At 40.5% G+C, this 288,358-nt stretch overlaps 1 protein-coding gene across 1 annotated transcript; it reads left to right on the top strand.

Annotated features, from left to right (window-relative positions):
- Positions 1-72,694: 72,694 nt before the first annotated feature.
- Positions 72,695-287,964, top strand: frem1b (Fras1 related extracellular matrix 1b). The gene is made up of 34 exons (XM_063064975.1): positions 72,695-72,981; positions 75,906-76,000; positions 81,767-82,072; positions 82,283-82,490; positions 84,174-84,497; positions 85,264-85,372; positions 92,087-92,218; positions 93,631-93,975; positions 100,278-100,420; positions 117,830-118,026; positions 119,831-119,921; positions 148,083-148,250; positions 148,955-149,163; positions 153,032-153,125; positions 156,144-156,396; positions 163,471-163,665; positions 175,927-176,112; positions 180,600-180,796; positions 201,444-201,669; positions 209,815-209,959; positions 211,031-211,172; positions 215,645-215,840; positions 225,021-225,285; positions 226,705-227,119; positions 239,945-240,146; positions 240,848-240,992; positions 248,019-248,148; positions 258,054-258,126; positions 267,217-267,366; positions 270,859-271,130; positions 271,780-271,932; positions 284,613-284,728; positions 286,080-286,165; positions 287,563-287,964. Exons 1-34 carry the CDS (start codon positions 72,724-72,726, stop codon positions 287,769-287,771), a joined length of 6,435 nt encoding a protein of 2,144 aa, XP_062921045.1. The 5' UTR covers positions 72,695-72,723; the 3' UTR covers positions 287,772-287,964.
- The last annotated feature ends 394 nt before the right edge of the window (positions 287,965-288,358 follow it).

Raw genomic sequence — 288,358 nt, 5'->3', positions numbered from 1 at the left:
TGTGGGCTTTGTGTGGTTGACAAGGCTAGTGTGGGAACTATAGATGTTCCTATGACTGGAACTTGGGATGGTGGGTAGTCTGTAAATTGGTCTGCTCCTTCAATTGTTTTAGCAGAGATTCTGTGGAATCCTTATGTTTAGAATTAAAGATTTCACTGTCAATCCTTAATTTCTGAGGTAAGGACATGTTCGGCACAGCTTTGTGGGCCAAAGGGCCTATATTGTGCTGTAGGTTTTCTAAGTTTCTATGTTTAGTCCTGATGTTCTTTTTGCACTTTGCTGATGGGCCAGATATTCTCAGACAGTGGCAATGTTGCATTCCTTGGAGCATATTCTTGATTCCTTTCCTCTTTCTCTCTGATAAACTCTTACCTTGTTTGGCTTGGAATTGATTATGTGTTTCAGGAATCTAGTGTTGGCATGTGATCTTTGCGAACTGAAAGTTAGGTAAACTAGGGCCTCAATGCTGGGGATGCAGGCGTATCAACATCAGTTTGTTGAGCCTTCAAGTGTATTTAGAGTACTTTGCAGAGATACTGTCACAGGTATTTTCCTTTGCTTTGAGCTACCTGCAGCTGGTGGTCCAGGTACTAAAACATATAAGAGGGCAGGGATCATGCTGTTGGGTAGACCACAAGTTTTGTGCCATATCTGAGCTCTTGATCTTCAATACTATTACCTTCCATCAACTAAATTTAGCTGGTGGCTCCTGATGAGATATGAGATGAAGTATTTTCACAAGGTCTCTTCGGGAAACTTCACCTTTTGAAAGTAGAGTGATACAGCAGGGTAAGATGGCAGAAATCTCCCACCATGCAGGTGTTGTTTCGTACAAGGACAATTCTCTCATATATTGAACAAAAAAAGCAGTGTCTGCATCTCAGTCTCCAAATGCACATAAGATCACGCCTATATTGTATAGCTTGCACAAGTTATCAAGACTATACACCATGTCATCCACATCACCTAAATGAATACTGTTGCACTCTTACTTCAACTACTCACAGGGTAATAGGCACAAAATTGAAGACAACAGGAACAACAGTTACTTGGATTGGGGAGCATGCCTTGTGAGAATATGTTGAGTGAACTCGGCCTTTTCTCCTTGGAGCGACGAAGGGTGAGAGGTTACCTGATGAGAGGCATTGATCGTGTGGATAGTCAGAGTCTTTTTCCCAGGGCTGAGATGGCTAGCATGAGAGGGCACAGTTTTAAGGTGTTTGGAAGTAGGTTCAGAGGAGATGCCGGCGACGGTGGTGGAGGCGGATACGATAGGGTCTTTTAAGGGACTCATGGAGCTTAGAAAAATAGCAAGCTATGGGTAACCCTAGGTAATTTCTAAGGTAAGGACATGTTCAGCACAGCTTTGTGGGCCGAAAAGCCTGTATTCTGCTGCAGGTTTTCTATGTTTCTATGTTTGAACTCATTTCAGTATCTCGTGGCAGAAGTAGTGGCAATTACTTCAGAAGTTGTAGACAGTCAAGTCAAAAACTAGCGAAGATGACAACATCTCTTATTTAATACACTGCTCAGATCCCACTGCAGCTTGGCTTATCTTCTTTTTCTGATGTACGAGCTGCAATTAGAGTAATTCTGGACTTATATTCTATCTTAGTCATTATCTTTCCTCCCTTGATTTATTTCTTCATCCGAATACCCTTGAGTCAAGACAGTGGAGGAACAATAAGGAGTCAGTAACGATGAAGAGACTTGGTACTACATCTCAGTTTCAGACCAGTTCAGGTGTTGACTACATGTCACAAGGCACATTTTATACATATTGCAGCAATGGATATGAGTGGTCAACAGACAGAACAGGGGTAAAGGATAGATTTGATGCCAGCTCACCAGAGGATGAAGTAGAACTTGAGTTCCACAATAGAGAATTCAATATAGGCTGATGTTGGTGCATGCCAAAATTTTGCTGTGTTCAAAGTTGAACTATCTTGCTACAACCTTAAATAGGGCTTAGTGCAGACTATATCTCATATCTCATCAGAAGCCACCAGCAGAGTTTATTTGTCTGTTGTAACGAACAAGGTGAACCCAAGTGCAGGACACAGGCACGGAGATTTAGTTAGGATGCAGATGCAGGCATGAGCATTGAACGAAAAACAAGAGGGAGAGCAGGAAGGCAGGAGACAGGCAGAATTTATCTTGACATGGAGAGACTGGCTTTCAGAGGTAAACGTCGGAACTGGAGTAGAACTTAGAAGACTGATCTTGACAAGGAGGGACTGAGTTTCACAGATAAATCTTGGTACTGAAGCAAAACTTAGGACGCACAATCCTAAGCAGCTGGGAAATGTTAATTACCACACTGGCAAAGCCAATAGTCTGGCAACTAGTGGGTACAAAGCTGGGGTTCTTATGCTGCAGGTCTTGATGCAAACCAGGTGTGCCGTCATCATAGGGAATTAGGAGAAAATGGGGAATTAACAGTCGGGACTATGACAATACCCTCCCCCCCAACGGGAGCCTCCAGGCCAATGACCAGGCTTGTCCGAATTGACTCAGTGGAAATCACGGATGAGGGAAGGGTCCAGGATGAAGGAGCGGGGAATCCAGGTGCACTCCTCAGTGCCGTATCCCTCTCAATCGACCAGGTACTAGAGACCCCTGCCTCAGCGGCACACATCCAGTATTCACCAGACAGTGTAGGCTGGGCAGTTGTCAATGATCCGGGTGGGTGGAGGAGGTTCAGCAGGAGGGCACAAAGGGCTGACAGACACAGGTTTTAATTGGGAGACGTGGAATGTGGGATGAATGTGCATAAATCTAGGCAGCTTGAGTCTGACCACCGAGGGGTTGATAATGCTGTCAATTTTGAATGGTCCGAGGTAGCGAGGGGCGAGCTTCTTGGATTCATTCTTGAGGGGGATGTCTTTAGAAGAGAGCCAAACCTTCTGCCCAGGTCGATAACTGGGTGCAGGAATTTGATGGCGATTGGCAATCCTCCGGTTGCAGTCAGCTGAGCAGAGCAGGGCTGCGCGTGCATCCTTCCAGACCTTGCGGCACCGGCGGAGATGGGCCTGAACTGAAGGCACAACAATGTCATCTTCATGGGCAGGAAACAGAGGGGGTTGATAACTCGAAGGGAGACATTCCAGTGGCAGTGCTGACCAGGGAGTTGTGGGTGTACTCCGCCCAAGTGAGATAGGTGCTCCAGGATGACTGGTTGTTGGTGGTTATGCAGCGCAGTGCTTCTTCCAAATCCTGGTTTGCTCATTCCGTTTGACCGTTAGTGTGCGGATGGAAGCCAGAAAATAGGGTTACTGAGGCTCCAAGGGCTTGACAAAAGGATCTCCAGACTTGAGAGATGAATTGGGGGCCCCGGTCAGAAATGATGTCAGGGGGAATTCCATGAAGGCGGAAGACATGATAGTCAAGGAGGTTGGCTGTTTCACGGGCTGTAGGGAGTTTGAGAAGGGCTACGAAGTGCACCGCTTTGGAGAAGTGGTCCACCACAGTGAGTACAGCAGTGTTCCTATGTGAAGGGGGTAGTCCAGTAACAAAATCCAGAGCAATGTGAGACCAAGGGTGGCTAGGGACAGGTAGGGGACAAGGCAACCCAGCAGGTGGTCGATGGGAGGGTTTTCCATGGGCATATACCGAACAGGTAGAGATAAAAGAGTGAGTGTCAGCATCCATGGAGGGCCATCAGAAATGTCTCTTCAGAAGGGACAGAGTTTGATCAATTCTGGGATGGCAGACGAAACGAGAAGTATGCCCCCACTGGAGAACCTGACACCAAACAGAGTCAGGTATGAAGAGGCGATTGGACGTTCCATTGCCTGGGTCAGGTTGAGTCCGTTGGGCCTCTTTGATTATGGATTCGATCTCCCAGATGGGGGCAGCCACCACACAGGATGGTGGAAGGATGGTCTTGGAGACGTATTGACGAGGCAGTGCATCGGGCTTCCCGTTCTTGGAGCTAGGACGATAGGTGAGTGTGAATCTGAAACGGCCAAAAAATAATGCCCAACGGGCTTGGCGGGAATTTAGGCGTTTGGCGGTTTGGATGTATGTGAGATTCTTGTGGTCCGTCCAGATGATAAATGGATATTCAGCTCCCTCCAGCCAGTGCCTCCACTCCTCCAAAGTGAGTTTGATGGCCAGTAACTCCCGGTTCCCAACATCGTAGTTCCATTTGGTGGGGGATAGATGACGAGAGAAGAAGGCGCAGGGATGGAGCTTTTGGTCTGGGACAGAGCATTAAGAGAGGACTGCTCCCACCCCAGAGTTGGAGGCGTCAACCTCCACAATGAATTGGCGAGAAGGGTCAGGTTGAGCCAGGATGGGAGCGGAGGTGAAACACTTCTTCAGCTCTGAGAAGGCTGAGTCCGCTTCGGGGGTCCAGTGAAAAGGGGTCGCAGGAGAGGTGAGTTGAGTAGGGGGCATTGCCTCCCAGCTGTAATCCCCGATGAAGTGACGGTAGAATTTGCGAACCCCAAAAATCGCTGGAGTTGTTTGAGCTTCGTGGGATTTGGCCACTCCGCCGCTGCCTGGATCTTTTCGGAATCCGCACTAACTTGCCTGCTCTCAAAGATGTACCCCAGGAAACTGACAGAACGGGCATGGAACTCGCACTTCTCTGCCTTAACGAATATCTTGTTCTCCAAAAACCTCTGAAGGACCTGACAGACGTATTGGGTGTGCTCCTGAAAATGATGGGAGAAGATTAGAATGTCGTCCAAATAAACGAAAATGAAACGGTTAATAAAGTCCCTAAGGACATCATTTACCAGGGCTTGGAAGATGGCGGGGGCATTGGTGAGACCGAATGGCATGACCAGGTATTCGAAATGATCGGGCAGGTGGTGTTAAAAGCTGTTTTCCATTCATCTCCCTCCCTTATCCTGACCAGGTGGTAGGCACTCCTCAGGTCCAACTTAGAGGAAATTGTGGCTCCGTGAAGGGGCTTGAAAGCAGAGTTGATAAGGGACAATGGATACTTATTCTTTATGGTGATGCTGTTCAGGCCACGATAGTCAATGCAGGGGTGCAGTGAGCCATTTTTTTTCCCCACAAAGAAGAAACCTGCGCCTACAGGGGAAGATGAGGGTCGGATAATGCCAGCCACGAGATAGTCATTTAGGTAAGCCTCCATTGCTTCTCTTTCTGGTCAGGACAGGTTATACAGCCGGCTGGTGGGTAGAGGGGCTCTGAGGAGAAGGTCAATTGCGCAATTGTAAGGGCGATGTGGAGGCAAGGAAAGAGCCCGTTGCTTGCTAAACACTTCTCCCAGATCGTGATACTCTACTGGAACCTTAGATAAGTCGGGGGGGGGGGGTTTGGAGGCAGACAAGGTTATGGTGACTTCCACTGGGGAAAGGGCTGACGGTAGACAAGTGGATTGACAGAACGAACTCCAGCTGACTATCCTCCCAATGGACCAGTCAATGTGGGGGTTATGATGGCTTAACCAGGGGTACCCAAGAATTATAGGAGCTTGAGGAGAGGAAATTAAATTGAATCATACCTGTTCCTGATGGTTCCTGGAGAGAAGGAGAGACAAGGGTGGTGTGTAGTGTGTGACTCGGGCCAGTAGTCTACCGTTCAGTGCCCGGGCTCCCAGGGGGGCACTCAATGGCTCACGAGGAACTCCGGCCTGGAAAGCTAAGTCTTCATCCAAAAGGTTTCCCTGAGCGCCGGAGTCTACTAGTGCTAACAGAGGCAGGGATTGTTGATTGTAATGTAAAGTAGCTGGAAGCTGCATCCGGGCTCGGGGAACGGAAGGGAATGTTGTCTGACTCACCAGGGTTCCCCTTTCTACTGGTGAGTCTTCCGATTTTTGGCCGAAGGGGACAGGTAGCACGGAAGTGGCCGGACTGGTTGCAGTATAGACACTCACCCGCTCTCAATCTCCGGAGTCATTCTGTGGGGGAAAGGCAGTTCTATCCCAGCTGCATGGGTTCCTCTCCCAGGGCGGTGGAAATGGCCAGGCTGGGAGCTACTCTAGAAGCAGCAGGAGGAGAGAGGCTTGTTCTGGCGGGAGGTGGTAATGAGTGCCGTGGAGTGGCCAAAGGTGGTGGACAACCAGTTCTCTATGGCGTTCTTGGAGACGATTGTCCAGCCTGGTGGCTAGGGAGATCAAGGAATCCAGGCTGTCGGTGTCATCTCTTGCCGCCAACTCGTCTTTCACCATGTCGCCGAGACCATTCTGAAATACCTCTTGGAGCGCCTCATCGTTCCACCCCGAGTCGGCTGCTAACATCCGGAACTCCACAGAATATTCGACAGCACTGCGTGAGCCCTGACCAAGAGTGAGTAGACACTTGGTGGTGTCTTTACCACGGACAGGGTGATCAAAGATTTTTCTCATTTCTGCGATAAAGGTGGCGAAAGAAGAGCTGATATCCGGTTGGTTATCCCAAACAGCTGTGGCCCACGCTAATGCACTTCCCCGCAACAACCCCATGATATGAGCAATCTTTGACTTATCCGTGGAGTACGTGGACGACTGCTGTTTGAACTCTAGGGAGCACTGAAGGAGGAAGGTCCGGCACTTCCCCAAAACTCCAGTGTAGTGAGTGCTCCGGTTCAGGTACGTGAGGCTCTCTTGGCGGGGGTGTTGCTGACATGTAGGGGGTTGCCACTACGGGCTATCTGGGCTGGTTAGACAGAGTTCCAGGAATGGATTGAGTAAACTGAGTGGATACGTGGTCCACCTGGTCACCGATCTGCGTGATGTGAGCAGACAGGGAATGAAGGCTCTCCATGACCTCCCGGAGGAGTTGGTCGTGTTGTCCCAGTAGGGAACTCTGGCTGGCGAGGGCTTGCTGAAGGGTATTCATGACCGCTGGGTCCATGGTGGCCAGGTCGATTCTGTTACAACGAATGAGGTGAACCCAAGTGCAGGACACAGGCACAGAGATTTAGTTAGGATGTAGACGCGAGTGTGAGCATTGAACGGCAAACAGGAGGGAGAGCAGGAAGGCAGGAAGGCAGGAGACAGGCAGAATTTGTCTTGACACGGAGAGACTGGGTTTCAGAGGTAAACCTCGGAAACTTAGAAAACTGATCTTGACCAGGAGAGACTGAGTTTCACAGATAAGTCTTGGTACTGAAGCAAAACTTAGGACACACAATCCCAAGCGGCTGGGAAGCGTTAATTACCACACTGGCAAAACCAACAATCTGGCAACTAGTGGGTGCAAAGCCGGGGTTCTTATGCTGCAGGTCTTGATGAAAACCAGGTGTGTCATCATCAAAGGGAATTAGGAGAAACTGGGGAATTAACAGTTGGCACTGTGACATTGTCAGCCATTACATGTGGAAGGGTTGGCCATCTTAATTGACCATCTGCATAGATATGAACTCAACCACAATGCATTTTCACATTCATTTGGTTTTCCCTTGCACTGAGTTTGTAGCTGTAACTGTAGGAAAACAATAATAAAAATAATATTAAAAACACAGATTGTGAGAGTCAGGTAGCAAGAAATATTTAAAAAACACACACACACATAGTAAGAGCTCTATATGTATACAAAGTCATAAAGACATATGAGTAACTAATGTAAATTCTGGTCCTCTAAAGGGTGAATCTGTTTTATATCACAGTTTGTAAAATGGAGGAATGTCTGGAAGGTCAGAATGACAATTTAGCTCTTTCTGTTCTTGTAGCATGTGTGTCTGTTAGTGGGTAATGTTTGTGTTGTGTCTGTGCGAGATAAACACTGTAGGTCTATTAACGTCTGTAGAATGTTTGCTGATAGTAGCTGGATTCTTTCTTAGTCTCAGCCATCATTAAAATGCAAATATCTGTCAAGCAGTTTGATAGTTCCCTTGATGGATTATTTTGGGATTTGGGCTTATCGCTTATATGTAAACATTAATGCCCTTCTGTAAGCCACAGAATGTATTTGAAAAAAATAGGCTGTGTTGACACAAAAGATCGAAGAGTTTGTCTGTCTCCGTGTGCCTTTGTGCTTTTAAAACTTGTATTAATGGGGGTTCCTTTCCCAGCTTCATTAGACTCCAACCAAGGACTGGAAATAGCTAGTGTTTAGGACCTGAGGCGGTTTCACGAGCTAGTCTGAATTCGGAGTTCCCCCAACAACAACAATCAAGTGGTTACTAACAATCGTGAGCCCTGAAATCTTTAGGCCTTGCAGAAAACTTTATTGCCTGCTCTGTAGTATTTTGTATGGTTTATTCATGCTTTCTATTTTATGATACTAAATTAAGCTTAAGTTACTTTATTGTGCTTATAACCACATCTTTTGAACAGTCAATAGATTAATCCAGCACCTTGGCGCTGCAAACAGGGTCCAGGAATAGGTGGTGGTGGACAAGCAATTGAATGATTCACCTCCCTGAAAGCATGGATAACTCTGAGGGTTTTGAATCACTGGCTAATGTTCTGAGTAAATGGGGTCCTCCCAGATGTTGGGAGAAGGTACTTACTGAATTGTCTGATGTTAAATTTCCATGTGTAGTATCACAATGCCTTAAGCATATAGTTTTTCCCTCCAGGAGGGATTTTCTGCCTCAAGTAAGGTAGATTTTTATGACTTATTGTAGCAGTTGAGTACTGAAACAGCTGAACTCTCAGTGGAAGACAACCAAATGCAGTGCAAGTTGGCCTTTTCGAGTTTTGTTGACACTACTTTAAGTGAAACAACAATGTGCAGTGCAAGAACGTGCTGAACGTTCTGAAACGAAACAGGTTTCTGTGGCATGTAGAGTGGCTATGATGGTGTAAAAGTGCTGCATGCAGCACAGGCACATGGTGGTGGATCCTGTAAAGGTACGATCTATGGTCCTGCAGAACTGGGACTCAGGTACTTGGGTTGGAGACACCTGATATGATGATGATTCAGTTGAGGATGGAAGTGCACCCCCTCAGACATGTAAAAGTTAAAGAGGACCTCCAGAATGCTGATGAACAAAATCAAGCTCCAGTGACTGACCCTACCACAACTGAGACCACTATCCACAACTACACCATCGCTGAGTTACAGGATTTAGCCCAAAGGCTCCATCAGCGGCCAGGGGAATCCTTGCCCAGCTGGCACACCTGCCTATAGGTTTCTGTAGCTTCCCGTCAGTTTTTTAATGTGCATGAATTGATTCAGTTAGGGTCTGGATAACAGAGCTGAACGGTTCCTGTGGACAATGGTCATACAAGCTGTCTGTGCTCTCTACCCTGCCCCTTTGGATTCAGATGCATCTCCTCATCCTTGGAAAACCCCGCTGGAGGTTATTTCATGCCTCCATGATATGGCAATGCAATCTGACATTTATAATAATAAGAATGCCTTTAATAGCCCTGATGCTGACCCCTTTCCCTTGGTATGTGCGCCTGATTGATAGAATGGGGACCTTCATGGTGAAGAATCATCTTGCTGGCTCTGTGAGGGCCAGCTGAGTGTCAGACTGTGGCAGAAACTAGCAATCTATTGGCCCAACTTGAAGGGTCAGATGTAGATTGGGAACAGGTGCAGGCTAAGGCTCTTCTAAATTCTGGCAGCAATAGGGAATTCTTAGTGCCTAATTAATGGAACTAGGAATGCTTCAAAGCAGCCATGACTGTGCCTTAGCAGTCGATATCAAGGAGCTCCTCTTCCCGCTTAGTAGAAAGGAAATGGTTCTATCCCTGCTGAAGAAAATGATGGTGTGTCTCTTGATGTTCTTTGTGTGTTATATCATGAACATTGTGACCCAGGTGGATTGCATTTAATAGCCCAGATAGAGGGACTGGTCTACCCTGGAATGTAAAGTTAATTTCAAAAGAAGGACATTCCCTGGTTATATCCAGATGTGGGTGAATTGGACCCTGCATGGCAGGTTAACTCAGCCTGTCACCTAGGTATGGCCAGGGTTCTGGGACCGCTGCTGTTGCTATGGCAACCCTTATTACTGGCATCCCAGAAACCTGATGGTTCTTGGTGTATAACCATTGATTAGTGTGCATGCGTCGGTCGTGCATGCAGCCTGGTACAGCCGTTCCGATCTATTCTTACTTTCTTCTTCTTACTTTTTAATTTATGTTATTTTTTGTATTTTTTTCTCACGGTAAAATGTCGAAGCTGCACCCTCTCTGACATGCTGGTAGAGAGAGTTTTATTTGGGTCTTCTTTAGCGCTGGAAATGGTTACATCCCAACACGCGGGACAGAAGCAAGGTCGCATTGTGAATTCTGCGGACCAGCAAATACCGGCCGGCTTAGCGAACAGAGCGGCGGACACCCCTGCTGAAATCCAGAGGAAAACACACAGAGGGGGATCACAAAGCTGAGGAAAGAGGACCGGGTTGAGACAACAGAGACTTTTGGAGAAGAGGAGTTTGGTGGGTAATACCGTTCCGGCTGAACGGAAGTGCACTGAGAGCGGTAAGCGTAAAGGAGTTGGGTGCTTACTGTTCTGGCTAACAAAGGATGGTGCAATCCGGGGTATATTATGATCGAGGAACGTGTTTGCAGACTGGATATTGAACTTTTTACTGTTGGACTTCGGCCACATTCCACCGTGATACAACACTTGGCAGCACGGGACGTCGTTCCTGCCTGTGGCCATCGAACGTGCAGCTCCTCCCGTGGAGGGTCAGACACCCTGAGCCAATAGACTGGTCCTGGACTTATTTTCCATTTGGCATAGTTTGCATTTTGGTGTTTGATTGCTGGGTTTTTTTGTATTGCTATATTTACGCTCTATTCTTCGTTGGTGCGGTTGTAACGAAACCAAATTTCCCTCGGGATTAATAAAGTATATCTATCTATCTATCTATCTATCTATCCGATTATCGTCAGTTAAGTTGGTTTTCCTCTGTGCAGGCCACAGCTGTTCAAATGTTGTGACCCTGATTGAGGGTTTAGTAGAACTGAGAACATAAGACCATAAGACATAGGAGAAGAATTAAGCCATTCAGCCCATCGAGTCTGCTCCGCCATTTCATCATGCCTGATCCATTTCCTTCTCAACCCCATTCTTCTACCTTCTTCCCATAACCTTTCACGCCCGGATAAATCAAGAACCTATCAACCTCCGCCTTAAATGCACCCAATAACATGGCCTCCACAGCTGCCTGTGGAAATGATTTCCACAGATTCAACACCCTCTGGCTAAAGAAATTCCTCCTCATCTTTGTTCTTAAAGGACATCACTCTATTCTGAGGCTGTGCTCTCAGGTTCTCGACTCCTCTACCATAGGAAACATCCTCTCCACATCCACTTTATCGAAGGCTTTCAACATTCAATAATTTTCAATGAGACCCCCCTCATTCTTCTCCTCGATGCATAAAGGCCCAATCACTCCTCATACAATAAGCTTTTTATTCCTGGCATCATTCTTGTGAACCTCCTCTGAACCCTCTTCAATGTTAGCACATCCTTTCTTAAAAACAGAGCTCAAAACTGCTCACAATACTCCAAGTGAGGCCTCACCAGTGCCTTATAAAGCCTCAGCATTGCATCCTTGTTTTCATATTCTAGTCCTCTCGAAATTAATGCTAACACTGCATTTGCCTTCCTCACTACTGACTCAACCTGTAAATTAACCTTTAGGGAATCCTGTATGAGGACTCCCAAGTCCCTTTGCACCTTGGATTTTTGAATTTTCTCCCCCTTTAGAAAACAGCCTATGTGATTGATTGGCTAATACCTTCATCTTCATCCCTTTTCCTGATCCCTAGATCAGTTTGCTTTTACATAGAATGTCCTTCAGTACACCTTTACACAATTTCCACAAGAATATGTCCATAGTCATACTATTCACTATAGTGTTGTGGCACAGAGTTTGCATGATTATGTCCTGTGCTCTACCATTAACATAGCTCACTACAGAGATGAAGTGCTATTGTAGGGGTCCTCTGAAGAGGCGGCTTCTGAAGACCTTAATACTTTGATCACATGTGATCGAGGAGATGGGGAATTAACCCCAATAAAGTACAGGGCCCAGCTACAACTGTTCATTTTCTGGGAATACAATGGACTAACGGTGATAGGATGATTCCTGATAAATTCAGAAATAAGATCCTAGACATCGCTCCCCCTACGACAAAACAAAAAGCCCAATGCTTTGTTTGCCTTTTGGGATACTGGCGGTGCCACATAACCCATTTGACTATGCTCATCAGACCCTTGTGCAGGTACACTGTGACTAAAAGGAATTTAGCCCTAAGCAACAATTAGCTTTTGAGGCTGTAAAGGAGACCGTTCCCATGGCCTTACCCCTCTCTCCTCGTCAAGAGGGAACCCCTTTGAACTGCAAGCTTGTGTTAGAGATGATGAGACAGCCTGGAGCCTGAGAAAGAAGCATGGAGTATAGAACTTGCCACTGGGTTTCTGGTCCCGAAAGCTTCCTAATGCTGCCACCAGATACACTGAGTTTGAGAAACAACTCATTGCCTGCTACTGGGCTTTGGTGGAAACTGAAACACAGACGGGTGATGTTCTCATCTCTCTCTGCCCTGACCTTCTCATTTTGGGATGGGCACTCTCTGACACACCCACTCATAAGATAGGGCATGAACAATAGTGTTCATTTGTCAAATGGAACTGGTATATTTCTGAACCAGCATCAAAGGGAATTAATTAAATACATGAACTGGTTGCTGAGACCCCAACCCCGAAGCTACTCCAGTCGAAGCCTCACCTTCTGTGTGGGGCAGTCCCTTTGATCTTCTGACTCCTGCTCAGCCCCAGGCCTGGTTCACTGGTGGCTCTGGGATATGGAAGAATGGCTGTCATTGTTCGAAGGCTGCTGCATTTAATCCTCTCACCCAACAAGTTCTAAAGAAGGAAGGCTCTGATGGGTTGAGTCAATATACGGAGCTTATAGCAGTTCATACTGTCATTATGCATGAAGCCAAAGAAACCCATATAGTACATACAGCAATTCTTGGGCTGTTTTCTGGTTGTCCCAGTGGAACGAGCAGTCTTTTACTGTTAAGGGCCGTCCCTTATGGGGAGTGAAGCTATGGAAGGATGTTTGCAACTAATCATCACAGTACAGTTTACCATGTCGACGCTCATTTGAAAGTTGATCCGCAGATGACAACATTAACAACATTGAGGACAAACTCGCTTGTGTTGACTCAGTGACATCTAGCCCTGAGCTTCAGATACCATTATTACCACTTGCTCGGAGTGTCCATGAGTTCTTCTGGTCATTTGGGGATACAGGATACCGTGGAGTGGTCTAAGCAATGGGGATTATTTCTTCCCACCAATATAGCTTGTAAAGCAGTAGGGAATTGTGGCCTATGTTTAGAAATTAAGGACCTCCAGCTCGTGAAGCAAAACTTGGCTGCCATATGCTGTGGACGTGCCCCTGCTCACATTTGACAAATAGATTCTGACAGTCCCCTTCCTTTGCAGAAACCATTCCAGTACCTCCTCACTATGGTGAGCACTTATTCTGGACTTCTGATGGCAATCCCTACTGTTAAAGCTAATCAGGATGGTACCCTTCGGGATTAGAATATCTTGCTTCTGCGTACAGCGATCCCCTTCAAATTCAATCTGATAATGGTTCGCACTTGTCAGGATCCATGCTACAAGGGTGGAGTGTCTAATGGTGTATAGTTGGTCTTTCATGTCCCCAGTGGCCTGATTGAATGAATGAATGGCATATTAAAATATCGAAATCATTGACTTACTCTTGCAAATACCTTATCTGGTCGGTTACCTGTCCTTCCCTGTGCTTTGTATAGTTTGAATAACCGTCCCTTGAAAGGAGGCACTCGCTTTTTGTTGATGAAAGTATAATCTATTCCTTTTGTTCCCAATGGCATAACTGAATGTGCTGATAAAGAGCCAAGCCAGTTTTACAAGGCGGGTAAGTATTTGTGACATAGCCATCTTCCCCTCCAGTGGAGGGCAAGATTATTGCCGAGGGACAAGGAAATACTGTACATACTGGGTGATGATACGAGGATAGATCCATCCTGTGTGTATGGATGAGGGTAAACTGATTAAGGGGAAATGAAAACATTTTTTAACTATCTCTCCACTTTTGTTTTTAAAGGTTCCTGCCAGAATGTTGCTTTGTTCTGTTTTAATGTTTGTCTTCTGTTTTGTTGGATGTCAGACTTCTGTTGAGACCTACAAGCTACTGATAACCTTGTGATTTGTGAAAATTACATTATTGTTTTGGGAAAAAAAACGTACATTATGTGATATCTGCTATTGGGGACCTATAAATGTGAGGGAATGTTGTAAACTGAAAGTGACTGGTGTCATATGACTTTTTTTCCTGTGAAATAAGTGCCAAATTGATTGTAATTTGACTTTTACATCCCTGATCACAATGTAGTGTTTGTAAATCTTATTCTGTTTGAATTATCAACAAGATATTGTTAATGACATCCCCCCCACTTAAGGATGAGTACATATACTAACTACATACATTACATAACTAATATGAATGTTAATTCTTAGATCTGTTTAATTTCTCGGGTTTCAATGATCATGATAATATTAGTTTTAATCCTCCAAGGGATATTATTATGTATTCTTTATTTTAAGCAGGAGGAAGAGTTCTTTGACTCTTTAACCTGCCAGACATTCAAGGGGTGTAATGTGTTATATTATATTTTGTAAAATGTTGGATGAATGTCTGGAAGATCAAAATAACAACAGAGCTGTTTCTAATCATGTAGCATGTAGGGTCTGTTAGTCAGCAATGTCTGTGAAGTATCTGTACAAAATAAAACCTGTAGCTCTGTTAATATCTGTAGAATGTTTGTTGATAGTTGCTGGATCTTTCCTGGTCCTTTTTAATTTTTTTCCTCTCTCACCTTATATCTATGCTTCCCAATTTTGGTCTTCCCTACTCTGGGGAAATAGACTATCATCCATCTTATCTATCCCTTTCATAATTTTAAACATTTCTATAAAGTTGCTTTTCATTCTCCTGAATTCCAAGGATTAAAGACCTCACCTGGCCACCCTTCCCTATAACTCAGATCCTGTAGTCATAATGATGTCCTAGTAAATCTTCCCTGCATTCTTTCAATTTTAATCATATCTTCCCTCAAAAAGGGTGACCAAAACTGTATCAATACTCCATGCTTCCTCAGCAATGACATACAACTGCAACATAATGTCTCATCTCCAATGCTCAATGCCCTGATTGATAAAGTGCAGCATGCTAAATACCTTTTTCACCACCTGTGATGCACCTTTTAATGAACTCCCTTTGTTCCCTTGTACTCCCTAGTGCCTTATCAACCATAATATAAGCCCTACACTGTTTTGCCTTTCCAAAATGCATCAGCTGTATTGAAACATATTTGCTACACCTTGGCCCACTTTCCTAACCGATCAAGGTCTCCCCGTAATCTACAATTACATAGAACATAGAACATAGAATAGTACAGCATTGTACAGGCCCTTCGGCCCACAATGTTGTGCCAACCTTCAAACCCTGCCTCCCATATAAGCTCCCACCTTACCTTCTTCACTATCGTCACCACCTCCTAATTTTATGTCGTACACAAACTTACCGATCAAGCCTTGTGAATTCACACTCAGATTATTTGAATAAATAACAAATAACAAGAGTCCCAACATTGAACTTGTGGCACATCACTACTCATCAGCCTCCATTCTAAAAAAAAAACCTTCAATCATAACTCTCTGCTTCCTATCTCCAAGCCAATTTTGAATCCACCAATCTATTCTACTTGGATTCTATGGGACCCAACCTTCCAGACCAGTTTACCATGTGGGACCTTGTCAAGGGCCTTGCTAAAGTCCAAATCAACAACTTCCACTGACCTCACTCGTCTACCTTTTTGGTTATCTCTTCAAAAAACACTCTAGCAGGTTTCTCAAACATGATTTTGAATTAACAAAACCATGCTGTTTCCTACCAATCAGATGCTGTCTATCCAAATGATGGTAGATCATGTCCCTCAGAAGAACTTCTAGTTACTTTCCCACAAGTGACATCAGTTGACCAGACTATAGTTCCCCAGCTTGTCCTTGCTACTTTTCTTAAACAATGCAACAACATTAGCCACCTTCCAGTTTTAGGAATTTCACCAGTGACCAACGATATCCCTACAGAGGCCTCCTCAATTTCCCCTCTAGCCTACCATAAAGCCTGAGAATACATTCAGTCAGGCCCTGGGGATTTATCTATCTTAATGAGCTGTAACCCTGCAAGTATCTCCAACCTAAAAATATGAATGTCCTCCAAAATATCTCCACTTGTTTCCCTTATCTACTGAGCAATCATGACTTTCTCTTCAGTAAACACTGAGGAGAAATATTCTTTAAAAATCCCACTTGAGACATCTGGCCCTGCTGATCTCTAAGATAATTTCCTGAGAATAGGTATGCAGTAGCAGGATTATCATAATATAACTAAACAGAGTCGACATGGCTGTATGAAATGGAAAATTAGTGTTTGATGAAAGTACTGATATTTTTGAGGATCCAATAAACAGCGGATAAAGAGGAAATAGTAGATGTAATGCCACATTATATATCACTACTGCAAGTAAGACTCATGGCAACCTGGGGGCAATGTATTAGCATGGGCGGAGAGCTAGCTAATTAACAGAAAGAAAACTAGACATCAAGGGGTCATTGTAGATGGCAACCTGGAATGAGTGAGAATCCAAACTACAATCCAGATAATGAATAGGTTCAAATTTTGCAGATGTCTGTAAGGCGATTTTGTTCATTATTGGAAAGTACACAAAAAATGCTCAATATGGTAGTCATGCATCAATGATATTGCAATGAATAGCATCGTGTAACAACATAAGGCTACAATTACTAAAAATGAGGAAAAAGAGGGAAATAGTTCTCCCACTTGTAGGAGCAAACATTTATGTGTACTCCGGATTTCAAATTTAATGATATAAAAGCTTGCTGGTACGTAGTTGTGTCCCAGGGTGGCCTGTATTTACGATAAGTTTAATAACTTAACTGAAGACATGTAATGTATCCAAATTTTCTGATGATAGGTGTGAATGCAAATTGTGAAGAGGCTCACAAGGAGCCCGCAAAAGGATATAGATAATTCAAGTCAGTGGGGAAAAAAAAGGCAAATGGAGTATAAGCTGTTGAAGTTGTCTTGCATTTGAAACAGATCAGGGAAATTTCCTTGGGACTATTCCTTGCATTGTTGAATGTAGGGATTATCCAAAGAAGAAACGCTGAGTAGGTTGGGTCTGTACCCATTGGAGAAAATGAGGAGATTTTATTGAAACATTTAAGGTTCTGAGGAGAGTTTAAGAGAATAGGTTTTAATAGCCTTTATGGGGAATCTAGAACCAAGGGCATATTTAAAAAATGTTGCCTTTTAAAATGTAAATGAGGATTGATTTCTTTTCTCAAAGGGCTGTGAATCTTTCTACTTCTTTGCGTATGAAAGATTTAGAGTTTGAGTCATTGAATATATTCAAGGCTGAGATGAACAGGTTTTTGGACTGTATGGGGAATCAAAAGTTATGAGGAACAGGCAGAAAAATAATGTTAAGACCGATATCAGATCAGCCATAATGAAAAAATTAGAACCTGGGGTGTTGTTAGTTCTCTTCTGATACAAAAAAAAACATTATTCACAATAATGAAAGGTTATCAGTAACAGCCACAGTTTAGGTAACATATAAGGACAATTTTCTGAAGTTGATCGTTTCCTGATCAGTCAGGGCATCAAAGGATATGGTGAGAAGGCTGGTGTATGGGGTTGAGCAGGATCCGGGATCAGCCATGATGGAATGGTGGAGAGGACTCGATGGGCTGAATGGCCTAATTTTGCTCCTTTGTTTTATGGTCTTATGGTCTGATGGACAGAATGAAATTGTTAATAGTTTAATGACACTATGCATGACTATCATAATAAATTTATGGAGCAGCAGGTACCAGATTTTGTGCAAATTAATAAAGCAGTGGAATAACAAAAGACAACTGAACAATGAATTTGAGGGTAATGTAAATAGTATATTTTTCATAAAATGACAAATATACTAACAAATTAATAAATTAATGAAGCAATCATGAATCAATTAGTTAATAACCATCAACCAAAGCTATATCCATGACTTCTAATTACAGCAATTAAAGAACTCTTTAAAACACTTACTGTAGTTAAGTGTAGATCTAACAGTGAACCAACTAGCAGTGAATCAATAAATTGACAGAGCAGTAGACAGCATTAGCTAGTAAACTAATAAACCATAGACACAAGTCAATAAATTAGTACATTTCTGGAGAGGAAATCTCCACTTAGAAATGATCACTTGGCTGTCTTCCTTCTACCTGCATACAGGCAAAGGTTAAAGAGCAAGGCTCCAGAGGTAAGGCTGACAAAGAGGTGGTTGTGAGAGGCAGAGGGGTGAAGTTTGGGATTGCTTCGAATCTGTGGACTGGGCCATGGTCAAGAACTCATTAGAAGAACTGAACAAATACACCACGGTGGTCACAGATTTTAGAAAAACAGTCATAGACCAATGTGTCCTCACAAAGTTATTCAGAGTCTTCCCCTGCCAGAAGCCCTTGATGAATCATGAGATCTGCAATCTACTGAGGACAAAAGCAGTGGCATTCAGGTCTGGTGACCAAGTAAGATATAAGAGGTCCAGGAACTATCCCCAGAAAGCCATCTCACATGCAAAATGGCAATTCTGGACCAAACTTGAATCACTGAGGGATAATCGACAGCTGTAGCAGGGTTCGAATGCAATTACCCCTTACAAAGGGAAACCAAGCAACATAGGTGATAACAAGGCTTCACTCCCAGATGAGGTCAATGCCTTTTATGTTCGCTTTGACATGGAGGAACCTTCACAAATTCCACAGCTCTGATGACCATGTGATTTCAGTCTCAGGCAGATGTGAGAGCATCCTTCAGGCAGGTGAACCCATGGAAAGTATGGGGTACCTGGCCAAGTACTGAAGACCTCTGGCTGGAGGGTTCACTGATATCTTTAACATCTCACTTCGGTCATCTGAGGTACCCACCTGATTCAAGTAGGCTTCATTTACAAATGTATACCAGTGCCCAAGAAGAACATGGTGACCAGCCTCAATGACAACCGTCCAGTAGCACTTACATCCACTGTGATGAAGTGCTTTGAGAGTTTGGTGATGAAACATATCAACTCCTATCTGAGAAGCAGTAGATTCTGGTTTAAGATGGTGCTGGTGAAACACAGCAATGACTATCTCATAGCAAACAAAATTATAGATTACTGTATTTATTGCACTTTTTCTTGGATATGTTTACTGCAATCAATAGTCTGTAACTACCCTTCAGAGTTGAGTTTTTGAACCGCCTGTATAACCTGGCATTTTTGTGGTGAGAACTAAAGTCTTGAAGATGGCTGTGGTGTGGTGGATACAGGCCAAATTGAGGCCGCAGGGCCCAGGTCTGAGAGCAGGGAGTGAGACAATGTTTGGCCATTGCTGTTGCAGACTTAGAGACAATTCAATGCGGCAGAACCAAGGCGTGGCAAGCAGAGACGAGACAGCGGGGAGCAGCCCGGGTCCATGAGCGAGGAACAACCTGAAGCTTGGCCACTTTAAGCTCCAGGTCAGATTGAAAAGGTCAGTATGTTCGGTTCGGAGGTGAGGGACAGGCCAGTGTTCAACTCACTGTTCCGTGAGGTTTACTTGTCTCTGTGTTGCTCAGAAGCTATGGCCTGCAATGAGCAGTGTATTGGATCAGCTGCAGTGACGATTGGCTTCGTGGCTGTGAACTCACCTTCATGAACTTCAGTTCTGAACGCCTTTTGTTTATTTTTATTAGTTACATGATATGTTTTTTTTCTGCACATTAGGTGTTTGACAGTTATCCTTTTTTAAATTGGTTCTATTGGGTTTCATTGCTTTGTGGCTGCCTGTCAGGAGACAGATCTTGAGGTTGTATTTTGTTTCTTACCTTCTGCATGCCACCTTAGCTGAACAGAGGAGCACTTAAGTAATAGACTAAGACAACTACGCTGCTCCAAAGAGTGCTGTATGAGGTTATTCTTACCCTCGGCCATTAGGCTCCATAATGACTCAACCTATAGCCGGGGAAGTGATGACCACACCCTGTTAGACTGCTTGAGGTAATTTACTTTTTATTCTTCCTTACTTCTCTTCTAATATTTGTGAATTAGTATATCTGTGCACTTATCATGCTACTGTGTCACTGTAATTTCCTGTGGGATCAATAAAGTATCTCGCTATCTAGCGTACATACACAGCCTATAAAAAGTATTCACCCAATTGGAAGTTTTTATGTCATATTATTTTACAACACTGAATCACAGTTGATTTAATTTGGCTTTTTTGACACTGATCAACAGGAAAAGACACTTTTGTGTCAAAGTGAAAACAGATCTCAACAAAATCATCCAAATTAATGACAAATATACAACAGAAAATAATTGATTGCATAAATTTTCACCCCCCCCTTTAATATGACACCAAATCATTACTGTTGCAACTAAATGGTTTTAGAAGTCACATAATTAGTTAAATGGAGGTTTGTTTTTGTATGCAGTCAAGGTGTTTCAATGGATTATAGTAAAAACACACATATATATGGAAGCTCCTACTGCTGGTGAGTCAGTATCCTGGCAAAACCTACATCATGAAGACAAAAGAACACTCCAAGCAACACCACAAAAAGGTTATTGAAAAGCTCAAGGTGGGAGATGGATGCAAAAAAGTTTCCAAGTCATTGAATATCCCTTGGAGTACATTTAAGTTGATCATCAAGAAATGGCAAGAACATGGCAGAGCTGTAAATCTTAGGCCGCAGGCCATAGGCCGTCCTCAAAAACTGAGTAACCGTGCAAGAAGAGGACTAGTGAGGGAGGCCACCAAGACACCAATGACAACTTTAGAGGAGCTGCAAGCTTCAGAAGCTGAGATGGGAGAGACTACACATACAACAACTCTTGTTTGGGTGTTTCACCAGTTGCAGCTTTATGGGAGAGTGGCAAAGAGAAAGCCACTGTTGAAAAAACTCACATGAAATTTCAGCTAGAATTTTCCAGAAGGCATGTGGGATTCTCTGAAGTTGGCTGGAAGAAGGTTCTATGGTCTGATGAAACCAAAATTGAGCTTTTTTACCATCAGACTAAACACTATAACACGAGGAACGTCGACTGTACCTCTTCCTAGAGATGCTGCCTGGCCTGCTGAGTTCACCAGCAACTTTGATGTGTGTTGGTAGACTAAACACTATGTTTGGCATAAGCCAAACACCACACATCATCAAAAACACACCGTCCCTACGATGAAGCATGGTGGTGGCTACATCATTCTGTGAGGATGCTTCACTACAGCAGGCCCTGGAAGGCTTGAGAAGGTAGAGGATAAAATGAATGCAGCAAAATCCTGAAGGAAAACTTGATGCAGTCTGTAAGATAACTGTGACCTAGGAGAAGGTCGAGATTCGTCGTCTGCTGTGGCTGATGTGGAAGGCTTGCTTGACTGCTCAATGCGTACTTAAGAATGTATAAATAATTGTAGTTTTATACATATAAAAAAAATGGAAAAGGTTATATGTGTGAGAAAAGTACATGATAATTGTGAACTCCTTATCCAAATAAAAATAAAATTAAGAAAAAAAATTATACAGTTCTTTGTAAGCACTCAAACCATCCTGCAAATATGCCCTAAACCGAGCTACCCTTTCAAAATTAAAGTCGTACTTTATTATTGCAGCGAAAATCTCATGTAGTTGCCTCACGTTGAGTTCCTGGATGACTTCAGTTTCGCTACTGCATTTGGTTTTGATTGTTATCATTTCCTCTTCCAATTGCATCAGCTCTTCATCTATCAGTTCTTGGTCATGGGATGCCAAAACCTCTTCAACATCATCTTCGTCAACTTCCACAAGCCAAACTCACTTTGTCCTTACTTCGTTCACTACGATCGAAACACTTAATTATGTCTAGTTTTACGCTAAGTGTAACACCCTTACGAGCTCTTTCAGGCTTTTCCGATACCTTAGAACTCATCTTGCAAACGGCTGTTCACAGGCACGTGTTTAAGCAATGCCGGCGAGAATGCCGTTCCAAATTCGGGGGGAGAGCGGCTGCTCGGGGCGTGCGCTGCCTTTTTTTATCGCTTGTTGCTTTTTTCGTAACAGTGAAAACACCTTCTGTTAGCGAAAACAGGGAACTAATGTAGGTCTTTCTTAACAGTGAGGTTTCTTAAAGCGAACATTCGAAAAGCGGGGGACACCTGTATTAGCACAATGTAATGTACAAATTACAAATCAATTGCCACATCGTAAAATTCTACAAACTGCAAACAGATAAGTAACCAGGTAATCAATGTAAGTGATGTTGTTAGGATGATGGTGATAAGAACATAAGACCATAAGACATCGGAGCAGGATTAGGCCATTCAGCCCATTGAGTCTGCTCTGCTATTCCATCATGGCTGATCCCAGATCCCACTCAACCCTATACACCTCACCATATTCCTTGATGCCCTGACCGATCAGGAAATGATCAACTTCTGCCTTAAATATACACACTGACTTGGCCCCCATTGCACTCTGTGGCAGACCATTCCACAGATTTACTACTCTCTACTCACTGGCAAAAAAAAAATTCCTCCTTACCTCTGTTCTAAAGGGTCACCCCTCAGTTTTGAGGCTGTGCTCTCTAGTTCTGGATATCCCCACCATAGGAAACATCCTCTCCACATCCACCCTATCTAGTCCTTTCAACATTCGGTAAGTTTCAATGAGATCCACCCTCCCCCTCCAAGCCTTCTTCTAAATTCCAGTGAGCACAGGCCCAAAGCTGCCAAATGCTCCTCATATATTAACTCCTTCATTCCCAAAATCATCCTCGTGAACCTCCTCTGGACTCTCTAATGAAAACTCATCCTTTATGAGATATGGGACCCAAAACTGTTCACAATACTGCAATTGCAGCCTGACTAGTATCTTATAAAGGCTCCACATTATCTCCTTGCTTTTATATTCTATTCCCCTTGAAATAAATGCCAACATTGCGCTTGTTCTCTTTACCACAGACTTAACCTATAAATTAACCTTCTGGGAGTCTTGCACAAAGACTCCTAAGTCCCTCTGCACCTCTGATGTTTGAACTTTCTCCCCATTTAGATAATAGTCTGCACTATTGTTCCTTTTACCAAAATGTATTATCATACATTTCCTAACACTGTATTCCATCCGCCACCTTTTGCCCATTCTTCCAATTTGTCTAAGCCCTGCTGCAATTGCATTGCTTCCTCAGCACTACCTATCCCTCCATCTATCTTTGTATCATCCACAAACTTTGCCACAAAGTCATCAATTCCATTATCCAAATCATTGACAAACAATGTGAAAAGTAGCTGTCCCAATACTGACCCTTGAGGAACATTAGTCAATGGCAGCCAACCAGAAAGGTCACCCTTTATTCCCCACTCACTGCCTCCTGGCTGTCAGCCATTCCTCTATCCATGCCAATATCTTTCCTGTAACGCCATAGGATTTTATCTTGTTAAGCAGCCTCATGTGCTGCACCTTATCAAATGCCTTCTGAAAATCCAAGTAAATGACATCCATTGCCTCTCCTTTGTTCACCCTGCTTGTTATTTCCTCAAATAACTCTAACAGATTTCTCAGGTTGGATTTCCCTTTACAGAAACCATGCTGACTTTGACTTATTTTATCATTAGTCTCCAAGTACCCTGAAACCTCATCCTTAATAATAGACTTCAACACTTTCTTGGTCACTGAGGTTAGGGTGATTGGGCTATAATTTCCTTTCTTTTGCCTTCCTCCTTTCTTAAAGAGTGTAGTGACATTTGTGATTTTCTAGTCCTCTGGGACCGTGCCAGAATCAAGTGTTTCTTGAAAGATCATGACCAATGTATCCGTTATCTCTTCAACAACCTCTTTCAAGACTCTCCGATGTAGTCCATCTGGTCCAGGTGACTTAGCCACCTTAAGACCTTTGAGTTTGCCTAGTACTTTTTCCTTTGTAATAGCAATGGCACTCACTCCTGCTCCCTGACACTCACAGACCTCTGGCACACTGCTAGTGTCTTCCACAGTGAAGGCTGATGCAAAGTACACATTAAGTTCATCTGCTATTTCTTTGTCCCCCATTACTACTTCACCAGCATCATTTTCCAGTGTCCAATATTAACCTTCACCTCCCTTTTACTCTCTATATAACTGAAAAAATCTTTTAGTATCCTGCTTTATATTAATGGCTAGTCTTACCTCATATTTCATCTTTTCCCTTCTTATAGCTTTTTTATTTGCCTTTTGTTGGCTCTTGTGGGCACGTGGCCAAGTGGTTAAGGCATTCGACTAGTGACCTGAAGGTCGTGAGCTCAAGCCCCAGTCTAGGTAGCATGTTGTGTCCTTGAGCAAGGCAGCTAACCACACAGTGCTCTGCGATGACACTGGTGCCAAGCTGTATCGGCCCTTGCCCATCCCTTGGACAACATCGGTGATGTGGAGAGGGGAGGCTTGCAACGTGGGCAACTGCTGGTCTTCCATACAACCTTGCCCAGGCCTGCGCCCTGGAGAGTGAAGACTTTCCAGGTGCAGATCCATGGTCTCGCGAGACTAACGGATGCCTTTATTATTATGTCGGATTTTTAAAACTTTTCAATCATCCAACTTCCCTCTCACTTTTGTTACCCTTTCCTTAGTTTTTATTTAGCCAGGGAAGCAATAAAACACTTCTGCTCCTTTCAAAATACTATCTTCGGATCTTTTTTATCCCCAGGGCATAGAATTTTTTTCTAATATTGCTTTGATAAATGCTAAGTCTGCAGGACACCAGAGTGTCAGTCTGGAATGGAACTGAATGAATTCCTTCCAAACAAAAAGTGAGGCCTGCATTGCAGGATATTCTCCTAGTTCATTAACCATGGGCAGGGATTTGATATTATAAACTTTTAAAATAGAATGGTTATGTGGTTATCTGTGGTTATATAACTGGCATTTTTGATCAGGAGCTTCAAACCGCATAGATTGGACTTGTTTTATTATACAGGATAAATATGCTAATTGCCATCAGCCACATTTGATGACTTTTGCATTAATCTACATTGACATCAGTTAAAAAAACATTTTCAACATGGCTTCAGAGGAGTGAATAATTAATACTTAAGCCTGTGCTATCTGACAGACTCTAGTCAAATATTCTGTGCTTTGTTGCCTTCTTAATATTAATCAGTGACATCTTAATTAAAACGGACAATTTGTTTGGGTAGTTTATTTTAACAGAAGCAGAAGCTGTCTAATTAATATGAAAATGTCTTCAGCATCTGAAGCTACCAGAGTAGACAAATTTTCAAATAAGATGTAGTCCCCTCATATAAAAGCAGTCAAACTTTGTAAAAGTGACCCATTAACGAATTAACTGTTTGAGCATGTGGTAAGCACTTCTGAGAGAGAAAAAGCAAGAAGTAGTTCAGCTTAATCTTGTCAGATATTTTGTCTTGACAATGGGCTTGGGGCAGGACACATGGAAGGTAGATGTGATTCTGACGGATGGTGGCAGCTGGAGGTGGTAAGTGACTGGGTTGATGTGATGGATAATCTGAAAGGAACCAATGAACTGGGGCGATAAACTTGCAGGTGTTGATGCACGAGGGCACATCTCAAATGGACTGCCAGACACTGTCCCCAGGCTGGGCACCAACCGTGGTTAGTCTGGTGGCAGTAGGCACGGTTGGTAGCTAGGATGGCCCACTGTGACCTCTTTCAAGTATTCTGGCATGGGTGAACTAGGCCCTGGCAGATGGGACCTCCACCATTATCTCCTCTGTGGGGAAAACAGGGGTTGGTAGCCATGAAGCAACTCAAAGGTGACATACCCGTGGCAGAGGAAGTGTGTAGATTGTGAGACCGTTTGCCCCAAAGCAGATACCTCTTCCATCTGGAAGGGCAACAGGTGGTGAGGTATCGCAGAAACTTCTTCATTTGCTGATTGGCTCTTTCTGACTGTCCAGTGATCTGCAGATGATAGCCAGAGGACAAACTCACTAAAGTGCAGAGGAGCGAACAGAATGCTTGCCAGAAGCAGGAGACGAATTGTGGACCCCAGTCTGACACGATGTCCTGACGGAAACAATGGAGGTGAACATCATGTTGGAGAACCAGGTCCGCCATCACAGCGGCTCACGAGAGAGCAATGAAGTGGGTGGCCTTCGAGAACCAGACTACTGCTATTCTGATCACTGTGGCCCCATTGAAAGGTGGCAAAGCCATAATGAAATCCATGGCGATGTTGGTCCATGACCGTCGAGGGACCGGCAGGCCTACGGGAGCCCAGAGTGCTTTTCGTTGGAGGAATTGGACTGCAGGCAGTGCCGAACTGATGGACGCTTGTGATCAAGGTGGGCCACCAGAACTGGTGTTTCAGAAAATTCAGGGTCTGTCGTGTGTCTGAATGGCCAGAGAGGAGCAAGGAGTGGGGCCACTGGAGTGCTTCAGAGCACATGACTAGTGGGATGTCCATGTAGTTGTCTGGTGTGTCGGCTGGGGCAATCTCATGCTGTAAGATCTGGCGGATCTGGTTCTCAAGGTTGCAGATGATCAGGGTGAGGATCTGAGAGGATAGACTGATGGGCTGAGGGTCCATCTCAGTTTCAGCTGGGGTGAACTATTGTGACAAAGTGTCCACCTTAATGTTCTTGGAGCCAGGTCGGTAGGCGAGGGTGAAGTTGAATTGCTCGAAAAGGGCCCACCAAGCCTGACATTGGTTGAGCTGTCAGGTCTGTTGTATGAATATGAGGTTCTGTTGGTTGGTCCAGATCCGGAAGGGTATGGTGCTTCCTATCAGCCAATGTCTCCATTCTTTCAATGCCCATTTAATGGGAAGTACAGTAGCTCCCTGTCTCCTATACCATAACAGCATTGCATTAGACTTATATAGCTTAGATTAGATTATGAGGACATTCAGTTCTCGTTTATCGTCATTTAGAAATGCATGCATTAAAAACTGATACAACGTTCCTCCAGAATGATATCACAAGAAAACACAGGACAGACCAAGACTAAAACTGACAAAACCACATAATTATGACATATAGTTACAACAGTGCAAAGCAATACCATAATTTGATAAAGAGCAGACCATGGGCACGGTAAAAAATGTCTCAAAGTCCTGATAGACTCATCATCTCACGCAGGCGGCAGAAGGGAGGAACTCTCCCTGCCATGCACCTCCAAGCGTCACAAACTTGCTGATGCAGCACTATTAGAAGCACCCGACTGCAGCGGACTCTGAGTCCGTCCGAAAACTTCGAGCCTCCGACCAGCCCCTCTGACACAGCCTCTCCGAGCACCATCCTCTGCCGAGCGCTTCGACCCCACCCCGGCCGCCAAGCAACAAGCAAAGCCGAGGACTCGGGGCCTTCCCCTCCGGAGATTCTGAACCACACAGTAGCAGCAGCAGCGAAGCGGGCATTTCAGAAGTTTCACCAGATGTTCCTCAATGCTCTCACATCCGTCTCCATCAAATCAGGATTGTGCACGGCACCCTACTTGACAAATAACAGACATCACCACCGGAGTGGCCGCTGCGAGCTGCGTCGCGCCGCCATCTTCTCCTCCTGATATATTTATACTGCACCAACCAACGCCGCTGGGCTTTAAACATGCAGGAGCAATGAGTATTAAGTGCCTTGATCAAGGACACAACATGCTGCCTCAGCTGAGGTTCTAACTCGTGACCTTCAAATCACTAGTCCAACGCCTTAACCACTTGGCCACGCGACTTAAACTTGCATGAGAAGGTGGCACAAGGGTGTGTATTCCCATCTGGTCTTTGCTGGGCGAGGATGGCCCCACAACCACATCAGCTGTGTCCACTTCTACCACAAAAGATCTAGAGGGGCTTGGATGGCAGAATATGGGAGCAGTGGTGAGACATCTCTTGAGCTCCTTGAAAGCGTAGTCTGTGGGAGCAGACCAGGTTATCCATAAGGCTGGTGACTTGGTGGGGGAGATGAGAGGAGCAGAGATTTGGTTGCAGGGTCTGAATAAACGGCAGTAGAAATTGAAGAAGCCAAAGAAGTGCTGTGGCTGTTTGAGGGAGGGTGTTGAGGCCATTCAATAACAATGCACACTTTCTCTGGGTCCATGGTTATGCCTTGAGAAAACAGGACATAACCCAGAAAGGAAATGACTGTGGGTGTGGAACTGGCATTTTTTAATTTGCAGTCAAGTTGGGTTTTGAGGAGACTGAATGGACATGACAAGACATTCTAGGGAGTCCTTGGAAAAGATGAAGATAGCATTTTCCTGTTTTGATAAGTGTTGGGTGAGTCGATCAGGAGGAATTGGATGGACCTGCGGTTCTCTCGGATGCTCATGTGTGTGTTTGTTCCATCCCGGACCTCAAGGTAATTTATCAATGGCCATGAAGCAGGAGGGCTGAGAGACAGGCTTGGTAGGGAGTCCAGGCTGCACACAGAGAGTCCGGTCTAGAAAGCTGCCTGCTGCACCAGAGCCTCCTACATGTGTAGAGTTGTTGGGTATGGAGGAGGTCAAAGAGATTGACTTGGGCTACGGTGTTGGAATGAGGGGCCATGGAGAAACTTACCACTTAGAAGGCCAATTGTCTCTACCTAGTGGTACTATTTTCACTGACGTAGGGGGCTTTTAATACATGGGTGATCAGTGCTCCTCAGTAAGGTCACTAGTTGTTTCTCCACCAGCGTTCAAGCTCTCGGGGTGGGTGGGGGTGGACGTTAAGGGAGTTCTCCCTAACTGCATAGTTTCTGGAGGCATTGACAATGAGGATCCTGCTGCCTGAAATGTTCTAGGAACTGGGGTCTGGCTGATCATTCAGTAAGACGCTTATCAATTCAGAGAGCCAGAATGTTGAAGTTTTCGAGGTCGGCGGGCGTGTCCTAGGTAGACAACTCACCTTTCTAGTGCTCCAAGAGGCCACGATGGTAATAGGCCAGCATTGTTTCTGCATTCCAGCCTCACTGCTCCATGAGGGTCCTGAATTCCATGGTGTAATCCAGCACAGAGCATGAGCCTTGACGCAGGTGAAGTATCTGATCTACTTCCGCTCTTCCACTTCACCGATGGTCGAAAACCTGGCATATCTCAGCAGTAAAATCTTCATACTGGCTGTAAATGGGGGTTTTATTGTCCAATTTTGCGGTGGTCACCCAATCAAGAGAGAAATGTTGAAGGCAATCTTGGCTCTATTCATAACATACAGAGATGGCCGGAGCTCGACACCTATTTCCATACCTATCCATAATTGATTCACTTTGAATACACATCCAATTGATTTCATTAAATAGTTTCTACTCTAGCCCTGTCCATAATTAAGCTAAAATCTTCTCACCGTCTCCTGTAAAAACATGATTCACTTTTCTCAGTTCCTTCACCCTATCTGTTTCCAGGATGAGGCTTTCTTTTCTATGACATCAGATCTGTCCTCCTTCTTCAAACAATGGGGTTTCCCTTCCTCCACCATTGATGTTGCCCTCACCAACGTCCCCTCCATTTCCCAGACATCCATGCTCGACTCACCTTCCCGCTGCCTTAACAGGAACAAAGTTCCTTATGTTCTCATCTAAATATCCCATTATCCTCTGCATCCAATATGTCATTTCTACAACTTCCACCATCTTCAATGGGACTCTACTACCAGACATATCTTTACCTCCCCCACCTTACTCTCTGCTTTCCACAGGATTCACTCCCTCTGTGATTTTCTTGTCCATTCATCTCTCCTCACTAATCTTCCTCCTGGCATTTACTCCTGCAATTAGCAGAAATGCTACACCTGCTGGTTTAAGATGGTGCTGGTGAAGCAACTAAGTACTTTATAATCGCACTTTTTCTTGTCAAGTTTATAGTAAATGGTCACTGCCATCGTTGGAGAGGCGAGAGAAGGCAAGGCTGAGTCGAGGGTCAAAGTGTATGGGTGCAAGGCGAAGTCAGGGTGAAATTGAGGCATATTCGAGGCAAAGTCTGGGTGGAGGAGAGGCAGGTTCGAGGCCCAACCACCTCGACCAATTTGTAAAGGTCGGGTGCAGGTCAAAATGTGGCAGGGGACCAGGCCCAGAGCATATCCATGTGACAGGGTCTAGATCCTGGTGCGAGGAACAAGCCGATGTTTGAGCAGTTTAAATCCCAGGCTAGTGGGATTGAAAAGGCAGGGTGTCGGGACAAGAGAGAAGGGTTGGGTCAGTCCTGCTTGCTGCTGAATAACATTTTCTTGGCTCTGTGCTGAACTAAGTCTGAGGCTCCGGGCCTGCTCCGGCTGCTCCAGGCTTTCTGTCTAGGGACTCACTTTCGTTCTAAATGCACATCGGGTGTTTGACGGTATTTTTTTAATGGGTTCTTTTTGGTTTCTTTGTTTTGTGGCTCTATAAGAAGACGAATCTCTAGGTTGTAAAATGTATACATGCTTTGATAATAAATGTACTTTGATTTTTGAACTTCACCTCCTCCCTCATCTCCATTCAGTGCCCTAAACAGTCCTTCCCAGGTGATGTAACACTTCACCTGCGAATCTGTTGGGGTTGTCTGCTATATCCCAATGGAACCTCCTCTACAAAGGTGAGACCTGATGTCGAATGGCAAACAGTTTTATTGACTTTCTCCACTCCATCCACAAAAAACTGGATTTCCTGGTGGCCGACACTTTAATTTCTATCCTCATTCTCGTTCTGACATGTTGGTCCATGTCTTCTTTTCTGCCACAATACAATCACTCTCAGGTTGGGGGGAGCAACACTTCATATTCCAGATACGTAGCCTCCAAAATCTCCCACTTCCCTCTTCTTCATTTCCCCCCTCTGGGCTCTTACCTCTTCTCCTCACCTGACTACCATGGTGCCCTTCATCTTCCCTTTTCCCAATGGTCCACCCACCTCTCCTATCAGATTCCTTCTTTCCAGCCCTTTACTTTTTCCAGCAATCACCTCCCAGCTTCTTACTTCACCCCACCCCTCCCCCCTCCCCCCACCTGGCTTCACCTATCACCTTCTGGCTTGTTCTCCTTCCCCTCCTCCACCTAATTTTGGCAGTCCTGATGAAGGATCTCGGTCCAAAATGTTGGCTGTTTATATATTTCCAAATATGCTACCTGACCTGCTGAGTTCCTCCAGCATTTTGTGTGTTGTAACGGAACACACACTACACACATTTATTACTGAATACTAAATACATTTTAATGTTCTTTGTTCAGCAAACAAAGCATTTCATTTTTAAATGATAAATTATATCTTGAGCAAACAAATCATATTTGTGTTATTTAAAGGAGGTACTGTAAATAATTTGCAAAATAAAGAGGGAGCTGAGAAGTTGGAAGATTGTGAGTGATCATACAGTCTGCCTTAGAAGCTTATCATGTAATTCCTGGATAGTAGCTTCTTATTTCTCACGACGTTTATGGGGACTTTTGCATCAAGTCAGATTTCCTAAAGTTCAGGTCATCCATAACCTGGGGAGCCCATTTTCTTACACTTCAATTATATTGCTCCTATGTATAGGATAAAGATTAGTTTTATTTGTGACACGCACATTGAAACATACAGTGAAATAAACTGTTTACGTCAAAGACCAACACAGTGCAAGCAGCTCAGCCCATGCTTCTAACGCCATCACAGCATGTCCACAACCTACATGCTAACCCTAACCCACAAGTCTTTGGAATGTGGGAGGAAAGCAGAGCACCCAGAGGACACTCACGTGTCATGGGAAGAAGATACAAATTGCTTATAGACAGTAATGTGATTCAGACCCCAATAGCTGCCGCAGTAAACTGTTACGCTAACTGCTGGGCCATCATGCCACTCACTGTAATCAAGTGTTTAGAATATGAACTGTAATATTCACTGCGGTTTTGCTGAATAACAGCAAATTTTACTACTGCAATTTATTTTGTAGTGAATGAGTGTCACCTACCACCCAGATTGCTACAGTATAAGGGAAACATATTTGCAGAAGCTTCTCCAGAATTTGCAGTCAGTGGTGAAGCAATTGTGTTTGCTGTTGACCTTGAAGAAAGCTCCCACACAGATCTAATGATCATTGTGGTAAGAACTTCGCCTGAGTAAACTAACCAACCAAGTCATATTCAAGAATTCTCACAGACCGCGTGCTTGGAAGGGAAAAGCATACATTATTATGTAGTGCACTAAGTAACACAAGTACCTCTGGTCAAGAATGATGAGTTCGGAGAAGGATATAAAGATACGGAAGGCGCTGGCGTGGAGGGCTATGAACGACATGAAGGAAATCGAGAAGTTGAACCTGACCAGAGGGCTTAAAAAGAGGATTTTCATAGCAGACATAGAGTCCATTCTCACGTACGGATGCGAGACGTGGACACTCACCAAGACGATGTGAAAGTCTCTAGATGGTTGTTATACAGGAATGTTCCGGATGGCTCTTGACGTGTGTTGGCAACAGCACATGACGAACATTGAGCTCTATAACAACATACCGACGCTCTCCACTAAAATCGAGGCGCGAAGACTGCAACTAGCGGGGCACTGTCTACGCCACCCCGAGCTACCTGCCAGCCTAGTCATCATATGGGAGCCCAAGCATGGGAGGATGAACTCTGGGCACCCTCCCAAGACTGTAGTCAACATGCTCCTAGAAGACAGCGGCGTGGCTAATGTAGATGAACTGAACACACTGATGAGGGAGAGGGAGAATTGGAGAGTCCATCATCGTGCCCGGCGCCGGCCCCCTAGGCCTGAGTCGACGTAGTAGTAGTAGTAGTAGCACTATGTAACAATTAAAATAGCACATTTTGCATACGCTTTGGCAGGAGCCAAAATATTGTCTATTGGGTTGGGGGCTCAAAGCTGAAAAATGGTATTATGTAAGTAACACAAACACGAGGAAATCTGCAGTTGCTGGAATTTCAAGCAACAGAAAGCAGGATCTCCCAGTGGCCACACATTTTAATTCCACGTCCCATTCCCGTACTGATATGTCTATCCACGGCCTCCTCTACTGTAAAGATGAAGCCACATTCAGGTTGGAGGAACAGCACCTTATATTCCGTCTGGGTAACCTCCAACCTGATGGCATGAACATTGACTTCTCTAACTTCCGCTAATGCCCCATCTCCCCCTCGTACCCCATCCGTTATTTATTTATTTATGTACACACATAAAATGTTCCTGCCAATTTCAAAAATAATAACAGTGATAACTAATCATTTAATTGACCATACCATCACAAATCCAAGACATCATGGTCCGGTACATGTTTTACTGAGTTCCTTATAATTCTGGTTTATTTTGTATCTGGAATCACCACAACCAACTTCACACTGTGGATTGGTGTAAGAATATAAATCTTCCGATGTTGTCTCCTCAATAAAACCATGCCTGAGTTTTGAAATTAACTTTATATTTGTCTCAACACTAAATAAAATGTGTTGTTTGATAGGTAATATGATGCTGGTTAATTTAAACAATTTGCTCTGTCACTTTCCTTTAAAGCAAAGAGAGACTATTTTCTTTAAAATTAAATCACTGTAGTAATTTCTGTACTAAAACTACAACTTAAAAGAGAGTGATGCGGATCACATGGAGAAGAGAACATTAAATATGTAAACTAACAATTATCCAATTAGATATTTACAATGGAACAGAGCGCCTCTTACAGCAGACAACTTTCACAGCAATGTAAATTAAACTGCATTAATATGGCACCTATAGTGAAGTTGCCAGATTTGTTTCCCTTCACATGTATGCATGCGTGGAAGTGTCTGAACCAACTGTGGTAGTTTCTTAATGAACCTGTTTCCAATAAGTTTGAAGATAATCATCAGGCCTCCTAAATAATAATAACAAATCACAATACATGACAATAAGCAGTATCAGCACTTACTTGGCTGAGTAGCATAGTCTCATAGATACTCTGTATTTTTTGAAATGTAACAAATCTAATATGATTATTTTTAAAAATGTAAATAAGTTCCATAGATTTTTCATATTTTATTAATGACTCCTAAGAAGAGAATTTTTGATTTTGTTTCAGATTTACTTCTATTCTATATTTTTGTCCTTCTGGTCATCTTTTAATCTCACCGTCTGGTTACACTCACTCACATCAATTCATTTGTTTGCCTCACCCAGTTAAAAGAAAATATGGCTTCCCTTTTGCTGACAGCTTAATGACAAAAGCAGATGCCTCGACCAGCTGACAGCAAAGCCCTTTTCTCGCATACAGTCGCTCTGAAAGGAAGTCGGTGTTAACTGCTATAAATTACATTGACAAGGCAACTCTGCCAGAAACTTCTTGTTAGCACGATCTGCTTCGGATCTTCATTTACATACAGTGAGGTTATCTTGCAATGATGAAACTATTCATATTAATCTCAACAGTACAAGTTGATTTTGTTAATAATGAACCAGCAACAATATCGGCTGCAGTGATTTAATTTCTGCTCATATATGTACTGATTCCATTAAAACATGATAGTGGTTGATGTAAGCAGAAACAATTCTATCATGAAATGGGTAAAAATGGTCAGCAAGTGCCCAGTTAAAATTTATACTGGAAACCAGATGATTAAACTGCCTTCTGGGGCATCCATCACTTCATTAATATGAATACAACTGCAAGCTATCTTTGGAAACTTGGCCTCATGGATTTGGAATTGACTTGCCCACAGAGGGTGATAGTTAAGGGAGCGTATTCTGCCTGGATGACAGTGAACGTTGGTGTTCCACAGGAATCTGATCTACGACCTCTGCTCTTTATGACGAAGTGGAAAGGAGTTAGTAAGTTTACAGATGGCTTAAAGGTTGTAGATGTTGTGGATAGTGTAGAAGGTCGTTGTAGGTTACACCAGGATGCACACAGAATGCGGAGCTGAACTGAGAATTGCCAGATGGAGTTCAATCCAGTAAAGTCTGAAGTGACACACTTTCGAAGGTTGAACTTCAAGGCGGAGTACAAGTTAATTCAGATTCACATTCATTTATTTATCATATGTACATTGAAAAATACAGGAAAATGTGTTGTTAAGAACCAACAAAATCTAAGGATATGCTGGGGGCAGCATGCAAGTACCTTCCCACATTTTGGCACCAACATAGCATGCCCTCATTACTCAGCAGAACAACACTGAACACAATAAGCAACAAAACAACAGCACACCTAGCCCCGTTCCACTCTCCAACACACACACACACACTCACACTCACACTCACTCACACTCACTCACTTATTCCTCCAAATCCAGGACAGGATGCCTCCAGCCTCCAACATCCAGCATCCAATGGTCTTGCAAATTCACATTGGGACATCAGGACTCCAGCCATTGGGCCTTGATGTTCGGGCTTCGGTCTTCGGTATCAACCCCAGAACTCATCGATGGAAATGAATATGGACCCCAAACTTCAGACCTCAAACTCTGGTCTCACTGACTCATGTACCAAAGAGATCACTGGCCCCCTTGCCCACTGACCGTATGGGCCTCTGATCCCAGATGACTTGCTGACCTTGGTAGAGGGTGGAGGGTTGGGCAGTGGCTCCAGCAATCATCCCCATTTGTCTGCTGGCCCAACATCTGACTGTGGATGTTCTTTGTCGCACCTTGACAATACTGGCCTTCAAATGCAGAGCATGGAATGCAGCCTGTCATCTAACTTCCCACATCCTCGTGCCTAAACCATAACCTGGTCCTCTAACTTCCATCTCTATCCCCAAATCCATCCCTACAAACCTTAAAAACAGTTAAGTCTAAGCCACAACCTTGAATGAGACCACAGATCTGTGCCGTCTTGATATAATGGCAGGATTCGTAGCAGTGTGGAGGAACAGAGGGATCTTGGGGACCAAGTTCATAGACCCCTCATCACTGCTGCACAAGTTGATAGGGTATGTTGTACTGGCCTCCAGTAGCTGGGTGACTGAGTTTAAGAGCCACTAGGCAATGTTGCAGCTCTACAAAATTATTGGAGTATTGTGTTCCATTCTGGTTGTTTCATTGTAGGAAGCTTTAGAAAGGGTGCAGAGGAGATTTACCAGGATGCTGCCTGGATTAGAGAATATGTCTTTTGAGGAAATGTTGAGCAAACTAGGGTGCTTTTTCTTCTTTGGAGTGAAGGAGAATGAGAGGTGACTGTATAGAGCAGTATAAACTTAAGAGAAGCATTGATAGGTTAAACAGCCAGCACTTATTTCGCAGGGTGGCAATGGTAGCCACTTAGGAGAACCTTTTTTTGTGAAGAACAAAGTAGCTGGTTAAAAAGTCAGAGGTTATAAAGTCATCAAGAGATCTTTGATGACTTCAGTCCACCAAGCCCATTGATGATATATTTCCACCCATTCCTCATTAATTCAATATTTTCTTAATTCTCTCTATAATCTCATCATTACTTCTAGATTCTACCATTCTCCTATGTAAGACGGACAAATTTCAGTGGCCATTTAACTGCATGTGTTTGTGATGTGGGAGGAAATTGGATAACCTGGGGGAAACCCACTTATACAGCAACTGAAGTCAAGTTTCTGGCTCTGTGAGGAAGCCAGCTGCACTGTAAAGTTGAAATCCATATTTTTTTAATTTATAGATCATACCAGTTTGAAAAGTTTGAAATTCTTCTTGTGTTTGGTGACATTCTTTAAAAAAAACAGTGTCACTACTTAGTCTGACCAGGCAGTAAAAGACATCTGTCCTAACTAGAAAGAGCAATTGAAACAAGTAACTCAAATCACTAAGAAAACAATTAGACAGGATTTGGCAAAAATCAGTGTCTAAACTGAAGTATTTGCAAGCTCATTATCCAGTCTTATAGCCGTGCCAGTTGGATACACATGGAGATAATTTTGCCATGGAAACTGACCTTACTCATTGGAGATGTAATGAGCCAGAAGCAGATGCACTAGAGGACAGAAGTGGAGGCACGCAGAGAGATGAAGGAAGGGATTGTGTAAACTGGAGAAGAAGGCACAGAAAGATTTTGCTCAAGGATGGGAGTAATCATGGCTGACAATGCAGGCAGACCATTTTGTGTAGGGAAATGAATGAATGGCATGGGGCAAGTTATGATTATAAGGACAGATGTTTGACTGAAGTCCCATCTCTGGAATATGGAGGAAGGGAGGTATTGCAGTATTGAGGTCTAGATAGCCATATTGATACCTGAATCATGGTTTTTGCTACAGGTGACCTAAGGCCAGTGAAACCCCTTTTTACTGGGCGTCTCTAGAGATGCGGCTCATTAACTTTCTCAGACTCCGTACGTCTGGGGTCAGTATGATTTGGGTCCAATCAAAACTGAGAAGTTGGAGTGTCTTGACTACCTGGACCCTGATCTCTGCAAATACTGTGTAAATACTGCGCAAATACTGTGTAAGTACTGCCCCATGCAATTAGCCATTGGCAAAAAATAACAGATCGTACTCTACATATAATTATAAAGGAAGTATAGTTACAAATTTCAGCTTTATCGAACCATTGGTAGGAGAAAAGAAAAAATAAATAAAAGGGCCCATTACAGTTAACCCAGTACAAATGTGCACATAAGTTGGAGTTCATACTGAAGTTGTCTTTAACTCACACACTGGACCTACAGTCTGCGTGAAAGCATATACTACCGTTCGAATGTCGCTTAAAAGTCCATCTCGAACAAATGGGCTCCCCCATGGGTGTATTGGTCATTCCTCCTTGAAGCCATTCATCTGCACAAAGCACCCTGTACAACAGGGATGGCATCCTCAGCAATCCTGTCGTCTCCCAGCTCCCACCAAAAAAGACCTCGACCCACACAGTGTCTGTCACAAAAAACTCTCCACCTAGCTTTCTCTAGAACCTTCTAACAATTCCACAATCTTGATTGGCTGACACAACATTCCTAAGTTGAACAACATACCCCCTTATCTTTAGCTCAAAGCCAAACATGCTAAATGCAGAACAGACTGCTCTTACAGAACTGCTAAAATGAAACACCTACAGCACAGCAGTAAAAATCTTAACCAGGATGTTACACAAAGGAGCAAGGAGGCAACGTTATGGTGGTAGAATTGCTGGATTTTGAGATGGAGTCATTATTGAGTCAGGAACTGTCTGTCAAGCAAGTCCTGGTGATTGAAAATAGTCTTGCTCAACCAACAACTCTGAATGTGGGAGCAATAGTATTTTAGATAGGAGAATGGAGCTTGTTGCAGAGACTGAGAACAATGATGGTCAAAGCAGGTGATAGCTTAGGTAGTGAAGTATTTATGAGATTTATCAACCAGCTTGGATCTAAATGCCTTGTCTTTAAATAATGTTCATATGGCATTTTGAATTGTTGTTACTTGCTACTGAGGTCCAGAAGTAGAACATAAAGGTTCTGCATAACGATTCCAATGAAATGAAAATATTAGAAGTTTATTTTTATTGCTCACTAAGGAATCAACCATAAATACAACTAAAGAATTTTACTGTTGGTTGAAATGCAATACTGATCTTAATTGAAGACATCTGGACCTTGCATGTTAGCTGATTTAATGAGAAAGTGTATTGTGATTTTGTAAAGGTCAGATCACAGCTGCTAATCCATAAGTAAAGCATGCCCTGGATCTGACAGTGCCATTGGATCAGACTCATGTTTATTGTGAAAACTCTTTGAAGAGCCAAGCTGACATGTAGATCTTCAGAATTGAAAAAAAAAGAAGAAAAATAATGAGATGCATGCTCAGCTTAAAAAAGTGACATAACGTTTACAGGATAAAACAAAAGCTGAGTGAGGTTAATAGACAATGAGATAAAATAGGGAATAGCGGCATCAAATTTCAGAACCTTTGTTCTGAAAGTAGCTCGGATAGTAGCTTGACAAAAGTGATAGTATGTCACTGACTGGTTCCCTTCCGCTTGACTTCTGCCACTTTTTTTGGAGCTTGATACAACTGTCCCAAGTATCTGCCTGTTTTCAATGGAGAACCTCATACACTGGTTAAATGTTGAAGCATTTAATGGAATGTGTAGCATTCATGTTCATGCACTGGTATTGGATTTACACTGTAGTCCTCTTGCATTTTGCACAAAATCCCTCTAAAGTCTAACAGATTGAAATGCACTGGGAAAATAAATTTTAATAATGCCTGGTCCTTTGAATCACAGAGCTACACATTGAAGGCATCAGCTAGATGATTAATTCATGCTGTCCTCTGCTCAATTCTAGTGTCTGAGGTTCGATATCAGTGCAGTATCGATGAAGGGCTTGCTCAGTCTAATGTGTGAGAGACTAAACGAAGAACTAAAGAAAACAAGGTACAGAGCTAAGGAACATTATAAGCAAAACAGAGTTGGATGAGAAAAGTTGTCACGGTAAAGAGAACTTTCTTCTTTGATGCACAAAAGTTCATAAGTTGGAAATGTGTCAGAAAAAGGAGCAGAAGAAATTCCCTGGAGAGAGAAATATTTCCTTTTTTATATACTTTATACTTTATTGTCGCCAAACAATTGGTACTAGAATGTACAATCATCACAGCGATATTTGATTCTGCGCTTCACACTCCCTGGATTACAAATATTAAATATTAAAAATATTAAAACTAGTTAAAATTAGTAAATATTAAAAATTTAAATTATAAATCATAAATAGAAAATAGAAAAATGGAAAGTAAGGTAGTGCAAAAAAACCGAGAAGCAGGTCCAGATATTTGGAGGGTATGGCCCAGATCCGGGTCAGGATCCGTTCAGCAGTCTTATCACAGTTGGAAAGAAGCTGTTCCCAAATCTGGCCGTATGAGTCTTCAAGCTCCTGAGCCTTCTCCCGGAGGGAAGAGGGATGAAAAGTGTGTTGGCTGGGTGGGTCGTGTCCTTGATTATCCTGGCAGCACTGCTCTGACAGCGTGCGGTGTAAAGTGAGTCCAAGGACAGAAGATTGGTTTGTGTGATGTGCTGTGCCGTGTTCACAATCTTCTGCAGCTTCTTTCGGTCTTGGACAGGACAACTTCCATACCAGGTTGTGATGCACCCTAGAAGAATGCTTTCTACGGTGCATCTATAAAAATTAGTGAGAGATTTAGGGGACAGGCCAAGTTTCTTTAGTTTTCTTAGGAAGTAAAGGCGCTGGTGGGCCTTCTTGGCAGTGAATTCTGCTTGGTTGGACCAAGTCAGGTCATTTGTGATATTAACCCCGAGGAACTTAAAGCTTTTCACCTGTTCCACTTGCACATCACCGATGTAAATTGGGTCGTGCGGTCCGCTACTCCTTCTGAAGTCAACAACCAATTCCTTTGTCTTGCTGATGTTGAGGGATAGGTTATTGTCTTTGCACCATGCCACCAGGTTCTTAATTTCCTCTCTGTACTCAAACTCATTATTACCTGAGATATGGCTTACGATTGTTGTGTCATCAGCAAACTTACATATTCAGTTTGATGGAAACTTGGCTACACAATCATGGGTGTACAGTGAGTACAGCAGGGGGCTGAGTTCACAACCTTGTGGGGCACCGGTGCTCAGAGTGATTGTAGAGGAGAGCTTGTCCCCTATTTTTACAGCCTGGGTCCTGTCTGTGAGGAAGTTGAAGATCCAGCTGCAGATCTGAGTGCTAAGGCCTAGGTTCCGGAGCTTAGGAATCAGTTTATTTGGAATGATGGTATTAAGGGCAGAGTTGTCAATGAAATGGAGCCTTTCGTATGCGTCTTTATTCTCTAGATGTTCTAAGGAGGAATGTAGGGCCAGAGAGACGGCATCTGCCGTTGACCTGTTGCTCCGGTAGGCGAATTGCAAAGCGTCGAGGTTGACTGGTAGGCTGTGGTTGATGTGTGCCATAACCAATCTCTCGAAGCACTTCATAGCAATTGATGTCAGAGCAACAGGTCGATAGTCATTCAGGCATGCCACCTTGCTCTCCTTCGGCACTGGGATTATCGTTGCCTTCTTAAAACACGAGGGGATCTTAGACTGAAGCAAGGAGCGGTTGAAGATGTCAACAAACACTCCAGCTAGCTCACTTGCACAGGCCTGGAGAACCCGTCCTGGGACGCCATCTGGGCCCGTCACCTTCCTTGGATTTATCTTCAGGAAGGCCCGTCTAACATCCTCCTCGGTGACGATGAATCTCGATGCCACCAGGTCCAGTTCATCCGGAGGGAGTGGGACGCTCCTTTTCTGTTCGAATCTTGCAAATTTGTTCGAACCTTTTTAAGGTAGTGCCTCATTTGTTGCAAGAGAATTACTCCAAAAGACCTCGAACTTTTTCAGGCATTAGTCTGGATGGCTATATTAATGCTTGAAAAAGTTCAAGGTCTTTACAGGCTACTGAACGTTAAGTCTTTAAACTTAGTGAGGAAGAAGCATGCCAAGTGTATGCAGAGATATGGCTGGAAACTTCTGACAATGAGTGTGCCAAAGTTTATGAGACTCCTTGTGATACCTGTCAATGGTGAGTTAATGGTGCTTGCCCTATTGTAACTTGCAGTTTTGAGAGTCTATGTGCCAGGTTGATCCACATTCTCCAGCAAGAAAGGAATGTTTTAAATTGATTTATATATAGTGATTTGGTTTGAATATTTTGCTCCCTCACTTGGTATATTGATTACCATCAAATATCCTACTGAGTTGATAGAAGCACTGCTTTAGAGTGATAAGAGCGAAGCAAAAGAGAACTCAAAGAGTGACTAACAGACCTGTGTAGATTCAGTTTTACTCATATAGGGAACTATTTTCATGTGGCCCTCATTTGAAAATAAGCATCGAATATATATCCAGTGAATTGAATATAAGGCCAATGTTATTGCTGAACTGTTCAAACAGCTATTAAAGTCTGAAACACACACATGCATTGTCAAACACAAAAGGTCCAGATGTGCCAGCAGAATGCACGTGAACTCTAATGACAAGGTTTCTAGCATTACACAGGTAAATTGTATCTAGGGTTGTGCATAAGAATCACTTTAGTGATTTCAATGGGGTTTCTCGAGCTTCAATTAGTTGGTAAATGGAAAGATGTTAGACTATTTAAATTAATTTACTTTAATCTTTTAAAATTATTAATCTGTATAAAATGGCTTTTATTTTTAAGGCAAGATTTTAACATTTTCAGTTTTGCTTTACATTAGGTCACGCACAGTGAGGCTGGATAGCAGCTCTGGATTATGGGATGAGGACACCAGGAAGATCTGGCCATAAGAGGAAGATTGAGGAATGGTGCCATCTTTCAAACATGTATTGAGTCGGCTGTTTCAGGTGGCCACAGGGAATCTCACAGAGGTACTCCGCAGTAGAGGAAGTTTCTCTTTCTTTGGCAACATATCTCAAATAATGCCATTAAATAAAACTGTTTATTTATTGTGTTTCTGTTTGTACAAATTAGTTGTCACATTTGTCTATATTACAACAGTTGTTGATTTTCTAACTTCACACTCTTCCCTTAGAGAATAGTGCAAAGTAATGGAGCATTTTGCAGATTGATTAACACTCCGAAAAGCTACAAAGTGAACACTACTTCCATGTTATAACTACCTCCATGCAAGACAGTAAAATTGTCAGTCCTACACAGTTACTATAACCTATAGGATGAACAGTGGAAGGGAATGGGTTTTAGTGTAAGGTATCTGACCAGCATAAGAAATGGGAGAAGGAGTTGTCTCCCTCCAGCTCTGCTCCAGCATCAATTGCAATTATGGCTAAATCCATGGCTCCTGTCTACTTTGCAGCTTAATTTCCAAATCCTCAGAGTCCCATTAAATCTAATCATTGATATCAGCCTTGAATAGAATCAACAACTCAACATCCCCATCTTTCTGAAGCAGAGGATATTGGGGGTTTTCTTAAAATCCACTAACCCATATGTGAAGAAATCACCTAAGTTTGGAGTAGCTGGCTTCTAAGGCTATGATTACTCCCCTGGTACTAACATCTCATTCTCAGTCTCAGCAGAACTTCCTTAATTTTATCTCAATTCATTTTCTTTCCTTATTGCCATTTATACTTGCATGCCTATTTTCTGTGGTTGTACACAGACTAAGACTCGATGGGGTAAATAGCTTCAGTCTGTATATCTAGATTTTCCTTTTTTTTCACTAATTGAAATATCCTGCTTTTCTGTCTTTCCTGCTAAAATGAAAATTCTCACTTTTTTTCATATTATGGCCTACTTGTCACATCAGCCTAGAATTTAAAGACCAGTTCTCCTGGTTTTCAGCCCTATTCAATCCCTACATGTTTTGGCTTGAAGATAGAATTACACCCACATAACCGAGCACAATCTCATTAATAACTTCTTAGCTCAGATGTTCTTGAAATGTTGAGAGAACATAAAAAAACTAAATAAGTACAAGTTAAATATATTTAAGTTCCACATTCTTAATTGAGCATCAAAAACAAAATGTAGCTTATTCACTGTGAGAATATTAAAATGCATTTGTTCAATATTATAAATTCACTGCATTATACTATATAGAACAATCTAAACCCAACCATAGCATGTGTTGTGTGACTGATTCAGAAATGATCCACATCACCTCAACAGAGTAGAGTAGGAATGAATTCTTATTGTTATCCACTCGTTCTTGATAGTTGGCAAGAACTCTGTTGACCAAAGTACCTACATCCATGTTCTATGACTCTATGACACTTACTTCTTTAGAAAAGTATTAGGACCCAGTGACTAGAGCATTCACTCCAGTTTTAATACCCTTCATATGAATAGCCTGGTTACATTTGTTCCTATGGTTACTTATAAGGAGTGAACACAGCTGCAAGGTGATAAAAATTTAAAATAAACCTGCAGATGTTGGAAATTTAAAATAGAAATATAAAAGGTTGGAAGTAGATTAGGCTAAGGGAAGTGAATTAGAATTAACACTACAAGGTGAAGGTGCACTATTGTTATGTCAATGTTCACTCTGTTTCTCTTGTCACAGATGCAGAATGACCTGAGGAATATTTCCAGTGTTTTCTGTTCATATGATCATTTTTCCAAGATGGCTGACATCTGTGATAACTCATGGCACTCATTTCAAAATGGATTGGTTTCTCAGGGGGTACAATATGGAGAAGGATGCTGATATTATCATACAACGTTTTTTAAAAAATGTACAGTTCATGTATGCAATTATAATAAATCATAAAGACAGAGAGAAAAAGAGGCAGCAAGTAACAGACCTTTTGGCCCACTGATTCTGTACCATCAATCACTCATTTACATTAACCTCAATTTAATTCCATTTTTTTCATTCACCCTCCAATCTCATCTACTTCCTCACCTTTTCAGCAACTCACATACACTCTAAAGGCAATTTACATAAGCAAATTAATCTACTTACCCACCCTTTTTTGATATAGGAGGGAACCAGAGCACCTAGATGAAATCCATGTGGCCACGGTTTGTAATCTTCAAGCTATTCACTCTTTAAACCTATTACCTTGATTTGGCTCTGAGCAAATATTACTGTTAAATGTCTTGAATGATTTAATGCTACTGAGTTCTTCTGATGGATGAAATAACTTTGTAGATTTTTTGTAATCTTCGGAACCACAGGCTAGGATTACTGATGATAGTTCTATGTGGCTAGTAATTTCTTCTGAACATTTGTGAAAAGAGCAGAACAAATTAGATCATAAATATATATTTTATCTTTAAAAAGCTCATCAGAGATTGACCCAGTGCAATCTGAAGAACCCTTTACAATTTGCATTTTTTAAAATTCCCCTTCCTACTAATCCCCTTCCTGGCACTTACCCTACAAGCAGAAGTGCTACACCTGCCCATTCACCTTCTCCCTCACCTCCATTCAGGGCCCTAAACAGTCCTTCCAGGTGAGGCAACAATTCACCTGCAATTCTGTTGGGGTCATCTACTGCATATGGTGCTCTTATTGCAGCCTCCTCTACAATGATGAGATCTGACATAGACTGGGAGATCACTTTGTCAAGGAACTTCTCTACATTTGCAACAAGCAATATTTCCCAGCAACCATTTTAATGCTGATCTCCATTCCCATTTCGATATGTTGGTCCAGGGCCTCCTTTATTGCCCTGAAGAGGTCACTCCAAGTTTGGAAGAGGAACACCTCGTATTAGATAAGGCATAGGAGCAGAATTAGGCCAGCTGGTCCATCAAGTCTGCTCCGCCATTCAATCATGACTGATCCTTTTTTTTTCCCTCCTCAACTCCAGTTCCCAGCTTTCTCCCTGTAACCTTTGATGTCATGTCCAATCAAGAACCTATCAATCTCTGCCTTAAATACACCCAATGGCCTGGCTTCCACAGTACACAGCTGCATGTGGCAACAAATTCAACAAATTCACCATCCTTTGGCTAAGGAAACTTCTCTACATTTCCATTTTGAAAGGGTGCCCCGCTATCCTAAGGCTGTGCCCTCTTGTCCTAGACTCTCCCTCCATGGGAAACATCCTTTCCACACCTACTCTGTCCAGGCCTTTCAACATTCGAAAGGTTTCAATGAGATCCCCACTCATCTTTCTGAATTCCAGTGAGTACAGACCCAGAACCATCAAATGTTCCTCATATGATAACCCTTTCATTCCTGGAATCATCCTTGTGAATCTCCTCTGAACCCTCTCCAAAGCCAGCACATCTTTTCTAAGATGAGGGGCCCAAAACTGTTCACTATACTTGAGGTGAGGCCTCACCAGTGCCTTATAAAGCCTCAGCATCACATCCTTGCTCTTGTATTCTAGATCTCTTAAAATGAATGCCAACATGGCATTTGCCTTCCTCACCACTGGCTCAACCTACAAGTTAACCTTTAGGGTGTTCTGCACAAGGATTCCCAAGTCCCTTTGCATCTCAGATTTTTGGATTTTGTGCCCATTTAGAAAATAGTCTATACATTACTTCCACCACCAAAGTGCATGACCATGTATCTTCCAACATTGTATTTTATTTGCCACTTTCTTGCCCATTCTCCTAAGCTGTCCAAGTCCTTCTGCATCCTATCCATTTCTGCAACACAACCTGCCTCTCCACCAATCTTCGTATCATCTGCAAATTTGGCAACAAAGATTCTATCATCTAAATATTTTATACACAGCATAAAAAGAAGTGGTCCCAACCCCAACCCCTGCAGAACACCATTAGTCACTGGCAGCCAACCAGAAAAGGATCCTTTAATTCCACTTGCTGCCTCCTACCAATCAGTCAATGCTCTAACCATGTTAGTAGCTTTCCTGTAACACCATGGGCTCTTAACTTAGAAAACAGCCTCATTGTGGCAACTTGTCAAAGGCCTTCTGAAAGTCCAAATATACAACATCAACTGTATCCCCTTTATCTATCCTACTTGTAATCTCCTCAAAGAATTCCAACAGGTTTGTCAGGCAGGATTTTCCCTGAAGGAAACCATGCTGACTATGTACGATCTTGTCCTGTGTCACCAAGTATTCCATCACCTCATCCTTAACAATTGACTCTAAATCTTCCCAACCACTAAGGTCAGGCTAACTGGTCTATAATATCCCTTCTGCTGCCTTCCTCCTTTCTTAAAGAGTGGAGTGACATTTGCAATTTTCCAGTCCTCTGGCACTATGCCAAGAGTCCAATGATATTTGAAAGATCATTTCTAATGCCACCACAATCTCTAACACTATCTCTTTCAGAACCCTAGGGTGCAGTTCATCTGGTCCGGGTGACTTATGTATCTTTAGGACTTTTAGCTTTTTGAGCACCTTCTCTCTTGTAATGGTAACTGCACCCACTTCTCTTCCTTCGCACACTACAACATCAGGCATACTGCTAGTATCTTCCACAGTGAAGAATGATGCTAAATACTCATTTAGTTCATCAGTCACCTCCTTGTCCCCAGTTATTATTTCTCCTGCCTCATTTTCTAGCAGTCCTATATCCATTCTCATTTCTCTTTTATTTTTGACATACTTGAAAAATCTTTTACTATCCACTTTGATATTAACTGCTAGCTTGCTTTCATATTTCATCTTTTCCCTTCTAATAATTTTCTTGTTGCTCTCTGTAGGTTTTTAAAATCTTCCCAATCCTCTGACTTCCCACTAATTTTTGCTTTGTTGTATGCCCTTTCTTTTGCTTTTACAATAGCTTTGACTTCCCTTGTCAGCCATGGTTGTATGATTTTACCATTTGAGTATTTCTTCATTTTTGGAATACACATGTCTTGCACCTTCCTCATTTTTCCCAGAAACGCACGCCATTGCTGCTCTGTTGACATCCCTGCCAGCAGATCCTTCCAATTTACTTTGACCAAATCCTCTCTCGTACCACTGTAATTTCCCTTACTCCACTGAAATACTGCTACATCAGATTTTACTTTCTCTCTATCAAATTTAAAGTTGAACTCAATCATATTGTGATCACTGGTTCCTAAGGGTTCTTTTATCCTTAGCTCCCTAATTGCCTCCGGTTCATTGCATAACACCCAATCCAGTATAGCTGATCCCCTAGTAGGCTCAACGACAAACTACTCTAAATCACTTGGGCATTCAACAAACTCATTCTCTTGAGATCCATTACCAACCTGATTTTTCCAATCAACCTGCATGTTAAAACCTCCCATTACTACCGTAACATTGTCATAACATTTGGGTAGCCTCCTAACTGATGACATGAACATCTATTTCTCTAACTGCTGGTAAATTTCCCTCTCCCTCTTCCCCTTCCCTCTTCTTCCATTACCCATTCTGGCTCTTCTCCTTAATTGCCTATCACCTCCTCCTGATGCACTCCTTTTTCCCTCTCTCCCACAGTCCCCTCTCCTATCAACTTTTACACCTATCATCTCCCAGCTTCTCACTTCATCACACTTCCACCATCCTCTTGGCTTCACATATCATCTTCTAGCTTGTGCTCCTTCCCCTTCCCCATTTTTTATTCTGGTTTCTTCTCCTTTCCTTTCTAGTCCTGATGAAGGGTCTCAGCCCAAAACTTGAACTCTTTATTCCTTACCATAGATGCAAGTCTGACCTGCTGAGTTCTTCCAGCATTTTGTATGTGTTACTTTGGATTTCCAGCATCTGCAGAATCCCTTGTGTTTAAGTTTTTTTAAAAACATTATGATTATGTGATTTTTGTCACAATAATTTTTCCAATATTTTTAAAAGAGTTATTGAAAAATTTTGTAAATTATATTTTAATTAAACTTGTAAGGCATTTTGTGAACTTATTTTTGTGCAGGTTGACTCTGTGGTTAAGAAAGCATACGGTGCATTGGCCTTCACCAATCATGGAATTGAGCTTAGGAGCCAAGAGATAAAGTTGCAGCTATATAGGACCCTGGTCAGAGCCCACTTGGAGTACTGTGGAGTTCTGGTCACCTCACTATAGGAAGGATGTGGAAACCATTGAGAGGGTGCAAAGGAGATAAACAAGGAAATTGCCTGGATTGGGGAGCATGCCTTATGAGAATAGTTTGAGTGAACTCGGCCTTTTCTCCTTGGAGCAATGGAGGATGAGAGGTGACCTGTTAGAGGTGTACAAGATAAGGAGAGGCATTGATTGTGTGGATTGTCAGAGGCTTTTTCCCAGGGCTGAAGTGGCTAGCATGAGAGGGTGCAGTTTTAAGGTGCTTGGAAGTAGGTACAGAGGAGATGTCAGGGTGAAGTTTTTTACGCAGAGAGTGGTGAGTGTGTGGAATGGGCTGCCAGCGACGGTGGTGGAGGTGGATATGATAGGGTCTTTTAAGAGACTCCTGGACGAGTATATGGAGCTCAGAAAAATAGAGGGCTATGGTAACCCTAGGTAATTTCTCAGGTAAGGACATGTTCGGCACAGCTTTGTGGGCCGAAGGGCCTGTATTGTGCTGTAGGTTTTCTATGTTTCAATGTTTAATCCTCATCATTAGCCCTAACCTATACTTTTCCCCCATTTGAGCCATTATGTGGCAATACCAAACGTTTGTTAAGACATTTATAATATCGTATACATACTGCAGAGTTCAGTAATGATTTGTTTCTATGTAACCATGCTGTTATATCATTGCACACATAATTACAATTTTAATGGAACAGAACAGCTGGATACGTGAAAAAAACTGTAATTCATTGCCTTATTTACCAGTGGGGTAGGGGGAGGGGAGGAGCGGGGGTGATGTGGAGAGGGGATGGCTGTTAGTCTTCCTGGCTTCAGTTTAATTACCTAATTACCTTTATGGCTAATGGTCCAGGAGGAATGGGCTTGTCACTATTTAATGACCATGGAACTTCAAATCCAGGCCACAGATTCATTACTGCACTAACTTCTTGTAGTCTAGAATGCGTATCTAATAGCAACCAATGCCTTTTGCTATCTTCTCACATGGAATCCCTTTGGGGAGTTGAGAATTTCAATCCCATAGAACCAGTAACATTTCTGTGTGGAAATTCTGTGAGGAAAGTTGCACAGAAAATATCCTCATTGTTAGCACTGCTTTCCACCCCCACAAACTTAGTCATTGTTGTTCATCTTTTTTAAATGGCAATTGGTTGTGTCAGATGCGAAAAAGATAAAGGATATTCTTAAGAAGGCCCACCAGGGTGGTTAAAGCTATTTCTTCTACTTCAGTTTAGAACAAGATTGTGCAACCACAAGGAGGAATACCACAGGTATGTCTTCAATATTCCTCTTGGCAATAATTTCTTATTCCAGAAAATATATCTCATCATTAAAAGCTTCTGTGAAGTTCAGTGAATGTATAAAACACATGTGGCAAATAGACGTCTGAAATTATTCAACAATTCGTATTTGGTGGAATGAAAGACCACAAGATAATTTAGCACAAGTTTTGTAATAATGAAACTGTGGAATTTGATATCATTATATATGTTTTTTCAGATAATTTCACTCTTTAATGTGGTAATGTTGCCATTGTGATTGAAAATTGTTGAATGTTCTACTTTGTGTAAATAGTAGAAATTTTTACTAGAATGTATCTACAGACTTTATTGTGTATAGCATTGGTTCTTAATTAATCTTTTGGACATTTACTTGTGTTCAGCATATGGATTTATTTGTTTTTTTTTGCCTGGTCAACTTGCACTACACATTTATAAAGAATTTAATTTGCTTTCAAGGTCTTTTCAGGAAAATGTGTTATGGTCAAAACAAATATCTGTTTAGTTGTACAAGTATTTGCTCAGATGCATTGCAGTTCCTAATGAGTGTTTTATTTTAAACTGAGGAATGTAATGAAATGACTGAGCACCTTTTCTTCATAGATCTTGTCTAGGTAGCTTCACTCAGGTGAGCTGGGGGGCATCATCCAGTGAACAGACCTAAGTGATCGATAAAAGAGACACAAGAGACTGCAAGTGCTGTAATCTGAAGCAAAAAAAAAAATAGATGGTGTAATCCAGCAGGTTGAGCAGTATCTGCGGAGGGAAAGAAATTATTTGTTTTGGAATTCAGAATGCAGGGTCTTGACTTGAAATGTTGATTGTGCTTGATCCACAGGGTTCCTCTAGCAGTTAGTTTTTTTAAGGGTAAAGGAGATTGAAGTCACTTTCTTTCATTGAAATAAAATCTGTAATTTCTGCACATTCCAGCAACTCTCCGAAAACAATACACGCTTTAGAGGCATAGTGTTCTTGTAATTCATTACTCAGTATATTTTATTTCCCATTTAAAATTAATCAAAATAGTTTAACCATTACAATTATTTTACACTTACCTGCTTGGCTCTTGTTGGCTGGTTGTTATTTAAAAATACTTTTTAAACTGACTAACATTGGGAGCCTGGATATTCATCTCTGCTGCTAAAAGCCTGCTACATAGTCAGTGTGCAGTTTGCAATGACAACATTGGTCATGGGTCTGCCATTGTATATTAAATATTAATCCAAGGCCTCAGCATGCTGTGGTGCACACTAAAGAAAATAGGGAGAGAGCAGAGAATGGAGATTGAAAGATTTTGAGCATATTCAGAGGAAAGAGCCTGGGTGAGGTGATGGTGGAATATCTCGCCCATAGCACTAAAAACGTAGGATCTTGCATCCAGATTTCTAAGCCACATTACCTCAATAACCTTTTCAATTTATATTTATAGTTGAAACATTTAGCCATGAATCAACAATAATGGGCCTTGATGCCTTCCCTTCTCCTGGTAAACATTATTTAATATTACTTTGTTAACTTGTTGAAGTGAATACATAATATTCCTTCCATCTCATTCTACAAATCAGAATGTTTAAACTATTACATGCATGCATTACTTAATAGTATCATTTGCACCTTTCACATGGCCAGTATATCATAAGCTAACCATATTTTCACTTTTCAAGTTTGTTTAGTGTTACAGTGGAGGTGAACATGACAACTGAATAGTCTTCACAATATAAATGATAGAAGGATAAACTTGATGAATAAAAAAGTGAGATATAAATTGCATTTTGAAAGTACTGATTAAGGAAAGAAAATTAACCAGGAAAAATGGGAAAACTTCCTGCTCTTCTGAATATAACTATTGGATGTTTTGCATCCATCTGAGCAGGAAATGGGAGGCTGAGTTGTACATTTCAACCAATAACTCAAGGCCCCTTCAATAAAACACTGGCATCGGCATCCAAAGTACATTTGCAGAATTTCCAGCAGGGATCCGTTTTTCCCCTGAGGTGAAGTGGATTGAGCACATCTGGTGAGAATGTGAGTTTCTTTGTTTTTACTGAGAGGCTTTAGAACAAATTCTTAGTTGCAGAGAAAATTTCATTTAAAATTTTTAAGGAATTAACATATACTCTTGTATAAGCTGTTAAAGTTCTTATTACTTTGGAAAGCCAGTTCCTATGAATAAGTGGCTGATTGTGGTTCCATGAGTGTATTAAACAACACTAAGGATGTGACTCAAGTGTTTTCTTCTCAGTGGAAAAGCAAAATTGATCATTCATGAATTTATACACTGTATAACTGATTTCTCCATTTACTCAAAACAAGTGGAGAGTGAATCTGTAAACTTTCTAGCTTCTTCTATCTCAAAACTGGAAAAAATAGTAACGTTGCATGTTTTAGGCAAGCATAGGGGAAGGAAAAAAAGGAAGAGGAGTAAAGATTAAATGGGAAGTTCTGTGCAGAAAAGCATAAATAATGAAAAGGTAATAATTTCACATGAAAGAGAGTAGTAAATGTAGTAAAGAAGTAAAAGGAGTAAAACATGCCTGGACAGGTTTCTTCTTTAACCCCACTGTCCTCCCAGGAAAAAGAAACAATGATATGAGTCCCTTTGTCCTTACCTTTCAGCTATCAATCTTCACACTCAGCAGATCATCCTTGATAATATCTGCCTCCTTCAATGGACCTATCTTCTCCTGTCCTACCCCTTTGGAATTTTGAGGGATCTTTTCCTACATGCCTCCCCAGTTGACTTTCATCTCCACCAACATCTATCCCCCTTCTCACAGCAGGGAAGGTGGAACTGTCATTTAACCACTTTCTTTCCCACCACCCAGTTACCCAAACATTCCTTCCAGATGAATTTACTAGTTCTTCTTCAAATTGGCCAGTCACTGTATTTGATGCCCACAGTGAGCTCTCGTTTCATTGGAAAAACTAGAGACAGATTAGTAACTACTTCGTAAAACTTCTCCATTAGACTGCAAGGATAACTCTTAAGTCCCCGTTTTCTGAAACGTTCATTCTCCATCTCACCCCCCACTCTGACATCTGGCTTTGGCCTCCTGTATTTTTCCAATGACACATATTGTAAATCAAGGACCAATATTTATCTTATCTTGTCTCTAGGCACTGTACAGCCTTTGTGGCTCAACTGTGTTCTCAGCAATTTCAGGGAATAAGCCTTTCCAGTTTACATCAGAGCTCCAATGCTGGATGTCTAAGGTGGCTAGAGAAGTATCTGAAAGGATAGAGCAGGTTGGAATTTCATGGTGGAGACCACTGACCTAGTCACCAGCTCCATTTTCATTTCCATGGATGCTGCCTAGATTTCTGATGTTTCAAGCATTTTCTGTGTTTGTATTCATATTTTCAACATCCTCAAATTTTTGGTTTTCAAAGTTTAGGCTGTTGTGATACAATACTGTTTTTCTCTCTCCACAGATGCTGCCTGACCTGCTGACTATTCTCAGCATTTTCTTCTTTTGTTTCAGATTTGCAGGTCTTTTTTCTTATTTTGGGCCTGAAGGATTGGCGAATTGTAATTGAAGTAGCAATAGCAACAGCTGTTAAAGAACAAGGGCTTAGCACTTGGAATGAGCAATTGTTGAATCCAATCAACACACATCAAAGTTGCTGGTGAACGCAGCAGGCCAGGCAGCACCTCTAGGAAGAGGTACAGTTGATGTTTCAGGCCGAGACCCTCCGTCAGGACCTGTTGTTTGTGTTGTTTGTTGAATCCAATGTTGAGTTTAGAAAGCTGCAAAATGCCTGAAAATGAAGTGCTGTTTGAGATTGTTAGGGCAGCACAGAAGGTCGTAAACTGTGAGAACAAGGTAGGAATGGAGAAAAATGCTGACAATGGGATGTCCTGGTCAAGCTTGTGAGTTGAATGGAAGGGTTTTATGATCTTCCATTACAGAAAGCAAATGCAGGGGAGGACATTGAATAATACTAAGGAAATGGTAAAATAAAAGACCAGCTTCGGTAGCTCATGGAAGGGGCCATTGGAAAGAGGGGATTGCTGGGAGCTTATGAAGAGTGGACCAGAACTACCCGGAGAGAATTATCTTTTGGAAATGTTGAAAAAAAATGTGGAAGATTTTTTGGTGGTACCATCATACTGAAATGAAACTGAAAGGTCTGAAAGTAGGTAAGTCATCTGGAGCGGATGGTCTACACTCCAGGGTTCTGATAAAAGATGGTTGAAGGGATTGGGGAGGCATTAGTAATGATCTTTCAAGAATCAATGGATTCTGGCATGGTTCTAGAAGACTGTAAAATTGAAAATGTCACTCTACAAGCAGGGAAAGAGTCAGAAAAAAGGAAGTTATAGGTCAGTTATCCAACCTCATTCCACCTCATAAGGTGGAATGATATAACCTTGTTGGAATCGATGTTGAATGTTGATTGTTAAGGATGTGGTTTCAGAGTACTTGGAAGCGCAGGATAAATTAAGCCAAAATCAGCTTAAAGGAAAGCCATGCATGACAAATCTGTTGTAATTCTTTGAAAAAATAATAAGCAGGATAGACAAAGGACAATCAGTGGATGTTGTGTACTTGGATTTTCAGAAGACCTTTGACAAGGTGCCATGCATGAGGCTGTTTAGTGAGACCCCATGGCATTACAGGAAAGATACTAGCATGGGTAGAGGATTGGCTGATCGGCAGTAGGCAAAGAATGGAAAAAAAGGGAGGCTTTTCTCGTTGGCTGCCAGTGACTAGAAGTGTTCCATAGGGGTCTGAGTTGGCTTCACTTATTTTTAATGTTGTATGTTAATGATTTGGATGATGGAACTGATGTCTTTGTGGCCAAATTTTCAGATGATACAAAGATAGGTGGAGGGGCAGGTAGTGTTGAGGAAGCAGATGGACTTAGACAGATTGGGAGAATGGGCAAAGAGGTGGCAGGTGGAATATACTGTTGGGATGCGTATGGTCATGGACTTTGATAGAGAAATACAAGTATAGACTATTTTCTAAATGATGAGAAAATTCAAAAGTCAGAGGTGCAAAGTAACTTGGCAGTCCTCGTGCAGGCTTCCCTAAAGGTTAATTTGCAGGCTGGGTTGGTGGTGAGGAAGCAAATGTATTGTTAGCATTCATTTCAAGAGGACTAGAATATAAAAGCAAGGATGTAATGTTGAGGCTTTATAAAGCACTGGTGAGGCCTCACTTGGAGTATTTTGAGCAGTTTTGGGTACCTCATTAAGGAAATGTTCAATATGCCGGCATTGGAGAGGGTTCAAGTGAGGTTCATGAGAATGATTATAGGATTGAATGGCTCATCATATGATGAGTGTTTGGCTCTGGGCCTGTACTCACTGGCATTCAGAATAAGGGAGACCTCACTGAAACATATTGAATGTTGAAAGGCTTCAATAGACTGGATGTGGAGAGGACGTTTCCAATGGTGGGTGAGTCTAACACTGGAGGACAAAGCCTCAGAATAGAGGAATACTCACTTAGAATGGAGATGAGGAGGAATTTCTTTAGCACAGAGTGGTGAATCTGTGCAATTCAGTGCTATAGGTGGCTGGGGAGGCAGGACATTTGGTGTATTTACGGCTGAGGTTGATAGATTCTTGATTAGTCAGGGCATTAGTCAGGGCATGAGGGCAGGAGTTTAGGGCTGAGAGGGAAATGGATCAGCCGTGATGAAATGGTGGAGCAGACTCGATGGGCCAAATGGCCTAATTCTGATCCTATATCTTATGGTCTTAGAGTCTAAAGATGGTAGAATGATAAAAGATGGTCCAGAAGTTGTGTGTTATAAGAATGCTTTGTAGGTCACTGAATAATTTCAATTATGTACATGATCCTTTGTTCCCAGGCACCAAGCCCATAGTACTTATGGTTTTTTTTCCCCCCAGTTTTGTTAGACTCCAAAATTTCCTTCAAAATACTTCTGGTTCATGAAACTTCATCCCAATTGTGTCTTGGAGTTCCCCTTCTCAATCTCTCATCCAAATATTTGTTCACTACCCACCCACTCCTCTGGACCTGATCACCTTCTTTATGTTAACCTATCCACTTTAACCACATTTTTAACTCATGAGTTGTCCTTCCACATTCCCCAGTCCTGTCTAAATGACTAGAGTGGGTTTGAAAAGGCAAAATATTTTCTCATCCTTGCTACCCTTTCTGATATATTTCTCTTGGAAACTTAATCTGGCTTTCATAATTTAAATTTCTCTTCTTTAAAAAATGTACTTTGCATAATTGGCATTTTATTTTTCCTTCTCCTTATACTATTTGGTAAAATTGCCTCTAGGATTTACTTTTACCATTTGGAAAAGTGTGTGAAGAAAAGAGGTTTACACAAAAATGTGATTGGTATTTATTTTCAAATCTCAAGAGACTTGAATTAAAATGCACACTATTAGAACTCAGTTTTCTCAAAAGTTCAAATGTTCATATGTTATCAAAGCATGTATCCATATACAAATCTGAAACTTGTATTCTTCAGATAGCCACGAAACAAAGAAAGAACATGAAAGTTATTCAGAGAAAAATATCAACCCACCCCAGTACAAAAAAGAACAGCATCCCGATCATCATTGTCTCTGAATAAGTCTGCCTTTTCTTTTCTCTAGTTCAATCCTGTTACTTAAATGTGTACTTTAAATGTAGAATATGAAACAAAAGATAATTGTGTGGATTCAGCATAAATGCACATAACAAAATTATTGGAACAGATGTTGTCCAATATCTCCTGGATACAGCAAGGATAATCAACACATATTTGTACATCTGTACATATATTTTATAATATATAGATGGATACTTGGACAAAATTTTAATTACCGGCAAATTGCAGACTTGTGGAAAGTGATGCACTTCGTTTTCTTTGTATGCTAAAGTACGACTTTAAATATCAGCTGTGTGTGTAAGACATTTCAACACTTCAAAGAAAATACTTTTCAGAGTGCCATCTACTGGAGTAGCATGTACTGCAGGTGTCTATGAAGGCAGGTATTTTGGAGGGAAGTGCCTGCCGCTTTGTGTGTAACACCTGTCATGTGCCTGCACGAATGCCAGCAAGTCTGGGATTGTAGCACATATGGCATGTAGGTGTAAGTCCCAAGCTTCCTGACAGCTGCTCATCAGCATTTGCCCCACTGTAGTCATGCTGGACCAGGAACACTAAGTTGCAGAGATTCTCCAGCACTTAAGGTTGGTGCTGATGCAGGAAGACATCCATTGGCATCGGTAGACAAGAATGTCTGTTAAGGGCGAGGGAGTTAGTTGATTCAGTTTATTTAAATGTTTTTGTCTTATGGTATTTATTTTTAAAATCTGATTAATATTTTAATGGTTTGAATAATTCTGCAATAGCTTTTCAACATTACCACATATTAAAAACATTCATGGTTTTGGATCTCTTTGAAGCCAGCCTGATCAGTGATCTGACGTGTCGGTTAGTTTGTCCATTGGTCTTGCGGGTTGAGCTTGTTCTGCTTCGCCCATAACCTCCACGGTCCCTTTGGTAGCCCTATCATCAGATTGCATTAATGTCACAGAAGGACTTTTGCTATCCAACATCTTGCCACGGAGAAATGGACTGAGATGATAAACTATTGCCCTCCTCTCTACACCCTAGATTTCTATGACTCCTTCAGCGAGATCTTGTCATTTTGGGTTAATAAGTTTTCGATTAAATTATGTTCTTGCATACTGAAGTTAATATGTAGTAATTATGTACCTACAAGTCAGTACAGTTACAGAAAGAACCATTTATCAGTTAGACCAGTGTGTTCTCACAGGGAAATGTGAGATTTTAACCTCAGATTCATGATTGTAAGATGATGTGAGGGATTTACATGCTATATATAGAGAAATTTTGGCTCATAATGATCACTCGCCAAATATGACCTTCAGTGTTATCTCACTTCCCATTTCACGGACCATTCTTTCACGTTGAGTTCCTGGCCTTCAGAACTGGTGGAACAAGATTGTCTTCTCTCATCTTCTATCTTAACCTTCCAGCAAGTAACATAAGCCTACATGCCTTATTTATTGAGCTTTCTGTTAAGAGACTTTTCTTTCTGATTGTCTGGTTCAAGCCTCTCACAACTTAATACAGTTCAATTAAGTCTTCACATAGTCTCTTGCTTCAATGAAAATAACCTAGCCTAGGTAGTCCCTTCGCGTCACTATTATTGTGCAGTTATGGAAACATTCATGCAAGTCTTCAATGTTTTGGTGTGTTTCTGTAAAATATTGCTCAGGATTATATATAATAACCAAACTGTGGACTAAATAATGTTTCATATTATTCTGACATGACCTGCTTCTTGTAAGAATTCATTAAGTTAGGTACTCCACATAACTTCTTCAAATATCTTAACCACCTGCATTGCTTCCTTCTGGAAGACAGAACTCCCTCTGATCCTATGCTCCTTCTAATATCCTACCCCGTATTTTTTGCTTAACAAGTTACATCAGACTTCTCTAGTCAGAACTTTACTTTATGCCCTTTACCTTTCTGCAGCCTAGAAATATCTTCCCCGTTATCGAAAAGAATACCAATTTTGGTATCATTGAGAAATAGTTAATTATGTGTCAAGTATTTAACTTCAAATCCCACATATATATTATGAAAAGCAAAGACCTTGGTATTGTGCATTGTGAATCATCACTGCATATAACCTTCCCACAAATTTCCATTGTTTAGTACTTTTTACTTTCAGGCATAAACCAATTTAAAATCTTAAGATTTCATTTCTCTTGGATCTCATGGGACTCTAATTTCTTGATGAATCTTCCATGTTAAGTTTTCTCAGACACTTTGCTAACAACTGTATACTACCTTAATACAGAATCAAAAATTCTAACTTAGACATGATCTTTCCTTCACATTGCCCACATTCATGATTAATAACTGTGTATTTCTGAATGCTAAGTAATAGCATCCTTCATTTTTCTAAACTGTTGTTACACTTTCATGTACTAGTTTTTCAACCCATTAGGGATGGACAATAAATGCTGATTCTGAGAGATATCCATGTATGCAACTTAATTCCTTTTTCAATAGATTCAGTAAAATGAAGAATGAAACCACTCAGAAATGTGAATTAAATCATTCCATTTACCAAACTCCACCCAACATGGAAAAGAGGCTATAAATTTTAATTTTCTCACAAGTTGTGGTTTAAAGTAGTGGTGTCATGTTACATTTAGTGAACCAATAATCCATTGACCCAGGCTCACAATTCAGAGATCTGTGTTTCAATCCCCTATGGTAGCTTTGGAATTTAAATGCCATCAATAAGAAACTTATAGTTACTAATGATAACCACAAAACTATTGGATTGTTGTAAAAGTCTTTCTTATTTATTGCATTCATTGAGAGGAAGCAAATTGCCATCCTTATTTGGTGTGACTCTCATATGACTCTGGCCTCAACAACATAGTTATCTTTTAAATACTGGTCCAACAATTTACTTCAGTGGCATTTCAGAGTGGGTAATAGATGCTCCACTTGCCGTGATGTTCTGATCCTGAAAAGTGAACAAAAAACAACTTCATTAATAGACATACAGTATATACTTTGGTTGCACCCAAAGTCATTCAGAACTTTGGCTTGATCTGGTTCATACCTTTTTTCACTTTTGCATTTTTTGATCAAAGGCGGCTCTTGTGATGTCCTCTACAATTTAACATCCAGCAAACTTTAATAAGTCCGTAAACTGCTTCCGTAACCAGTGTCATAAATGGGAAAAGGGCAAAAATTTTTCTGGAAAGTTAGTAAAAGGCTGGAGCATAAGCTCAACTATTCAATGTTATTTGCAGAGATGAGGAGCTGGGTGCTCTAGCTGACAAATGATAAAGCAGAAACAAATGTCACACTATTAATGAACACCAGAGTTTTTTTTTATGCAATGGGAAGCATCCAGCAATTTTATTTATTCCAGTAAATATATTTTCAAAATGCTACATTGCCACATCCTGCAACCTTACTAACATATGCTGCTTCAAGTGGGAGGAATCTGAGCGCCTAGATTACCTCTCCTTCCCATGTGGAACAAGCTGATGGGGGTGGGTTGCTTTTCAATTTATGTTACATGAGATTAGAATCTAAACAGAATGTAATTTTCATAATCACCCTTCAGAGCTGTGAGAGAAGGCTAGCTCCAGCTCAGTGGAGAGGAAAAGGGATAAATGAGCTGTCATTTTCAGTAGTTGCAAAGGCTTGATTTCTACTTGGAAGTTCTACCTTAAGGAAATAGCATTTGAAGCCCTGGCTTTGCTCTTCAGATGGCACTGGTATTGGCAGAGTCTTGTTCTCTGATCACTCACCTATCCACAAAAGATGTCTGAATGACGGTGTACCACTAGGTAGGAGGCAGAGCAAATAGCCTTTGAAAAACAGCTAAATAAAATACACATTGTTAGCCTGCAGTGGAAATCACATCACTAATCTTTCATGAATTGAACTTCTTCAAAGATGGACCTTGATCAAGCTGCTTGTTTTCTTTATTCTTCAGTCAGGAGTTTTCCTTTTACCACCTGTCAGGCATGTGAACACCCAATCTCACTCAGCTTTCATTTGAACAGAACTGACAGCTAGACATCTGCCAGCAGCTCGCGTAAGCCAGACTTTAAAGATGACCTTCAGAGGGAGGTTAACCTGACCTGCCACGAGTAACCAGCTAGTAAGGATGGTCAACTGTTAAACATATCAATTTAAGAAAAAAACAAATTGTAGCAATAATTTATTCACTTTGCAGCTGGAGCAAGTTGTAACTGTTACAATATTCTGTTACCATTAGCTTTCCAGATGTTTATGCACTGGGAACATAGCAGTAATTGAAATATTATTGTGAAGGAGACAAAAGAGTCTAACAGCCCACCTAACAGTCATTGTCAGACAGCAGAGGTAATTAGTTAAATGGTCTTGTTAAGACCAGCTCTTTAATTGACGCTGATGATTTCTTGGTGTCTGATTAAGGCCATTACATGTCTGGAAACTAATTATTCTTAATCCATTTAAGTACCAAAATGATAGCAGCAGTGTGCAATTTAACGGCAGTGCTAAAAAGGCTTGAAAATGAATAGTTAATGGAGTATGTTTGTGAGAGTGAGATTTTTAATCAATTTATTGCTGTGTGATGACATTGTGCAATGATTAGTTTCATCTTCCCACCTTTGATTACACATGTATCATGCTCTTCAGCAATATGTGCCAACAGTGCAAAAAAAAGACAAACTACTTAACCCAAGTTGCAGCAGAAATTAATCTGGCTGATGACTGGCATGCCATGTTCTTACATGCATGTGTAACTGCCACTCAAAGATGAATTTCTCCCTCATTGTGCCTTATTGTAAAGCTTGCTGTACTCCACAAGATTTATCAGAATGAATGCTGAGATCAGCAGCTTCTGCAGAGAGAGATGAAAGCACAGTGCTGTGTGTAAGCAAATAATGTTTCCAATATCCATGGCACATATCAGAGCCCTAACTGCAAGGACTTGGCCAAAATGGGCACACAAAGGATTTTTTAAAAACTGTAGATGCAGGAAACCTGAAATTCATCAGAAAATTTTGGAAATGCTCAGCAGGTCAAAATGCATCCGTGGAGGAAGAAATAAATCTAATGTCTTAGGTCAATGCCCTTTCACTAGAATTTTCCTGGGCATGCTGATCCTGAATTCTGGAGGCTGTTATGACAGGTGCAGCGGTAACAGCAACTGCAGGTGGCTGTAATTTGAGGCTTGAAGGATCTTAGGGTCAGGTAGCTTCTTGAGTTTTCAGGTAAGGTTGCATCTTCAAACCTCATCCCATCTCCCCACCGCTAAACTTTCCACTGGCGATCAAACCAGCCAATTTTAGAAGTGCATCTAGGATGTCCATTCACTATGATTAGAGTCTTTTGAGATCCAGGCTGTTATTAAAGTTAACCCATGCACTAGGAAGACAAATTAATGCACATCTCCATTACATTTTGTCCTGGAGCTCAAACTTCCCACACAGGAAAAGGAGTAAAATTAGGGAGAATCATCCAATCCTTAGGAATTGGCAAAGCTGGAAATTTGTGAAAACCCCCAGAGCTGTCAGTGTGGAATAGATTTGAGGCTGGAAATTATTTTATTTGACATTTTAAACCTTTTCTTTTTATGAATTCCAGAAAACTGTGTTGACATCACCAAATCAGAGATTGGGACTGTTTTCCCTGAAGGGAAGAAAGCTGATGGGGTGATCTTACAGATTTTATAAAATCATAAGGGAAATGGACAACATGGATGGTGGCAGTCTTTTTCTCAGGGCAGGGAAGTTGAAAACCTGAGAGCACAGATTTAAGGTAAAAGGGGGAAGATTTAAAACAGATCTGAAGGGCAAGTATTTCCACACAGGGCTGGTGAGTATGTGGAACTGAGAGGAAGTGGTAGGGACAGATATAGTTACAATGTTTAAAACATACATGGTACAAATATAGTGTTTAAAAGGTATAGGCACAAGGATATGAAAGGTTTGCATGAATAAACTAGGTTGAAAGGCCTGTTTTTGTGCTGTACCACTCTAATGCTAGGATCAGCACTCTCTTATATCAGCACTCAAAAGATAGTTGCCTTTCTATTTTTCTATCAGAATAATGACCTCATACTTGTCTACATTATATTCCATCTGTCGTGATCTTGACCCTGAGTTCTGAAAGGCATCATATAGACAGATGTAGCAGCTCCCCCTCACAATTCTCAACTTTGCTCACTAACCTTTTATTTGGCACCATACCAAAAGGCTTCATAAGGACCACATTCATGGCGAAGATTTGTTCCTCCTTGTGGGTACCACTAAACGTAACCACAAAGAACACAAGCAGAATTATCAAAAATCTTAAATCTGTGTTAAGTCTGCCCAGTCCTGTTACTTTAACCAAGCATCTCGCTATCGATACCGAAATAATATGTTCTAGCATTTTCCCCGTTATGACAGGATATATCAACTTTCGTTCCCTATTTTCTTTCTCTTTCTTTTCTTAAATAATGGAGTGATATTTGCTAAATTGTGTGCAGTTCTTAAATTATTTAGAATTTTAAAAGATGTCAATCTGTGTATCCACGATCTCCGCAGCTACCATTTTAAAAATCTTGGGATACAAGGCAACAGGGTAGGCGTTACCTGTTAGTTTAATACCTCCAATACTTTCTTAGCTGATGCTAATTTGTTTCAGATCCACATTCTCCTTCAATCTCTCTTCTTCTATTTCTGGGAAATGTCTTTATTTTGTGAAGATGGACATGATGATTGCTTGATTTCTTTATTAATTTATTTATAATGATCTTAATTATCAATTTACTTTAATTGTTAATTCAATTACTTTCTGCTATGAATTTGCGTGCTTCAGGCTGTAAGGGAACACTCATGAACTTTTTATAATCTTATCCCTTTTAGATTTCTCAGAGTTGTTATAGGCTGATTTTATGTTTCACAGTATTTTATTCTCATTATAATTTTTGTTTCTATTGTGGGTTTATTGGTCCTCCTTTGCTGAATTTTGAATATTTTCCAGCCTTGCAGCTCCTTTTGACAATGAGACAAATCTTTTTCATTGATCTCATTATTTTTCTGGTTTGCTATGGATGGCAAGACCATTTTTTGAGCTGAGATTTTGTGCTTTTGCTTTAAACCATGGATTATTTATTTAACTGAGAGCTTTTCCTCATTGACTCTTAGACTTTGAAAGTAGTTCCAATTTACTCATGACTAACTTCCATTTCATACCATCCTAATTTGATTTAAGTGTTAGATTAAAATTGAACTAAATTACTTTTAAGCTTTATATAAAATTCCATTATATCGTGATCACTCTTCTCTAAAGTCCCCTTAATGACTAGATTATTATTTAATCTATACATGATCTGCTTCATTGGTTCCACAATCTGCAGAACTATAAGAATACCATATCTTAATATCTCCAATATATTATATGCCTATATGCTTTTATACCTCCAATATATGATCTATTTTTATTATCTATTATATGCTAATCAAAAAATAATCTGATGAAAGGTTATTAACCTGAAATTCTCCACATATGCAAAATTATCCACTGAGCATGTCCACTGTAATCTGTTTCAATAGCTGATAATTTGCCACATATATGTTGATTGATTTTCCCATGATAATTGTGTTATCTTTGTGACATGTGCCTCTAATTTTCGGACCATATTATTCTGTAGATTACCGTTCGTAGCTGGGACTATTACAACACTGAACAATCTTTTCTGCTCCTTGCTGTTTCTCAGCTCACCCCAGATGTTTTTTCTACATTATGTTATTCTGAGCTAAGACACTTCTTTTCTACTGCTTTATCTCATCCTTTGATATCATGTCTGTCTTTTTTTCCTTTTTTGACTTTACCAGTCTCCTCGAAAAGTTGAGGGTCCTGGAGTGCTGAATTCAAAATCTTGGTTATTGGTAACCATGTTTTTGCAATGGCTACGAAATCATCCCCATTTATTTCAATTTGTGCTATTAATTTATTCATCTTCTTATGAATGCTTTCTGATTTCAGAATGCTACATTTGACTTTTGTTGCCATTTTCCCTGCTCTGATTTGAATTAGACAGACACAGGGATCAATGCTACTTTCACTACTCTACACCATCCCAAGTCCTTTCTCTTTCACTGCCTAAATCTCACAGTAGTAGAACCATCATCTCAAATATTTAGTTTAAAGCCTTGTCTGCAGCCCCGGTAATTTGATTTCACTCGGGTGCTGGATCCAACTTGATTCATATGAAACCCATTCCAATGGAGCAGCTCTCTCATATTCCTCCAGCAGAACCTTTTTCTTTCTTCGAGTGATATTGTTGGTCTCCACATAGACCACAATAACTCAATCCCTTTCCCTTTCATTCCAAGTTCCACTCCAGCCCAGTGATCTTGTTACAGAGTAGACAAAATACCCTCCAGGACTGATACTCACACATACTGATAATAGTCATAAAACAGACTGCACAGGAACAGGCCCTTCATCCCACTGCGTCTGTACTGACCGTGATGCAAACCTGAACTAATCCCTTTGTTCCCTGCGTGTTCACTTGTCTGTCTAACTGGCTCTGAAATGACTGTTAAAGCTTCACAGGCACCAAACCATACTGCTAACTATTCTATTAATTACACTTCTCTGGACTATGATCACTGCAATCTAACACCTGTAATTTCCCGTTGGGAGATGTGCTTTTGGGCTATCTGTAACAATCTGGCATTTTTGGGGTACCCTAAAGGCTTCGACGAACTGGACTCTCATGAATACAGGTACAGACATGGCAGCCATTGCTGGAACAGACTTTGGGCTGGATCAAAGTGTTGGGGCCCAGGCCTGAGAGTGAAAATTGAATTGATCCTCGGCCGATGTAAGCACTGAGGCAGATTAAAAAGATCAAGGCCTCGAAGCTGAGGGTGAAGGGTGAACTGGTGTCCATCTCACTACTCCATGAGGTTTGCGCACTTCAGTATTGAACTGCCTCTGCAGCTGTGGCCTGGAATCATTGGTGCTCACCTCAGCACTGAACTGTCTCCATGGCTGTGGCCTGCAGCCACGAGGCTCTTGGAATAGCTGCAGTGCTGAACTAGCTCCGTGGCTGTAGACTCACTTTTGAGTTCTCTGCGGTTCATGTTTTGCATGTTATTTGTTTACTTTTCTATTGTTGCATGGTTTGTTCAGTTTTTTTGTGCATTGAGTGTTTGACAGTTTGTGTGTGGGGTTTTTAATGGGTTCTATTGTGCTTGTTTGGTGGCTGCCTACAATGAGACAAATCCCAAGGCTATAAAAAGTATACATACTTTGATAATAACTGTACTTTGAAATGTTACTCTCTGCTTCTACCTCCTCCCCAGCAGTGCATCCCATCTGTGTAAAAAGTATTGCCTCACAAATCTTCTTTAAACTTTCCCCCTTTTAACTTCAACCTATGCCCTTTCGTGTTTGATATATTCACCCTGAGAAACGACTGACTTCCTAGCATTTCCTTTCCCCCCTCACAGAATTTTATATACTTCTAAAAGTCACCCCTAAACCTCTGATGCTCTAGATAAAATCCTGGTGAACTTCTTCTCCATCCACTCTGAAGCATCCATATCATTCCCATAGTGTGGTGACCTGAACTGCTTATGACGCTATAAATGTGGCCTAAACTAAATTTTTCAGCTGGGAATGTAACTTCCCAACTTTTACAGTCAATGCCCAACTGATGAAAGCAAACATGCTTTACATCTTCTTTATGAGCCTATCTACTTGTGTTACCACTTTCAGGGGAGCAGCGAGCTTTCACCTAAAGATCATACTGTACATGAATTCTCATGAATTCTCACAAGGCTTCTGCCATTTACTGCATACTTTCCTCTTGCATTTGATCTCCTAAAATGCAATGCCTCACACTTGTCTGGCTTAAACTTTACTAATGGAATGAAATTCCATAAAACGAAAATAGGATCACCACGGTTTACAATGCTTTTCCATCAGATCACACGTTACCTATCCTGTCAAGCCTGCTATAGTTTATGTAATTGACCAGATCCAGTCTAAGGTACCAAATATAAGTATTTGGGCAGACAGGGACCGATTAGGGATAGCTAACATGGCTTTCTGCGTGGTAGGTTTTGTCTAACTAATCTTAGAGAGTTTTTTGAAGAATTTATCTAGAAAGTTGATGAAGGCAAGGCAGTGGATGTTGTCCACATGCACTTTAGCAAGGCCTTTGACAAGGTCCTACACTGGAGGTTGGTCAAGAACATTCAGTCGTTTGGCATTCAAGATGAGGTAGTAAATTGGATTTCACATTGGTTTTGAGGGAGAATCTAGAGTAGATGGTTGTCTCTCTGAGTGGAGGCCTATGAATATTGGTGTGCCACAGGGACTGGTATTGACTCATTGTTGTTTGTCATCTATATCAACAAACTGGACAATAACGTGGTGAACTGGATCAGTAAATTTGCAGATGACATCAAGATTGGGGGTGTCGCGGACAGCAAAGAAGATCAAAGCTTGCAGCAGGATCTCCACCAGATGGAAATATAGGTTGAAAAATGGGAAATCAAATTTAGTATAGACAAGAGTGAGGTGTTGCATTTTAGTAGGACCAATGAGGGTCGGTCTTACATGGTGAGTGGTAGGTCACTGAGGAGTGCGGTGGAACAGAGGGATCTGGGAATATAGATCCGTATTTCCTTGAAAGTGATATAACAGGTGGATAAGAGTCATAAAGAAAGCTTTTGGCACACTGGCTTTCATAAATCGAAATATTGAGTACAGATGTTGGGACGTTACGTTGAATTTGTATAAGACGTTGTTGAGAGCCTAATGTGGAGTATCGTGTGCAGTTCTGGTCACTTACTGTACCTACAGGAAAGATGTAAATAAGATTGAAAGAATGCAGGGAGAAAATTTACAAGGATGTTACTGGACTTGAGGACCTGAGTTGTAGGGAAAGGTTGAATAGGATACGACTTCATTCCCCAGAGTGTAGAGAATAAGGAGAGAGGTATACAAAATTATGAGGGGTATAGACAGGGTAAATACAAGCAGGCTTTTTCCACTGATGTTGTGTGAGACTACAAGTAGAGGTCATGGGTTAAAGGTGAAATGTTTCAGGGGAACATGAGAGGAAACCTCTTTACTCAGAGGGTGGAGAGAATGTGACAGATTAAGTTTTCATTTCAACATTTCAGAAAAATTTGGATAGGTATGTCAATGGGAGGGATATAGAAGCCTATAGTCCGGGTGCAGATCAATGGGATTACGCAGATTAATAGTTTGGCATGGACTAGATGGGCCATAGGGCCTGTTTCTATGCTGTAGTGTTCTATGACTCTATGAATGCAACATAATTATTTAAATATAACATTGCATAATAATCTTGTATCCCTTACTCGCCAAATTCTGGACTTCAGAGAAACTGCTTGTTGAGCATTGTGCACTGAACCAAAATTAACCAAAATAGAACCCATAGATTTATATTACCAGGTCTTGTGTGTTCTGAGCGAGTTGGCTTGAGTTAACCAATTCTATCAGGTTACCTAATTACCTGACTGTCTACATGTCTATCACTCTATTCTACAACAAATAAAAACTGGGAGATTAAGAAAAATCCAATAGTTCAACTAAATTAAACAAATATTGCAAAACAAACTGTCTTATTTGCCAAAGTCCACACTTGTTCAGCATAGCACTGGAACCAGATGTACTATCCCTTGACACAGCTGTTGATCTGACAGTTCATGAGAGACTATATTCCACCAGGGATGCAAAAGATATTGTCCTTTGCTGCAAATCTCAGTGCTCCCTTATTCTGGTTGAAAGATTTGCTAGTGTCCTTCCATTCCCTGCCTGATCACATATTTTACTTAAAGTTTACTTTAAGCTTGGAAGAACTCCAGCTTGTAATTGCAATCATCAAGTGAAAGACTTGCCATATGAAGTTTCTTCCAAAGATGTACAAGTTGGTAGGTTATTTGGCAATTGTAATTTGGCCCCACTGTGTCTGTAAGTGATGGAATCTGGAATGAATTGACAAAAATGTCAGGAGAAGAAAATGAAATTTGTCTAATATAATTGTTTAATTTGTACAGGACAGAAGCAGGTTCTTTAGTCTATGCTGGCCATGAAGTCCAATTAAACTAATCCTATATGCCTGCTCATGTTCTGTGTCCTTCCATTCCCTGCCTGATCACATATCTGTAAAAGCCCCCTAAACATTGCTATTGTATCTGCTTCTAGCACCTCCCCTGGCAACATGATCCAGGAACCTACCACTCCGTGTAGGAAAAACAACTTCTCTTGCACTTCTCCTTTGAACTTTCCTCCTCTCACTTCAAATCACTTCATCGGAACTATGATAATTTTCCTAAAATGTTAATCTATTCACTCACCACAGTTACTTCCTGACCAGTTGAGTACTTCTAACAACTGTAGAATGTTGCTTTTGCATAACCGTTTTCCATGTCTGATCTCAATTCTGATCTCAGTGCTTTTATGAGGTAGCAATCAAGCTTGTAAATAATAAAAACCCATCCTTGTCTCTGGTTTAAGGAGAGTTTACAATGCATGAAATACTGCCAGACTGATACCAATACTTGTAGACTAAGTAGAAACTATGTTTGAGTTATCAAACATGTGAAGAGTTCTCTTTCAAGAAACTAAATTTGATTTTTACATTAAATATCCAAACACATTCCTGTTTTTCAAGTTATCAATACTATTCATTTATAAGACAAAATACATCAACTGGTGAAGATCAAAACAATAACTTCCCTGTAGTAATTCAACATGGCGCTCCAAATTTGTGAGAGGTCATCCTGATCTCAAAATTGTCCCAAATTTTAAAGCTTCAACAAACCAATTCAATATTTTCTTTTTCGGAGAAAAGCACAAGTAGTTGCAGTATTTCCTAACGTCACTCATCACATGCCAATTTATGAACAAAATGGAGAAAGGAAATTATTTTGCTTTGTGGAAGAAAAGAACTGAAGCTGACGTTTTTCTGAGGTATAATTACCTTTCTAAACATTAGTTTCTTTTTGAAATCAACATTTGCCAATTTAAGGGAGATTTGCTCCAGCATAATTGACTGGTCTAATCAGTTTTGTTGTCTGTTAAATTAAAAACAGCTATTTGCTGTCCTTTAAACTTGTTATTATGACTCCATATCTATAAACAGCTGTTTTACATTAGATTCTGCAAAATGGATCCCCTGGTAAGATGTTTACCTTTAGAATTGCACTAGATACCTCTTGTAAACAGATGAGGAGGTCACTAAGTGGTGTGTGATTAACCTGTGCCTGTTCTTGGAAATGCGGGCAGCACATTAAATTTGATAAAGCCATAAGCTTAATTATCTTCAGCTTGTTCAATAACCATCATGTCAGAGGTGGTGTTTTATTGATTAAAAAATGTTCAGTTCCATTCACAACTCCCCAGAAAGTGAAGCAGTCTGATAATACATATAGGAAAATCCAGACAACATTGAGGTATGGGTTGATAGGTGGCAAGTCTCACGTGTCTCACAAAAGTTCCCAGCAATGAACAACACGGAAGTCTTACTCCTGATGTTCAGTAGAATTATATTTAATAAGATCACACCACAAACATCCTTTTGTCAGCATTAACTAGAAATTCAGCTGGATCAGCCACATAAATACTGCAGCTACAAGAGCCGGTCAGGGCCTGTGAATGCTTTGGTAATTCATTTGTCTCCTAATACCTCAAAGCCTTTCTATGGTCTCCAAGTCACAATTTAGGAGGTTAGTGGAATGCTTTCTACTTCTTAGATTAGCAGAACTTTCACAATACTTCAGCACCATCCAGGACAAAGTCACTCATTTGATTTATATTCATGGCAAAGCATGGTTCAACCTTAAATCCTGACTAATCCTATCCTCCCATGGTTGCTGCTTGACATGGTGAGTTCTTCCAATAGATTGTTTATTGCCCTAAATATTTATTCCCTGTACTCTGGGCATATGGGAGCTGCAGAGTGGACCACCTACAAAATCTATAGTGAGTACTCACCTCAGCAATTCTCATAGGAGTTTCATAGCTTCTGAGCTCAACTGTCTAGAAGGCTAAATGGATCAGGGACATGAGGACACCACTACCTTCAGCTTTCCCTACAAGTCACACACTGCATTTATTTTATAGCTATTATGTAAAATAAATTTCCAAAAATAGCACAGATAAGGAGGTAATTCAAATTGATACATATATGGTGAGATTATACACTAATTAAATGGATGTGTTGCAATGTAGCACAGTGTAATACTTTGTCATCAACTGAGTTTCTTCTATGTCGAACAATCAAAATGATTTGAGAAATATGTTAAAGATTCCTGCAGTTCTCAGAGTTCAGTTAAACTGAGAATCTGTGAAGAAATATTGGTGAAGCAAACAGTAGTGTCAGTGGGAACAAAATTGTGCTGTTCCATTCTCTCTTTGGATGCCTACTTTTTAATATTGGAAAAGGCCTTAAAGCCAAATCTGGCACACAAAAGAAATCAACCATCTTGGCATCCTTTATAATTAATTTGGGATTTAGAAAGCTAACTATACAGGGTGAAGTACAAATGTAATGAAAGAACAACTCCAAAATACTCTGCCTAAGGAAATTCAGCCATCTGGTATGTGTGTGTATTTAACATTTAAATAATGTAGCAGGATAAAACAGTCTGAACTGTGTGCCAATAAATGGGGCAAATTGCATTTATCATTTGTATCTAAAATAGTATAGAATGTAATCACTTTAAGTGCCCCAAATGTTCCCTATCCTATCAAAGCAATAATGTAAAATTCAAAAGCGATGCTGTTCTCCTGATTGCAAGCGTTTTATAACAGTATATTTGCTCTCAAATACAGATAAATTCTTACAATTTAGAAGTCAATAATTGTTAAAGTAACATTAAAACATCAATGTGCCGTTCTATTATCATTAATAACATAATTATGTCCTTAGAAAACTAACAATGTTTTTGGTATGTGAAAAATAAATTTTCTGTGAAATGGAGGTATAAACTTGTTTCTGATAATTGTGGACCTGCAGCTCAGAAATGCTCTAATTTGTTACTAATTGGTACTAAATTTATAATTTTGCACAGTTGGGTTCATTTTCATTTTGCAGTTGTGTAAATTGTGTGACAGGAGACAGCAGCCTTTTTCATATCTCTCCCAACTTTTATTCTCATTGACTCCCACAGTTTGCCACTGCTAACTCACCATCACATAAGATTGAGACCAAATTCAGAATAGCCTCAAGCTCACTGGCACAGAAACTAGAAGTGCAGTTGGACATTGTAGATGGTATCCTCAAGCCCAAGGACTTGAGACAAACTGGGAGAAAAGGTGAGAATTTGAATGCTAAGGACAACAGAGTTGAGATATGAGTACCATTAGGTTCATTGCTTTTCAAACTGATCTATGAGAATGAGATGGTATATGCCTCCTCAGTTGTTCTGTTTTCCTTGAGGCATGGTGGATCTTCCAATCCAAAAATACCTTGTGTAATTTAGAACTAGATGTCAGAGATTTAGGGTGAAAGGATAAATGTTTAAGGAGAACTTGAGGGGGAGCTTCTTCACTGAGGGTGATCCGAGAGTGGAATGAACTGCCAGCGGAAGTGGTAGACACTGAAGAGAAGTTTGGATAGGTATGTGGCTGAGAGGGGTACAGTGGGCTATGGTTCAGGTGCAGGTAGATAGGATTAGGCAGAAGACCAGGTCGGCATGGACTAGATTGGTCACAAGGCCTGCTTCTGAGCTCTTGTACTCCATTAGTAAATCTGGTAATTCTTATCAGATCAGTCCTGATTCTTATACATTAAAAGGACTGCAAATGTTGGAAATCCTAAATTCAAAAAAACAAACAAACAGAAAACATAACACAGATCAGGAAGCATGTGTGGAAGTGGAAACAGTGTTTGGATTTCAGTCAAGGTTCTTGGTTGAGAAGCCAAGATTCTCATCACAGGCGCTAATGATGGCAGACTTCAGGGCTGTTCAGATGCTGTGGACACTCCACCATCGGGTTATCTCTGAGATACTGCTTTGTGAGGTGCCTGAAAGCTTCAACTATGATCTTATGACAACATTTCTATTGTAAGTGTTTTAACACAAACAACGCATTTCACTGCATGTTTCGAAGTACACGTGATATATTCATTTGAATCTTGAGTCTTTGAGGCAAGGTTAATGAAGATAACAGAGTGGATTAAAGGTGGCCAGTCATACTGTTGTCAGATTCTGACATGGCGTGGTGATGTGGACAACTTTGTGGTCTCTTGTTCAGAGGAGGATGTAATCCATCAAGAGCCTGAGTGTTGCCATGGAGTCTTTTTACTTTGGGAATATTATTTCTTTACAGATCTCACATGGCTTACCTTTATACTGCTGAAAGCAAACAGATTCAATGATGAATTGTCTTCCACAACGTTTTTTCAAAGATGTGCAGAAATTCACTTTACATTTCAGATATCTACAAATCTTTCATGAGAACAGTGTTCAGAATTTGAAATTTGAAAAAAAAAACAACTGTCTAAATATTCATTTCTCTTACAGCTGCAAATTGAAGTGAAAATTGAGATGAAAAGGAAAATATTCATGTGAGACACAGGACTTGGGAACCGAATGACAAACATTCAAAAACATCCCAGTTTACTAACCCTACTGGACTGCCTTCAGGCATGTGGATTCTCCTGCAAGTAATCTTATTTCAACCAGATCTTCTGCACAAAATGGGAAAATATTACAACTCTTGTATTTAATATTTTTCTAGCCTACAATTCTTATAAACACTGATCTCATCTGATATTTATTTGAAAGATGACTGGTCTAAAGAAGTTATCTTTTCAAATGAAGATGTTTCTAATTTTGTTGGCACTGCTAAAATTATGCATTGAACAACTAAAAGCAGATAGACTTGTTCAACTGAATGGAGGGATTATAGTTGGCAGGGGACAACATTCATTTGTGACAGATAATGACCTGCAGTTCAACATACCTAAGGCTAAAGATTCCTGCAAGGTAGAAGTTGTTCTGAATGAGCCAGTAACTCAACGTGTTGGCAAGTTAACTCCTCAGGTAGGTGGGCTAAATTTCATTAAAACCACTCTTCTTAAAACTAAGATCAAAAGAACATGTGTGTTTTTCCTCTGAGTACATTTTTGGGTAAAAAAGCAAGTTGTATTTGTTTTCTCAAGTTGCATTATTTTCAAATTTTGGAGCTTAATTGCAGCCCACTTGATTGGAAGCCCATCCAGAACCATTCATAAATTTTGCTACTGAAGCAGCAGTACGTTATACTATTTGCAGTAACTCACCAAGGTTCTTTAGAGAACAGCTTCTAAAACTAGCCAGGAGGACAAGGACAGCAAAAACATGGAAACATTAAGACCCAGAAGAGACCCTCCAAGTCGCTTACTATCCTGACTTTGAAATACATTGCTGTTCCTTCACTATTGCTGGATCAAGATTCTTCAAAGTCTACTGAGATTTAAGAAAGCAAATCACTATCACTTTCTCAAGGACAATTAAGGATAGGCAATAAAATGCTGAAAGCCACATCGGTTAAATGAATAAAAATATTAATTTCATCCAAGTATCTAGAGAAGAAGATAATTTTTTCTGGTAATCAGATTCCCTATGATTGCCATTTAGATAAACAATTTTTACACTTATGAAATAAAACAAATGATATCACAAATATCAGACTTACTTTGTTCTTTTAGGATCTGTGATAATCATCCCCATTGGATCTAAACAGAAAAAAATTAATTTTGGATGGTTAGGTTTAGATCATCAAGAAACCATTATGCCACTTTGGATAGATGTGACAGTTGAATTCAATTTTAACTTAATTGTTAGCACTTATCTGGAGTTGAGCACAACACAGAAAGTGCAATTTGGTGTATGTTTGTATTGCGTGACAAGGATTTCATCAGGTACAGCGTAGAAGATTTGAATATAACATTAGTGTACTTTGTGTCATCCTTCACAAAGTAAATGCAATTGAAAAATAATGTAAAATAAATATAGATAATGAGGAGTGTGCTATAAGAGCGTGCTACAACTGCTTAGTTGATGTGGCAGTGTAGATCGGTGACCCAATTGTTACTGAAGCCATGAAGTTGAGAGATATGGTGGTCTTCTAGTCCAGGGATGAGTAGTACAGAGTAAACTGAGGTGGGGGATTTGGGTGCTTGCAGCCATTCTTTTTACATGAGAAGGTGGAAGTAGAGTCTATGATGTTCCAACATTGGTCTGGTGGGATTGTAAAATGTTGCAGATGCTCCTGCATTTAAGTTGTTGGAAGGTGAGTGGGAAACAGTGGAGAGAAAGAAGGCACCTCGATGGGTGGAAAAAGATTAGGGGCCATGTGTTTTAAAAACATGAAATTTAAAGAGTTTAATGGAATATGATTTTGCAGGCCTAGGCCCTCCTGAGAACAGGGATATTGAGCGGGTACATTTAATGTGGTGAGTGCTTCTGTTTCCTACCACATCCCAAAGTTATGATGGTGTTGTGGAGGGATTATTCAGGTCTACCAAATTGGTGCTATGGGAATAAGGCCATGGGATCCAGGAGTGCCCAACAATGGCACTTAAATAGGCAAGGCATAGAAGGATATAGTCTTAAAATAGGCAAATAATGGAGATGGGCAAAAAGGCTGGTGTGGATATATGGGTCAAAGGGTCCATTTCTATCTTGTTCAATTCTTTAATGAGCACTGCAAGACAAAATGCTCCACCATACACAGCAATGCTTCAAAGAGACTGTTACATGGTGACATGCATCCCCATGCAAAAGAAAATGTCAGAGAGCAAGGTGACTCAGATAGAACTTGCCTGACTGAAATTTCCAAATAACGTGATCTGATCTTGTCATGATCATGCTTCATTATCAACGACGACTTGATATTGAAATACATAACCCTGTAAACAAAAATAAAAATCTGATTACTAGGCAGATTGTGCAACATCGGTGAAGGTATTAGCAGAATCTACTTGTGATGTTGTGCTGTGGCTGTCTTAACATCAGCTTGAATAGAGCATTCATCATGGTGCACGGGCGAGCAGTTAATCTCTGCGGCAGTCTGTGTGGAGGTTGTCCTTTCTCCCTGCAGCTGCATGAGCTTCTGCCCTGTGCCCTACATCGCAAAGGTATGCTGATAGATCAACTACTACTACTACTACATCAACTAAGGCCTAAGTAAGGCATTGATCAACTGGCTGTTGTAAATTCCCCTTGGTGAAGGTGAGTAGCAATAAAAAGAATCAAAAAGGGTGATGATAAGCACATGAGAGAGAATAAATTACAAGATAGTAGGGAATAATAAAAAAAAGTTGTTAGATTGATGAGGCTGCATAGAATAATAAGAGGTGTAATTGGATTGATGGAATCCAACAGGGGCCAAATGGCCTTCTGCTGCATTATGATAAATAATACTCATTACAGAAGTTTCCCATTTTATCTAAATTGCAACTGATGATCTACTTGACCTGGGAATGCTTAATACTAAAGAGTCAAATCTGAGATCATGTCACTGTTCCCTGTTCTGCCTTCACTAAGCTTTCTTTTAAAGAAAATGAAAATGCATCTACAATACATATATGTGAATCCTAGCGCCCACCATCCTTTGAGATAAATTGGTTCTACTGATTCTGACCATTCCATCTCAGACTGAATTAAGGCAAATACTCAATTTCGGGATCATGAGAAATCCTTTTCTGCAGAAACTTACAGTTGTCCCTTAAATGGAACAGATTATGGACATGAAGAAATTTGGGTTATTAAAGAATATAAGAGTGAAGTGAGAAAGTGAGGTTGAAATACAAAATATTGAGTCATATCTTTGCTATTTTTACTGTTAAACAGAATACTCAGTGATAAAAATGTTTGAACCAAATATCTAAAGTTCTAAGCTCGTTAAAATTGAAATTAAATTAATAGTGATGTTGATGAAAAATAAAAACAAAAAATGCTCACTAATGGCTATTTTTGAACAGGTTTTTGACTGTCATTTCCTCCCCTATGAGGTGAAGTACACTCATAATGGCTGCCCATTACTCAAGGAGGATAATGTGATGTTAAGAGTTTACAGGTAATCTAAATAATTGTGTTTTATCTTTAGAATGAACTTTTCACTCAATCATTTATGACTAACTCAGATATGCTTAAATTTCCAAGATTGAAGTGTGAAGATGGGACAGCACTGGATAGGTTGAAATTGGATAAGGAATATGTGTACTCAGTACATTAACCATACTGTGTATTTGTAGTTAAAGGCGACAAACCAGAACAGTGGTCACTCTCAAACATTATCCCAGTCCCCAAGTCTGGATCCCTCACAAAGGCAGATAACTACCGCAGTATCAGCTTGACCTGCATCTTATCAAAGTTATACAATCGGATGATCTTGAACAGGATTCGCACCGCATTGACCCTAAGCTAAGATTCAATCAGAATGGTTTTTGGCAGAAGCACACAACTGTAATGCAAATACTTGCTCTCTGTAGGATCATCGAGGAAGTCAAGAAGAACAACCTACCAGCCGTGCTTACTTACATCGGTTTTCGCAAAGCTTTTGACTCCATTCACTGAGATAAAATGCTGAAGATCCTGAAAGCTTATGGAGTGCCAGACCATCTACTGAGAGCAATAGGGTCCAGCTATACCAAAACCATGGCGAAAGTTGTATCGCCGGACGGAGAAACAGCAGTGTTCGAGCTCCTAGCTGGTGTGCTGCAAGGAGACACTCTGGCACCCTACATCTTTATAATCATCCTTGATTACGCTCTGCGTCAAGCTACCAAAGATCATAACAAGCTTGGTTTTACCATAAAACCAGGGCGAACCAAAAGGGTCACAGATCTCGATTTTGCAGATGACATAGTTCTGCTCTTTGACCAGATGGAGGAGGCACAGCAGCTGCTGACAAAAGTGGAAATTGAGTGCTATAAAGTTGGACTTCACCTAAATGCTAAAAAGACAGAGTACATGGTGTTTAACTGCGTCGAAGGTACTCTGAAGATCGTAGAGAATGATACCATTAAGAAAGTCTTTGACTACAAGTACCTCGGGTCAAGAATGATGAGTTCGGAGAAGGACATAAAGATATGGAAGGTGCTGGTGTGGAGGGCTATGAACGACATGAAGGAAATCTGGAAGTCGAACCTGACCAGAGAGCTTAAAAAGAGGATTTTCATAGCCGTCATAGAGTCCATTCTCACGTACGGATGCGAGACGTGGACACTCACCAAGATGATGTGGAAGTCTCTAGATGGTTGCTATACACGAATGCTCCGGATGGCTCTTGATGTGAGTTGGCAACAGCACGTGATGAACGTTGAGCTCTATGACAACCTACCGATGCTCTCCACTAAAATTGAGGCGAGAAGACTGCAACTAGCGGGGCACTGTCTACGCCACCCCGAGCTACCTGCCAGCCTAGTCATCATATGGGAGCCCAAGCACGGGAGGATGAACCCTGGGCACCCTCCCAAGACAATGGTCAACACACTCCTAGAAGACAGCGGCGTGGCAAATGTAGATGAACTGAACACACTGATGAGGGAGTGGGAGAAGTGGAGAGTCTATCATCGTGCCCAACGCTGGCCCCCTAGGCCTGAGTCAACGTAGTAGTATTTGTAGCTCCAAGTTCAGAGAACAGAACCATCCGTTATCTTTTTTTATACCTTGAAATTAGTTGCATGCTTAGTTGACCCGAAACCTTATCCACACCCACTCCTCAGCTCCTCAAAAGATGCTAGTGTCAATAAAGAAATTAACAAGTACCATTTTATGCTTTCACTAGCAGCACCAAGGTGAACTTTAGTATTCCCAGTGTCTACCCATTTCAACTTGACTTCCTATTCCCACACTGACATGTCTGTCCACAGCTGCTCCACTGCCACAATGAAGCCAAATGCAGGTTGGATTGGAGGAACAACACGTCATACCGTATGGGTTGTCTCCAATCTGATGACATTAACAATAATTTTTCTAGCTTCTGGTAACCACTTACCACTGTTTCCTCCTTCTCCCATTTGCTTTTCCTCCATTTTGGTGGCCTTTCCTTCTCCTTCCTTGCCCTAATGACCTGTCAATTACCTCCCGCAGTTCCCCACCTCCTTTGCTTTATTCCACAATTCTCTCCTATCAGATTCCTTCTTCAGCCCTTTACCTCTTCTCCCTCAACTGGTCTTACCCATCACCTGCTGGCTTGTACTCCTTCCCCTCCCTACCTTATTATTTTGGCTTCTGCACCCTTCCTTTTCAGTCCTGATGAAGAATCTTGGCTTAAAACATCAACTGTTTATCTCCCTCATCGATGCTGCCTGACCACTGATTTTCTCCAACATTTTGTGTGTGCTGCAGAACTTTAGCAGTAAAACTCCCATTTCTTACCTCCAACAATGTAGCTCTGTTTCAGCCTGATTCTTATACCTGCTGATACACCACGGGGCATTTCATTTCTCACCGGGTAGTCACGGGTGAGATTCCCAATTATTTAGAAAATGAACAATTCTGTGCTGTTATTACAAATGTATAAGCCATCTAGAAACTTTGATAGTTTTAAATCTCAACTAATATAGAACTATTCCTACTAAAGTTTCAATGCAGGTATAATTTCCAATTGCTTTCTGGCCATTCAGATTTTTATATCTTACCTCAAAGTTGTTTCAATTATAAACGGCAACATAGCAATTAGTGTCATTGAACCAAGTGTACTTGAAGTATGACCACAGTGTCACTTAAGTTCTAATTTCATTCACAAGTTCTGTCTTTGGTGCATTTCAAACGCGATTGGCTCTCGCTTTTAAGGCAACATCTCATTCTTTTTAAGCAAGTCTGTCTAACAGTGTTCACATAATGTTTGATCATTTTGGTACTTTGAAAAGGAAGAGTGGATTTTGTGTAAAAAGGGAGGGTGTGATGTTTAGGCATGCTGTATACATCATCCTACTCTTGAAGTTGCATATTGACAGTTAACAAACACTGTATTTGTCTGAAATTATCTACTTCAATTCTTTGTCATTGAGAAAGATTTTCACTGTTTCTAACTTGAAGTACTCTAACTCCCTCCACATAATTTTTGTTAACACTGGATCCCCTAAGCCACTGTTGTTATGTTAGTCAGTCTTGTGAACCATTGCATTATCTGAACTGCTTACAAGGGAGACATAACTTCAGAGGAGGCACAGTAGTATAGCGGCTAGGAAAAAGCTTTACAGCACCAGCAATCAGGGTCAAATCCAGCCACTGTCTGTAAGGAGTTTATATGTTCTTCCTGTGATCGTGTGGGTTTTCCCCGGGTGTTCAGCCTTCCTCCTACATTCCAAAGACATACAGATCAGGAAGGGTTAGCAAATTGTGGCCACGTTATATTGGCACTGGAAGCATGGTGACACATCCGGGTTGCTCCCAGCACTTATTCGAACTAAGTTGGTTGTTGACGCAAAATGACCTATTTCACTGAATCAATGATTTGATGTACATGTAACAAACAAAGCTAACCTAATCATAACTTTTCAGATAAAAATGCTTATTGGATCAAAGGATTGTGTTTTGTGTCAAGTATAAACTTCCCTTCATTTCAGGCAGCCACTGATAGCTTATATGTTGCTAGCAATGACCCTTCGGTGTATGGCATTAAAGTTATAATATTAGTAAACTGAAAGGACCACCTATAATGTGGAGTTGTGGGTTCAAATTCCATTATAACAACTGGGAATTTATTCATTAAATAACTTTGAAATTAAAACTTGACAATATTACTCACTTTGGCTTCCTCAGGAAAGAAAATCTATTGCCTGAACTTTCTATGACTTCCAGTTACACAGTAATGTTACTAGTTCTATGAAATGACTCAAGGTTCAAGGTTCAAAATAGATGCATTATCAAAGTACATATATGTCAGCATATACAACCCTGGGCTTCATTTTCTTGTGGGCATGCACAGTAAATCTAAGAAACACAATAGACTCAATAAAAGACTGCACCCAACAGGATGGAAAAAACAACCGCTGTGTAAAAGACAAACTGTGCAAATACAAAATAAATAATAAAAATAATACAAAAAAAAAATAAACAATAAATATTGAGAACATGAGATGAAGAATCTTTAAAAGTGAGTCCATAAATTGTGGGAACAGTTCAGTGATGGGGTGAGAGAAGCTGAGTGAAGTCATCCCTACTGGTTCAAAAGGTAATAAATGTTTCTAACCTGCTGGTGTGGCTCCTGAGGTCCCTGTATCTTCCTGATGAGAACAATGAGAAGAGGGAGTGGCCTGGGTGGTGGGGGTCCTGGATGATAGAAGCTGCCTTCCTGTAACAGCAGTCCATGTAGATGTTCTCACTGGTGGAGAGGGCTTTATCCATGATGGACTGGACCGTATCCACTAGGTTTTGTAGGATTTTCTGTTCAAGGGTATTGGTGTTTCCATACCAGAATGTGATGCAACCAGTCTATATACTCTTCACCACACATCTATAAAAGTTTGTCGAAATTTTAGATGTCATGCCAAATCTTCACAAACTTTGAAAGAAATAGAAGCACTGCTGTGCTTTCTTCGTAATTGCACTTATGTGCTGGACCTAGGACAGGCCCTTTGAAAAGATAACCCAAGGAATTTAAAGTTGCTGACCCTCTCCACCTCTGATCCCCCGATGAGCGCTGGCTCATCGACATCTGGTTTCCTCCTCCTGAAGTTAATAATCAGTTCCTTTTGTATTGCTGCTATTAAGTGAGGGGTTGCTGTGGTACCACTCAGCTGGATTTTCTATCTCCTTCCTGCATGGTGATTTGTTACTACCTTGGACTCGGCCAAAAACAGTGGCATCATAAGTAAACTTAAATGTAGCATTGGAGCTCTGGTTAGCCATACTCTTATTAATACAAGGGGTGATTGATAAGTTTATGGCCTAAGGTAGAAGGAGTCGATTTTAGAAAACCTAGCACATTCATTTTTCAACATAGTCCCCTCCTACATCTACACACTTAGTCCAGCGGTCGTGGAGCATGTAGAACTCTTCTTTGTAGAAGTCAGCATCTTGGACCTCCAGAAAGTGGTCGACAGCAGGGGTGATTGATAAGTTCGTAGCCTAAGGTAGAAGGAGATGAGTTATACAGCTCTCGTTACATGCACATGCAGTTCAACTCTTTGAGTGATTATGCAGAAAACTTGAAGTTAATAACTCATCTCCTTCTACCTTAGGCCACAAACTTATCAATCACCCCTGCTGTGAACCACTTTCTAGAGGTCCAAGACGCCAACTTCTACAAAGAAGGGATCCGTATGCTCCACGACCGCTGGACTAAGTGTGTAAATGTAAGAGGGGACTATGTTGAAAAATAAATGTGCTAGGTTTTCTAAAACTGGCTCCTTCTACCTTAGGCCACGAATTTATCAATCACCCCTCGTAGATCGCAGGTAGAGGAGGGCACTAGGCTCACAGCCTTGTGGTGCACCTGTGCTGATGGAGATTTTGGAGGACTTTTTTTCCCCAATCCGAAATGACTGAGTTTTGTAAGTGAGGAAATCAAAGATCCAATTAAACAAGGAGGTATTGAGATCAACTTCTTGAAGCTTATTGATTAGATTTGAGGGGATGCTATTACTGAGTACTCAGCACGCCACTCAGAAACAGTTTGGGATGGATTACAAATACTGACTTTGCACTTCGGTGTGTTTGAAGCCACATATTAGTGTAGTTACAGATTAAGATTGCACTTAGATGCTGAAACTCTAAAATTGCTGATTTCACTTGGTCAATAACGATGTCTTTAGGGACATGGTACTTCACTAATTAGAAGGCAGAAGGTGTACAGATGACTAACATTTAACTTATTTCTTTTAACTTTCAGATTCACTGAATCCCAGACTTCTATGGAAACATTTTTTTTGAACGTGAAAATTACAGAACCTATATCCAGTCTCATCAGGTTTGGATTAGTTGGGCTTCAGGTGCAACAATTTTATGGAATATCAAATCCCATTGACAAAAGTGTTGTATCTTTTAAGTACAATGTAAACAAAGTAGGTGAAATTTGTACAGTAACAATCCTATCAACTGAAGTTCTCCTTCCAGCCCATGGCCAGCTGGTTATTCATGATGCTGGCCACCTTGGAACTGCACAGAAGCAACATACTACAAAAGGTATTTGCCATTTAAATTATATTTTCTGAAGAACAGGAAATATTTACCGGGATCATATGATACTCAGTAGATGGCAATTAAATAAAGAGATTTGGGGAAAATCTGGAAGAAAATTTGCATAATTATAGTAAATAATATGCAGATACATTAACCACATGCATCTATTCAATCATGAAAATTGTTATTTATGTTACTGTGCATTAAGTGCTATTGACAATTTTAATTCTTCAGTAAGACAGGCTGGAGGTTCATGTCCCAACAGCAAGGTGTGCCCCTCTGGTATTAAAGAAATGCGATTCTTAAAGACTAACTGTGAAGATTTCTTATCAATGGGACTGAAGTATCAGCATCTCAGTCCACCCTCTCCTGAGACTGACTACATTCCAATTAGAGTAGAGGTCAGAGATCAAAGGAGCAGATTTCCACTTCAGGTACTTATTTCAAGTTAATCAAAGGAGTGTGTAAATTTAAATGTGATAGCTTATTATTAAGAAAGTATTGACTGAGATTTTTAGTCTGTAATTCAGAGCATTTTTTCTACCAACTATACACAAAGTACAGTCAAATGGACTATTTCCAACTATTTAACCTTCTGTGGTAATTCCCTGATTTCCAACAGAAATCTGTAAAACTCTACTCTCAATTGATTTATTTAACGATCCACATTTCCTTACTACCCAGCCCTCATTTGATGCGGTCCATTAAACAGTTATTTTCTCCTTACTTCCTTGCCAGCAGCAAAACTTAAATAGGTACAGGAAGTTCACTGTGGTGGCAGAAGATAACTGCTTGCAGTGACATTAAGAGGTAAAGGGCAGTTAAAGAATTTGATGAGACAAGAATTGTGAATGTTTTTGGAATGTTTTACAAAGTGTCTCAACTTATTAACCTCTGCTGTGATTGAAGTAGAATAATTAAAGAGAAAAGAAACCTAAGGTATGGAATAAAATCTATAGGCAAGTGTTTTGAAGAATCCAAAGGATCGTCTTTTATTGAATGACTTCTGAAAAGGTATTTGTGAAAATGATTGCCTGTTGGGTCAATGTATGACACACATTGCAGCACCCTTTTTAAAAAAAAAAGTGTGTGTCAACATTTTTTCTTAGGGTTAATTGGTATTCTCATTGAATGAGGCAGCTTTACCTTGCATGGTAATTGAATGTCAAGGCTGGAAATGATACAGGTTTGTAATTAATTTTCTGTTGCCCTGTCTCATGTAAAGATATTTCCCTAGCCATTGTGAGAAACATCAATGTACATCGTTAGTTTGTTACACAGGGAATGCGAGCTGTTAGTCAGTAGCGAGCTGTTAGTCAGTATTGCTCTAATTGAAAGATGTTCTGCATTTGTTGTTTTCCTGCTGCAGTATCCAAGCGGTTATTAAGAGGTTTTAACATGATTTTATGCAGCCATTGAATTTACCTTCTTTGTAATACATCTTCTGCATACTTTAACCCTTCCTAAAATGAGGATTGATTAGCAATGAGATTACAAATGATATAAGCACAGAATGGTTAATTTGTATCCCTCCATACCTGAAAATCTGAAGTAAATCATAAGATACTGGAAATATTCGGTAGGTTAGACATTGTCTGCCAAAAGAAAAAATGAGTTAACATTTCAGGTTGATGGAACGTTTTCTCTCTCTATCAGTCTTTTAAATGACTTAAATGAATGATGGAATCCTCTTGTTAAAACTCTAATATGTGTAATTGTGTTGAGGAGATTACACATTCTGGCAAAAAATTATTTCTACTCTTGATGATAAGAACCTAAGTGACAGCAGAAAACAAAATTATCACAATAGTAAAAAATAACTGAAGTTTTGTAGCTTTCAATTTACTTACTCATACCCATTCATGAAGTTAATCTTCATAACTAGGACCAAAGTAATGTTTGATACCCATTATTCCTTTGGAAAATGTGAATGTGTTTTGCACTTAAAATATTGGGATATTGAATAACTGATTGAAACATTCTCAGTTCAGTTTTAAAGTGAAGGTTTCCTTCTTGAAGTGAAGCGTTTGGTACTCTGCTTTTATGAATTTTAGCAGAATCTTGAAAATGATATTTTTTAAAAGTAAGCAGTGAAAAATCAGAATATTCTTTGACAGGTAGAGAATGCTTGGCTTCAAGTTGTCATAAAAGGTGCAATACAAAATCAGAAACCAAAAGCAGCCTTCATGTCAATGTACATCCTGGAGGTTGATCAATTCATCTTGACACCAATGAACATTGCCACAATTGATGCAGAGGATGATGAGAGCCCAAAGGACAGGTTGATTTTCAACATCACCAAGCCTCCTGATGAAGGGTACCTAACTCACTTGGACGACCATACTAAACCCATTATTTCATTCAGCTGGCAGGATTTATATGAAATTAAGATAGCGTACCAACCACCTAACACTAGCCATCCTGAAAGAAGGAATTATGAGGTATGTTGAATCATTTTAATTCTTGAGTTTCAAAAATGTATGTCTAGGAACAGAATTCTCTTCTGTCTTTGTTTTTATCTGTGAATATCCTGTTCGATGTTTCCTTCCATTTTCCTGGATTCTCACTATGGCTGGCATTTCCTCAGAGTAATTCCCATTTCAGTCCCATACCTTAACAAATTGGAAATTTAGTTTACACATGACAAAACTATTCCCTACTCCAGCTCATACTTTGATAAGATCTGAAGGTAGTAAAATATCTAATCTCCCTCAATTTTCTTCCTTCCAAAATCTTCAGGTTTTAAAATAAGTTACTGTTTGGGAGATTGTGATCAATACCCCTTGTAATTTTCCTATATTACCTATATTATGCTACTATTATAGAACTTTTAAAAAGTTATATACTTGTGTTATTCAGGTAGATTCCTCACTTTATAAAAAAAATCATGTTTTGTTTCCACTGATATAACAAAGAATGAATATTTTATACATGTCAGATCAGTATTTAGAGTTGTTATATTGTGCTAGTTTCCCGGAATCCTGGAATGGAAGTATAATTGCAGGATATAGTTTTCATTTTCAATTTTTTGTCTGTGTGTTTGCTAATTTCATCCTTCTAGTTGCCAACACAAAGTACAAAATGTTAAAAAATTTCCACTCTTTCCCATTTTGGTAAGAAGAAAAATGTATTGTAAGCAAATGCATCTAAAGATCTTTTGATGTTCAGTGTAGGTGTTCATGCTTGTTTTTTTTTTGTATATCTTAGGTTGAGTTTAAGGCTATCGATACATTTTTTATGGCCAGTGCTTCCATCGTTGTTCACTTTTCTATCAGAACAGCAGATACTAATGCACCAAGGGTTTCTTGGAATATGGGTATGTGTTATGAGATTGGTGTTTATTTTTATGTTTAAATTTTAATTTGAATGTCAAAATAGCTTTACTAGGCTGTTTCTATTCCAATTTATTTGCAATGTGCAATGGATTCTGGTTAATTGGGACATATCAGATCCAGTACATTTTGCCAAATTAAGTGGCTGCCTCAATTAGATGAAGTTCCATGGAAATAGTTAAAAAGGTATAAAAAGACAAAATGAATAATGATTAATGTATTTAAATGAAATACAGAAAAAATTAGAACACTACCAATATCACTATAGTACTATAAAACTGTGTGTTGGTTCCCAATAATTATTGATGTAAGAATTCATTCAGTGTACCCTGCCATGTTCATTTGATTGACTGTAAGTCAACAAATTCAGTGAAAGCATCTCGTACAGGTAATAGACTGTCTTCATACAATGCTTTCAATGATTATGTTCTCTAAATCCTCATTTTCATTGTAACATTCAAGATGATTGTCAATACCTTCAAATTCTTCATAGGTCCTAAGTACTGGAAATCATTTATTTTCACTCCTGGCTGTATCTGGTACATGAAACCGCAGTGAGCAAAACAGTTGCAAATTGTCTTACTGCTTATTTCTCACCATTTATCAGTGACAAGTATCGCTGCCATTTGAACACCGACACGTGAAACTGACTCTATTTAGAAACTGTTTGCTGTAAGTATGGTGTAATGTCTAACAGTCGCACAAGTGCACCTGACTGATGCTAGTTAGAAACTAGTTGGCAACAGTTTCATGTTGCAATTAAGCGACATTGTGGCCCAAATAAGTGAAGGGAATCCCAGCTAGCTTCTCAATTAGTTTTTGTTCTTTGAGTTGCCCCACATAAATAACTGCCCGATTAATAGTGGTCCAATTAACCGGAATCCATTGAGTTATGAATCCTGTGACTACATTACAATTGTATCACTGAATTAATATAGTTGCATGAACTACTCAATTTCTCCTCTGCTCCCAACTGGCCAATAATTGGTTTCCGTATTCCTGGACCACAGATTACAGACCTTTAACATTCCCCACTGTGCTGTTGAACATGAATCAAGAATTGAAATTATACTCGTGCACACATGAAACATGCACAAATGGGAAAAGCTCCACAGGTTGGGGCTAAGGGTGGACGCCAGGTGCAGAATCAAGTTCTGTTAGGCAATATGAAAATTCAAGCTTCAAATGAAAATAGAGAAATCTAGCCTAACCTTGTTCAAACAATGTGAAATTTCTCTTTGATATCTTTAAGCTAATGAAGAAATTAGTTTTGAGAGTTATCAACTTAATTGCCAGTTAAAGGCAACCTTCATTCCTAATCATTCATCTTCTACTTAAATTTGTTCCATTAGATATAAATGCTTTAAAAACCCAGTTACCTGTGTGCTCTGCACCAAAATAAAAGCCTAAAGCCCCTGTGTATCAGTGGAATCATGTACTGAACTTTCTCATCCTGCACTAATGAACATTGATTTGTCTTGTTGAAGCTCTCGGCTGCCACAAGTCAAATTGACAGACATCACTAGGTTTTTACCTTAGGACTCATTCATATTCTTTCCTCTTTTGTTTTTTGTTTGAAACAATAATGTGAACTTGTGTAACATGTTTAATGTATAAAATGTTGCAAAGCATTATACAGGAGTATTACCAAGTTATGTCTCAGGACAGTGTAATTGACTTTGTATATGAATCATTGATAGTCAATAGGCAGGTTCCACAAGTGGAGTCATCTTGTCAGAATGATATAGAGGCCTGGCAAGAGTACATTGAGAATATCATGCATTGGTATGAAGTTTCCTCCTATAGAGGGTACAGTACAGGGAATTATCAGACATTTACCAGATTGGTTCCTGTTGATGCGATGATAGGGAGTGAACAGGTGTCATTTAATGAGAGATACAACAGAATGTGCCGATACTCTCTTGAATGAAATTTGATCTTATTGCAACATTCTGAATTCTAGCATGTGACACATGTTCAGAAACATGGATCACAGTCTGAAAATACAAGGTCAACCATTCAAGGTACACAATAAAGAAACTGGGGAGTGAATCTTCAAAATTCTCAACCCACATGGGCTGTGGAGGCCCAGAACCAAGAATATTCCACACAGAAATTGATGGATTTTTAGATATAAAGGAATCGAAAGATTAAGGGTTAGTTGAAGAGAGTTGTATTGACATAAAAGATCGGCCATAAGATGAGTGAATTGATATACTCCCACTCATTTCATGTTCTTATGAAAGTTACAAGTTTATGGTACAAGTAGCTTTAGTGTTCTAATATTTAGTTGGAGGAAATCTCTGCCTGTTCATTATGGGATAATGGACAAGGAGTATACTGTAAGAAAGTAAAGATAGGGAGTAGGGTAGAGAGCTGGGTTTAATTTATCTGCTTCTGTAAATTGATACCTTAAAGATATTAGTGAAAAGTAAATGAAGATGGGAATTAAGGGAAGGCATGTGATAGATTAGTGGGTGTCGCCAGAAGTAAACCAAGGGCAGAAAAATAAGGCATTGGATGTACTTCCTGAGTTGTGGTTGGATGGATATTTGTGAGTCCAGGCAAGTATGATTTCCGCTAATCGGATGAGCATTGAATGGCATTAAGGAGGACTATGTGGGTCAGTGGAATGTGAATAACAAATAATACAATAAGTAGCCAATCACAAACACGAGATTCTGAAGATGCTGGAAATCCAGAGCAGCACACACAAAATATTGGAAGAACTCAGAAGGTCAGGCAGCATCTGTGGAGGGGAATAAGCAGTCAATGTTTCAAGCTGAGACTCTTCATTAAGATCCTGGCCCAGAACATTGACTGCTTATTCCTCTTGATAAATTTCCGTGCTGTATCTCAATAAATTAAACAAACAAATACATAAATAAACAAACAAACCCCATCTGTAATAGTAGCAGTGGGAGATGTCAGGCTCTATAAGTTGGTAAGGACAAGAAACTGTCCATGAATGTTGACTGGAACTTGTGTAAAGAGAGAGAGATTACAGGAGGAGAGGATTTCAATAAAATTAGAGGACAGAGATGGAGGTTAAAATCTCTGAGAATAAGAAGTTGCTTAGCCCAGAAGCTGAAGGAGGAAAATGGTGAGGATATTTCAGTGTTTATAAATCCTATGTGATTAGCAGATGGTTAGTACAAGATAGGGAATTTAAACGAGAAGTGATGGGGGGAGCAAATATATTAAATATTGCTCTTATGGCTCTTATGAGGAGTAGAAGATGGTGGCACGTCAGCAGCACGCGCGGCCTCTCCGGTGATTGATATCTGTAATCTGTCAAGTAGGGGACCTTGCACAATTCTGATTTGATGGAGACAGACATGCTAGAGTACGGAGAAACATCTGGAAAATTTCTGAAGTGCCCACTTTGCTGCCGCTACTACTGTGTGGTAACCGGAATCTCTGGAGCAGAAGGCCCCGAATCCTCGGCTTTGCTTGTTTCGGCATCCAGGGCTAGGTCGAAGGCGCTCGGCAGAGGATGGCGCTCAGGAGGCTGTATCGGAGGGGTTGATCGGAGGCTCGAAGTTTTCGGACGGACGGACGGACTCAGTGTCGGCTGTGGTCGGTTGCTTCCAGAGCATTGGCATGTTGACGGTGCCTGGAGGTTTATGGCAGGGAGTTTCTCCCTTTTGCTGCCGCTATCAGGGACTCGGGAGTCGATTGACTCGGGGACTTTGAGACTATTTTTACCGTGCCCATGGTTTGTTCTTCATCAAATTATGGTATTGCCTTGCACTGCTGTAACTATATGTTATAATTATGTGGTTCTGTCAGTGTTAGTCTTTGGTTTGTTCTGTTTTCTGTGATATCACTCCGGAGAAACATTGTATCATTTCTTAATGCATGTATGCAATTCTAAATGACAATAAAAGAGGACTGAGTGTTCTCATAATCTAATCTAATCTAATCTTCTGCTTTTATTGTAATCTGCAGCCAGTAATTTCCCTTTAAGCAAAGTACTTTTGAACCGTCTTAATCAACTAGAGATTGTAAGATCTTCTGAACTCAGTGGGTTTAACTCTCAAGCATGCAGGCATGACACCTTTAAGCAGACATTGCCATGGCCAGAAGAGAGATGGGAGGGGAGGACTCCAAACCAGGCTGAGATGCAGAGAAATGAAACTCCCTCTACCCAGCATCTTGTTAGCAAACTTACGGCTAGTGGAGAACAAGATTGAGGACCTAAGGGCTCTGTTGTAGGGAAATGAGAAATTGCTGTGCTTTGTTTCATGAGACATAGCTCACTCCAGACACACTGTATGCAAAAGCTTCTTTTACACAGGATGGACTGAATTGCTGATTCTGAGAAGGCAAGAGGTGGGGGTCTGTGTTTCATGATATATTCTTTGTGGTGCTTGGACATGGCGGTTTTGTAGTACTCTTGTTCCCCTAATTTGGAACATCCAACAATTAAGTGTGGATGGTTCTGTTCACCAAGAGAGTTCACTTCCTTGATCCTGACCACAGTTTACATACCACCAAATCTGATGTTAATCAGGCACTCGAGTTATTGAATGCCGACAACACCAAACAAAAAGCAACCACCCTGACACATTTCAAATCACAGTCAGGGACTTCAATCAAGTTTGTTTGAAGAAATTTCTGTCCAATTATCATCAGCAAATAATCTGCAGCACCAGGAGTCCCAATGTGCTCAGCCACTGCAATACTACAATAAGGACTGCATACTGTTCCATGCCTAGACTATATTTTCGGAAATTTGATCACCTGTGTGGCCTTCTCCTACCTGCATACAGACAGAGGCTAAAGAGAAGGATGCAGAGATAAGGCCAACAAAGAAGTGAGCATGGGAGGAAAAAGACCGGCTAAGGGATTGCTTGGATTCAGTGGACTAGGTCATGTTCAAGGACTCATCTGTGGTTCTGATTGAACACTCCATGGTTGTCATGGACTTAATAAAAACAGTCGTAGTTGAGTGTGTCCCCACAAAATCATTCAGTCTTCCCCTAACCTGAAGTCCTGGATGAACCATAAGATCCCCAATCTGCTGAGGACCCAATCAGTAGTGTTCAGGTCTGGTGACTTAAGTAAAATAGAAGAAGCCCAGGTACAACCTCCAGAAAACCATCTCGCATTGAGTGGCAATTCTGGACCGAGCTTGATTTAATGAAGGATGCGCAACTGCTGTGACAGGGCTTGAATGCTGTTACCTCTTACAAAGTGAATCCAAGTGACAAGATTTCACTCCCAGATAAGCACAATGCCTTATATGCTCGCTTTGACAGTCAAAGCATGGAAGAACTTTCTGAACTGCCACAGCCTCTGATGACCCTCTGATTTCAGTCCCTGAGGCCAACGTAATAACATCCTTCAGGAGGGTGGGCCCATGAAAGGCATCCAGCCCTAATGGGATAACTGACCAAGTAATAAAGACCAGTACTCAATACCTTGATCAACTGGTGTTCAACGATACCTTTAACCTCTTTCTTGGCTGTCTGAGGTACCCACCTGCTCTACTCACCTTATATTTATTGAGCATGAAGCTAAGCACTACTCCAATGCCATATTCAAGTTTGCCAATGACACTGCTTTTGTAGGTCAAATCAAAGGTGGTGATAACACCCAAGACTTTGACAAACTTCTATAGATGCATAGTGAAGAGCATATAGACTGGTTGCATCACATTCTGGTATGGAAACACCAATGCCCTTGAAAGGAAAATGCAACAAAACATAGTGGATACAATCCAGTTCATCATGGGTAAAGCCCTCTCCATCCCTGAGCACAACTACAGAGAGTGCTATCGCAGAAAAGGAGCATCTATCATCAAGGACCCCACTACCCAGGCCATGCTCTCCTCCTGCTGCTGCCATTAGGAAGAAGGCGCAGGAGCCTTAGGACCCATGACCCCATGTTCAGGAACTGTCTTTATCCTTCAATCAGCAGGCTCTTGAACTAGCAGGTATCATTTCACTCAACTGCACTTGCCCCATCACAGAACCGTTCCCACAACCTATGGACTCAGTTTCAAGGACTCTTCATCTTTTCTTCTCAATATCTTATTGCTTATTCTATTATTATTATCATCATCATTATTATTTCTTTTGTACATGCTCGGTTAGTTTCTTTGCTGATTGGTTGTCCATCCTGTTGGGTACGGTCTTTCATCAATTCCATTATGTTTCTTGGATTTACTCTGACTGCCCACAAGAAAACGAATCTCAGGGTAGTATATGGTGACATATAGGTACTTTGATAATAAATTTACATTGAACTTTGAACTTTGAATCATTCTGTGCTTGTTCTATCATTCCTTAAAATGGTTATCAAGAATCTTGTTTGCTTATTTTTCACTCTCAGTGCATGGCTTTGTTGGTGGGGCCAATATTTATTGTTTATTCCCTGTTATCCTGAAAAGCTGATGACATAACTTGATGCCTTTCTGGCCCATTGAGTCAAATACACTGATATGCACATATTGACCAGAAAACAGGATTACAACAGGTTGCTTTGCCTGAAGAACATCAGTGAACCAATTGGATTCAATGGCTTCATGTTTAATTTTAATATTATAACCAATGTAATTCCAGACTTATTTTGAGTTGAGTTAAAGTTATAAAGCTGCTCCATCTGGATTTCTATTACAGTGACATGGGATATCTGTAGTTAATAGTTGGAAACCTCCTTTTAATGGCTTGCATTATTTCTAATCTGCGCAGGTCTGGACTTACTGGAAGGCCAGTCTCGAGCAATTACTTGGGATAATTTCCAGATAGTGGACAATGATAATTTGAATGCTGTACGTATAATAGCAGTGGATGGTTTGCATCATGGACGGCTCACAGTTCGAGGTAAAAAGCACAGATATTAGCAATGATCTTTCTCCATGTTAAAAGCAATTAACATAAATACACTTCTAGAAAGTATTTGCACCAGAGGTGTCAATTAATCTGAGATAATATAATAATGCACGTTTAATGCAATAATATTTCAAAAATCTTCATTAATATTAAACAAAACAGCCTAAATATCAAAAATAAAACAGAAGCTTTACTGGTTTCAAGGAGTTGACTGCCGATACTGTATATAGTGAACCCTGATCTGCTACAGGGTGAAGTGTGGCAATAGAACTGGAGCTCATAACATGGGAATCAACTTATTGTTTTAAATAATCAGCCTGCTGAAAATCATGATATCAACATGAAATTCAAGTAAAGGCTGCTGAGCTGCTGAGCAGCAGACTCATTCAGCTCTGGCTCTTGATCCCATGTGCTCTGCTGGGGAGATGGAGCAAGATCTAATTGCTATGCTATTCTTATTTGTCAATGTGATTAAAACTACTAGATTTTTTAATCCCATGTTACACAATTGAGCCAGCCAGGTAAATATTGTGGCTACAAGAGAAGGTTTCGGGGTGGATAACTTGCACGGAGTGATTCACCTTCTGATAAACCAAATTCTTTCCCACCACCTACACGGTACAGTCCAGCAGTGTGATGAAATATTCCTCACTTGCCCCGACAAGGGCAGTTCTGGCGATGCTTGACACCTTCCAAAACAAAGCAAACTACTAGATTAGAACCCTGTCTCCCAAACCAAACATTAATTCCTACAAAACTGGCAAACATTAGCTGCTGTATGTGCCATCTTCAAGATGGATTGAAGTTAATTAGCTAGGTTATACCAATAACCCCTCCCAAATCTATGATCTCTGCCATCTAGGACAAAGGCAGCAGATGCCTGGGAACCCTCCAAGTCACATATCATCCTATCTTGGGAATATATCACTATTTCTTCATTATTGCTGAACTTAAGTCTTAGAATTCCACGCCCAACAGATTACGGGAGTACCTTCACTGAAATTACTTCTGTGGATCTAAAAGATGTCTCATTGCCAACTATTCCTGGACAATTAGGAATGGGTAATGAATGCTGAATGTTGCCAGCAAACTACAAATCTCAAAAAAATTAAGAAATTAAAAAAAGCACTTCAGTTTGCCAATATTTGAACATTTCCAGGCTGAAATAATATCACAGTTCTGATCTGACATTAAAGAAGGCCTTTTGCTATTATTTACAGACTGCTGTTTAAGTCCAAGTTGACATTTTCCAAATATGTTATTGTAGAGGTTGGGTGCACTGTTAAATATACTATATTGACATAAAATGGATGACAAATGGCATAAATCTTTAAAGCAACATTCATTGTAGTAGTCTCATATTTAATGGAAGTTCTCTGTTTTTCAACTTGTACAATCATCAGGCACCAAAGGATTCATGTGTAACATAAGAGACATTACAGATGGAGTTGTGCACTATCACCATGACGACAGTGATACAACCAAAGATTATATTATATTCCGAATCTTTGATGGTAAACATGCAACAAGACACAAGTTTCCAATTAATATCTTGCCCAAAGATGACAGTCCTCCTTTCTTAATTAACAACCTTGCTATTGAACTAGCAGAAGGAGAGTCTAAATTAATAGAGGACCATATGCTGCTCTCTTCTGATTTGGATTCTAGCGACGATTACATTTTGTACAAGATTATCATTCTACCAAGAGCTGGAGAGATTGTGAAAAAAATGGCACCCGATCTACCAGGTAAGTACAAATGGAACAAAAGACATTAAAGTGAAAAAGAATATTGTAATTCAGAAATATCAATGAGAATCTCAGAAAACAGTAGATATTTCTTCTATTCATGTTTTATTTTGTTCATCCTGTTTTATAAGAACCATGTTATGTCAGAATAATCTTCCAGCAACCTTCTCAGAATTGTTTGTTTCCTAATGAGCCAAACTGTCACCTTCTGTTACTATATTCCTGAATTCATTTTGTAGATCCTTCAATTATCATTCCTGATAGGTTTCCTGCATTATCATTTTTTGTCTTATTATGTTTATAACTTGAATAATTAATAATTCCAATTTTAAGCTATGTATGGCAAATCTGAAAAAAATTACCAGCAGTCACTATTATCATTTAACCTAAGACACTATTATGTTACAATTACAGTGACATTATTATCATATACTACATACTATATATTAACTATTTTTACTTCACTATATAATCTCTTTCTGGTGAAGAATGCTATTTAAGCTCATTGAGTGTTTGCTACTCTCAAAGTAATCCCATTCTCCCACTGACTTTGAACCTAATGGTGTGTACTTTCAGGCTTTTGTATCTTCTGTCCGATGGGAGGGGGCGAAGAGGGAATGTCCAGGGTAATGAGGTTTTTAATTACTCTGGCTGCTTTACTGAGACAGCCAGCATAATTAACCTACCACGATTTTGACGATTAATTATCAGTCCTATTGTTAACAGTAAAGATCATAGTTTGGACCAAAAACACTTCAGTTAGAATTTGAATTCTGTAGGCTGAAACCCAGAGGAATGAGATCAATTCTACTGAGCATCTTGTTCGCAGTCACTGGCAGAAAAATTTGAGGAAATGAGGTCAAGATTGCTGTATCAGAGAGAAACAGGAAGTTGTTGTGTTCCATCAAGACATGGCTTATTCCCAGCATGCCAGATATGGCAATCAGACCCAAAGGTTTCTCGATTTACAGAATGGACCAAACTTCTGATTTGGAAAAGGCAAATGGTAGAGGTATATGTTTCATGATAAACTCTTGGCGGTGCTCCAATGTGGCGGTTTTGTCCAATTTGTGTTCCATTGACCTTGAACACCTACCAATCAAATGCCGGCTGTTCTACCAGTGGCTGACTATAATCAAGCACTTGAGATGCTGCGTGATGTCATCTCCAAACAAGAAACAATCCATCTCGACACATTTTGAATCATAGTCAGGGACTTCAACCAGGCTTGATTGAAGAAATTCCTGCTCAATTACCATCAGCATTTAGCCTGTAATACTAGAGGTCCCAGCACACTAGACCACTGCTATATTAAGATAAAGAATGTCTACTGTTTCTTGCCCAGATCGTATTTCGGGAATCTATTCACTTAGCTGTCCTTCACCTACCTGCTTACAGGCAGAGGCTAAAGAGCAAAAGCTCCGGAGATTAGAACAACAAAGAGGTGTTGGCAGAAGGCAGATGTGTGTCTATGGAACTGGTTTGAGTCAGTGGATTGAGCCATGTACAAAGACTCATTTGGGGTTCTGAATGGATACACCATGTTTGTCATGGACTTCTTAAAAAACAGTTGCAGCCAAGTGCATTTTCACAAAATTATTCAGAATCTTTCGCAAACAGAAGACCTGGATGAACCATGAGATCCCGAATCTGCCGAGATCCAGATCAGAGGCATTCGTATCTGGTGACCAAGAAAGTTACAAGAGGTCAAGGTACAATCTCTGGAAAGCCATCTCATGGGCAAAATGGCAATTCTAGACTAAACTTGAATCAATGAAGGATGCTTGATGGTTTTAGTAAGGTGTGAATGCTATCACCTCTTATAAAGTAAAATCAAGTGACATAGGCGACAACAAGGCTTTGCTGCCAGATGAGCTCAATGCCTTTTATGCTCACTTTGACAATCAAAACATGGAGGAACCATCACAAGCTCCCACAGTGCCTGATGATCTTGTGATTCCTGAGGCAGGCGTGCGAGCAGCCTTCAGGAGGGTGAACCCATGAAAAGAACATGGAGCGGATGGGGTACCCGGCCAAGTACTAAAGACCCGTGCTAATCAGCTGGCTGGAGTGCTCACTGACATCTTTAACCTCTCTCTTCGGCAATCTGAGATACCTACCTGCTTCAAGCAGACTTCACTTGTACTGGTGCCTAAGAAGAACATGGTAACCAGCCTCATTAACTATTGTCCAATAGGACTTAAGTCCACAGTGATGAAGTTTTTTGAGACTTTGGTGATGAAACATATCAACTCCTGCTTGAGAAGCAACTTGAATGCACTCTGATTTACTTACTAGCACAAATGGTCCACAGTAGATGCCATCTCATTGGCTCTTCAGTCAACCCTGGGACATCGGGATAGCAAAAATATATACCTGGATGCTCTTTATCGACTACAGCTTGGCATTCAATATAATTGACCCCACAGAACTAATCAATAAGCTTCAAGACATTGGGCCCAATACCTCATTGTGCAATTGGATCCTTGATTTCCTCACTTGCAGACCCAGTCAGTTTGCATTGGCAACAGCAACTCCTCTACAATCTTCATCAGCACAGGTGCAGCATAAGGCTGTGTGCTTAGCTCCCCATTCTACTCACTTTCCACTAAGCGCAGCTCCAATTCCATTTACAAATTTGCTGATGACATCATTGTCATAGGTCAAATTAAAGGTGATGATGAATCTGCATATAGGAGTGAGACTGAAAATCTGGCTGAGTGATGCCACAACAACAACCTCTCACTCAATGTCAGCAAGACCAAGGAGCTGATTATTGACCAGGAGGAGGAAACCTGAAGTCTATGAGCCAGTCCTTATTGGTGGATCACTGGTGAGAGGGTCAGCGGCTTTGAATTTGTCTGTGTTATCATTTTGGAGGACCTGTCCTGGGTCCAGCACATAAGTGCAATTATGAAGAGAGTATAGCAGTGCCTCTATTTACAGAGGAGTCTGTGAAGATTCAGCTAGACATCTAAAAGTTTGCCAAACATCCATAAATGTGTGGTGGGAGAGTATATTGATATGCTGCATCAAGGCTTGGTATGGAAACACCATTGTTCTTGAATAGAAAGTCCTACAAAAATAGAGGATATGACCTAGTCCATCATGAATACAGCCCTCCACATCATTGAGCATTATTGCAGGAAAGCAGTATCCATTATCAGGTACCCCCACTACCCAGATCATGCTGCTGCCATTGAGAAGAAGGTAGAGGAGCTTCAGGGTTTACACCACCAGGTTCAGGAGCAGTTATTACCCCTCAACCATCAGGCTCTTGAAATAAAGGGGATAACTTCACTCAACTTCACTTGCCCCATCACTGAAATGTTCCAGCAACCTATGGACTCACTTTCAAGGACTCTTCATCTCATGTTCTCGATATTTATTGTTATTATGTCTTTCTTTTTGTATTTGCACAGTTTTGTATTTGTATTTTACACACAGGTTAAATGCCCAAGTTGGTGTGGTCTTTCACTGATTCTATTATGGTTATTATTCTTTTATGGATTTACTGAGTATGCCTACATGAAAATAAATCTCAGGGCTGTATATAGAGACACATATGTACTTTGCTAATAAATTTACTTTGAACTTTAATGTCACCTGTTAGCTGCATACCATTGTAATACACTTATGTGCACATGCAGCTTTTATCTAAAATTATCAATTGTCTAGAATACCTTCTTTCTCAGAAAATATCTATTTGATATTGGAAATGTGTATTTTTGATTGGAATTGTCAAGTGAAGATGAGTGGGATTTTTTGAAATATAATCCTCTGCATTTTGTGTAATAATGTGTTTAATGAAGGATGTATTTAATATTTAGTACTTCCTTCAGATAATGGTATATGGTAATAACAATATTGTAAAAAAATTACTAAATCTCTGCATGATCAATTTCTTTTCAAATTCAAGTTTTAATTACTGATGATTTAAATTATAAATATAATAACAGGAAGATAGGTGTTTAATTGGTACTGATTTCTTCATTCTTCATTATGAATATAATTATTTGATAATGTCTATTTTCTTTTTAAGCAACAATTTCACTTATTATTTACTTAGATGTTATAAATTCAAGTTTGCACAGTGCATATCAAAAGGTTACAGCAGAAAATCAACAGTCCTTGCAGAATCACCTTTGATTTAGATGTTTTGCAATATTCTTGCATGAATTCTCAGTTATGAAACTTGCAAAATCTACCATTATATGCTTGATTTTAGCGTAATGGGTCCTATGACATTAGAATTGGTGAGAACGAAATATAAGAGCAATGTAATTTTAGGAAATTCCACAGATCCTTAGGATAAATTAACAAAATAAATGCAGTGGATTCCAGTTTATTGGACCATCAGTTAATTGGGGCAGCCACTTATTGAAGACCACTCATAGAGAACAGAAACTAATCAAGAAAATGGCCAGGATTCCCTTTGTTTATTTAGAACACAATGCTGTTTAATTGGGACAGGAGACTGTTGCCCAACGGCTTCAAAGTAATGTCACTCATGTGCAAATGCATGGCCATTAAACACTACACTATGGTTTGAACAGTTTTTAAATTATATCACTTGTGTGTATTTGTATTCAAAAAGCAGAAGAACAGTTTTGTTCACTGTGATTTCAACCATTCAGGCTTGGAAATGCTAGAAATGACTGGGCGTGAAAATGAAATGATTTCACTACTTCCACAAGTTAGGAACTATAAAGAATTTGAAGGTATCAACAATCATCTTGAATGTTAAAACAAAAACGAAGATTTGGAGGACATAATTATTGAAAACATTGTATGGAGGCAGTCCAATATCTATGCAGATTTTGTTCATTTACAGTCAATCAAAAGAACACGTCAGCATACACTGGGTGAATTCCTCCATTGTTAACTATCAGGAACTAACACAGTTTTAAAAACACGGTTGTAGTACTGGCAGTGTTCTAATTTGTTCTATATTTCATTCAAATGCATAATTTGTTACTTAGTTAAATGGTAATTTATCTTTATTATATCTTGTAACCATTTCCATGAAACTTCAGCTAAATTGGGGCAACTGCTTAATTTGGCCAAAATGTACTGGTCCTGATGTATGCTAATTAACCTGAATCCACTGTATTGGGAAGAATAAGTACATTTTGCTTGCAATAGAGGGGTACTATTTTTGCTCACAAATAATTCTAGTAAGTAACTCCATCTGGATATGTCATCTGTGTGTCAGACATGGCTATAAGCAGCACTAAGGCCCCACAGGGGACTGTATTGGCTCCCTTCCTGTTTACCCTGTATACCTCAGACTTTAGGTACAATACTGAGTCATGTCATCTGCAGACTGTCTCAGATGACGCAGCAATAGTTATGCATGATTGGAGGATGAATACAGGGCCCTGGTTTTTGGACCTTGTCAAATGGTGCAAGCTGAATCATCTGCAGCTCAACATCAGTAAGACAAATGAGATGGTGATGGATTTTAGGTAAACTAAGCCTGAATTAATCCCTGTTATTATTGATGGCGAGGATGTAGATATGGGGAGGACCTGCAAGTACCTGGGGGTGCACCTGGATGACAACTTGAGTGGAGCACTAACACAGAGGCTGTGTATAAGCACCAGAGTCACCTCGACTTCCTGAGGAGACCGAGTTCCTTTGGCGTATATAGCCCTCTCCCTCACATGTTCCACCAGTCTATTGTCACCAGTACAATCTTCCATGCAGTGGTGTGCTGGGGTAATGGCATCACCACTGGTGATGCCAACTGGCTCAATAAACTGATTAGAAAGGCTGATACTTTTATAGGAGTCAAACTAGACACACTGGAGGCTGTAGTAGAACAAAGGACCCTATGGAAAATCCAGGCAATTCTGGATAATATTTTTCATCCTTTGCAAGCCACCTTAGCTGAACAGAGGAGCACTTCCAGTAATAGACTAAGACAACTGCGCTGCTGCAAAAAGCGCTGCAAGAGGTCATTCTTACATTAGGCTCGAAAATGAGTTCACCTGTAGTCGGGGAAGTGATGTCCCTCTCCTGTTAGATTGTTTGTGGTAACTTATTTTTTATTCTTTCTACTTCCCTTCTAATATTTATATCTGTGCATTTGTAATGTTACTGTGACACATATAATTTCCTTTGGGATCAATAAAGTATCTATCCATCTCACTAGAAAAAAATCTTAAACTGTATAAAATGAAAGGTACATGCATATCAAAGATACTTTTTATGTTGTTCCCAAGTTTTTCTTTGTACCTATTGCTTGCAAAGAGGAATGAATTTGCCTCTTACTGTTTCATTTTCCTTTATCTCCAAAGGTCATCCTGTAAATAGTTTTCTGCAGCGAGACCTGTTCCGTGGCCTGATTTATTATCAGCATTTTGGAAGTGAGATCTTTGAGGATTCACTTGAGTTCATTCTATCTGACAGCCATGAACCTCCCAATCTTTCTGAGACACAGGTAAGAATGATTGCCGATTTAATGAGGCAACTCGTTCTTATATTCGTTTGTATGTTTCTTTGCCATGTCGTATGATGTAGGCAGTCATGGTCTTTCCATAACCAGGATTATTCTTAGCGAATCGTTCTGCAGAAGTGGTTTGCTATTCCCTTCTTCTGGGCCGCGTCTTTACAAGATGATTGATTATCAATACTCTTTAGAGATTGTCTGCCTGGCATCAGTGGTCACATAACCAGGACTTGTGATCATAAGACCATAAGACATAAGAGCAGAATTAGGCCATCTGGCCCATCAGGTCTGCTCCACCATTCAAACATGGCTGATCCTTTTTTTTTCCACCTCCTCTTCAACCCTAGTTCCCAGCCTTCTCCTTGTAACCTTTGATGCCATATCCAATCAAAAACCTATCAATCTCTGCCTTAAATACATTTAACAGCCTGGCCTCTACAGCTGCACGTGGCAACACATTCCACAAATTCAGCACCCTTTGGCTAAAGAAATTTCTCTGCATCTCTATTTCAAAAGGGAGCCCCTCTATCCTGAGGCTGTGCCCTCTTGTCCTAGACTCTCCCACCATGGGAAACATCCTTTCCACATCTACTCTGTCTAGGCCTTTCAACATTCAAAAGGTTTCAATGAAATCCGCCCCCCCCCATTCTTCTGAATTCCCGCGAGTTACAGACCCAGAGCCATCAAACGTTCCTCGTATGATAACCCTTTCATTCCTGGATTTATCCTCTGGACCCTCTCCAGTGCCAGCACATATTTTCTAAGATGAGGGGCCCAAAACTGTTCACAATACTCAAGGTAAGATCTCACTAGTGCCTTATAGCCTGAGCATCACATCCTTGCTCTTGTATTCTAGATCTCTTGAAATAAATGCTAACATGACATTTACCTTTCTCACCACCGACTCGACTTGCAAGTTAACTTTTAAGGTGTTCTGCACAAGGGCTCCCAAGTCCCTATGCATCTCAGATTTTTGGATTTTTTTCCCCCGTTTAGAAAATAGTCCGCACATTTATTTCTACTACAGAAGTGTATGACCATATATTTTCCAACACTATTTTATTTGCCACCTTCTTGCTTATTCTCCTAATCTGTCTACGTCCTTCTACATCCTACCTGATATGCACCAGCTGCTCTTCCGACTATCCATCACCTGTTCCCATGGCTTCATGTGACCTAATCAGGGCGTTAAGCAGGTGCTACACCTTGCCCAAAGGTGACCTACAGGCTAGTGGTTAGAGTGCCTTACACCTCTTTTTGGTAGATGTTTGTCCAACCCCCCCCCCCCCACCCTTTGCTTATATTATAGAAGGTAAAAAAGCAAAATTTATTAATAAATATTATAAGTGTCTGTTGGAAATAAATATTAGAAAATCCACAAAAATGGCAATTCTAAACAACAAAATAAGTTTTATTATGTGCAGTGAATTTAGTGCAAAGCATCAATATCCTTTATGTTACCAAGTTTAAAATAAATGGAGTATTTTAATTTTATGTTGATACATAGGAGGAAACATCCTTTTTATAATTTTTCAGTTGAGGGATTTCTGATCCAGAAAATATGATGAAACATATACCTTAGTCTTAAAAGGTGGAACCAAAGTAAACAATATCTTTAAAAACACAAACACAAGGAAATCTGCATTTTGTGGGTTGCCTAAACAATGTCTTTGTTCAGTTACAGTTTGTAGGCATAGGATATAAGAGAAGGTCACAGGAAAAGGTTTTCACTGGTCAAAAGATGACCAGTCCTGTGGTCTCAGTATAGGCTAGTAGTCCTCAGAAAGTCATTTAAGAATATAGAGCTTGTTCTGTGCTTTGGATGCTGTTGAAGTGAATGCAGAGTGTTACAGAAGTGCTTTATGTGATTCAGCAATATAGCTGAAAGAATTGTTTTGCTATTTCTAAACTCACTTTTAATAAACTTGCTATTTTTGTGTCTTTAAATATTTCCTGTGTCAATGACCTAGATCAGTGCCATATTGAATTATACTTTCTCATGAGTTTTGTTAATTTCAGAAGGCAGCACAGCAGTTTAGACTTCAACACAAAGAACTTGTTTATTACATGGTAAATGATTAGATGAACAAAACTAGTCACTGGTAAATTTATAACAGATGCAATCTTAACTATTCCTTGTATTTCTTGTAAGATCGAAGAGGCCAGAACCAGCAAGAGCTATCATTCTTCTTGATAGCCCTAGGCAATGGTATCTATCCACGTCTCTTTTGATAATCCAGTTGGTATATTAGGCTTTGTGAAATAAAGATTCCCTACTGAAGTTAGAAGGAAATAAAGTGCTTCCTAGAGTTCAAGACCAGTGCTCTTGGCAGGATAAGAAACAATCCATGACTGAAATTCTGATGCCCTGTCTGTGTATGGCTGGATATTATTAGATCTATTTATCCAAATACTTTCACCAGAACTGCACCTTGCTCACTTCCTTTGGATCCCATGTTGGATTCTTATTGCACAATGCTAAAATGTGGACAATGCAAAACTTAAATTAACTCCTTATACTTCACTGTATTGTGTATCATTGTGATGCTTTGAAGTCCAATACAAGTATAATAAAAACAAAACACTGTGGAAACACTCTGCAAGTCAGGCAGCTTCCATGGAAACAGAAAAAGTATAAACATTTCACATCTAAGATATTTTGTAAGAACTGGAAGAGGTATTTTACTAATGTACTGACTTAGTGCATTTTGAATTAATTGAATTGGAAAAAAAAGTCACATTTATGCTGAAATACAAGTTTGCAATTTAATTCACCATTGAAGTAGCTAAAAATGTCACAAGAACAGAAGACCCTGAACACTGATTTAGTGAAGATGTTCCTTCACTTCCTATTACTTTCTTAGACACCTGTTGTTCCTGCTTTCTTGAGACTTGCCTTCTGTCTCTCCTCATGTTATCAGTTTGGCAGCAGGAATGTCATGATCACTTTTATGAACTGTTTATCTGACGTTCAGCTTTATCATGTTGCCATTAGAAAGAATGCAGAAGATGCTTGAGAAGCTCCTTGAGATTACCAAAGAGAAAGTGCTTGGAGAGCAGAAAGTTCTGAAGGTAGAGAAGTGACCTGGAATCATAGAACACTACAGCACAGAAAACAAGCCATTTGGCCCTTCTAGTCTGTGCTGAAACTTTATTCCGCTAGTCCCATTGACCTGCGCCCAGTCCATAACCCTCCAGACCTCTCCCATCCATGTACCTATCCAATTTATTCTTAAAACTTGAGAGTAAGCCTGCATTTACCCCGTCAGATGGCAGCTCATTCCACACTCCCACCACTCTGAGTGAAGAAGTTCCCCCTAATGTTCCCCCTAAATCTTTCCCCTTTCACCCGAAAGCCATGTCCTCTCATACTTGTCTCTCCTAATCTAAGTGGAAAGAGCCTACTCACATTTACTCTGTTTATACCCCTCAATTTTGTAAACCTCTATCAAATCTCCCCTCATTCTTCTATGCTCCAAGGCATAAAGTCCTAACCTATAACCACATAACAATTACAGCACAGAAACAGGCCAGCTTGGCCATTCTAGTCTGGGCCAAACTCTTACTCTCATCTAGTTGCACCGACCTGCACTCAGCCCATAACCCTCCGTTCCTTTCCTGTCCATATATCTATCCAATTTAACTTTAAACAACAACCTCGAACCTGCCTCAACCACTTCTGCTGGAAGCTCGTTCCACACAGCTACCACTCTGAGTAAAGAAGTTCACCCTCATGTTACCCCTAAACTTTTGCCCTTTAACTCTTAACTCATGTCCTCCTGTTTGAATCTCCCCCACTCTCAATGGAAAAAGCCTATCCACGTTAACTCTATCTATCCACCTCATAATTTTAAATACCTCTATCAAGTCCCCCCTCAACCTTCTACTTTCCAAAGAATAAAGACCCAACTTGTTCAACCTTTCTCTGTAACTTAGATGATGAAACCCAGGTAACATTCTAGTAAATCTTCTCTGTACTCTCTCTATTTTGTTGACATCTTTCCTATAATTCAGAGACCAAAACTGTACACAATACTCCAAATTTGACCTCACCAATGCCTACAATTTTAACATTACATCCCTACTCCTAAGCTCAATGCTCTGATTTATAAAGGCCAGCATACCAAAAGCTTTCTTCACCACCCTATCCACATGAGATTCTACCTTCAGGGAACTATGCACCATTATTCTTAGATCCCTCTGTTGTACTGCATTCTTCAATGCCCTACCATTTACTATGTATGTCCTATTTTGATTAGTCCTACCAAAATGCAGCACCTCACATTTATCAGCATTAAACTCCATCTGCCATCTTTCAGCCCACTCTTCTAACTGGCCTAAATCTCTCTGCAAGCTTTGAAAACCTACCAGAAGTGTTTGAACCTGATTGGACAGCTTCCTGCAATTCCTGAAGGGAGAAGAACAAATTTATGGAGCTATTATCATCCAAACTCCTGTCCAATTTCCAATTTTCCTTTAACATAATTTCCTTTCTCAAATCACCTAACTCTCCAGAGCTGTGTAACGCTTGGAACACCTCTGCAAACATATCAGCCTATTCCTTATTGGTTGCAGCTTCAATATCTCTTTCCAGCAAAACTGGGGTAGATGGTTTCCTATATATCCCTGACATTCTGTGAATAATAATCTGTAGCTGCTTTATAGGTGTCTCAGGGCCCAGGGTTCCACAAAATCTTCTCCAAATATCCCTCTTTGCATTTTTAATTACTCTCCTTGCTACTGTTCTTTCCTTTCTATACTCCATAAAATTATCTAACACTGGGTACTTTCTTAATTTCCTGTAAGCTCTATTTCTGTTTCTTACTGCTATATCACACTTTTTATTCCACCACGGAACTAATACTCGAGCCTTAAGTACATTCCGTAGCGGAATAGTCAACTGAGCAATTTTATGAATTATGGAACAGAGGGATTCATTCCAATCGTCTATGGAGCCCCTGCTTTTAATCTCTTCTATTCTATCCACAGCTTTCTCCTGGTACTCATCCCAATGGGCCAAAGAAAAATTATACCTAGCAGACCTCTCCTCAACTTCTACTATCAAATTTCTACCAAATCTACATAATATAAGATAGTGATCACTTCCTAGTGTGTATCTGTCCATAACATCCCATTCCCCAACCCTAGCTAAGTTTGAGGAAATGATAGACAAGTCTAAGTGACTACAAGTATTCTTTACAATATTAAATCTTGTAGGCCTTCCGTCATTTAGCAGTACCATGTTGTATTTATCTAGAAACTCCTCTATTACCACTCCATTATTATCTTTACTTTCACTACCCCATATAGGATTATGGGCATTGAAATCTCTAACCCAGATAACTGGGGATCTTACCTTATTCATAATTTCATCCAAATCTGATAACATCATATTACCTGGATTATAAAAGTTAATCAAAGTTATTTGACCAGGAGAGCTCCAAACCTCCACAGCCACAATTTCAAGGTTAGATTTAAAATCAAGTCTTCTCCTGTTTTAATGAAAGTTGCACACTCTCCACCAGATTTACCTGTTCTGTCAGCTCTCAAACTATCATATCCAGGGATCACAAAATCTAAATGAGGCTTTAACCATGTCTCCTGTATACAGATCAAATCAGGCTTGTCTCTAAAAGTTCCAACAAATCTTTTTAATTCTTGACCATTTGCAGATAAACTTCTTGCATTCCATTGTAATATTAAATACATCCAAATACTAATTATTGGCCTCTTTATCCACATAAAGCTCCTCTGTACTCTCTGATCCCAATAACTGGGAAGTATTCAGTGATTGTTTGTCTGTCATATACTCATGTAATTTTTCCAGTGAAATCTGTTTTATATCAAGGAATCTCTCTGCAGCTCCAACAACTACTTTTATCATATCCGACCTCTTGGCTGTAGTTATAGCCCCAACCAGTACGTCAACAACAAACGCCAAAAAAGACTCTTTAGTCATCAACAACATGCCTGAAGGAGCCATAGTTGCAGAACTCAGAATGAACTGACTCCCCATCATTCCAATCTTTTCTTTACTTATCCTTTGCTCTCTATCAACTTTCTTTACTGCTTCAACATATGATATTTTTTGTTGTATACTAACATCCTAAATCTGCTTTGCCTTACTAAAATACTCACATCCTCTGAACACTGCTATATGGTCCCCTCCACAGTTACTGCACTTAGGCACCACTGCCTTATATGCTTTAATATCATGATCCTCTCCCCATGTCATACATCTTCTTTTACCTCAACAAAAACCAGCAACATGTCCAAATCAGTCCAGTCCCCCCCTCCTTTTATTTGTCCCTGCCAATTATCTTAAGTACTCACTCCCTCTAATCAACGCTCTGTTTAGCTCTTCAGTTGCCCTCCACTCTCCTTTTAAAGCACACTCACCTCATCTCCTCAGCTGCTTCCCAGCACTCAGCGCTCTCCCGAGCCCCTCGCTCCTCGCTGCTTCTCCTGCTGCAATGGTCCCACGATCACACTGTTTATAGACTAGATGGACTGGACCTCAGGTTCTCAGAAAGGTAGCTGAAGAGATTATGGAAGCAATAGTAATAGTCTTTTAAGAATTACTAAATTCTGGAGGACTGGTAGATTGCAAGTTTTGCTCCACTGTTTAAGAGAGCAGGAAGGCAGAGAAAGGAAATTATAAGCCAGTTAGCCTGACATCAGTAACTGGGATGATAAAGTCTATTATTAAGGATGTGGCTTTAGGGTACTTGGACATAAGGGGAAAATTTGGAATTAAGAGGTGCAAGAGACATAGGATTCACTGGAGGTTAACTTCCAGGCTGAGTCACTAGTAAGGAAGACAAATACAATTAATTTTGAGAGGACTAGAATATAAAAACAAGGATGTACTACTTAAGCATTATAAGACCTTGGTCAGAATGCACTTAGACTATTGAGAGAATTGAGATAAATTTTGGGCCCCTTATCTAAGAAAGGATGTGCTGGCATTGGAGAGGGTCCAGACAGGGTTCATAAGAATGATTCTGGAAATGAAAGAATCTGAATATGAGCAATGTTTGGTGACTCTGGGCCTGTGCTCACTGGAGTTTAGAAGAAAGAGGGGGGATATCATTGAACCCTATCAAATATTGAAAGGCCTAAACAGAGTGGATGTCAAGAGTAAGTTTCCTATAGTGGATGAGTCTAGAAACAGAGGGCACAGACTCAGAATAAAAAACGTTCCTTTAGAACAGATGAGCAGAAATGTCTTTAGTCAGAAGGTGGTGAACCTGTGGAATTAATTTCCTCCAGACCACTGTGGAGGCCAAATCATTGGGTATATTTAAAGCGGAGGTTGATAGGTTCATGACTAGTAAGGGCCTCAAATGGAGTTGAGAGTGATAATAAATCAGCCATCATTGAATGGCGACAGAGACTTGATAGCCCAAAAGGGTTAATTCTGCTCCTATATCTTATGGTATTAAGGTCTTCAGATTCTTCAGTTAAATATTGCATTGAAAGCATTCTCCCTTCAGCCTCAACCAGTTATTGTTCTGGAGGCATAATTCCTTTTACCAACACACGAAATTCATATTGTTTCATTGGTGTTATGATTTCGAGAAGCACACCATTTGAAGTGAATTTACAGGTTTTCTTAGGCCCAGTATCAGTTCATGCTGAGTAGTGCTGATTAAAGGCTGATCATAAAACTAATCAATAAGCTTCAAGACCTAGTACTCAGTAGCTCCTTGTGCACCTAGATCCTCAATTTCCTCACTTGCAGATCCCAGTCAATTTGAATTAGCAACATCTCCTCCACAATCTCCATCAGCACAGGTGCACCACAAGGTGTGTGCTTAGCCCCCTGCTCTATTTACAGTATACTTATGACTAGGAGTCTAAGCAAAGCTCCAATGCAAGACCAAGGAGCTGACTTTTGAATTCAGGAGGAGGAAGTTAGAGGTCCCTGAGCCAATCTGCACTGGGGGATCAGAGGTGGAGAGGATTAGCGAGTTTAAATTCCTTGCTACTATCATTTCAGTGTACCTGTCCTGTGTCTAGCAGCTACATACCATTACAAAGAAGGCATGGCAGCACCTCCACTTCCTTAGAAGTTTGCAAAGATTTGACATGTCATCTAAAACTTTGCCAAACTCCTATACATATGTGGTATAGAGTGTATTTATTGGTTGGAGCCTGGTATGGAAACTCCAATGCCCTTGAACGGAAAATCCTCCAAAAATGTAATGGATACAGCCCAGCCTATGATGGGTAAAGCCCTCCACCATCGAACATACCTACATGAAGCCAAGTTGCAGGAAAGCAGCATTCATTATTAAGGACCCCCACCAACTAGATCATGCTGTCTTCTCACTGCTGCTATCAGAAAGAAGGTACAGGAGCCTCAGCACCCGCACCAGCAGGTTCAGGAACTGTCATTAACCCACAACCATCAGGCACTTGAACCACTCTGGAGAACTTCACTCAACTTCACTTGACCCATCATGGAACTAGTCTTGATACTTATTGTTTATTTATTCATTATTAGTAGTATTTTGTTTTTTCTTCTGATTTTGTGTTATCACAATTTATTGTCTTTTGCACATTAATTGTTTTTTCATCCTGCTGGGGTGATCTTTCATTGATTCTGTTGTGTTTCTTGTATTTCCTGTGAATGCCCACAGGAAAATGAATCTCAGGGTTGTATATGGTGGCATATATGTACTTTGATAATAAATTTACTTTAAACTTTGGAAGTGCTATGTGGCTGGGACAAGTGATGGAAGAAATTTCCAAAGTTGCAGCACTTTGAGGCTAAATATTCGCAGAATCAAGTCCTTTGGTTTCTCATGGTGTCCTTGGTCTTTCCTGGTGTCATGGATTCTTGATTACCTGACTGGCAGACCACAGTACGTGTGCTTGCAACACTGTGTGTCCGACAGAGTAATCAGCAGCACTGGGGCTCCACAGGGGACTGTCTTGTCTCCCTTTCTCTTCACCATTTACACCTCGGACTTCAACTACTGTACAGAGTCTTGTCATCTTCAGCAGTTTTCTGATGACTCTGCCATAGTTGGATGCATCAGCAAGGGAGATGAGGCTGAGTACAGGGCTACGTAGGAAACTTTGTCACATGGTGTGAGCAGAATTATCTGCAGCTTAATGTGAGAAAGACTAAGGAGCTGGTGATAGACCTGAGGAGAGCTAAGGTACCGGTGACCCCTGTTTCCATCCAGGGGTCAGTGTGGACATGGTGGAAGATTACAAATACCTGGGGATACGAATTGACAATAAACTGGACTGGTCAAAGAACACTGAGGCTGTCTACAAGAAGGGTCAGAGCCGTCTCTATTTCCTGAGGAGACTGAGGCCCTTTAACATCTGTCAGATGATGCTGAGGATGTTCTACGAGTCTGTGGTGGCCAGTGCGATCATGTATGCTGTTGTGTGCTGGGGCAGCAGGCTGAGGGTAGCAGACACCAACAGAATCAACAAACTTATTCGTAAGGCCAGTGATGTTGTGGGGATGGAACTGGACTCTCTGACGGTGGTGTCTGAAAAGAGGATGCTGTCTAAGTTGCATTCCATCTTGGACAATGTCTCCCATCCACTACATAATGTACTGGTTGGGCACAGGAGTACATTCAGCCAGAGACTCGTTCCACTGAGGTGCAACACAGAGTGCCATAGGAAGTCAGTTCTGCCTGTGTCCATCAAACTTTACAACTCCTCCCTTGGAAGGTCAGACACCCTGAGCCAATAGGCTGGTCCTGGACTTAATTCATAATTTACATATTACTATTTAACTATTTATGGTTTTATTACTATTAAATTATTTATGGTGCAACTGTAACAAAAATCAATTTCCCCCGGGATCAATAAAGTATGACTATGACTATGACTATGCAACTTTGAAGGCTTTGGTAAACAAGTGTAGAGGAGGAGAGAATTCTTGTACCTGTAGGGTACAGAGAAACCTTCCAGGTACAGAGCGAATCAGTGGTGGGGGAAACGGTGCAGTCGAAGTCAAGAGAATGAGTACAGGATGTCAATAGAATTTTCATTGCACTGCACGCTTGGTCAAGGTCAATGAAAACATTGCATCTTTTATGTGAACCACTAGCTTTGCATATTATTACTATTACTCATTGCTCAACATTAAAGGTCATCAGTATTCAGGGCTAAGTGTCACCTGTTCCATTGCACCTTTGAATGTTTAAGCTTGATATGCAAAACTCATAGCTTATATAGAAAATCACTTGTTCCAATTGTCATGTGCACTTCACTAACTTGCCTTGCTCTTTTTTTTGTGGACAGAATGGTGTATAACTTGCAGTGGTAAACAAACATGCAGTTGTTTCATCTACACACCTAGTGAGAAGGATGCTGATTAACACTAGACAGCTGTATCATTTTCTGTTATCAATGGCAATAACAAGACTATTGAAGTATCTGCACTCTTAATCTCGACTTCATCATCGACCCAAACTGATTTGCAATGCGCAGGTGTAGGCAAAAACTTCTCACTGGGCTATCCCCTTATTCTTTTCAATTTCTTACACTTTGGAACTCCCCAGCTGAACAGGTTTCTTCTGCTATGCAGCATGATTCAAAAGAAAGACCTGCATTCCTGAATCTCACACTTGCAGTCACCAGCTCTGTTACTGGCACCCTGACTACTGGAAGCATAGTTCACTTGCGGGATCAGCAAATACTCAAGCTGCGGAGCATGTTGACCTGTAACCAGGGCAACAGGAAACATAGCCCTGTTGCCAGTTCTCCATAGGTTGAAAGCATGCCCTAATACTCCGGCACAACGTCCCACTCTGTGCTTTCCTGTGTTGTGTCCATGCACCAGACATTTCATTCCTTTTCAAGTTAGCTGCCCCATTGAAGAAGAGTCAAAAACAACTCAAGACTTGCATTGCAAAAATAAATAGTGTTTAGATTTATTGTGAGAAGATTTAAGAATAAGATTAAAGAGTTCATACTGGTGCTAAGCAGGGCTTTGCACCCAGGGTATTGCATTCCTTACCTGAAAGAGGGTTACTTGCATTAGTGGAAGCGCAATAGTATTTCACTCACCTGGTGCCTGGGGTAACAGGTTTGTCACAGTTGGTAGATTAGATTAGTAGAGTAGAGTAGACTAGGCCTCCATCATCCAGGGTCTGGAAGAATGATAGGTAATCTCATTGAAACTTAAAAAAACTCTTAGAGAACCCAGCAGGGTGAATGCAAGGAGTTTGTTTCCCTGGCTGATGAGTCCAGATGTAGCGGGGTGGTAGTCATGGTCTCAGAACTGGGTGGGCCACTTCGGGCTGAGAATTGAAGAAACCTCGTTACTCAGAATCAATGAATCTCTGGAGTTCCTTACCTTGGAGAGGTGTAGAGGTTTGTCGCAGAGATTGATAACTCAGAATTTTAAAGTAATTGACTGATATGAGGATATTGCAGGAAAATGGTGCTGGGATAGAAGGTTAGCGATGATCTTGATGAACGGCAGAGCAATTTCAAATGGTTGGATGGCCTACTTCTGCTTCATGCTTTATGTTCTTTTGTTACCAAGTGTACTGTTTGAGCTAATTCCTCAATAATTGTATGGTTTGTATCATAAATGTGGTTGGAATGATGATTTAATTTTGTCTTTAATTCCAATGAACTAGACAAACAAAATGGGTATAATGACATTCTGAGAAGTTGTTATACTCACCTTTTAATTCGATAATCACAGACAGCAGGACTATGAAAAGGCTCCTATTGTACAGCAACAGACAGGAAAGTGGAGCAACGTACACAAAATGCTGGTTAGGTAGCATCTATGGAGGGAGATGACCAGTCAACATTTCGGGCCAAGAACCTTCATCAGGACTGGTCCTATGATTCCCACCATAGATGCTGCCTGACATGCAAGGTTCCTCCAGCATTTTGTATGTTGTTTCAGATTTCCAGCATCTGCAGTCTCTTTTGTAACTCCATAAAAGATGAGATTTGTTATTGTCTTTACTGCAATGTGCCTCCAGAGTAGCCAAGAAATGGCACTCCTGTTAAACTATATCAATGATTTGCTCAAAGAGGTTACAGATAGCAGGGTAGGTCTCGACGAAGGTAGATTGTGCTCGTGCACGGATTAGACATTGGAGTCAGGATTCAGTGCTTGGAGCGTCTTCTTTTGTCCAGAACTCTTTGGGCAGGCATGGTGATTCAAAGACAGAGGCAAAGCATACTAACGCAATATAAAATTAGGGCATTCAACAGTGATCACTTGGATCATAGATCAGCTCTACATTTAGGGAGTGCAGGTCAGTAGAACAATCATAACGTCCAAGTGTGAAGTCCTTAGTGAGAAGCAGGTGAATTCAAATGACATCCTGCAGTGTTAGAAAACCTGGAATCCTAACAAATGCATTTGCTCTCTGCACCGTTTCTTTAATTATTTTTATTGAAACTTATTGTCATTTTAAAAATATTTTTCACTGCACTGCTGTAACAAAACAACAAATGTCATGACACATCAGTAATAATAACCTGTTTCTGATCTCCTCATTCTGGCACAGGTTATTATCATTGATATGTCATGACATTTGTTGTTTTGTTACAGAAGTGCAGTGAAAATCATTACAAAAATGATGATAAGTTTCAGTAAAAATAATTAAAGAAATAGTGTAAAAGAGGAATTTCTATTCCTTCTCTGCTACTACAGTTGTATCAATGAAAATTGGCAAATCTCTATTAGCATTTTTCCTGTGAAATACAGACTACATAGACATATTGCTTGCTGAGTGCACAAAATAGACTTCTTAAATATGAGGGGTGATTGATAAGTTCGTGGCCTGAGGTAGAAGAAGTCAATTTTAGAAAACCTACCACATTTATTTTTCAACATAGTCCTCTTCTACATTTACACACTTAGTCCAGCAGTCGTGGAGCATATGGATGGGTGATTTGAGTGATTATGCAGAAAGTTTGAAGTTAATAACTCATCTCCTTCTACCTTAGGCCATGAACTTATCAATCATCCCTAATGAGTTACAGTACTAACTTCAAACTTTCTGCATAATCACTCAAAGAGTTGACCTGCATGTGCATGTAACGAGAGCTGTATAACTCATCTCCTTCTTTCTTAGGCCACAAACTTACTAATCACTCCTGGTAGACTCATTAGAATTCTGCCTTCTTACCCTCCTCCTCCCTCTTCTGCCAGGTTGCTAAATTTTGTATGCTCACCTTCATTCTCTCTATCTTCCTGAACTAAATGGAAATGCACTCAAGCACCTTTGTCACGAGGAACACTTTAAAGCCTGAAATCAATATACTCAAGGTCTTTCAGCAAAAGCACTCACTGCCCGAGTTGCCTCAGGTTCTGTAAAACGATCAACATAAGACTTACACCATAAGACATGGGAGCAGAATTAGGCCATTCAGCCCATTCAGGCTGCTCTAGCATTTCATCATGGCTGATTTATTATCCGGGTAAACCCAATTCTCTTGCCTTGTCCCTATAAACTTTAATGAACCAATCAATCTCTGCTTTAAATATACCCCATTGTCTTGGCCTGCATAGCTGTCCGTGGCAATGAATTCTATAGGTTCACCACACTCCGACTGAAGAAATTTTCCTCATCTCTATTCTAAATCAGTGTCCCTCAATTCTAAGCTTGTGCCCTCTGGCCCTAGACTCCTTAACCTTAGGGAACAATCATTCCGCATCCACTCTATCTAGACCTTTCAATATTCGATAGGTTTCAATATGATCCTTCCACTTTCTTCTAATCTCCAGCAAATACAGGCCCACATCTATCAAATGCTCCTCATACGTTAACCCTTTCATTTCTGTGATCATTCTTGTGAATCTCCTCTGGACTCTCTCCAATACCAGCACATCTTTTCTTAGATAAGGGGCCCAAAATTGCTCACAATATTCTAATTGTGATCCAACCAGTCCTTATAATGTCACTCCACTCTTCAAGAAGGGAGAGAGGCAGAAAAAGAAAACTATAGGCCAGTTAGTCTGACCTCAGTGGTTGGGAGGATACTGGAGTCGATTATTAAGGATAAGGTCTCAGGGCACCTGATAAAATAGGCATGATTTCATCAAGAGAAGATCTTGCTTGATAAATCGGTTAGAATTCTTTCAAGAAATAACAAACAGGATAGACAAAGGAGAATCGGTTGATGTTGTGTACTTGGATTTTCAGTAGGCCTTTGACAAGGTGCCGTGCATGAGGCTGCTTAGCAAGCTGTGAGGTCACGGTATTACAGGAAAGATTCTAGCATAGCTAAAGCAGTAACTGGTTGGCACAGCAAAGACTGGAGCTTTTTCTTCAGGCTGCAGTGACTATTGATGCTCCACAGGGTCTGTGTTGGGACTGATTCTTTTTGCATTATATGTCAATGATTTGGATGATGGAATTGATGGCTTTGTTGAAATGTTTGCAGATGATATGAAGATAGGTGGAGGGGCAGGTAGTTTTGAGGAAATAGTGGAGCTACAGAAGGATTTAGACAGGTTAGGAGAATGGGCAAAGAAATAGTAGATGGAATACTGTGTCGGAAGGTGTATGGTCGTGCACTTTGGTAAAAGAAATGAAAGGGTTGACTATTTTCTAAATGGAGAGAAAATACAAAAAAGCTGAGGTACAAAGGGACTTGGGAGTCCTTGTGCAGGATTCCCTAAAGGTTAATTTGCAAGTTGAGTCTGTGGTGAGGAAGGCAAATACAATGTTAGCATTCATTTCAAGAGGACTAGAATATAAAAGCAGGCATGTTATGTTGAAACTTCATAAAGCACTGACCTCACTTGGAGTATTGTAAGTAGTTTTGGGCCCCTTATCTTAGAAAGGATGTGCTGAAACTGGAGACGGTTCAAAGGAGGTTCACAAAAATAATTCCAGGATTGAATGACTTGTCGTATGTAGAGCATTTGGCTCTGGGACTGTATTCACTAGAATTCAGAAGAATGAGGAGTGACCCCATTGAACCCTATCAAATGGTGAAAGGGCTTGATAGAGTGAATGTCAGGAGGATGTTTCCTATGGTGCAAGAGTCAAGAGGACACAGCTTCAAAATAGAGGAGTGTCCATTTAGAACGGAGATGAGCAGGAATTTCTTTAGCCAGAATGTGGTGAACCTGTGTAATTCTTTGCCGCAGGCAGCTGTAGAGATGGAGTCTTTATGTATATTTAAGACAGAGGTTGATTGATTCTTTATTGGTCAGGGTAGGAAGGAATATGTGGAGAAGTTAAGAGATTAGGGCAGAGAGGAAAATAGGATCAGCCATGGTGAAAGGGCAAAGCAGATCTGATGGGTAAAATGGCCTAATTCTGCTCCTATGTCTTATGGTCTTATAAAGCCATCCTTGCTTTAGTATTGTAATCTTCCCAAAATGAATGCTGACGTTGCATTTGCCTTCCTTACCACTAACTCAACCTGCAATTTACCCTTTAGGGAATCCTGTATAAGGACTCCCATATCCCTTTGCACTTCTGATTTTTGAATTTTCTGCCCACTTAGAAAGTAGTATTCGCCTTTATTTCTTCCACCAAAGTGCATGACCAAGCACTTCCCTGCACTATATTCCATCTGCCACTTCTTTGCCCATTCTCCAATTCTGTCCAAGTCCTTTTGCAGACACCCTGCTTCCTCAATGTCACCTGTCCCCTCCACCTATCTTGGTATTGTCTGAAAATTTGGCCACAAAGCCATTAATTCCATCACCCAAATCATTGACAAATAGCATGTTAAGAAGCAGTTCCAATACAGACCCCTGATGTAATGAGAAAAAATTGGAGTATAATCTGCCTACTTTAGTATGCAGTAACCCATATGTCTTTCTAATCACATTATCTTATTCTGTTCCCATTTTTACAGGTCTTTGAACTTGTACTCCAAGGTCCATTGATTTCACAATACTCCCTAAGACTTCATCATTCATGGTGTATGTCCTAGGCACACTGGTGCTCCCATAACGCATCACCTTAGATTTCTCTGGATTAATCTACACCTGCCATTTTCAATTCATGTCATCACATATCAATATCTCTCCGCAGCCTGACAAGCTTCTGCTCTTTTAATGACTCCACCAATCTTCGTGTCTACCATTACTCTCCTATTGTCAATACAATTTTTGGTCCAGTTTGCCAACTTCCCCTGGATTCCATGGTCCCAAAGCTTTTGAACCAGTTTCCCTGTGAGTCCTTGTGAAAGGCCTTACCCGCGATCATGTAGATTATATCTATGCCTTTGCCCTCATCAATACACTTTGTTACCTCTTCAAAGGCAATATCTGTCCCTAACAATATAATGTTGACTCTGATTAGTCCATACCTTTCCAAATGGTCATTAATCCTCTTCCTCAAAATATTTTCCTGCATCTTTGCTACCACAGGCGGTAGACTCACAGGTTTATAGTTATGAGGCCTTTTCCTGCTGCCGTTCTTGAAAGGGGGAGACAAAATTCATTGTCTTTAAGTCATTTGTTACCTCGCTTGTGTCCAATGAAGATATAAAAATCTCAGCCAGAGCCTCAGCAATCTCTTCCCCTCTCTATCCTTCCATCTCTAAGACATGGGAGTATCTCCTTTTATTGAGAAAGACCTACATTAGACTTTCACCTACTCCATCACCAAATTCTCCAATTACAAAGTCTGTTTCCTTTGTGAATACTGATGATAACCTTACCTATACCTTTTGGCTTCTTGCACAGATTGTCTACATTGTTCCTAATGGGTCCAACTTCTCCCCCCGCCCCCACCAACATTATTCCTTTACCCTTAATATATTCATGGAACATCAGTGATCTTATTTCTGCTTCCAACTACCAGCTCTTGCTTGTAATCTTAATGCAAAGCTGGCTACTAAACTGAGATTTATTTTGGTACCAAGGGATCAAATCACAGTCTGTCTACTCGACATGGTCATACTGTACTTTACAGCAGAAGAGATTGTGTAAGTTATGCTATAAATGTGCAACCCATGTGGGCACGTGGCCAAGTGGTTAAGGCATTGGACTAGCGACCTGAAGGTCATGGGATCGAGCCCCATCCAAGGCAATGTGTTGTGTCTTTGAGCAAGGCACTTAATCACACATTGCTCTGCAATGACACTAGTGCCAAGCTGTATGGGTCCTAATGCCCTTCCCTTGGACAACATTGGTGTTGTGGAGAGGGGAGACTTGCAGCATGGGCAACTGCTGGTCTTCCATACAACCTTGCCCAGGCCTGCACCCTGGAGAGTGAAGACTTTCCAGGCGCAGATCCATGGACTAACAGCAAGACTAACGGATGCCTTTAAATGTGTAACCCATGCAATTCAGTTACAGTACAATGCCAACAATGGGTGCTACAGAGCCAAATACCACTTGTTTTTTTTGGAGGACATATTTTATTATCAGTTGCCCACAAAGCAATATCAAGCTTCTTATGTCATTTTCTAATTTTCCAGATGGCATTTATTCATGTGACTGCAGTTAAGGACCAGTTGCCAAAAGAAGTTGATGGTGCAACACGTTACTTGGTAGTGAAAGAAACTGATATCAAACACATTACCAAAGCTCATCTACACTTCATAGACACAGAGTCCCCGGAGAATGAACTGATGTTTATAATAACCAAACCCTGTTTTTCTTCAAATCAGCAGAGGTACGCTATCCCATTCTTTATACTTAGTCTATTCCATTCAACATGTTCCTTTCTTTGAATGCGATGGATGATTTTCACAGTGTTGCAGAGAAGCTTTGTTGTTCATTTTAATCTCCTAGTTTAATGGGGCTGGGTTTCTGCTTTGGATGAAATTGAAAGTCATGGTTCAAGTTTTTTTCCCCCCTAAATTGCATCTATTGTGAAATATACAGTACTTCGCTCTTCCCAGCATTCAAAATTCTTCACAATAATTTTTTAAAAAATATACATCATTTGAGTTCAATGAGATACTGTGGTCAAAATGATAAATCTTATTAAAAGAGGTTATCTTAAAACAATTTTCCCTCTTTACACTCATGCACTGAAGAATGAGAACAAACAATCTTGAATCTTTTAAGTTAACTATTAATTGCTGCCTATGAATAACTTGATTTTAAATAATTGCAAATAACTTTTCAGGTTAGTTTAGGAAGCTAGAAGAAGTTACTTAATGAATTAAACATGTTTATATATCAACTTAGAATCTCTCAAAATATATGAGTTGGTGATTTGTGAACAATGGTCCCAGCTTATTTTCTGGGGATGACTCGAAGAACTGCCTGTATGTGCAGATAGTGGAACGCTGGTTAATTTATTGCAAGGCATAATAAATCCAGAATGGGTGCTGACTACTTCCAGCAGATTTTTTTTTTCCAAACTATGGAGGAAATATGAATGGCACTGATTGTAATTTATGAATAAAATTCCAGGATTTATTGCTTGATGTTGAGATAAAGGAATTGGGGTAGAAAAAATACAGCACAGTACAGGAGAAATGGGCTGTATGAATCAGCAGAATGGAGGTATATAGAAGATAAATACAACCTTTTCCTCTGGTTGTTACTGTATTGAATTGTCAGATGGTTTTGGTGATAATAATAAATATTGATATTTAATGCAACAAATTCATGAAATAAATATTTATCAATTAATGTGATTTCTTCTATCCCATTTCTTTCCTGGTTTCATCTTTTGGATTTAACAGTAATTTAGTATGGTTTATCCAACAGTTAGTCAATGGATTATATCTTGTCTACAATAAGTTTTAGATTTGCATCACATTGATTGAGAATTGACAGAATTTTTTGCAAAACTTCAAGATAATTTTCCTTATGTGCCAACATAGTTATCAATCACATCTGTCCTCATCCATACTGAGATCCTCATTAAGTATCCCTTGGAATAGTGTGAATAGAAGATGGAAAATCCACATGTTGTATTTTATGTCAGAAACACTTTATAAGCAGCAGTAAACATTCTGCAGTAGGAACTTAGTAGGTTGAGTAGCACCTATGGAAGGGAAGGCATTTTTGACATTTAGATCAAATCCCTGAGTTTTGAAATCTTGGGTTTTAACCCGAAGCTCCCACTGATACTGCTTAACCCACAGAGATCCTCCAGCCGATTGTTTGTTATGTAGTTGTGCTACCTTTTGTGAAGTTCGTAAGTGATATCAGGATGGGAGAGAAATAGGGCCCGGTGAAACTGTGATGAATTCTCAATTTGCAAAGCTGAGTCAATGATAACAATTACTTGAAATACTTTGTCATAGAAGGCATTTATAAAAAAAATCCTTCACAAATTGACTCAAATGTCTAATTCATTCTAGAATTTCAGGACAGTAAATCCAAAAATCAGGTTGTATGATTGAAAATTAGATATATGCCTCCTTATGTATATAAGATCTAGAACTAAGAAAATGTACAATTATAATGTGGAGAAAGTTTACTTGATTCAGAAATTTTGTCCTAATTTTGCATTACAGAATACCTGATGCAGGCAAAATTGTTTTCACAGACACCACAAAGAATATGATGAAGGATCCTTCTGTTCCCATGCTGAAATCCTTTACGCAGGTACCTTGAGTAAAATGCTAGATTGTACTGTGTGAGAATTCTACATTTTAAATTAATGTGATATGTGCAATGCAGCATTTAAAACATGATTACATTTTCAAAAGGATTGAGCAATTCCTAACTATAGCATTCTTTCAAACATTTTACTTTAATGCACTCCGTTGTTGCCATCAGGAACCACATAAAAGATAAATTTACAGTATCCTTTACTGTGTCTTGTACTGTTAGAATTGTGCTGATAATTGATATTAAAAGTAATTGAAATTCAGAGGGGTTAAGTCATTATAAACTGCTTCTGTTTTTGTTTAATTATATTATGCTGCTGCTGCCAGAATTTGGTCACAGTTTGCTCTGTTTTATGATAAAAAATAAAAATACTCTGATTTCTTCCATGAGCTGTGGTAATATCATTATGTGTAGAATAGTTGGAGAATTCTTATGGAGTTCAATCAATTAAAAGAACACAGTGGTCAGCTACTCATGAAATGAATATGAAGATGTTCCATATGGTCATGTAAGTGACATTTCTTGCCAGAAATGTTCAATATATTTTTAATTTCAAACAGGGTAAAAAAAACTGCAGGTCTAAAAGGGAATAGGCTAACTGGACATCTCACTCAAAGAAAATGTTCAACAGGTCAGGAAGCACCTACGAAGGAGAATCAGGGATAACTTTTCAGGTCAATGACTTTTGAAGTCTTTCAAAGAACTGAAGGAGTTGTGATGCTCTGAGTAGGTTCTATCTGTATTGTAAGGTTCTGTGATTATTTCAGAGGAACTGTGATATCTGCAATTTCCCAGTGCTGTCGGTAATTCCCATTCCTAAGATACTTCTTCAATTTTGTTTTTTTTAATCAGGTGATAAACCTGCTGTAGACCATGAAAATGTTCATGTTGTTGTACTTGGGAACCTGCTGTTTCTGCTGGCAGTTATTTTTAAATCATAAAATTTCTGAAGTAATTAAGAACTTTCACTTGAACAATCCCCTTTATCATTACTAGTTACTAGTGATCTCTTCTATAGTACTCCAGTCATTAACCCAAGCTTACTTTGAGCTGGATTTTCAAAGAAAAGTGTCTGACAAACAGTTTAGATTGCTTTGAATTGGGCAATCCAGAGAAATTAGATTGTTCAAAGTATATTTATTATCAAAGTACATATATGTCACCATATACAACCCTGAGATTTGCTTGCTTGTGGGCATACACAGTAAGTACAAGGAACATAATAGAATCAAAGGAAGATTGAACCCAACAACATGGACAAATAACCGAAGTGCACAAGACAACAAACTGTGCAAATAAAAAAGGAAAACAGAAATAATAATATTAAATAAATATCAAGAACGTGAGGTGAAGAGTCCTTAATGTGAGTCCACAGGTTGGGGGAACAGTTCAGTAATAGGGCGAACGACGTTACCTCAATGGTTCAAGAGACTAATGGTTGAAGGGTAATAACTGTCCCTGAACATGGTCCTGAGGCTGCTGTACCTCCTTCCTGATGGTAGCAGTGAGAACAGTGCATGTCCTGGGTGATGGCGGTCCTTAGTGATGGACGCCGCCTTTTTGAGGTATCTCTCCTTGAAGATATCCTGGATGATACGGAGGCTAGTGACCGTGATGGAGCTGACTAAGTTTCAGTCAATATACTCTTTACCACACATATATAGAAGTTTGTCAAAGTTTTCAGAATCAGAGTCAGTCTCAGGTTTAATATCAACATATGTCATGAAATTTGTTAACTTTACGGCAGCAGTACAATGAGATACCTGATAACAAAAATATAGAGAAAAAAAACTAAATTACAGTAAGTATGTATGTCTATTAAATGGTTAAATTAAAATAGGTAGTGCAGAAAAAACTGAAATAAAAATGTAGTGAGGTAGTGTTCATGGGTTCAATGACCATTTAGACATTATGTGACAGAATGGAAGAAGCTGCTCCTGAATCACTGACTGTGTGCCTTCAACCTTCTGTACCTCCTTCCTGATGATAACAATGAGAAGAGGGTATGTCCTGGGCAGTGGGGGTTCTTAATGATAGACGATGCCTTCCTAAAGCGCTGCTCCTTGAAGAAGGCTTGGATACTACGTAGGTGAGTACTAATGAATAGAATTGAATTGACTTTATTACTTACATCCTTCATATACATGAGGAGTAAAAATCTTTACATCACGTCTCCATCTAAATGAGCAATGTGCAATTTATAGTAATTCATAATAAATAGTATGTACAACAGGACAGTCAATATAACATAGAAATACAATTGTGTCAGCATGAATTAATCAGTCTGATGGCCTGGTGGAAGAAGTTGTCCCAGAGCCTGTTGGTCCTGGCTTTTATGCTGTGGTACTGTTTCCCAGATGGTAGCAGCTAGAACAGTTTGTGGTTGGGGTGACTCAGGTCCCCAGTGATCCTTTGGGCCCTTTTTACACACCTGCCTTTGTAAACGTCCTGGAAGTTCACGTCTCCAGATGCGCTGGACTGTCCACACCACTCTCTGCAAGAGCCTGTGATTGAGGGAAGTTCAGTTCCCATATCAGGCAGTGATGCAGCCAGTCAGGATGCTCTGAATTGTGCCCCTCTAGAAAGTTTTTAGCATTTGGGGGCCCATACCAAACACCTTCAACCGTCTGAGGTGAAAGAGGCGTTGTTGTGCCATTTTCACCGCACAGCCGGTATGTACAGACCACGTGAGATCCTCGGTGACGTGTATGCCGAGGAACTTAAAGCTGTTCGCCCTCTCAACCCCAGATCCGTTGATGTCAATATGGGTTAGTCTGTCTCCATTCCTCCTGTAGTCCACAACCAGCTCCTTTGTTTTTGCAACATGGAGGGAGAGGTTGTTTTCTTGACACCACTGTGTCAGGGTGATGACTTTTTCTCTGTAGGCTGCCTCATTATTATTTACGATTAGGCCAATCAGTGTAGTATCATCAGCAAATTTAATTCGCAGATTGGAGCTGTGGGTGGTGACACAGTCATGGGTATACAGAGAGTAAAGGAGATGATGGAGCTGAATAATTTTACAATTTTCTGCAATTTGCTTTGATCTTGTACAGTAGCCCAGCCCTCATACCAGATGCTGATGCAGGCAGTCAGAACGCTCTCCATGGTACATTTGTAGAAGTTTTCGAGTGTTTTAGTTGGCAAACCAAATCTCGTCAAACTCTTAATGAAATATAGCTGCTGTCTTGCCTCCTTCATAGCTGCATCGATATGTTGCGTCCAGGTTAGGCCCTCAGAGATATAGACAACCAGTAACTTGAAATTACTCACTCTCTCCACTTCTGATTGGTTTGTGAAGTCCACAATCAGCTCTTTGGTCTTGCTGACATTGAGTGAAATGTTGTTGCTGTGACTCCACTCAACTAACTGGTATATCACGCTTCTGTATGCCCTTTCATCACCATCTGAAATTCTGCCAACAATGGTTGTATCATCAGCAAATTTATAGATGGCATTTGAGCTATGCCTAGCCACACAGTCATGGGTGTAGAGAGATGTCATGCTGAATCTTCGCAAACTTCTAAGCAAGTAGAGGTGCTGGCATGCTTTCTTCATAATTGCACTTACTTGCTGGGTCAATTGATACTGTAATACCAAGGAATTTAAAGTTGCAGACCCCTTCTTGATGAGGACTCATAGACCTCTGGTTTCCTCCTCCAAAAATTTGTTGAATTTCTCAGGAACGATACTGTCCAGCTAAATCAAAGTGATCATTAAGTTAATGAATTTGACATTCAGCGATCACTCTTCAGTTTGTGGGTAATGCAATAAACATCGACATTATGTTTTTTTTTGTTTCAAGGTTATTCCATGCTCAGTTGACAGAAGTTTACAATTCATTGATATGAACACTGGTATACTAATTATCTCATTAGCACTTAATTTAGGCAAGCACAAAATATTTGTACCTTAGCACTGAATAACAGTGCAAAACATTCAGTATCATTTTCATTTTCTCAAATATTCATGGCATTTTAACCGTACATTCTTATTTGAGATCCATTAGGTTAAAATTCACTGGAGAACTGGAAAGGAAGCGATTCAGTCAATACATAAATATAATGCAGTCATCCATCCTTACAAGGTTTCCATGCACTGTGGTGAATCTACGAGTGCCTATTTGCAAGAAAACTCTACTGTTGAATTATTCATATTGGTTCAGCACCTGGCTCAGCAGATGATTTTTGTGGTGTTTCCTCTGAACACGGGGGTGTCGGGGTTGGGAGGGGAGGTGATTTGCTCCAATTTTCACATTCCCTATAGTATAGGGCCTATACCATTACTGAGGCTATATTTCCCACCCTCCTTTCGAACCCACCAAGGACTCAATTCCTGGCCTTCCTCTGATTCACTGTAAGGTGGTTCTCCTTTTCTTTTCAATCTGATCAAGATCCTGTCAACTGCACTGGGTTCATTGGAAAACTTAGTTTCATTCTGTGTCAATTATTTAAAGTTTAGTTTTGTATGTCACATGTGCATAAAAAATACAGTGAAATGTATCACTTGCTTCAAATCAAGTCTACGAGGATTATCCTGGGCAAGTGCCACCATGCTTCGGGCACCTAACCCTAACCCATACATCTTTGGAATGTGGGAGGAAACCAGAGCACTCCAAGAAAACCCATGCAGTCAGAGGGAGAATATCCAAACTCCTTACACACAGTGGTGGAATGGAACCTCATTCGTACAGCCAGTCCTGAAAAGCTCTAAAAACATGAATTAAAAATGTGTTGGGGTGTTAATAGGAATACCAATCGACAGTGCTAAAGATGCTTTCTATGTAGATTAGACGCATGGCTAACAGTGGAGTCAGAATCCGATTGAGGCTCTCTCTTCTCCGGTACAAAAGACAGTCAGCTGGCACTTAGCTGTGTCATTGACAAGTTTATACATGGTGTTTGAGCTGTGCCTGGCCACACAGATGTGGGTGTAGAGAGAGTAAGCCAGTGAGCTAAGCACGCATCCTTGTGGTGCGTCAGTTTTGATTGTCAGCGAAGAGGAAATGCTATTTCCAAAATGCACTGACTGTGGTCTCCTGATGAGGAAGTCAAGGATCCAGGTGCAGAGGGAGGTACAGAGGTCCAGATTTTGGAGCCTGTTGATTAGTACTGAAGGTATAATGGTGTGATAACAGAGTTGTAATCAACAAACAGTAGCCTGATGTAGGTATTGCTGTTGTGCAGGAGCTCCAAGGCTGAATGGAGAGCCAGTGAGATTGCATCTGCTGTAGACCTATTATAGCTATAGGCAAATTGCAGTAGGTTCAGGTCCTTGCTTAGGCAGGAGTTGATTCTAGCCTTGACCAAACTCACAAAGCACTTCATCACTGTAGATGTGAGTGCAACTGGGCAGTGGTTGCTGAGGAAACCCATCCTGCTCTTGTTGGTCGCTGGTATGATTGTCACCCTTTTGCAGCATTGGGAACCTCCAACTGCAACAGTGAGAGATTAAAGATGTCCTTGAACACTCCCAATAGTTGGTTGGCACAGGTTTTCAGTACTGTACCAGGTACACCATCAGGGCCTGATGCCTTGCGAGGATTCACCCTCAAGAAAGATGTTCTGACATCAGTAGGTCACCAGATCCTGCAGGGATTCATACGGATGTAGTTCTGTTCTCCCTTTCAAAGCATGTACAAAAATGCATTGAGCTTACTTGGAAGTGAGCTTACTTGGAACACTCATGATGTTAGGTTTCGGTTTGTGAGAAATAATGGCCTACAAAACCTGTCAAAATTGAAGTGCTTCTGATTCTGTCCCTAGCTTCAATTGGAATTATTTTTTCATTTTTAAAATAGCCTTCCATAGGTCATGCCTGGACTTCTTGTATAATTCTGGATCACCAGTTTGATTCAAAGATTCAAAGTGCATTTATTATCAGATATGTATACAGAATATAACTCTGAGATTCATCCTCCCACAGGCAGTCACGAAACAAAGAAACGCCATGAAACCCATTCAAGAAAATATCAAACACCCAACACGTAAAAAAAGAATAAATTGCGCAAATGGCAAAAAAAAAATCCACAGGTGAATGCGACAGATCTAGCCCTCAGCAGACTATGAATCTGCTGTTTGATCCATGGCTTTTGATTTGGGTATTTCTGGTATGTCCTCAAAGGCACTCACTCATCCGCGCAGGTTTTGATTAAGTTGGTGACAACTGTGGCATATTAATAAGGACTCAAAAATGAATCCCTAAATATTGCCTAGTCCACCAACTCAAAACAGTCTTGTAAGTGTCTCTCCACATCTCTTGACCATACCTTCTTGTTCCTCACCGCTGGTGTTGCATGCTTTAGTCTCTGCTTATATGCCAGCTGATCCAAAGTGCAGGCTTGGAATGGCACTGTAAGTGTTCTTGAACCTGGTATTACAGTGGTCAAGTGCGTTGGCTCCCCTGGTTCTGTAGGTATATGTTCTAACAATTGATTTCAGTGTTGTTGAGTAATGTAAAAGAATAACATAGTTTTATCAGAGGATTAGCATGATGAAATCGGTTTTAATTCTCTTGCACTACATTAGACATGAAAAGGTGTGCTTAATTACAGACTGATGTTTCAGTTCATTATATTACAATGTTGGAAAGAGAATCTAAGGGACACAAGTCATAATATAGAATTTATTTATGAGTCATCACAAGTCTTGAATTTTTAAATGCATTTTAGACAATTTTCAGTGAACAAAAAAATCATAACCTGTATGTGGAGATGGATCTCTTGGATAACATAGCATATTAGTTTTGCTTAACAATGCTATATTGTAAACAATTTTTATCATATTTTGCTATATAAGAAACCAAGGAAGTTTAACATTATGCATGTCCACTGTTCTTATTTCTTATTTACTGTAAGTGCTTCAAGATACGTGTTTGATGTTACATCCTAAACCAACATCTTGGCTTTGCCTTTCAGTTGCCTTCTGGAGGTGAGAAAAATCCCATAAAAGCAGATAATAAAACAGTGACCTGAGCCAATCTTTAGAATATTTCCTTATCTTGAATGCACTGGAATTTTATCTCCATATTGAAATAGTTAAGAACTAGAACTGTCAGGTTGGCTAACAGCTTCTTCGTCCAGGATGTTAGATTTCTTAACACTCTGCTGCCACCCAGTACACATGTACAACCCTGCTGAATGCTCTGAGCCCCACCAATGCCACCCCCATCTATCCCCAACTCACAGACACAGTCACATCCTTCACCAGTTTCTTTTTCATCTTTTATTGCTGCTGCTTCACATACTCATACTACTGCCTGTTTTATTATAATGGTGCCGGTAATATTACATGGTAGTGTTTTACATAAACACACACCTTGCACTTTATGTCAACCTGCCAGTCTTCAGGCTATGCCTCTCAGGGACTTGTGACTGTACTGTATGTGCTGTGTATGACTATATTTACTATTTTTGTTCACCTTGGCCCCAGAGGAATGATATTTCATTTAGCTGTATATATGAGTATGGTTGAATGACAATCAACCTGAATTTGAACTTGAAAAATAAAATCATTCAGTGAAATAGGGGGTTAATGCTAACCTCTAAATGTAGCCTCAAACTTGGAAACTTAAACTAGAGTAAAAAAAACAACAATGCAAATCATGAGCAGCACACACAAAATGCTGGAGGAATCCAGCAGGCCAGAGAGCATCTATGGAAAAAAGTAAACACTTGATGTTTCAGGTCAAGACCCTTCATCAGGACTCTTTGCTTACTCATTTCCATAGATGCTGCCTGGCCTGCTGAGTTCCTCCAGCATTTTGTGCTGTTGCTGGGATTTCCAGCATCTGCAGATTTTCTCTTGCTTCTCAATGTAACCATATAACCATATAACAATTACAGCATGGAAACAGGCCATCTCGGCCCTTCTAGTCCATGCCGAACTCTTACTCTCACTTAGTCCCACCGACCTGCACTCAGCCCATAACCCTCCATTCCTTTCCTGTCCATAAAGCTGTCCAATTTAACTTTAAATGACAACATCGAACCTGCCTCAACCACTTCTGCTGGAAGCTCGTTCCACACAGCTACCACTCTGAGTAAAGGAGTTCCCCCTCATGTTACCCCTGAACTTTTGCCCTTTAATTCTCAACTCATGTCCTCTTGTTTGAATCTCCCACATTCTCAATGAAAAATGTCTATCCACGTCAACTCTCTCAATCGCCCTCATAATTTTAAACACCTCTATCAAGTCCCCCCTCAACTTTCTACACTCCAAAGAATAAAGACCTAACTTGTTCAACCTTTCTCTGTAACTTAGGAGATGAAACCCAGGCAACATTTTAGTAAATCTCCTCTGTACTCTCTCAATTCTATTGACATCTTTCCTATAATTCGGTGACCAGAACTGTAAACAATACTCCAAATTTGGCCTTACCAAAGCCTTATACAATTTCAACATTACATCCCAACTCCTATACTCAATGCTATGATTAATAAAGGCCAGCATACCAGAAGCTTTCTTCACCACTCTATCCACATGAGATTCCACCTTCAGGGAACTATGCACCATTATTCCTAGATCCCTCTGTTCTACTGCATTCTTCAATGCCCTGCCATTTACCATGTATGTCCTATTTTGATTAGTCCTACCAAACTGTAGCACCTCACATTTTTCAGCATTAAACTCCATCTGTCATCTTTCAGCCCACCCTTCTAACTGTCCTAAATCTCTCTGCAAGCTTTGAAAACCTACTTCGTTATCAACAATGCCACCTATCTTAGTATCATCTGCATACTTACTCATTCAATTTACCACCCCATCATCCAGTTAATTAATATATATGACAAACAACATTGGACCCAGTACAGATCCCTGAGGCACTCCGCTACACACAGTCCTCCAACGTAATGAGCATCAATCGAATGAAGCCCATTGCAATTTTCTGGAGCTGAGAAGCAACTATTAGGCTGCTTGGAGTCATATTATAGTTATTCCAGAATATATGTACGGATGCTGTTAGTGTGATGTGTGGTGCGTAATAGTGTGGTTCAGAAAAATAGAAACAAGTTAAATAGCAGTGTACATTAAGTTGAAATTCAATTTCAAGTTTATTGTCATCTGACTCTACAAACTGTAAAACCAAATGAAACAATGTTCTCCTGGGCCACAACACATATATCACATGCAGCACATAAAACAAAATTTCACCAGGAATATGTTCATAAAACATGATTTAAAATGAACGTAGTGCGCAGCACAGCTAAACGGTGAACAGCTGGCTGTCCCAGTGATGAAATCTCAGTGGTGGCAGGGTATTTATTAGTCACAGCCTGAAGGAAGGAGCTATTACCCAGTCCGGCAGTCCTAGTCCTGATGCTTCTGTACCTCCTTCCTACAGGTGCAAGGGAAGGTGGGAGATGAAGGAGGATTGAATAGTTTGAACAGAAACTAGATGATGTGGTCAGTTGAGCAAGAATCTATTCGCAAGAGCATTTAAAAATGAGGTGCAGATTTTTTCCTTGCAGAGGCGCTGCTTCTCTGGGTTGTGGAAGCTAGATTGCTGGAGGCTTCTGAAAAGTGGGCAGATATATTTTTGAAAGAGTTAAGTGTTGTGAGGAACTCGGGGGGAGAGAGAAAGAGTTTGACGCCTGTGGCAACCAAAATCATTTGAATGGCAAGGTAGGTATGAAGGACCAGATGGTCTACTCCTGCTCTTATTTTCTGTGTGTGTCTTTTTTTCTTGTAATTAATGAAAAAGAGCTGCTACTACCAGGCAGTCAGGAAATAATTTCCACACCCTTCAGTTAAGTTCCAAAACTGTCACTGTTTAAACCGGTCAGGAAAGGATGGTGCACATAATGTCTGCTTGTCCTTGGCAGTGCTAAATAACTCTAAAGCTTGGACAACAAGCTTTAGCAGAACTGATGACTGACAGCTGTTTGTCGTCAATATAATCTGCTAGTTAGAAAGTACAACATTATAGCTACTATTGCCCTTAGAGGGGCAAACTGTCCTGCTCATTATGTGCTAATCCAGTTCCCCTAGAATCTAATGCACATTATATTTTCATAATAATAAAAGATTGAGGGAATGTGTAGGAGGTACATCTAGACTTTGAGTATAAATGAGACCTTATCATGCATTCACTTACCTTGAGTGCACTCCTTCGAAACAGCATTCCAGTCTCCACTTGGAAGGACACTGTGATGAAAATATCGCCTACGGGCTGGAAATGAATGACTCCAAGGTGAGTAATTCAGTTCCAAATAAACAGTGATACTGTAATCAAATTGTGCAGTATAGCAGGCAACTAGTTATACAGGGCTCTGTGAATCCAAATATTCTCACTGGAAGGTCAGATATGATACCCTTTGTGTGCGTGTGTGTTTGTGTCCACAACCAACCAAAGCACAGGCTTTTCGGTTGTGTTTGTACCCACATTAGTGATGGCAAAAGTGTGGACAACATTCTGTACATTGTCTTCAGGAATTGGACAATATAAACGGCAATGCCTTGGCCTTTTTAACAGTGTATGGAACCGAAGGAAATAGTGAAGGTACTTAATGAATACTTTGCTTCAGTATTCAATATGGAAAAGGATCTTGGTGATTGTAGGAATGACTTACAGTGGACTGAAAAGCTTGAGAATGTAGATATTAAGAAAGAGGATGTGCTGGAGCTTTTGGAAAGCATCAAGTTGGATAAGTCACCGGAACTGGACGGGATGTACCCCAGGCTACGTTGGGAAGCAAGGGAGGAGATTGCTGAGCCTCTGGTGATGATCTTTGCATCATCAATGAGAACGGGAGAGGTTCTGGAGGATTGGAGGGTTGCTGATGTTTTTCCCTTATTCAAGAAAGGGAGTAGGAGTAGGGATAGCCCAGGAAATTATAGGCCAGTGAGTCTTACTTCAGTGGTTGGTACGTTGATGGAGAAGATCCTGATAGGCAGGATTTATGAGCATTTGGAGAAGCATAATATGATTAGGAATAGTCAACATGGTGTTGTCAAAGGCAGATCATGCCTTAGGAGCCTGATAGAATTTTTTGAGGATGTGACTAAGCACATTGATGAAGGTAGAGCCATAGATGTAGTGCATATGGATTTTAGCAAGGAATTTGATAAGGTACCCTGTGCAAGGCTTATTGAGAAAGTAAGGAGGCATGGGATCCAAGGGGGCATTGCTTTGTGGATCCAGAACCAGCTTGCCCACAGAAGGCAAAGAGTGGTTGTACACGGGTCATATTCTGGATGGAGGCCGGTGACCAGTGGTGTGCCTCAGGGATCACCTGGAAGCAGGTACAGCGGAGATGTCAGGGGTAAGTTTTTTACGCAGAAAGTGATGAGTGTGTGGAATGGGCTGCCGGTGGCGGTGGTGGAGGCGAAAGCAATATGGTCTTTTAAGAGACTCCTGGATAGGTACATGGAACTTAGAAAAATAGAAGGCTATTGGTAAAGCCCAGGTAGTTCTAAGGTAGGGACATGTTCGGCACAGCTTGGTGGGCCGAAGGGCCTGTATTGTACTATATGTTTTCCATGTTTCTATGTAATTAATTATACAGACTCCCTGCTGAGCACAGTGTAAATAATGGTTACTCTCTTTATTTTGCCATCTCCCAGGTACTAAACATGCACTCAACCCCATTTTCCTACCTTCTCCCTGCTACCTTTGATGCATTTACTAATCAAGAACCTATCAAGCTCTGCCTTGAGTATACCCAATGACTTGGCCTGCACAGCCATCAGGACCAGATGGGAAATACTGAAGGTTACTACTGGAAGTGAGGGAAGGGGTTGCTGACATTGGCATGATCTTTGTGTCCTCTCTGGCCAAAGGAGCAGTACCAGAAGATTGGAGGATGGAAAATGTCATTCCTTTGTTCAAAGAAGGTAATTGGAATAACCCTGGGCTAATGAGTCTAACATCAGTGGCGAGCTAATTACTGAGGAGGATTCTTGGAGACAGGATTTATGAGTATTTGGAGAAGCATAGTCAGTGATCACAGATAGTCAGCATGGCTTTGTAAGGTACAGGTCATGCCTCACAAGCCATATTGACCTCTCAGAGGAAGTGACAAAACAAATTGGTGAAGGTAGATCAGTGGATGTGGTGCACGTGGATTTTAGTAAAGAATTTGACAAGGTTCCCCATGGTTGGCTCATCAGAAAGTCAGGAGGCAGGGGATCTAGGGAAACTTGGTTGTGTGGATTTGGAATTGGCTTGCCCGCGTAAGCTAGAGAGTGGTGGTTGATGGAACACATTCTGCCTGGAGTTCAGTGACCAGAGGTGCACCACAGGGATCTGTTCTGGGACCCCTGCACTTTGGGATGTTACAGATGACTTGGACAAGGAAGTATAAGGTTGGGTGATACACTTTGGAGGATCAAACTTTAAGGCAGAGTACATTTTTAACATCAGGATTTTTGATCGTGTTGAGGAACAGACAGAATTTTGTGATCTATGTCCATAGGTCACTCAAAATTGCCACACAAGTTGGTAGAATGGTTAAGAAGGAGTATGGTGGGTTGGCCTTCATTTGTTGGGGGTTGAGTTCAAGAGCCACAAGGTAATGTACAGTTCTATAAAACTCTGGTTGGGCTGCACTTGGAGTACTGTTCTAAGTTTCTGAAGGATGTGGAAGCCTTAGAGAAGGTGCAGAAGAGAATTACCAGAACGTTTCCTGGATTGGAGAGCATGTCTTCTGAGGATAGGGTGATAGAGCTAGGGCTTTTCTCTTTACAGCAAAGGAGGACGAGTGGTGATTTGATAGAGGTGTACAAGATGATCAGAGGCATAGATTGAGTGTACAGGGCCGAAATGTCGAATGCAAGGGGTATACTTTTCAGGTGATTGGAGGGAAGTATAGGGGATGGATGTCAAAGATAGTTTTTTTACACAGAGAATACTATACACAAAGAACGCACTGGTGGTGGTAGAAGCTGATACATTAGGAACATTTAAGGGACTCTTAGAAAGGCACATGGATGAAAGAAAAATGGAGGGTTATGGGGAAGGGTTAGATTGATAAGGGAATAGATTAAAGGGTTAGCACAACATCATTAGTCAAAGGGCCCGCACTGTGCTGTACTGTTCTATATTCTTATCAGTTAAAATGTCCAATAATACCCTCATTTCAGTGTATTTTTTTATTTGTTTACAGCAGATGAGTACTGTATCACCAGCTAAGCCAATGTTTATTGCCCATCCCTAGTTGCCCTTGAGAAGGTGATGTTGAGCTGCCTTCTTGAACCGCTGCAGTCCCTGAGGTGTAGGTACACCCACAGTGCTGCCATGATTTTGAGCCAATGACTATGAAGGAATGGTGATATGTTTCCAAGTCAGGATTGTGAGTGATTTGGAGGGGGATTTCCAAGTGGTGTTGTTCCCAGGTATCTGTTGTTCTTGTCCTTCTAGATGATAGTAGTCATGGGTCTGGAAGGTGCTGCCTTAGGAGCTTTGGTGTGGTTTTGCAGTGCATCTTGTAGAGAGTACACACTGCTGCAACTGTTCGTCGATGCTGGAGGGATTGGATGCTTGTGGAAGGGCTACCAATCAAGTTGGCTGCCTTGTACTGGATGGTGTCGAGCTTCTTGAGTGTTGATGGAGCTGCACTCATCCAGGCGAGTGGAGAGTATTCCATTACACTCCTGACCTGAGTCTTGTAGATGGTGGACAGGCTTTGGGGAGTCAGGAGGTGAGTTTCACACTGTAGGATTCCTAGCTTATGACTCGCTCTGGTAGCCACAGTGTTTATATGGCTAGACCAGTTCAGTTTCCTATCAATGGTAAACCCCAGGATGTTGATAGTAGGCGATTCAGTGATGGTGATGCCATTGAATGTTAAGGGACATTCTGTATTAGTTTATATTTCAAAGACTAGCTTACATAACAACTCTAATCTCTTTTCTGGAGGGGTTTAACTGTCAATAATCTCTATTTTGAGTTGTGGTCCTCCTTCCCAAACAAAGAGGATATATTTCTGGCTAATGCATATGATTAGACATGATATTTTATTTTAAATAGAGTACATCTTATTTGAGGACTAAATTCTAACAGAGATTATTATTCTAGAAAGTGTTTCAAAAACACATGCATAGTTTACAAACTAGAAAACCATAGTAATGTAGTACAGAGGGCAAGTCATCCACTGCAGCAAGAATTTCTCAGAAGAAATCCATCTCAGGTCGAGGCTGAGGAGTGGATAGTACGTCTCTATCTGTAATACCTACTGCCTTCTAATATCATTTTTAACCAATCCTCCAGTAATGACCTAATTTGCATGAAACATTTCATAACTGCATTGATCAGTTCATTTGGTTAGAGCATTTTGATTAAGTTAGCATCAACAATGTCGTTGCTCCTGATTACATTACCGTCTTAGTGAGTTCAACACGGACAGTGTTGTTTCTGCTGATGAAGTCGAGAGAATGAGAAAAGTTTACTGATTAGAAATGTGAACTATAGATAGTTTCTTCTGCTGTCCTAAAAAGCCAAGGTAGCAGTAAGTGTCCAGGACCTGGACTGTTAATATCCATCACATGTAATGCAAGTTGCAAATACTAGTTTCCATCCATCTCTGGGTGCACTCATGATTATAATACACTATAGATACTGTATGTACTCAGGGTCATAATTATTGTTGATATCTACATTGGCTTCATCATGTCCTACATGTAACAAAAACAGAAAATGCTGGAGATAGGCAGCACGTCAGACTGCAGCAATGGGGAAAGGAACTTAATGCTTCAGGTCAAAAATTTTTGTCAGAACTGGAACTTGCTACATGTCTTTCAGGTGTGCTGCGTTTTCTGTTTTGCAAAATGGTTGATCATTTTTTCTGCTGTTGTCTGCTGAAGTGAAATGTTTTATCCTTTTGCATCGAATGACATTGCTTTTGCTAACTCAAGCAGCTTACACAGTTTAATCAACTGTTGAAACGATTTCTGCCAAACTAGTGTTGATGTGCAGTTTTCAATGATCATTTGCTCAAGCTCAGGAATTTTACATTTTAGGTCAAGCTCAGAAGCTTTACACTTTAAGGCAAGCTGTCTCAGCTATGCAATATTGACAAATTCTTTCCATTGAATCTACCCATGTGTGAAGGAACATAACTGCCTTATTATCAAATTCTGTTACAGCTAATGCAGTTTTAGCCATTATTGCTATTAGTTTATTGTTGTCACATGCTTTGTGATGCAGTGAAAATTTTAATTTTGAAAACCATCCATACAGATCATTTCAAAACAGAGCACTTTGAGGTAGTGTCATGGAAAAGTAATAACAGAATGCAGAATATGCTATTATAGTTACAGTGAAAATGCAGTGCAGGTAGACAATGAGGTGCAAATGATAATGCTTTATAATATAGCATCATTTTTCATCACTTTAACAGGACCCTTAACAGCATTGAAGTACAAAGGGATCTTAGAGCCCTAGTCCATATCTCCCAGAAAATGGCTGCACAAGTCATTACGGTGATTTTTAAAAAAAAAGTCATTTAGTATGTTTTCCTTTATCAGTTGAGGCATTAAGTTTAAGTCAGGAGGTTATGTTGTTCTTTTATAAAACTCTGGTTAGACCTCATCTGAAGTATTGTATTCACTTCTAGTTGCCCCTTTGTAGGAAGGATGTGGAGGCTATGAAGAGAGTCCAGAAAAGGTTTATTAGGATTCTGACTGGACTAGAGGACATGTGCTATAAGGAGAAGCTGGACAAATTAGGATTGTTTTCTCTAGTGCGGCTGAGACAGGACCTGATACAAATTTATAAAATTGTGAGAGGCATAGATAGCCCGATATCTTAATCTCAGGTTTGAAATAATCTAATACCTGATGGCATGCATTAAGATGAGAGGAGTAAAGTTCAAATGAGAATTGAGCGGCAGATTCATTTTCACTCAGAGAGCAGTGGGTGCCTGGAAAGCACTACCAGGTGTAGCGGTGGAAGCAGATACAGCAAAGGCATTTAAGAGCCTCTTAGATATGCGGAGGATTGGACCGCAAAAGCAGAATGGATTAGCTGTCATTAGTTTAATTAGTTCAATGCAACATTGTGGGCCCAAAGGCTGTACCTGTGTTGTACTATTCAATCTTGGAGTTACTCCAAATCCTGCCTCTGCATCTGCAAACTGGAAAAGCCACTATTTCCCACCACAGGACAGAACTGAGGATAACTCAGGATGGATGTTGAATGTCATGAAGTTAGGCAAGTATAATAGTGCCCTTAAAGTCAGAGTTGAGTTCGGAAGATGAGTCAGAGTAAGAGTAGGAGTAAAAAGTAAACACAGATAATATACGGAGTCTTGGGCTGAGTATTAAAATTGTACAGTTAAGATAAAATGAGATAACAAGGAAACAAGATGAAGATAGATTGGTTGCTTCTATTTAAAAGAAGAATCCAGAGGTCCTGTTATGCGAGCAGCATCACTGATTAAATGTCACAAATGGAGAAGCACAATATCAGGGTGTCTATGAAGGCTGTTTAGTGTTTGTCAAGGAAGATGATTTGCCAAAAAAATGTGCCAAATGATTGCAAATGTTAAACCTTTGTTCAGAAAAGGGAAAGGGATAAACCTTGTAATCAATGAAGCTGATCCTTAATGTCAAATAAAAACAGAAAATGCTGCATATACTCTGCAGATCAGAGTTTTTTTGTAGAAACAGAAATAGCAAATTTTCCAGGTCAGTAACCATCATTAGAACTCAGATCAGATTTTCAGTTTCTCCAGATTTTTTTAGTTTTCTGCTGTCTTGAAGGTCAGTGGTTAGGAAATATTTAAAAAGAATGATGATGGAAAAAATAGCAACCATCTGGACAAGTTTATAAGTATTGGCCAATAAAGGAGAACAAAAGTATTCTGTTGAAGTGGAAATTATGTATGATCATACTATCTGGAGAGTTTTGATGATGTAACAGAGAATGGATGTGACAGGCAGAGTTGAGGATTTATTTTTTCCTAAGATTCTCAATAACCCCTCATACTTTAAGATGTGAACTGTGGTATGTGTTTGCTATCTGTAGTGATCCAGAGTTAAAAACTTTAGCACAAGTGTGATCTTCACTTTCACGGGCAGCAGGGGACAAGTATCAATGAATGCTTTTATTGAAAATCTAAGCGAGCAGATGAATTTTTGGCCAAATCTTTCTTTCCCTCCTGATGTTTCTAGAAACCCATTCAGCCTACTACCAAAACACCCATTTAAGTAAAAAGCAACAAAGTTTCATTGCTGTTGTGAGCATAATTACAATACAATCATGCTGGTATAAATAAACCCTCATAGAAATTATTAATGAAACCTTCAAATTATGCAAGTTTTTCTGAGTGCTCATACCAGAGTCCCTTTGCGTGACCCTTATTATGTGGTTTAGACAATATTCAATGCAGCATTATAGGAGAGACATTAAGAAATGATTAACATCATTGTTGAGTACTGATTAAAGTTCAGTCGATGCCAGTAACTGTGACCCAGTATCACAAGTAATATGAGATGCTATAAAATATTGCAGGGTATTGGAAAAGGTGAAGAACAAAAAACCTAGCTGCCTTCGTGATGACCAGACAGCTGAACCAGGAAGGAAGTCCAATAGCCCATTGCCATCATAAAATATTCAGATCATTTAAAAATTTTCTGATATCCGTTGAATTTGGGATCTGGTATATTTAGCTTCTTGACTCTCTTCTTTGAACTTTACTTGCTTGTTCTCAGTCATGGGGATAACTTGTTGATGAACTATCTGAGTTGATGGACTAATGAAAGCAAAGTTCAAAGTAAATTTGTTATTAAAGAACATGCATGTCACCATATACTACCCTGAGATTTTTTGGTGGGCATTCACGGTACATACAAAGAAACACAATAGAATCAATGAAACACTACACACAAAAAGATGGTCAAACACCCAGCAACAAAGAGAGAAAATGAACAAAGGAAAAACAGTTCTCTTTCTCTTTCCACAGATGCTACATGACTTGCTGAATATTTCCAGTATTTCCTGTTTTTATTTCTGATTTCCAGCATTTACGGATTTTTGATTTTCAGAATAGTTCATACTCTAGGTTGCAGAGAAAGGACTGGAAGAGGATTGGGTGGATCAGACCCAAAGTCAGAATTAGTGTTAGGGACAGAGTGGTTCTGGATGTAGGAGCCAAGGCATTGAGGAAATACATTTGTGATGTCAAACAAGGGCCAGTTGGGATATACATTTTTAGCCTAGTTCCGTTGGTATCCAGCTGGGCACGCTGTCAACAGGGACCCAAACAATTTCAGCGGCAAATTGTGGGGAATTAGAGATGGAAGATGGAGGTAAATAGCAAGTAAAAATTTTAGAGGATCTATTTGACAAGATCAATGCCTTGGACTCTCTGGCTAAAGAAACAGTCACCTTTAACTCATGCACAAGCACACCTGACATCTCCAATTAGTGAGTGACGTATGAGTGACTTGCACTGTTTTAACCCAGTGATGTAATAACTTGCATTGTATATTATTCGGAGTTGCTCTGCATGCCTAATGGCCTTTGTGCCCGTAAGCAGCCTTCTGTCTCAGAGGGTAGTGTCTTGCAGTTTGCGGGTCAATTACTTATTGAACATGTTCTCTGTGGTCAGAACATGGCAGATCTAATGCATTTGCTGCAGATGAAGCCAGGGCTTGAGAATGTGCAAATTTTACTGGTCACGAACAAGAGAAAATCTGCAGCTGCTTGTCTCTATTTTCTCTGAGTCTTCATTCGGCCAGATAAACTTTGTTACACCTTCCTCTTCTGAGACACATTTGAATAGTCAGCCCTCCATCGGTCCTTTCCAAAGGCTCTTATGTCAGAGTTGTCTCAGTCATTGACTTAACAACAAAAGCATGCTGACAGAATTAGCATGCTCTAATATATAAGATACATAATTTGTATCTGAGGCAGTGAAGGTGGAGAATATTAAGCTCTTTATAAACACAAGAAAATCTGCAGAGGCTGTAAATCCAAAGCAACACACACACACAAAGCTGGAGGAACTCAGCAGGTTAGGCAGCATCTACGGAAAAGAGTAAACAGTGGATGTTTGGGGCCGAGACCCTGCTTCAGGACTTGTGTGCCTTTTGTTTATTCATCATCTTTAACTGCTGTAAAGGAGTGTATTAAGGACGAAGGAGGGCACTCGCAGTCTGGTGTTTTCCACCAGTTTGCAGTTGGTCTACACTCTTGCTGAGTTTGGGGAGGCAAGTTGCAGCTTTTGTAATGTGTGTGTTGATCTCAGCATCGAGTGACAGATTCCTGGGGATTGTGGAGCCTTGATCTGTGAAGCTGTCAACAACTTCCAGTAACACATTATCAATACTAATTCTTGGTAGCATAGCAGCAACCTAAACTGCTATTTGCCTTCAAGGGTAGCATTTGCTTTCCTGATGCTGTTGGTCAATGCGAACAGTGGAGAGTATGCCTTTGGCGGGTGATGCTGGTCTGGCATCTTTGATATGGGGCAACTCCATTGTGGTGACCTGGCACTCGGTTATGAAAGAATGAACAGCTTTTCAAGAGTTCTGATGCACATCATGACAGCTGTGAGAAGAACACAGCTAATATCAGAATGCAGATGTTTGACCTGCTGTGCACTTTGGACAACCTGGAATTTATCAGTTGTACCTAACGATTACTCATTTCTCATGAAAAGAGCAGGAGGATTTAAACTAATATGGCAGGGGGATGGGAACAAGTGCAGAGAGACAGAGGAGTGTAAAATGAGGGTAGAAGCAAAAAGTAGTAAGGTGAAAAGTAAAAGTGGCAGGCAGGCGAATCCAGGGCAAAAATCAAAAAGGGCCACTTTTCAACATAATTGTATAAGGACCAAGAGTGTTGTAAAAACAAGACTGAAGGCTTTGTGTGTCAATGCAAGGAACATTCGTAACAAGGTGGATGAATTGAATATGCAGATAGTTATTAATGAATATGATATAGTTGGATCACAGAGACATGGCTCCAGGGTGACCAAGGATGGGAGCTCAACATTCAGGGATATTCAATATTCAGGAGGGATAGACATGAAAGAAAAGGAGGTGGGGTAGCATTGCTGGTTAGAGAAGAAATTAACGCAATAGAAAGGGAAGGACGTTAATCTGGAGGATGTGGAATCGATATGGGTAGAGTGCATAACACTAAGGGGCAGAAGACGCTGGTGGGAGTTGTGTACAGGCCACCTGACAGTAGTAGTGAGGTTGGGGATGACATTAAACAGGAAATTAGAAATGCGTGCAATAAAGGAACAGCAGTTATAATGGGTGACTTCAATCTACATATAGATTGGGTGAATCAAATTGGTAAGGGTGCTGAGGAAGAGGATTTCTTGGAATGTATGTGGGATGGTTTTCTGAACCAACATTTCAAGGAACCATCTGGAGAGTAGGCCATTCTAGACTGGGTATTGAGCAATGAGGAAGGGTTAGTTAGCAATCTTGTTGTGCGAGGCCCCTTGGGTAAGAGTGACCATAATATGGTGAAATTCTTCATTAAAATGGAGAGTGACATAGTTAATTCAGAAACAAATGTTCTGAACTTAAAGGATGGTAATTTTGAAGGTATGACACGTGAATTAGCTAAGATAGACTGGCAAATGATACTTAAAGGGTTGACGGTGGATATGCAATGGCAAGCATTTAAAGATCGCATGGATGAACTACAACAATTGTTCATCCCAGTTTGGCAAAAGAATAAACCAGGGAAGGTAGTGCACCCATGGCTGACAAGGGAAATTAGGGATAGTATCAATTCCAAAGGAGAAACATACAAATTAGCCAGAAAAGGCGGCACACCTGAGCACTGGGAGAAATTCAGAGTTCAGCAGAGGAGGACAAAGGGCTTAATTAGGAAAGGGGAAAAAGATTATGAGAGAAAGCTGGCAGGGAACATAAAAACTGACTGTAAAAGCTTTTGTAGATATGTGAAACGAATAAGATTGGTTAAGACAAATGTAGGTCCCTTACAGTCAGAAACAGGTGAATTGATCATGGGGAACAAGGACATGGCAGACCAATTGAATAACTTCTTTGGTTCTGTCTTCACTAAGGAGGACATAAATAATCTTCCGGAAATAGTAGGGGACCGAGGGTCTAGTGAGATGGAGGAACTGAGGGAAATACATGTTAGTAGGAAAGTGGTTTTAGGTAAATTGAAGGGATTAAAGGCAGATAAATCCCCAGGGCCAGATGGTTTGCATCCCTGAGTGCTTAAGGAAGTAGCCCACGAAATAGTGGATGCATTAGTGATAATTTTTCAAAACTCTTTAGATTCTGGATTAGTGCCTGAGCATTGGAGGGTGACTAATGTAACCCTGCTTTTTAAAAAAGGAGGGAGAGAGAAACCAGGGAATTATAGCCTGACATCGGTGGTGGGGAAAATGCTAGAGTCAGTTATGAAAGATGCGATAACAGCACATTTGGAAAGCGGTGAAATCATCAGACAAAGTCAGCATGGATTTGTGAAAGGAAAATCATGTCTGACGAATCTCATAGAATTTTTTGAGGATGTAACTAGTAGAGTGGATAGGCGAGAACCAGTGGATGTGGTATATTTGGATTTTCAGAAGGCTTTTGACAAGGTCCCACACAGGAGATTAGTGTGCATACTTAAAGCCCACGGTATTGGGGGTATGGTATTGATATGGATAGAGAATTGGTTGGCAGACAAGAAACAAAGAGTGGGAATAAACGGGACCTTTTCAGAATGGCAGGCAGTGACTAGAAGGGTACCGCAAGGCTCACTGTTGGGACCCCAGTTGTTTACAATACATATTAATGACTTAGACAAGGGAATTAAATGCAGCATCTCCAAGTTTGCGGATGACACGAAGCTGGGTGGCAGTGTTAGCTGTGAGGAGGATGCTAAGAGGATGCAGGGTGACTTGGATAGGTTAGGTGAGTGGATGCAAATTCATGGCAGATGCAATTTAATGTGGATAAATGTGAGGTTATTCATTTTGGCGGCAAGAACAGGAAAACAGATTATTATCTGAATGGTGGCCGATTAGGAAAAGGGGAGGTGCAACGAGACCTGGGTGTCATTATATACCAGTCATTGAAAGTAGGCATGCAGGTACAGCAGGCGGTGAAAAAGGCGAATGGTATGCTGGCATTCATAGCAAGAGGATTTGAATACAGGAGCAGGGAGGTTCTACTGCAGTTGTACAAGGCCTTGGTGAGACCACACCTGGAATATTGTGTGCAGTTTTGGTCCCCTAATCTGAGGAAAGACATTCTTGCCATAGAGGGAGTACAAAGAAGGTTCACCAGATTGATTCCTGGGATGGCAGGACTTTCATATGATGAAAGACTGGATCGACTAGATTTATACTTGCTGGAATTTAGAAGATTGAGGGGGGATCTTATTGAAACATATAAAATTCTAAAGGGATTGGACAGGCTAGATGCAGGAAGATTCTTCCCGATGTTGGGGAAGTCCAGAATGAGGGGTCACAGTTTAAGGATAAAGGGGAAGCCTTTTAGGACCGAGATGAGGAAAAACTTCTTCACACAGAGAGTGGTGAATCTGTGAAATTCTCTGCCACAGGAAACAGTTGGGGCCAGTTCATTGGCTATATTTAAGAGGGAGTTAGATATGGCCCTTGTGGCTAAAGGGATCAGTTGGTATGGAGAGAAGGCATGTACAGGGTTCTGAGTTGGATGATCAGCCATGACCATACTGAATGGCGGTGCTGGCTGGAAGGGCTGAATGGCCTACTCCTGCACCTATTTTCTATGTTTCTATCTCAATTGCCAGCCTCATCAGGTAGACACTTTCCTTCAGCACTCGGAAGGATATGCCCCCATCTCACCCAACACAATGCTTCGGTGAGGTCAATGAAGGGAAACATATCCGATTTCCATTGTTCATGACTTTTCACCTGCGATTGACAACTGAGAAGATCATATAGATCTCCTACGAACTTCAGAGGGGAAGAGGGGGGAAGAAGATTCGAGCTATAGTGATAGGGGATTCAATAGTTGGGGAAACAGGCAAGAGGTTCTGTGGACAAGAATAAGATTCCCTGATGGTATGTCGCCTTACTGGTGCCAGGGTCAGTTACATCTCGGATCAAATCCACAGATTTCTTAAGGGAAACATCTTCACTCAGAGCGTGGTAAGAGTGTGGAATGAGCTGTCAGTGGAAGTAGTAGATGTGGGTTCAATTTCAATACTTTGGAGAAATTTAGATAGGTATATGGATGGGAGGGTTATGGAGGACTATGATCCAGGTGCAGGTTGACGGGACTAGGCAGATTAATAGTTTGGCATGGACTGGATGGTAAATACTGCACATGAACAGACACTTTGGCCCAAGTACCTCCTGCTTGTTGATGACTGCTGCTTCTTAAACCACTCTCAGATTTGGGCATATTGCATTCAGTCAAGACCCATATTCTAATCAGGGCAATTTCCCAATAATACATTGCCCAAAACCCTGCACGGAAGTGCTTTCATGCTGATACATTCTTCCTCCTACAGAGGTATCCATGGGCATGATCTGAGCCCCACCCCTCCTACAGAAATACCCTGGGACACAATTTCCTCCTCTACAGAGATACAATATGTTAAGACTCAGTACCATCCCTCCTCCAAAGATATCCCGGTATGCTGTCCTCTTCATCATCATGCAGAGACATCCCAGGACACAATCCCCCTCCTTCCTGCAGATATATCCCCGGACAGTCACCTCTCTCCTACAGAGATATAGAGGTATCCAGGGAGGGAGGGAGGGAGGGAGAGAGAGAGAGAGAGAGAGAGAGAGAGAGAGAGAGAGAGACTCAGACTCAGACTCATACCCTCCTGCAGGGATATAGAAGTTCAAGCAGATGCTACAGAAATGTAGCTTCCTATACCTGATGAATGAGACCATCACCTTGAATCTACTAAACTGCATCCTTGCGCACTCTGTAACTGGCTTTTCAACAACAAGTAAACTGTCAATGATGCCTAGAGGTGCCTTACTGGTGGTCATTGTCCTGGAATACATTTGAGATGATTCACCCACTTCTCCATCTGTTTAAAATGGATGGTGACTTGCTCTGACCTTGTTTGCGATTGGCCACTTTCTCTGCTTATTGTCAAGTTGTCTTTTTGATCTTATCTTGCTCCTAATCCCATGTTGAAGGGCAACTGGTTGCTTTGACAGAGCTATGGTCAATAGTCAGTGGTGCTTCACGCTAGCAGCCTGCTAGATCTTGCTGTGAACAATTCCTAATTAATTCATTGTCCTCTCATTTCAGACGCTGTTGTAGTGAATGAGGGCAAACCACTTGACAGATTCCATAACAAATCATTTACCAAGTAACAGATTCCACTGCTTTGATGTTGGCCTCAAACTAGTCAATGTTCTTTTCTTCCAGTTTCCTATATTTTCAGAGTCATAGAGTAACACAGTATGGATACAGAATTTTCCACTCAACAAGTATGCTTACCAGCCTCTGCATGAAAAAGTTGCTCTTCAGTCCCTTTTAAATATTTCTCCTCTCATCCAAATCTATGCCCACTAGTTCTAGGCTCCCCAGCCCTGGGGAAATGACTGTTACTGTCCACCTTATCTATACATAGAACATAGAATAGTACAGCACAATACCGGCCCTTAGGCCCACAATGTTGAGCCGACCCTCAAACTCTGCCTCCCATATAACCCCTCCCCACCTTAAGTTCTCCATTTACCTGTCTAGTAGTCTCTTAAGTTTCACTAGTGCACCTGCCTCTCACAATTTTAAACACTTCTATAAGGTCATCCCTCATTCTCCTATGTTCTAAGGAATCTAAGGCTAATCCCTCGTTATAACTCAAACTTTCTAGACCTGGCATCATCCTCATAAATCGTTCCTGCACTCTTTCGAGTTTAACCACATCTTTCCTATGAGGGTGACCAACGCTGTACACAGTACTCCATGAACAACTTCACCCATGATTTATCAACTGCAACAATGCAATATATTAAATGCTGCCTATTCTCTACTTTGCAAAGGAATGTTGGAGAAGATATCCTCAATGGAATTAAGGAGTTGATGTTTCTTATCTGGGTAGATGGTATGGCAGATGTTGGTGTGGAATTGGCCTTTTTGGTTCAAATGTAAACCTTTCAAAGGTTACATCTTGCCACTGGTACACCCTTAGAAAGAGATCTGGGTCATATTGCGTGTGATAGGCACTGATGCTGGTCATCTCATGAACTACCTTTCAATATGTTTCTTCATATACCCCCTAAACATTGCTCTATTACCTTTATACAGCCTCAATTTTAATTCTTATCCATATGAGTATGTGTTTCCTTAATTTCTTCAAACTGCTGCTGACGCCATCCTACAATTATTTTAACTATTTTCTTCCTAAATTGCTAGAGTCTATTTGAGCTATTAAAAATAACTAGTGTTAATAATGTAACCCATTGTTATATATAAAAAAAACTATCTGCTTCACCATTGTCTGCAACCAGCACTTTATATATGGCTTATGTTTGGCTCCAGCCCAACTGATGGGGGTAGTCCATGTGGTTGACTCTTAAATGGACTCAGTTGTAAGCAACTTGCTACCACTTTCTCAAGAACAATTAAGTATGATTAACAATAGCTCACATTTCTAGTGAGGCCCAGCTCCTGGATAGTTTTAAAAATGGAATTTGATAAATTGATCTTGAACATGTCCGAAACAGCAGACTTGTAGGGTGTTATCAACTACCTGCAGATCATCATGGTCCTAACTTTCCAGCTTGAAATGACAGCGCTGGCATCTTCCTTGTTTTCAATTGCTTGCCTGATGCAAAGGATTTTCTCCACTTTTAGAGCAAAGATTCTAAACTCCAAGTACCCATTGAAGCAAGTGGACTGAGCCTGCATCTTCCTAGCCAGGAGCCGATCAGTTTAAGATTAAACCCAGTGTTCCCTCACATCATCAGCGTCTGCCTGTATTTTCTGTTCTTGGCATAACTCATTGGGCTTTTCAATTGGAACTCTTATTTCTGGTGTTATTTTAATACTAGACAACACATCTGCATGTGTAGTACTGCAACAAAGTGATATGGCAAATGAAATATAGATATGCTGTACTGTTCATGCATTAGCCATTTTTTAGTGAATGAGTACAGTATGTACTGCACAACCCCCCACCTTCACAGCATTCTGGCAGGCATGAGCAATCAATCGCGTGCTGAAGATTGAATATGAGCCCTTACAAGTCACTGGCAGATTCAGTGCTTGATACCATAAAAGAATGTCTTGCACACAGAGTCTCACAATTTTCAACTAAACAGATTTTCACATTTTGCAAGAATATCCTTTTCCTTCAATCAACATGAAATGATATTCACATTAAATAAATTATTTTAACTTTTTAAAAAATTATTTGAGCAGTTATTTATAATTAAATTGAGCAGATTTCAATCTTGTCACACATGGCAACTGCAGAAAGCAGGCCGAGGCAAAATTATGGAGCCCCTGGGTTTCTCAATATCATGGCTTCCGCCTCTTGACCTTACATTTGGTCTGAAGGCAAACAGCTGTGCATCAGCTCGGTTGTGGGAGAATACAGAAAGATGAGGCATCAGTTCACCTTTTGGATTTTGCACTTAAGACTTTTTTTTGTAAAAGAATAGCTTTTTATCACATTTACATTGAAACATAAACTGGCCATTGGTGTAGTGGCACCTGCACTTGACTTCAAGGCGAGTGGTCCTAACTTCGAATCTGGCTGGCTCCTTGCAAGCTTTCCATCCCTGCTGGCTGGAGTGATGAGCTAGCAACTTGTCCTCGCAAGAAACAGACAAGTGATAAAGAAATGGTAAGGTTGCCACTCACTGCACTATGAAGTGTGGAGAGGAACAACAACATCGAAACATACAGTGAAGTGTGTTTAAAAACGCAAACATGATTTTGCATCAACAACCAACCTAGTCTAAACGTGCCGGGGCAGCCTGCAAGTGTCACCAAGTTTCTGACACCAACATAGCATGCACACAATTTACTAACCTTAAGTTGTACGTCTTTGGAATGTGGAAGGAAACTAAAGCCACTGGAGAAAACCCATGTGGTCATGGGGAGAACGTACAAACTCCATACAGACAGAGGCCAGGAATTAGATTAGATTAGATTATTAGATTATGAGGACACGCAGTCCTCTTTTATTGTCATTTAGTAATGCATGCATTAAGAATTGATAAAATGTTCCTCCAGAATGATATCACAGAAACACAAGACAAACCAAGACTGAAAAACTGACAAAAACCACATAATTATAACATATAGTTACAACAGTGCAAAGCAATACTGTAATTTGATAAAGAACAGACCGTGGGCACGGTAAAAAAAAGTCTCAAAGTCTCTCTAAAGTCCCATCATCTCACGTAGACGGTAGAAGGAAGAAAAACTCTCCCTGCCATGAGCTTCCAGCGCTGCAAACTTGCCAATGCAGCACTCTGGAAGCACCCGACCACAGCTGACTCTTGAGTCCATCCAAAAACTTTGAGCCTCCGACACCAAGCACCGAGCACCGTCTCTGCTGAGCACTTCGACCCCGGCCCCGGCAATAGGCAAAGCCAAGGATCTGCGGCCTTCCCATCCGGAGATTCATGATCGCACAGTAGCAGCGGCAGCAAAGTGGGCATTTCAGAAGTTGCTCCAGATGTTCCTCCGTGCTTCTCACGTCTGTCTCCATCAAATCAGGATTGTGTGCGGTACCTACTTACAAATAAGATATCGTTTTGGAGCAGCCGCGTGCACTGTGTCGCACCGCCATCTTCTCCTACCCTACCTGAATTGAATCCTGATCCTATAGCTGGCACTGAAACCATTACACTAACCATGATGCTACTGTGTCAGGGTTTACTTGACCATCCATGGTCTCTTCTGAGATGCACTCAAACTTTACTTGTGAGATATGCTTTGGAAACTGTGCAGTGTTTACTTAGATCAATTTCCTTTGTGTAGTGCATTAAAACCTTGTGCGAAGCGAATAGATGTTTGGTCTATCTTACTTTAGTGTTCCCATACCCATGCAGATTTGCAAAATGACCACTGCTATGGTGATTTACAAAAATATAAAGGAACTAAAGAATGGATAAATTATCTAAACCGTTCACGTATGTTATCCTCTTTGACCTACAAATATGGTATGCAGTGAATGAAGAATTCTTGTATGGTAATAATTTCCCTTCTTGTGAGGCTTTTTCTGTGTTTGTTTCAACTTGTTCACTTTGTATTGCAGCATGCTGTAAACCACATGAAAGTAGCATACATGCCACCTCAAGTGGATATTGGACCTCATCCTCTATTAGTACAGTTTGTATTTTCTGTCAACGATCAGCAGGGAGGTTCATTGACTGGACTCGTATTCAACATAACCATTATACCTGTGGACAACCAATCACCTGAGGTATGTAGGGCTCCAAATTATGTCTCTCATGTTTCCTATTTTGTTCTTCCACTATTTTAATTGAGACCTTTGCACATTACATTCAGATTCATTTCATCGTGGAAACTGCATCCTGGTGCAATATCCTTTTTGAATACACCCTGTGAGGATCTTAAAGCACAATATCCAATTCATCATGCACTGTTTTCCTTAAATGTAGCAATTAATTTCCCAACTTTTGCTATACAACAAGTCAATTTGATTTAAGTTTTTCTTCAAAGTTCACCAGATTTTTACTTAATCAAATTCTCAGAATCCTAGTCATCTTATCTTATTCTTTAACAAGTCAGTATTGTACTCTCATCCTCATTCAATTGGACCCCACTCAGAATAAAAGCCTAACTTTTCCTGTTCTGAATTTCCTCTCTAATCAAATCCTCCAAATTACCTTTGGACATATGGTATACGAAATGTAACATATATGTCATTATATCTGTTTAGCATCCAGTTGTGACCATACTAGAATACAAGTATCTTTCAGATGTTTTATATATGTATGTATCTATGTGACAAGGTGAAATATATATATGTCACATACCTTGTTTCTTTTTCTGTCTTCCCTCTTTTGCATTTGTTCAATAATCTGCTCTCATGTTTTCTGAATTTGGACCTGGGCTCTTACATTTTAAAAAAACACAAAGGCACCTTTGTTGGTTATTTGATAGATTTTCACCAATGAAATAAAAGCAGAGGAAGGTTCAGTCTGCTTGATCACTGGAGACAATTTGATGGTGACGGACAATGATACAATTGATGAGGATCTCCGAATCCAATTACAGCAAAAACCACAGCATGGAGAGATCAGGTTGCATGGAAACATCATGCTAGACGGTGACATGTTTACATTAGATGACCTCAAATCCTTTCAAGTCAGGTGAGCAACGTACCTATTTGTTGTCCTTGTAACATTAGATGTTGTTCTTTAACTGCTTCCAGAATGTTAAATACATTTCAAAATTAGGGCCAAGCCAAAATCTTTCAATACAAATGTAAAGTACTGTGGATGCTGGAACCCTGAAATTTGCACAGGAAAAATCTGGAAATCCTCAGAAATCCAAACAGAATCCCTGGAGAGTGAAACACAATCCATTTGCCTGTCTCCCTTGTGCTGACTGATGAATTAAGCAGCTCTTCAAATTTAAAACTCTCTCCTTTGTTTTTAAATCCTGTGTGGCCTCCTTCTTACTTTAAGATCTAACTTATAACCCAGCCTTGTGACCTAGCTTTTGATTAAATGCTCTAATATCTTCTTACCTGGCTCAGGATCAAATTCTGTCTGCATGCTCTCCTGTAAAGCATTTTGGCACATTCATTACTTTAATAAAGTATAGGAACAAGTATGAGAAAGGCTAAATTAAACAAGGAAAATAATGCAGTCTCTTGTGTCTCCATTGTACTATGCCACTGCAAAGTCTGTTCCAGGTTTATCAACTTTTAAAAAGTTTTCCTCCTCTCCCCAATGCGAGGCCTCCTCTTGCTGCTGCTCGCCCTTTGTGGTTTCCTCTGCTTACTGGCTATATGAACACATTCTTCAGCTCAGTCTTCCGTTTTCCTTCGTATTCTGTCCATCTCTCCTCTCCACTCTCATTTCTGAAGCACAGCTTCAACCTGAAACATTGACAGTTCCTTTCCTCCCCTGAAGCTGCTTGACCTGTTGAGTTCCTCCAGCAGTTGGTTTGTTGCTCCAGCTTCCAGTATCTCAAGTCCAGATGTGCTGCTTTCTGGGCTGTGGAAGCTGATAGGGAAAGGAAAGCAGAAGGGCTTTCCATTGCCTTCCATAATAGAGAGCTGGCAGAGGAATGGAAACGTTTGTTCAAATGGATACAAGGACATATTGGGTTCCTTTAGGCTAGTCAGTTTAATCTCTGTTGTGTAAATGCTTTTAGACACAATAATCAAAGAATAAGCACTTGGAGAAATCGGTAAAGGGGAGGAGGCACTTGTTTCTTAGAGGCAAACTGTGTTTGAGTAACCTGATTAAATCCTTTAAATAGACTGAGAAGGCTAATGATGCTAATGCAACAGGAGTGATGTATAAAGGGATTTCAAAAGATGCGAAGCCTTACTCAAAAAGCTGGTGTGCAAAATAAAGGCCAAAGAAGTGGTATGAATAAGAAACTGGCTTAAAGAATGGAAATGAAGAGTTGTGGTAGTGTCCTCCATTTAGGGTCTCAAACAGTCCTGCCTGGTGAGGCAATGCTTCACCTGTGAATCTATTGAGTGTTATTTCCTGTATTCGGTGCCTCCATTCATGGCCGCAAACAGTCCTTCCAAGTGAAGCAAAACTTCATCTGCCCATATTTTGGGCTCATCTACTGTATCTGGGGCTCCCGGTGCAGCCTACTTTATTTTGGTGAGACCAGCTGTAGATTAGGGGACCGCTTTGTCAAGCACCTCCACTCCACTTCAAAAAGCAGAATTTCCTGGTGGCCATTCATTTTAATTCCATTTCCCACTCCCATTCTGACATGTCGATCCATAGCCTCCTCTGCTGCTCCGATGAGGTCACTCTTTGGCTGGAGGAGAAACACCTCATATTTCATCTAGGTTGTCCCTAATCTGATGGCATGAGTATCTCCAATTTCTGCTAATTTTTTTCCCTCCCCCTTCCCTCTTTTTCAATTTACCATTCTGGCCTCTTACCTCTTCTCCTCGCCCGCCTATCACCTCAACCTGATGCCACTCCTCCTCCCCCTTCTCCCATGGTCAATTCTCTTGCCTTATCAGATTCCTTCTTCTCCAGCCCTTTGCTTTTTCACCTCCTGGCTTCTTGTTTCTTTCCCCCTCCCCACCCACCTGGCTTCAGCTATCACCTTTTAGCTATTTTTCTTTCCCTCCAACCACCTTATTCTGGCATCATGCCCCCTCCTTTCCAGTCCTGATGAAGGGTCTCAGTTTGAAAAATTGTCTACTTATTCATTTCCATTGATGCTGCCTGACCTGCTGAATTCCACCAATAAATTTGTGTGTGCTACTCTGGATTTCCAGCATCGGCTTTACCTCTATCTATTTATGAGTAGTGGTAAATGTTTTTCATAATGAAGATACACTATTCCCCCTAGGCTATGCAGGTGCGTGGCCACATAGTAACGGAAATGCTTCCATGCACATAGCCGTTGTTGCTGCGCAGCTGGAATTTGCTTTTATACAATGTTAATACAATTTTGAAATTATCCCAATATAATTTTAAGTCTATGTTAATATATTTGTGAAATAGCCTATAATTAATTGTGTTAATGAATATAATCCACAACTTTTCTAAATAATAACCTTTACTTTTAAGTATTTTAGAGCTTCAATGTACTTACATTGTCAGTCTTTCAAGTTGCAACACTGTTTAAAAAAAATGTAACAATAAACAGAATGGACGTCGGTTGGTCATCTGTATACTACCAAAACTCTCATGCTCTGTCTGTCTGTTTGTTTGTTTGTGACCTCCAACTAGCGCAAACAGTGCATTACAGCGGCACTTTTTTTGGTTAAGTCGAATTAAAATGCGCTAACTTACAGAATGCAGTCAAAGTTCAGGGTTATATATTCGTATAAAATTACTCATTCACCAAAATAAACAGGCTCCCTTTTAACCCAAGACCTGATCGGCCATCATGGAAATCAGGACGCGACACCCGACACATGCGCACGGCCAGTCTCAGCAGCGACACCTACCGGAGCAATAGGGCAGGGCATTAGGAAACACAAACACGAGGAATTCTGCAGATGCTGGAAGTTCAAGCAGCACACATCAAAGTTGCTGGTGAACGCAGCAGGCCAGGCAGCATCTCTAGGAAGAGGTACAATCGATGTTTCAGGCCGAGACCCTTCGTCAGGACTAACTGAAAGAAGAGCTAGTAGGAGATTTGAAAGTGGGAGGAGGAGGAGGAGATCCAAAATGATAGGAGAAGACAGGAGGGGGAGGGATGGAGCCAAGAGCTGGACAGGTGATTGGCAAAAGGGATATGAGAGGATCATGGGACAGGAAGCCCAGGGAGAAAGAAAAGGGGGAGGGGGGAAAAACCCAGAGGATGGGCAAGGGGTATAGTGATAGGGACAGAGGGAGAAAAAAAGAGAGAGAGAGAAAGAATGTGTGTATATAAATAAATAAATAATGGATGGGGTACGAGGGGGAGGTGGGGCATTAGCGGAAGTTTGAGAAGTCAATGTTCATGCCATCAGGTTGGAGGCTACCCAGACGGAATATAAGGTGTTGTTCCTCCAACCTGAGTGTGGCTTCATCTTTACAGTAGAGGAGGCCGTGGATAGACATGCTTTCATGCATTTGAATTGCAGCCATATGATTGGCAGATAGACAGTGGCACTATTGAGCAGGTGTACCTGGTAAAGTGGCCACTAAGTGGGGATATGTGAACTGAGTGAGTAGTCAAGGCAGATGATATTTAATACAGGGAAGTATGAAATGATACATACCATGAATCATAGTCATTATTACCAACAGCAGGTTTTTTTTAACCTTCACAATTGTTATGGTTGAATTTGGAGCCTGGTTTATTATTGCAGGCCTCTAGATTATTTGTACTAATCTAATGCCATATCAATCCAACATAATCACTCAGCGCAAACTTTCAGATGAATTTCTTCAGTGTTTGGCCTGTTAAAGTGGTACACATTGTTTTCTAATTATTTCCTTCTGATTATGGTTGTGTTACAGCCTAGTCTAATGAACAAAGCATTTGAACTGTTGGATTGTGGTTTGATTTGTGGCATGACTTCTTCTCCATTCACAGATACGAACATGATGATTCAGAGACACTGAATGATTTAGTCATATTTACAGCCACAGATGGATTTAACACTGCAGATGGGGTGCTGAAAGTAAAGGTAAGGACAAAGAAAAGTGCTGTTATAAATTGTGACATGACAGAAATCCATGAAATCAGATGCATAACACTGAACTGGCATTTGATTCCCTTAAACCGATTGTCAGATACATAGTTTAATATTTTTTTTTCCAACCAGACATTACAGTGTACAAAATATTTTAGTGAAAGATGCAGCAGCATGTGTTTTAATTACAAAGTATTTACAACACAGAAATAAACTACTTTAGCCTACAAGTTAGTGCAGTATTTTTGATATTAATCTTTTTTCAGACTCTTTCGTCAAAATTATCAACTTTCCATTCCATTTCCTTCTCTCTCTTCTGCTCCACCTTAGATGCATTTATATTATTTACTGACTGTGCCTTGTTCTGCTGAACATGGTGGGCACAATATGTTGGTGCCAAAATGTGTGGCAACACTTGTGGGCTGCCCCTAGCACATCCTCACTTTGTGTTGGTTGATAATGCAAATGACACATTTGTCTGTATGTTTCAATGTAACTCTTATTAATAAGTTTAAATCTAGTCTAATCTAATCTAATCAGCTTCTTCCTGTAGAAGTGAGTTCCAACTTCTAACCAAACAAGGTAAAATAATCCCCCAGCAGAGAGTAATGATTGGCCTTTGTTTGTAGCCCCCATTAATGGTTTCATCCACAAAATCCCACTAAGTGCTTCTCCTCAACATCAATAAAGCCTTGGATATTGTGGAAGACTCTCCAGTCTTTTTTTTTCTGGATCATGAAGCCTAACCTGTTCAGTCTTTCTTGATAGATATTATCTCTCACCTCTTTTAGCAGCCCAGCAAAGTTTTTTGGTAATACAAAGCCCAAAACCATTTATAGAACCAAATGCAGATGACAGACCATTAATTTGTAGTTACATGATGAAAGAATACTAACCTTTTTTGTGAAAAAGTCAGAATTAAATTGACCATGTCCTTCGTGGCCATCCAGACTGAAAGGTTAGAGCACATGCTATTCGGGGGAAATAACTAACGGGATTCATAATTGGCTCAGTGCGAGGAAGCAGTGGGTGATAGTCAAGAGTTGTTTTTTGGATTGGATCCCATGTTAGTGCTGTGTTACAGGAGTCGGTGATAGGACCTTTGTTCCTTGTAATTTATATAAATGGCGAGTATTTAAATGTACATGGCATAGTTAGTAAGTTTGCAGATGATACCAGAACCATTAGTGTTATAGAAAGTGTAGAAAGTTATGAAAAATAACAGAGGGTATGTGGGCTGAGATTGGCAAATTGCTTTTAATCTGGACAAATGTAAGATATTGCATTTTGGGAGATCAAACTAGTGTAGCAGTTGTAGTGAGTGATAGAGTCCTAGGGAGAGTTATGTAACAGGCAGACCCACTCTAATGAATTGTTCCAAGAGGTTGGTTACGGCTAGAGTTAACTCCTGCCTGAGTTAGTACCTGGAACTGCAGCAGTTTGCCTACCATAGCAATAGGTGTACAGCAGATGCAGTCTCACTGCTCTCTTCCCATTACTTCCATCTGAGAGGAGGTACAGGAGCTTGAAGACTCACAATCAAAGGTTTAGGAACAACCACATCTCCTCCGCCAACAAATTTCTGAACACTGAACGTATGAACGCAACCTCCCTATTCCTGTTTTTGCTCTATTATTTATTTTTGTAAGTTATAGGCTAGTATCTTTGCACTGTACTGCTGCCACAACACAACAAATCTCATGTTATATGAAACAGTGATAAAAAATCTGATTCTGATCTTTACCAAGATTTGATCTTTGGTATCATCTGCATTTGATTAGCTGATTTGCTCTTTGACTCCATTTTTCTGCTGTTCCTCGTAATTCTTGAAGCCCCTGCAGATAATAAATCAGATTCATATTCTGATCTATAGGTACAAGGGCATAGTTTGCTGAGAGTGGCACCTCAGTTAAATGGAATGGTGAGGAAGGCATTCTGCATGCTTGCCTCATCAGTGAGAGCATGAGTATGGGAGTTAGAAAGTTATGTTGTACTTGTATAAGAGATTGGTGAGGCCCTACTTGGAGTTTCAGTCACACTGCTATAGAAAATGTATTATTACACTAGATAAGATTTACTAAGATGTTGTTTGGATTTGGGGACCTGAGTTACAAGGAGAGGTTGTGTAAACTAGAACTTTATTATTTGGGATGTCGGAGATTGAGAAGTGACCTAATCGAAGTATATAGATCATGAGGGGCAAAGACAGGGTAAAAGCTCATAAACAAGAGAAAATCTGCAGAAGCTGGAAATTTGAGCAATACACACAAAATGCTAGAGGGACTCAGCAGGCCAGGCAGCATCTATGGAAAAGAGTACAGTCGACGTTTTGGGCCGAAACCCTGGAACAAGACTGCCGAAGGGTTTGGGCTGAAACATCAACTGTATTCTTTTCCATAGATACTGCCTGATCTGCTGAGTTCCTCCAGCAATTTGTGTGTAAAAGTTCACAGTCTTTTTCGCAGGGAGAAGGTGCAAAAAAAGATGACATAGATTTAAGATCAGAAGCAAGAGATTTAAAGAAGAATATTATGGACAGCTTCTTCACACAAAGGGTGGTGCTTGTTTGGAATGGCCTGCCAAAAATAGAGGCTGATGGGAGCACACGAGCAACATTTAAAAGCCATTGAGATAAGTACATTAAAAAGAAGGGCTATAGATGTCTGTAGGCCAAACACAGACAGATGGGACTAGCTCACTGACAGAATAGTCAGCGTAGATGTATTGGGTCATCTTCTTTCTGAAATAAAGATTATATTGGGCTAAAGACCTGTTTCCGCACTGTAAAGCTCTCTGACTGTCTGACTTTGTTCATTTGAAGAAGGTCCAAGAGTAGATCCTTAGTGTTAAAATTTCCCTTTCATGAGCATTGGAGGAAGTTTGCTTTTGTTGTAACTGTAAGTGTGGAATAGAGGGAGAAGTGAGCGTGCTGGGGCTGTACGGATAGTAAAAAAAAAATCTGTCCTTACGTTTAATTAACTTGAACTCCTTGATCTTTTTTTTTCCCCCAAGATTTTACCGATTAACGATGAGCCTCCAGAGCTACAACCACACTTAAAATCTGGACTACAATGTTATGAGCGAGAAAGGGTTTTGATTACCTCCGAGTATCTTTCTGCTACAGATGTTGATAGTGATGATATGAAGCTAATGTATATAATTGCTCGCTCACCATCCTATGGAATAGTACAAAGGAACGATGTCATGGTTGACAAATTCTCACAACTGGATATCATCGAAGGGTCAATTTCTTATTGGCATACTGGTAGGAAAGTTGTCTTTGATCAATCCTGACAATACTCCATTAAAATGCAAGTGGAAAAAGGATGAAATATTCAATGGAGAAAGGAACTGTTTACATTTAAGTTATTGATTTGCAGTACCGAGGAAGTTTTTAATGTAAAGAATATATGTTATGGAGCAAACAAAGACAGCAAAATAAAAAGGGAATATTTTTGATAACTTGGGAGCCCCCATGCGGGATTCCGTAAAGTTTAACTTGTAAGTTGAGTTGGAGGTAAGGAAATGCAGTGTTAGCATTCATTTCAAGAATACCTGAATATAAAAGCAAGGATGTGATGCTGAGGCTTTATAATGCATTGATCAGACTGCACTTGAAGTATGTGACCAGCTTTCGGACACCTTATTTAAGAAAAGATATGCTGGCATTGGAGAGGGTCCAGAGGAGGTTTTCAAAAATGAGCCCAGGAATGAAAAGATTAATGTATGAGAAGTGTTTGGTCATTCTAGAGCTGAAGTTGCAGGTTTAGAAGAAAAAGGGGGAGATATCATTGAAACCTATTGAATATTGAAAGATTCAGATCGAGTGGACATGAACAGGATGATTCCTATTGTGGGGGAGTCTCGGACAATGGGGCACAGCCACAGCATAGAGGTACGTCCCTTTAGAACAGAGGTGCAGCTGCATTGCTTAAGGCAGAGAGTGGTGAATATACGGAATTCATTGTCATAGACTGCTGAGGAAGCTAAGTCATTGTGTATATTCAAAGTGGAGGCTGATTGGTTCTTCATTAATAAGGATATCAAAGGTTACAGAAAGCAGGTAAGAGAATGGGGCTGAGAGGGATAATAAATCAGACGTGACAGAATGGCTGAGCAAACTCGATGGACTGAATGGCCTAATTCTGCTCCTATGTCTTATGGATTATGGTCTAATAAGGCAAGTGATGGAATAAATGGATAAGCATAAATTATATCAGCAAAACCAGAAATCAAATCAGAAAATGCGAGGCATATTGAGTAGGTCTGGCAGTATCTGTGGAGAGAGAAGCAGAGTCAATGTTTCAGGTTGAAGATCTTTGATTAGAACTTGCAAGGTACTGCCTTCTGATGAGAAGCCATTGGCCTGAAACATTAAAAACCAACTGAAGGCAACAAAAACAAAAAACATAAGCAGCAAAAAGAAGAAATATGAAGGTAAGCTAGTCAAAAATATCAAAGAGGATACCAAAGGTTTGTTTCAGATACTGAATATAAAGAGTAAGAGAGAGGCAAGAGTGGATATTGAACTGCTGGTAAAATGATGTTGGAGAGAGTAATGAAGACAAAGAGATGACGGATGAACTAATAATATTTTACATTTGTTTTCACTGTGGAAGACATGAGCAGTGTGTCAGAAACTCAAGAGTGCCAGGGGGCAGAAGTGAACATGGTTGCTATTAATAAGCAGAAGGTGCATAGGAAGCTGAACGGTCAGAAGGTAGCTAAGTCACCTGGACCAGATGGACAACACCCCAGGGTTTCGAAAGAGGTAGCTGAAGAGATTGTGGAGGCATTAGTAATGATCTTTTAAGGGTCACTAGATTCTGGAATGGTTCCAGAGGACTGGAAAATTTCAAATGTCACTTCACCTTTTAAGAAGGAAGGGAAGAAGAAGAAAGGAAATTATAGGCCAGTTAACTTGACTTTGGTGGTTGGGAATTGGAGTCCATTATTAAGGATGAGATGCATGATGAAGTACAGCAAAGTCAGCCTGGTTTTCTTAAGTGGGCATCTTGCCTGACAAACCTCTTGGAATTTTTTGAGGGAATAACAGGCAGGATAGATAAAGAATAGTTAGTGGATATTGTTCCCTTGGATTTTCAGAAGGTCTTTCCCAAGGTGCCACATATGAGGCTGCTTAACGAGATACGAGCCCATGGTATTACAGCAAAAATACAAGCATGGCTAGAAGATTGGCTGATTGGCAGGAAGCAAAGAGTCAGAATAAATGGGGTCCATTCTGTTTGGCTGTCGTGGACAAGTGTTGTTCCACAGGGATTGGTATTGGGACCAATTCTTTTCAACTTATATGTCCACAGCTTTGATGACAGAATTGATGGCTTTGTGACCAAGTTTGCAGATGATACCAAGATAAGTTGGGGGGTGGGGGGGGGGGAAGGTAGTGATGAGGAAGCAGGGCATTTGCAGAATGACTTGGACAGATTGGGCAAAGAAGTTGCAGATGGAATATAGTGTAGGGAGGTGTACGGTCATGCAAATTAGTAGAAGGGACAAAGACAGACTATTTTCTAAACAGGTGAAAATTCAAACATCAGAGGTACAAAGGGACTTGGGAATTCTTCTGTAGGATTCCCGAAAGGAGGATGAGCTGGTGGTGAGGAAGACAAATCCAATGTTAGCATTCATTTTGAGGGGACCAGAATTTAAGAGCAAAGATATGATGCTAAGACTTTGTAAGGCTTTGGTCAGACTGTACTTGGAGTATTGTGAGCAGTTCTGGTCCCCTTATCCAAGGAAAGATGTGCTGACATTGGAGAAGGTCCAGAGGAGGTTCACAAGAATGATACTGGGAATGAAAATATTAACATATGAGGAGTGTTTGATGACTCTGGGCCTGTACTGACAGGATTTTAGAATAATGAGGGTGGATCTCATTGAACCTATCAAATTTTGAAAGGCCTACATATTGTGGATGTGGAGAGGGCGTTTCCTGTAGTGGGCGAGTGTAGGACCAAAGGGTACAACCTCAGAATAGAAGGACATCCTTTTAGAACAGAGTTGAGAATGAATTTCTTTAACTGGGGGGTGGTGAATCTGTGGAATTCATTATCACAGATGGCTGTGAAAGCTAAGTCATTGAGTATATTTAAAGCAGAGGTTGATAGTATCTTGGTTAGTCATGGCATCAAAATTTATGTGGGAGAAGGCAGGAGAATGGGGTTGAGAGTGATAATTTATCAGCCATGATGAAATGGCAGAATGGACTCGATGGGCCGAATGGTCCAATTCTGCTCCTATGTCTTATTACCTCTCTTTCTGTCTCCACAAGTACATTGGATCTGGTGAGTACTTGAAATGTTTTCTGTTTTATTGTCTGCTTTGAGATGAGCAGAATCAGAATCATCAGATAAAATTGTCCAACTCATATGTGAGTTCCAAGTAGTGTTTCAATTCAATTCTAGAGTTTAAATTACCTATTGGTGAGCGATGGGCCAATAACCATTCCAGTAAAAACCTTGTTGTCAATGGAGGAGCTCAAGATATCATTCTCTGCTGAATAGTCATTACATCAGGAAAGATCTTTCTTTTGCATGCTCTGCCTTCCAAAACTACTGAGAAAATGTGTACACTTGAGATGGCGGTATGGTTGCAGACACAGTAGTGGCAGAGTCCTGCAGGGGAAGCCAGGAGTTTTCTGGAGGCATCCAGTCAGAAATCAGAAAGATTGTCAGGTTGGCAGGCTTATTGAAGATTTGGATCAGGAGTTTAGTGGTGCAGTTGGTTGAGGGTTGGTGGCTGGGGATTGGAAGGAAGGTTAGACCAGGAGATTGGTAGAGAAGTTGAACCAAGAGGTTGGTTGATGGATCAGGTTGGGAGGTTAGCAAGAGAGAGGGATGCTTGATGAAGATTTAGGTCAGGACTTTCATGGAGATAAAAAGGACAAATGCAAGCAGTGTGAGATTTTGATAGGTAGGGTAAGGGGTGGATGTTTGGTGGTTAGGGAACTTGGTTGATATGTGTTTAGTTAGGAAAGCCAGGTCAGCACTAAGGTAATTGGAAGGGGTGATGTTTTTCTGATGAAAGGGTGGCATCTGAATGGGGTGAAATGAAGAAATCTTAAGAACAAAATCTAAACCATAAAATGGTTTCCATATTCGTATATGAACACACAGTTATCACATTAAAATTTAGGGTTTACCATAGCACTGGTGAAGCACAAATACTACTTGCCAATAGCCAACAAAACAAACAAAACTACAACTACTTCATGAATCACATTTTTTCTGGTAGATGATCACTGAAATCAAAAGGCTGTAACTTCCCTGTCAGAGTTGTGTTTTTGAACTGCCTGTATGACCTGGCATTTTTGTGGTGTGAACTGAAGTCTGGAAAGTGCAGGACCGTTGCAGTGTGGTGTGCACAGAGGAAATCAAGGTAGTGGGCCCAGGCCCAAGAGTGGGGAAGAAGCTAGTGTTTGGCCATTGCTGGAGTAGACTTGGAGGCAAGTCGATGCAACAGAACAGAGGCGGCATTGCCCAGGTATGGGCCCAAGAATGAGGAAAGATCCAAGGTTTGATTGACTTATTTGCCAAGCCGAATTGGAAAGATTGGGCAGAGGCTGAGTTGAGGTGGCATGGCCTGGGCTCGAGAGATATTGAAGTGCAGAGTCCAGATCCAAGAGCAAGGAATGACCCAAAGTTTGGACAATTTAAGTACCAGGCCAGATTGAAAGCTTGGGGTGTTGGGGATGGTGAGGAATTGGTCAGTTCAGCTCGCTGCTCAGTCATGTTTACTCATCTCTGCTTCGAACTGAGGATGTGGCCTGCTGCTAACAGACTCCTGGACTGGCTGCAGTGAAGACTGGCTTAGTGGCTGTGTGAGTCACTTTTGTGAACTTCAGTTCTGAATGTTAGTTGCTTACTTTTATTGAATAGAATTGAATTGACTTTATTACTTACATCCTTCATATACATGAGGAGCAAAAATCTTTACATTATGTCTCTGTCTAAATGTATAATGTGCAATTTATAGTAAATTATAATAAATAGTATGTACAACAGGACAGTCAATATAACATAGAAATACAATTCTGTCAGCATGAAACAGTTCTGTCAGCATGAGTTAATCAGTCTGATGGCCTGGTGGAAGAAGCTGTCCTGGAGTCTGTTGGTCCTGGCTTTTATGTTGCGGTCCTATTTCCCAGATAGTAGCAGCTGGAACAGTTTGTGGTTGGGGTGACCCGAGTCCCCAGTGATCCTTCAGACCCTTTTTACACACCTGTCTTTTGAAATGTCTTGAATAGAGGGAAGCTCACATCTACAGATGCACTGGGCTGTCCGCACCACTCTCTGCAGAGTCCTGCGATTGAGGGAAGCACAGTTCCCATACCAGGCAGTTATGCAGCCAGTCATGATGCTCTCAGTTGTTGCACAGTTTGTTTTCCTTCCTGCACATTGTGTGTTTGATGGCCTTGTTTAATGGATCTATTAGGATTCTTCGTTTTGTGGCCTGCCTGTACAGAGAGGAATCTCAAAGTTGTACAGAGTATACATACTTAGATAATAAATGTATGTTGTAGTATGCAACCTATGGGTTTTCTACTCTGAGAAGTCCTTAAGTACAAAGTTTTCTAAGTCAATATTGAAGTATACAGTCCAGTTGTCCTCAGTTCTAATGGATTATCTTCACCACAGGTAATTTGTCCTGAACTTAGTTTTCAGTCTCCAGTGTGTCCTGACCTACAGTCTATTCAGCAATGGCTCTGCGCTGTGACATCTTTAGGGACTGGAGAGTTTGTTCAAGCTACTTCACTTCCGCCACGAGATTTCTGAACAGGCCATGAAGACTTGCTCACTATTTCTCATTGCACTAATTATTTGTTTTATTTCTTATTGTAATTTTTAGTCATTTTTAATGGCTTGCACTGTACTGTGGCCCCAAAACAACAGCTTGCCTGCCATAAGCAGTGACAGTAAGCCTGAGATGATTCTGACCTCATTGTTATCATTAATTCTCAGAAGCATTGTTATTCATTCCTTGTACCCTTTCCCTTCAATTTATCTTCCTTCAATCTGTGCTTTGGACTCTTTGAAAATAATTATTTTTATTTGTTGAGTTTTGTTTTGATGTTTCTTCTATTTTACATATTTTGTACTAACATTGAAATTTTATTTGTGTTGTTTTTAATACTTTGAAGTTCCCTGAAATGTTAAAATTCTCTTTAAACACATAATTTTATTTGGATGGATATTACTCTGGGATTTTCTCCATTTCTCAGAGAACTACAAGGCAAGAAATTGTCACAGAGAAACAGTTTGCAGATGCAGCAAGTTTGCTTAATGCAAAGTTCACCTTTCCCGAGGCAGGCAATGGGGCATTGCACAGATTTCCCCTGTGCCCTAAAGGAGGCAAGGCATCTTCAATACATTTCTCTTAAGATGACCTCGGATTCTATTTCTCCTCCCTGAAATTTTAATTTTGCCTCACTTATGTTTGCCTGCAGCAGCATGAAAGTCAACAAAATCTGTGAGTTGTCTTTTTAAAACACAGGAGCAGCTTTTTAAATGTGCTGCTACATACATCATTTGACCCCACAGCATTCTTGCATCACCTGCAGGCCTATTTTCTGCTGAGTGTTTGAAATAATGGGCTGAAATGAGCTGGATTCAGCCCTAGCACCTGAACTCACTGCCTGTGGCATCCAGCTACCTGCGCTTGCGTGAACGTGATGCAGAAGATATACTGAGCTGATGCTCCATCCCTGGGAACGGGGTAGTACTCTATGGTGAAACTTCACTCTTTTTCACTACAGGCACGCTAATAAGATTATAAACATGAAAGAATCTGCAGATGCTGGAAATACAAAGCAACATACACACAATGCTGGAGGAAAGCAACACACGGCCAAAATTTTGCTTGTTTATTCATTTCCATAGATGATGCCTGACCTGCTGAGTTCCTCCAACAGTTTGTGTGTGATGCTAATAAGATACTTGCTGAGACCCCAGAATGCACTAACAGCTTTTGACAGTGTATATATAATTCTAAGTTATTAACAATGCTGTAAATACTACATTCAAAAATAAATAAGAGTTTGAAATAATGAAGTGATAACTAACTTCTCTTTTCAGGCCGGGAGTCAGGTTGAAATGGATGAGGTGACATCTATCACTGAACTTGTCCAGATCCCTTCTGGGATGTACTTGCCCGTGAATGGCTAAACCTCTATCAAACCCAACAATTTTCTGCACAATAAGTTAATAAGTCGAGCTAGAAACTTACTCAAAATCACCTGGGTGTGCTTAGGACATTAGTTTTAGTTGAGAATATTGACCCACAGGAGTGCCAAGCATTAATCATCTCTTCTTCTCTCTAGGTGGTGAAATAGGATATAGTCCTTATGTGGACACTGTAACAATAATCGTCTCTGATGCAGAGAGTGGCACGGTGGATGGCTGCTGTTACGACGGACCTCTTCCACCACCAGTACCTCTCCACGGCTCTCTCCCTATCTATGATCTGAACATCACTGTAATGCCAGTCAACAATCAGCCTCCTACAGTTAGAGTTGGTTAGTCCACAGTCTTGCATAGCTGTAAATAGTTTGATGACACACAGATTTTGTTGGTGTAGTTAGAAAATTGGGGAATGGATTAGATAAACTGCAAAATCATGTTGTTGTGGTTATTATGTCATTTAAGTTTTAAAAATATTTCAAAGAACATCTCTCTGCTCTTTTATTTCAAATTGCAATCTGCATCTGATCTTTTGAGTGCAGTACATCGGAATGTAGGACACAACAGCGCAGCAGAGAAATAAGCACTTCAGCCCACAATGTTGTTCTGAACCAGCTAAAAAGCAAATCAAAAACACCTGAATACTAATCTCTCCTACCTACACCATGTCTATATCCCACCATCTTCCTTACATCTATGTGTCTATCCAAAGTCGCTTAAAAGCCTCTGATGTTTTTGCCTCTACCATCATAGCAGGCTGCGTATTTCAGGCATCGTGATTCTCTGAGTAAAAATTTACCCCCTCACAGCCCCCTTGAACCTACCTTCTCTAACCTTCAGTGCAAGCCCTCCGGTGTTAGACATTTCAACCTTGGGAAACAGATACTCCCTGTCTACTGTATCAATGCCTCTCATAATCTTATAAACCTCTGTCAGATCTCCCCTCAGTCTCTGCTGCTCTAGAGAAAACAACCCAAGTTTATCCAGCCTCTTGTGATAGCTCATACCCTCTAAACCAGGCAGCATCCTAGTAAACCTCTTCTTCACCTTTTCCAAAATCTCAACATCCTTCCCATGGGGGGAGGGGGACCAGATCAACATGCAATACTCCAGGTGTGGCCGATTCAGAGTCTAATAAGGTTGCAACATAACCTGTTGACTTTTGAACTCGATACCTTGATTAGTAAAAGCAAGCATTCCATAAGCCTTCTTAATCTCCCTATTGACCTGTGTAGCCACTTTCAAGGAGCTACAAACTTGGATCCCAAGATCTCTCTGCTCAGCAACACTGTTAAGGATCTTGCCCTTAACAGTACACTGCCTCCTTGCATTTGCTCTACCAAGGTGCAACACCTCACATTTATCTAGGTCACATATTCTGAGACGATTGTTAAGTTTGCATTTCACTTGCTTAAACCTGCCCTCACATCTCATTTCGTTATTTGATTCAAAACAAAGTTATGAACTATTTGCATCTTATACAATTCTAATTAACTTGGTGACCATTTCATCTGTTTTAGATGGGAATAGAGATAGTAATTATGGTGTGGGCCTATTTCTATTGATATACAACCTGCTGTGATTTTGGAGCAGGCTAAGTAAGCAAAGAACACTTTGGTTTAAAACAGGCAAATGCCACTTAAAGCATATTAAAACATAATGCAGTCTATTAGCATTCATTGTGTTCTACCGAGTAAAATTAGACCAAAAGACCATAAGATTTAGGAGCAAAATTAGGCCACTCAGCCTATCAAGTCTGTTCTACCATTCCAGCTGATTTATTATATGTCTTAACCACATCTTCCTGCCTTCTTCCTGTAACCTTTGACACCCTTAATTATCAAGAACCTATCAACCTCCTCTTTAAATATACCCAAAGACTTGGCATCCACAGCCATCTGTGACACTTATCTACAGATTTACCACCCCACGGCTAAATAAACTCATTCTCATCTCCATTCTAAAGACATGTCCCTGTATTCTGAGTCTCTGCCCACTGTAGGAAACATCCTTTCTGCACCCTTTCTATCTAGGTCTTTCAAAATTCTATAGGTTTAAATGAGATCCCTCCTCATTCTTCTAAACTCTAGCGAACAGAGGCCCACAGGCAACATGCCTCATATGTTAACCCTTTCATTCTCAGAATCATCCTCGTGTACTCCTCTGGACTGTCTACAATGCCAGCACATCTTTTTTTTTTGATAAGGGACACAAAACAATACTCCATGTGTGGTCGAAAAGTTGAAGAGCCGAAGAAATTACAGATGGGGAGCAGTGAGAGATGGTTTCACTGAACTCCCGTCGAAGAGAGGATCTAAACTTCTTCGGTGTAGGCATCACCGGAAGAGGCTTCGCAGTAGTGAATTTAAACGTAAACGACAGGAATTCTGCAGATGCTGGAAATTCAAGCAACATACATCAAAGTTGCTGGTGAATGCAGCAGGCCAAGCAGCATCTATAGGAAGAGGCGCAGTCGACGTTTCAGGCCGAGACCCTTCGTCCTGAAACGTCGACTGCGCCTCTTCCTATAGATGCTGCTTGGCCTGCTGCGTTCACCAGCAACTTTGATGTATGCTCCATGTGTGGTCTGACTAATGCTTTATAAAGTCTCAGCATTACATCCTTTCTTTTATATTCTAGTCCTCAAATTGAATTCTACCATCGCATTTCCCTTTCTGGCCATTCAATCTGCAATTTAACCTTCAGGGAATCCTGCATAAGGACTCCTGATTCACTTTGCATCTCCTACACCATTTTCCATCTGCCATTTCTTTACCCATTCTCCCAATCTAAATCCTTCTGTACACTCTCTGCTACCTCAAAACTACCTGCCCCTCCACCTATCTTCATAGCATCTACAAACCTGGCACAAAATCATCAATTCCATTCACCAAGTTATTGACATATAATGTGAAAAGAAACAATCCCAATAAGGACCCCCGTGGAACACCAGTATTCACTAGCAGCTAACCAGAAAAGGCTCCCTTTATTCCCATGCTTTTCCTCCTGCCAGTCAGCCAATCTTCTATCCATGTTAGTATCTTTCCTGTAATACCTTGTCCTTTTATCCTGTTTAGTAGCCTCACGTGCAGCACCTTGTCAAAGGCCTTCTGAAAATCCAAGTTAACTCTATGCACTGACTATCCTTTGTGAATCCTGCCAGTTATTTTCTCAAAGAATTCGCAAAGATTTGTCAGGCAAGATTTCCCCTGAAGGAAACCATTCTGACTTTAACCTATTTTATTATGTGTCTTCAGATACCCTGAAACTTAATCCTTAATAATGGACTCTAATATCTGCCAAACCACTGAAGTCAGGCTAACTGGCTGATAATTTCCTTCCTTTTGCCTCCCTCCCTTCTTAAAGAGTGGAGTTAATGGACCAGTAAGCATCCAAATTAGTGGCCCCCAAACTAAATTGTGTTAGCTCATTTGCTTGGCTTCTTGTTTCTGCTTTGGTTTTTTTTTGGTTGATGCCCTTTAAGAGTTCCAGACACAGTACAGTATGAATCTTTATCAAATTACATTTACCAACCCATATTCCAAAATCAAATTTATATGTTCGGAATTCCTTACATCAGCTTTGCTGTTAACATGTATCCAACTTCTTCTGCCCTGATAACTTATCCTTTTCAGACTAAGAATATTTGAGTAGTATAGTTAATTGTGTAGTTTCTTGCTTCCCATGGGACCTTCATCATTCTGCAGATGAACTGGATTCAATGTAATTGTATCTCATTCAGGAGATCTGATAACTGTAAAATGTATAATCTGATGCTGTAGTAACATGATACCGGGAGCTTTGATTTTATACAATTCTATCCCCAGTGAATGAATACTTTGTAATAACGCTCAGTCCCAAATAGTTGTAAATGGTTCATTCATAATGCTGGACTTGAACAGCAGAAACATTTACAAGGAAAGTATACCCAAAACCAGACAATTTATTTTATTCCTGAGTAAAGTCTGAATCTATAATGTCAGTATTGTAGATTGCAGTAGTATATTATTATATGCCTGAAGATGAGGGTTAAAAATAAAATAATACCTGTGTTTAGGTTGGATAGTCACCATATAGAAAGCAATAACTCTTTTAGACCATAAGATATAGGAGCAGAGATAGGACACTTGGCCCATCGAGTTTGCTCTGTCGTTCCATCATGACTGATTTATTATCCCTCTCAACCCCATTCTCCTGCCTCCTCATGACCTTTGATGCCTTGACTAAACAGGAATCTATCAACCTCCTTTTTAAACATACTCAATGACTTGGACTCCACAGCCACCTGTGGCAATGAATTCCACAGCTTCACTACCCACTGGCTAAAGAAATTCCTCCTCATTTCTGTTTTAAAGGGCTGGCCCTCTTTTCTGAGGCTGTGCCCTCTGGTCCTATTCTACCTCATAATAGGAAAGATTCTATCGACATTCACTCTATTTTGGCCTTTCAATATTTGACAGGATTCAATGAGATAACTCTCTCATTCTTCTAAACTCCAGTGAGTACAGACCCAGGGCCATCAAATGCTGCCAATATGTTAACTCTTTCCTTCTTGTAATCATTCTTGAACTTTCTTTGTGCCTTCTCCAATGCCAGCATATCTTTTCATAGCTAAGGGGTCCAAAACTTCTCACATTACTCCAAGTACGGTCCAATCAAAACCTTATACTGCCTCAGTATTACAAACTTGCTTTTATAGTCTAATCCTCTCGAAATGAATGCTAACATTGATTTTGCCTTCATTACCACTGACTCAGCCTGCAAGTTAACTTTTAAGGAATCTTGCACAAGGACTCCCAAGTCCCCTTGCACCTCTGATTTTGAATTTTCACTCCGTTTAGTAAATAGTCTATGGCTTTATTCCTTCTAACAAAGTGCTTGACCTACACTTCCCTATTCTATATTCCATTTGCCACATTTTTGCTCATACTCTCAATCTGCCTAAATCCTTCTGCTTCCCTGCCTCCCTGCTTCCTCAATACTCGCGATGTAATGATGCAGCTCTATAAAACTCTGGTTAGGCCACACTTGGAGTACTCTGTCCATTTCTGGTCACCTCACTATAGGAAGGATGTGGAAGCATTGGAAAGGGTACAGAGGAGATTTACCAGGATGCTGCCTGGTTTAGAGAGTATGAATTATGATCAGAGATTAAGGAAACTAGGGCTTTACTCTTTGGAGAGAAGGAGGATGAGAGGAGACATGATAGAGGTGTACAAGATAATAAGAGGAATAGATAGAGTGGATAGCCAGCACCTCTTCCCCAGGGCACCACTGCTCAATACAAGAGGACATGGCTTTAAAGTAAGGGGTGGGAAGTTCAAGGGGGATATTAGAGGAAGGTTTTTTACTCAGAGAGTGGTTGGTGCGTGGAATGCACTGCCTGAGTCAGTGGTGGAGGCAGATACATTAGTGAAGTTTAAGAGACTACTAGACAGATATATGGAGGAATTTAAGGTGGGGGCTTATATGGGAGGCAGGGTTTGAGGGTCGGCACAACATCGTGGGCCAAAGGGCCTGTACTTTGCTGTACTATTCTATGTTCTATTAATACTACCCACCCTCCACCTATCTTCATATCATCTGCTAACTTGGCCACAAAGCCATCAATTCTGTCATCCAAATCATTGACATATAACATGAAAAGCAGAACACCACTAGTCACCAGCCAGAAAAGGCTCTAGTCAGTCAACCAGAAAAGGCCTCCTTTATTCCCACTCTACGCTTCCTGTCATCAGCCAATCTTCTATCCATGTTATTAGCTCCTGTGCAGCAGCATCTTGTCAAAGGCCTTCTGAAAATCCATGTAATCAACATTCACTGACTTTCCTTTGTCTACAGAGGCATAGAAAAGTAAAGCACAGAAACAGGCCCTTCGGCCCATCTAGATCATGCCAAACTATTTAAACTGTCAAGTCCCATCAACTCGCACCCAGACCATCTCTTGAAAGAATTCCGATAGATTTGGCAGGAGAGATTTCTCTCTCAGGAAACCATGATGACTTTGTTCTATTTTATTATGTGTGACCCGAAATCTTATCCTTAATAATGGACTGCAATGTCTTCCCAACCACTGAAGTCAGGCTAATTGGCCAATAAATTCCCTTCACCTGCCTCCCTCGCTTCTTAAAGAGTGGAGTGTTGTGCCATTTTCCAATCTACCGTGACCATTCCAGAATCTAGTGATTCTTGAAAGATAAGTCACTGGGAAAAATGAAGAAAGTGTAGGATAGATGTATTGTAAAAGCAAAAAAATACTCAAATGGCAAAATAGTACAACCATAGCTGACAAAGGAAGTCAAAACTAATGTGAAAGCAAAAGATAGTGGGAAGCTTTTAAAATCTAAAGAGAGCAACTAAAAGAATCATTGGGAAGGAAAAGATGAAATATGAAAGTAAGCTAGCAAACAATATCAAAGTGGATGGTAAAAGCTTTTTCAAATATGTAAAAAATAATAGGGATGAGAGTGGATAAAGGACCGCTAGAAAATGAAGCTGGAGAAATAATAACTGGGGACAAGGAGATAGCAGATGAACTAAATATTTTGCATCATTCTTCACTGTGGAAGACACTAGCAGTGTGCCAGATGTTGAAGGGTGTGAGGGAAGAGAAGTGAGTGTAGTTACTATTACAAAAGAGAAAGTGCTCAAAAAGCTGAAAGACCTAAGGGTACATAAGTCTCCTGGACCAGATGAAGTGCACCCTAGGGTTCTGAAAGAGGTAGCAGTAGAGATTTTGGGGGCATAGTAATGATGTTTCAAAAATCATTGGGCTCTGACATGGTGCCAGAGGACTGGAAATTGTAAATGTCTCTCCACTTTTTAAGAAAGGAGGAAGGCAGCAGAAAGGAAATGATAGACCATTCAGCCACACCTCAGTGGTTGGGAAGATGTTGGAGTCAGTTGTTAAGGATGAGGTTATGGAGACACAGGACAAGATAGGAGAAAGTCAGCATGGTTTCCTTCAGGGAAAACCTTGTCTGACGAACCTGTTGGTATTCTTTGAGGAAAGCAGTGGATATTGTATATTTGGACTTTCAGAAGGCCTTTGACAAGGTGCCACAAATGAGGCTGCTAACTAAGTTAAGAGCCCATGGTATTACAGGAAAGTTACTGGTGTAGTTAGAACATTGGCTGAGTGGTAGTTGTGCTGTCAGTGACTAGTGGTTTTCCACAGGGGTTGGTGTTGGGATCATTTCTTTTTATACTGTATATCAATGACTTAGATGATGGAATAGATGGCTTTGTTGCCAAGTTTTCAGATGATGCGAAGATGATATGAAGGAGGGGCAGGTAGTGTTGAGGAAACAGGTAGGCTGCCAAAGGACTTGGACAGATTAGGAGAATGGGCAAGACAGTGGCAAATGAAATGCAATGTTGGAAAATGCATGATCATTCACTTTGGTAGTAGAAATAAATGTGCAGACAATATTCTAAACAGGGGAAAAAATCCAAAAATCTGAGATGCAGAGGGACTAGGGAATCCTTGTGCAGAACAACCTAAAGGTTAACCTACAGGTTGAGTAGGTGGTGAGGAAGGCAAATGCGATGTTAACATTCATTTCCAGAGGTCGAGAATATGAGAGCAGGGATGTGATGCTGAGACTTATAAGGCACTAGTGAGGCCTCACCTTGGGTACTGTGAACAGTTTTGGGCTCCTCATCTTAGAAAAGATGTGCTGGCATTGGAAAGGGTTCAGAGGAGGTTCACAAGGATGATTCCGAGAATGAAATAGTTATCATACAGGGAACGCTCGATGGCTCTGGGTTTGTACTCGCTGGAATTTAGAAGGATGAGAGGGGATCTCATTGAAACCTTTCGAATGTTGAAAGACCTAGACAGAGTCGATGTGGAAAGGATGTTTCCCATGGTGGGAGAGTCTCAGACAAGAGGGCACAGCCTCTGGATAGAAGGGCATCCATTTAAAACAGAGATGTGGAGAAATTTCTTTAGCCAGAGGGTGGTGGATTTGTGGAATTTATTATCACAGGCAGCTGTAGAGGCCAGGTCGTTGGGTGCATTTAAAGTGAAGATTGATAGGTTCTTGATTGGACACAGCATCAAAGGCTACGTGGAGAATGCCGGGCAGATTAGCTGAGGAGGGGAGAAAAGGATCAACTAAGATTGAATGGTGAAGCAGACCTGACAGGGCAAATACCCTAATTCTGCTCCTATGTATTATAGTTTTAATCATTTCTAATGCCTCCACAATCTCTTCAAGTACCTCTTTCAGAACTCTGAGGTGTAGTCAATCTGGTCCACTTGACCTATTTACCTTCAGACCTTTCAGCCTCCCTAGAACCCTCTGCTGAGTAATAGCAAATACATTCACTTCTCCTCCCTGACTCTTCTGAATTTCTGGCATACTGCTAGTATTTTCCACAGTGAAGACTGATGTAACTTATTAAATTTGTCCACCGTTTCTTTGTCTCCTACTACTACTTCTCCAGCTTCATTTCCCAGTGGTCCGTTGTCCACTCTCATCTCTCTTTTTCTCTATCTCAATCTCTATCTCTCAAACTTTGGTATCACCTTACCTTCAACAGTTCCCTCATCCTTGCTTTAGAATTCATCTTCATACATGTGGGTTGTATCTCTCCTGCACCTTCTGAATTGACCCCAGAAACTCCAGCTATTCTGTTCTGTCATCATCCCTGCAGTGACCCTTTCCAATCAACTTCAGCCATCTCCTCTCTCATGCCTCTGTAATTCCCTTTACTCCACTATAATACTGATACATCTGACTTTTTCTTCTCCCTCTCAAACTATAGGGTGAATTCTATAATATTATGATAACTGCCTTACAAGGGTTCATTTACCTTAAGCTCTCTAATCAGATCTGGTTCATTACACAACACCCAATCCAAAATTGCCTTTCCCCTGGAGAGCTCAACCACAAGCTGCTCTAAAAAGCCATCTCATAAGCATTCTGCAAACTTCCTCTCTTGGGATCCAGCATCAAACTGATTTTCCCAAGTTACCTGAATATTGGAATCCCCCATGACTATCATAACATTGCCCTTTTCCCATATCGTTTCCATCTCCCATTGTAATTTGTATCCCACATCCTGGCTACTGTTCAGTGGCCTGAATATATCTCCAGTCAGGGTCATTTTACCTATGTACTTTCTTAACTCTACCCACAAAGATTCTACATCTTCCCATTCTCTGTCACACCTTTGTAATATAAAGTTGGATAGATTTTTGTATAGTAAGGGAATTAGGGGTTATGGGGAAAATGCAGGCAGATGGAGATGAGTCCATGGCCAAATCAGCCATAATCTTATTGAATGGTGGAGCAGGCTTGACAGGCCAGATGGCCTACTCCTGCTCCTATTTCTATGTTCTTATGTTCTTTGTAAGGATTTGGTTTCAATTTCTATCAACAGAGCCACCCCATTCCTCTGCTTACCTGCCTGTCCTTTCGATACAACATACAGAGTCTGCATCAGAATCAATGAGAGCTGCTGTTTCAGGTCGCCCGTGTATAGCGCCCCAGAAGTAAGGATGTTAAGCTCCCAACTACGATCTCCTTTCAGCTATGACTCAGGAATGAAACGTGATTCATTCATATCATTAGAGAGGATATAGGAGCTAGTATGGGCAAGGAGCATTGAAACTGCATTCATGCATAAAGTTGATCAAGGTCACTAATGACAGAGCAATCCATCTGCTAGATTGCGAAGTCACAGGAAATATTAATACATATGAGTAGTTTTTAAGTCCACTATATTCAGAGTTAAGAATCTGGAAGTACTGTAGCCATCAGACACAGATGCTGAGCCCCATATGGGAGCTGTAGGCAATCACCCACATGCAGCTTTTGATTTAGATAAATAGATATAAATCTGAAGTTATTGAAATAGAGATTCAAAATAGTACCCAACACTACAATTCTGTTTGCTATTAATGAAATGTTATTAGGTAGAGTCAAGAATATTTGCTAAGTATGATTCTTTCTCAAAATAAAATGATTAAGTCTGTGCGATAGCAAAGAAATACTAAACAGCAAATAATTGTCCCTACGTTGGAACATCTAAGATTTTAATATTTTTATCCTTCTAAATTTTTCTCCTATCCAAAAATGTAAAGAGAGAATTGTATAATTGTTGTCAAAACCATATACATGATTAATTCTAAAACCGAAATGCTGGAATTCTGTACCTAATGTTCTTCATCTGCCAAATCTCTATTTCTCCTTTTCCTTAAAGACACATCTTAAAATCCATCTAATTTTTGGTAACCTGTCATAATACTTCTTCACAAACATATTGTTTTGTTCATCAAAAATCCTACTAGCTACACTATTGAAAGTTTTTTGTATATCCAAGTTCAACAAGCTGACAGGTTTTCCTTATTGGATAGGTCCCATTCTCAAAGAACTCTAGTGGACTAGTCAAATATCCTTTCCCTTTCATATATACATGTTGAAACTAGAAAGTGCCATTATTTATTTCAAGAACTTACTCCTTTATCATACATTTAGCTGAAACTGGACCAACATATTGGCAACTGATCTTTATACCTTCTTAAACTGAGGGGGGGGGCGGTCACATTTAATCTTCTTCAACCCACAAGAACTATTACAAAATGTATAGAAATTGGGAAGATGATAACCAGAGTGTTCATTATCTTTATAGTTATCTCTTACAAAACTCTGGTTTTGATCATCTGATCCATGGAATTTAATGGCTTTTAGTGCCATTATGCTTTCAAGTTCTGATTTCATACTGATACTTCTTCAGTACCTCATTCTCACTGGATATTTCTCCCTGAAAACACACACAGAGTATTTAATGATCCACAATATTGTTATTACCCACTTAAAGTTCTCCTGGCTTCACAAGGTACCCATAATTGCTCTTAAGAATCTTTTCCTTTGTAAAAATCTATAGAAGGTCGCAGGCCATTTGCTAGATCTGACACATTTACAAGCCCTGTCCTTGCAGTTAAAACTACCTTTAATTGCTGCTCTCAATCATGGATCAGCCGCTTTTCCTGTCCAGTGTTTATACATAGAACATAGAATAGTACAGCACATTACAGGCCCTTTGGCCCACAATGTTGTGCCGACCCTCAAACCCTGCCTCCCATATAACCCCCCACCTTAAATTCCTCCATATATCTGTCTGGTAGTCTCTTAAACTTCACTAGTGTATCTGCCTCTACCACTGACTTAGGCAGTGCATTCCGTGCACCAACCACTCTCTGAGTAAAAAACCTTCCTCTAATATCCCCCTTGAACTTCCCACCCCTTATCTTAAAGCCATGTCCTCTTGTATTGAGCAGTGGTGCCCTGGGAAAGAGGCGCTGGCTATCCACTCTATCTATTCCTCTTAATATCTTGTACACCCCTATCATGTCTCCCCTCATCCTCCTTCTCTCCAAAGAGTAAAGCCCTAGCTCCCTTAATCTCTGATCATAATGCATACTCTCTAAATCAGGCAGCATCCTGGTAAATCTCCTTTGTACCCTTTCCAATGCTTCCACATCCTTCCTATAGTGAGGCGACCAGAAGGGGACTTTATGCCTTAAAGAAATACATATTTTCTGCAAATTATGCATTAAATGCTAGCCATTGTCTTTTCTTCATCATATCATTCAATATAAATCCTGATCAACCACAATGCTTTTCCTCTTATACCTTCATAGTTTCATTTGTTTAGATTTAAGGTGTTATTTTCACATTGAACCACATCACTTTAAATTTCTGTGTAAAAGTTTCATTATTTGATGGTCACACTTCCCCAATGGTTCCTTTATGACTAGATAATCAATTAAGCATTCTTCATCGCATCAATTGAGATCTTAAACTAGTTTTCCCTAGTTTCCATGAGTTACTTTACCTTCACAGTTTTGTACTTGTCATCGTGTAGCATTGTGAGTAATCATAAGATTACTAATTCTGAGGTTCAACTCTTTAATCTTCCTTCCTAGTTTTCCAAAAATGTAACTGCAGGAACCTCAAATTTACTTTACATGTGTAATGGGAATCAATGTGGACCACATCTTCTGGATCTCCCACTTCCCTTTCAGTATGCTCTGTAGCTGTTCAGTCACATCCGTAAACAAAACACCAGGGAGACCATGTACCATCCAGGATTCAGCTTCATCATTGAACCCACAATGCCTTTGCTGTGTCATCCCTCCTTCTTTTTGTCATGATGCCATGTTTCTACCTCTGACTGAATTCCCCTGAGGAACCACTTTCACCAACAGTTAAAAAAATAAAATTTGTGAAAGAATATGTAATAGCACAAAGATAACAGTGGAACAGTATTTTTTACAAGTTTGGATGTAATAGTGGAATCCTCTGCAATTTCAAATTTGTAGTCAATAAAAAAAGGGATTGAAGACTACATGCTCTGGAAGAATAGTAAGGAAAAGATGGATTCTTAGAGGACATCAGAAACAATGCTGCGGGTGAGGGATAAGAATCTACTGTTGATGAGTTTCTTGCTAGTTCAAAATAGAGTGCAAAATCCACCGTATAAATGTGTCAGTCTTTTCCTTGCAGAACTGTGAAATTTCTTTTTATATTGGTATTGCAAATCTTACTTTGGTAGTATACACTGTATAACCTTTTCTTTTACAGGAGACATGTTTATAGTGGATGAAGCATCGCAAACCAGTTTGCATTTGGATTTCCTCTCTGCCACAGATGAGGACACTATCTCAGAAGAACTTGTCTTTGAACTGGAAAGTTTGCCCCAATATGGATATCTGGAGAATATTTTGCCATCACCAGGATATGAGAAGAGCAATGCTGGAATAAACATAGGTATAATATAATATTTTAAATAAATTATTTATCTATTTATTGAGCTGCAGTGTGGAATAGGCCCTTCCAGCCCTTCGAGCCATGTCACCCAGCAACCCCTAATTTAACCCTAGCTGCATCATGGGACAATTTATAATGACCAGTTAACCTACCAACCAGTGTGTCTTTGGACTGTGGGAGGAAACCGGAGCACCTGGAGGAAACCCACGCGGTCACTGGGAGAATGTACAAACTCCTTATAGACAGCGGCAGGAATTGAACCCAAGTCACTGGCTACTGTGCTGCCCCACATCTCAAATACAATGAACAGACATTGTAATATTTCTACCTAATAACTAAAGTAACTGCAAAAATATAGATCTATAGACCATGCGAGAATACAAATGCCCAGTTTATGGAAGCCCATACATATATATTGGAACATAGAATGTAGAAAGTTACAGCACAGAACAGGCCCTTCGACCCACGATGTTGTGCTGACACCTTAACCTACTCTAAGATCGATCTAACCCTTCCATCCTACATAGTCCTCCATTTCTCTACCAATCATGTGTCTATCTAAGAGTTTCTTAAATGTTCCTAATATACCTGCCTCTAACAGCAGCCCTGGTAGGGCGTTCCACATGCCCACCATTCTCTGTGCAAAGAACTTGCCACTGACGTCGTCCCTGTACTTTCCTCCAATCATCTTCAAATTATGCCCCCTTGTATTAACCATTTCTGCCATGGGAGAGCGGCACTGGCTGACCACTCTATCTCAAGTTCAAGTTTAATTGTCGATCAACCATACACAAATACCAATGAATACATCCAAACAAAACAGCGTTCCTCCAGGGCCAAGGTATCGACAATCATACACAGGACAAAGCACATATCACACATGTAAAATAGCAGTAATCATACAGTCACACAACATAAAAAAAATAGCACAAGTGCCCGAGTCCATGGATGTTGTCTGCAAGAACAAGCCCGCAGCTGTCTGCAGACAAATACAATCCAGCTTGTCTTCCACTGAGCAAACACTGGAGGGCAGCACTGCCTCCAGCGTCACCTCTCCTGGGCAGCTGCAACAGGAGACACCACGGCATCAGGCCCACTCCACATTACAACTGAGGCCTACTCCACACTATAACCAAGGCCACACAGCTCCCCCACTGTCGGTTCTAACAATAATCTAGTGAAAGAGACTTGCAGTATTTTACATTACTAATGTCCAACAGGGTCTTACGATCACATGAGAAGTGACTAAGCCAATAATTCACTGTGGACAGCACACAGCCTTCACACACCGACTCCGATGCCTCTCTGCAGCAAGTAGCGACACGGTCCACACCACGTCCAGCTCCTCCAGCTTCTCCACAAATGAGCAACTCATAGGTGGGGTAGACCTGCAGTACTTGATGCCCAGCAGTGTCTTGTGATTGTAAAAGAATAATTAAAAAATGCATTAACACCTTTGGTTGACACCAGCACACCACCAGCTAGTGAAGCCGCTTATCATTTTATGTACCTCGATCAAGACACCATTTATCACCCTTCACTCTAAAGAGAAAAGGTCTAGCTCACTCAGCCTATCTTTATAAGAGATCCCCTCTAGTCCAGTCAGCATCCTGGTAAATCTCTGAGAGAGCTCCTGTAGAACTCCCATAATTCAAGACTCTAATATATGGTATATATATACATTAACTTCTACAAATGGCAGAGTTATATTCTTTCCATATTGATTGATTGTACTTTTTTTTAATCAGCCTCATGTGCTTTTGACGTTAATCTTTACAGTACAGAGGATGCACAGTTGCCATTTGTGTCATTCTGTATTTCAAATTTATTTTATTAACCTGAAGTATAATTAGTTTTAATTATGGTGGAGGACATTATGGTGGCCTACTCATTGAAGTAAAATTCTCTCCACCCTGTTCCCTGAAGAGGTGCATTTTATCCTCTAATTCAAAATCAGAATCCGAACCAGAATCAGGTTTATTATCACTGGCAAGTGATGTGAAATTTGTTAACTTAGCAGCAGCAGTTCAATGCAATACATAATCTAGCAGTGAGAAAACAAATAACAATAATAAATAATTTACAACCTAATAATAAATAAACAAGTAAATCAATTACGTATATTGAATAGATTTTTTAAAAGATGTGCAAGAACAGAAATATTGTATATTTTTTAAAAATTGAGGTAGTGTCCAAAGATTCAATGTCCATTTAGGAATCAGATGGCAGAGGGGAAGAAGCTGTTCCTGAATCGCTGAGTGTGTGCCTTCAGGCTTCTGTACCTCCTACCTGATGGTAACAGTGAGAAAAGGGCATGCCCTGGGTGTTGGAGGCCCTTAATAATGAACGCTGTCTTTCTGAGACACCGCTCCCTGAAGATGTCCTCGGTACTTTGTAGGTTAATGCCCAAGATGGAGCTGACTAGATTTACAACCTTCTGCAGCTTCTTTCGGTCCTGTGCAGTAGCCCCTCCATACCAGATAGTGATGCAGCCTGTCGGAATGCTCTCCACGATACAACCACAGAAGTTTTTGAGTGTATTTGTTGACATGCCAAATCTCTTCAGACTCCTAATAAAGTAATGAGGGGAGATTTGATAGAGGTATATAAAATTATGATGGGTATAGATAGAGTGAATGCAAACAGGCTTTTTCCACTGAGGCTAGGGGAGAAAAAAAAAAGAGAACATGGGTTAAGAGTGAAGGGGGAAAAGTTTAAAGGGAACATTAGGGGGGGCTTCTTCACACAGAGAGTGGTGGGAGTATGGAATGAGCTGCCAGATGAAGTGGTAAATGCGGGTTCACTTTTAACATTTAAGAAAAACTTGGAAAGGTACATGGATGAGAGGTGTATGGAGGGATATGGTCCAGGTGCAGGTCAGTAGGACTAGGCAGAAAAATGTTTCAGCACAGCCAAGAAGGGCCAAAAGGCCTGTTCCTGTGCTGTAATGTTCTATGGTTCTATGGTAATTCTACAAATCATTCATATTTTTCACGACTTTTATAGGATACGGGGATTGCTCTTCATCACAACATTTACAGCCCACACGAAATTACTCTTGAAGCAATGATTAAAAATTAATGAAGTAGGGCAAACCTTGCGGTTAAGTGCTGCAACATATATCAATATAAGGATTTCAACCCAGTGACAACGCAGGAACGGTATCTATTCCCAAGTCTATACAGTGACTTGGAGGGAACCTGTAGGTGCTGGTATACCCATATTGCTGCTGTATTTGCCTTTCCAGATGACAGAAGTCACAGATTTGTGAAATGTTCTCAAGGAAGTCTTGGTGAGTTATTAGAGTTCACTTTGTAGGTGATGCACACTCAGCCTTTGTAAGATGGAGAGAGTATTTAGGTGGGTGAACGACTTGCCAGTTAAGCATTGCAGATGTAAATTAACTCAGACAGTGCAAAGTGATACATTTTAGGAAGTGAATGCAGGGCAAGACTTACAACATGACTGGCAGGGGCCTGCAGATAGTTGTAAAACAGAGAAGCCAAGGAGTAAAAGTACATAATTCCTGAAAAGAAAAGACACAGATAGACATGGTGGTGAAGAAGGCCTTCATCAGATGGAGCACTGAATAAAAGAATTGGGATGTTGTGTCACAGATGTACAAGATGTTGGTAAGACCCTACCTGGAATATTGTGTGTAGTTCTGCTCACCTTTGAGAGAAGTATGATTACCTAGAGAGGGTGAGGCAAAAATTCACAAGGATGTTGCTGGAACTGGAGGGTTTGAGTTAAATGGAGAGACTCAATAAGTTGGGGCTGGTTTCCCTGGAATAAAAGAGCTGAGGTGTGACCTTATGGACTTTTTAAAATCATAAGGGACATAGATGAGACCAATTTTCATAGTCTTTCCCCAGTATAGAGAAGTTTCAATTTAGAAGGCTTAGGTGAGAGGGGAAAGATTTAAAAGGTACCTGAGTAGAGGGTAGTGGGTATATGCAACCACCAGAGGAATTTTAAAAGGAAGGTACAATTACAATGTTAAGAAAAACATTTCAACAGGTACATTAGTAGGAATGTTTGCTTAGATATGGATCAAATACAGGCAAATGAGACTAGCTCAGGAATACACGTGTTTTGTGATAAAACTTCTGACCCAAAAGCTAACGGAGCAGGTGCTCTATACTTAAGAACAACAGATTAAGCCCTAAGAGATCAAATTAGTTTTTCATTAAGTATTGTTCGGACAGAACTGAAGTTCAGTATCTTCATTCTTTTATCAAATTAAATCCATGCTCTCTTATGTATATTTTGTTCTAGTTGTTAAAAATCATCTCCTTTTGCTGATGCAACTGATCTTTTCAGCAAGACGCTCAAAGTGGGCTATTTGTAGAGTACAGAAATTTGGTGACTGTTTCCCATGATCCCACACAAAGGAATGTGACATGAATGTGAATTATTTGGAGACATTCTTATGTTTCTATGCAATTTGAAACTGGAGATTTTTGATTTAATCTGTTCCTTTAAAGCTTCCTTCAGTCTACAGCACCTCAGGGCAGGTTACATCAACTATGTCCAGTGCAGGCATAACCAGATGGAGCCCACAGCTGACCACTTTGTGGTATCTGTTAGTGACACTGTACATAAATCCATGGCAGTTCCGTTTTATGTCATCATTAACCCTACCAACGATGAAACTCCATTTTTGCAGCTGGGAAACATCACTGTGAGTATTGACATAGAAAAGAAGAAAAATACCATTCATGTTTATTCAGAAACTATGCTATTTACTTCAGACTTTATTTTATATTTTAATCCACGTAACATTTAAAAAATTATTTTCCATTTTGCCACATGTTTCATTATTTATAACAGTTCACTGAAAATCTGAAAATCAGCCAGTTGAATCACATTTAGTTGTTTGAAATTGTGGGAAAGAAATACAAATGAGGTTATTCTCTAGAACACTGTCAATGGAGTGTAAACACCCGGTGTTTTCATTTTTTACTAAAAAAAATGCAAAGACGATTGTATAATTTTTTCCCAATGCTTCCAAATTTAGGCAAATCATCATTTTTAATTCCTATCTTGTAGTTTACATGAATAACAGAATCTTGCAATGGGGCAAAACAAAATAATGATGTTAATAGAGCTAAACCAAATGGTAGTGAAATTATGTCAAACTTGGATTTGCTTAAAAAGCTTTTTCTATAAGTTCTGGAGATCAGTCATGATACATGGAATTATCACTAGTATAATAGCTAATATTTAATCTACAATATACATCACTAGTTATTGAAAGCAAGTTATCAGGTCATTAATATACTGCTGCATGGGGGAGCTGGCTATGTTTAAATTAGCTATTTTTTCTACATTAAATCAATGACTTAACATTAAGAGCAATTTGTTGGCTGTAAACTGTATCTTCAGATTGTTAAAAGCACAGTCTAAGAGCAAACTTTCTTTTCTAAGTCTGGAAGATGTTTTTATATAGCTGCTTTGTGGAATGAGGATTCAGTTCAGCTATAATGTTCTGTCTTTCTCACATTCTTCTGTCAGTCAAATTCAAATAGTAAATGTATGAAATTAAAATAGAATGAGAATGATTAATTCTTTGGTACATTTTGAAAAGCTATTAAATATTGCAGTTTTGAAAGATTGATAGATTGAGCATTTCATCTGGATTTCTGATCGACTGGAACTTAAACTGTAATTGATTAAAATTACATAGATTAAATAGTGTATTCAAGTTTCGGTAAGAGTTACAGTTAGCATTTAGAAGTTCTCATAAAAAGTTCTGTGGCTATTATTTATTTTTGCATCTCACGGTTTCAGGATAATTGTAAAAAAGCAGAATTTTCAGTGTTTTACAAGTTATTGCAAATGGGTGGCAGGGTGAAAATATGTCTTTACCAAAGGAGGTATAAGGCACTTCTTCCCTCCGTGAACCTGCTGATCACCCTTGGCCAAGGTGTGGCACCCGATTAGCCCGCTGATCAGGGTGACGTGAAGCCATGGCGAATGATCAAATGAGCAAAAGGTGCATATCACGTCCTGGTAATGTGACCACTGACGACATGAGGCAGACAATCTCTAAAGAGTATTGGTAATGGCTGGGGTCACCCATCTTGTAAAGACACTGCCCAGAAGAAGGCAATGGCAAACCACTTCTGAAGAAAAATTTGCCATGATCCTGAAAAAGCATGATTGCCCATACCATACGACATGATAAATAATAAACGAGCAAACTGCAAATAAGTTTACGTAGACATGTTACACATGATTAAGCACTTTAAATTAAGTTTGAGTTTAAAGTTTAAAGCAAAGTTTCTGCAGCATTGACTGGAAATCCACCCCAATCTGGTAACAATAAGTGCTTTGTTTATCATGGTGAGTTTATTGTGTTCTGCCTCTGAGGTTTATTTCCACTGATTTCTATCAAGTACACAATCAACCAGAGACAAATTCTTGGAAGATATTTATGCTAAGAAATTGAAGTGTTGAAATTCAAATTACAATGCTGCATTTACCTCTAGTTCAAAAAATTTAATTATTTCCATTCTAGAATAAACAAAAAGGCAGCAGAAATGCCACTGGAGATTTTGATTTTGTGTTCTATGAGTTAGTTTGTATTTTGAACACTTTAAGTATCTCAGCGAACTAACATATTTTCTAACTTAACGAATACTAACTTTTGAAAACTGCTAATCCATGTTTTAAAATTTATATCTCATGAAATTTGCATCCATTAAAATTTGCATCTGTCAAAATTCTTGCCATTCAGTTACCTGTAGCTATTGAATGATTGGACTCATACATGCAGGCATCCCACATTAAAACACAACAGGAGGGCTGTGTTTAGTTATACACACCATATCTTGGTTGGGATTCAACAGTGTGCAACTGGGTGTTGGACTTCCTAACCAACAGACATCAGATAGTCAGGATGCACTACTGCTCCTCCCTTCCCATCACCCTCAACACAGATGCCCCACAGGGCTGTGTGCTGAGCTCGCTGCTGTACACTCCACTCACACTCAACTGCACAGCCAAACACCCGATTAATTACATTTTCAAGTTCTCCGATGGCACGACAGTGGTGGGCCCCGTCACCGGAAACTTTGAGACAGCTTACAGAGAGGAGGTGGAAGATCTCAAGGCCTAGTGCCAGGCAAATGAAGTATTCCTCAATGTAAATGTGACAAAGGAGGTTGTCTTTGACTTCAGGAGAATTCACACCACTCAAATGGCTCTTTACATTGGTGGCACAGCAGTGGAAACTACAAGAAGTTTCAAACTTCAGAGAGAGCACATCTCATACAACCTGTCATGGTCCCAGAACACAATCTACACAGTCTAAAAAGCTCACCAACACCTCTTCTTTTTGAGGAGGTCAAAGAGAGCTGGACCTTCCACATCAATGATGATGTGCACGAACTTCTACAGACGTGCTGTAGTGAGCACCCTAACAACTGCATCACTGCCCTGTCTCATTCCCAAATAGTAGATCCATATTGCACTCTTTCTTGATGGCACTTCAATGTACTGAGTAAGGAAACCTTCCTGAACACATTTGATGAACTCTTTCCTATCCAGTTCTTTTATAGTATAGGAGCCCCAGTCAATATGTGGGAAGTGAAAATCACCTACTGTACTATCATAACCTTATGTTTCTTGCAAACAGTTTTGATCTCTCTACAAATTTGGTTCTCTAAATCCCATGGACTGTTGGGTCTTCTATAATATAATCCCACCAATGTGGTCATACTCTTTTTTTTCCTCAGTTCTACCCAAAAATCTTCACTAGACAAGCTCTCCAGTCTGTCTGGACTGAACACTGCCATGACTTGTAATGCCATCCATCACTCTTTAATCTCGCCCAATCTATCATGTCTAAAATCATGGAACCCCAAAACGCTGAGCTGCCAGTCCTGCCCCTCCTGCGACCAAGTCTCACTTGTGGCTAAATTTGTGGACAATATGAAGCTTAGGTAGTGTTGGAGAAGCAGAGAGGCCACGAAATGACTTAGACAGATTAGGAGAATGAAAAAAAGAAATGGCAGATAGACTGCAGTGTTGGGAAGTGTATGGGCATGTATTTTGGTAGGAGAAATAGAAGTGTAGACTATTTTCTAAACAGAGAGAAAACTCAAAAATCTGCGGTACAAAAGAACATGGGAGTCCTCATGGAGCATTCCCTGAAGGTTAATTTACAGGTTGAGTCAATGGTAATAGAGTAATAGAAAAGTACAGCACAGAAACAGACCTTTCTTCCATCTAGTCTGCGCCTACTCGCATCGACCTGTACCAGCACCATAGCCCTCCATACCCCTTACATCCATGTACTGTGCCTGTGCAAACTTCTCTTAAAAGTTGAAATCGAGCTCGTATGCACCACTTGTGCTGGCAGCTCATTCCACACTCTCACAACCCTCTGACTGAAGAAGTTTCCTCTCATGTTCCCCTTAAACTTTTTACCTTTCACCCTTAACCCAAGACCTCTAGTTCTAGTCCCACCCAACCTCAGTGGGAAAAGCCTGCTTGCAATTACCCTATTAGAAATGTGTGCAATAAAGGAACAGCAGTTATAATGGGTGACTTCAATCTACATGTAGATTGTGTGAACCAAATTGGTAAAGATGCTGAGGAAGAGGATTGAGTGAGGAAGGAGAGTGACATAGTTAATTCAGAAACAAAGGTTCTGAACTTAAAGAGGGGTAACTTTGAAGGTATGAGACGTGAATTAACTAAGATAGACTGGCAAATGACACTTAAAGGATTGACGGTGGATATGCAATGGCAAGCATTTAAAGGTTGCATGGATGAACTACAACAATTGTTCATCCCAGTTTGGCAAAAGAATAAATCAAGGAAGGTAGTGCACCCGTGGCTGACAAGAGAAATTAGGGATAGTATCAATTCCAAAGAAGAAGCATACAAATTAGCCAGAGAAAGTGGCTCACCTGAGGACTGGGAGAAATTCAGAGTTCAGCAGAGGAGGACAAAGGGCTTAATTAGGAAGGGGAAAAAAGATTATGAGAGAAAACTGGCAGGGAACATAAAAACGGACTGTAAAAGCTTTTATAGATATGTAAAAAGGAAAAGACTGGTAAAGACAAATGTAGGTCCCCTGCAGACAGAAACAGGTGAATTGATTATGGGGAGCAAGGACATGGCAGACCAATTGAATAATTACTTTGGTTCTGTCTTCACTAAGGAGGACATAAATAATCTTCCAGAAATAGTAGGGGACAGAGGGTCCAGTGAGATGGAGGAACTGAGTGAAATACATGTTAGTAGGGAAGTGGTGTTAGGTAAATTGAAGGGATTGAAGGCAGATAAATCCCTAGGGCCAGATGGTCTGCATCCTAGAGTGCTTAAGGAAGTAGCCCAAGAAATAGTGGATGCATTAGTGATAATTTTTCAAAACTCGTTAGATTCTGGACTAGTTCCTGAGGATTGGAGGGTGGCTAATGTAACCCCAATTTTTAAAAAAGGAGGGAGAGAGAAACCGGGGAACTATAGACCGGTTAGCCTAACGTCGGTGGTGGGGAAACTGCTGGAGTCAGTTATCAAGGATGTGATAACAGCACATTTGGAAAGCGGTGAAATGATCGGAAAAAGTCAGCATGGATTTGTGAAAGGAAAATCATGTCTGACGAATCTCATAGAACTTTTTGAAGATGTAACTAGTAGAGTGGATAGGGGAGAACCAGTGGATGTGGTATATTTGGATTTTCAAAAGGCTTTTGACAAGGTCCCACACAGGAGATTAGTGTGCAAACTTAAAGCACACGGTATTGGGGGTAAGGTATTGGTGTGGGTGGAGAATTGGTTAGCAGACAGGAAGCAAAGAGTGGGAATAAACGGGACACTTTCAGAATGGCAGGCGGTGACTAGTGGGGTACCGCAAGGCTCAGTGCTGGGACCCCAGTTGTTTACAATATATATTAATGACTTGGATGAGGGAATTAAATGCAGCATCTCCAAGTTTGCGGATGACACGAAGCTGGGTGGCAGTGTTAGCTGTGAGGAGGATGCTAAGAGGATGCAGGGTGACTTGGATAGGTTGGGTGAGTGGGCAAATTCATGGCAGATGCAATTTAATGTGGATAAATGTGAAGTTATCCACTTTGGTGGCAAAAATAGGAAAACAGATTATTATCTGAAAGGTGGCCGATTAGGAAAAGGGGAGGTACAACGAGACCTGGGTGTCATTATACACCAGTCATTGAAAGTGGGCATGCAGGTACAGCAGGCGGTGAAAAAGGCGAATGGTATGCTGGCATTTATAGCGAGAGGATTCGAGTACAGGAGCAGGGAGGTACTACTGCAGTTGTACAAGGCCTTGGTGAGACCACACCTGGAATATTGTGTGCAGTTTTGGTCCCCTAATCTGAGGAAAGACATCCTTGCCATAGAGGGAGTACAAAGAAGGTTCACCAGATTGATTCCTGGGATGGCAGGACTTTCATATGAAGAAAGACTGGATGAACTGGGCTTGTACTCGTTGGAATTTAGAAGATTGAGGGGGGATCTGATTGAAACGTATAAAATCCCAAAGGGATTGGACAGGGTAGATGCAGGAAGATTGTTCCCGATGTTGGGGAAGGCCAGAACGAGGGGCCACAGTTTGAGGATAGAGGGGAAGCCTTTTAGGACCAAGATGAGGAAAAACTTCTTCACACAGAGAGTGGTGAATCTGTGGAATTCTCTGCCACAGGAAACAGTTGAGGCCAGTTCATTGGCTATATTTAAGAGGGAGTTAGATATGGCCCTTGTGGCTACAGGGGTCAGGGGGTATGGAGGGAAGGCTGGGGCGGGGTTCTGAGTTGGATGATCAGCCATGATCATAATAAATGGCGGTGCAGGCTCGAAGGGCCGAATGGCCTACTCCTGCACCTATTTTCTATGTTTCTATGTTTCTATCTATACCCCTCATAACTTTGTATACCTCTATCAAATCTCCTCTCAATCTTCTATGTTCCAAGGAATACAGTTATAATCTATTCAATCTTTCGATTAAATCAGTTCATCTAGATCCAGCAAATATTGCTGTAAAATTTTCTCTGTACTCTTTCAACCTTATTTACATCTTTCTTCTAGGGCCGTGACCAAAACCCTCACAATGCTCCACATAGTGGCAAGGAAGGCATGGAGAAAGCAGTGGCTGATTGGCAGGAGGCAAAGAGTAGGAATACAGGGAGCCTTTTCTGGCTGGCTGCCAGTGAGTAGTGATGTTCCACAGGGGTTTGTGTTGAGGTCAATTCTTTTTACATTATATGTCAATAATTTGGACAATGGAATTGATCGTTTTGTTGCAAAGTTTGCAGATAATATGAAGATAGATGCAGGGGCAGGTAGTTTTGAGGAAGTAGGGAAGTTCCAGAAGGACTTAGACAAATTAAGAGAATGGGCAAAGAAATGGCAGATGGAGTACAATGTCAGGAAGTGAACTTTGGTAGAAGAAATGAAAGGGTTGTCAGTCAGTCAGTCAGTCAGTGGGTGTTGTCCCGAATCCGGGGTTGGCAGCTATGCACCTCCATTTTCAACGATCTTGCGCTCTTTTTCTGGCCTCAGCATAACTCAACCCAGTCCATTGCCTCACATTATCGTACCAACTAGAATGGTTGGGGGGTGGGAATCAAATTAAAGAGACTAGGAGTGAGGAGGTTAGTTCACAATAGGGGGATGGGAACAAGTGCAGAGGGACAGAGGGGTGTAAAATGAGGGTAGAAGCAAAAAGTAGTAAGGTGAAAAGTAAAAGTGGCAGGCCGGCAAATCCAGGGCAAAAATCAAAAAGGGCCACTTTTCAACATAATTGTATAAGGGCCAAGAGTGTTGTAAAAGCAAACCTGAAGGCTTTGTGTGTCAATGCAAGGAGCATTCGTAATAAGGTGGATGAATTAAAAGTGCAGATTGTTATTAATGAATATGACATAGTTGGGATCACAGTGACATGGCTCCAGGGTGACCAAGGATGGGAGCTCAACATTCAGGGATATTCAATATTCAGGAGGGATAGACATGAGAGAAAAGGATGTGGGGTAGCATTGCTGGTTAGAGAGGAGATTAACGCAATAGAAAGGAAGGACATTGGCCGGGAGGATATGGAGTCGATATGGGTAGAGCTACATAACACTAAGGGGCAGAAGACACTGAGGGGAGTTGTGTACAGGCCACCTGACAGTAATAGTGAGGTTGGGGATGGCATTAAACAGGAAATTAGAAATGCGTGCAATAAAGGAACAGCAGTTATAATGGGTGACTTCAATCTACATATAGATTGGGTGAACCAAATTGGAAAGGGTGCTGAGGAAGAGGATTTCTTGGAATGTATGTGGGATGGTTTTTTGAACCAACATGTCAAGGAACCAACTGGAGAGCAGGCCATTCTAGATTGAGTATTGAGCAATGAGGAAGGGTTAATTAGCAATCTTATCGTGAGAGGCCCCTTGGGTAAGTGTTACCATAATATGGTGGAATTCTTCATTAAGATGGAGAGTGACATAGTTAATTCAAAAACAAAGGTTCTGAACTTAAAGAAGGGTAACTTTGAAGGTATGAGACGTGAATTAACTAAGATAGACTGGCAAATGATACTTAAAGGGTTGACAGTGGATATGCAATGGCAAGCATTTAAATATCGCGTGGATGAACTACAACAATTGTTCATCCCAGTTTGGCAAAAGAATAAACCCATGGCTGACAAAGAAAATTAGGGATAGTATCAATTCCAAAGAAGAAACATACAAATTAGCCAGAGAAAGTGGCTCACCTGAGGACTGGGAGAAATTCAGAGTCCAGCAGAGGAGGACAAAGAGTTTAATTAGGAAAGGGAAAAGAGATTATGAGAGAAAACTGGCAGGGAACATAAAAACTGACTGTAAAAGCTTTTATAGATATGTGAAAAGAAAGAGATTCGTTAAGACAAATGTAGGTCCCTTACAGACAGAAACAGGTGAATTGATTATGGGGAACAAGGACATGGCAGACCAATTGAATAACTACTTTGGTTCTGTCTTCACTAAGGAGGATATAAATAATCTTCTGGAAATAGTAGGGGACAGAGGGTCTAGTGAGATGGAGGAACTGAGGGAAATACATGTTAGTAGGGAAGTGGTGTTAGGTAGATTGAAGGGATTAAAGGCAGGTAAATCCCCAGGGCCAGATGGTCTGCATCCCAGAGTGCTTAAGGAAGTAGCCCAAGAAATAGTGGAAGCATTAGTGATAATTTTTCAAAACTCTTTAGATTCTGGACTAGTTCCTGAGGATTGGAGGGTGGCTAATGTAACCCCGCCTTTTAAAAAAGGAGGGAGAGAGAAACTGGGAAATTATAGACCAGTTAGCCTGACATCGGGGGTGGGGAAAATGCTAGAGTCAGTTATCAAAGATGTGATAACAGCACGTTTGGAAAGCGGTGAAATCATCGGACAAAGTCAGCATGGATTTGTGAAAGGAAAATCATGTCTGACGAATCTCATAGAATTTTTTGAGGATATAACTAGTAGAGTGGATAGGGAAGAACCAGTGGATGAGGTATATTTGGATTTTCAAAAGGCTTTTGACAAGGTCCCACACAGGAGATTAGTGTGCAAACTTAAAGCACACAGTATTGGGGGTAAGGTATTGATGTGGATAGAGAATTGGTTGGCAGACAGGAAGCAAAGAGTGGGAAAAGACGGGACCTTTTCAGAATTGCAGGCAGTGACTAGTGGGGCACCGCAAGGCTCAGTGCTGGGACCCCAGTTGTTTACAATATACAAACCTCATTTCCAGAAAAATTGGGACATTTTCCACAATGCAATAAAAACAAAAATCTGTGATATGTTAATTCATGTGAACCTTTACTTAACTGACAAAAGTACAAAGAAAAGATTTTCAATAGTTTTACTGACCAACTTAATTGTATTTTGTAAACATACACAAATTTAGAATTTGATGGCTGCAACACACTCAATAGAAATTGGGACAGAGGCATGTTTACCATTGTGTTACATCACCTTTCCTTTTAATAACACTTTTTAATTGTTTTGGAACTGAGCATACTAATTGTAGTAGATTTGCAATTGGAAATTTTGTCCATTCTTGCTTGTTATAAGACTTCAGCTGCTCAACAGTCCGTGGTCTCCATTGTCTGATTCTCCTCTTCATGATGCGCCATACATTTTCAATAGGAGATAGACCTGGACTGGCAGCAGGCCAGTCAAGCACACGCACTCTGTGTCTACAAAGCCACGCTGTTGTAGCCCGTGCAGAATGTGGTCTGGCATTGTCCTGCTGAAATAAGCATGGACGTCCCAGGAAGAAACATCCCCTTGATGGCAACATATGTCTCTCTAAAATCCTAATATACGCCTTAGAATCAATGGTACCTTCCCATACATGCAACTCACCCATGCCGGGGGCACTGATGCACCCCTATACCATCACAGATGCTGGCTTTTACACCTTTCGCTGATAACAATCTGGATGGTCGTTTTCATCTTTGGCACGGAGAACTCGACGCACGTTTTTTCCGAAAACTAGCTGAAATATGGACTCATCTGACCACAGCACACGGTTCCACAGTCCTTCGGTCCATCTGAGATGAGCTCGGGCCCAGAGAACTCGCCGGCGTTTCTGCATAGAGTTGATGTATGGCTTCCTCCTTGCGTAATACAGTTTCAAGTTGCATTTCTGGATGCAGCGACGGACTGTGTTGAGTGACAATGGTTTTCCAAAGTACTCCCGAGCCCAGGTGGCTATAATTGTCACAGTAGCATGACGGTTTCTTAGGCAGTGCCACCTGAGGGTTCGAAGATCAAGCACGTTCAACAGTGGTTTCCAACCTTGCCCTTTTCGCACAGAGATATCTCTGAATTCTCTGAATATTTTCACAATATTATGTACTGTAGATGTTGAAAGACCTAAATTCTCTGCAATCTTGCGTTGAGAAATGTTCCTTTTGAACTGACTAACAATTCTCTTACGAGTTTTGGCACAAAGGGGTGAGCCGCGACCCATCCTTGCTTGCAAAGACTGAGCCTTTGATGGACGCTACTTTTATACCCAGTCGTGATACCTCACCTGCTACCAATTCGCCTGCTGAATGTGGAGTCTTCCAAACGGGTGTGACTTGAATATTCTGTGCACTTTTCAATCTTATTTTAACTCTGTCCCAACTTTTGTTGAGTGTGTTGCAGCCATCAAATTCTAAATTTGTGTATATTTGCAAAATACAATTAAGTTGGTCAGTAAAACTATTGAAAATCTTTTCTTTGTACTTTTGTCAGTTAAATAAAGGTTCACGTGAATTAACAGCACAGATTTTTGTTTTTATTGCATTTTGGAAACTATCCCAACTTTTCTGGAAATGGGGTTTGTATATTAATGACTTAGGCGAGGGAATCAAATGCAGCATCTCCAAGTTTGTGGATGACACGAAGCTGGGCGGCAGTGTTAGCTGTGAGGAGATGCTAAGAGGATGCAGGGTGACTTGGATAGGTTAGGTAAATGGGCAAATTCATGGCAGATGCAATTTAATGTGGATAAATGTGAGGTTATCCACTTTGGTGGCAAAAACAGGAAAACAGATTATTATCTGAATGGTGGCCGATTAGGAAAAGGGGAGGTGCAACGAGACCTGGCTGTCATTGAAAGCAGGCATGCAGGTACAACAGGCAGAGAAAAAGGCGAATGGTATGCTGGCATTTATAGCAAGAGGATTCGAGTACAGGAGCAGGGAGGTACTACTGCAGTTGTACAAGGGCTTGGTGAGACCACACCTGGAGTATTGTGTGCAGTTTTGGTCCCCTAATCTGAGGAAAGACATTCTTGCCATAGAGGGAGTACAAAGAAGGTTCACCAGATTGATTCCTGGGATGGCAGGACTTTCATATGAGGAAAGACTGGATTGGCTAGGCTTATACTCGTTGGAATTTAGAAGATTGAGGGGGGATCTGATTGAAACCTATAAAATCTTAAAGGGATTGGACAGACCAGATGCAGGAAGATTGTTCCCGATGTTGGGGAAGTCCAGAATGAGGGGTCACAGTTTGAGGATAAAGGGGAAGCCTTTTAGGACTGAGATTAGGAAAAATTTCTTCACACAGAGAGTGGTGAATCTGTGGAATTCTCTGCCACAGGAAACAGTTGAGGCCAGTTCATTGGCTATATTTAAGAGGGAGTTAGATATGGCCCTTGTGGCTAGGGGGATCTGGGGGTATGGAGGGAAGGCTGGGGCGGGGTTCTGAGTTGGATGATCAGCCATGATCATAATAAATGGCGGTGTAGGCTCGAAGGGCCGAATGGTCTACTCCTGCACCTATTTTCTATGTACCAAGTAGTTCACTGCCTTCCTCTTTCCCTCTTTCCTTCTATCATCCCTTCCAATAACAATTTCTGCAGTCCACCACCTCTTAACAAGTGCCCGGCATATTCCAGCTTCCTTTTCTGTACATTCTTCAGCAACTCCTTTTCTCTCCTCACTCTCTTCTATACTTCCATAGTACTGACCTTCATCACCCATCTAATTTTCTGTATTCTCCTTAAACTCCACATTTCAAATGCTTCCAGTCATCGTTACGCCTCCTTGCATAAGGTCCACGATTCGACTCCATACAACAGACTGCTCCAGACGTAGCATTTCCAAATTCTACAACGCAGCCCAAAGTCCAACCTCTTGCCACACAGCACCTCACTCAGGCTCCAGAACGTTGATCTTGCAATCTCAATTCTTTGTCTAATTTTTGTATCACATTTCCCATCCTCCGTGACCAAATACACAAACTTCTTGACTTGCTCTATGCTTACTCCATTAATTTTGATACTGATTTTGGGGACTTCTTTCTTCCGTGATACTACCATTATCTTCGTCTTTGCAGCATTTATTTTCATTCCAAATCGTTCTCCTTCAGTATTTATCTTATCTACTATTCTGAGTAATGTCCTCAGTCTCAGCTCACAACACTGAATCACCTGTTTACCTCAAGTTGTTCACCGTCACTCCACCAATTTGGACACCAGCTTCATCGTTCAACACCCTGAAGATTACCTCTGAGTAAATGTTAAATAATAAAGGGGAGATAATGCAGCCCTGGCGAACCCTTTTTGGATCTCAACTTCTGGTGAATTCCCACCACTAGTTCTTATTACTGCCTTCTGATGCCAGTACAGACTCACAATCAGTCGAACATCTTTCCCATCCAGCCCGAATGAGTTCAGGCAATTGACCAGCTGTTCATGATTGACTTGGTCAAAAGCTTTTTCGTAATGCAGGAATGTCTTCTTTTTTCTAGACCTCGTTCCACAATCATTCGCAAATTCAAAAATCCTTCACGGGTACCCTTACCTGGTATAAATCCGCTCTGGCACTCATTAATTTCATTAAGAACTGTCCTTTTTATTCTGCTTAGAAGTATTAATAACAAGATCTTGAAGGCATGACTTATAAGACTTAATAGTTCTAAAGTCTGAGCATTTTGTGCTCTTACTTTTCTTTGGGATCATGACAAACTCTGACACCACAAAATCTGTTGGCCACTTTCCTGTTCAGTAAATTGTATTGCAAAGCCTCGTGTTCTCCTCAACCTCCGAGTCGCCAAGGCATTTCAATATTTCGGCTGTAATACCATCTACACCACAAACTTTACAAGTTTTTAACTTTCCAATGGCTGCTCTTACTTCCGCTACCAAAATTTCCGGACCTTCTGTGTTCTTCTCACTCACTTGATCATTTCTAGCATCGTAGTACAATTCCCTAATGTATTCCATCCATCTACTTTCCACCTTGTCATTCTCAAAGAGTATGTTCCCGTCCTTGTCTTGAATAATGCCAGTCCTTGGTTGTTTCTTGTTCCTGTTGGTCATCTCTGCAATCTCCCTGTGCATATCCCTTGAACGATGCAACATGCCCATGGTCTCTATCTTTTCACACCATTTGATAAACCATTGTTATTTAGCTTTTGCACATTCTTCTCTATTTGTTGGTCCATTTCGTGGTACTTAGATGTATCCTTCTTGTGCTTCCTTCTCCCTTCCATGAGCTTCAGAATGTGATCTGTCATCCAGGCTTGTTTAGCTACGTGCCTTTTTTTGGGGAGACATTCTTCAGCTGCCATTTGCATACAGTCCTTCAGGTTTGACCACATGTTATCTGGTGTTGGCTCCATGTCTTCTACTCTCGGTCCTTTAAACCTATTTTGTACCGCTGCAGAAAATCTTTCACTATACTCAGCGCACGACTGACTGAAAACACCGACGCCATCAACGCAGAAGCTCTCCTCGGAGCCGAGCGAGCGAACAGCCATCACATCCCTGCTACTGGTAACCATGTAATCCAGTACAACCTGTTCATGGTTGAGTGGTCCGCAACTAAACCGGCTCCGCCACCGCACTCAATCTGGTGAGGAGGGTGTGAGAACACCCAGCAGGACTGAAAAACAAGACCTGACAAAGGGCGGATGAGCTCCTTGTGAGCCAACGGCCATCATCGTGGAAGAGATTAAAGCCTCACCACGTATCTCCCTCTTACGAATCGTATGCTATGCACTTAGTTAGAAGAGACATGCGTTGTGCAGATGAACCTGGGCCCCTTGCAAGCAATTCTGCTGTACATAGCCACAAGGAAGAAGATAACGACCTTGGGAATTGTAGGTCTGTTGGGAATGAAGGCGGCACACCAAATCCGAAAGGACACGTGGCACTGGCTAATGATAGACTGAAAACTACGGGAAGTATCTTACGGATAGGGCCATGGGATGTTTGAACAATGTATCAAATGGGGAAGCTTGATAATGCAATTCTTGAGATATCTCGAATGAAGCTGGATATCATGGGAGTAAGCGAAGTCCGTTGGACAGAGGCTGGAACAGTTGACAAGAATGATTTTGTGATGATATACTCTGGAGGAGAGAGCCATGCCAATGGCATTGGAATTATTATGAAGAAGAAAATCTACAATGCAATGGATGGGTTTTGGCCCATATCTGATAGTCATAATGGTAAAATTAAAAGGAAAGCCTTTCGCTGTTACGATAGTCCAAGTGTATGCATGAGGATGAAGAGGTGGAATGGTTTTATGAGGACGTAGAATCTGCTTTAAAAAATGCAAAGAGCTTGGATGTACTTTTTGTTATGGGAGATCTGAATGCTAGAATAGGAAATGTGAAATACAAGGATATCATAGAAACATAGAAAATAGGTGCAGGAGTAGGCCATTCGGCCCTTCGAGCCTGCACCGCCATTTATTATGATCATGGCTGATCATCCAACTCAGAACCCTGTACCAGCCTTCCCTCCATACCCCCTGATCCCTTTAGCCACAAGAGCCATATCTAACTCCCTCTTAAATATAGCCAATGAACTGGCCTCAACTGTTTCCTGTGGCAGAGAATTCCACAGATTCACCACTCTCTGTGTGAAGAAGTTTTTCCTAATCTCGGTCCTAAAAGGCTTCCCTTTTATCCTCAAACTGTGACCCCTTGTTCTGGACTTCCCCAACATCGGGAACAATCTTCCTGCATCTACCCTGTCCAATCCCTTTAGGATTTTATACGTTTCAATCAGATCCCCCCTCAATCTTCTAAATTTCAACGAGTACAAGCCTAGTTCATCCAGTCTTTCTTCATATGAAAGTCCTGCCATCCCAGGAATCAATCTGGTGAACCTTCTTTGTACTCCCTCTATGGCAAGGATGTCTTTCCTCAGATTAGGGGACCAAAACTGCACACAATACTCCAGGTGTGGTCTCACCAAGCCCTTGTACAACTGCAGTAGTACCTCCCTGCTCCTGTACTCGAATCCTCTCGCTATAAATGCCAGCATACCATTCGCCTTTTTCACCGCCTGCTGTACCTGCATGCCCACTTTCAATGACTGGTGTATAATGACACCCAGGTCTCGTTGCACCTCCCCTTTTCCTAATCGGCCACCATTCAGATAATAATCTGTTTTCCTATTTTTGCCACCAAAATGGATAACTTCACATTTATCCACATTAAATTGCATCTGCCATGAATTTGCCCACTCACCCAACCTATCCAAGTCACCCTGCATCCTCTTAGCATCCTCCTCACAGCTAACACTGCCACCCAGCTTCGTGTCATCCGCAAACTTGGAGATGCTGCATTTAATTCCCTCATCCAAGTCATTATACAATTTTGTGAACAGTATGAGTTGATGGTAGCAAACACATGGTTCAAATTATCCAAGCGAAAATTATACACTTGGAAGAAGCCTGGGGATACTGGAAGGAGACAAATTGACTATATTGCAGTGAGGAAATGCTTCAGGAGAAGTATTAGGATGGCCAAGAATTATTCAGGTGCTGATATAGGCTCGGATCACAATCCAGTGGTTGTTAGGGTGAAGATTGCACTGAAGACAAAGATTAAGGCTGCAACCAAGAAAGCTGGATATGGACCTACTGAAGAACAGCGAGTATAGTGAAAGATTTTCTGCAGCGGTACAAAATAGGTTTAAAGGACTGAGAGTAGAAAGGGTTGACTATTTTCTAAATGGAGAGAAAATACAAAAAAAAAACTGAGGTACAAAGGGACTAGCAAGTCCTTGTGCAGGATTCCCTGAAGCTTAATTTGCAGGTTGAGTTTGTGGTGAGGAAGGCAACTGTAATGTTAGCATTCAATTCAAGAGGACTAGAATATAAAAGCAAGATTGTAATGTTGAGTTTTTATAAGGCACTGGTGAGGGTTCTCTTGTAGTATTGTAAGTGGTTTTGGGCCCCTTATTTAAGAAAGGATGGAGAAGGTTCAGCGGAGGTTCATAAACAGAAACTAGGAATAAAAGACTTAACATATGAGGAACATATGATGGCTCTGGGAGTGTACTCATGGGAATTCAGAAAAATTAGGGGTGATCTCATTGAAACCTATCAAATGTTGAAAGGCCTCGATAGAGTGGATGTGGAGAGGATGTTTCCTTTGTTATGGGTGTCTAAGACCAGATGACACAGCCTCTGGATAGAGGGACACTCATTTAGAAACATAGAAACATAGAAAATAGGTGCAGGAGTAGGCCATTCGGCCCTTCGAGCCTGCACCGCCATTTATTATGATCATGGCTGATCATCCAGCTCAGAACCCCGCCCCAGCCTTCCCTCAATACCCCCTGACCCCCGTAGCCACAAGGGCCATATCTAACTCCCTCTTAAATATAGCCAATGAACTGGCCTCAACTGTTTCCTGTGGCAGAGAATTCCACAGATTCACCACTCTCTGTGTGAAGAAGTTTTTCCTAATCTCGGTCCTAAAATGCTTCCCCTCTATCCTCAAACTGTGGCCCCTTGTTCTGGACTTCCCCAACATCGGGAACAATCTTCCTGCATCTAGCCCACCACCGACGTTAGGCTAACCGGTCTATAATTCCCCGGTTTCTCTCTCCCTCCTTTTTTAAAAAGTGGGGTTACATTAGCCACCCTCCAATCCTCAGGAACCAGTCCAGAATCTAATGAGTTTTGAAAAATTATCACTAATGCATCCAGTATTTCTTGGGCTACTTCCTTAAGCACTCTAGGATGCAGACCATCTGGCCCTGGGGATTTATCTGCCTTCAATCCCTTCAATTTACCTAACACCACTTCCCTACTAACATGTATTTCGCTCAGTTCCTCCATCTCACTGGACCCTCTGTCCCCTACTATTTCTGGAAGATTATTTATGTCCTCCTTAGTGAAGACAGAACCAAAGTAATTATTCAATTGGTCTGCCATGTCCTTGCTCCCCATAATCAATTCACCTGTTTCTGTCTGCAAAGGACCTACATTTGTCTTTACCAGTCTTTTCCTTTTTACATATCTATAAAAGCTTTTACAGTCCGTTTTTATGTTCCCTGCCAGTTTTCTCTCATAATCTTTTTTCCCCTTCCTAATTAAGCCCTTTGTCCTCCTCTGCTGAACTCTGAATTTCTCCCAGTCCTCAGGTGAGCCACTTTCTCTGGCTAATTTGTATGCTTCTTCTTTGGAATTGATACTATCCCTAATTTCTCTTGTAAGCCACGGGTGCACAACCTTCCTTGATTTATTCTTTTGCCAAACTGGGATGAACAATTGTTGTAGTTCATCCATGCAACCTTTAAATGCTTGCCATTGCATATCCACCGTCAATCCTTTAAGTGTCATTTGCCAGTCTATCTTAGCTAATTCACGTCTCATACCTTCAAAGTTACCCCTCTTTAAGTTCAGAACCTTTGTTTCTGAATTAACTATGTCACTCTCCATCTTAATGAAGAATTCCACCATATTATGGTCACTCTTACCCAAGGGGCCTCTCACGACAAGATCGCTAATTAACCCTTCCTCATTGCTCAAAACCCATTCCAGAATAGCCTGCTCTCTAGTTGGTTCCTTAACATGTTGGTTCAAAAAACCATCCCGCATACATTCCAAGAAATCCTCTTCCTCAGCACCCTTACCAATTTGATTCACCCAATCTACATGTAGATTGAAGTCACCCATTATAACTGCTGTTCCTTTATTGCACACATTTCTAATTTCCTGTTTAATACCATCTAGAATGAAGATGAGAAGGAATTTATTTAGTCAGAGAGTGGTAAATCTGTGAAATTCGTTGCCACAGGCAGTTGTGGAGGCCAAGTCATTGGGTATATTTGAGGCAGAGGCTGATATATTCTTGATTAATCAGGGCATGAAGGGATAGGTAGAAAAGGAAGGAGACTGGGGCTGAGAGGGAAATGGATCAGTCATAATGAAATGGCAGAGCAGACCCAATGGGCTAAATAGCCTAATTATGCTCCTATGGTTTTATGGTCTAATGGCTACAATGTCACAATTCTGCATGCTGATCCATGCCCTAAGCTCATCCTACTATACTCTTTGCAATGAAATATATGCAGCTCAGAACATTAATCTCATGATGCCCAAACTTTTGATTCCTGAATTTTTTATGTAATAGCATCTTTCTCCACAACCACCCCACTATCTGTTCTTGTTCTCTGGTTCCCATCTTCCTAAAGCTCTACATAAACTGCAACCCCCCCACCCCCCCATGCAGCAAAAGCAAATCCACCCACTAGAATATTATTCCCCCTCCAGTTCAGGTGCAAACCCTTCTGTACAGCTTCACCTTTCCTGGAAGAGAGCCCAATGATCCAAAAATCCACAGCCTTTCTATTGATTTTCTACTGATAGTTGTTAAAGCTAAGTGAAGAATCAGAATTAGATCAGGTTTAATATCACTGGCATATATCATGAAATTTGTTATCTTTGTGGCAGCAGTACAACACAATACATAATAGAAAAACGTGAATTACAGTAAATACATATATTATCATTAAATTAAATAAGTAAGGCAAAATAGAAATAAAGAAGTTGTTGGGTAGTGTTCAATGGTTCAATGCTCATTCAGAAATCAGATGGCAAAGGAGAAGAAGCTGTCCCTGAATCATTGAGTATGTGCCTTCAGGCTTCTGTACCTCTTTCCCGATGGTAGCAATCAGGCATGACCTGGGTGATGGGGGTCCTTAATAATGGATGCCACCTTTTTGAGGTATTGCTCCTTGAAGATGTTCTGGATACTGTGGAGACTTGTGCCCATGATGGAACTGAATAATTTTACAACTCTATGCACTTATTTGATCCTGTGCAGTAGTCCCATTCTACACCCCACCCCTGCCATATCAGATCATGATGCAGCCAGTTAGAATTTTCTCCATGATATATCTGTAGAAACTTGCAAGTGTCTTTGGTGACATCCCAAATCTCCTCAAACTAGTCCAGAAATGTAGCCACTGTTGTGTCCCCTTTGTAGCTGCAATGATATGTTGGGTCCAAGATAGATCCTCAGAGGTATTTATGACCAGGAACTTGAAATTGTTCACTATTTCCACTTCTGATCCCTGGTGTGTGCTTCCTCAACTTACCTTTTCTGAAATCTACAGTTATGCAGTTCTTTGGTCTTACTGACATTCAGTGCAAGGTTGTTGCTGAAACACCACTCAGCTAGCTGATACATCTTGCTCCTGTAGCCCTCTCATCACCATCTGAAATTTTGCCACCGGTAGTTGCATCATCAGCAAATTTGAGATATATCTAGCCACACAGTTGTGGGTGTAGAGAGAGGAGAGCAGTGAGCTAAGCATTCATCCCTGAGATGCGCCAGTGTTGATTGTCAGTGAGGTGGGGATGTTATTTCCGATCTGCACAGATTGTAGTCTTCCGGTTAGGAAGTCGAGAATCCAGTTGCAGGAGGAGTTACAAAGGCCAGGTTCTGGAGCCTTTTGATCAGAGTTGTAGGAATGATTGTGTTAAGCACTCAGCTGTACTCAATAAACAGCATCCTGACATAGGTATTTGTATTTCCAAGGTGAACCGAGGCCATGTGAATAGCCAATGAGATTTGAACCCACCATATACCTATTGTGGTGATAGGCATATTGCAGTGGGTCTAGATCCTTGTTGAGATAGAAGTTGAATCTAATCATAACCAACTTCTCAAAGCACTTCATTACCGTAGACGTGAGTGTTACTGGATGATAGTCGTTAAGGCAGCTCTTCTTGGGCACTGATATAATTGTTGCCCTTTTGAAGCAATTGAGAACGATCGTAGCAATGAGAGATCGAAAATCTCTTTGAACACCCCTGCTGGCTGGTAGGTACAAGTTTTCAGAGTCCGACTAGGTACTCCATTGGGCCCTGTCATCTTGCTAGGGTTAACCCTCCTGAAAGACAACCTGACGTCAGCCTCCGAGGCAGACATCACAGGGTTATCTGGATCCTTATATCTGTACTTCCCCCCTGTCACCCCTCTCCCACCTCCCTCCCACCACATTCTTTCCTCCCTCTTCCCCTCTATCCCTTTCCCACCTCTCTTCCCCTCTATCCCTTTCCCTCCTCTCTACCCCTCGCCCCCTAGTTCCCTTTAGTCCCCCTTTCCTCTTCTCGACCCCTCCACCTATCATTTCAACCTTCCCCCTTCTCCCTTCTCCTTCTTATTTCCTCCCTCCCCTTAAGATTCCTCTTAATACCCTTTTTTTCAATGATCATATTTTTGAGAACCTAGCATTTTCTGTGGATTAGAACTTGGGTTGCAAAATCATTTCCTAATCAAAATTACTGATACGGTACCTTCTGAATACTTCAGATGTTGCTTGTTGATGAGAACTTTTGGGGACCCAAAATAAGATGGAAATTCAGGGATCCTGATTTCAATTCACAGTTGTGCTCTCTCCACCATAGTGACAACGGTGATTTCTCCACCCACAATATCGCTCCTCTTCACATGGATGGTTGGCCAAAATTTTCAAGCACTACCATAAAACATATAATATTCATAACTTAATACTTGCTAAGGAATCTGTTATATATTCCTGTGTTATCAGAAGATTCTGGATCTAAATTAAACTGTATTTTGATGCAGATTTTAGAAGGCGATGCATGTGAGATTGGTCCTGGAGTGCTGAATGCTGTAGATATGGATGTCCCTCGTGATACACTCATCTTCTCAGTGATTAATCCCCCATCCCATGGAGTGCTCCTGAATGCTATCTATGGCACTGATATTGCCACGTACAAACGGCTGAGTACTGAAGTGCTATATCACAGTCTGCTACTACACAACTTCAGCATGGATGAACTCAAACAAGGTTTGTTTACTGTGTGCTGCAGGTGTCCTCTGCTGGACACCAGATATTACTGCATGGCTCCATATCTCTTCTTTTTGTTTCTTGCGTGTTAGCTCAGGTTGAAAATATGGGTTCAAATGCAATTGCAAATATCGTCTGGTCTGCAATCAAAAGAAAATAATTTGGAATTCTTTCATCCATAACTTTGCTAGAGATCGTTAGATAAGAATTCTGGCAGATTATTTATTAATAAGAGTTGAAGATCAGTATCTGGTAAGGAGTACAAATTATTTTAATTACTTCCTTTTTAATATAAAAACTATATACTCACTGTGGCCACTTTATTAGGTACCTTCTGCTCCTAATAAAATGGTCATCTGTTGCTGTAGTCCATCCACTTCAAGGTTTGATGTGTTATGCATTCAGAGATGCTCTTCTGTGCGCCACTGTTGTAGTGGTCTGGTTCTTTGAATTACTATTGTCTTCCTGTCAATTTGAGCCAGTCTGGCAATCTCCCTCTGACCTCTATCATTAACAAGGCATTTTCATTCACAGAACTGCCGTTCACTGGATGTTTCTCATTTCTCGTACCATAAACTCTAGATACTGCTGTACATGAAAATCCCAGAAGATCAGTAGTTTCTGAGATATCAAACCACTCTGATTGGCACCAACAATCATTCCACAGTCAAAGTCACTTAGATGATATTTCTTTCCCATTCTGATGTTTGCGCTGAACAGCAACTGAATCTCTTGACCATGTCTGCATGCTTTTCTGCATTGAGTTGCTGCCACATGATTGGCTGAGCATATATTTGCATTAATAAGCAGGTGTGAAGGTTCAGCTAATAACTTGGCTGCTGAATGTATACTACCAGATAAAGATTGCAAACAATGGTTGCCTGAGGTGTTCTTGTCAGATGTTACATATTTTGTGAGTCATTAGACATTTAGGATCTCCTTTGGGGCTAACTGATGCCAAGAGATTATCCATTCTCATTAAAACATTAGGAGATACAAATAATCCTTTAACTAACAGTTAAGAATGGCAGCAGGAAGTACACAGAGTCAAACAGGTGTCTGCTGTCAAACTTCAGCTGTGCCATATTTTGGTCCAGGGCTACGAGGGTTTGAGATATATTGTATATTATAAACCATATATTGGTTAGAGACTGGGGAGGACTATATTTTAGGGAGTATGGAAATTCAAGGTGGAAAACAACTGATTTCAGCATTCATCCAATTAATTTAAATCAAAATTAAGAAGAACTTCATACAATGTAGATATTTCCCGATGTATTGAACTTCCAACAAAGTACTAACCATACCATAGCAAATTGTAACTGATATATTTGATACTTTACAATTACAGTATTATAACTGTTATTGTGTTAACTCATTGTCTTAATTGAATTGTAAAAACTGAGATAAGCAACAAAATGTTTGAGGTTGGATGTGCATACAAAGGAGCTCATCTGAAATGTAGGCTAAAAGTTAAAACTCTTTGACCTTGATTATAGAAATAGCTGTTGCTTTAAGTAAGACTACAATTAGGTGTGCATCGATCTGAAAAAGGGATGTAGTGAGTGAACAGTGAAATTAAGAATTTGCTTCCTATTTTCACACAACGAAAATACAAAACGAATTGCTTTCTATTTTCCAATAATTTAACTGAAAGTGTCATTCCTACAATCTCAGATACCATCAGATGGCATTGCATCAGAGCCAAAATTATGGATTTTAGCCCGTTGTTCAAGCAGCACAGGCTTGCAGCAGGAGCCAATCCTCTTCTCAGCTGGCACGCATGTAGTTGAACTTTCCAGGAGGATTGTTGGATTATTGACAAGCTCCTTCTTCTGCCTCAGCCAGGGAAAATGCGACCAATTGTAACTTCCCCTCTCATTTCCCAAACTGAGAATGGCAGTTCAAGATGGTGCATGATCCCAGTAATTACAGGTGACAAATTACAGCTCCACACTGACCATTTTTAAAAAAGAACCACCAGAGAGCTGCAAGCAGCTCATCACCTGAAACAAAGCCTTACAGCATTTTCAAGAATATAAAATGGTTCAAATCTCATCATGCTGACTAAATAAGCCTTTTATTAAGGCATTATGTACTGATTTTACCTTGTGTATTATCACCATGACTAGGGGGTTGATCATATTTTCTTAAATGGAGATATGGAGATAGTTTTCTTAAGTTGAATTGAATTGAATTGACTTTATTTCTTACATCTTTCACATATATAAGTAAACATCTTTACATTTGTTTCCATCTGAATGTACAATTTATAGTAATTTGTAATAAATAGTATGTACAAAAGGACGGTCAACATTGCATAGAAATACAATTGTATCAGCATGAATTAATCAGTCTGATGGCCTGGTGGAAGAAGCTGTACTGAAGCCTGTTGGTCCAGGCTTCAGTGCTGCAGTACCACTTCCCGGATGGTTGCAGCTGGAACAGTTTGTGGTTGGGGTAACTCAGGTCCCCAATGATCCTTTGGGCTCTTTTTACGCACCTGTCTCTGTAAAGGTCCTGAATTGAGGGAAGTGCACAGATGCACTGGGCTGTCACACCACTCTATGCAGAGTCCTGCTATTGAGGGAAGTACAGTTCCCATACCAGGCACCGATGCAGCCAGTCAGGATGCTCTCAATTGTGCCCCTGTAGAAAGTTCTTAGGATTTGGGGACATACGCTAAACTTCTTAAACCGTCTGAGGTGTAGTCCACAACCAGCTTAAAAAGAATCATGATATTAATCTTCCATGTGGCCAATAGTATGTGCCTGCAGATAATTATTTTTTATATTTCAGCACTTTGCATTAAAGAGAGAAGCTGTATAAAAAGCTATAATCTATAGTCCTAACACAATTCTTAACGTTAACAAGGCCAAAGAAGTTAAAATTCACAAGCTCAGATCTTGCAGTGTCAACACCCACTGATAAGAGCATTTCAAGCAATGACATCTGGGTTTGAAAGCTTACAATGCTCTAACGGTGAACTTAACTTCCACAAAATAGGATATTAAGGAGTAAGTTAGTATTCTTGATTATTAGTTTGGTGCGATAGCATGTTTTGATGCCTATCTGAGAGTGGTATTGAACTCTAGCTGGGTGCTTTATAAAAAGAAAAACAAAAACATTAAAAAGTGCATTAAATGTTCAGAAAATAAACAATGCCAGTTTATTTTGTAACCTGATACCTTCCCATATTCATCCAATCTAGAAGATAATTTATGTAACGAATGTTGTGGGTTTGTTAAATAGATCAAAACATCATCGGCAAAAAGATTAATTTTATATTCCTCTTGGTTAACTCTAAAACCCATAATATCTGGATCCAATCTAATTAGTTCTGCTAATGGCTCTATCGCCAATACAAATAGAGCAGGTGATAGTGGACAACCTTGTCTAGTTGACCTTTTTAGCTGAAATGGTGTTGAAATTTGAGAGTTTGTCACTACTTTAGCTTTAGGGTTAGAATTTAAAGTTTTAATCCAATTTATAGAAGATGTTCCTAACCCATATTTTTCTAATACTTTAAATAAAAAATCCCATTCTAATCTATCAAATACTTTTTCTGCATCCAAAGCTACTACTATACTCTTCTCATCCCTTTTTTGTGCCAAATAAATTATGCTGAGTAGCCGAGTTACATTATCTGCCAGTTGTCTATTTTTAATAAATCTTGTTTGATCCATATGTATTAATTTTGGTAAATATTTAGATAATCTATTCGATAAATCAACTTTTATATAATTGGTACCAAAAAGGGATTAAATTTATAGGATATTGTTTTGAGCGAGGTATATTGATGTCATTTGAACAATTAAAGGATAAATATAAAATATCTAATAATACTTTCTTTTGTTACTTTCAGTTAAGGGCTTACTTAATAGGTAAGCTGGGTCAAACAATGTTTTTGCCAAAAGCTAATGAAATTGAAATTTTAATTCAAAAAGGGAAAATTAAAAAATTTATTTCTTGTATGTATAATTTGATTCAAGAACAGACAATTAAACAAGGAACCCATAAGTCAAAGCAAAAATGGGAAACAGATCTGAATATTAATATTGATGAAATAAATTGGTCAAGACTTTGTCTGGACAGTATGACAAATACAATAAATGTTCGACTTAGATTAGTACAATATAATTTTTTACACCAATTATATATTACACCACAAAAAATAAATAGATTAAATTCAAATCTATCTGATAAATGTTTTTGGTGTAATCAGGAAATTGGTACTTTTTTACATTCTACTTGGTCTTGTTTTAAAATTCAACCCTTTTGGATAAATTTAAGAGTCTTATTGGAACAAATTACTGGAATTCAACTTCCACATAACCCTGTATTATTTCTATTAGGTGATATTGAAGGGATAAAACCGAAACTTAAATTGAATAAATATCAGAAAGAATTTATAAAAATTGCATTGGCAGTAGCTAAGAAGACTATAACAGTTACTTGGAAATCTGATTCGTATTTAAGTATGGATCGTTGGAATAATGAAATGGCTAGTTCTATTCCACTTGAAAAAATTACTTATAATTTAAGAGATAATTATCTAACATTCTTGAATATTTGGCGCCCTTACTTACAAAAGATAGGATGTCATATTTAAGTGCTCCAACAAAGAATTTGGTTACTTGGGGAAAATAACGAATAATTATACCAAATTTATTTTGAATCCCATGGAGCATGTGGATACCTTCCAATACCCAGGCGGCTCTTCTTTTTTTTTTCTCTTTCTTTCTTTTAGGTAGGACTATATATATGGGGGGGGAGGGTTAAGGGGAGGGGGTGGGTAGATTTTATCTTTTCATGTATTCTTTTTGAAAATTTAATAAAAATTATATTAAAAAAAAGAAAATAAACAATGAAGCGTCAAGATAAAATATTTCAATTTTTCAGTGAGCGATAAGCAAACTGTTGCTTGAAACTTGGCCTGAAACTTCATTTGTGTCTTTTTCACCATAGATACTGCTTGACTCAGAGCTCCTTGAACAGCTCAGATTTTCTTCCTCCACATTCCAACTTCTGCAGTCCCTTGTGTTTCCATTTTAATGATATTAGCATTCACTTGGCAAATTATAATTGCTAAAATAAATATTCCACTCTTTCTGTATTATGATGTTTAATAATTTCTTGTTTTGTTATGTTAAATATGTTTTCATATCATGATTAATTCAATTAGCAATGATCAAAGCATCACTGTCATCCACTAATATCATTTTATTTGAATATTTTGGATTGCTCAATCTATCTCCATCTAAAGTGGTTCAGTGTACAAACGTAATAGACCAGCTTGACTTGCAGATTTTTTCCTGAAGCTCTCCTATAAAACATGAGCATAGACTAAGACAGGAGTGTACAAGAAATTTGATCCAAAGAATTTGAGGCATTGCAATTAAACAAAACTTTCTTTCAGAATTTCCTCAGTCAGGTACCAAGCAAATCCCTAAACTATTTTCAGAATCAACAGCAAAGTCGTACATCTTCAATGAGAAACTCGATTTATGCAGAAAATCTCATGTGTTTCATGTAGAAGTAGAGACATCCTGTGCAAGTTTTTATGATACCTTATATTTCTTACTTGGTTCCCAACTGTTACACAACTCAAGACATAGAAGCTGGGCTTGATGTTTAATTAAACACGGTTAAAAGGACCGAAGTCCGACAGGCAGGAAGGAACCTCGAGATGAGTTGGGTAAAATGAGGAAGTGAGTACAGCCAATTGAGCAATCTGGCTGTCTCTGAGGCTGTTCAGTGAGCTTTTGAGTGAAATGTGTAGCTTCGAGGTCAAGAAGCCTGGAGATGGCGTGTGGGCCCATGATCACCTCCATTTCTGGCCGGTATCACAGATTACAGTGTAGGTGAAGATTGAAATCATTGAGACAAGTGCGAGGATGAGCAGGTGTTCAGTGCTGTCTACCAGACTCTGGCTTGCCACTGCCGGAGGAAGGTGTCTACATGTAATGGTCTGTCTCTCCCTCTCGCTCGCTGCTCTGGGAAGAAAGTCCATGCATTTGAATAGCCTCTCTTTCCCTCGATGCTGTCAGAGGATGGTGCCAGAGTCTTGAGTCTTGGGCAAGGTTTAATCAACATGGTTTGTGGATTGGACTCTGTAATTCAGGTTATGATGTATTTCTGGTTTCTGGTCACTCCTTTTTTGTTGTTATTTTGTGAGATTTTGATTAGGGTCACTTGCAGAAAAGGAATGGTACTAGATTGAACTGAATTGAATATGCCTGGACTCTCTTGATGATGACTTTGTGGGTTGGTGTTTTAAATTTTGTGTTTGTCACTCATTTTTTAGTGCAAACTTTTTTTTTGCACTTTGGAAGGTGGAGTTTGATGTCTTTGAATGGGTTCCATAGCTTTCTTTGTTTCATAGCTGCGTATGGGAAGATGAATTTCCAGGTTGTATACTGCATACATACTTTGATAATAAATATACTTTAACTTTGAGCAAGAGCAGATAAAATTTAATACAAACAAGTGTACACTGAAAAATGAAGAAGATTGTTGAGTGTTCTGAATAATAAATTATGTTATAATAGCTAAGGCTGTGGCTGAAACAAGTTGAGGGCTGGTTACAGTAGTGTGATAGTTTTCCAAAGTTTTCCATAATTGACTCTCTGCAAGACTCATTTCAGAATTTGCCAGATCTCCTGGGGTTGGTCACAATTGCACTTTCATTATAGACTTGCAATGTGAGATGCACATGCTGCTGAGAACTTGCACAGTGGTGTGAATGCAAACATTTAAAGATAACTGGCTACAAGATGATAGGTGTGCTAAAACAGTCAACAGGGGGTAAAAGTGCACAACCACATACAGAAATAAACTTGTTTTTTTTCCCAGAAAGGAAAAGACCCTGAATGGAACAAAAAGTCTTTGGAATAAAATACAAAATGGAGAAAAATATATTGAAGCAGAAAATGGACTGTGGCAGGAAATGGAGTGAGCTGAACTCCCATACTGCTGGAGGGTGCAGTGGTGGTTTCTGATATGGATTTAAGGGAGTTGTCCCCATGGGCATTCCACAGCTACCTCCACAAGTGGAGATGTACAGCTCAAAACAATTGTAGATGCAGGAAATCTGGAAAGCTAAAATTTAAAAAAAAACAGAAAATGCTGGAAAGTATTCATGAAGTCAGACCACATCTCTAGGAAGGGAAACAGAGGTATTTTTTCAGGTTGAAGACTGTTCTTCAGAATTGGGAAGGAGATTTCCTTTCCAAATCTGACAATGGGCCCACAACCTGAAACATTAGCGCTGTTTCTCTTCCCACTGATACGGCCTGACCTTCTGAGTATTTCTATCATTTTCTCACCATTTGAGAAGTGTGTTTTTCCTAATTTAGGACATTGATATGTTAACTGCCCTGAAGTAGAAATGGCAGATCCACAAAACCTGATATAATATTCAATCCATGTGCCACAACTTCACTGTAATACCTTCAGGTAAGCTTCATGTCCTCCAACTGGCTACTTTACAGGGCGTCAGTCAGAATATCTTGTCTTCATAGTAGAAGATATTTGACAATTTCTTCCTGTAGCCCAAGTGTGGCTGGGTGTTCACTTAAACAAGGGCTGGCAATTCAAACAAAGGTTCTAGAACAATCTTTCTTTGTTTTTTTTTAAACTCCTTTATTTGGGTATCGACATTTGGTGGGGTGAGAAATGAACATGGCTGTTGCTGGAGGAAACGATGCCTATGTTATTGTAAGGTTGCATCTTTTACTGAGTTTAATTGCCTGGAGGAATCTACATCTAAGAAGTATTTTTGCATTGATTTCCTTGTTAGATACCTGCATTTCATGTTTTGCCTGACTTCCTAGGTTACAGGTTGTTAATATTGTAGATTATTTTCTGCTGTAACTTTTTTCTTAATTGATATAACTCTCAACTAACTTCTTCAAAAGTTGTCTAATCGATGAAACCAAATAAAATCGAAGTATGGCACCTGAGCGAGTAAAACCTGGAATTGTCTTTCATGTAATGCCATAAGTGAACTACCCTGAGGCATCTTTTCATCATATTTGTACTGAACAATACCCTATGCTTAATGAAGTGCTGTGTGATTGCGGAGAGCTTAGATGTTTAGGGGGTCACGTGCACTCATTGATTCGTTGTAACTTCTTTTTGCAGGAATGAAGCTCATGTACATGCACGATGACACAGAAACCCTAAAGGACTTTTTTACCATCCAGCTGACAGATGGCAAGCACATGGTCCACGGCACAGTATATATCAATGTTATATCAGTCAATGACGAGGAACCAGTTATTTCAAAGTAAGCTTTGATTCTCTGGTGAGAGATCCAGAGCATGAATTCCTTGTGTAGTTTCAACGGGAGCAGTGAGTAAGCATGTTTTTGAGGGAGGTGAGAAATGACTCATGAAGTTTAATTCAGTTTTTCATTTGTGTTCTTTTTCTTTTTCATTTTGTGGCTTGTCCTTGGAACCGCTAGATAATGATCAAAGATGGAATAGTTTCTTGCATTACTATTTAGCATCAATTAATGAAAAATTTTTAAAACTACTCTCACTGTGATTGGCAAATTTATCAAAATATATAAAAAATTCAAATTAAGGTCATCAAGGAACATAATGGTATCAGATTAGGCAACAGATTATACAAAGCCCATGCTCCTGTATATATCTGAATGACACAAAGGACAACGTTGTCTGTTATAAATAATAATTTATAAAATAGATTTACCTGCTACTGCTTAAATCATCATTTTATCCTTTGTTCAAGTTGATGGGTTCAGTTATTCTTTTTTGGTCCAGCAGTTATGTGAACTTTGCAGTGTGAAACTCAACAGCACTGCCAAGGAAGTTCCAAGTTCCTGTGCTGACTTGACTGATTTCAGCTGGGATACTAGTATCACTGGTGCAGTTGGCTTCAGCACACAGAGCAAAGGAAAGGAAAATCTGCTAAACTTTCCATTTACTGCATTGCTTTCCAGTAACATTTGCTGGCAAATGTATGTGTGAGGATGTTCAGCCTGGTTATGATATATCTGAAGCTCACTAGACAGTGCTCAGTTTCTAGACATTTACAGTTTCTAGATATTTGACGTCTACCATCCAACAAATTGATAAATACCAAAACAGTCAGTTTGTTAAATCCTTTCATTGTGACTATGGTCTTAAAATGCTAAAAGATCAAATATGCTCACTTCAGTAAAATATTTCAATTGTCGGAGTGTTAGTTGATAAATTTAGGAAGCTGTGCTGTGGCTTTCAGTGGTTAAAAGAGAATTAACAATATTCCAGAGATTACATATTTCTGTGCTGGTGAATTCATTCCCAAACTATTGAAGCACTGGACGGATTTACATTGACAGTTGTGTGTTTAGGAACACCGGATTGGAAGTGGGAATGGGAGAAAACAAGGTGATATCCAGTGTGGCCTTAGAGGCTGAAGATAAGGACACACCACGATTTGAGCTCCACTATATCATCAACAGTACGCCTGTATTTGGACAGCTGCAGTTAAAGGTAAAATCTGAAACAAAACTACAGAATATTCTCATATGCTACACATGGAAGGAATTCAGAGAAAAACTAATTCCTGGCTTTAAATAACTGCACCATGCAGGAACTGTGATTATTCTCCTCAGAAAAGCAAGGCTCATTAATCATTCATGGACGATTATTTTTAAATTGTGGTGGCACCAGAGGGAAAGATTTCCTCTGCTGCTTTTGTACAGTGGTTTCTTCAGTTTGCTGAAGGTTCCCTGTGGTCAGTGGTTCCAATGAAATTAAGTAAGTGTTTAGGAGGAAAGACACACCAGCATGTTGAAAACACAACCCACGGGCATTCTGCATGAGAAACGTATCCTTCTTTATAATATTGCTCATCACCGACACCAAATAAATTTGTCCTCCTCCTCCCTTTTATAATTTCATTCAACTGAATTGGGAAACCAGTGTAAGAGGCTTAATAATTCTGGCAGTGCTATTGTGCTGCTGGAACAGCAGCAGGGTGAAGAATGGTCTTCAATTTCTCCTCGCCATGCCTTTGTCTCATATTCAAGAGACAGGGTTATTATTCAGTGTTGAGTGCCTCTGTCAGGATTACAAGGGCACGTGCCCAGCAGAGCAGCTCAAAGTTTAGGGATCTGAGCAACGTAACACAGGTTTCTTAGCTCTTGTGACCTCAAGCAGTTCAAATTTGTCCAGACGACAAATGTTCCCTTTAAGCTGAATGTGCATTATTGTCACCATGCAAATCAAGGTTGTGCCCTACTTCTCTTGCTAACCCTGGCTTTTTAATTCCATGTGTGAAAACACAGACTGAAGTGCCATTGGATGAGAGGGCCACGCCAGTTTTATTCTGGGCATCTGAACTGCAATATCCGACACAGACAGTGCATTCCTTTGTACGTGCTAGAATCAGTACTTCCGAAATCCAGTGCAAGGAAGCACTGGCAAGCAATGCAACTTTGAAGAAAACCGCAGATGCTGTAAATCATAAGTAAAAACAGAAAAATCTGGAAACACTCAACAGCCAGGTAGCATCTGTGTAAAGAGAAACAGAGTTCCAGGTCAAGGACCTTTCACCAGAACAAAGGATTTTGATGAAGAGTCTTCAGTTTAAAACATCATCTCTGTTCTTGTTTCACATATGTTGTCAGGACTGCTGAGTGTTTCCAGAATTTTTCTGTTTATATTGCAGTTTCTGCAATTTCCTTTTGTGGTGGGATCTCTCAAAGCGTCTATTCTCAATATCATTCCTGAGCTGTCCTGATCTCCCTTAGACCCAGCACATGGATACAATCACAAGAAACTCACGCCAGTGTCCGCACTTTCTGAGAAGGCCAAAGAGGTCTGGCTTGTCACCGAACACTTGAACAACCTTCTACAGAAGTACTATTGAAAATATCCTGACTGATCTGGCTTGGCAATCTGAATGCACAAGAACATAAGAAGCTGTAGGAAGTTGTGGATTTAGCCCAATACATCCCTCCCTACCGCTGGCAGTATCTACAGGATGGCAACGTCCATCATCAAAGATTCCCACCATGCAGACCATGCCACCTTCTCATCACTAACACCAAGCCCGAAATCTCACACCACCAGGTTCAAGAGCAGCTACTTCCCTTCAACCACTTGGTTGTAAGACCTACCTGCACAACCTTAATTACTTCCTCAGTATAGCAACAACTATAACCACTTTGATTACTACTTTTGCTCTAATTGAGAGTCCCTTCTTGTACAATTTCGTGTAATTTGTATTTAATTTGGTTTTCTTGTGAACATTGGGTAACAGATGCTATGTTCCTGTGATTCTGCTGCAAGTAAATTTTCATTCACCTCCATAGATATATACTTGTGACAATGACAATAAATGTGACTTTACTTTGATTTGAATATGGCAGGCGTCATAATAATGAAAACTTGATTCTCCCATCTGCTGCACATCCTAAAGAAAAAAAAAGATGAACTTCCATTAAGAAGGAAATCATCAGGGTTGTCACTGTGAAATCTTCAAGGTTGGGCTTTCTGGCAAAATTACAAATGAGGCAAATTCTGTAAGTGAGACAGGAGTTGGCCAGCGCTACATGGTCTCATCAGCTGCTGTAGAGCAGGCCTGAGTACTTACTTGCTGTATCACATGGTGAAAGTGGCATTAATCGTATTTAGCAAGCCCAATGGCACCACTAAAACATACCCCAGCAACCCTCTTTAATCAATGTCTATTAAAAATTGAACTTGGTTTTTTAGTTTCAGGAAGTTGCTATAGATCAAGCAGAGCAGAGCGATTGGCTTTTAGGTTATATCCCATCATGTGATACACGTAAATGCTGCATTCTGCAATTGAATTTCTAGTGCAGTGTCTTTTACCTGTGTGGACTTGGGTGCAGGTTTGCCTGAACTGCTGTCACTTTTCCATCTGAGTCATTGGATTATGCGTTCATACGCCACCACAGCATGAGTACATAATCCAGTCAGACTATCTGGTGCTATAATGAGGGAAGACTGTAATGCCTGAATTTCTACATCGACTTGAGAAAATTATATCCCTTAAAAATGTAAGTTCTTGATGAAGGATTACTGAGAGACGCAAAGGTTGAGGTGAGGCATTCATGCATTTTAAAGAGGAGTTGTAATATTGGGAAGGCTGATTGAAAAGAGGTGTATAAAAGAGAGAGTATCTTCAGGACACAATTTGCAGCATTTCAAGACAGCAGATCATCAGCATTCTCTCAAGGACAATTAGAACTGGGCAAAAAAATGCTGTCTTACCAGATGCCTAAGCATTCCTAATGAATTAAAACTATAGTCTAGATTAGAGTGGATGTCAACTCCAAGTATCAGGAATGAAAGAGGATTAGTTAAACGTAATGTAAGCAAATACAGAATGCCATGATTAGTTAGCAGAAATTGTTGAGTTGCACATTTTATGAAATGTATTGAACAAGCCAAAGGTGTAGATAATAAAGGTTTAATGCTTAACTCCTTGTGGTCTAGAATCACAACATGTCCAAAAAATACTGAACCAATTGGGTTTAGTTTTAAAGATTGATCATACTCAGATCAGGCTGCACCTGTTGGAAGAGAAACAGAGTCAACATTTCAGATTTACTCTATAACGTTGAAATCTGAAATGTTAGCTCAGTTTTACTTCCCACAGATGTTGCCTGAACTGCTGAGTGTGTCCAGCATTTTCTGTTGTAAGTTTCCAGCATCTACAATCTTTCACTCACTGTTCAGGATCTGAGAGAGGTTAAAGCAAGAAAAACTTGAACTTGTCTCGGTCCCCTTTTAGGGTTATAAAGTTTGAAAGGAATAACATCAGAAACTACTTTGAGGTTTAAAAAATCAAACTAATAAAATTAATCATATTAAGAAAATATTCTTTACACAAAAAGCTTTTGATGTGCCTAATAGAATTCCAGATGATGGTGAAAGCAAGATCAATTGAACATTTAATAAACAACTGGACGCTGTTGTAGAGTAGCTAATGGACTTTATAGACAACAATGTGTTTATGGACTTCGTTAGCTTAACTAACATGAAATACTTAAGGGTAGAACATGAAATAGTGGTCTTGTCTGCCTGCTCAAGTGGATCAAAAAAACATTTTGGACAAGAACAGATGGTTTTCATGGTGCCTTGCTCAAAGCACATTCTACAATCAAGGCTACTAAAACACATTAGCCAGTTACATATTTTATTGCTATAGAATCCTAACTGCTGAAAGTTGGTGTGTTGGTATAAAGAAACTAACCTTACTGTATGTCAGTTACGAGCAGTAATATTTTAAAATGTACAGAAAGAATTTTCATCTCACTGCTGTCATACCCTGGTGTTATTTAAATGCTCTATTGTTGTAATTCATAGGATGGGAGTGATGTGAAAGGGGAATTGGCTACAGCCTGCAATTATTTCTTCTTAAAGGCCTGACAGTTCCATATGGAGTTGCTGGCATTTACTGTCAGGGACCTTGGCACTGTCATGCAAGCATATGTGAATGTGAAAGTCCCGAACTTTTGTCTTTAAATTGTGCTCTGACCTTGCACTTCTCATGTAATGGAGTGTGAGCTTTCTGCAGTTTCCCAGAATGTACACAGGGATATCTTCCTTCTACATTGTAAATGTTAAATCATATGTACTTCATTATTACCAAATGTATTGCATTTTAATATTGTTCAGATTTTTATGGTTTTTGAGTGTTTATTCACACGATGGCTGGTTCAACCAGCAGTGATGGCTAAACCAGGTATCCAGGCATGTCTGTGATTGGCAAGACCTCAGCGATAGGTTAGAGATGGCTCCATTGAGGAAGTTTTCACTATATGATTTGCTCAAGGTCAGAGAATGAGTTTAGCAGGGAAGCAATCGTTCAGTGGAGACAGCTCTTCACTCCAGGGAAATTACAGGCTTCATAATCAAGGGCTAAATACAATGATACAATTGGTATTAAAATCATTTATTAATCTGGTTTATTTATTCACGTTAAATAGACTATGTTTGAATGGATAAGACTTTACCCAGGCATGAACTTTAGTCAAGAAGATATCGATATGAACCGACTCTGGTATCTCCATACTACCATTGTGGGATCAACAGGCCATGACAGCTTTCGTTTCCTTGTTACAGATGGGGATAATTCATCCCCTTCCCAGAATTTTCATATATCATTGAAAAATATGGAGAAAGGTGAGTAAATTAATAATTTTGGACAGCTGTTTCTTCTGCTTTGTTACAAAATATTAAATGATAGGTTTTATCTTAGTGGTGTAGGAAAAAGATTCTGTTTGAAAACTTAGAACTTCAAGTTCAATGGTTTTACTATGACCTACAAAATTTGTGTTTTGGGCTTCAGTGCGCGGAACATATCAGCTGTATTTCAATTAGTGACATTCATGTTTCTGAGCCATAAGGTTAATGAATCAAAGTCTATTCCAGAGATCTGAGCACAGAAATTTCGGCTAACTCTTCTTTGCAATGCTGCCGGGATGTTCTACTGTTAGAGGTGCAATCTTTCAGATGGGATATTAAGCCATGACTCCATCAGTTCTCTCAGCTACATTGGAAGCTCACATGGGCATTACTTTGAAGAAGAGCAAGGATTTTATCTTCATATTCCTGGCCATTATTTATCCCTCCATCAGCACCATAAAATTCAGATTATGCTTTATTATATTGTTTGGGAAAGCTTGTTATGCAAACATTGCTGCTGCGTTTTCTATTCGACAAAAGTGGTTACATATTTTATTAGATTATAAGGAGCTTTGGGACATTAAGAATGTAAGAACATAGAAACAAAATATGAATAGGCCAGTTAGTCCTTTGTGTTTGCTCAGCCAGTCAGTGTGTTAATGGATTATACTCAGTCTTAGCACCATGTTTCTGCCATAACCCATATCCCCAGAGTCACTTAATATCCAAATATCCATTGACACCAGAGCCCTATTAGTCAGTGAATCCCAAGCAATTGCCATCCACTAGTGATTTGTTTTTCTCCTTCCTACAGTCTCACAATACTAAATGGTCAACTTTTTATTCTGAGACTGTGAAGCCTGATTCTACACTTCCCATCCAGGGTGAATGTCCTTCCTGCATCTACCTGTTAAGCTTTGGGTGAGAGTCAGAGAGATCACTTCTCATTCTTCTAAACTTAAGAAGAGAGCCTTGGCTACTCAATCTGTTGTTATAGGGCAATCCCTCCTCCCCGTCCCTGCAATTGATCCGAGAAAGAGCTCATCCTTGGCTCCCTGAAAAATAGATAGGGTGGTAAAGAAAGCATACTGGCATTCTTGCTTCAGCTGTCTGGGCATTGAGTATACGAGTCAGAAAGTCATGTCACACTGTATGAAGCCTTGGTTAGGCCATATTTGGAACACTGTGTGCAGTTCTTGTTGCCCACATTACGGAAAGGATATAAAGGATTTTTAGGAAATGTGGAAGAGTTTAACAAAGATACTGCCTGGATTAGAGAGCATTAACTATAAAGATATATTGGACAAAAGGTTTGTTTTCTGTGGTGTAACAGAAGCTGACGGGAGATCTAATAGAGGCTTTTAAAATTATGAGAGGCATAGATAGGGTAGACAGTCAGAGTCTTTACCCAGGGTAGAAATGTCAGATACTAGAGTACATAGCTTTAAGGTGAGAGGGGGAAAATTTGAAAGGGAAGCGTGGGGTATGTTTTTTTTCCAAATACGCGGGGTAGTAGGCCCCTGTGTTTTGCTTTCAGGGGTGGTCATAAATATGCAGAGAATAGATGACTATGCATAACATGCAGGCTGGCAGGTTTATTTTAGTTATTCCTCATGGCTGGCGCAGACATTGTGGGCTGAAGGGAATGTTCCTGTGTGGCACATCATTCTATCAGACATTGTGGGATGACGGGAATGTTCCTGTGCTGTACCGTACTAGTCTAACAGACATCATTCTACAAATGCAGGTATACCTTGTTTTCAGTAGTGAGATCAAGCTTATAAAACATATACTGTATAAGATGCAGTTGCATCAGATGTCCTTCAGAATTCTAATGAGATAGCTTAACTCTTGAATTAGAATCTTCTTATTATAAAGGCCAACATACTGTTGGCTATCCTATCTGTTTGCTATAGAACATTACGGAATAGTACAGACCTTTGGCCCATGATGTTGTGCTGAACTTTTAACCTACTTCAAGATCAATCTAGCCGTTCCCTCCCACATAACCATCCATGTACCTATCTAAGAATCTGTTAAATGTTCCTAATGTATCTGCCTGCACCACCATCGCCGACAGTGCATTCCATACATTTGCGTGCTTCACTCTGTGTAAAAAGCCTAGTTCTGTGATCCCCCATACAATTCTTTGCTCCAACCACCTGTATTTCTATGTTAACTTTTAGTGAGTTGTGTACAAGGTCCATTGGTCAAATTCTCACCATTTGAAAAATACCCTGCCTTGCTATTTTTCTACCAAAGTTTATGATCATATATTTTGCTGCATTGTATTCAGTCTTATCTGTCCTTGCTAGTTCATTAGTTTGTCTTATATGTATATCCCTGAAACCTCTTTCTATCTTCTTCCTAACCCACAGAAAAACTGTTGTATGTGGTGACGTATATGAACTCTGATACTTACACACACTGCCACATAACTGTGAAAAAGCAGACAACTTGGATATATTGTTCTTGTTCCCCTCATCTATACTATTGATTGTAGATTGAGATCCCTACATTCTTCCAATTCCAAAAAAATCTATTTACTCTCACATTGTTTTCTTGTTTGTTAATCCGTCCTCAGTTCATACCAGTGTATTATCCCCATTCCCACGTGTTTTAATCTTGCTCAAAAATCCCTTATGTGGCACCTTATCAAGTACCTCTAAAAGTTCAATGGATAAAATCCACTGATACTACTTATCTATTCTTCCAATCACACCCCTAGAAAACTCTAATAGATTTGTTAAATTTGATTCAACCTTCATAAATCTGTTGATTCTAATCATTATTATTTTCTAATTGTCCTGCTTGCACTTCATTAATAATAGATTTCAGCATTTTCACCACAACCAGTATCAAGCTACTTGGTCTATAGTTGCCGATTTTTGCCTTTCATTACATTTCCTATCTATGGAAGATGTTTGAAATCACTGGAACTTTGGAAGATGAAAACCAACCTATTCAGTTGCTTCATAATCACATTTTTCATGCAATTCATCAGATGCTGAGGATTGATTAGTATTCCGTTCCATCAGTGCTATTTTTTTATTATTGCTATTTTCATTTTGCTCTTCATTCATACTTCTGAGAAGTATTCTGAATTTTCTCCCATGGAAAGATATAAAATATATGTTTCATTTCTGGGCTATTTCCTTATACGCTGGTGTATTTCTCCTGACTAAATCTCTGGGGGACCCACATTAGCATTTACTTTTTTTTGCCCATCTATGGAAGCTTTCACAGTCTTTATACTTTCTCATTAGTTTGCTTTCCAGTATTCTGACAACATCTTCCTTATAGATTGGTTCTTGAAGATCCAAATTGTTCCTAGTCATTAGGTTTATTTCTCTCTTTGGTAACAGCACAATGCTTTTGAGATAAAAATACAATATCTTTAAGTTCTCTTGTTAGCCATGAATGGGCCAATTTTCCTATTGGGATTTTATGTTTTGGAAGGATATAAATTTGTTGTAAACTGCAATTATCCTTTGAGAATAACAACCACTTTTTTGACTACTATTCTGAAACGTTGAAGAAAAATTCAGTATAAATACTAATCCTTTCTTTTTTGATCACCATAAATGAGAAGAATCCCTTATTCTTTCAATAATATTTCATGGATCCATCTTGTTTAACCAAGTTATGACTAAGAAAGATATACTTTTTGTTTTTTTACCTTTTGGAGTCATTTGCAATTGCCAACATCCCATTCAGAGTAATACCAAGTCTGTCATTATTCTATCCTTTCATTATGTGGCAACACTTACCCATGGGATTGTCGCCACATTGCAGTTTGATGAATGTAGACATCCTTCAATATGGAGGGCAGTTAATTCTCAGTTCTTCTTGCTAAAGTCGTTTAAGCTGTTGTGCTATCCATTGAATACTCTTGATGAATCTGAATTGTAACAAGGAGCTGGAAAGATTTGTTCTGCATTCAAATTAGTGATCTATTCAACATTAATAATATTTAGCTGTGTGTACTAGAATTTTATGGGCAACTATTTGACCATTCCTTAGAGACCTTGTACATTTCCAATTCCCATTACTCAAAAAGAGGCATGAATTTAAAATCATTATTTTTTTCTTCTTCTAAAGCAATGTACTTTGGTTGTTTTGACATTCATAGAGACAAAAAAGTAAGGGTCAAGCAGGTAATTTTTACAATGCTTTCTTATGTTCAGATTTTGTTTATTTTATCATAGAGCACAATTGTTGAAATTGAATTGGTGATGACAGAGAAAGCAAGAAACTGATAACTTGACAGGAATGGTGCTGTCATCAATACTTTTTAATAAGGAGTGTGGGCAATTTTATAAACTTTTAATGTTGACAAATGCATGTGAAAGTGTAATGTATAAGACTTAACTGCATATATTTTTACTCATAAGTAAAAAAGGATATGTTTGTCTTGAAGGTGGCACAGCAAAGGTAAACTAAATTGATGTCTGAGACTGATTAATTGATAGATTGAACCAATTTCCCTATAGATATTGGCTGGTATAAGTTTTGTCAGCCAGCATTGATGCTAAAAGATAGCTGTAGTTTGTACGGCACCAATGGTTCTTGACGTCGCTGCCATATCTTCTTCCACTTTGCATCATTTTCCCCATAAATACTATACCTGCAGTGCTTTAAGTCCCTCATCAATAGCTTTCACTTGATGCCTGAACTGATACGCTAGCTCACACCTGAATTCATTCTTTGTTGCTTGTTATGAAGTTCCCATTTAACAGTTCCTTCTCTGCATTCCCTCTGTTCTTGTTTTTCTACTTATAAATGCTCCAATAGCAAGTGGCTCTCAATTAACAGACAATACATGGACATTTTGTTTCCACATAAACATTTCTCTAGCCTCTACACCCACAGTGCCTCATACCATCACTCCAGATTCCAAATTCTTTCACCCTTCAGAGCACAAATGCTAGGGACTAGATCTGCCTGCAGTTGCCTGGCAGAGGCTCTCTACATCTCCATCTTCACCCTGTGTTATATCAGCTCCATAGAGTCTTTGTTTCAGGTCTCTAATATTTGCACACCACGTGTTTATGTCAATCATGCCTGATAAAAAGTTGTTGCCGTGTTAGAAATATATTTCCTGGTAAACTTAAGTTCCAGATGGATTTGTTTCCTCCTTTAAGTCTTGCAGTCTATAAATGCATCTAAATCTTATAGTATCTATATTAATGCCAGTGCTTGGCTAACAGCAATTAGCTCCGTGATTTGACGTTGACCAGTATTTCTATTGGTCATATAGTTAATGGAATTAATTACTTAGAAAAGATGACTTGCAAAGAATTTCTACTGCACAGAAAAGTGCTATTCAGTCCATTTGATCTTCACTGATATTTATGCTGTACTCAAATCCCTCAATTTTATTTTAGCCCATTGATATATCGTTCCATTTTTTCCTCACTCTGATTTATTCAGCGCTTCTTTCAATACATCAATGTTACTTACTCAGCCATTACACATTTGAGCAAATGCACATTATAATTTCTCCTAGGGAATAAATTCCTCTAGAATTCCTTGTTATATTTGTTATTAAGGAATCATGTATTATAATCCTGAGTTTTGAACTTGCATATATAGAAAGATATTGCTTTGGAAGTTCATTGCTTTAGAAGTGTATTAATTCTTATATTTGTACGCTGCTTACATAGAAACATAGAAAATAGGTGCAGAAGTAGGCCATTCAGCCCTTCGAGCCTGCACCACCATTCAGTATGATCATGGCTGATCATCCAACTCAGAACCCTGTACTTGCCTTCTCTCCATACCCCCTGATCCCTTTAGCCACAAGGGCCATATCTAACTCCCTCTTAAATATAGCCAATGAACTGGCCTCAACTGTTTCCTGTGGCAGAGAATTCCACAGATTCACCACTCTCTGTGTGAAGAAGTTTTTCCTCATCTCGGTCCTAAAAGGCTTCCCCTTTATCCTTAAACTGTGACCCCTCGTTCTGGACTTCCCCAACATCGGGAACAATCTTTCTGCATCTAGCCTGTCCAATCCCTTTAGAATTTTATATGTTTCAATAAGATCCCCCCTCAATCTGCTAAGTTCCAGCAAGTATAAACCTAGTCAATCCAGTCTTTCATCATATGAAAGTCCTGCCATCCCAGGAATCAATCTGGTGAACCAGCTCCTTGACCCTTTGACATTCTGAATCAAACCATGTCCCTCAAATGTTGGGGACTCAACAGGCCAGGTTCTATTTCTTAGGACTTTTAATGGCAAAGAACAGATGCAAGCTTGAGCAGTAGGCCCTAAGTAAGAAGTGCATGGTCACACTCTGTACAGCTTATAAATTGAAATGGATGGTTAGCCATGAAGGTTTTAGGGTGAATCCTGTTGGATATTCCCAGGAAAGACAAATGAAATTCCAAACATTTAACAGTTTAAGTAGCAAATTCAAACATATCCACTATCAATTTCAAAAATGCAAGATTTCTGATTTATTTGGAGGACATAACTGCTGGTTTGCTTTGCAGCAGAGAGTAGTTTGGCTCGAATTTCTCAGCTATATCCTTAAGGTTGTGGCACAGAAAGGATGGTCCCACTAATTTCAATAGGATTGCAAGGAGAAAGCAGAAAATAAATTATAATTCATTTCAATATCTATAAATATTTTTCATCAGTTATACTTCTTTTAATTACATTATTTAAAAAGTCAAACATTTTTAAATTTTCCACATTAGTTATTCAATTTTTAAGTTATCTTTGAATATCAAAAATGTTTAAATTTAGTAAAGAGCATTTACAGCTGACAACGCCACTGGGCCTGTACTGATTGCGTTGTTGAAGGCTGTTTTATAGCTTGCATCAGTTCTTTGGACTCTGTCTCTACAGAAGCCAATGAGCTTATCCCTTTGTCTGTGTCTCGACTAAGTAAGTATGGATGTTGGTGTACTGTAGACAGGCTTGCAAAATCTGGCCCTATATTATCTGCCATTGCTTTTGCTCTTGGGTAATAACCACTATTTTCAATTTGCTCACACCACCTTTACAGAATATATTTGCAGGGGTTATTATCTTTTTCTCCATGTGTCCTTCACCAAAACCTGCAATGCAATGTAAGAGAACTTTGGAGATCTCAATCCAGGGCTGACTCTGAGGTGAGAATGAGTTCTTGAGTGACAGCCGTCACTCACTGCAGTAGCAGTGCACCTCATTTTTAAGTGGTGATCGTTGACTTTAAATCGTACAGGATAGTGTTAAATAGAGCTAGATATGCGATATTGCCCTCTTGTTTAGATGTCCAACTAATGAATAGCACTGGCTGCACACTGCTATCATGCAAATAAGCATGCAGCACAAATTTGGCATGTAGCCTGCATTGGAAGCAACGGGCCGAAACTATTGAATTCTAGCCTTGCAGTATTCAAACATTTTCAGCATTGATCACCATTCTTGTCAAAATTAAATAATCAGTAAAAGTTTAACTAACTGGTAGATATTTAATTAAGAATAATAAAATATCCATTGTGTTACCCCTCAAATAAAAGCTTTAATTTTAGTGCCAATGTGTATTAATTGACAAAGATCATACATCAAGTTTCATTAATTTTAATTAATACAGAAAATGTGCTACCATTGTTGATCACCAGATAAAGAAATTGGTTTATTATTTTATGAAGACGTCTTGTCAAGTGCTTCTGACAGGTACAGTATTCTCTGTAGAAGACAGCTGAAGTGGAATTAAACTGCTTATCGCCAAGTGCTGTCATCTCAACTATAACCAAATGAGGTATTTTCCTCATAGCATTTGAATAAAAAAAAACAAAATTACTGATGCGCTTGATAATGAAAATCCATTGCCATTGAGGGAACTGGAGCCAACATCTGAAAACACCATTGTCTGGAGTATGCATAAATTACCACTGCTGGCACAAGCCAGCCATTAATCATACATTAACTGAAAAGAGAACTTCACTCAATAATATATTAAATATAGCAAACACACAAGCTAAAGGCAAAAATAATCAGAATTACCAGCACTTGTCTTAAAATTCAGCAGTTCCAAAAGGACAATAAATTTATGCCTTTGCCAGAACTCATCAGAGATCACACCCATCAGCTTGAACTGCTCTTTGTTCCTAACACATTTCATTGCAGGTTTATATATATATATATATCTTTTCACCTCTACTTCATTCTGATTTTTGTACGCTGAACTGCTCGTTAATCAGGCACAAAAATAGCATATTTGCTGGAAAACCCAATTATCTATCAAATGAAATAATAATATAATCTAATTCTATGGAAACCCTTAGGATAACATATAATAACATGGGGAATAAAATATTCTGCATGCAAATCTGTTTTGAACATCTGCAATATTTTTGTTGCTCTCTAAGACATGCCTTGGAACCTAATGGTAACATTATTTCAAGTCTAATTCATTGAAAAGCACTGTAGGAGCCCTCAATGGCACATCAGAAATAAGAGTTTAGCCCAACTGTGTGGCATATTGATTTTTTTTCATACATTGCAAATTGGCTGTGCTCTGTGGAGCACCAGCTGGAAGCAGTGTACAGAACCCATGTGTTCACCTTTAATGTGAAGCCTACGGTAAGAGAACCCTCAGAAAGTGATGTCATATCAAGCTGCTTGACACTGAATATCCTTTTTGATCTTCCACTTTTAATGGTTCTGTTGTACACCGTCAAAATTTATGAGGTGAATATAATCATTTAATATATCTTTTCATATCGTAAGCTGAGTATCTTCATGATTGATGGCCGCAAGTTTAGAAAATCTGGTAAATTTGCCTGAAATGGTGTCAGTCAACTTAGAGAACTGGGTTCAGCTTCTGCAGAACAGCAGAGCTGCCAGCAAGTGATTGGTATGAGAGAAATGGAAGTAACCGTCTCTCTGGAGGCTGAGCCTGGCACTGTTTTCTGACGAACATTCACAGTCACAACTGGTGAGAATGAGGAGTGCCATCTGCATACTGTAAATCCTGAACATTTACTCAATCTGCTGCATCGTGCTGACATTAGGGAGTTCATAAAATCAAAGCCACCTCCAAATGAAAGAGGAGAGCTGCATTTTACCAATTAAATTAAGCTAATTCATCACTAACACAGCTGAGGCTTTGTTCGTGGTCAACAATATATGAATTTTGCTTTCTCTTTTCTCCCTTCCTTTCCCTGTTTTTAATTCTATAGGTGATATTGTTGTACTCACCAAACCTGTAACTTTAACAGAGGGTGACAGGGTCACCTTGACGACAGATGTTCTCATGGCAACAGATGGCACTGGCAAACCCAAAGAGCTGTTGTATGCCATCTCTGTGCCACCTGCACATGGTCAGATCGAGTACATCAATTATCCAGGATTGGCCATTTCCAGTTTTAGCCAGTTGGAGGTAGCAGCCCAGAAGGTCTGCTACAACCATGACAACAGTCGTGATGCCAACACGGACGAATTCAGGTGAGGAGGCCTATTCTGTTATAATCTGGCTCTCCTAACAAGAACAGTATAATTTAAAGCAGAAAATGCTGATCATAACTGAAGATTTATGATTCTTTTGAGTCAGTGATGTTTAATAACAAGAATAGATTTCAAAAATTCATATCCTTAGCTAAATGCAATGAGTGTCATAAAATGAAAATGTGCATAAGAACAATGCTTAAGACAATTACTTTTTTTAAATTTTGTTGTCATTTTTCAGTCCTACAGTAAATTACAATTGCCCTTCCAAAAGCTTCTCAAATTGTCTTTTGAAATAACACAAATGTAATTTGCAATGCTATAAAGTTAGTCAAACAGAATATGTTTGTCAGGGATGACTAACCACTGAGAGTTCATAGGGCATACAGGGTATGAACTTGTATCTATGTGTAATACTATGGTAGTATTTAATTGCTTTCTATAGGGGAACAATTGTGTTAATTATGCCTAGTTCATTAACTGTAATTATGGAAATCTAATTTGTGGATAATAATTCAATATATACAAATATTACAATATAATATCTATTTTATCATAAAAAGTAAGTTGTTTTTTTAGACTATAGTGGCCTGTGCGGGCCCCCAGTCTTTGACTATGATGGAATAGATGTTTTTCATGAATGTTTATCACTTTTTATAGCTGGTACCTTCTGGCATAATCTGGTGCCAAAGCCCAGCTCCCTATCAGCTTTGCTATAATTCATCCTCAGCATTTGGAAGTGATCTGGCTCCAGGTGATTTATTAAATTACTTTTTATTGTGCGACTCCTAACTTGTCCATCTGTTCGGCAGCTCCTAACTCGCAATCTGTCTGTACTTTGCAGAAAGACAAACTGTCAAGGCCTGTTCATGCACCAACACTTGACAATTCTCTTTCAGATTAGATTAATACCAATTGTGACAGATTCTAAAGCTTGAAAAGAGATGCAAAAAAAAAATCTTATTAGGGCTTGTTGGAGCACTGATCAATTCTGACAGACACAGGCTGGGTGCAAGAGATAGAGAATAATTCATTTTTATATAAAAACACATTGATACAACGAGTACACAGAATATGCTTTTTATTTTAAATTTCAAAGCGACCTGCATCAAAATGTCTAAAAGATTACGGAATAATCCTGTTATCAACAATGAGACTGTGTTACGCCTTGGTCGTAAAGAAAGATGTGTACTTCTATTTGTGAGCAAGGGGAACAATGTCTAAAGAACATCCACAGATGATGGATGCAGATGATTAACAAAATGACTATCCTTGGCACAGACATTTGAATTTAAAGTGAAAACCTTTTCATCACGATTGATTGGGATAATTATACTAAAAAATGAGAACTCCTAACAGATGTTGTTATCTTATGGTAGAGTTAAAAGCTTCTCTCATTCAAACTCTTCTTTTCCACAGATTTTTTGTCAGCAATGGAATGACTGTTAAAAACAGCTCCATGAAGTTTAACATTGAACGCACTGACCGTGTCCTGCCTACTCTGGTTATTAACAAAGGACTCCATTTACAAGATGGAGCCATGATGGTCATCCCTCCTGATAGCCTTCAACTTTCAGATCCCGACACACCCTTGATAAATTTAACTTACATTGTTATACAACCTCCTCAGTATGGCAATCTATACTTGAGGAGGAATATTCTTTCCCAGGGTCACTTCACACAGCTGGATGTGAATAATTTGGACATTTCATACAAGCACAAAACTGGGCCCTCTGAGCTAGATCACTTTACATTCATGGCGTCTGATGGAACCAATCACGGGTTTTTAGTCAATGGCCAGATGAGAGAGGAGCCTGTTGTATTCAATATACAGGTATGTGGATATCATTTGGATAAAGACCCTGACTCAACTAAAGCAAACTGATTAATTTAAATTTCAAATTCTTTAAGTAAACTTTTACATCTCATGACAATAATAGAGTTGCGGTCAGCACACCCCTATTACAGCTCGGAGCATCAGAGTTCGGACTTTAATTCTGATGTCAGCTGTAAGGAGTAAGTACATCCTCCCCTTGGAATGCATGGGTTTTCTCTAGATGCTCTGGTTTCCTCCCACAGTGCAAAGATGTGCCAGTTAGGAGATTAATCAGTCATTGTAAATTGTCCTGTGATTAGTCTAGGGTTAAATCAGGGGTTGCTAGGCAGCCTGGCTCAAAGGACCGGAAGGGCCTAATCCACACGGTATTACCAAATAAATAAATAAATAAAATCCCAAACTACGTTCACAGCCGATAAATTAGTTCTGAAGAATCTAACCCTTATGGGTAATATAATTTGAGTAGTTCTGTGCGTGGTACAGATCAATTGTATTATAACATTTTCAGAAAAAATATTAGATCCTATTTAAATAACTATTTAATTCAGTATTAATTCTTGAAAATGGCTTTATTTCCTCATTTTTAAACCAATTCATTAAAATATTCCATATACTTATTGGCTTTTATTTATTGCAATTTAGAGTAAGTGTCATTAAAGCTTTTATAGGAATCAATGTCTCAGTTCTAAATGTTCCATCTTGTAGCACATTATTGACTAAAGCTCAAAAATATAACTGCTCTATTTTAAACAGTTTTTAAATTTTACTTTAAAAAAATCCCTTCAGATATTAAAAAAAAATTCTACCCAAAGCTTTCAATACATTCCATCTAGCCATACATGTAGAAATTCAACAAATGGTGAATTTTGATGTACTCTTAGAGAGGAAAAGAATCTTGAAAAAGCCTAATAACAAACATTTGGCAAAAGAAGCAAAGAGGAATTAAGGACAACTTGTTTTTAAGCAATGAGTCGTTATGATCGGGTGTGCATGGCATGAAAAGATTTTGGAAGCATATCCAGTACGGCTTTGAAAATTGTATTGAATGTACTGTATATCTGAAAGGAAAACATTTATATGGTACAGCCAGCAAGAAGGGAAGTGGGAACTAATTGGATAGCTCATTCAAAGACCCAACACAGACACTTTGGGCTAAAAGGCTACTTTCTGTTTTGAATATTTTAATGACTTAAAGACCAGATATTAAGAATAAAAGAAGTATTCCTTTGAAAGTGCCTGAAAATCTATCACCATCTTTTCGAAGGTTCTTTATAACTGCAATGACAAATGTTCTGTCACACATGCTCACACATATGTACAAAAATAAACACAGGATATATACATTAGTGAGTGTAGCAGTTACGCAAATGAAACTTAGAAACATTACTTTAGTCCAAATTTATCTCTTAATACAGGCATTAATTCTGATTCCAACATATGCCAGGAAGTGTTGATCATTTTTCAGATCTACAATTTGCTTACCAGATATATTCATTCTGAACTAGAAGTAATTAAAGCAGTTGTGTAATCATAAAATGGAGCATTATTTTTCTCAATTACTTCCCTTCTAAAGTGAGTCTCAGTACTTAAAGACCTCCTATTCAATTCGGAAAATGAAAAGTGTTACAAAAAGAATACTTTAAATTATCTCAAGTTAAGAGCTGTCAGAGTGACAGCTGTTCAGAGTTTGTATATCATGAGAGTTCAAATGTTTCATTTTCTACGAATGTATTCCAGTACTAATCAAGATCTCTAGGTTCTATTAAACCTATAACAGTTTTGTTCAAAAAAGGAAATTAATTTGTGATTTCTTCTTTTACACCCTTTTATTTTAGGTTGTTTGTGAACTTGCTTAATTAATAACATTATCCATTGGCTTTTAATGTAAATTAATCACAATTGTCCTAAAACATGAATCACACACAAATAATTACTGCTTTAATATTCCAATAAATTAATTTATTGAATGCCAAGTGTTTATTAATAGGTTTTGTCAATAATTTTCTTTTTTCTAAAATTACATCATTTTTTTATTTGTCATGTTTTTACAAGTTACAGTTAAACATCAGATTAAAAGAATGCAGTGGTTCCTACTAAAGTCAATAGATGACAAAAAAAATCTCTAACTCAATAATCAGTGGTGGAGGCAGATACACTAGTGATGTTGAAGAAACTACTAGACAGGTATATGGAGGAATTTAAGGTGGGGGGTTATATGGGAGGCAGGGTTTAAGGGTCGGAATGACATTGTGGGCCGAAGGGCTGTACTACGCTGTACTGTTCTATGTTCTAATTACCACAGTAGAAGCCATATTTAGTTTTCTGGAGCTGCATTGGGGGACTTGGGGGAACAACAAAAGATGCCATTTGTATGGGTATAGAGCGCTGTTTTATGTTCCTACTGTCTTCATGTGTAAAGGGCCAGAGCAAAATTTACTTATTATCTTTGCAACGGATTGACTATGAGAGGTCATTTATGCAAGGATGGAGTGCCTCTTTTGAACCAGTAGTGGCAATCTCTCAACATAGCAAGACCCTATTTCCCATTCACTTCTCTGATTTTATCACATACAAGGCTTACTTGGAAACCTTGGTACTTATGGGTTCTACCAGAATGGTACCAGGGCCAAACCAGCAGACTGTTGAAATGCATCAGTATATTGGATATATTGGTAAAATTGCTCAAGTGATGTAAAAACTCAACTGGTTCATCAACTGGTCCTTAAAGAACTGTAACTATCTACATCTTGTACATGAACTCCAGTTCATGATTGACTCTTAACTGATCTAGTCAATCACTTAGTGGTATCAAGCTGTAATTGCAGTAGTTCATGAAGTAAGAATGCAGTCACTGCCATATGATGCTGACTAGAGAAGGGATATAAACATTAGCCAGGAGACCTGAGACACACCTTGTCAGGGATAGGATGCCGATTGTCGCATAGAACTGATGTCCCCTTCTTGAATGAATAAAAGGCAATTTCAGGACAGTTTAGGGATTTCCAGGAAGTGAAGTTTAATTGCAGACAATAACACATTGTGGATAAAAATGGATGAAGGAAATTGAAAGATGACCTAATGGAATGTATTAAAACAAGAGAAGAAATTTAAAGCAGCAAAGGCATAGTTATGTTATCAATCATAATCAAGGGTGAGGTTGAAGCCAAGCTGGAGATTTGCAAACTGAAGATAACAGAGAAACTAGCTAACTTTAAGAATATGTTCACCAACTCTACTAATATATTTAAATCAATAACAGAAAAAAATCTGTAAGCAGCTTAGAACATGTATTTTAAGTTAAATTAGTTTAAACAGGACATCCCCTCATCAGCCACATATACAAAAGAACAATATGAAAGTCATGTAATTTAAAATTGGCCCTTAAATGATCAGCATTTTACAATCAAAGATAGGTTTTATTTTCCATTATTATTTTTTTCGCTTCATCATCATTTACCTATAATGTTCATTCCTATTTTATTAAATTTATTATTTCTGTGAGATGATAGACAAGCAATACAATTCCCAAATACTTGTATTATGTACATATTTGCATGTCACAAGCCTGCATAACTACTTCAATAATTAAGTCCATCTTTATCTCATTTAACGGCAATTTCTCACATAATAAACCTAAATGTAAGTGACTGGAAAAAACAAGTTGGTTTCCTGTATAGAGGGTGCCTGTTTAGTACCTACATGGGTTAATTGAGCAGGTGCTGATGTAGACTGAATCTGAGAGACACATTTGGCAAAACTCCAAAACTGAATGTTCTGGAATAAATTAACTCTGTGAATCTCATGAGCCCTAATCCAAAGGTTGCAATACCTCTATAAATTTGAATGTCGTTTAACTCAATGAAGAGTACATTTCAGTAGCTACATCAATCAGATGTTTTATTAAATGCTTTTCTAAACACGTGTGTATTAATATTACTGAACCTCCCCTTAAGTGCCCCTCTTTCCACTTTTCTCACCCAGTAATGAAGACACTGACCTGTGTGCAGTCACTAATTGAAGTGAAGTGCCCAGGTGAACTCCCTAGTATGTGCCATATCAGAGTCAAGGTGATGAGAAGCTGAGGATACTAGAAGACGCTAGACACTAGAATACTACAGCACAGTACGGGCCCTTCAACCCTCGATGTTGTGCCGACCCATATATTCCTAAAAAAAAGTACTAAACCCACACTACCCTGTAACCCTCTGTTTTTCTTTCATCCATGTGCCTGTCCAAGAGGATCTTAAATACCCCTAATGTTTCAGCCTCTACCACCATCCCTGGCAAGTCATTCCAGGCACTCACAACCCTCTGTGTAAAAAACTTACCCCTGATGTCTCCTCTAAACTTCCCTCCCTTAACTTTGTACACATGCCCTCTGGTGTTTGCTATTCATGCCCTGGGAAACAGGTTCTGGCTATCCACCTTATCTATGCCTCTCATAATCTTGTAGAGCTCTATCAAGTCCCCTGTCATTCTTCTACGCTCCAAAGAGAGAAGTCCCAGCTCTGCTAACCTTGCCTCAGAAGACTTGTTTTCCAATCCAGGGCACATCCTGGTAAATCTCCTCTGCACCCTCTCCATAGCTTCCACATCCTTCCTATAATGAGGTGACCAGAACCGAACACAATACCCTGTGTGGTCTCACGAGAGATTTGTAGAGTTGCAACATAACCTCTCTACTCTTGAACTCAATCCCCCTATTAATGAAACCCAGCATCCCATAGACCTTCTTAACTATCCTATCAACCTGTGCCGCAACCTTGAGGGATGTATGGATTTGAACCATAAGGTCCCTCTGTTCATCCACACTCTTAAGTAACCGACTATCAACCCTATACTCAGCCTTCTGGTTTGTCCTTCCAAAATGCATCACCTCATACTTATCCAGATTGAATTCCATCTGCCACTTTTCTGCCCAACTCTGCATCCTGCCTATATCCTATTGTAACCTTTGACAACCTACAGCTTCATCCACAACTCCTTCAATCTTCGCGTCATCCGCAAACTTTCTCACCCATCCTTCTGCCTCTTCATCTGGGTCATTTATAAAAATCACAAAGAGCAGGGGTCCCAGGACAGATCCTTGCGGCACTCCACTAGTCACCGACCTCCAAGCAGAATACTTTCCTTCCACTACTACCCTCTGCTTTCTTCCTGTAAGCCAATTTTTTATCCAAACAGCCAAGGTTCCACTGATGCCATGCCGCATGACTTTCTGGATGGGTCTCTCGTGGGGGACCTTGTCAAATGCTTTGCTAAAATCCATGTAGACCACATCTACAAACCTACCCTCATCAATTTCTTTTGTTATCTCTTCAAGAAACTCAATTAGGCTCGTGAGGCACGGCCTTCCCTTCACAAAGCCATGTTGACTATCCTTGAGTAGACTGTACTTCTCCAAATGCTCGTAGATCCTATCCTTAAGAATCCTTTCCAATAGATTGCAGACCACCGACGTAAGACTCACCGGTCTGTAGTTCTCAGGATTCTCCCTATTACCTTTTTTAAACAAGGGAACTACATTTGCCATTCTCCAATCCTCCGGCACTTCCCCTGCAGCCAAAGAGGATTCAAAGATCATAGCTACTGCTCCAGCGATCTCTTCTCTCACTTCCCACAGCAACCTGGGGTATATCACGTCCGGTCCTGGGGACTTAGCAATCTTGATGTTTTTAGGAAGACTCAGCATTTCTTCTTCCTTAATCTCCACAGTGTCCAGCACACAGACCTGTTCAATTTCTACATCACCCTGATCAATGTCCTTTTCACTTGTGAATACTGAAGCAAATTATTCATTTAGGACCTCCCCAACCTCCTCCACCTCCAGGCACATGTTGCCTTCTTTATCCTTTGGTGGCCCCACCTTCATTCTTGTCATCCTTCTGTTCTTCACATACGCATAGAACGCCTTGGGGTTCTCTGTAATCCTACATGCCAAGACCTTCTCATGCCCCCTTCGAGCTCTCCTAAGTCCTTTCTTAAGCTCCTTCCTGGCTACCCTATATTTCTCATGATCCCCTCTTGCTTTCTGCTTCTTAAATCTAACATATGCTTCCTTCTTCCTCTTGACGAGTTGCCTCACGTGTTTCATCAGCCACGGTCTCGTCAGCTACAGTTCCCTTTTCCTACCATTTTTTCCTTGTCTCAGTGGGACAAACCTATCCTGAACCAGGCATGTGGTCCCTAAACTTCCTCCACATTACTTCTGTGCTTTCACCCTTGAATATCTGTTTCCAATTTACTCTCACTAGCTCCTGCCTCATCTCTTCATAGTTAGCCCTTCCCCAGTTAAGCACTTTCCCATTTTGTCTGTTTTTATCCTTTTCCATAGCTTTGCTGAAGCTAAGGGAGTTGTGGTCAATCTCACCAAAATGCTCCCCCACCAAGAGGTCTGCCACCTGACCAGGTTCATTACCCAGAACTAGATCCAGTATGGCCTCTCCTCTCATTGGCCAGTCCACACACTGTTAGGAATCCTTTTTGAACACACCTGACAAATTCAGCCCCATCTATCCCCCTTGCAGTCAGGAGGTGCCAGTCAATATGAGGGAAGTTGAAATCACCCATAGCTACCACCCTGTATTTCCTGCACCATTCTAAAATCTGCCTGCTTATCTGCTCCTCAGTGTCCCATGGGCTATTTAGGGGGGCCTATAGACTACTCCCAGCACAGTGATTGATCTCTTCCTATTTCTGACCTCCACCCACAACAACTCAGTGGACACTCCCACTGCAGTGTCCTCCCTTTCTATAGCCGTGATACTATCGCTGACCAGTAATGCTACTCCCCCCCCCCCCCTTTTGTACCTCCCATCCTATTCCTTTAAAAACACCTAAACCCCGGTACCTGCATCAGCCAATCCTGCCCTTCCTCCAGCCAAGTTTCAGTAATGGCCACAACATCGTAGTTCCACGTACTGATCCATGTTCTGTTCATCCACTTTATTTCTAATACTCCTAGTGTTGAAATAGACACATTTCAACCACTCTAACTGGCTACATTTATGTTTTGTCCCCTGCCTGTCCTTTCTCACCAACTCAGAACACATAGTATCATGCCCTTGTCCTTCTACCCTAATCTCTGCACTCACATTCTGATTCCCACCCCCCTGCCAAACTAGCTTAAACCCTCCCCAACAGCTCTAGCAAACCTGCCCGCCAGGATAATGGTCCCTTTCCAGTTCAGGTGCAGCCCATCCTTTTTGTACAGGTCAGACCTTCCCCAGAAGAGATCCCAATGATCCAGAATCTGAACCCCTTCCCCCTGCACCAACTCTTCAGCCACGCATTCATCTGCCATAACTTCCTGTTCCTATCCTCTCTGTCTCGTGGCACAGGCAGCAATCCTGAGATTACCACTCTTGAGGTCCTGCTTTTTAACTTCTTTTCTAACTCCCTATATTCCTTCTTCAGGACCTCATCCCTACTCCTATCTATGTCATTGGTCCCCACGAGGACCACGACATCTGGCTGCTCACTCTCTCTCCTGAGAATACCGAGAACTCGATCCGAGATATCGCGGACCCTGGCACCAGGGAGGCAACAGACTATCCAGAATTCTAGATCTCTCCCACAGAACCTCTTATCTGTCCCCCTAACTATCAAATCCCCTATAAGATAGTGATCTTAAAAATCAATGGGTGCTTTTATTGCATGCCCCTGTGTAATTTGGCTTGGATATAGAATTCAGAATAGAAAGCATAGCCAGTTGCTTAGTGAGTGGGAGATTGCTGAAATGCATTCTCATCAAAGCTGAAGGCTGGAATGGGTGGATTTTTGTGTCCCAGAGCATTTTCTGCCAACTTCTGCAGCAAGTGCACCTGGATTTAATCAGGCCTTTACACTCTCATGGTGTTAGGTATAAGGCATACGGAGGACTAGGCTTGCAGATGAATAGTACCCAAAAGGATATGTCACTTTCTTTGACATTCACTGTCCTGGCAGTAGTTTAGTATAATGAAGGGTAGATTTCAGTAGCTACATAAATCAGATGTTTCAATAAATTGCCTTTCTAATTGCTGTGAAAGATTTCTTGCCTCCTCCTATTGTGGGGGACCAAGGACCAAGGTTAACACTGAGTGAGACTGCCACCAGCCAGTACTGTATTAGGAAAGATGACTTGGTAGGAAAAGCCCATTTTCCCTAACTTTTACAGCTCTGTGAAACATTATTTGACTATTCCTCTACCTTGGCTTCCTTCCTGCTGAAATTCTTATCCATTCTTTAGTTATTTATAGACTTGACCATTCCAGTAACAACCTTTCCCAACCCAACCTCCACAAATATGATGCCATTCTGTTCTCAACTGCCCTTTCCCTCAGCTTCCAAAAACACACAGTTAAGCAATTTCTCATTCTTTGAATATTCAAATTTTCATATTTTCTAACTTTTTTGCCACCTGAGCCCCTCTCTGTCTCAGAGATAGCATTGGAGATATCTGCAGCACGCCCCCCCAGCTTATTTGACTTGTCATCTCAGATTTTAATTATTTCATCTTCAGCAGTTGTCCACCCTCAGCTCTGAAATTAACCTTCCTAAACTCTTCAACTCTCAAGCCTCTTTGCTCCTTTAAGATACTCCTTGAAACCTGCCTCTTTGATAAACATTTTTGTCAGTTCCCTCTTTATCTCTTGCCTGACTCTGTCAATTTTTGTTTGATATTGTCTTTGAAGCACCTTCGGACATTTTGCTATTTAAAGGTATTCTGTAAATGCAAATTGCTATCCAAGTATTCCCAGTCTTTCTTGAGTTAATTCTACATACACAAACGTTGCATATTCTTGGAGTATTTCCAGGAATGTCAGAAAAAGATTTTTCCTAGCATTCTCCAGACAATGAGAGGGAACTTTCTCATTGATTCCTGTGAAGATGCTTAGTCTAGGTTAAATATATAAACATTCATTCATCAAAATCTAAAAAAAAACTGTACCTGCTGAAAATCTGAAATAAAGCAGAGAGTGCTGGAAATACCTTGCAGATCAGGCAGCATTTGTGGAGAGAGAAATTCAGAGTTATCAGTTCAGGTCACTGGCCTTGCTTCCAACATGAAATGTAAGAAATATTCATTCAATTAGATACCTCTGGATCCCATTCACCTGTTGGCTAATTACTGGGTAAATCTGCTTTTCTTTTACATGTTACCTGACATTGCCCAGTGATTTCTACAATATACCCTTCCATTTTCATATAAATTCATCTTGTACACTTTGATTAAAAAATTAAACTTGAAGCAGATTAGTTCCTAAATTTTACTGTTTCTTATTCCGCAAGTACTGACATTTTGTAGCACACTAATTAAACTCCTCAACACCTGAAAGGAACAGATGTCCAACCCTGACATTTGAGAGATGAAAATACTGAGGTAGCCCAGGAAATATGAAGCCAATGTGTGTGTGAGTCTTGTTAAATCACATCCTTTAAATGCAATGCAAACATGGATCAGAGAGGGCCAATATCATGAATGGAGTCCTTTCAAAGCTAGACTGCACCATTTAAAACCAAGATGCACCTTCTGAACTGGAGGGTCCCTGAGGTTGGCAGAAATCCTCAGACTCCTGGAGAAAATATATTTGACCTGACAGGCGTGGAAGAATAGTACCGCATGAAAGGAAAGACTCAGTCGGTTCTAAATGTTGTATTTAATATATTGGCGCAGAATAGAAGTGTCCTGTTTCTACAAGAGGCAAAATAAAGAGTACAGATAACCTTGCCATAATTGCCTGATATCTGGCCTTGGGTTCCTGGTTGCATGGTTAATAGGTTAAGTAACGTCAATTATCTAGTCAGGATCAAAAGAGCACATAATCAAATACATTATTTTTACATTTGCACCACTATCCTCAGACACTGCTCAGTTAACGTATCCCCATTGCTTGTCCACTGACAAGTTCTGCCAAACAGAACTGGCTTGCTTCAAGTTAGTGTGGCCACACACCTCATGCTCATGTCTCAGTGTCTTCACGTAGCCAGCTACTCAGCCATAACAACCTTGACTCCCATACACTTAAAAGCCACTTGCACTGACACACTTCCAAGATGAGGTTGTGCACAACCAGATGCAGTCGAAGCTATGATATACCACATCTTCCTCCTCGCATTGCAATTCTCCATCATCCTTCCTTGGTCTGTGTGCTGCAGAGGATGGAAACCCGAACCTGCCCGCTTCTACACCCTTCACCACCAGCTTTACTTTGCACCAGTATCCTTACGGATACCCAGGAATTGTAACCGAGCCAAGCATAAGGAAGACCGGGATGATGATGCATTGTCACTCAATTTCACACTTGCAGCTACCAGCTCAGAGGCTGACACATGCGTAAATTGGGGACAACAATATAAAACGCAAAGGTGAACATTGAACACATGTTTGCAGTAAAGGCAAACATGGGTTATATTAGTGCCATTTTATGGAGGCCAAGAGCACAAGTAAGTTTTCCTGATACAGAATTTGGGTAAAATGAGTAAAAAACTGTGAATTGTGGCTGATGTTAAATTTGATGCATCCAACTGCCTGCCTGTTATATTGCCCGTGAAGCACAGCAGTGCCTCTACTTCCTCAGGAGTCAATGGAGATTCGGCATTTTATCAAAACCCTTGGCAAACTTCTATAGGTATGTGGTGGAAAGTGTGCTGAGTGGCTGCATTATGGCCTGATACAGGAACACCAATGACTTTGAGCAGAAAATTCTACAAAAGGTAGTGGATTTGGCCAAGTTCATCACAGGTAAAGCCCTCCCAACTAGTGAGCACATCTACCGCACATGAAATGCTGTCAAAGAAAAGCTGCATCCATGATCAAAGATCCCCAACGCCCGGCCAAGCTCTTTTCTTGCTTCTGCCATCTGGTAGAAGGTACAAGGGCCTCAGGACTCGCACCCACGTTCATGAACAGTTTCTACCTCTTAACCATCAGCTTCTTGAACAAAAGGGGCAACTACATTCTATTTCTGCTGTTCCCACAAACAATGGTCTCACCTTAAGGACTCTTTATCTTGTTATTTCATGCTCTTTCATTTCATGTTATTCCATACTCATTATTTATTGCTATTTATTTATAATAGCATTCTCACAGTTTATTGTACATTAATCCTGTTTAGACTTACTGTTCTATAGACTTGCTACATACGCCCACAGCGAAAAGAATCTTTGGGTTGCATGTGGTGACACGCATGTACACTAATAATAAATTTTGCTTTGAACTTTGTACTTTTGAATACCAAACTGCACAGGGTTTAGGCCATAGCACATCATTTCCAGCATAGGACTGGAAGTTATGTCCACTGGGGACAAACAGAAGTCATCCATGGGTGCTGAGTAAGTCTTCAGACAACTGTTCTGCAAGCTGAGCAAGACCACCATGGAGGTCTTGTCTTCTGACACGATGGCTGTGGATGGTACTGAACAGCAAGACCGCCATGGAGGTCTTGTCTTCTGACATGATGGCTGTGGATGGTACTGAACAGCAAGACCACCATGGAGGTCTTGTCTTCTGACACGATGGCTGTGGATGGTACTGAACAGCAAGACTCACAGTGACACAGCAACTTTAAGGAACAACAGGGATTGCCCTTGGGGGGCACCAGTGGCTCCATGGACGTTGAACCTGCTGCCCTCTCTCAATGGGACAGTAATTAACCTCCAATATCCACCACTTCTTCGATGCCTCTTCTCTGGCCCTTCAGCCCATTGGAATTAGAATTGGTTTCTTATTTATCACATGTAAAGAGATGCAGTGAAACGTTGTCTTGCTTACTGTTCATACAACCAGATCGCTACACAGTACATTGAGGTAGTGCAAGGTAAAACAATAACAATGCAGAATAACATGTAACAGCTACAGAGAAAGTGCAGTGCAAGTAAACAATAAGATGCAAGATCTTAACAAGGTACTGTAGATAGTAAGGTCAAGCATCCAACTTCTTGTACTAGGAAACTATTTAATAGTCAGTGGGTGAGAAGCTGTCCTTGCTTTGCTTTCAGGCTTTTCTGCCCAATGAAAGAGGGGAGAAGAGAGAATATCTGTGGTGGGTGGGATCTTTATCTGTACTGGCAGTGAGAAGTATGGACAGAATCCATTGAGAGGAGGCATGTTTCCATGAGGAGTTGAGCTGTGTCGACAACTCACCACAGTTTCTTATGGTCACAAGCAGAGATGCTCCAGTCTACTGGTGAGGATTCCCCATGATTCTCCAGGAGCAGCTGTGGCAGCAACCATTGGTCTAGTTATGTATAGAAGCACTAGTGCAAGCAAAGTTAATTGGAATACCCAAGAGAAATGGCCAGCTTTTCAATGCAACTTCCTGTGGCTTGATTTATCAGGGAAGAGACAACCTGGACAGACCCTTTCCACAGAGGTGTCTGTAAAAAAAAACAAACCTCATCCATATGTAATTCCAGTAAACCCATCCTCGAATTTTCCATTCATCAACAATCTCAAAGCTTGCTGCATGCCTCAGTCACTCACTATCACATTGCTCCTCTGTGACCATAGTTTTCTCCTGTCTGGTAAATCAGTACCTTGAAGTGGAAACTGAATGGAGCAAGAACTAAACACACAAAACCCAAATCTGAACAGGAAAAAAAATCTAATTTGAAGGAAATGTTAGAGACCTTAGAATGCGTGGGATTTTTGGTTTATCCTGAAAAAAGGACATTGTAATTTCTATATATATCAAAAATCAAAAACATTAAGCCAACATAAACTATTGAATGTTTTTTTTCTAGTAAGAAACTAAGGATATCCCATAGATCATAACATGATGAACTAAAGATAATTTTGAATCATTGGTTAAAGAGTAACAGACACAATGTTAATTGCAGGTGGAATACCTTGACAAGGCTCCTCCCTTTATCTTGATCAATCAAAGCCCAACTACAGTTGATAACCTGAGAGATGGACGATTTGGTATCTATATCACCACACTCCACTTAAAGGCCTCAGATCTGACCAGTAAAGATGAAGAGTTGGTCTACATGATTCTCCGCCCACCTTATTATGGATATTTGGAAAGCATAAATACAGGTATTCAAATGACTAAAACAAATGTGAAATTTGGAGAATAATTTAAACATTTTGCAACAACTATGAGTGTTGTTTACAACTAGCGGTGCTTCTTTACTTCTTGATAATGTGGAATTCCAAAATCAGCTGTCTATTCAAAAATTATTTTATTCTGGTTTTCTGCTCATATTTTCAGGTAAACTTTACCAGCTTAGATCAGTCCAATGGCATACATGCCCAATTTTCTTAAAATCTCTGATAGATAAAGGAAATACCTTCTCTCTTCTCCACCCATCATGTTCAGATGGTTCCAAGTAAAAATCAATGAAAATGTTATCCTAATATTATGGCTCTATTCTCCTTTTATTTTTGTTCTTTTGTTTTCTCTCCCCATCAAATGGCACTTGCTTATTTTGTAAACGCAAAAGCTAAGCATTGGGGGTTATGGGGCTGTGGTTTATTTAGCGTGATTTGCATGATTCCTCATATTTAAATCAGACATTCCCCATTTCAAGGGAGATTACTGCATGACAAAAATGTTGGCAACATACTGCTTTCAGTACACAATAGGCGGGCAGAGATCCAACAGAGCTCCTTTCTCACTGGTATCACCTCTGTAGAATGGAAAATCGAACATCCTCCTTATTTTGCAAGTAAAATTGTTAATTAATTGTACTAATACATCTTTCACCAGTAACATTGAAGAGCTTATTTTATTTTAGGTGAATACATTCAAGGCACATTCACCCAGAAAGATGTAGACAAACGTGAAATTCGCTATATAATCAACCCCTCTATAGATCTGACATCTGACAGCTTTGAGTTCAAAATATCTGACAGTGCCGGAAATTCTAATGATCCAGAAATGTAAGTGCAGAGCATGTTTAATCTTCCAAAGAAATCACATTGCATAGAGCAGGTACAGGATTTTAATTATTAATGAAAAGAAGTAATGTTTATAAAGATGCAGAGCAGAAATTTTCCTGGTCTGCTGCTTTAAAAAGAACATGATTTCATTATATTTCTACTAATAACAATTAACCTTGCATAGAGTTATGAAACATCGAATTGTGAGTATGACTTTTCCTTGTGTATAGAAGATTCTCGTGAGGATTTACTGTATAAGATATGAAACCTGTGCTTAGTGCTGGAAGAATGTACCAATGAGAGTAGAAATTCTGATGAAGCTTCAAGTTTAATAGAGAGTGGCCAGTTCTTAAAGGAATGCATACAGATTTCAGCAATGGACTTTTACACAGAGAGGTTACAGGAATTATTTGAAACAGATGGTGATTATGAATTCAAGTTCCCAATGAGAAAAAAATACTTGATCCGAAAAATAACATACAGGCACTGCAATAAAGAAAGGTTGTCACTTTGGGACCAGAACAATCTTCTTCAGATGTAATTTGTTGAAAGAGGCAAACACCATTACATGTATAAAGAATTCATCAGTGCAGATAAGGCACATTTTACCAGTTTGCCTTCTGTATGAGTACAACCTGAATAATTGCTTCAGGTGTCATTAATTGCATTGCCACAGCTGTAACTTCCATGTTAATCAGTGCCATTCTAGCCTGTGGATACATACGATCATTTGAGAATCCTTTAGCCTTTCTTATGAAAGAGGGGTAGCTATTATTCAAAGATGACACCGCATCTGGCTATCAAAGAACCTTTCAACAATAAAATGCAAGGTAGAAAAAGGCTGCTTTCATGCCATAAATGGAAAGCAGGCTGAATAAAGGAGACAAAAAGAAGGAAACCTCAGGCATTCCCAAGATATCCTGACACTCATCTCCAGCTACTACTTACCAGGATACAAGTTAAGCATTTCAAGCTTGAATGCCACTGTTCTATACCAGGCAGGACTTGTATGCAGTAAGTTAGTTCTTCCTTTGACATCTTTATTAAAGAAGGACCTATGGTATTGAAATTACTGGCTGTATTAAACACAACATGGACAGTTTGGAGTATTATGAAACAATAGTTTAGTGAGTCTCCATCATTCCTTATGTTTTGTCTGTCTGTTTTGTGAACATTTCAAAATTATCCTATAGAGAGAGTCAATGCCTGGTTCTGTGGTGCTCCAGATGTGCGTCACACTGATTAAATTTGATAATGCTGGCAGGAAATCTCATTAGCTGATAAGTGCATCATATTCCAAAGTAAATGCATTGCATTTACAGTATATGCCTGCCTAATTGGTACAGAGTCGGGATCAAAAAACTGCAGAACAAGTGAAAATTAATAAGATGCAGCAACAACTCTGAACCCATAAAAGACTTTTAGTCTTGTTAACAGCCAAGGATAGGAAAGGACTCTCAAGCAAAGAAGATCTAAAAGGCAGCCTAAAGCTCTTACAAACAATTAGAGTATTATTTGACTCGTGTATTATGGATGTCTTGATGAATTATAAAGGATGCAAAGAGGATTTACCTATTTACAGCAGCAATAAGGCAGCTCTAGAAAAGAATGAGAAACAGTGATGTAACTATGAGTAACTGCCAGGCTACTTGCTAAGTCAGTATGTGTCTCCGATAATATCAGATGCTTTCATCTTCCAAAGTGTGTGATTAACACCTGGAAAGTAAATCTGCCTACAGTATATAACTTCTCAAAAGTACACATTCCATGCCTGCAATATAATCATTTGTTTTCTTCTGCTCGATCTTGTTTAAACCCAGCTACTTACAGATACGTAGATATAGTAATGTTCTTCAAATATCATAGAAAAAGTTTTGTTTGATATGGAAAATACTGGTTATGTTCTTGTCTCAGCTGATTCCTCTAAAGTGGGTGTAATGAACAGGGAATGGCTACAAGTGAGGTTGCTCCATGGAACCCTTCACATTAGAGTGAGCAGTGAGTCTGGAATGTGTATGATCCATTTAACCAAAGGACTACAGTGACCTTCATGTCCATTGACAAAACTCCACATTTTTACATAAGGTCATTTCACTGTTGGGTAGGCATACACACCCTTTTGCAGATAACATTCAAGGAAGATATCCTTTCACAGCAAATAATCAGTTATATAAAACTGGGAGAATGTCAGATATTATGTCAAAATTATTGTGCTCTTATTGAACTTCATTTCTGGGATGTGGATGTTGTCAGCAAGTCCAGCATTGATTGTCCTTGAGGAGATGGTAGTGAACCATCTTTCTGAACTGCTATAGCCCTTGTGGTGAAGGTGCTCTCGATCTGCTGCTGGAGAGAGAGCTTCAGGATTTGGACCCAGTGATGATTAAATTTCTATATTTTTTAAAATTAGCTCTATTTGTCACATGTACATCGAAACATACACTGAAGTGTTTTGTTTGCATCAACGTCCAATGCAGTCGAAGAAGTGCTGGGGGCAGCCCCCAAGCATCACCTGTATGTCTTTTGGAATGTGGGAAAAAAACCGGAGCACCCAAAGGGAACCCACATTGCCATGAGAAGAATACACAATCATTTTACAATTCATCATTATTTTGGGCCGTGTCGCATGACGGATGCAGTTTATCGATGACTGTGATTGTTCTTGGCAAATTTTTTCTACAGAAGTGATTTCTGAGCAGTGCCTTTACAAGACAGGTGACGCCAGCTATTATCAATACCCTTCAGAGATTGTCTGCCTGGCGCCAGTGGTCACATATCCAGGACTTGTGATAAGCACCAGTTGCTCATACGACCTGCTCCCATGGCTTCACGTGACCCTGATCAGTGGGGTGGGGGGAGGCAGGGCTAAGCAGGTGCTACACCTTGCCCAAGAGTGGCCTGCAGGCTAGAGGAGGGAAGGAATATCCTACACCTCCTATGGTGGAGACATATCTCCACATCCCCCCACCCTTGCAGTTAGTAAGGGTTGAACCTCTATCTTACTGCTGTGACTGTAAAGCATTACGCTAGTCTCTGTTCTACCATGCCACAGAGTACAGAATGAAAGATTGGCAACATAGATCACAGTCATAACTCAGAGGAACCTGCAGGTGGTGGTGTTTCTATTTGCCTATTGCACTTTTCTATCCTGATATTACGGATTGCAGAAGCAGTAATTACTGCAGGAAAACCAGGCTTCCTGACCTGCACCTGCAGCCACAATATTCAGATGACCGGTCTAATTGAGTTTCTCACCAATGATAATCCCTCAGATGTTGATGCTGAAGTGTTCGAGGACTCTGCATTAATAGTGCTAATGAATATCAGGGGCAGATGGTTAAACTTCTCACATGGGGTCAAATGTGAATGTTTTAATGCATGGATGGTACAAGAAAGTTTGTGCTACCTTGAACTCACTGGAACACTCCAGGGCCGAATTAAGCTAGTGCGGGGCCTGTAGCATATGTTATAAAGGGGCCCCAAATTTTAAAAATGCACATAAGTATTAAAACATAAATTATTTACTTGCATAGTAAAGTAATTCAATTTTTTCATTTGCTATACAGCCAGATACAGTAATACAACAAATGTCTGACACTTCAGTAACAGTATTATTTACATGTAGGTATCAATTTCATATGTCAAAAGTAACAAAACTACAATTTAAAAGTTACATTTTCTAGACTTAGCATGAGCAAATTTGTTGATGATACTGGAAATGTCTATTTCACACAGAAGTTCATGTTCAATGCTCATTAGAGTGAGATTGTTCAATCTGTTTTGACCCATGGTGCCCCTTAGTTCATTTTTAATCCTTTTCAGTTTTGAAAATGAGCGTTCTCCACTGCAGTTGCCAACCATGAGTGACAAATAGATGTGCAAAGCATTTTCTACATTTGGAAAACATGACTCCAAAGAATTGTCAGTTACCAAACGGTACAACTGTAACTCTACAAGGTCTTGTTTGGCGCCAATATGAGAAGCAAGATCAGTTTTCAACAGTTCAGTAAACTGCACAAATTCTTCATTAAGACTTTCTTCCAGATCTTCTGGATATGATTTAATAAGATTTGATGAGCTCTTTACGATCTCTTCAGGTGTAAACAACTGTAAATGATGGAGAAATCCAAAAACACCATTCACCTATGGGTAAGCTTTCTGCCATTTTCACAGGGCAGAAAGCAAGCTGTCAATAATGGCAGGAAATGTTCGGCTTTTAAACTTCTGAGAAGGCGTTTGAGATTCAACGAGTGGATCAAGAGTGCTGGAACCACTGAAATCATCATGCGCGCAATTTTGCTTGTGTTTTCTTCGAGTTTGCTGTTAATAATCTTCACACTTAGTCAGATCCTTGGATTTTTGCTCAATGTCTGAAAAAGTAGACCACATAGCTTGAATATATTCATAGAGTGCACAAGCTGTGTTCACGTCTTGGCCAGAAGATTGCAAAGAAGCACTAGTCATTTCAAAACGCTGTAATACTTGATCCCACAATATGACCATTATTCCTGCTTCCAACTTCATCACGGTTGAATGTAGTCCACGAGCCTGGTGTCGACACTCTACCTTCTGATCATGTCATGGTCCGGTCCTTAAAGTCTGCATTCCGATTCACAGTCCATCGATCCTTGTTCCAGGTTTTCCTGTTTTCTTCCTTGTTCTGTTGGGTGCCTTAATCGAGGCACCTGATTCTCATTGTGGACTGGCACATAAATACATCTCAAACCAAGGATTCCCTGCTGGACTGTTCCCTTCCCTTCCCCTTCCTTCTAAAACCTTTGCCGGCAACCTCGTCAAGTTCAAACTCCAGAGTGAGACCGGAGCCTTGCCACGCCAAGAGAAAGAACTATCTATCGTTGAGTCTGGAACTGTCTCTTTGTGTCCCTGTGTTTAGTGTCTGTGTTCTGCGTACAAGTCCCGACCCTACGTCCTGTGCTTCCCAAGGAGGGGTCCTGACTCTGTGTTCCCTGTTCCTGTGCTCAAGTCCAGGTGCTATGTTCCAGCTCTGTCCAAGTCTGAGCTTCATGTCCTCATCCAGTCCATGTGCCCCGCCCAGCCCAAGGGTGCCTCGCCCAGCCCAGGAGTACCTCGTCCAGCCCAGTGCTGGAGATAACTTGTCCTGTGCTGAATCGGCCCCATCCGAATCCCCGACAGTTTACCTCGGCAGTCATCCCGTCCCTGCATTCAAGAAAGGGTCCCGACCCTGCACTCCAAGGAGGAATCCCAGCTCTGTACCCAAGAGCCTAACCACGCCGAGTCCAACAGCCGAGCCAAATCTAGTTTAAGAGCCATGTCCTGTGCTGGAGGTTCCTCGCCCAGCCCAGAAGTACCTCACCCAGCCCTGTGCTAGAGTTCCCTCATCCTGTTCAGGAGTCTCTTGTCCAGTCCAAGCCACGTCCAAGAACCTTGCCCAGTCCAAGTCAAGGCTTTGTGTTCTCGTCCTGTCCATGTGCCTCGTCCTGTGCAGGAGTTCCACGTCCAGTCCTGTAGCCACGTCTTGTCCTCGCCTAGATCTGGGGTCCGAGCCCAAGTCAAGACCCAGGTTCTGGGTCCCTGTCCAGTCTCTGGCTCGGAGTTCCCTGTTCCTAGTCCAGGTTCCTTGTTCCTAGTTCCTCGTCCAGGTCCCGTGTTTCTAGTCCAAGTCCTAGCTCAGGCCCTGAATCCTAGTCCCGTCCAGGGCCTGTGTCAATGTCCAGCGTCGTTTCTTCCTTACTCACCTTGCTATCTCGATAACCCTGGTCCTGTTACTAGTACATCAGGGTCTGTGTCTTGTACTTGAGTCTTCTCCCAATGCCGTCCTTGCAACAGATCATTGTTATTTGAAATGTCATCCAAGACTTGTTTTATTGCAGAAAAGCTGTGTAAAAGTGCTTTTGTTGCACCTGCACGAGCTGACCACCTGGTATCTGACATTCTTTTCACAATGGGCAAATGAGCACCACCATCAGATAATGCAGCAGAAAGGAGATCCCACTGATAAGTAGAAGCAGAAAAAAAAGTGTACAGGCTTTCTAAAAATTGAAAGAAAATTAATGCTTCTTGACAACATTCAGCAGCACATTTTCCAACCAAATTTAGTGATTGTGCAAAACATGGAATGTGATCTGCAAACTCATTCAGCTCTTTAATTCGTGCTTGTAAGCCACTATACTTGTCACTCATGTTGCTGGCATTGTCATAACTTTGACCACGGCAGTCTTTTATACCAATGTCACTTTCCATTAAAAAGTCAGGTAAACTTTGAGTGAGCTGTTCAGCACTATGACCTTCCATATCCAAAAACTTCACAAATCTTTCAACCAGTCCTGACGGCAAAACATAGTGCACAGTCAAAGTCAGCGGTATAGCAGCGCACGCTGCACTGGCTTGGGAGCGTGGCAAATAGCACAAAGGTCACCAAGACACAGCAAGGAGCCAACATACGCCTGCACACACATACCATGCAGCATGCAGCTCCCCTGACATGAAAACAACATGAAAGCAATCTAATCTAAAACAACAGCATTGCCACATCGTCGTGAGAATACGGTGAGATGCCGATTTCACCAGACTGCAGCTTGCAAGCATTTACTGCGGGGCCCGTAGCATATGCTACTTTTGCTACTAGGTTAATCCGGCCCTGGAACACTCCACATGAGAGTAAGCAGCACAGTCTTTTCCTGCATGTCAAAGGTAAACATATTATTTGCCAGCTCTCAGACCACGACTGAAGGTTGTCAAGATTTTATTGCATGCTAAAATGATTTACTTCACTTGCTGAGCAATTGCAATGGACTTGGTCATGGTCATTGTCATTGTCATAGTCATAGTCATACTTCATTGATCCCGAGGGAAATGATGGATGGAAGGTCATCGATGACAAATCTGAAGGTAATTGGGCCTTGAAAAATGCCCTGGATGAATTAATATGGTCAGAGATTTAACCTGAGATTTCCTTAAGATGTACAGTATTTAGTTTCTTTAATGGCTTTGAGCAACAATTACATATGCATATCTTTCTTAAAAATAAATTAAAATTTTCTTCAGAATGGAGCTGAAGTGGTCCCGGATTGAAATGGCTTCCAGTAGCTATCGAGTTTGTGAAGACATAGGGACTCTCTCCATTAAGGTGATCAGGAAAGGATACAGTGCCGATCCCTCTTATGTTACTATAAAGGTATGGTAACTTCATTTACTTATATTTTGCAAAATACCCTTGATTCCTGATTTGTCTGGTGATTTCTTCAGTATCCAGGGAGAGGTTATTGAGACTAAGAAAATCCAAACAATGTCCATGATGAAGAGATTAATGGACAAAATAGCAGTTCTGCCCTGGACCATCAATCTTTAAATGCTATTCTCCCACTCACATCTCCTGTCCTTCAGGAAATAGTCAGATTTTTCCATATTTATGAGGGCAATATGCCTGGGATTTATATCTATTATAAGTGCAACAATAGCTTTTAAATTCAGCCTATATTTGTACAAGATGTGATAATATACTTACCAGTGGATTGTATAATGACTTTAAATTCCTGGGTATTGTTATCTCAGAGGACTTGTCTTGGACCCATCATATGTATTAGTTGCAAAGAAGGCATGACAGTGCCTCTACTTCTTTTGGAGTCTGCGGAGACTCAGTATGACATCCAAAATGTTGACAAATCCATGGATGTGCAGTGGAAAGTATATTGACTGGCTGATTTGAACCCAGGTCGCTGGTACTGTAAAGCAATGTGCCAATCGCTACGCTACAGTGCTGCCCATGTATTGGAACACCACTAAGGCACGATAGTGTTTTCAGAATCAGGTTTACTAGCATATGTCGTGAGATTTGTTCTGAATTTGTTTACAAGTGTGAGACCTTTCTCTTCATGTTGAGCTGCTGATAAATAACGGAGTGCAGTAAAATGTGAACCCAACCCTGCAATTTCTCATATCTGTTTTAAATTCTATATTCTGTGCTTCTCTATGTAGAACCAGAAAACCTATTGCCCTTTTGTATCATTGTACATGTGCAATTATATCAACCTCTTGCTGGTCTCACTTCAGCATTTCTGAAAGGAAAATCAGAGCATAAGTAGTATTAGGACAAATAGTTCTTCATACCTATTCTGTCATGAAGTAAAAGTCTGGTTGATCCATGCCAGAGACAACTTCACCAGCCAGTCACACACAAAATGCTGGGGGAGCTCAGCAGGTCAGGCAGCATCTATGGAGATGACATTTCAGGTCACGACCTTTCATCAGGACTGAAAAGGAAGGGGGAAGAAGCCAAAATACAATGGTGGGTGGGTGGGGGGAAGGGGTGGGGAAAGGAGTACAAGCTAGAAGGTGGGCAGTGAAGCTAGGTGGGTGGGGGAGAGGAGATGATTTAGGAAGGTGGAGGTGATGAGTGGAAAAGGCAAAGGGCTGGAGAAGAAGGGATCTGATGGGAGAGGAGAGGGGACCATGGGAGATAGGCAAGTAGGAGGGGCACCAGGGGAGGTGAAAGGCAGATGAGAAGTGTTGGGGGGAGGGGTCCCAGAGTGAGGAATTAAAGAAGAAGGAAGGGGGTTGGGGTTAAAATTACTGAAAGTTGGAGAAATTGATGTTCAAGCCATCAGGTAGGAAGCTACCCAGATGGAATACAAGGTGTTACACATCCACCTTGAGAGTGGCCTCATCGTGGCAGCAGAGGAGGAAATAGACCTCCCTTCTTACTCTGGCTTCTTCCCCTTTCATTTCTAGTCCTGATGAACTGAAACGTCTACTGTACTTTTTTTCCATAGATGCTGCCTGGCCTGCTGTGTTCCTCCAGCATTTTGTGTGTGTTGCTCCAAAAATCTAGTAATCTCCAGCAACATTCTATGACAGAGCAACTAAGGGTCTCTGAGATAAAATGTTTCAAAGGTATACAACACTCTCAATTAAAAATGACTATTCTATATTTTCAAGTCTGAGGTTTGAAGAATTTTGATAATAATGGAAAGATGACTTCAGTATAAGATCATACTGAGTGACAGAGCAGCTTTTTTGAAGGGCAGTACAGCCTACGCTTGTTCCTAGCTTATGGAATGTGTGTCTTCGGTGAGATTTTAACCTCTAAATACTATAGAGGTTGATTATTATAGCATATGCAGAACTTAACCAAGGTATGTACAGTGCCTGTAAAAAGTATTCACCTACCTTGGAAGTTTTTATGTTTTATTGTTTTACAACATGGAATCACAGTGGATTTCATTTTGCATTTTTGACAACAGAAAAGACTCTCTCATGTCAGAATGAATACAAACCTCTTCAAATTTTGCATTTTTGACAACAGAAAAGACTCTCTCATGTCAGAATGAATACAAACCTCTTCAAATTGGTATATAGTATTGCAAATATAAAAGACAAAAAAAACTGATTGCATAATTACTCACCCACTTTCAAGTCAGTATTTAGCAGATGAACCTTAGGCAGCAATTACAGCCTTGAGTCTGTGTGGATAGATCTCTATCAGCTTTGAACATCTGGACAATGCAATCTTTCCCCCATTCTTCTTTACAAAACTGCTCAAGTCTGTCAGATTGCATGGGGATCATGAGTGAACAGCCCTTTTCAAGTCCAGCCACAAATTCTCAATTGGATTGAGGTCTGGATTCTGGTTTGGCCACTACTGGACATTAATGTTGTTGTTTTTAAGCCATTCCTGTGTAGCTGAAACTTTATGCTTGTGATCATTGTCTTGCTGGAAAACAGATCTTCTCCCAAGTCACATTTCTCTTGCAGACTGCGTCAGGTTTTCCTCCAGGATTTCCCAGTATTTTGCTGCATTAATCTTACCCACTACCTTCACAAGCCTTCCAGTGCCTGCTGCAGTGTAGCATCCCCATGATGCAGCCACAACCATGCTTCACAGTAGGGTTGGAGCGTTTTTGATGATGTCCAGCTGACTTCAGAGTCTTCCGCATGCCTTCTGGCAAACACTAGCAGAGATTTCATGTGAGTTTTTTCAACAGTGGCTTTCTCTTTGCCACTTTCCCATAAAGCTGCGACTGGTGAAGCACCCAGGCAACAGCTGTTGTATGCGCAGTCTCTTCCATCTCAGCCAGAGATTCATCCAGGGCAGTCATAGGTCTCTTGGTGGCCTCCCTCATTAATCCCCTTCTTGCACAGTCATTCAATTTTTGAGGATGGCTTGTTCTAGGTGGATTTACAACTACCATATTCTTTCCATTTCTTGATGATTGATTTAACTGTACTCCAAATGATACTCAGTGACTTGGAAATTTTCTTGTATTCATCTCCTGACTTGAGTTTTTCAATAACCTTTCCACAGAGTTGCTTGGAGTGTTCTTTTGTCTTCACGGTGTAGATTTTGCCAGGAGACTCACCAGCAGTTACACCTTCCAGATACAGGTGTATTTTTACTACAATCAATTGAAACACCTTGACTGCACACAGGTGATCTCCATGTAACTAATTATGTGACTTCTAAAACCAATTGGCGGCACCAGTGATGATTTGCTGTGTCATATTAAAGGGGGTGAATACTTATGCAATCAATTATTTTGTGTTTTATATTTGTAATTCATGTAGATCACTTTGTAGAGATGTTTTCACTTTGACACAAAAGAGTCTTTTTCTGTTGATTAGTGTCAAAAAAGCCAAATTAAATCCACTGTGATTCAATGTTTTAATGTTATAAAACAATAAAACATGAAAACTTCTTAAGGGGGTGAATACTTTTTATAGGCACTGTATTTGTATTTTATTCCAAGCCATTGACATTTGACCTTTCTTTGCACGGTTTTACAATCCAGGAGCAGTTACACCCTACATAATTTTTAAGGGGTAACAGTGCTATGTCAACAATTATTGTTAATAACTAATATCATAAATATTACATTTACCTTTTCAAAATAAACAAAACAAACTGAACGATTTTGAAACTTTACAAATATGAATGAGACTTTGACCTTTTCTAAGATCTTTACTGTGACACAGGAGTTATCTTTATTTAACATGCAGTTCAACCAAATATTATTGGAGTATTTTCCAACTCTCTGTTTCATCTTTCCTCTCCTCAGAAGTGTTAGAGTGAAATACTATTTAATTTGGCAGGTGCAGAACATTAGTGTTGCTGCATTGGCACATATTCTATTCCATTAAATATTATTCCAAATAATACTCTAATACATTTTAATTCACCTTTTTTAGGATGTTACCATGTAATGTAATTAATTTTTTCAGTGAAATCAATGAGTTTCAATGGAGTGTAAGAAACAGAACAACACATGATGAAGGATTCTGATCAAAGGTGTCCTGAAGAAAGGTTTCAGCCCGAAACATTAACTGTTTATTCCCTGGCATAGATGCTGCCTGACCTTCTGACTTCCTCCAGCATTCTGAGTTTGTTGCTCTGGAAACAGAACAGGCCAAATTTTAGAAGAATGTGCAAACGTGGCTCTGGTGAATTAATAGATGTTTGGGGAATGATAGCCTGGTGTGGATAGCCCCTGCACTCCTGCAGGCAGGTGGAGGCCCCGGTTACCACGCGTCCTTTAAAGATGATGATTTCATCTAATATAATGACATTAGATGTACGAGTACAACCATTGTAGATGTTAATAGTCAGTTACGGATGCCTTTTTATCCATATTATATTGAACATTGGTTTGAGGTAGTTGTAAGTTACAGAAGACCTTTTCCCCTGACAACTTGGCACACTAATCTTCAAACGTAAACAGTGGATATTGATTGTCATCCATCATTTGTTTGAATATCAGTTCATAATGTTTGCAGAATCATACAGCTTTTTGTACCGGCATGGTGGACTCTTTTTTTCTACTTAGTGTTTGAGCATTTCCACTTTACCATCAGTTTGAAATTTGGTTTCAAGCCCATGTTACGTGGTATCTTTTGATTTTAAACACTGTCACAGAAGGAGGTCTCTTTCTCGCTGGCCCTCAGATCACACTCATCAGTCCCATTCCCCTACTTATGTTCAGGCAAGTTATTCTCCCTCACCTCCCTCACTATTATCCTGTTACCCTCCCCAAGGGCAAGTTACAGTAATCAGTTAAGCTACCTTCACATCTTTAGGAAGTGAAAGGGAACCTGCACACCTGGGGGTAAAAGGGGAATGTACAAACTCCACACAAGCAGCACCTGAGGTGAAAATCGAATTGGATCACTTAAGCTGTGCTGCATTAACAGGCCATCCTTATTTAATAATTGTTTCATATTATTCAAGAAGCTTATTTAAACCTGGATGTTATCTATTCATACTAAAGATGTATTTTTTTCCTCATCCACCCTCTGCTTATTCAGAAGATTATTCCCAAATTGAGCACATCCGCTTCATTCAAAAAAAAGGTAATTTCCCAGTAGCCAACAATTTAAAATCCTATCCCTCTTCCCGTTCCAACATATCACTCAATAGCCCCCTCTTCTGCTGTGATGAGGCCTCTGTCAGAGTGGAGAAGCAACACCTCATATTCCATCATCTTGCCCCCAACCTGATGGCATGAACATCGATTTCTCCTCCCGGTAATTTTTTCCCTTTTTTTAAATCTTTTCCTCTCCCTTTTCCCTCTTCTCCCATTCCCCACTCAGGCCTCTAACCTCTTTTCCTCACCTGCCTAACTCCTCTTAGTGCCCATCCTTCTTCCCTTTCACCCAATGTCCACTCTCTTCTCCTATCAGATTCCTTCTACTCCAGCTCTTTACTTTTCTCACCACACCTGTCTTCAAGTATCTCCTTCTAGCTTGCTCCTTATAATCCAAGAATGCTGTTCTTGGACTATAGTTCATCATTCAACACCATAATTCCCTCCAGGCTCGATAAGAAGCTCAGAGACCTCGGCCTTCACCCTGCCTTATGTACCTGGATCCTGGACTTCCTCTAAGATTGCCAGCAGGTGGTAAAAGTGTGCTCCCTCACCTTTGCCCCTCTGACCCTCAACACAGGAGCCCCTCAGGGCTCTGTCCTAAGCCCCCTCCTTTACTTTCTATATGCCCATGACTGTATCGCCACCCACAGCTTCAATCTGTTAATTAAATTTGCTAATGACACTACACTGATTGGCCTAATCTCAAATAATAATGAGGCAGCTTACAGAGAAGGAGTCATCACCCTGACATGGTGGTGTCAAGAAAACAACCTCTCCCTCAACGTCGCAAAAACAAAGGAGCTGGTTGTGGACTACAGGAGGAACGGAGACAGGCTAACCCATATTGACATCAATGGATCTGTGGCTGAGAGAGTGAACAGCTTTGAGTTCCTCGGCATAAACATCACCGAGGATCTCACGTGCCTGTACGTACCAGCTGTGTGGTGAAAAAGGCACAACAGCGCCACTTTCACCTCAGATGGTTGAAGAATTTTGGTACGGGCCTCCAAATCCTAAGGACTTTCTACAGGGGCACAATTAAGAACATCCTGACTGGCTGCATCACTGCCCTGGTATGTGAACTGTACTTCCCTCAATCACAGGACTCTGAAAAGAGTGGTGCGGACAGCCCAGCGCATCTATAGATGTGAACTTCCCACTATTCATGACATTTGCAAAGACAGGTTTGTAAAAAGGGCCTGAATGATCATTGGAGACCTGAGTCACCCCAACAACAAACTGTTACAGCTGCTACCATCCAGGAAATGGTACCACAGCATAAAAGTCAGGACCAACAGACTCTGGGACAGCCTCTTCCACCAGGCCATCAGACTGATTAACTCATGCTGATACAATTGTATTTATACGTTATATTGACTGGCTTGTTATATATACTATTTACTATTAATTACTATAAATTGCACATTGCACATTTAGACTGAGACGTAACGTAAAGATTTTTACTCCTCGTGTATATGAAGGATGTAAGAAATAAATTCAATTCAATTCAAATTCTTCGGCCCCCACTTTTTTATGCTGGTATCTTTCTCCTTCCTTTCCAGTCCTGATGAAGGGTCTTGGTCCGAAATGTCAACCATTTATTCATTTTCATAGATGCTGCTTGACATGCTGAAACCATTCATCAGGACTGGAAAGGAAGGGAGAAGAAGCTAGAATAATTTTTTTTTCAATTTTTAAAAATTCTATTTGTCACCAAGATAAGTTGAGCAACTCATACAAAATCCTGGAGGAGTTCAGCAGATCAGGCAATATCTTTGAAAATGAATAAACAATTGGCATTTCAGGCCAAGGCACTTTTTCAGGACTCTTGTTAACTTTAGACCATCTTGCCATACGTGTACATTTCCACAGTGAAGCAGTCAGCATCTATGTCACTATGCATCGTGAAGCCTTGATTTTCATTTTCAGTTCACTAACTCTACTTTTGTTAGAATGTAGATTTATTAGAAAATCTGTGTAACTTCTCATCATCAGTCTTCATTGTTGATTATGGGTTCCAAACTAATAACTTACACATTTTCTGACAGCACTGGGTTGAAATGGTTTTGAATTTTAATTTTGTTAAATAGTTCTTTGATCACCCTACAGCAAAACTGCCAACATCATGTAAATAACTGCCATATTTCCACCGATAGGATGGCCTTGTATTTGCAGGTGGCCTTTGTCCAAATATTTTCATCACATCCTCCACTTAAGTAACATAATGTAGCCAAGGATCACCTTCACCCCTCAGTATACATATTTTATATTAATTATTAAGATTTTCAATCTAATCAGTCTGAAGCCCCTCTGCTATTTTGTACTATAACCACAAGCAGGTTTGCAATTTTATTTGGAACAAATTTTCCATGTGGAACCATTTTCTCTTGTGTTAAAGTCTGCACCTTAGACTTCCTGTCATTAATTGTGAGCTCCACAGATTTGCCCCACACTGTTGTGTCGCTCTTTGACGTCCTTGACAGCTTCTTCACTTTTGACTGTGATTTTTTACCACCAACCTTTGTTGCCAATGTAAAGTGTGTGCGCTCAAAGAGCTCTTTAAACCTTGAACAAATTTCACTGCAGGAAATGTAAACTGAAACACATGAGAACACAGGAGCTCAAAGTACAAAAATTTGGGAAGTCATGCAGCATCTATGGAGGGAGTACACAGTTGGGCTGAAACCCTTCATCATAACTGGAAAGAAAGAGGGCAGAATCCAGAATAAGAAGGTGAGGGATAGCAAGGGGTACAAACGAGCAAGTGATAGGTGAGACCAGGTGAGGTGTACGGGTGGAGGAGATGGGAGGTGTAAAGGGTTGAAGAAGAAGATAAATATTGATTTCTCCAGCTTTCAATACTTTCTTCCCCCCACCCCCGTCACTCTTCCCATTCTGGTTGCTCTCTACTCCTTCTCTCCTCACCTGCCCATCAGCTCCCTTCAGTTACCCTCCTCCTTTCCTTCCATCCTTGGTCCACCATCTTGTCCTATTAGAACCCTTCTTCTTTGGCCTTTACCTCTTCCATCAATCCTTTCCTAGCTTCCTAATTCATCTCCCCTCCCCCACTCACACAGCTTCCACCTCACCTGGACTCAAATGTCACCTGCCAGTTTGTACATCTTCCTCTCCTCCAACCTTCTTATCCTGGTTTCTGCCATTAACTTTCCAGTCCCGAGTAAGTGTCTCGCCAAAAACATCAACTTTTTATTCCCCTTCATAGATGCTTCCTGACTTGCGGAGTTCCTTGAGCATTTTGTGTGTGTTGTTCAGGATTTCCAGTATCTGCAGGATCTCTTGCATGCACAAACTTTATTTGACTCTTCATAACAAAGTCTGAAACTTCCCGCATGTGTACTGTGAACCAAAAGAGCATAAATCACTTCAAGATTCAAAATACATTTATTATCAACTAATGTTTAAATTACTCAACCTTGAGATTTGTTTGCCTTCAAGCAGCTGCAAAGCAAGAAACCCGAAAGAACCCAATTAAAAAAAATAAAGACCAACTCTCAATGCACACAGGGGAAGAGAAAGAAAAACACAAATCATGCAAACAATAGAAGCAAGCAAAACAACAGCATTCAAAACCAAATTAAGTCCTTAGATCCAAATTCCCAGAGCAGCCCAGAGTAAACCCAAAGGCTTGGTATTCAGTTCATCATATTAACGGAGCAAATTGCCACAAATTTCACAGACACGAAGCATGGCAGCGTGGGGCAGTCTCACAGCCTTAGTGTCGTGGGGAGAGAAGACCCCAGTCTATCTGGACTGGCATTTAAATAATCTGAACAGCGGATCATACCTCACATTAGGACCCAGGTTCTGCTGTGGCAAATTGCTCTAGGCTTAAACTTCGTAGCCAAAGAAACTGTTCTTGACCTCTCCAAATTGGCTTGGCACCCAGAGAAATCCAACCTCACCCACTTTCAGCACCCTGCTTTTCCAGTCTATCTGGGCTGACACTTAAATTGTCCAAACTGCGGATTGTGCCTAAAATTAGGACCCAGGCCCTGCCACGGCGAATTGCTCCAGGCCTAGAATGCGCTGCCCAGCGATTCGCCTCAGGCCTAGATTCCACTGCTAAAGAAGCTGTTCTCAACCTCTTCAAATGGCTCTATGCTTAGTGCGATCCACCCTCGCACCTGGATTAGTTAGAAGGACATAGGAACTCCTCTGTCCCGTCTTCTCTCTGAATTGTTCACTCCAGCCAGCATGGCTCCAATTCCAAGTGTGCAAATTTGCAGCACACCAGCAGGACACAGTTCTTGAATTCTCTTTCCCTTTGCCTCTTCATTGTATACAGTGATAGTTCACCACAATTCACTTCAGAAAAAGTGTTATTGGTAATGTTTTAAATCGAATTTCTTTGCTTTTGAATCACCAGTAAACTGTCGCCCACCTTCGGTAGCGCCATCTTAAACCGGAATGCACTCGATGCAATTCTTAAAGGGCAACACATACTGTATATAGCAACAATTACTGTTAACAACCCAAATTTTTATTTATTCTATTTTTTTCTCTTTCTTGCAGGAATTTTGGTTCCATTCCTAATTCTGCACAGTCATTGTGGATGCTCTCCATATAACTGTGCATATTTATGCTCCATTGCACGTAATAAAGATACATCATAAAGTTGCGTTCTCTTCACAGTATGATGACTCCATAACATTATGTGATCAGTCTCTGCATTGAATATTAATTCAGTGTTTACCTTCTATAGGCTCAGGAGTTAACAGCAACTGTTGGCAGGGACTTCACTCATCACACAGCAAGTTTAATTCAGTTTGACCCTGGTAAGTGTTGGTTATTTGACTAAAATTTGACGGAATATATTTTATCATTATTTTGCCAAGGAAATAAAAATATCTATAGGCAATTGATTTATATGAATTGTAGAATTATACTCAAGTTTTTAAAATTTCCGTGAGTTTTTGACTAGGTTGGGCTGGACTGACATTGATGCCTTTTGTCTGTTGGTGATTGTATTTAAAGGGAAAAGTTGATTTTGCCAGGTCTCTGCACTCTTCATGCAGGCAGAGAAGCCCATTTAGTGACCAGGCATTGGGCAGCAAATGTTGTAGTGGTTCCAGCTCCAGAAATCCTGACAGGTTGTGGCAGAGCAAAACTGGCAATAGAGCTTTCCCCACTGTCACAGCTGTCATTAAATTCAACAGCTTTTAAATGTTCCTGATATTAAGAGACATTTCAAATCTTGATTCCTTCAATTGTAACAGTTTTGTAACTTAGAAAATCAAGTGGATATAATAAAATAAATCATCAGGGCACAGCAGCAGCAGCCAGGCCAGTGGAACTGTGACCAACTCTGATGCTCAGCAGGGAAGGGTAAAGTCAGGCAGTGCAGTAGTGATAGGGGACTCGATAGTTAGGGGGACAGACGGGAGGTTCTGTGGCCACAAAAGAGACACCCAGATAGTGTGATGCCTCCTGGGTGCTAGGGTACAGGATATATCAGAGTGGCTGCAGGATACTCTCAAGGGGGAGGGTGAACAGACAGAGATTGTGGTGTATATTGGCACCAATGACATAGGCAGAATAGAGGAAGAGGTCCTACCTATAATGAGTTAGGAAAGAGGCTGAAGAGAAGGACCTCCAAGGTTGTAATCTCCGGATTACTCCCTGTGCCACAGGCTAGTGTAGGTAGGAGTGGGATGTTAGCACAGATGAATAGGTGGCTGAGGAGATGGTGCAGAGGGCAGGGTTTTAAGTTTTTGGATCATTAGAACCTTTTTTCTGGGGAAGAGGTGACCTGTACAAGAGGGACAGCAGGTTGCACCAGAAGTGGAGGAGAACTAATACCCTGGATGGGAGGTTTGCTCATGCTACTTGGGAGGGTTTGAGCAGTTTTGCAAGGGGCTGAGAACTGGTCAATAAGGGAAAGATTGAACCAGAAGGTAGATGCCAGGGAAAGTAAGGGAAAGTAAAATCGAAATAACAGGGTCAGGTAGTTTGAAGTGTGTATATTTTAGCGCTAGGAGTATTATGGGTAATTTAGAGCATGGATCAGTACATTGAACTATGATGTTGTAACCATTACAAAAACATGGTTGAGAGAGGGGCAGAATGGATGATTAATGTCCTAGGTTTTCGAAGTCTTAGAAAAGATAGAGGAGGAGGTAGAAGGGGGGTGGATGGCAATACTAACCAGGGACAATGTTACAGCTGCACACAGGAGAGACATAACAGAGGGTTCAGACACTGAGTCCATTTGGGTTGAACTCAGGAATTGGAAGGGTGCCATCATACTGATGGGATTGTACTACAGGGCCCCAATAGCCATCGGGACATTGAGGAACAGATATGTAAACAGATTAAGGAAATGTCTAGAAATAATAGGGTTGTTGTCATGGGGGATTTCAACTTCCCTAATATAAAGCGGTTTAAATGGGGCAGAATTTGCTGAGCATATCCAGGAGGTGACTGACCTTTCATTGGGTGATCAGCTATGTTCCCTCTAAGCTGTGTGCGTGTGTGCACACACACACGTTTTTCAACCAGCGCACAAAGGAAATTAATGTGCGCACAAAAGGTTAGTTACCTAAAATAATGTAGTAATTAATAATTATACTTATTGAAAATAATCTTTTAGATAAATGTTTCTGTTAACTAGTTAGTCGGTTTTTCAAATACCACAATGCACGTCACTAATTTACGTCACCTCACCTTTCCTGTTCCGGTTTATACAGCTGCATCACAGCGGCAGCATCTTTGGCGGACAGTGTTCATATCATAAAGTTTACAAATTAACAAGATAAGAAAGCAGTATCTGGGAGACACTGTTTCGTGGAGTGACAAAGTTAAAGTTTTGTTAAGCCAACCACGTGAAGAAAACGTCACACTAGATACAAGTTCGCTGTTGACTTTTATAAATAGTCTTTGTGTTCATTTAGAAGAAAGGTTTCCTGAAGATGAGGTACAAGAATGGTCAACTTTTGATTTCTCTGCAATTGCAGATCGTGACTTCTCATTTGGCGATGAACAAGTTAATGCCTTATGTCTAAAATATACTGATTTTCTAGCTGAAAATACTGTAATAGTTAGACAGTTTAATGATTTCAAACTTTGCTCAAATGGTGGTATTTGTACTTCAAAATGAACAGTTTTGCGACCTTGCACAGTTGATGGACATTGGGGGAACCTTTCTTGCATCTAGTGCAGACTGTGAGCAAGGTTTTAGCCTAATGAATCAACTCAAAAACAAGCTGAGAAACCATTTAGGTGAATGTCATTTGGATATGTTACATGAGAATCAAAAGCTATCAATTGAATGGAAGTTCTATTCATCTGGATAAAGCTTACAAAGAATGGGTAAATGCCAAAGACAGGAGAGAGAAAAAATAACTGAGTGACTTAAATATGGATGTTATTTTGTTGTTATTCTGTGCAGTTTTATGTCAAATATTTTGTAAACCTACATAAACTGTGCCATGTGTGCATTCAGTGCCCACATACTTTTGTCACAGGAAAAAAATTTGCACAACATAAGATTTTTGCACACACTGACTACTAAAAATTAGAGAGTACATTGGTGATCAGTTAGGGAACAGTGATCACAACACCTTAACATTCAGGATGGCCATAGATAAGGGCAGGTATGATCCTTGCAGGAGAGTTTTAAATTGGAGTAGGGCCAACTACAAGGGCATTAAGAAGGAACTAAGAAGAGTTCATTGGGCATACCTTTTTTTCTGGCACGTCCATATCAGACATGAGGAGGGTGTTTAAAGATCAATTGCACAGAGTACAGGAAATGTATGTTCCTGTTGGAAGGAAGGACAGGGATGGAAAGATTAGAGAACCTTGGATGTCCAGAGAGGTGATGAATTTAGTCAAGAAGAAAAAGGAAAAATATGAAAAGCTTCGGAAGTTGGGGTCAAACAGAGCACATGAAGATTATAGAAGAAGCCAAAAAGAACTGAAGAAGGGAAATAGGAAAGCCAGGATGGGCCATGAAAAGTCCTTGCCAAGTTGGATTAAAATGAATTCCAAGGCATTGTTTCCATATCTCAAGAGCAAGAGGATAATTCAGAAGAGGATGGGACCACTCAAATATAAAGGGGGGGGGCAATATTTGCTTGGATGCAGAGAATGTGAGTGAGGCACTTAATGAGCACTTTGCTTCAGTATTGACCAAGGAAAAGGACATGGAAGACCAGGAGATCAGTGCTGAGTTCATAAATATGTTAGGTTATTTGGAGAAGTGGTTAAGTGGCCAAGTGGTTAAGGCATTCGACTAGTGACCTGAAGGTCGTGAGTTCGAGCCCCAGCCAAGGCAGCGTGTTGTGTCCTTGAGCAAGGCTCTTAAGCACACAGTGTTCTGCGATGACACTGGTGCCAATCTGTATCAGCCCTTGCCCTTCCCTTGGACAACATCAGTGTCGTGGAGAGGAGAGACTTGCAGCATGGGAAACTGCCGGTCTTCCATACAACCTTGCCCAGGCCTGCGCCCTGGAAAGTGAAGACTTTCCGGGTGCAGATCCATGGTCTCACAAGACTAACGGATGCCTTAAAGTTGAAGTTGAATGAGGAGGAAGTGTTGGGCCTCCTAATCAGTATAAAGGTGTATAGGTCCCCAGGGCCTGATGGGAATTATGCCAGGTTATTGAAGGAGGTCAGAGAAGAGATTGCTTGGCCTTTGACCTCTAGGCACAAGTGACGTCCCGGAGGACTGGAAAGTAGCTAATATAGTGCCTCTATTTAAGTAAGGAACAAAGTAAAATCCTGTGAACTATAGTCTCACATCAGTTTAAGGAAAGTTGCTGGAGAAAATTCTTAGGGAAAGAATATATGAACATTTGGAAGCCTATGGCCTTATTAGGGAGAGTCAGCATGGCTTTATGCAGGGCAGGTCGTGTCTTGCCAACTTGATTGAGAATATTGATGAGTTGATCAGCAAGACAATTGAATTGAATTGACGTTATTATTTACATCCTTCAAATACATGAGGAGTAAAACTCTTTACGTTACATTTCCATCTAAATGTGCAATGTGCAATTTATAGTAATTTATCATAAATAGTATGTACAATAGGACAGCCAATATAACATAGAAATGCAGTTGTGTCAGCCGGGGAACCGGAGAAGAGAAACCAGGGAATTATAGACCGGTTAGCCTGACATCGGTGGTGGGGAAAATGCTAGAGTCAGCTATCAAAGATGTGATAACAGCACATTTGGAAGGTGGTGAAATCATTGGACAAAGTCAGCATGGATTTGTGAAAGGAAAATCATGTCTGACGAATCTCATAGAATTTTTTGAGGATGTAACTAGTAGAGTGGATAGGGGAGAACCAGTGGATGTGGTATAATTGGTTTTTCAAAAGGCTTTTGACAAGGTCCCACACAGGAGGTTAGTGTGCAAACTTAAAGCACATGGTATTGGGGGTATGGTATTGATGTGGATAGAGAATTGGTTGGCAGATAGGAAGCAAAGAGTGGGAATAAACGGGACCTTTTCAGAATGGCAGGCAGTGACTAGTGGGGTACCACAAGGCTCAGTGCTGGGACCCCAGTTGTTTACAATATATATTAATGACTTGGATGAGGGAATTAAATGCAGCATCTCCAAGTTTGCAGATGACACAAAGCTGGGTGGCAGTGTTAGCTGTGAGGAGGATGCTAAGAGGATGCAGGGTGATTTGGATAGGTTAGGTGAGTGGGCAAATTCATGGCAGATGCAATTTAATGTGGATAAATGTGAGGTTATCCAGTTTGGTGGCAAAAACAGGAAAACAGATTATTATCTGAATGGTGGCCAATTAGGAAAAGGGGAGGTGCATCGAGACCTGGGTGTCATTATACACCAGTCACTGAAAGTGGGCATGCAGGTACAGCAGGCGGTGAAAAAGGCGAGTGGTATGCTGGCATTCATAGCAAGAGGATTCGAGTACAGGAGCAGGGAGGTACTACTGCAGTTGTACAAGGGCTTGGTGAGACCACACCTGGAGTATTGTGTGCAGTTTTGGTCCCCTAATCTGAGGAAAGACATCCTTGCCATTGAGGGAGTACAAAGAAGGTTCACCAGATTGATTCCTGGAATGGCAGGATTTTCATATGATGAAAGACTGGATCAGCTAGGCTTATACTCACTGGAATTTAGAAGATTTGGGGGGGTCTTATTGAAATGTATAAAATTCTAAAGGGGTTGGACAGGCTAGATGCAGGAAGATTGTTCCCGATGTTGGGGAAGTCCAGAACGAGGGGTCACAGTTTGAGGATAAAGGGGGAGCCTTTTAGGACTGAGATGAGGAAAAACTTCTTCACACAGAGAATGTTGAATCTGTGGAATTCTCTGCCACAGGAAACAGTTGAGGCCAGTTCATTGGCTATATTTAAGAGGGAGTTAGATATGGCTCGTGCGGCTAAAGGGATCGGGGGTATGGAGAGAAGGCAGGTACAGGGTTCTGAGTTGGATGATCAGCCATGATCATACTGAATGGCGGTGCAGGCTCGAAGGGCCGAATGGCCTACTCCTGCACCTATTTTTTATGTTTCTATGAGTTAAGAGTCGGATGGCTTGGTGGAAGAAGCTGTCCTGGAGATGGTCTGTCCTGGTTTTTATGCTGCGGTACCGTTTCCTGGATGGTAGCAGCTGGAACAGTTTGTGGTTGGGATGACTCGTGTCCCCCATGATCTTTTGGGCCCTTTTTACACACCTGTCTCTGTAAATGTCCTGAATAGTGGGAAGTTCACATCTACATATGCGCACGGCAGCTCGTACCACTCTCTGCAGAGTCCTGCGATTGAAGGAAGTACAGTTCCCTTACCAGGCCGTGATGCAGCTAGTCAGGATGCTCTCCATTGTGCCCCTATAGGAAGTTCTTAGGATTTGGGGGCCCACATCAAACTTCTTCAACCGTCTGAGGTGAAAGAGGCTCTCTTCACCCTCTCAACCCCAGATCCATTGATGTCAATAGCCTGTCTCCATTCCTCCTGTAGTCCACAACCAGCTCCTTTGTTTTTGCAACATTGAGGGAGAGGTTGTTTTTTTGACACCACTGTGTCAGGGTGATGACTTCTTCTCTGTAGGCTGCCTCGTTATTATTTGAGGTTAGGCCAATCAGTGTAGTGCCATCAGCAAATTTAATTAGCAGATTGGAGCTGCGGGTGGCGACTCAGTCATGGATATACAGAGAGTAAAGGAGGGGGCTTAGCAGGGCAATGAATGTTGCCTACATGGATTTTAGTAAGGCATTTGATGAAGTCCCTCGCTGACCTCTGCCTCATGCAAGAAACGGAGGTGATTGATGGGGGCTATAGAAAGGTAGTCACCCCTAAATTGGAGTTGGCAGGTACTAGGGTGACTGTCAGGAGAAGAAAAAGGAATGGGTAGCCAGTGCAGAATACCCCTGTGACCATTCCCCTGAATAATAAATATACTGTTTTGGATACAATTGGAGGGACAACCTACATGGGGGAACCATAGCGACTGGGACTCTGGCACTGTGGCTCAGAACAGAAGAGGGGAAAAGAGGACAACAGTAGTGATAGGGGATTCCAAAGTTAGAGGAGTAGACACAAAATTCCGTGGATGTGATAGAGACACCTGAATGGTATGCTGCCTCCCAAGTACCAAGGACAGGGATGCCTCAGACCGGATCCACGACATTCTAAAGAGGAAGGGCGAGCAGCCAGAAGTCTTGGTACATATTGGCACCAATTACATAGGTAGGAAGAAGAGGTCCCAAAGAGAGTGTTTGGTGGCTCTGGGCCTGTACGCACTGGAATTTAGAAGAATGAGGGGGGGATCTCATTTAAGCCTATCAAATGTTGAAAGACCTAGACAGAGTGGGCATGAGGATGGTTTCTATAGTGGGTAGTCTAAGAAGAGAGGGCACAACCTCAGAATAGAGGGATATCCATTTAGAATCAAGATGAGGAATTTTTTTAGCCAGAGTTTGGTAAATCTGTGGAATTCATTGCCAAAAGCAACTGTGGAGGCCAAGTCATTGGTCGTATGTAAGGTGGAATTTGATAGATTTTTGATTTGTCAGAGTGTGAAAGGTTATGGGGAGAAGGCAGGAGAGTGGGTTTAAGAGGGAAATGGCTCAGCCATGATGAAATAGTGAAGCAGGCTTGATGGGAAGAATGGCCTAATTCTGCCCCTATATCTTACGGTCTTATAATTGCACTGGAGTGGAGATTCACCTGGATACTGCCTGGAATGGAAACCTAGCAAAATAGACTCTTCTCGTTAGGCCCAGATAAATACAGGCACCAAGAGACAAAAGGCGGCAATGCCGATCCCACCCAACCTATTCAAAGGCTTACAGTAAGAAAATCTTGAGGAAATTTTAAAAACCAGAGAACAATCCTACAATTCATATAACTCTACTGTTGCCTGGAATAGAGGAGAAGGCTTTGGGGCAACACAAAAGAGGTGTACAAAGTTATTAGGGACATTATTAGGAAAGAGCTTAGCAGATTACTCCAACACCCACCTCCCATGTCAAACGGACCTGTAACCAGACAGTGTAGGTTTAATGTAAGGAGTGGAAGGTTTTGAGGGGACCTAGGGAAGAATTTTTCACCCAAAGGTGACTGGAATTTGGAATGCACTGCAGATGGTGGTGGAGGACAGAGCTATTTTCAAGTACTTGAATTGTCAAGGCATAACAGCTACAAATCAAGTGCTGAGATCAGTATAAATGAATAGATAGGTTCAAAGGCAAAAGGAAAAACAGATTTTGAGAAGTGATTTTGCATGGATAGGTGCGTTAAAAGTCCTACTTCTCTGCATTTTGACCATGATGTTCATTTGCGTCCTCTTATAACTTCATCATTAAAAAAGAATATACAGGCCCAGGAAAATAACAGTCAAGAAATGTCTCCCATTCCATGTAGCTCGTCCCAAATAGTCTGGATGCAACATGACATCCAGCTGGAACCTAGTCACTGCCAGCTCATTTTGTTGCTTTGGGCTTAAGAAACCTGACTACAGCATGTACAGCATATGATCTGCCATGACCCAATATCAAAAATGCCTTCGTAGGAAACAAGACTGGGATCATCTCAGATGCATGGTCTGCATGGGACCTGATCAGACTGATGCGTAGCACTGTCCTGGAGAGGAACAGGAGCATACAAAGAACAGGCCATTCTGGAACTGCAACCATCTGTTTAGTAACAAAAATGGTTGCCACAATTATGATTTGCAACTCTTGCTCTCCTAGTTGCCACTCAGATCCCTCTTAAATTTTTCCTTTCTCCCCATATATCTTACGCCCTCTGTTTTTTAATTGTTTTTCCCTGGGAAAAGGACTGTGTGCATTCAGCCTATCCATGCCCCTCATGATTTTATCTATTATGACATTTCTCAGTCTCCATCACCCTAAGGAATACAGTTCTGGACTGACCTCCCTCTCCCTATAACTCAGCTCCTTAAATCCTGGTGACATTATTGTTAATCTTCTTTAAACTCTTTCCTATCCAATGACTTCATTCCTTTCAAAGGGTAGCCAAAACTGTAGAGAACACTTTAGGTGCGGCCTCTCCACCATCTTGTATAACTGCAATACAACATTCCAATACTTATACTCAGTGCTCTGACTGATGGAAGTTAGCATGCCAAATGATTTCTTCACCACAGTACCTACCTGTGATGCTTCTCTCAGGGAACCATGTACTTTGCACTCCTGGTTCCCTTTATTCTACAACACTCCCAGTACACAATGTGGAAGTCCTACATTTGTATTATTTATGAAAAAGCAACAACTCTCAGCAGTTATCTGAATTAAACATCATTTGCTACTTCATTGGCCCACTTACCTAGCTAATTCCCTTTACTTAAGTCAAGTTTCTACATTTTTGAGGTGTGAAGTTAGTATGTAAATTTATGCATGATTAATATTTTATCTCTGAACACAGGTATTTCTATGAAGATGTGGAATATTTTTATTAAAGATGATGGACTTGAAGAAAACCATGAAAAACTGCAAGTGATGCTAATGAAACCAATGAACGCCATCATTGGACAGAAATATACCTCCTTGGTGGAAATTATAGATACGCGTGAAGGTATGAATTATAAATGGAATCACAGGCTTGTACAGCATTGTAATAGGCTTTTTGGCCTACCAGATCCATGCAATCATTTTTCCCACTTGCATCAGTTCCATTTTCAAGCATTAGAACCATATCCTTCTATGCCTTGCCAATTTGCGTCTAAGTGTCTTTTAAATATATTATTTGTAACTGATTCCACCACTTCCTGTGAGAGTATCCAACAGATAAGAGCCACTGTGTAATAGAAAATTCTCCCTCACTGCCCCTCTTCCCCTTTACAATTTCTTCTTCTCACCTTAAACCTCTTGTTTATATATATAGGAAACAGATTTTGTTTTTTTTGTGCAAGGAGGGGGGATTTGGGAGTTGATGATCGTGCTGCCTTTCTTTTCTTTCTCGGCTTCATGGCTACCAGGAGAAGAAGAATTTCAGAGTTATATACTTCAATTAAAAAAATGAATTTTAAACCTTTGAACTATCTACCTTATCAAGGCTTTCTTATAATCTTAAGTACTTCTATCACGTTACTCCTGCTCCTCTTCCACTTGAAGGAAAATAAGTCTAACCTATCCAATCTCTCCCAGTGACTGAAGTGCTCAAATCAAGACAACATCCAGTAAATCTTTGCACTCTCTCTTGTGCAATCACCACCTAATTCAAAAGGACTTCAGATAAAATGGTTCCAACATTAAGCGATCTGGAATAGAAACATAATTTAGGATTACTGACTAATGTTGCATGCTAGCTGCATACAGTCACATATTACTAAGTAGTAAGATTGTGTTTACCTACTTGACATGAAACATACTATTTTAATTTATTTTGTTCTTGATATTTCAAAATTAAGTGCCTACATATTTATATCCCAAAGAATATATTGCTAACTCCTTGTACTCATTGTTTTTTTGGGGGAGTTTCTTTCTATTTTCCCGGATGGAATTGTTTCTGGCAAGGTAAGCAAAAGTACCTATTCCTAACTGCTCCCTTACAACAACCTTCTTCAACTACTGTTCTCTTCTACTGAAGACACAATACATAGGCAGAGTGCTTCAAGATAGTGGATAACACATAGATGGTGTTGTTCCCATGTTCCTACTGACTTGTCCTTTTTAGTTTTGGAGATCCTATAGTAACAGCTAAATGCAGTACATTTCATAAATAGCAGACATTACAACTACTGTCTGCTAGCGAAGGAAACCAATGTTAACTTGGTAGAGTGTCAGCCACATGGGCTGGTTTGACCTAGATGGTGTCAAGTTTCTTGAACACTGTTGGAATCGTACTTATCCACACAGATAGGGAGTATTCCACTACACGCCCTCCACGCACCTTATACATAAAGACCATAGACATAGACATAGGAAACCTATGAAGCCATTTGGCTCATTGAGTCTGTTCCACCATTTATTATCCCTCCCAACCCCATTCTTCTGCCTACTCCCCATATCCTTAGACACCCTTTCTAATCAAGCACCTATCAATCTCTGCTTTCAATACAGTGGATTCTGGTTAATTGGGCTAAACCAGGACCAACACATTTGGCCCAATTAAGTGAATGACCGAAATTGCAAAATTTCATGGAAATAGTTTAAAAGGTGTAGGAAAGATAAAATACCATTTAGGTGAGTAACAAAGGATGTATTTAAATGAAATACAAAACAAATTAGAACATTGCAACAGTACTATAAAACTGCATATTAGTTCCTAACAGTCATCAACAGAGGAGTTCATCCTGTATACACTGCTGTGTTCTTAAAATTGACAGTAAATGAACAATATCAACACAGACATCTAGTGCAGAAAATGGATGGCCTTCATACAATTCTTTCGATAATTGCATCCTCCAAATCTTCATTTTCATTACACCCTTCAAGATGATTGATGATACCTTCAAATTCTTTGTACTCCCTAAATTGTCCTTAACTCATTTCATTTTCACTCCCAGCCAATTCTGGCATCTCCAGGCCTGACTGCTTGAAACCTCAATGAGCAAAATGGTTCTGAATTCTCTTACTGCTTATTTCTTGCCAACTATTAGTGACAAAAATCACTGTTTTTTGGACATAAATACATACAACGACACTATTTAAATACTGTTTGTTCTAAGCACAGTGTAGTGTCTAACGGCAACACAAGTACCAGCACAAGCACTAGTTAGAAACTGCTGGGCAACTATCTCCTGTCCCAATTAAGTGGCACAGTGTTCCAAATAAACAAAGTGAATCTCAGCTATTTTCTCAATTCACCTTAGTTCTTTAAGAATTGTCCCAAATAAGTGGCTGTCCAATTAACCAAAACCCACTGTATACCCAATGATTTGGCCTCCACAGTCATCCGTGGCAATGAGTTCTTGCGAAAGAAATTCCTCCTCATCTCTGTTCTTAAGGGACATCCTTGTATTCTGAGATGTGCCCTCTATTCCTAGACTACCTCAGTACAGGAAACATCTTCTCCATGCCCACTCTATCTTGGCCTCTCAAAATTTGATTAGTTTCAATGAGATCATCTCTCATTCATCTAACCTTCAGTTAGTACAGGCTCAAAGCCATCAAATCCTAGGGTGTTAACCATTTAATTCCCAGGATCATTTTGTGTGAACCTCCTCTGGTCCTCTTCAATGCCAACACATCCTTTCTTAGATAAGGGGCCCAAAACTGTTCACAATACTCCAAGTGCAGTCTGACCTATGCCTTATGAAACCTCGGCCTAAAGAGAGTCAGGAGAGTCATGAGGTAAGCCACTCTGTGCAGGATGCCCTGAATCTCAGCTGATACTGTAGCTAAAGTTTTAATGGCTAATTCAGTTTAACTTCCATTAAGCTTCAGCTAAGCCCACATCCCTTTCCACAAAATGTTAATAGTTGGGGAACTTGGTGATGTCCCAATGGTTGCCAAGTGTAGGTGATTCTTAATGGAGGTATTAATTCATTGGAGTTTCAGAACATAGAACAGAACAGCACAGAAACAGGCCCCTTGGCCCATGATGTTATGCCAAATTAATTAAATTAGTAATCAACTGTGCAACTAAACTTATCCCTTCTGCCTACACAGTCTCCACTATTGGAACATTAATTTCCCAACTATCTGAGAGCCTCCTGAATGCTCCTTTCATATTTGCCTCCAGCACTATCCCATGCAATGTATTCCTGGCACCCATCACTCTTTATGTAAAAAAAATTGCCCATAAATCACTTTTAAACTTAGCTCCTTTACCTTAAACGCATGCTCTCTGGTATTAGACAATACTCGGAAAAAGGAAAATACCTCCCATAATCTTAAATCTCTATCAGATCTATGCTCAGCCTCCATCGTTCCAGAGAAAAAAAACTAATTTGTCTACCTTCTCCTTATAACACATGTCTGCAGGATTGTGCCAAATATTACCTGCCACTGAACAGTCCATGCCTTGGTTTTGCTGCATACACTTCACTTCTTGAGGAATTTTGCATGGAATAGAATGGCTCATAGTTTTGATGGATAAATATTTCAAGTTGTCTCTCTGCAGGGAAGTGTAATCCCGCTGATCTGAGAAGTAGTGACAGCATTGTAAGTGAAATGCCAAATACATCTTCCAAGCCAATTACTAGTGAAAAAATAATATCCCATCTGGAAGAAAAGTCATTTACTCAGCCTAATCCATACTGGGATCACAATACTTCTCCTCCTCGAGGCGATGTCCCTCAGACCAACCACTTTTTGGACCATCGTGGAACTTTCATCTCAGATGATATTGCTCAGGCTGCTCCCAGTGCACAACTTCAGGCAAGCAGCAGAGTGGTATGTTAGTACCAAAGATTCCCTATTATGACAATAAGAGTTATTATACATTGTTTCTTTTGATGTAAGATGAAAATGCAAAACTCTCTGAACTATCTTGAAAAATAGGAAATCAAACTTTTGACATTATTTTTTATCCCAGAATTATATTTTTATATCATTCATTTGCTGAATGTGGTTTAAAACTAATTAACACATTATTTTCAGACCACCCTCACAATTCCAAAAAGGGAACTGAGAGATTGTGTTGACAGTTAAGATCTTCTTAACAGTTATTCTTTAATATTTTTTTCTTAATAAAAACAGAAAATGGTGGGGATAGTTAGTTGATCAACTGACATCTGTGGAGAGAAGTAGAGTTAACTTTTCAGAGCAGTAGCCTTCTATTAGAAGGTCTAATGAAAGGTCATCTCCCTAATGTGTTAACTTTATTTCTCCACAGTTGCTGCCTGATCCATTAAGTATCCGCAGCATTTTCTATTCTTCCTTCAGATTTTCTAGTTACGTTTTTTTTCATTGTTCAATTAATGATATTTTTTAATTAACATTACAAAAATCACCTCAGGGAGGGAACCTATATAAGAGAAGGAGTCTGAGTATAAGCCATTTGGATTGAAGAAAATAATCAGCACTTTCTGCTATTTTACAGTACCATGAGATGGTGCCAAGAAGTACCGATGATTTCTCAATGCCATTACAAGTCAATGGATGGCTCTTGCACCCAACTCAAAGGCATGACCTGCTTCAAAAAGACTTTCCATTTGTAGCTAAAAATACACAGTCATCTGGCAACGTGGATCAGGTAGATGTTTTCATTCAGTACAACAGCTGATTTTGAAGCTATATCGCTGTAAATTTCTAGTATTATTCTTGGTCAATGTTTTGACTTTCAGTAGAGGAGTTAAGGCATTTGCCAAGTGTTTTGATTCTTCTGGGGCACTCTCATGTACAATAAGTCCTTAAACTAGAACTTGTACTTTGGGTCCTAATTTAAAATGGGATATTTGCTGGGACTAGGGGAGGAAAGTGAAAAGAAATGTATTTTTAAAAGACTAATAGGTGGGCAGAGGGGTGGGGTGACTCTGTTGACAAAGAATGAGATGAAATCACGTAGGATCAGAAGAAGTAGAATCCTTGTGGGTAGAATTAAGAAACTGTAAGAGCAAAAAGATTCTGATATTAGTTGTGTATGGGCTTGTGAATAGTACTGTGTATAGGAGATAGAAAGGGAACATTACTGTGGTCATGGGGACTTCAATATGCAGGTAGACTAGGTAAATGAGATTGGCACTGGATCCTGGAAAATATATTAGTATTACAATTAATACTAATAACTACAGCAGCATGAGAAAGGAACTGGCCGATGTTGATTGGAAGGGGATGGAATAACAGCAATGTCAGGAGTTTTTGGAAGTAATTCAGAAGACACTGAATCAGAAGTATTGTAAAGGCACAAAGAGGCAATCATGGCTGACAACGGAAATCAATAGCTGCATAAAAATAAAAGAAAGAGAATGTAGCAAAAATTGGTGGGAAGCTTTTAGAAACCAACAGAAGGCATCTAATAAAACAATAAGAAGAGAAAAGATAAAATATGAAGGTAAACTAGCCAATAATATAAACAAGATACTAGAAGTTTTTTCAGATATATAAAGAGGAAAATAGAGGCAAGAGTGGACTTTGGACTGCAGGAAAATGGTGTTGTATAGATGGTAATGTGCAATAAAGAAATGGCAAAAGAACTGAATAAGTATTTTACATCAGTCTTCACTGTGGAAGGTACTCACAACATATCAACAATTTGAGAGAGTCCTGGGGGCAGAAGTGAATGTAGTTGTTATTACTAAGAAGAAAGTGCTCGGGATGAGAGGTCAGAAGGTGGACTGAATGAGCTACCTCTTCCAGTACCCCAGGTATCTGAAAAGGAAGAGGTAGCTGAAAAGATTGTGCAGGCATTAGTAGTGATCCTCCAAGAATCACTAGAGTCAGGAATGGTTCCAGCATACAGAAAAATTGCAAGTGTCACTCCACACTTTAAGAAGGGAAGTAAAAGACAGGAAGTTGCAGGCCAATTAGTCTGATTTCAGTGATTGGTATGATTATAGAGTCCATTATTAAGGATGAGGTTTTGGGGTACTTGGAAGCACATGATAAAATAACACAAAGTCGGCATGGCTTCCTTAAGGGAAGATCTTGCCTGAAAAAACTGTTGGAGTTCTTTGAGGAAGTAACTGGCAAGTTAGACAAAGGAGAGTCAATGGATGTTGTTTACTTGGATTGCAATGAAACCAGTGAAGAGGTACTGATCTTTAGTCTACTAAACAAGATAAGACACCATGATTTTCCAGGAAAGGTATTAGCTTGGCCAGAAGATTGGCTGATTGGCAAAATGCAAAGATTGTGAATAAAGGTGTCCTTATTTATTTGGCTGCTGATGACTAGTAGTATTCTGCAGGGGTTGGTATTGGGTCTGCTGATTTTCACGTTATTTATCAGTGATCTGGATAACAGCATTGATGATCTGTGGCCACGTTTGCTGATAATACAAAGACAGATGGAGGGGCAGGTAGTGTTAAGAAGCAGAGAGTCTGCAGAAAGACTTGGGAAAATGGGCAATCTAGTGGTGGAGGGAATATAAAGGAGGGAAATATAGGTTTGTTCACTTTGCTAGAAGGAATAAAGGCTTCAATTATTTTCTAAATGGTAAAAGAATGCAAAAATAAAAGATGCAAGGTGACTTGGGAAACTCATAACATCTCTTTATAACAGAGATGAGGAGGAATTTCCTTGGCCAGAGAAGTTGGGGAATCTGTGGAATTCATTGCCACAGACAGGCGTGGAGGCCAAGTCATTGGGTATATTTAAAACAGATGTTAACAGGTTCTTGATGAGTTAGGATGTCAATTGTTTTGGGGAGAAAGCAGGGCAATGGGGTTGAGAGGATAAATAAATCAGCCACAGTCTAATGGATGAGCATACTCTTGGCCAAATAGCATAATCCTGCAGTTCTGTCTTTTAGGAGAAATACCTTGTGTTATGATATGTAAAAATTGCTTTGGTCAGTCTACCTGTGTAAGAGTTATGCTAAATGCCTGAATCAGTCTTGTATTTCCTGGTCCTCATTTGAGTATCAGGTTTGTAATTCACAACAATTGCATGTTTTTGCAGTCAGGTATCAAAAGCAAAACAAAATTCAAGTGTATGTGCCACCTCCAGTAGCCTAATATCTCCACAAACCCTTGAGTCTCTTTCCTATTGGTAGGGGTAGCCATTTCAGTTAGATTACTCTGTACTTGGTCTGAAATTACTTGATGTCCTGAAACTCACTGGATACCCAGAAACTGGACTATCTCACTCAGCCACTGTGTTTTCTGTGGATTCACCACCCATCCTCAGTCCTTCATGTGGCTTACCAGCACCTCCAGGGCTTCAGCTACCACTCCCAGACAGGTTGTCATAGCATGATGTCAGCAATATAGTAGTCAGAGTTCCTGCTTATAACTGAATGTTTGGCACCTGCGTCCAGCCTTCCACGGGACACTCCTTGAACTTACAAAACACTTTTAATGTCTCCCATTCTCTCCTTTGACTTCAAAACTGTAACTTGTGCTTCTGCATTTTTAATTCTGTTTCTATGCCCCCTGATTCTATATCTCCTCATCCTCATCTAAACCTGTCCAACCCCTCAAACTTATCATTCTTCTCCAGGAAACCGAGGTCCACTGGCACCTTCCAACAGGTGAGAGGGCAGCTCGAGGAAAATATGTTGGCTGTTGCCACAAAACCATAGGTGTTATTCATCTATCCCAGTACCTTAATCTCAGTCTCATCCCTGTTGTTTGCACAGCATAGTACCCATTATGCAGAATCCTGCCAACTACACCAATTTTGTAACAAAACTTATTTTAAAATCCATTATATGTTATTTTCTCATTCACCTCAGGCTACTCACATATGCATTTGCAAACAAAGGAAACACTACACATGTATTCAAGGCTACAAGAAGACACTGTTAGAACTAACATGTGTGATATGGAAAGGAAAGCAAAAGTTTACAGTAGTAGCAATACAGAAAAAAATAGTACTTATCATTCACTAAACAAGCCAATCTCTGCAATGTCAGAGGGGAGCTACAGATCCGGCAATCTTACACATTGCCCATTTTCTCTCTCTCCCTAGCTCTGATTTGATGTACTTGCCCCTATCTTCTTAGCACTAGCACCAGCCATGACCTAGCATAAGACAAAATTCTCCAACTTGCACAAAGAAAGTACTCATTTTTATGCCCATTAAGCTTCCTTCGAAGCTCTATATATTTATCACTCCAGTACTTTTCCATCCCTTGGTACTACCAGCTGCATTCCCCCCTTATCTCTTATGACCTTCAGCCCAGACAAACATGTTTTCACCTCTTTCCACTCAAGTGGCCGCAGACTTGTACTTGCTTCATTTCTTAACAATTTTGTTGTGGACTGGTGCTCTTGTACTTTCTCAAAACAATCCCACTCCAGTATAACACCATTTTGTCTTATAGACTTGCATTTTATTTCAGCATATACCAAGGAGGGATCACATTTAACTTTTTCCTTACAAGTCATAGTCATAGTCATTGTCATACTTTACTGATCCTGGGGGAAATTGGTTTTTGTTACAGTTGCACCATAAATAATAAATAGTAATAGAACCATAAATAGTTAAATAGTAATATGTAAATTATGCCAGGAAATTATGAAATAGGTCCAGGACCAGCCTATTGGCACAGGGTGTCTAATCCTCCAAGGGAGGAGTTGTAAAGTTTGATGGCCACAGGCAGGAATGACTTCCTATGATGCTCAGTGCTGCATCTCGGTGGAAAGAGTCTCTGGCTGAATGTACTCCTGTGCACACCCAGTACATTATGTAGTGGATGGAAGACATTGACCAAGATGGCATGCAACTTAGACAGCATCCTCTTTTCAGACACCACCGTCAGAGAGTCCAGTTCCATCCCCACAACATCACTGGCCTTACGAATGAGTTTGTTGATTCTGTTGGTGTCTGCTACCCTCTGCCTGCTGCCCCAGCACACAACAGCAAACATGATAGCACTGGCCACCACAGACTCGTAGAACTCGTAGTATGTTCTACACTAAGAATGCCTCAGTTAGAAAAGCCAGCATCAGTATATAACTTTATTATAAAGATTTTCAATGTTGTTAGCTGATCTTGGATGGAAGTGCAAGAGGGAAGCAGCAGTTTAGTTGAATAAAATAACAGCTATGGTTATGCTAATGAAAAAGCAAAACAACTTGCAATATGGACTGGAAATGTGCTGTACTTTTGCTTTATTTGATGAAAATTGCAAAGGTTAAATATTTTCTAATATTTGTCCTCTTATTAATAAGGCTTTTTCATGTGATTACTTAGAGATTCAAAGTTGGTTCACCGTGTAACCATTGTGTGAGTGACAACTGGATCTAATTATATTGTAGAGGTGACTTACAATGGATTGAAGAGCTTGAGCATGTAGATATTAAGGAAGAGAATGTGCTGGAGCTTTTGGAAAGCATCAAGTTGGATAAGTCTGAGAATGGACTGGATGTACCCCAGGCTGCAGTGGGAGGCGAGGGAGGAGATTGCTGAGGCTCTGGTGAGGATCTTTGCATCATCAATGGGGACGGGAGAGGTTCCCGACGATTGGAGGGTTGTGGATGTTGTTCCCTCATTCAAGAAAGGGAGTAGGGACAGCCCAGGAAATTATAGGCCAGTGGGCCTTACTTCAGTGGTTGGTAAGTTGATGGAGAAGATCCTGAGAGGCAGGATTTATGAACATTTGGAGAGGCATAATATGATTAGGATAGTCAGCATGGCTTTGTCAAAGGCAGGTCGTGCCTTACGAGTTTGATTGATTTTTCTGAGGATGTGACTAAACACATTGATGAAGGAAGAGCAGTAGATGTAGTGTATATGGATTTTAGCAAGGCATTTGATAAGGTACCCCGTGCAAGGCTTATTGAGAGAGTAAGGAGGCATGGGATCCAAGGGGACATTGCTCTGTGGATCCAAAATTGGCTCGCCCACAGAAGACAAAGAGTGGTTGTAGATAGGTCATATTCTACATGGAGATCAGTGACCAGTGGTGTGCCTCAGGGATCTGTTCTGGGACCCCTTCTCTTCATGCTTTTTATAAATGACCTGGATGAGGAAGTGGAGGGATGGGTTAGTAAATTTGCTGATGAGACAAAGGTTGGGGGTGTCGTGGATAGTGTGGAGGGCTGTCAGAAGTTACAACGCGACAATTATATGATGCAAAACTCGGCTGAGAAGTGGCAGATGGAGGTCAACCCAGATAAACATAGAAAACATAGAAAATAGGTGCAGGAGTAGGCCATTCGGCCCTTTGAGCCTGCACCGCCATTTATTATGATCATGGCTGATCATCCAACTCAGAACCCCGCCCCAGCCTTCCCTCCATACCCCCTGACCCCTGTAGCCACAAGGGCCATATCTAACTCCCTCTTAAGCATAGCCAATGAACTGGCCTCAACAGTTTCCTGTGGCAGAGAATTCCACAGATTCACCACTCTCTGTGTGAAGAAGTTTTTCCTAATCTCGGTCCTAAAAGGCTTCCCCTCTATCCTCAAACTGTGACCCCTCGTTCTGGACTTCCCCAACATCGGGAACAATCTTCCTGCATCTAGCCTGTCCAATCCCTTTAGGATTTTATACGTTTCAATCAGATCCCCCCTCAATCTTCTAAATTCCAACGAGTACAAGCCCAGTTCATCCAGTCTTTCTTCATATGAAAGTCCTGCCATCCCAGGAATCAATCTGGTGAACCTTCTTTGTACTCCCTCTATGGCAAGGATGTCTTTCCTCAGATTAGGGGACCAAAACTGCACACAATACTCCAGGTGTGGTCTCACCAAGGCCTTGTACAACTGCAGTAGTACCTCCCTGCTCCTGTACTCGAATCCTCTCGCTATAAATGCCAGCATACCATTCGCCTTTTTCACCGCCTGCTGTAGCTGCATGCCCACTTTCAATGACTGGTGTATAATGGTGTATAATAGCCTTTTGAAAATCCAAATATACCACATCCACTGGTTCTCCCCATCCACTCTACTAGTTGCATGCTCAAAAAATTCTATGAGATTCGTCAGACATGATTTTCCTTTCACAAATCCATGCTGACTTTGTCTGATCATTTCACCGCTTTCCAAATGTGCTGTTATCACATCCTTGATAACTGACTCCAGCAGTTTCCCCACCACCGACGTTAGGCTAACCGGTCTATAATTCCCCGGTTTCTCTCTCCCTCCTTTTTTAAAAAGTGGGGTTACATTAGCCACCCTCCAATCCTCAGGAACTAGTCCAGAATCTAACGAGTTTTGAAAAATTATCACTAATGCATCCATTATTTCTTGGGCTACTTCCTTAAGCACTCTGGGATGCAGACCATCTGGCCCTGGGGATTTATCTGCCTTCAATCCCTTCAATTTACCTAACACCACTTTCCTACTAACATGTATTTCACTCAGTTCCTCCATCTCACTGGACCCTCTGTCCCTTACTATTTCTGGAAGATTATTTATGTCCTCCTTAGTGAAGACAGAACCAAAGTAATTATTCAATTGGTCTGCCATGTCCTTGCTCCCCATAATCAATTCACCTGTTTCTGTCTGCAGAGGACCTACATTTGTCTTTACCAGTCTTTTCCTTTTTACATATCTATAAAAGCTTTTACAGTCCGTTTTTATGTTCCCCGCCAGTTTTCTCTCATAATCTTTTTTCCCCTTCCTAATTAAGCCCTTTGTCCTCCTCTGCTGAACTCTGAATTTCTCCCAGTCCTCAGGTGAGCCACTTTCTCTGGCTAATTTGTATGCTTCTTCTTTGGAATTGATACTATCCCTAATTTCTCTTGTCAGCCACGGGTGCACTACCTTCCTTGATTTATTCTTTTGCCAAACTGGGATGAACAATTGTTGTAGTTCATCCATGCAACCTTTAAATGCTTGCCATTGCATATCCACCGTCAATCCTTTAAGTGTCATTTGCCAGTCTATCTTAGCTAATTCACGTTTCATACCTTCAAAGTTACCCCTCTTTAAGTTCAGAACCTTTGTTTCTGAATTAACTATGTCACTCTCCATCTTAATGAAGAATTCCACCATATTATGGTCACTCTTACCCAAGGGGCCTCTCACGACAAGATCGCTAATTAACCCTTCCTCATTGCTCAAAACCCAGTCCAGAATAGCCTGCTCTCTAGTTGGTTCCTCGACATGTTGGTTCAAAAAACCATCCCGCATACATTCCAAGAAATCCTCTTCCTCAGCACCTTTACCAATTTGGTTCACCCAGTCTACATGTAGATTGAAGTCACCCATTATAACTGCTGTTCCTTTATTGCACACATTTCTAATTTCCTGTTTAATACCATCTCCGACCTCACTACTACTGTTAGGTGGCCTGTACACAACTCCCACCAGCGTCTTCTGCCCCTTAGTGTTACGCAGCTCTACCCATATCGATTCCACATCTTCCCGGCTTATGTCCTTCCTTTCTATTGCGTTAATCTCTTCTTTAACCAGCAACGCCACCCCACCTCCCCTTCCTTCATGTCTATCCCTCCTGAATATTGAATATCCCTGAACGTTGAGCTCCCATCCCTGGTCACCCTGGAGCCATGTCTCTGTGATCCCAACTATATCATAATCATTAATAACAATCTGCACTTTCAATTCATCCACCTTATTACGAATGCTCCTTGCATTGACACATAAAGCCTTCAGGCGGTCTTTTACAACTCTCTTAGCCCTTATACAATTATGTTGAAAAGTGGTCCTTTTTAATGCTTGCCCTGGATTTGTCGGCCTGCCACTTTTACTTTTCTCCTTTGTACTTTTTGCTTCTACCCTCACTTTACACCCCTCTGTCTCTCTGCACTGGTTCCCATCCCTCTGTTGTGAACTAACTTCCTCACGCCTAGCCTCTTTAATTTGATTCCCACCCCCCAACCATTCTAGTTTAAAGTCACCTCAGTAGCCCCCGCTAATCTCCCTGCCAGGATATTGGTCCCCCTAGGATTCAAGTGTAACCCGTCCTTTTTGTACAGGTCACGCCTGCCCCAGAAGAGGTCCCAATGATCCAAAAACTTGAATCCCTGCCCCCTGCTCCAATCCCTCAGCCACGCATTTATCCTCCACCTCATCGCATTCCTACTCTCACTGTCGCGTGGCACAGGCAGTAATCCCGAGATTACTACCTTTGCGGTCCTTTTTCTCAACTCCCTTCCTAGCTCCCTATATTCTCCTTTCAGGACCTCATCCCTTTTCCTACCTATGTCATTGGTACCTATATGTACCACGACCTCTGGCTCCTCACCCTCCCACTTCAGGATATCTTGGACACGATCAGAAATATCCCGGACCCTGGCACCAGGGAGGCAAACTACCATCCGGGTCTCTGGACTGCGTCCACAGAATCGCCTATCTGACCCCCTTACTATCGAGTCCCCTATCACAACTGCCCTCCTCTTCCTTGCCCTACCCTTCTGAGCTACAGGGCCAGACTCTGTGCCGGAGGCACGGCCACTGTCGCTTCCACCGGGTAAGCTGTCTCCCCCAACAGTACTCAAACAGGAGTACCTGTTGTTAAGGGGCACAGCCACCAGGGTACTCCCCATCACCTGACTTTTCCCCTTCCCCCTCCTAACCATGACCCACTTGTCTGCCTCCCTTGGCCCCGGCGTGACCACCTGCCTTCCACTCCTCTCTATCACCTCCTCGCTCTCCCTGACCAGACGAAGGTCATCGAGCTGCAGCTCCAGTTCCGTAACGCGGTCCCTTAGGAGCTGCATCTCGATGCACTTGGCGCAGATGTAGACGTCTGGGAGGCTTGGAGACTCCAGGGCCTCCCACATCCGACACCGAGAACAGCAAACTGCCCTCACAGTCATAATGCCCCTCTCCTCAAATAGCAACAGAAAAATGAATGTCAAACCTTCCTCGCCTCGCCCGCTTCCGCCTAAGCCCGGTGAGCCGAAGCCCTTAAGTCTTCACTCTGCTCCCGGCTCACTCCGCAGCCCGCAAACTACGCTGCCCGCTCTATGAGGCTTTGTTCCTTTTAAATCTGCCGCGCTGCACTGCCCGACGTCACACGCCTGCGCAGTCCCGCCTCTCAGAAAGCCGTTGGAGGAAAAAAATAACGAAAATTTCAAAAATCTCTTTCTCGGCACTCCCACTCAGACTCTCAGACTCTAAGTGTGAGGTGGTTCATTTTGGTAGGTCAAACATGATGGCAGAATATAGTATTAATGGCAAAACTCTTGGCAATGTGGAGCATCAGAGGGATCTTGGGGTCCAAGTCCATAGGACACTCAAATCTGCTGCACAGGTTAACTCTGTGGTGAGAAGGCATACAGTGCATTGGCCTTCATCAATCATGGGATGGAGTTTAAGAGCCGAGAGGTAATGTTGCAGCTCTGAGGACCCTGGTCAGACCCCACTTGGAGTACTGTGTTCAGTTCTGGTCACCTTACTACAGGAAGGATGTGGAAACCATAGAACGGGTGCAGAGGAGATTTACAAGGATGTTGCCTGGATTGGGGAGCATGCCTTATGAGAATAGGTTGAGTGAATTTGGCCTTTTCTCCTTGGAGCGATGGAGGATGAAAGGTGACCTGATGGAGGTGTACAAGATGATGAGAGGCATTGATCGTGTGGATAGTCAGAGACTTTTTCTCAGGGCTGAAATGGCTAGCACGAGAGGGCATAGTTTTAAGGTCCTTGGAAGTAGGTACAGAGGAGATGTCAGGGTAAGTTTTTTGTTATGCAGAGAGTGGTGAATGCATGGAATGTGCTGCTGGAAATGCTGCTGGAGGGGGTCTTTTAAGAGACTTTTGGATAGGTACATGGAGCTTAGAAAAATAGAGGGCTATAGGTAACTCTAGGTAATTTCTAAGGCAAGGACATGTTCGGCACAGCTTTGTGGGCCGAAGGGCCTGTATTGTGCTGTAGATTTTCTATGTTTCTATGTTTCTATTCACATCTAATATACAAGCAGTCACAGTTTCTAGAAAGGACCACTGGATTATGCTCAGGATAGCATCTTGACCAATTGCTTTTCTTCCTTAGCTTCAGGATCCTGCGAATAATTGCTGTGCTTTATTCTTGTGCCTCGGTTGAAACCCACTAACTCAGAACAGAAAGCAGGTTTGAATATTGGGTTAGTTTTTTTTTTGTTTCCTGAGCTATAATCCGAAGAGCTCAACAGTTTTTGTTTTTGTGATAGCCTAAATCTAAATCCTGCAGAGGTCTTTTGTAATTTCATCCCAGTTTGGCAAAAGAATAAATCAAGGAAGGTAGTGCACCCGTGGCTGACAAGGGAAATTAGGGATAGTATCAATTCCAAAGAAGAAGCATACAAGTTAGCCAGAGAAAGTGGCTCACCTGAGGACTGGGAGAAATTCAGAGTTCAGCAGAGGAGGACAAAGGGCTTAATTAGGAAGGGGAAAAAAGATTATGAGAGAAAACTGGCAGGGAACATAAAAACGGACTGTAAAAGCTTTTATAGATATGTAAAAAGGAAAAGACTGGTAAAGACAAATGTAGGTCCTTTGCAGACAGAAACAGGTGAATTGATTATGGGGAGCAAGGACATGGCAGACCAATTGAATAATTACTTTGGTTCTGTCTTCACTAAGGAGGACATAAATAATCTTCCAGAAGTAGTAAGGGACAGAGGGTCCAGTGAGATGGAGGAACTGAGTGAAATACATGTTAGTAGGGAAGTGGTGTTGGGTAAATTGAAGGGATTAAAGGCAGATAAATCCCCAGGGCCAGATGGTCTGCATCCCATAGTGCTTAAGGAAGTAGCCCAAGAAATAGTGGATGCATTAGTGATAATTTTTCAAAAATCGTTAGATTCTGGACTAGTTCCTGAGGATTGGAGGGTGGCTAATGTAACCCCACTTTTTAAAAAAGGAGGGAGAGAGAAACCAGGGGATTATAGACCGGTTAGCCTAATGTCGGTGGTGGGGAAACTGCTGGAGTCAGTTATCAAAGATGTGATAACAGCACATTTGGAAAGCAGTGAAATCATCGGACAAAGTCAGCATGGATTTGTGAAAGGAAAATCATGTCTGACGAATCTCATAGAATTTTTTGAGGATGTTACTAGTAGAGTGGATAGGGGAGAACCAGTGGATGTGGTATATTTGGATTTTCAAAAGGCTTTTGACAAGGTCCCACACAGGAGATTAGTGTGCAAACTTAAAGCACACGGTATTGGGGGTAAGGTATTGATGTGGATAGAGAATTGGTTGGCAGACAGGAAGCAAAGAGTGGGAATAAACGGGACCTTTTCAGAATGGCAGGCAGTGACTAGTGGGGTACCGCAAGGCTTAGTGCTGGGACCCCAGTTGTTTACAATATATATTAATGACTTGGATGAGGGAATTAAATGCAGCATCTCCAAGTTTGCGGATGACACGAAGCTGGGCGGCAGTGTTAGCTGTGAGGAGGATGCTAAGAGGATGCAGGGTGACTTGGATAGGTTGGGTGAGTGGGCAAATTCATGGCAGATGCAATTTAATGTGGATAAATGTGAAGTTATCCACTTTGGTGGCAAAAATAGGAAAACAGATTATTATCTGAATGGTGGCCGATTAGGAAAAGGGTAGGTGCATCGAGACCTGGGTGTCATTATACACCAGTCATTGAAAGTGGGCATGCAGGTACAGCAGGCGGTGAAAAAGGCGAGTGATATGCTGGCATTTATAGCGAGAGGATTCGAGTACAGGAGCAGGGAGGTACTACTGCAGTTGTACAAGGCCTTGGTGAGACCACACCTGGAGTATTGTGTGCAGTTTTGGTCCCCTAATCTGAGGAAAGACATCCTTGCCATAGAGGGAGTACAAAGAAGGTTCACCAGATTGATTCCTGGGATGGCAGGACTTTCATATGAAGAAAGACTGGATGAACTGGGCTTGTACTCGTTGGAATTTAGAAGATTGAGAGGGGATCTGATTGAAACGTATAAAATCCTAAAGGGATTGGACAGGCTAGATGCAGGAAGATTGTTCCCGATGTTGGGGAAGTCCAGAACGAGGGGTCACAGTTTGAGGATAAAGGGGAAGCCTTTTAGGACCGAGATTAGGAAAAACTTCTTCACACAGCGAGTGGTGAATCTGTGGAATTCTCTGCCGCAGGAAACAGTTGAGGCCAGTTCATTGGCTATATTTAAGAGGGAGTTAGATACGGCCCTTGTGGCTACGGGGATCAGGGGGTATGGAGGGAAGGCTGGGGCGGGGTTCTGAGTTGGATGATCAGCCATGATCATAATAAATGGCGGTGCAGGCTCGAAGGACCAAATGGTCTACTCCTGCACCTATTTTCTATGTTTCTATGTCTATGTTTCTATGTAATTAGAATTGTTGAACTATGACTTATTTGAAACAAATGAAACATTATGGAGCATAATAATTTTATGCAATTACAGGGTAATCGACAAATGGAATGTCCTTCAGGTTGGACTGTTCACAAGAAGCATTGTTACCTGCTGAATTCTGGGAGAAACAAAACCTGGGAAGGAGCTGAAATGGCCTGTAGGCAAATGTGAGCAACTTCCATCAATTCTAAAATAAACTTTCCATCATTTCAAAAAGACATCCACTGGACACTAAGCCATGTGAAAACCAAGAACTTCTCTGTTGAGAATAATGGACATTGTATTCTAACATAGTTCAAACAGCAACTGTTTCACTATGGGTGTTCCACCGTCGTAACTAGGGAATTGGGTCAGATCACAAGGATGTTCCTGTTGTTATACAAAATGGTTTTAATTGATAACGTGTGCTCATTATTTATATTACAGGCTTCTAATAATATTTCAGTACTGTAGTTTTCTGGCCTCTTTTCATTCAAAATAAGAATAATTTTCTTATAAAACACATTAAAAATGGTAGATAGTATCGGTTTCAAAGGGTGCCACAGAATAATGAAGATACATTTGTGACTGTTCACAGGAATAACATTTCTAAAAGTAACATAGCTACAGGTAACTTCCAGCAGTGTATATTATTTAAAAGCTGCCAATTCTTCCAAAGATTAAAAATATAAAAGCCTAAGTCTCCTATGTTTTTAAAACTTTGTGACTTTTTTCAATTAATTTTAATGAAATAACCTTTAATTTGTTACTGACTTTGTTAAATCTAATAACTGCATAACCAATTATCCTATATTGCAGATGTTCTGTATCTTGGATTGTAGTTTATGTGATAAGATCCTCCAGAGTCCTAGTTACCAACATTATTTGAACCACACTAAAAAAAAGATAATTCCAAAAGCACTCACTAAGTAAAGCCAGATTTGGATTTTTAAAGGTAATAGTGTAGAACCAAGAACAAAAATGTAGCCGGTACGACTCTGAATACCAAAGGGGATTGAATTATGTTAAGAGATGGTGTGATTGCTCTTGGTTTCAGCACCAAGATAAAATAAAGTTGTGACAATTGTTTTGATAAAATAGTTTAAGTGAATGTTTGCTGAATGGAACAAAATGATAGCTGAAAATAGTATGCAAAAAAGTCAAGGGTGAATATTAATGAAACTGAGCTTATTTTTCAGTGGCTACTCTGATACATGGAAGCCCATGCCCAGTAGTAGCACTTTCTCCCTTTGAGTTAAAAATAGATCGCCATTTCAAGTGACTGGACCATGAAACGTAAACTGCCAAAATGTTCTACTGCTGTAAGTGCCAAGGTCCTGTGTTTTCCATCAGATGCATCATAATCTTGGAAGAACAGCAAGGCTGTTCTCCCTTGAATACCTACAATTATTTTTTAAGTCCAATAGCATCATTAAAACAGAATTTTTTTTCATATTTTAGATTAGCTGTTTTCCTTGTTATTCAATTGATATTTTCCACTGAAGGCTATACTTATAAATATTTTCCTCTAATATTTAGGTTTCATGCCAACCTAGTCAGTGTACATTCAAAGAAGGAATTAAAATGGCTTTGGAACTTTGCCAAGAAGCGGCCATTCTGGATTGGTATGTATACATGGAGAATTTCAGACCTAGTGATCTGCCAACTAACAGAACTTTTCCCTAACAAGTATAATGGCAATATATAGAAAATATTCTGAAACTTGAACAGCATCTGGAAATTGTAAGTGGGCTTTGACTTAAGATAATGTTAGGCTATCAAAATATGAGATGTCTCCAGTCAAAACCACTAAATGAATATTAATTTACACTGCATTACACACTTAATAAACACCATGGATTTTTATCTTTGCAAGCATTAAGCCCATGGCTAAGAATCCGTCCCTAGATTAAGAAGGCTTATGGCACGCTGGACCTCATCATATTGTAGAAAATAAAGCAGATGGATGACTAACAAGAGAAAATCTGCAGATGCTGGAAATCCGAGCAACACACACAAAATGCTGGAGGGACTCAGAAGGCCAGGCAGAACATATGGAAAAGAGTACAGTCGACATTTCAGGCTGAAACCTTTCAGCAGGACCCAAATGGTTTTGGCCCGAAACAATGACCATATTCTTTTCCATAGATGCTGCCTGGCCTGCTGAGTTCCTCCAGCATTTCAGGTGGATGACTACTTTAATTGAGCATAACTGCAAGCATTGAGCACAAGAACCATAAGGCAGCTCTATAAAACACTAGTTAGACTACACTTAGAGTGTCGTGTTCATTTCTGGTTACTGCATTGTAGGATGTGGAAACTCTGAAGATGCAGAGGAGATTTACCATGTATCTGACTGGGTCAGAGGAAATCTTATGAGGAGAGGTTGAGTGAGGTAGGACTGTTCTCTTTGGACCAGTGGAGGATGAGAGGCAACTTGATATATGTAGATAAGATTATGAGAGGCCTACGTAGTGTGGACAGCCAGCATCTCTTTCTCAGAGTGGCAATGGCTAATACCAGAGGATATCAATTGAAAGTGGGTGAGGGAAAGTGTAGGGGAGTTGTCAGAGGAAGTTTTTTTTCAACCCATTGAGAGCTGGGTGCCTGAAAAACAGTGCTGGTAGAGGTTGATACAATAGGGTCACAGAACGTCCTTAGATAGCTACAGTACGTGAACACAACGAAAATGGGCTACATCGGAGGGAAGGGTGAGATTGATCGCACAGTACATTTATATAGGTTGACACAACATTGAGGGTGGAAGGATATGTAGTGTCCTATGTTCTTTTATTATATATAGAATAAAGCAGATGGGTGAGTAATTTAATTAAGGAGCATAACTCTGTGCATTGGAATGCTAATAGATGTAATATAACCAGAACTATAAGCATGTCTATGTCTAATTCATTCACACTAATGAGTAATATGCTAAGGTTGTGTTGTTAAGTGTTACGTTTAGAAAATTATGTGAATAAGATGGATTATATTGATTTTTTTTTCCCAAAATATCTGTTTCCAGGTTTAATAGATGAGACTGGTTCTGGAAAATGGACATGGACAAATGGAAGGCCAGTAACTTTTACAAACTGGATGAAAAGAAAATTTTTGCCAGCTGGAAATATGCAATCTAACTGTGCTCTGGTCCGGGGCAAGGGCAAATGGGTGAGCAGGAAGTGCGTTGAGATACAGGAGGGTTATATATGTTCCCTTTCTCTTTCAAGAGTTTAAATTATCACTTTAATTATCATTAGGTTATGTTTTTGTGAACATCTTATCAAATGCAATATGCAGTATCAGTAGTTTTGTATCTAATTGACTATATTAGAAGACTATACACGTGTTCCTATTTTTTAAATAAAATCATCTCAAGGTACTGTGCTACTGCTAAAGCTGTCAGAAACATCAGACTCCATTATTTCTATCTCCGATCACTTCATGTCTCTGATCAATTAAAATTGTATTTTGGATGCCTTTGTTTTGCTTTCCTTGTCTATTGTAAAATCAGGTACTAGATGCAGAAGTGAACAGGGTATTTCATAATAGTATAACCCTAAAGCATTTTAAAATAAGATCAAAAATTTAACGTTTGAGAGCAGGTAGAATGATTAATTTGTGGCATGGTCAGTATTTTATTTAATTACTGGTGTTCTTTCAACTGTGTCAGGTGTTGCTCCCAATCCTACACTGGTTAATAACTACAATTCGTTTTAGAGTAAGAACGACCTTATCATAATTAAAGAAATTTTGTCAGATTGTCCAGGACTGCATTTGATACTTGGTGTTTCCAGTGAATCAAAAGAATACTTTAAGAATAA

Source organism: Mobula hypostoma, chromosome 12 (assembly GCF_963921235.1).
Source record: "Mobula hypostoma chromosome 12, sMobHyp1.1, whole genome shotgun sequence".
Lineage (NCBI taxonomy): Eukaryota > Metazoa > Chordata > Chondrichthyes > Myliobatiformes > Myliobatidae > Mobula > Mobula hypostoma.
This window is presented reverse-complemented; position numbering and strand designations above follow the sequence as displayed.

Coding starts and splice junctions, on each gene's coding strand:
- frem1b (XM_063064975.1), top strand. CDS start 72,724: ATGACTGGTCTAAAGAAGTTATCTTTTCAAATGAAGATGTTTCTAATT. Junction 84,498..85,263: donor CTGAAAGAAGGAATTATGAG/GTATGTTGAATC, acceptor TGTATATCTTAG/GTTGAGTTTAAGGCTATCGA. Junction 180,797..201,443: donor TGCAGCTGGGAAACATCACT/GTGAGTATTGAC, acceptor ATTTTGATGCAG/ATTTTAGAAGGCGATGCATG.